Source organism: Akebia trifoliata, chromosome 2, assembly GCF_017979445.1.
Source record: "Akebia trifoliata isolate Shusen 1 chromosome 2, ASM1797944v1, whole genome shotgun sequence".
In the NCBI taxonomy this organism is placed as follows: domain Eukaryota; kingdom Viridiplantae; phylum Streptophyta; class Magnoliopsida; order Ranunculales; family Lardizabalaceae; genus Akebia; species Akebia trifoliata.
In genome coordinates this window covers 5,599,833-5,838,068 of record NC_141376.1, presented here as the reverse complement: position 1 = coordinate 5,838,068, position 238,236 = coordinate 5,599,833, and the positions used below count along the sequence as shown (strand labels likewise).

The following is a 238,236-nucleotide window of genomic DNA, read 5'->3' as shown; positions in this document are numbered from 1 at the left end:
TACTTACATATAAATTAAATAGAGGTAACATGCTTCTATACTTAGAAAATTAGTAATTATTAACTGTCTCTTAGTGTCTAAGATTAAAACTTCCTCATCATCGCTCTTATCTTCACTCTTTTCTTTACAGCCCATTCACACTTTGGATTCACCCACTTTTATGGCTTCGATTCGATCTTTTGACCACGAGGCACGTGCGCAGTATCTTTTGACTCAATCTAAACCAAGCCACAGCTGCACGTGGACCTCGACGTTTTTAATTTTTTACAATTTGATTGTTTTTATATAACTAGTTGTACAAGCTAAATAATTATCCCACGAAGCTTACGTGTGGAACCCATTTTGGTATGAAAAAGTAACGAGAATGGAAGATAATTTTTTTTCTCTTTTTGGTTACATATAATATAAAGTTGGTATGAAGGACAGAAAAAAAGGAGATTCTTTATTGGGTAAGTCTGAATTGTCGGGTTGATATCGAGAGCAGATGACAAGCAAAGCATCATCTTTTATGGGTTAAAATCAATAATTAACGACCTCACAGTTCACATGGAGTTTTAGTTTTCATTAGTGTTGTTTTGAAGATTTGATTTGATACATCCACCGACAATTTATTATCTCTTGATACATAAAAACTCCATCTCTAGGAATGTTGATGGTTGGATTTGGGTTCGGCCAAACTATGACTCATCCCAAAAGAGGCAACCAACCCAGTGTTAAAACTCATATCCTATTCGAAGTAATGATTAATAAAGCCCTAGCTTGGGATGTGGGTAGTTTGGATTGGAGTTCAATTTTGATAAAATTGGCTATAAATGTTTAGATTATTAGTGGGGTTATATTGATGATATTTTCATTTGTGGGGTTAAATCGATGATAAATCAATATATTCTTTTTCGGGAGCGATTACCAAGATGAATGTGGAGTGGATTTTTGTTGCCACAAACACCTGAAATCTCGGATAATTTGTGTTTAAATTTTAATTCTTTAAGTTAGATTTTCAATCAGAGTAACATAAATCATTCATCCTTTTATACCACATCTCACTAAATTCGAATTTGACTGTTTTCTTTTGTCATGCCTCTCTGATAAATTATACCTTAATCTTAAAGACCAATTTTTCAGAATGCACATAATCAATTACATGCTTGGATCGTCAGTTCGATAGGAAAATAAAATATCCCAACAGATCAATCTTAAGAAATATCTTGTCCGTTAGGACAACTCGTATCTGTTGGTATTTTCTTTTCAAGTATCCAGTACCCTTTTTTCTTTTTTTTTCATAAGTCGTCCCGTCCCACACTAATCGCGGTAGCCTACTATGACAAATCTCTTTCATTTTTCATACTATCGTGAGCCCTTTCTTTCTTACTCTCCCTCTTTTTTTTACCCTTTCGAGACATTTACAAAGCATAGTCACAAAGTCGGAGTATGGTGTTTAAAACGACAAGAAAATTTGTAGAAAATAGGAAAAAAAATCAAGAAAGAATGGGAAAAAAATTACAAAACATAAAAGATAAAAATATATTAAAAATTATGAAAAATACATATATCTAAATACACAAGACATTTATTTAATTTATTCTATGTTTTCAATATAACATGTTCTCAAACATAATTATATAAATTATGATGCCAAGAAAAAATTTACTCATGTTCATATCTTTTGTTCAAAATAATATACTATTTTTTTTTCTTTTTAAATAATAAGGGTGTCCGAAATTATATATGTTATGAGCCAGGACCAAAACTAGGGCATAGGGGACCCTCCCCCGGGCACGTGTAATGCCTGCACATTACACGCACCAGGTAAGTAAGGGAACGTCCTTGCTGGTGGGCCCCAGAAAATATTGCTCATATTGGATATCGAAAACAAAACCTACGAACTCTCACCACTTATTTGATTTGAAATTGCCATTGAACCAGCTTCAAGGGTTAAATAATTTACTACTTAAAAAATGAAAAACTATAACATTAAGATATTATCATCCCATATTTCTACATTTATGAATCATCAAATTCTTTTAAGTATCAAATCCCACATTAAAAAAGAAAATGTTTAGTTTAGAGGGTTTTTTTTTTTTTTTTGTGAAAAAAATTTGTTTAAAATGAAAAAGAATGACTTTAAAAAGCATGACTTTTTTCAAAAAGTCATGTTTTTTATATTACTTTAATCGTGAGAGTTACAAGACATGTTTTTAACGCTGTTTTTCTTATACTATGCCATAGAGGAGCTCCCTTTATATTTATATTTTTAGAACCCCTTCCACATATCTACAGTCCCAGTAGTTTTTTTTTTTCTTTTATATTCCATAATCACCACTCTATGACTCGAACATAGGACAAGGGATTGTCTATGAAGACTATCATACCAAATGTTAAGACCCAAACCACTGAAACAAAAAAAAACCATAGGTGTTAATAGAGTACAAAGTTTAAATCTTAACCTAAGGATCATAACTAATGTGTTTGACTTTCATTAACCGTACAAAATTTTCCCATACAATCAACATTGTGAAATAAATTCATCCAACTTAACATTCAATAAGTATAAAAAAAATTAACTTAATATACTGTTTAAACTTTTTCTAAGATTTTGAACATCCAGAAAATGTAAAGAAATTTTATAAGGACTCCACATTTTGGAAATTTTCCTATACCATCAAAACGTCAAATAAGTCATCTACATAGGTCATACAAGTGGGAGTACATATAATATGAAACACAAATATGCGACAGAATAATTTTTTAAGTACTTTATAAATTTATGCAATCAAAGGATAATTTGCATTGTTTCGTTACTAAACAGCCTTGAAGGAATTACAAAAAGCCATACCCTCAATGGAATTAAAAATTATGATTAGTAATAGTTGTGGGGTAGATTCTCATTCTCACTCAGGATCTGCAGGGATAAGGAACAAGTTTAGTTACTTTTTTCTTCAATTCTAATATGGTGCTCTATACTTAGCCAAAAAATAAATAAAATTTATATCGTGTCCTATATTTTTCTACGAAGATCATGTTAGTCAACCATTTGGAAGAGTTTTTGAGAGAAATGTTGAATATTGTAATCCATTAATAGCCTAGTGGATGCAGTTAGTGTCATATTTTATCAGGTAATATAACCTGATACTCGTTTACCAAAAAAACTTGTATGGTCGGGTATGATCATACATCACATCCAACCCGATTACCTGTGGGCAAAATTATAATTTCATATTCTACATATAAGTATGCGTAAATAATTAGTATTTTCCTCTCTAATTCTCTTCCATCTTACATAAATTATTCGATTGCATGTTTTGATTACATGATATTGTAGAAATTTTTATTATATAAGTTTTTGTTATTAGAATAAAAAAATCCAGGCAAGAGAGAGTAAAAATTTGGGCGACCCAAGAATCGGGTATCGTTATTCACCTAAAACTTGGGTAAAATTATGGATTTGGGTATTATCCTAAAAAAATCGGGTATGGAGTCGGTAGAAGCTTTACCTGACCCATTGCCAGCCTATTTAGGAAGGTCAATTACGCAAATGTGAGACACATGGAGTGGGACCAACGATCGATCTATCCCACCAACCTGATTTGATTAGCTGATTTATTTACTTATTCGAATGTTTATTCAGAAGAAAATGGAATGTAGTCCAAGAAATGTATGGGGTTAAGATTATATGTGTTCCTTATAATCAAAGTTCTCTAGGCCATTCTTCACCTGAATTACTGAGGTTTTATACAAACTGTAAAGGAAAATCTGTTGAAAAATGATTTTCAAAGCAATGCAGGTCGTAGTTCTTCATAATGCATTTCTTTTGCAAAATTATTTTTCCCAAGAAAATTATTTTTATATCTTGACCCTGACCCAACCTTACAGTAAAATGGTCTTCTAGTCTATCTAGGAAAAATCCTCATGACTTCTCACACAATTATTAGTCCTCCTCTCCTCCTCTCAGGATTAAAAACAAAAGAAATTTATCAAAACGGTACAGTTTTCATAATTAATTACTAAAATGATAAATTATAGCAATTAATTCCGAAAATGATAATTTTATTATTTTCGGAATTAATATTTTTTACCAAAACGATAAAAACAGTAAAATGTAAATTTTTTTTACCGAAAATACCCTTTTTTGTTTTACATATGTATTTACCATTTTAACCTTAAAAATAAATTAAAATCCAACTAAATCTTTCTCTTCTTTTTAATCTTCCCAACACTAAATAAAAATATGACAGAGGAGAGGACATTTTCATAATTTTAGTCAAAAAATAAAAAAGGGTATTTTTGGTAAAAAGAAATTACATTTAACTGTTTTTACCGTTTTGGTAAAAAATATTAATTTTGAAAATGGTAAAATTATCATTTTCGGAATTAATTGTTACAGTTTACCGTTTTGGTAAATAGTCGAAATGTGGTGCATGTTTTGATAATTTACCTAAAAACAAATTCCATTTTGGACATTTTCCAAGGTGCAATTAAACACCAATGCGCAATAGTTCCTCCAGATTGCTGTATTTATAATAAAAATTGTGCTACCTTATGGTGACCAAGTCTAGAGCTGTCAATGAATCAGGTTCGACCTGGGTTTGTTCTAAACTAGTACCGATCCAATAAGAAATTTGTAGAAACCTGGTCGGATCTGTCATTTTAAGTTTTGGATCCGATTCAGTATAATATTTTTGTGTGTTTCATATCCGGTTCAACCCAATTCGAAAATCAACATTTTTGGATTGTTCCTAATTCAGTAAGGCATAAAATATAATATGTATTCTATATTTAAATAAATTACATTTGTGAAGCTAAGCACAAGGCCTGTCAAACCCATGATGGGTCAAATATTTTAGGCTCCATTAATATGTATGCTTAATAGAGCTTGGCGCGTAAGATCGTTATATTAAATGCTAACCCAAAGCCTGGTCAATATGCTTAGCAGACCTAAAGGTTTGTGATCAATCATAATTCATATGTGACCAATAGAATCAAGTGTACACGCAAACAATGCAGTCGAACATGTGTGGTCGACCACACAAGACATGTACGTAGCCCTTTAGCTGAGTGACCTCAACCAATGGGCTCACTGCCCTACGCCAGCGCCAGTGAGACCAAGTGAGGGAACCGGTGTGGTACCTACTTTGGTCTTCTTCCTCCATTGTTGGGAACCATTATCATACCTTTCAAGAGTCTCTGATGCTTAAATTAGAATCATAATATACTTTAAAAACAATTCTGATACATCTCTTTCAATTATATTCATACGAATAATGATCCCATGACCCTTGGAACTATGTTGCCTTGTGTCATTTTGCAGCGCCTAATCTCCATCTCCCAGATTCAATGCGGACGGTTGAAATTAACTTAATAGTTGTCAAACGATACTCCTAAGAACTTCAACTACTCTGGAGGCAATCAAACTACAAAAACACATGCTTGTAAGGAACACATTGAAGGCCTGACAATGTTATGACCGATACTACGCTAGAAATCAATCATATCGAATATTTAAGATCACGATCATTATTGCATATGGTTGAATTGATTGAAGTCTTAACAATATGAGAATTGACACCAAACCTACTAAAAGAAGTCCACTATATGAGGAAAAAGGAAGGAAGTGTTTACACGAGCAAGGATTTTAGTTAATCGTAAACTGATTTAGGCATTGGAAGAGAATTTACGAAATGAAAGAAAATAGCAATTGGGGGATCCTTATTAATGTTATAAATCTCGGCCTGTATGAGGCGAAATTAGGCCCCATATTTATATATTGGGGAGGAGCTCCATTATTTTCTCATGTGGTTAACCCAAGCATTTTCTGTGTGTTTAGTGTCTAGGACATAAAATTAATTTTAGACCCTGAACATGACTTTGTAAATACTAGACCAAATATCCAATTTTGCAATCCTGATTCTTATAGAAGTAATTCAACGAGAAGTGTGTTGCCTCAAATCAGTTCTTGGATGCTAAATAAATTAAAAATCTTTTCATTTGTAAATTATTTTTTTTTAGGAAAAAAAAAAAACCAATACTAATACAAACATTTCAAGTAGTTGATTAGTGGGGTTCTTCATGGGATGGATCTAGGCCCATAAAATTTTACATCCAATTGTTATGTGCATGACATAGGGTGGGACTAGGCCCATCAAGTCAGGCTTCGTTTCACTCTTGTTAGACTATGGTGGGATCACCCAGAGTTCAATATTGTCAGACATACCCAGTCTAATGGAACATGGGTTATAGCTAATTCAGTACAAATTTAATCCTAGAGACCTCATTGCCTTCATCCATGATCTGATACTCTTATCAATTGCTTGGATGCCAGGCCAAGCTTGAGCAAAGCCTACCTCAGCCCATTTGGAGCTTAAACAAGTTATGGAAATTGGGCTTTATGAAAGCAAACAAAATGGGTAGACATGGGTGTTGAACTAGATTTCAAGGCAGAGTTAAATAAAAGGAAAATGCTGGAATGACGCAGGATATTTACTGTGATTCTCACAAGTCTGACTTGGGATGTGCACATAACCATAGATGTGTTTCCTCGCGATACGAGTAAAAAACATCTATGGTTATGTATGCATCTCCATGTCAGAATTGTGAGAATCACAGTAAATCTTGTGTCACCCCAGCACGACTCTAAATAAAATTAAGTCAAGGGCCTCCATGAGGAAGGTCTAGTTGGGAGTAGTTTTTTAACTTTAGACAGCTGGGTAAGGGTCGATTCTGGTCCAACCCAATTTAATTAGGTTGAACTGACATCTTAGAATTTACAGCTCACTTAGTTGACTATCATTCCAACCCACTTACAATATGAGTTCTTAAATAGGTCACTAAACGTGCAGTCTATGTTCATGAACTATTACTTTCAACATGAAAGTTTTGGCAATCCATTTGACTCATTTACAGCTTAGACCAATTAATGGTGATCAACTGTGATAATAAAGAACATGTTGGAGTAGTTTTTTATGTACTCTACCTCTGACGTGTGCCATGAATGCTTATCTCAACACTGATGGGGTACTTGACAATAACAAGTCTTTTTTGTTCACTCGCTTACCCTTCATTGTGTTTTTTTTTTTTATAACTATTTATTGATATCCTAGAGTTCGTATTTGCATATATTATCTGGATTCTTACGCTATGTTTGGATTGAGAGAAGTGGAGAGAAGTGAAACTCATTAATGCTATGTTTGGATTGAGAGAATGGAGAGAAGAGAAGAGAAAATAAATGAGTTTCTCTCCATTTCTCTTCTTTGGATTGTTAAGTGGGAAAAGAAGAGAAAAAAATGTTAGTTTTCTTTCTCTCCAAAAGTAGAGAGAAACCCTTATAAAATATTTTATAATTCCAACTCTACCCCTAGATCTCTCTTACGATATTTTAAAATTTCAAAGTTATCCCAAGTTCTCTCTTGTCAATCCAAACATGGTGGAGGGAAGTTGAGTTTTTCTTCTCTTCTCTCTACTTCTGTCAATCCAAACATCGTTGTACATGGATTGAGAGAAATGGAGAGAAAAGAAGAGAAAATAAATGAGTTTCTCTCAATTTCTCTTGTTTGGATTGTTATGTGGGGGAGAGAAGAGAAAAGAATTGGAGAGAAGACGAGAGAAAAAAAGGTAAGTTTTCTTTCTCTCCAAAAGTGAAGAGAAGAGGAGAGAAACCCTTTTAAAATATTTTATAATTCCAACTCTGCCCTTAGATCGATTTTAAGAAATTTTAAAATTCCAAAGTTGTTCCAAGTTCTCTCCTATCAATCCAAATATGGTGGAGAGAGAAAAGATATAGGGGTAGAGTTGGCATTATAAAATATTTGAAAATGATTTCCCTCCTATTCTATCTATTTTTGGAGAAAAAGAAAGCCCACCTTTTTTTCACTCATCTTCTTTCCTCACTTAACAATTCAAACAAGAGAAATGGAGAGAAACTCATTTATTTTCTCTTTTCTTCTCTCCATCTCTCTCAATCCAAACACAACTTACTATCAACAGGTATGTTTAGTTTCATGTCTCTTAACTTTAATCTAGTTTGTAGTTGTCATAATTGTCGACTGTTGAGGTAATTCAAAGTTTACCTCTATCAACTCGATCTAAAATTCCAACGGTGATTCCTTCCCTCTTTTGCTTCAATGGGGCAACGTTATGATTCTTATAAAAAATCCTTCGACGCTCAAGTTAGTTGACGAGGAAGGAAATAGTGGGTCGTTAGTCTCTTAGCTCTCACTTTAGTATCCCTTGACTCCCAAAAGTCCCCTATTTAAGACTCTTCTCCTTATTTATAAGTTTATCCCTTTCTTTAACAAACCCCTTCTGCTCCTCCCCCCCTTTTTCAAATTTAGAGGGATTTGAATATCCTTTCTTCAAATTATGGGGATCAATTAACGAAAAATCCCTATAAAAATGAAAAGAACGTGATTAATTCAATCAATGACTCCTGGATTCTCATGATTTTCTCCTAGTTTAGTATGGAAAAGATTAGGACCAACCCTCATAACCAGGGTAGATTTACAATGGGGGCACTTGTCCCTACAAGAATTTTCAAAGTATATGGACTAACAAGCTATTACGACAAATTTTAGCGGTAGATAAAATTTTTTTGCTACTTTTGTCCCCACAAAAAAATTCCACTCTTAGTTGTCCCTACAAAAAAAATGTACTCTTGGTTTCCCCCCACATGGGCAAAATCTTGACTCTGCTCTTACCTAGAACCTCCTCAGCTCTATACTTAAGGTAGAGCATATACTTAGTTTTACTCATGTTGGGTTGGGTTGGATGCAACTTTGGATACCACAGACTTGAGTTAGATAACTTTCTATTCGGCTTTTACTCCTTCCCAAATTTAGAACGTTCTAGTTTAAATTCTGCTTTACCAGACATCCATAATTAATTGATCACTTTTTATTTCAACGGATAATTATAAAAAAAAATTAATTTAAATATTATTTATAAAAAAAAAATAACAATTTTTGTAAATTTATCGAAAGAAACATATTTCAGTATTTAAACCATTGAATTTTTTTTATCCAAATTTTCGGCATTTAAATCGTCGAAGTTTTTTATTTTTTTTTTATTTTGTTGACTGTTATTTAGCCGTTGTACTATGTGTGTTTATATATACATATCTCACTCTTATTCCTTCACAAATATCATGCTCTACATCATTTTATTAAAATCTTAATCTTGATGTTGATCGAGATCAATATCATGATCAAGCAAAATAAAAAATAAAAAACAAAATACCTATGAAAAAATGGAGGAAAAAAACAAGTTTTTGAAAGAGCCCGTGGAGCGTACCGAGAAAAAGAAAAAAAAAACAGAACTAGAAGAGAAGAGAATAGAAAAAATAGAGGGAAAAACCAAATTTTCAGCACTTTTAATGTCAAATTAAATTTTTTAATCAAAATTTTTGACGATTTAAGTGCTTAAATTTGATTTTAAAAAAATAAAAAAATAAAAAAAACTTCGGCACTTAAAGTGCCAAAAAGTTGGATTAAAAAAATTATTTAAATTTTTTTGGCAATTTTATTGTAGAAAATCTAGATTAAAAAAATTTTCGACGGTTTAAGTGCTTAAATAAGTTTTTTTCGATAAATTTACAAAAATTATTACTCTTTTGATAAATAATATTTAAATTAAGTTTTTTTTTTTAAACTACCCCTTATTTCAATTTGGATAATTTATCGAGTAGCATTTATGAGGAACATTTTTGCTCAAGTAAGACTTATTTCATTCATTTTCTGAATCAAGATCTTAAAAAACACCTCAATCTTCCAAGCATCCTACACATGATGCATGATTTAAGTAAGGGATTGGGTTTTGAGATCTGATGATCCCAATGTTATTGATGTAATTGGTAGAAGCTACTTGCCCATAAATCAAAATTTTACTTTGGGATCTCTAGGAGTAAAATTCCATTATGATGCTTTTTCTGTTCAGTTTACAGCATTATATACAACACCATCAGCTGAAGTGACTCAAAACCAAGATGTGTGGCCCCGATCATCTGGATCCCAACCTACAAACCTCCCAGAAAAAAAAAAAAAAAACACTATAATATAAATTATAACACGAAAAGCCTCACAATTTTTCTTCTTTTCTTCACAAATTATACAGTCTCTGTATCACACCCATTTCCTACTATTGTTATTGCTATTAAAACTTAAAGTCCTTCTAATAAAACTCCCAAATCCCTTAAATGACGAACGCCTCCCCAAACTTTTCCTTTTTGATAAACAAACACCACCACTCAAATTCCTTCTAAGTCCACGAACCTCAGGAGGTCTATAGGTTCTAATCAACGGCCATTTAATCCCCTCAAAAAAGGGGTGTCGTTTAATATCCGTCGCACCCCTGGCGCATCCTAGCCTTCTCCTTGGATCCGTCACCAACAATCTCTCTATCAAGTCCTTTGCCTCTGCCATCCCCTCTCCATCCGCCACGTCTGACTCTGCAAACTTAAACGAACTGCTCGATGCTATATTGCGCAGCGTGGCCTCTTTATTCTCTCCCTTAAATGGTGTGCGTCCGTATAAAAGCTCATAAATGAACACACCAAACGCCCACCAGTCCACCCCGTTACCGTGACCGTTACCATTAACTAACTCTGGTGCCAAATATTCGTGTGTTCCAACGCAGGATCTCGAGTACGCCGCCGTTGGTTCCGCCACACACTCCGTTATCTCCACCTCCGTTGACTCACGACGACGACGACGACGACGAGAAACAGCTCCAAAACAGCTGGAGTGATTTTTAGTGGGACCCATCCACTTGGAAGAAAACCGCTTTTCGAGAGTGGGGACCACATCGGATTTGAAACATAAGTCGAAATCTGTCAACATGATGTGTCCGTCTTCTCTGATCAAAACGTTTTCTGGTTTTAAATCACGGTAAACCACTCCAAGTGCGTGTAAGTACTCCATAGCCACCAAAACCTCCGAAGCGAAAAACCTAACGGCGTTAACACTAAAGCGGTTTCCCGTTTGTTTCCTTAGCAAGGAGTGTAGATCTCCACCTGGGCAGTAATCGATTAGAAGACACGTGTAATGAGAAACATCGAGATGCGCGTAGAGAGTAGGGAGGAAAGGGTGGTCGAGGATGGAGAGAATTTCGGATTCCATCTGCACGTGCGAGAGTTTTTTCGTGGTAAGTGCGTCTCTGTCGACGACTTTGAGAGCGAAGTTGGCGCCATCGTAATCTTTAAGACGGCAGAGATATACTCGACCTAGGTTTCCGCTACCGAGATGGCGAAGTAGCTTAAGATGACGGAGATGTAGGGTTCCATCGGAGGAGAGGTTGGTGGCGGCGTGGATTGCTGACCAATTTGAGTCAGATTTACGGTGAGGTCGTTGTGGACCTGAGGAGGAAAGACGAGAGTCATTGAAGCTGAGAGTGAGACTGCTACGAGCACTTGAGGAGGTGAAGGTGCGGTCTGTGGAAGTGTTTGAGGCGCAACTAGTGAAGCTGAGATCGAGATCTGTGTCTGATGGGAAAAGGGTTTCTACTTCCATGGCTGCTGAGCCTGATATGGGCAGAGTGTTTGAGATGGTGGAGGCCACGGTTTACTTATAAAGGGCCGAGACGAGAGAGAGAGAGAGAGAGAGAGTTGTTCACTTTACTTTAAATGTTTGGTTGACCAATCTATTCGATTAAAAAAAGATAAAAATGGGAGAGAATTAAAGATGCTGACATGGGTTTGAAGCCGCGTTTGTATTGGGAACTGTGAAAACTGGAGAAGAAAATAGTGTGAAGAGTAGGTAACGGCTACATGGCGGTGATTTTAAAATTTTTAATGTTTAATTACTATAGTTGTTGATTAGGTAATAATCAGCATCTCCAGGGGTTTTGCTGTCATTAGATAAATAATTTCTGACTAGCTATATTTTTAAGGAAATTTGGTTTGTATATATATGAATTGTGTAGATTCATTTTAAATGGTTGCTTTGGTGGGGGTAGATATATGTACAAAATTTATGGAATCTTCTTAAAATTGTTGTGACCATCACTGTATCAAAATAATGTAGATGAATTTCAAGTCATTCATTCCACTCTCCATGTTTATACAAAATTACCAAGTTTCTTTTGGGCGTACCCTTCCAGGTTTTAATGACCTAAATGTCATTCATCTTCAACATATAACAAAAGACTTTTGATTTTTCTCCCAAAACTCTATTATTCATTGTATTCGACCCTTTTTCGACATCTTCAACCTTTTGTAAAAAATCGTTATTTTTTATTTACAAAATTCATTATTTTTAACTTTCCAAAAAATTATACATTGTTCTTAAGATCTGAGTTCGAAGTTGAGGGCTTTACGCTAGGTATTGAAGAGGACATATTTTAAGAAGAAAATCCAAGGATTTTCACTAGAGTTTGAAGGTGAAGTCAATTTTAATTATTATTATTAATCTACTTAACAAGACTTTGTCCAAGGTTATATGACAACATATTTGAGGGAAATCTTAAAACTAGGTTCATAGAGTTGAACTCTCTCAAATTCAACTTTTGAAATTTGATTACAAGAGTTAATTGCAACACTAGTGTTTTGGTTAACTACAAAAATTTATTCTTGAGTTTTGGATAAAAATAATGATTAAGAGGTTGGAGCCAAGCAAACCCATGGTTGACTAGTTCCCTCCCAAAATTTCTCACGTGTTCTAGATATAATGATAAAAAAGAAGAAAAAAACCAACGATAGAGGCAAAATTGTTGGGACAGGGCCTCTATCGTTGGGACAGGCCACTTGAGATGTTTCATTCCCAAGTCCAAGAAGCTTCTTCATGTGAAGTCTAGGTAGGCCATTTGTTCATGTATGTAACAAACAAGACTGATTGATCTGATGTTGATGTTATTTTATTATAGTGATTAAACTGACAAAGTGATTAATCTATCAAAGTGGGTAGTCTCAGTACGTTAGGAAAATTGACAAATGAATTTTTACTCAATGTCACACAATTTTAGGAAAGGTAGAATTAGTTGGATGCCAACACGTGTATCAACTACGTATCCACTCCCACAAGTATGATTTTGGGTCAGGTGATGAGTTACAAAGACTAATGGCAAGACCATATTTTGTATCCACAATCATCATCATTTCTTATAGTAGACCATAGGATGAGTTATCAATTGATCTCATTTCTTAAGAAGTATAACTCTCAACTCATCAGTTAAGAGTTGTAGTTTTATATATATAAAAATTTAGGAAGAATTTGATAGTTACAACTATTTGATATTAGCATTCCAAGTGCCATTCTAAAGTAGGTCTGGGAGTAGTGACACTTCTATCTTAGTGTAAGAAGAGAGGGCACATCTCAACTATTCAAACATAATGGATGACTACAATTATCTAATGATTTCTCGTAAACTCTAGATCTTATCACCTAGGGTACATGATTGAAACCCTCCACCCACACCTCAACGCATATCATGTAAGTCACAATCATGGGGATTTTTATAAAGAAGATATTTTAGGCATCAATCCTTTGGTGCATACAATCTAGACTCTATTCCTTAGAGCATTTCCAACAATGCTATTTACAATAAAGATCATATTTTGTCAAAATATGACAAATATTAATTTAGCTAGTCCAAAATTTGTTGGGTGCTTCAATAGACTCAACAAATCTTTTATTTGTTGAAAATTGATTTTAAATTTAATAAAAGTTGTAACATTATATTTTAAAATCCAAAATCATGATCCGATACCACAAACTTCCAGAGAACAAAATTCTAAGAATTTTGAATATATATTATTTTTCACCGTTGATTTATAATTTTAAGTTTTAGGAATTTGATATCCATCCATTTAAACATCTTGAATCAAGCTAAAAAATTTAAAAAAGACTTTAAACATTTTTTTTATGAATATAGATTTTTCATAAAATATAAAAAGATGATGTGGTCGATTGTCAGTGTGATAATCCATGTGGGCTCAACGACCTTTAATAAGATTTGAAATCTTGTTGAATTAGTAAGGAAAATGTGTTTTTTTTTTTAATTTTTATATTATATTTTTAATAATAACAAGTCAAAACCCCTCATTAGATTTAATGAACAATTATCTTGATATTCATATTTTTATTTTAAAATTTGTAAGTAAAAAGTTTTTTGGACCCAAATTTTGTGACTTGACTCTTTAAAATAAAGAGGATGTCAGGTTTAAAGAGTCTGTTGGAGTTGCTCTTAATATTCTCCACTATTACATTACATGGAAGTCGGCCATTGGCACTTTTTTAACAAGACTTTTCCAAACTCAAATGGTGACGACATCAAACATCCTGTTGAATTAAAAGGAAAAATAGACTTTATAGGAATCGATACCTGCATGTTTCCTATTTTCTACGGATATGTTACACTGAGAATCCTTAGGAAATATCTTCTCATCTCATGTCTTTTAGAATATTCTCTTATCAAGTGGGCCAGACCCCTTTGTGGACTGGAGACAGCAATTGGTTAGCTTTACAAGATGATCCTTAGTAAATATCAGTTCCATGTCTTTCTACAATCCAACTTTATATACTTTTAAAATATTCTCTTTTTGAATCAAGTAAAGCTTGCTTGATGTCCTTATTATTCCAAAACCACTTTTTTTACAAATCATGACAAATGTAACTTTTCATCTGTACTTTATTGTTATTTGATTTCATAGGTGCTTAATTAATATCCATTGGATCTAAATCTTCAGATCATCCGCAAAGCTCTGATCTTTTGCTGTGCTATTCATTAACAAGTGTACAGCTGATTGGATGTTATAGCTTAACAGCAAAGTATCTTTCCACAGCAGTGTTGGATGTGTTTAGTCGTTCTACAATGTCTTACGCACGACGTTGTCGGTAGTGAAGAGTTAACTAACCATGTTAGAGTTAAATTGCTTCTTAAAGTCAACGACCCCACTCCGCACCTTTCGGGATAAACGCGTTGATCGACAATTCCTAGACCTTAATGTGCCTACTCATACTTGCCGCCTTACATATGGGGCCACTTCAACTTATCGATCAAATTAAAACAATATGGCTCACTACCTCGATAAGAGTATTGGCGAAGACTTAATTTGGAAAAATAAATATTTTAATCTTTAAAAATATATTATAAAATATTCAAAATAATATTTATAATGGATAATAATAGACAATTATCATGGGTAAATTTAAAGAAAGAGAATATGCCTGCAAATAATACAGACATGTCGGTAAAAATGATCATAGAAAATCACCTTCATGTACACACTCAAGTTGGGGCGACCCATGCACTCAAATCAGCAAAATGGGTGACAATCTAGGGCCTTGTGAGGGGGTAACATACATCATCTAAGAATAACTTGCCAGGCGAGGATGTATCTCTTGATCCATCGTAAAAAAGAAAATATGTAATATTTGAGAGACAACTATTGTCCGGAACACGATTTTTACAAAACACCTTCTTTGAGTTAGACTAAGAAAGTGGTAAAGCGTTCCAATTACCCAAGTCTAATTAACAAGAAGAAATATGTTTAGGGTAGGTAAAAAAGAGCTCGACTTACCATTCAAAGAAAAAGAGGAAGAACAGCCCGATACCTAAAAAATTCACTTGCTAATAATTGACATGGAGCAGAGGCATGGGTTGATTATGGTTAAGGTGAATCATGGAACAATGCAACATTAAAGCGTAATCATGATCCAATAGAGTCGATAGCACCTTAGGAAGGAAAACAACAAAGGGCAATTAGATGTTTATAAATAACAGGTTCTACCATAGGAAAGTACGAGCAATCTCTCTCACATGACCCTGGTATTTTGTAGGACTGCCGATTAACTTGATTGTTTGAGCATATTTTGCTAGAATATTGTTGGAGATTGAAAAGGAAGCTTCATGCCATTATTAAATAGTAGAAAACCTAGGATAGCTAGGTTGTAAAAGGATCGATCCAAGAAGGTTAGAATAATTCCTACAATTACAATAAGGTAAATTCTAAAGATATCAATGATAATACATAAAGATGCATTTCATAGTTATTATTTTTCTTAAAAAAACTTTTATTTAATGATTTCATCATGAGTTGATAGTTAATACTTCAATTTTTTTATAAAGTAATCCAATTGTAAATGTCACACTTAAGATCAATTCACTTGTGTTGATGTATTCTATTGCCCTATGGAAAATGTTCATGAGTCAATTCGTTCAAAAGTGTGTCACATGACAATTTAAGGTTGAATTAAGTTTTTTGTGTCCCGGATGGGCCCACCAAATTTGAACTTGTTGAGGAACACCATTAACATCCTACAATTAATTAGGAGGCATTTGCAATTCTTGTGGATAGAGTTTACAAATTATTGATGTGTTCTTTTATGGGCAAGTGTCTTATGTAATTTGATGCATGTTCAAGATAATTAGGGTCGATAACGTGGGAAACATGTGTTGCTTAAGTAATATCGTTCTTCAGATTTTTTTTGTTTTTTTCTTTTTAATAATAAGAATATTATAGAATCAATCTTAGTGGGCGAAATATTTTGATATAAAAACTATTTAATTTTCCTATTTGAAGCTACGTTGTCTTAAAAAAATTAAATAAAAATAATTTAAAAGAAAGAGGAAATGAGAGATACATGGATATTTAAGATTGAGAGCAATAAATTAGTTTGACAACTATAGGAATGAAGCAGCATCCATCGAGTTTCTACACATGTCGACATGTCAACATCGACAATTCCCATGACCAGACTCCTTAGTCAAGAAGCGTTTTGAGGCCAAGATCCAAACTCCCTTTGTCGAACTGTCCCTTTGGGAAGATGACATATCCACAACGAAACAAAAAGGGATCATGTCAACTCACAAAAGTTTGTTGTAAATTAATTGACTTAAAACTATAATCTTGAAAATCTACATATAAATCTTGAAAACTATCAATTAAGATTAAATATCACTTATCTTTGAAATAGAAGATAAGAGAGAATGAAATCATAAGTGATTTTTGTTGATTTAGTACCTAAACATGACTTAGAGTGACTCATCTCAAGGTATAGAGGAGATAAAACTATTAGGCAACTTCATAAGAAAGTATAAAGGTTTCGTTTATAATAGTCATGATAATCTAATTTACCTATGTGGCATACTCAATTTACACCTCTGACATGATATGTTCAAGAACCGTAGATCTACACCTCATAAAAAAGTGTAGTTCTATATCTTGAAGAGTGCAAATCTATGATTCCCAAACATGTCACGTCAGAGGTGTAAATTGAGTATGCCATGTGGATAAGTCAGATTATCACAATTCTTTATAATATTACTATGTTGAATTTATAATATATGATTATTTTTTTAATGAATTAGCCAATAAACATAACAAGTGTTATTTTTCTCTTGGAGTCTGGATCGTATACACCAAGGGTGGAAGATTGAAAACCTCCTCCCACACCTCAATACATGCCGTGTAAGCTAAAATTTAAAAAATAAACACCTAAAATATCTCATTTTAAAATTTCCTTGGATTATGGCTTACATGACATGTATTGGTGTATATGAGAATTTTTTTCTTATACTAATAGAGAAATAAAAGCAATTGAGATTACAAATCTACCTCTAATTTTTATATGACTAATACTGAAGTAATCTCAAGATTATACCTCATATCATACATATTGATGTGAAAGTGTAAAAATCGTAGATTCTTTCATTGGGATACATGTCAAAAATATATATGATTCCTATACATTTTCACATCATGATATACGATACAAGGTCCAATCTTAGGTTACTCCAACACAGCTCTTTTTATATTAAGTAATGTACCATCTATTACCCCAAGGTTAGTTTTGGGAACTGAAATATTTAAGAAGGCCGAAAGTTATCGAAGTCACACGGATATGTAAGCGTACTCTTAATTTCTTGCCATTCTTCTAATTTTAAAATAAGGAGGGGTTTATAATTAAATAAGTTTGGTGATTGGTGAGTAAATTATTTATTAAAAAATAAATAAATAAAATAGAACATTATATATCATTAATTGCGTTAATTAATTTTGATATTCGTTAGGGGAACAAGGACTATTGATGGAAAATGGGGGGAGGTCCCATGTGATCGTTAAGGAGAGGGGGTGGGACCTACGTAGGAACGCTAGACGAAGTTGTCTGCCACGTGAGCAGCATTGGGCCTGTATTGTCGCTCTTCAGACACAAATAAATAAGGTTATAAGTCATATCTCATAGATCACAATAATGTCTCTCATAATTGATAACTACCGTACCCACAGTTGCACCAATTACCAAAATAACCCTTGTATTTAGTGTTACCAACTACCTTAATTTTCAGCTAAAAAGCTTTGTCAATGATAAGTTTTGATCTTATACAACTGTACCTAGATACCATAATTTGTTGTTTGTGTTTGTTTTTAGTATTAGTGGAACCATAAATACCAAATTTCTAATCTGAAACTTATCTGTGAAAATTTTGTTCTTTACATACACCTTGGGATCTGGGATACAAACTGTTTGATATCTTATCATTCACTTATCTCAATCTTTATACAGATTTGATTACATTTCAATGAGAAGTTTATAATAATCATGTTAGTTTCTATGAACAAATGGATATGATTTCGTTTCTTTAGATACGTATTCCACCACACCTATTGTATTGTTGGAGATTATCTTGACTCCCTTACTTGCGAAATACTTATTGTCAAGGTCAGATTAAACTCGCTTTTTTCAAGGCAACACATATAATTTTTAATTTTTTTTGTGATAACTGGGTATCCTTGTAGATAGTGGACAAGACATGTATCTGGGCTATGTCCAATCCGTAGACCATGGTCTTGTTCAAGGATTAGTCCCAGGACATGTGTAACGCTCACACATCCACACACCAGATAAGTGAGGTTGTACCCTCGCAGGTGGCCCTTAAAGAATTAATACTCATACTGGGTATCATACTCACGACCTACGGACATTCATTGTTTATCAGTCAGAAATTACCTTTGAACTAATTAGTTGGAGTTCAGGTGACAGATATATGATGAAAAATAAAAAATATATTCTTGCATGTTTCTTCCAATTTTCCTTCTTAACCGCTCGTACATGTTTCTTCCAATTTTCCTTCATTTCTCATAGTAAAACGGAACTAGAAATGAACTCTATAAATTTGCTGATTCAAGATCCTATCAATTGAGTCTCTAATACTGAAGCAAATGGTTTTTGGATATGAATAATTGGGATTGGTTCCTTTGGGTATTTTTATTTTTTGGATAATTAAGCCTAGACTCATAATTAACGATACAAGAATTATAGAACCCATTTTATATTTCATTATAAATTGGGGAAAATCCTAGAGGTGATAAAGCCCAATTTTATATGTGGATCTAAAACCTAATATTTGTCATAATTTTGTATGAAGATGCCTGACTATCAATATAAGTCTTATTATATATCATATCGAATAATACTCACTTTATAATTTGTAAATGCATTGGGCTTTTAAAAATGGGCCTCTCACTTGGTTGGATGAGATAGACTAGGCTCTACCTCTAGTGTGGGGCTCATGCTTTAAAGAAAAAGAAATCCCATGGTTTAATAATTATACTCAATTTCTAAATAATAATTTTTATTTTTTTGTTTGGTTTTTTAGGTAAGTTGAAGAGCATTTTGTCTCTTACATGCTAAGTTAAGAAATTTACTCCTAAAAGATAATCTCACAAAAGAAAAGAATAAGAGTTTTCTTGACATCATAGAGGATATCTTATTTACTTTAGTTTTTTAAGTAATAAATAAATAAATTATGTCATGGTGCAAGGCGAAGAAGCTATATGTCGTGTTCACACATGTGAATGTGTGTGCAAGTAATACGCTATTGAGGCACACTTTAAAAATTCTTCCATCTTACATCAACTTTTAGTATTTTATCCAATTGAGTTATTAGGAAACTCTCCATCTTTTTTATAAGATGACGAATTGTGATCGAGAGATTAGATTCAATGTATCCTATAAACCACTTTGTTGGAGTCCATCCAAATTAAACCTTGCATTCTTTCTTTGAGTAAAGAGTGTTAAAGAAAACGGTTACATGCCTTGTCTCAAATTCAATATTTCTTAACACAATTGTTTGATTTTTTAAATAAATTATTAGATTCTAAACCTTTTTTTTTTCCAACATACGAACCTAAATAATGGAGGGTTACTTTTGTCAAAAGATAAATTAATATACAAATGTGTTATTATTATTGTTATGGAAATTGAGTTTTGATGATTTAACATGATTATATGGCTAATTAATTAGCACATACATGCACCAAGAGAAGAAACAATACCAACGCAGACTTCCTGCCTTCTATGTTCCTTTTTGTCCAAGTACATTGCATTCATCCCTTGTTTCTAATTATACTTAAAAGACATGAAATCAATGATTAAAGCCACACTGAACCCATATGTTATCAAGTCTTTTGATGCCCACATTGTCTATCACATGCACCAATTTCAATTATTTATCAACCTTAGAAGCTCCCATTAATCATTACTTCCAATATATATATTTGTAAATATATTAGGTTTGTCACTATGTTTAATTAAACACATTGATTTTGTATAGTAGAGACATAAATCTATCATTCTTGAATTAGAAAGATACCCATCTGAACCCTTTAAATAAAGAAAATAGTTCAAAGAGTGTGGGCTGTGATTAATATAGTTGGTTATGGATTCAGATTGTCTGGTGGCCCACCATAGGGAGTTTGATCATTAGGAGAAGATGCTACAACGTGTCGAAGATTTTCATAGAACCTGATTCCCAACTTGATCTTGATTATATAGTTGTTTTAGTTAAAATTATTATTGAGCGTCATATGGGTGGGTGAAAGTATTTCTCAATGCATTTAAGGATCTGGACTTTTTATGTCTATAGCTGTTGCACCACCCATTAGAGCGAAAGAGAGAGAGATTATATTGCCACACCAACTTTCTTATAACACACCAGTTAAAGAGTGAGAGGAGTTTGATTTGAAGAGTTTTTCTCACTTGATATTTGGTTTGTTGTAAAAAACAATGGTGTGGCAATTAATATAATCTCTTGAAAAAAAACCCACATTTCATTTTAGAGTGTATATATAAGAAGGTAAGGCTCCTCTCACCAAAAGTGATTCTCACGTGTAGCAAAAGCCTGGAATGAAGGTCGCCTGTTCTACTGAGATTCCTCCATTAGAACCTGCTTCAACTTGTTCTCTTTTTGTTGATAGGTTGTAACATAAAGGGTTTGGTAATTTGTTATTTAAATTTTCTTGTTGGACAAACTCCCTACCGAACTAAGTCCAATCAAATCTGCATAAATCATTATTAGTTTTCTAAATCTCGGCTTAACTTGTCAACTAAATCTTAATAATTCCATAAACAATGAAAACATTAATGCATGTGCTTCACAATTGTAATCAGGCTTAATTTTTCATCATTTGTAGTTAGGGCTAGCTAGCTCTGTTAATAGATCGAATCAGACTTGAAATCCAATATGTTTCGATTCAATAACTCTACGTCGAGATCAATGCTTCGGATTCTGGATCAACCGTGTCCTAATAAAAATGTGAGAAAGAAAGCAAATTATAGTACATATTTTGTTTATACATATATATGAGTGTGTGTGAAATTAATGCATACTTGGTATCACATCGGATTTGATTTGATCTAGACCTAATCCGATTGTTATTGGATCAGATTTGGGTCCTTATATTCATATTTGATAATTACAGATTTTTTTCTAATAACAAGAATCCCTATAAACATTGGATTGGACTCATATCTGGGATTTGTCTACCCAATAGACCATAGTCTTGTCCAAAGGATTAATCTTGGGGTACATGCATCAAGTAAATCAGGGTGTGTTATGAGGAATTAACGTTCGTATTGAGCATCAACCCAACGACCTATGAGCATTAACCAGTTATTGGTTAGAAATTGCCATTGAGCCAACCCTTGGGGTTCATAAATACAGATCTTACCTAATGTTGAATCCCATTTATTTCGAATCGGTTCTAGGTCTTATCTAATCTGTATCAGACTGGTTCCAGATTGATCTGTATCCGATTCGGACCCAACGAATCCAATCCATCAGTGAGTAGAAAGGGCTCGAATCCCAATCCAATTTATGTCTTATGAGATAGAACAATTATTGTATGTATATATTTTTCTGAAGCTGTTTTCATTATTTCATCAACAGAAGGCAAGGACAAGAATTAAAATTTTAAAGCTTAAAAGGTGAGGGAAAAAGTTAAAATCACATATCTCTAGATGATCGTCTGGGCATACCTTACCAGTCCAATTGATAACTAAGTAATTAAATAACAATGTTGAGCTGAGAAATAATTCCAACCAAATTTGTAAGACATGAGTTGGAAAGTATAGCAACTCCTTGATTCAAGAATCAAGACTGCTTTTTTTTTTTTTTTTCCCACTTAAAAAAACTACTTTTCTTATATGAGGGAAGATGCCGTTAGGCCGGGGAGGAGGAAAAATGTTGGAAGACCATGAATTGTACTAGAAAAATAATGACTTGACTCGATTTAAAATAACGAACCTTGTGAACAAGTTGTGTTTTACCCACATTCATCTCTCTCTCTCTCTCTTCTCTTATTTTATTTTATTTGGGAGCTCTTGTATTGACAATGGATTCGAGGAACTCACCACTGGCTTCCTAATTTTTATTTACCTCACACTTGGAGAGCTAGAGGTTACTTTCATTATTCTCTAATGTAATGCCAAGTTTTACAGAGGATGTTGAATAAATTCCCCTATTTTGTTCACCCTTCATTGGCAAAGAATGCCAAGCTTTTGTAGGAAGTTCCCGACCTAGAGAGCTGGTTAAAGTCGAATATTACCTACCATCTATCTTAATTAAGATCTCTATACGTATCAAATAACTCTTTTTTTATTTATTTTATGACTTTTGATAATATCAATTACACTTATCTTGAGATAACACATGAAGAATTTGAGATAAACTCACATTTTACCCCCACATTAGTATGTAAATTATTAGTGCAGGTCTTCAAGAAGATTTTTTTATCGACATATGCATGTCTGCTCTACATGCACCCACACAGGTATGCAAAGGAAGTAGTATATGTCTGCTCTACATGCACCCACACAAGTATGCAAAGGAAGTAGTATTGCCTTCTCATACTTGTTTTATGGTTTTTCATTTCAATACTCAGACTAAACAAAAGAAATCAAGAGAAGAGGATCCACATACTGAATTGGCAAAGCACCTGTGAGGCTGCCCGAGCCAATGACATTTCCATGGCAATAGGAGGCTTAATCTCTCTTAGGCACGGGTGGATTTACAGTGGGGGCACTTGCCATCGCAAGAATTTTCAATGTTTATGGAATAATGAGCTATTGTGACAGATAAAAAAATCTGCCACTATTTCCCCCACTAAAAAAAAAAAAAACCAAAAAAAAAAAAAAATCAAAAAACAAAAAATACAAAAAAATATATATATATATCCACTCTTAATTGCCCCTGCAAATTTCTTTTTTAATTCTTAGTTGCCCCCACATGGGCAAAATCCTGGCTCTTCCCCTGCCTAGGCAAGTCTTCCATGTGTACCAAATACATCACATCAGGCACCTTAGATTTCTTCCACAAGGATACAGGTAGAAAAACATATATATCTAGAGATCAAAATCAATGGGTTTCACATTAATGTTGCCTTAAAGATCAGGTCAAAGATCCATGTTCCTAAAATGCTAATAACTGTATTAACTACCTCCCATCAGTCTGTTTTTCCCAAACAGAAGAAATTCTGTATTCAATTTCTCAATGCCACAACCTAGTGCAGAAACGGATTCTTGGAATCGCCTTCTGTTCATTGCTAATCTCATCCACGAAGGTATCGACAAGCTGACTTGCTAAGCTTGGTGGGTCATCAATCAGAGTGTCCACAAATGCACTCACGACCCTCCTCTCTTGCGTTGTTGCTCTCAAGCTAAACCAAGTAAGAAACTTCACCCGGAAGTCCATTCCCATGTGACCTTCACGCTCTAACCATCTAATCACCCGCACGCAGTACTCATAATTACTTTCTGCTGATTGCTTCTTACTAACAGAACCTGGAGCTTCTTGCGTTCCATCGGATTTACAAGGTGTGGTTGGCGGAATAGAGGTGGAACCCATGAAAGGTAGAGCCAACACTGGACGAGGCAGTAAATAGCTTTCGTCATTCTTGCTGATGTCCTCCAATAATCGAAGCTTTGAGTGATTGTCCCCGGAAGTTATTTTATTGTCACTAGAATTGGTTGAATCCCTCTGTGAATTGGCTTGAACCGTCAAAGCTTGATCCTCCTTTTCATCATCTAAAGCTGAAGCCGAGCTTCCACTTGGTGCTTGTGTGACACATTTAGCTTCCCATGCACCCAATTCACCCTTGCTGCTAAACACAGAAACCTTGATGAAATACTCCGTCGAAGGATCAAGATCTGATATTAAGAACTTCTTTCTGGCCTCAGTACAATGTATGTAGGTTTTTCCGGATAGTCCATCGCAGTTGACCTTCGATGCCAGAGTCGACATCCCAAGAAGTTAGCCAACAACTTATCTTCGTATTCCAATACAACGACAATGGAGAACAGCGAGGCTTCTTCGAATCGGATATTGCAACCTGACCAGTAATTACTAATTAAGCAAGATATAGTAAAGAAAAAGTCTTAAAAGATCACAAATTCCAAAACACGGAGAGAGAGAGAGAGAGAAACCGACTTAGTTGTATATGATACGGATCCATGACTAAAAGCATGGAATCAATGGCTTCCACTGCAGAAGCACACAGCTTCTGTACCTCAGCACCACAAGTGAGCCTGTTGACGAGGCCACGTTCCATCTTTGAGGAAACTCGGTCTAGAGGTCCAACTTCTTTTTTGAGTTTCTTCACGGCAGCATCTACAATTCGTTGTAGTTCTTTGTATTGCTCAGTTCCTTTGAGAATCTTATGGCTCAGAGATATTCGATGACACAGGACATCCACTCTTCTAGCATCTTTGGCCACCAACAATTGTTTTCGCAAGCATCTGAAAGTAAACAAACAGACATGGATTTTAGGACAAAGATCATATGCCAACCATTTCTTGCCATCCTATTTCTTTCACCTTTATTTGTACTAAACAATCAAAATTGCTTGAATTGACTATCCATACTGTTATACTCTTCTATTATAACAATAGAGCTGCTATTGGCACCCCAATTTTAACTAATTACACCCAAATTAAAAATAAAGAAAATAAGTAAATTGTTGAGAATAAGGAAAAGTTGGGGTGCCAATAGAATGATCTGTTTTTTTTTGGTTTTAAGATTTTATACGAGCCTAATCATAATTGTAAACTACTGAAATTGTTTGAATGAGTGTTATAATGTTTTGTAATATTGAGATAATAATTTGAGCCAAACCTTTGTAATGTTCAAATGGTGTGTTTAAACTTTAATTGGGGTCTGATAAATAATTTCAGAAATTGGGGTGTAATAAGTAAAAGTTGGGGTGCCAATAGCAGCTCTATATACTACTTATGTTCGTGCCTTTCTGCATTTTTCTCTCATAAAATATTAACTAATGATTATACAACATTATATGAACCAATATCTGCATAGTATATTCTACATAGAAGTTAGTCAAGTGAAGAGAATAGTTTATTTACCCCATCAATCCATTAACTTTTCCGCAAGAAACGCAAGAGAAATTTCCATCCAACTTTGTATGGCACCCATTCTTCATAATGCCGGCCCTTTCATGCTTAAGAGCACATTTCAAGTGAAACGACATCCCACACGAACCATCCTGATCAGGATGATCAGAATCACAGGCCAACCATAGACTAGGATCTTTATTATCATCATATTGGTAACAAATACAGCAAGAACATCTCTTGCAAAATGCATCCTGTGGAGTTAAAGTAGCTCTACAAGCAAGATTTGTGCAGAGTAAGGTGTCGACTCGATCCTCTCTGCTGTTCTCTAGGGAATTATAATGTGGGTCGGTCGCTAATCGAAGTGGGTTCTCTTTCTTCCTTTGCCTTTTGGAGCCACTTTGAGCTTTGCCTGGTGAAATAGAAAGTGTATCATCGGTATTGTTTTTACCAGACTTGTCTGAAACTAACTTGAGGAGATGCTCTATCATTCTGAATTTTGTAAAGCCGGTGTATTTCCTTTCCTTTCCCATTTCAGCACAGATAATCTCAAGTAGTTCCCGACGACTCCAAGAACGAAGGATTTCGGGGGCATCCTTTGACCATTGAGCTATTTCATGGACCAGTTCTCTCTTCTCTTCCAAGCTCAGTTGACTACATTTTGCAGGATCAAGCACAAAACCTGGAAAATGGGAGAGAGCATAGTTTCAAGGAATAGCTTTTTATCCCAAAAGCAGAGGTAGAGGAAGAAAACTTGGCATAGAGAATATTCTATTCTACATAAGATGAAGAGAAAAAAACGACTTAGAAACACCAGACCAATCAACATTTATGATGTGAAACTTGCCACCTTAACTTTCACAAAGCAAGCATTCTTTTTTCATTGCTAATCATATCCATCCAACGGATAATGAAACTTTAATTAAATGAAATAGGGGAAAAAATAAAAAGTCTTCAGAAAATTGATTCATTATTTTAATTCAAAAGCTCACCTTCCTATGCACATGAGAGACCCCAATACAAAATTAGTGGTGGCAAAACCATGATTTAGACACCATGGACGAGAGGCATCACGGTTCCTCTAGAGAATTTGAGAAAATCCTCTTCGAAGACCAAATGTGGTTAAGAATTCATCTAAGGAACTCGCCTTCACCAGAACTCTGCATTAACTGCAACAATCCTAACTACCAAACAAGAAGGGATGACTACATTGATCGTGAAATGCAAACCAAGTCTAGCATCCAAAGGAGTAGTCTCTTCCCATTAATTGTGTTGAAATTCATCTTTGAGGTTTCAATTTAATGGGAGAATCCACATTAGGGTGCCTATGAGTCTTTGGACCAGTGCCAACATCCATACAAAAAAGTCACTAAAAAGAGTCACTCAAAAAAAGGAGGAAAACAGCACTTCTTCAATCACTTAACCATCCCCACAGCAATTCCCATGAAATCCACATATGTTTTAAGTTCTGATATTTTCCATGAATATGTCAAATTAGACTATTCCTCCATATGCTTACCCCCATACTACCCATTTCAGTTTCTTTCATCAACCTCAGTGAAACTCAGGTTCAGGCTCTAATTAATAGGACAGAAACACAAACAGGAGTCTCGAACAACAAAATCATACAAGATACTTAAATGGAATACTATATGGGGATTGGACATAATTCATAGTTAGAAATGCGAGTATTACTTATTATTACTTTGATTGCAATTGGAATGGAAGTTAACTTACATTAGTGCATGACACCAATAGATGGCACAATATGCTACAAATTGACATCACTCTTTCCTATTGAGGACATCTAAAATTTTTTCTATAGTGGGAATTCTTAAAGATTGTAATTTCTAGTGGGATTCAAGAGGACAATTCTTGGTGCATGTAATTTGAAGATGACATAATATTAGTTGATAATACTAGAGAGAGTCAACTTTTAAACTAGAATTATAGAGGTATATGTTTGATTCTAAGGGCTTTAAAACAAGTAGAACCCAGACTGAGTATGAGGAGTGTAAATTAGTACTGACATCCATGAAGAGAAATGTCCAATAAAAGTTGACGGTCTAAAAATACCCCAAGGTGACACGTTCATTACATAGGGTCTATTATGCATAGGGATGGAGAGATTGAGGAAAATGTTGCCCATATAAATAGGGCCAAATACTTAAAGTGGAGGTGTGTTTCTAGAGTGTTATGTAACTGATGCAACCAATCATAAATTTTACAAAATGGTATTAAGACCAACTATACTTTATGGAATTGACAGATTGGCGGCCAAGAAATATCAGGTCAACAAGTATCATGTAACTAATACTTCTTGGCTGCCTAAATACTTAAAGTGGAGGTGCATTTCTAGAGTGCTATGTAACTAAAGCTACCAATCAAAAAATTTATAAGATGGTATTAAGACCAACTATACTTTATGGAACTAAATGTTGAGCGGTCAAGACATATCATGTTAATAAATTGAGCAGAACAGAGATGAGCATGTTGAGATAGATGATTAGAAAGACTAGGAAAGATAAAATTAAAATTGTACGCATTCAAGAAAATGGAGGAGTAGATCCAATAGGAGATTACCTAAGATAAAGTTGGTAGAGATAATTTGAGCAGGTTCAACGAAGGCCAATTTCAATCCCAATTAGAAGGAATATAAAAGTTGAAGTTCTAAAAGAGTGAGAGGATGACCCAAAAGAACATGGATTGAGATAGTGAAAGTGAATAGAACATATTCAATAATAGAAGGTATGGCTCTGGAAAAATTTAATGGAGGAACAAGATTTGTTTACTAACTCCAAATCTTTGGGATAAGGCTTCGATGACGATGATTTCTTGTACGAGCTCTCAGCATTGCCATTTTACATTATCTCGTAAGACACTTTTGTCTATGGAACTTAAGTTATTTATAAACGTATCCTTGAAACAATAACAATTTTTTCTTATGAGCTTTTAATTTTGACTTTTAAATTAAGGAAAAATCGTTATTGTTTCAAGGATACATTTCTAAATAACTTAAGTTTAGATGGGAGCGCGCCATTCTACGACCTAATCATTGGAGACCCAACACACCTTTCTATTGTTCTCATCCTTCCATCAACAAAATGCAAACTTAGCAATCACATATAAACCTTTACAATGAAAGCTACTATCACCTTTCCTACTTATTGAACTCAAAAATCCAACTAATTGTCAAAATGCATCAACTTGTAATTTGTAGACCAAGATTTGCATTGCCCATATCCTCTATAACCATTTCCTTGACCACCAAACACACATTCTAAAGAATACAGTTGAATGGAAGGGAAACTATAGGCACAATCAGGGCTACAGACTATTAAAAAATCCCAAAATAAAATAAAGCTAAAACAATAAAAATTGGGGGAAAAGTTGTAATCTTTGCTGTGAAAACAGAATACTCGCATGCAACCAAACACATTACCAACATACATTCTCAAAAATAGAGAAACAAACAAGTGAAGACTAATAAGACGCCAATAAGACAGAAAACCCGGATGGAATTAAAAAAAAAAAAAAAAACCCAATATACATTCTCAAGAGAAAAAAAAATCTAAAAAGGAGGGGAAAACAGGAAAAAGAAAAGAAAAGAAAAAGGTAAAATAACAGCAACATTGGAAGGAAAATAAAAACCCAGATGAGAACTGACCTGAGAATTCTGATTCCATGCCTGAAAATCTTCCCTCTCGTTTTCTCATAATAATACAGTAAAAAATCCAAGAAAAAAAAACCCTCTTTTTTAACTTGAAGTTCAAGAAGAAAAAGAGGGCCAACTGGAAATAAAAGAGGAAGATCAAAAGTAGAAGAAGGAGATGAGAAATAAATAAATGTTTTTTATTTCTATAAAAGAGAGTGTTCAGGGTGTCAGATATGGTGGATTCGAGGTTAATCGGACAGCCAGATGAGCCTTTAGAGTTGTGTCGATATGGAAAGTGGAAAGTATTTGGAGCTTCACATGTTGCTCGTGATATATTCCGATTTCTCATTAAACGGTAAATTGAAACGTCCATTTCAAAATACATTTATTTATTGAGTCGGCGTACATTGCCTAACTTGGACACTGGCTTCAACACTGAGCTGACCTGGCAGTGCACAAATAACCATAGATTTATTTTCTCGATATACAACTTAGAAAATCGACGGTCCTCTATACACATCCAGGTCAGCTCAGTGTTGATCCCAGTGTCCAACGTAGTCACTCAAGTATTTTCCTTATTAATATCTTTTGTTTAGTCTGACTTGGCATGCTCTTTATCAGTTTTTGTGCTTAGATAAATGTGATGAGTCATAAATTGATGGGCACTTAATGACAGTTCACCAAATAAAACACTTGCCTTTTTAGTGGGTTTACAAAACCTATGGTCTTCATCTATTGAAAAAAGTCAAACCTTGTGCAAGTCAAACTATTTATGGCATGGGCTTTTTTTAGATTGACACACCTCAAAACATGAATGATTTAGAGATATTTTAATGGCAAACCTATTTTTACTTATAACATACTAATCCTTTTCGAATTAAACAGTTGTCCAATGTGTAAGTAAAAGTTGGTGTATCATCATTTAAATCTCAATCTTCTTTCTTTTTTTTTAATGGGTAAATCTCTATTTCGTGCATTGAATATGTCAAAATACCAATTTCGGCATATTGTTCACTTTTATGCATCTACAAACTCATGAGTTCGTCGTTTTTAATATCAACGAATTCATAGATATTAAAAGTGATGAACTTACGAATTCGTAGATGCATAAATGCGAATAGTGTACCCCATGCATATTTTCGAAATAAAATGAACAGTGTATCACAATTGGAATTTGTATAAAAATTGCGCACATTTTGAGAAAAATCCCTCTGAAAATTGTCATTGTGGGATAGCAAAAGTTGGTGAGTCAATAGAAACTCTAATCATTTAAATCTTAATCTACTTTCTCCCCCCTCCCCTTTTTATTAATCTTCTTCCCCGTCTTGAAATTGTCATTGTGGGATACTCGAAAGAAGAAAATGATGCTTTAGTTCCGCTGGTAGTCACTCTTTAGTAAAAACGTTATTTATCTCTTTTGTTGAATTCTTACCATCATTTATGAATGAAATTTTTTAACGTGAGCTTTTACTTTTATACATTTGTTGGAACACAAAAAAGACCTATTTGAACCTTTGAGCGTTACGTGGACCAGTTAACTCCTGGGGAAAGAGAAAACCCATTGATTGTAGGGTCCCTGAAGCAAACCTTGACTTTAGATTCCATGATATTGATATGTGACCAAAGTATTGATAAGATCATCCCAATAATTTATGATTCGCGATCAAGAGAGTAAATGGGGTAGACATTGTTTCTAATTAATATGTGGTTGGGACAATTAGACATTATAATTTCAAATTGACACACAACCACTTTGTAGGATTCAATTTACACAAAGTTGTAGAAATCTGGATTTTATTAAGATTTTTTGGATTGATATTACCTGAACCCTAATAAGATATTTATAAGGATTACATCAACCAAGATAAAGAAATTAGCCTAACATAAATATTCTAATTTATTAAAATTTCTTAATGTGAAATATCCTAATTGATATTGTTACATATATTATTCTCCAACACTACCTTCCTTTTGAGATGAGATACATTGATATGATACAATGTATCTCATGTATCATAATATGATTCATCATATTCTTTTACAAAAGCTTTTGAATAGATATGTTGTCATTTCCAAGCGTAATATAGGTAAGGGGACATGCAATACAACTAGGATTTTCAAAAATTATATAAGCAATTAAAATCGATGTAATTTATGATAAAAGGATTAAAAGACCATGCCAAACTCCTAAAAGTGATATTAACTTGATCATCTGAGTTTAATAGCATGAATAATAGGGTAGTTAATCTAATAAACCAGATCAATCACCAAACAGAAAAAGGGAATAAATATCTAATCAAAACTTGCACCACAACACTAATCATGAAAATTAAATATGACATACTAAATAATGATAAATACATCTTACAAAGATGGAAATAGATTGAGTTTAATAAACTCGACTCTTTTGAGGGAATGGCTTTAGAGATTTTGCATGAAAATAAATACTCTTTTGCAGGAAAGTCATTGAGGCTAAAGTTGGATTGGATACTAGAGGTTGGGAGAGTAGACACTCTAGGGCACCTTATGGTTGTGGGATTTGGAAATAGTCAATAATTTTTCCTTCTTTTCATAAAAGAGTTCGATTCAAGGTGTAGTCTGCCAGGAGAGTTTGATTTTGGATAGATATTTGTGCAATGAGTCGCTCTGATGGACTAATTTTCTGAGTTGTTTGCACTATTACAAAAGAAGGGTCGTCCAATTGCATCTTTTGTGTTTTACAAGATAATGGGTTGTCTTAGGACTTCAATTTCAAGAGAGCCTTCAATGATTGGGAGGTGGAATCGTTGGCTTCTTTGATGATATGTGTTGATTTTTTTTCCAATAATGTTGGAGATGGATGATGAGAGAGTTTGGGTTGAAAATCAAGATGGTGTATTTTCCGTTAGATCTTTCTACGAATCTTTAGCGCAATCAAGTCCACATTCTACTCCTACTAAGGAATTTCGGGTCTGAAGATCCCTCAAAGGTGACTTTTTTATTTGGGGTTTTGTGCTTGAAAGAATTTTTACAACAGATCAAATTATTAGCCATAATTTTTGGGCCCTAATAAGGCTTATGTTTATGGATGATGAGGAGATAACGAACCATTGTTATTGTTCATTGCTCCTTTGCCTACCATGATTAAGACTGTTTGGTGTTGCGAGTTGTTTGTCTCGATCGATTCAATCATTATTTCAATCTTGGGTTGGGTGAGACATTTCCTTTAGATTCTCAAAGAGAATGCTTTAGAGTACCACTCCCTTTGTAGTTTGCTAGAGAATTTGAAGAAATATGAGAGCTAATGTAGGGTTCAAATTTTATCAATCAAGAGAGATTAAAGATGATGTGTTTTTGTTTAAAAAATTAAAAAATAAAAACCCAAAAATCATCAGTTGTGTATATATTCTGTGAAAGGTTGTTGTTTATCATAAAAATAGAGGTGCGGGAATCGAACCCCGTGCCTCTCGCATGCGAAGGGAGCGCTCTACCATATGAGCTACACCCCCACGTTTTGCAAGGCACTCTTGTTAATAATTTTGAATTAAAAATATTAGGACTATTTTCAAAATTGAAGAATACTCCCTTAACTGAAGTTATTCAAGGCAAGTATTAAGATTTATATTTATATTATAAAAATAAATAAATAAATAAGGCAGCCAGTTGGCCCATCAATCCCTCGCAACAGTTATCATTCAAAAGGAATCGGAAACTTATGTACAAATTTTGAATCAGAATCTGAAGTTCTGACTAAAATATTTTTTTAACTTAGATTAATTAAACACCTTCGGTTACCATCACAGACAAATCTCTCTCTTAAGTTTGATCAAATTATAAAGCACTTACGGATTCTTATGATCATCTTTATCATTAATTCGTAAGACCATATTGTTCTCTTTGGACATTGAGAAGATCGAAGAAAGCTCCACGATCTTGTGTGACATCTTTGGAGATCGATAAATCGAATCTAATCTTATATTCAATTCTCTCATCCATCTTTTTAATTTTTATTTTCAATCATGTTTCAAATTAACATGTGATTGTTATAAAAAATAAAAAATAAAATTGAATTTTTTGCATTTAAATTTGATATTTTTTGTTTGAAAAATCTTACTTTCAATTATTAATATCATCATTCTCGTTGTACAATTGTCCTTGTAGATCGAGATTGGAAAAGAGTCGTGCTAGAGTAACATTGAAATGTACATCAATTCTGACATTTTGATGTGGTGGAGCTCACACAATCATAAATACTTTTTATTTGTATCTCAGTGAAAAGTATCGATGATTATGTGTGCACCACTACATCGAAATATACATTTTAATGTTACTTTAGCATTATCCATCGGAAAATGGTGATGGCAACTATTGATTTATGTTCATTAAAACATCTCAGCTGATTAGATCTTTCTTGAATTTGGCTAGTTTTATTAATACAAGATGTCTGATGTTCTGAGCACAGTTCCATTCCATGTCAATTCAGTGTTTAACGCAGTGTTCTTCTTAGTCACTGTAGCATCCTTCTTTATGTGTTGGTCCACCAAAACTTTTCCGTACCCATAAAAAAAAAAAACTGGTGTGCCTTCAAGGACATAGACTTCACATAACTACTTGTGCCAGGAGATCACATCAAAGCCAGATTCCTTTTCCCAGTCTAACATGCTGATATTTGAGAAAAGAAATGAGCATACCTGTAAGAGAACGACACCAATAACCAAATAGAGTCCGTTTAGCCTTATTAAACTAGTAAGGATTTCACTCAGACTCACCAAGGGTCCTTGGGCGTCTAAAAACATGATCCAATGCTTTAGTGCTGCAGGGGATAAAATTTTATGAATTTTGAAAATGTTATTTTTTACTGTTGAATTTTAATTTTAAATTTGAGAGTTATGTGGAACAAAACCTTAAATCAAATTCGAAAAAAAAGTTGTTCTTCGATTTTTTTTTTTTTTTTCTTTTTCTTTTGGATATGAGTTTTTCAAAGCAACTAATTAGAGTGCTTTGGTATTGGATTGCTGAGGTGATAATTCATTTGAGCAAAACAACTCTTAATAAGGCTCAAATCTTTACTAACTTAGTTAGGAAAATGTTTCTCTAACCAATATCTATTGTACTCCGTATCTTTCAGTTACCAACTAGTTTTGAACCAACCCCCATTAGCATGTAGACATACAAAAGTGTATTGTTATAAAGTTATGCTCCTAGATGGATTTTGAAAATAATGGTAAAACTCCCACTTCATTTTCCTCATCAACACTCCCATCATGATAATCTATAGTGTTATCTCGATATATTGTGACGTGAATTTCTTAGAAGCAAGTAAACATAAAAGAAAATGGATAAAAAACAATATTGAAGCTTAATAAAATTAGGATCTTGTTAATGTGTATTCTTAGGATACATGTTAAAGTGTATATAGTATTCTTTAAAGATCGAAACAAATGAGTGGGATCCACACAATCCCATTTTATTGTCTTTCCTCTTTTTTTCTTTTCAATTTTATTATATTTCCTCTAATCAACCCCCCTCTTAATAGAACAGAGATTTGTTATTTTGAAAGTCATGTACTAAATTGATGAACCAATGGCATGACACCATGTGTACTGAAAAATTACTAAAAATAAAGCACTTAAATTGTTCCTAAAATTTTCTCTTAATGACCAATCATTTTTGCTCATTTAATACACATGACGTCATACTATTGTTTCATCAGCTTATCACATAACTTTCAAAATAACAAATCTTAGTTCCTTTCAATAATACTTCTCTAACTTATTTCCTTTTTTATCTCTTTAAAGTTTAACCTATGACATGAGAAAACTCTAATGTATATATATAACCAGAAAGAGAGAGATTTAAAGTGGGAACAATAACGTGAGGGATTAGGATGAGGCTCCATCAATTAGATGGTTGAGATAAGAGAAAAAACACAGATTTCCTAGACATCATTATTTCTTTTGTAAAAATTAGTATATTTTTTCTAGATCTATATATTTGAGAATTCCTAACATCTCAAGTCTTTTTTTATTTATGGTACCATTAAGTATTAGCTGAGATGGAAAAGGTGACTGGGTATACTCCACAGGTCATACATTTAAATCCTATATACCCCTCTACTTAAAAGTGACTACATTTAAATGCCTAACATGTGGTTGGTACGTGTGGCCCGCCAAAACGAAAAATAAAAAGGTCTATTTTTTTTATGATGAGCCTAAACCATAGTTTTAAGCTAGTATTTTCCTATCAATAGTGAATTTTTTGGAGCTACTACCAAGTGAATTAAAGGGACTATAGCATACTTATTTTGTTTTGGGGGATTATTGTGTATGTGTCTTTTGTTTTAATTGTTTCACCCATGAAGTGTGTTATCTCTCGGACCGAGTGGAATGGAAGAACATAATTCGCTAAACCAAACATCTCATCTTGGGATAAAGCTTTAATGATCATGATGATGCTCGTGAAATGTGCCAAACTTGTATATAGGAACCAGCAAATCAATAAAGAACATTAAATTAATGTACAACTTGCCAAATTTTTAATCCATCCAAGAAGCTCGTTTGAATAAGTTTTATTGCCACTTCAACTTGAAATTCGTTTAAGCTAATACACGAAAGTTTTATTTCTAAGGACTCTTATTATTAACTGAAATTGTTATACTCTAAAGTACCGAATTTGTTCATCTAATACCAAATCATGAATCAGTATGAAGTGAACTAAATCATAGCATAGTTCATTCAAATTCGTTGAATATAGGAATCCATATATCAGCATACTCATGAACCATGATTGTCGTAATCCAATAAATTTTAAAATTTGTTTCGATATACTCAAAAATAATATTTTGATTGAACTAAAATGAGAAACAATTATTTGTTTCTTCTTTTTCTCCGACATCTTCAATCTTCTCATAAATTTTAATTTATTTTTAATGCAAGAGTCATCATCGATGAAGAAAATTCTGGATTCTTTTAAACATCTTCTACACTATCAAATGAATAATTTTTTTTGAAAATATGAATATTTGATGGTTATAATTTGATTAATATGTCGGTTAAATTTGATAAGACAATGATTTTAGATATGATATTTTTTCTTTGATAAATTTAAATTTAAATTTTAGTTTATTATTTTTTAGCATTATAACTTGTTTGCATACTAAAATATTATATATATAATTGACTCTAGACAAGTTCATAAATGAACTCTCACTTCCTAGTCCAATAAATTAATAATAATAATAATACAATCTTTACTATTATACTGAGATAAGGTGGAGTTGAAGTAGCTCAACATTAAATTTTGGATTCCAAAAATGCCCCCACCCTAACATTAAAGTTTAATATAAATGAAGGTCATTTTGACTAAAAACTAAGAATATTGCAATCCTACAATCTATAATCACGTCGATTAATTTTCAAATTTATAAAAATATATATTTTTACTTTGTAATCTTCAAAACCTGTTTAATTAATATTTTCAAAAGTCATGTTGAAGTAACATTGAAATTGACATCATTTGAAACATTGGTGTGCACAGAACCATAGATGCTTCTCACTCGTATCCCCATGAAAAGCATCTATGGTTCAATAGACACATCCACGTCAGCAATGTCAATCGCAATGTTACTTCATCATTTTCCTATTTTAAATTACAAATAAAACCTTATGAGACTTTGGGTTTGTACATGCCACCTTCTAATTAATAATAATGAATCCTGTCACACACCCATGTTATCTCAACCACCGTATCTATCAAAGAGTAATTTGGGGCAACCACTACGAATTCCACGTGATGAGTTCAAGTGCACCCAATTCACCAACCAAATCATCAATACTAACCAACGCAAGTTGGCCATCAAATCAACAGTGACAGCGTAAATGAACAACCCCCTCACCCACTTCGGAGAACTGTGTTAATGGCCAGGTTTGGGCCGGGCCAAATTCTGTACAAGTCCATTTCAGGTGATATATCTGGCCCAAGACGACCGAAAAAATGGATTTATCATTGAATGCTTTTCATCGAGATACATATCAAAAAGTATCTATGGTTCCAACACACTTTCGTGCCAGGATTTGCGATATGAGGTACAATCGTGAGGTCACTCCAGTACAACTATTTAGAGTATTTAACATTTGAAGCTGAATTTTACTTGAACTAGCCTCGAAAAGAATGTTTTTGGTTCTCTATTCATTTTGGCTGGACTTTTGTATGAACAACTATATACATGCTTGTTCTAAACCGTACTCAAATTAATCTCTATCCTCGATATACAATGTGGAAAAAGCTCATATTCAACAACCTAAGGTCATCAAAATTTTCATTGTTATTTTTTTTTTCAGCAAACTAAAATCATCAATTTAATGGAGGGTGAGAGAAATTTGATGGTTCTAAAGTTACCGAATTGGAGAACATAAAAATTTTCAACGTCACAGGTCCATCGAAATTCGATTTCTAAAATTTGTGAGGCTTGACTTGTCGAATTTTCTAGTTTTCACAAAGTTAATTGCTCATGGCAGAAACACGTTTTAATTCCCACATCATGTGTATAAATTAGCCTATATTATATTTCTAGAGTTTGTCCATGCCGTAAGTATGAGCATCTTCTTTGGGGTTAAAGAGGAAATATAATAAAATTTGAGAGTATTATTGAAAAAAAAATGGTAAAAAAGAAAAAAATAGTAAAATTGAAAGGATATTATTAAAAAGGGTTTGGAGAGAGAAGAGGAAAGACAATAAAATTGAATGGGTTAAAAAAAATGGCAATAAAGTAGAATAGTGTAGACTATAGACTCCACATCATTGTAATTGGAATAGGACTCACATTTGTGTTTTGTTATATAGATTATTTAGAATAATTTTATAATTGTAAAGATTGTCTATGTAACTATCCCTTAATATAATGCTACCAATCTACTTCATTGCAATCAATCATATTTATTTATATTTTTCTGATTTTGACCCTCTTCTGGTAAGTATACTTCCTTTTTTTCCTTTTGTTTAGATTTTCCATAACATTACCATTCCCAATCCGTAGGTTTGTAATAAAATAGTTCCACAAAAAACTCGTGCAAGGAACTTTGCAATGTTTAATATAAATATAGAGTAAGTATTATTATTATTATATAATTTTTCTCATAAGAACCTTAGAAAGTTAATGTGTCGTACCATTGATAATGTACACAAAAAATAATAGTTAATTAGTTTTTCTGTTATAGTGTTATATTAACTTCTCGATATATTTTTATCTACAAAATTATTTAAAGGGGGCCGAAGTTATAAATGAATTGGGATCAGATATAGATAACCATTGAACTCCAATTTACCCATATTTGTGCCATGTGGCAAATTCTTTTCATATCATTGGCCCATGAATATTCGGCTTATCCTCCGGTAGACTTATACAAGAAAAATTCTAGTACGATTTTAAAAAATGTCGTTCTGAACTGACATCCTAAACATTAATGTTGACATGGTAGGTACAAAGTATCATACATTTTTCTTCTCAAGATACAAGACAAGAAATCTATGATTCTCTGCACACTAGCACGTTAGCACAATGTCAAAGAAATTAAGTTCAACATTTTCCTTTTAAAAATTGTTTTTGAACAAATTGAGATGCCATAATCTAGATTTACTTTCTTTAATGTTCTCAAAGCTGGGGGAAACAAAATAACTTGCATCTCATTTAAGATACTAATATGACTCTTTCATGATAAACGATATGGGATGCGAAATCAACATTCAAAAATCATGATTTATAAATAGATTTTGAGATGTTTTTCTTCTTATTTCATTAAAAGCTTTGACTCTATGATGAATCATTTAGTTGAGTTTAGGCCAAAGGATAGACAAGCCTTAATTTTTTAATAAATAATGTTGAAGTGACCTAAAGGTTGTACTGGTGAAAAAACATGTATGGTTCATATACATTTTCACGTCAAGATGTGCGATGTGCGATATGAGGTACAATCTTGAGGTCACCCGTGCCAGCTTGCAAGCTGATGATAAGGTGTGTGACACCTCGATTCGTCCTCATTCACTAATCACTATTTACAACTGTGACCCAGTTGTCTCTAAGGTAATTAAGTCCAAAGGAATGTATAAAATGGACATTTTGGGCTACAGGATCATGGTACTCAACTACCTATTAATATTTCTAACTAACCAATTTTCCTTGTAAGACCTACGCCAACCTCTTCTCTCTTGCTATAAATGAAACATAAACCTTCACCATCTCCACCACCATCACCATCATCTCTCTTTCTTTCTCTCTCTCTCTCTCACTCACTCTCTGAAGAGCTGAGCAGCCATGGTTACTACAAACGCCGAAGACATCGTTTACGGCATGAGATACTCATCAGTTGTACCAGCTGGAGTGACGGGAGAAGACATGGCTCACCAACTTACTAACATGGATTTTATGATGAAGCTTCATTACTTGAGAAGTGTGTATTTCTTCCACAAAAATGCAATCCAAGGCCTCACTATAGGCCATCTCAAGGAACCCATGTTCAAATGGCTCGAGTTCTATTACGTCTCTACGGGTAGGATTCGTAGATCGGACTCGGGTCGACCATACATCAAGTGTAACGATAGCGGTGTGAGGATCATCGAAGCTCAATGCGATTACACCATTGATGAATGGCTACAGATGGAGAAGAAGGACTCCTCCTCCTCTCTTCATAAACATCTTGTTTCCAGCCAAGTACTCGGTCCTGAATTAGCTTTCTCTCCTTTGGTTCTTATGCAGGTACTCTTATTAATTTCCCATTATTCTCTCTGCTATTATTTTCAAGTTTTTAGAGACAAAATTTAAGACTTGACTTATACATCTTTGAAAATAGGGAAAATTATTAAAAGATTAAATATTTTAATATTTACACCAACAAAAAAAATTTTAATTTTTCAAAAATTACAACAACAAAAAAAATAAATTAAGTCGCTGGACAGTCCAGCGTTTTAATAATTCGTTGGACTGTCCAGTGTTTTAATGCATTAAAATACATTGTTTTACCAAAAATACCTTCCGAATGATTAAAACGCTGGATTGTCTACCGTTTTAATAGCTTACTTTAACACTCCAATGTTTTAGCTTTCATTTAAATGTTGGATAGTCCAGCGCGTTACTAAAATGTTGAACAGTCCGACAACTTCATTTGTTTTTGGTAATTTAAGAAAATAGATTCTTTTTTGTAAATGTTAAAATGTTTAACTCTCTTTTAGTAACTATCCCTTGAAAATATATGCATCCATTAAAATTTTTAAAATATCACCCTAATTTAATTAATCTTCTTAGTTTAGAGACAATTTAATTTTATTAGTCCCTTACCTCAATCGTCTCTTATGGACCAATGAAAAATGATTTAAATTAAATTCCATTATTGCTTTCTTCTCCAAGTTTCTTATATTGTTCATGTGATTACTGAATGTTGAAATAGATAGAATTTTGAGGTTAAAGATGAGTGATTTGGAGAAGAAAAAATCAAGGTTTTTTCTACTACAAATTAAAACTTATTCTATAGAGAAGATCAAGGTGAAGGAGGCACGTGGACAATTTTAAAATACAAGGAATATATCAAATATTCACCAACAGTGTAAATGAATGAGTGACTAATTGAATTTAAAAAAAAAAAAAAAAAAACTTAGGGCTTTGCCTCACAGATTTACTTATGAAATTGAATATAATTAAAAATTTAAGAAATTACATTAATTTAATTATTTTAATATTTAGTAAGTATTTGATATTTTACAACTATATAATGTAAAGGAAATGTTCAGCAACAAACATTTTGGCAAAACATTTTTCAAAACATGGGTTAGAGGTTTTGGAATGAACTGATTTTTGGTGAGAATGATCTCTACGGTGAGGAGATCATCATCACCAAAAATCAGCCCATTCCAAAATTTCTAATCCCATAAAAAATAATTTACTAAAAATGGACGGTCCACGATTTTTCAACTTGTAAAGTGGGGCGAGAAGTTTTGGAATGGGCTGATTTTTAGTGAGGATGATCTCCTCACCGTAGAGATCATCTTCACCAAAAATCAGCCCATTCCAAAACCTATAACCCATGTTTTGAAAAATGTTTCACCAAAATGTTTGTTACTGAACGGGACCATAATGTAAATATTGATGTTTGGACAATAAGAAGGTAGTGTTATTGCTAGAAGTGTAAATAGAACCCACAGACCCTCCAGTACCTTGAACGTAAAGGGGATGTACCATTGAGGCTAGTTGGACACGTCTCTAATCAAGTTAGCATTCAAGATTCTCACAACTACTTTTTATTTCTTCAAAAATCTTAAATGGGCATTAATAATTTTGGAAAAAGACCTCTACCAAACATGAGATACCGGCGTATCCACCACATAAATGAGTACGTATTTTCTAGGATGTATCTCAAATAATAACAAAAAAGTAGGGATGTAAATTAAATATAAAAATTCACATGTCACGATGCGAAGAGGGTTCCTTCAAAGTGCCTTGAACCGTAAGGCTTCTTTTCACTTAATTAAATTGAAAGTTTGGTCAATTATATAGTTTGCTCCCTCAAAAAAGAAAGGTAGATTAAAAAGATGGGGGAGAAGTAGGGATGCCCATGACATATATTCAGAATCAAAACCTAAATTAAACATTGATTCCAAGTCTTATCAACTACGGGTGTGAGACCTTTGGAACATAACTAGACCCTACAAATACTTGATACGATACATTATTTTGAATTAGAAAGAAAACAAAGAACCTAACCTATAATTATCACTTAATAGTTGACACCAAGATAGACTTTCCAACCAAATCAAATTTTTGAGAAGAAAACCTTGAAATTCTTGTAAACAATCAGGCACTAGAAAGAGATTCGATTCTTATTGAATCCTTACGATGACTACTAATCAAATCCAAATCGAAAAATGATCATCTATGACTATGGATCCAAATAGACTAATTGCTTTAGAATACAGAGGGCAATTTGATAACTAAGCATCTATTGAGACCCTTAGTCAGAACCAATCTCATTCAATTTTTTATTGTCTCAATCTATGTTTTGGGATTAAATTAAGATCAAATTTAATAAGATATTAAAATTGATCTTAAATTAACTATGTTAGGATCAACTAGTAAATAAAAATATTTACACGCAATTTATATTTACAAAATTAAATATTTCAACTTAGTTTTATGCAAAGATGTTATATTCCAACCTTTATAAAAATGTTGAATGGGTTGATCTTTATTTATGGAAGATGATTTATCAACTAGACCCAGCACCCAGTGTCCTTGATTGGGCTAATCCTTGGATGCCCAATCCTTGGAAACAAGGTGATTTCAACTCCACTTAGGGACTATATCTTTCTGTGGGTAAACAAATTTCCTCACTTAGTGGATGCACACCAATCGTATAAGATACACATTCGATGTTGAAGCCTGAAGGGAATAAATATCAGGGAAAATTACTTGATGGACCCTGTAAGAGGTTTTTTTCTTCTAAATAGTCTTTGAATTTGGTGTGGTAGTTTGATTGTCCATTTAGTTAATCTGTTTTTCTTAATGGTCCCTTGATGTTGTGGAGGTCCCAAGTTTTACTGTCGAGCTCACCACTTTTTATTGTTAAATTTGACATTTTTATTATTTAACTCAATAATTTTTAAAATTGTCAAACTCAATAATAAAAAATGCCAAACTTGACATTATAAAATCTATTTATTTTTATTTTTTAAGATTTTTTGACAAAAAATATGGTAAGATAAACTAAAAACTTGTTATAATGACTTGTCTAGATGATTTCAAAGAATCATTTTTAATTGATTTTCATCTAAAAATAAAAATTAAAAAATATATATAATTTTCTATATACATCTTCAAAACTCTTGAATCTTTGTTCTCAAATCCTTTATGTTAAACTAGATTGAGATGCCAAAAATCTAAATTTTTAGATGAAAATGATGAGTTTGAATGATTGAGGCACATTTAACGTCTCAATTGTGAGGTGAGATGTGAATTTTAGGGAGGGACTGATTAATACAAAGAAGTTTTATTAAATAGACTAGTAAGAGAAACTCTAAAAGTTTGGGATTAATTAGAAAAAAACTCTACCATCAGGGACTTTTAAGTAATTGTTTCTAAATATTATTCATTATTGTGCTGTACTTAAGGACACGTAGAGTCCTATCAGGTAGATCAAAAGTTGATGTCCTTGATGCAATTATAGTCCGTATCAAGTAGACACAAAGACAGGTCCTAAACGACACAAATGGTTTGTAAAATGACAGGTTTGCCCATTCCCAAGTATAGTTACACGTAACTACTTGATCTTTCTTTCTTTCTTCTTTGTACTCAGTTCACTTGGTTCAAATGTGGAGGACTCTCAATGGGCCTCAGCTGGGCCCACATCCTTGGTGATGCATTCTCAGCTTCAAATTTCGTCAACCTGTGGGGCCAAATCATGGCTGAAAATTTGCCAACTAAGCAATTGAACCTGCGACCATCACAACCCAAAATCGCAAAATCCCAAAGCCCACCTTCATTTGATGCAGATCCACTCTCTGTGAAACGGGTCGAACCCTTGGGAGACCACTGGATTACTGCCCCGAACTCCAAAATGGGAACATTCACCTTCCATATCACAGCCATACAATTAAACCATCTACAGTCAAAGACATCATCAGGTCAAAAATTGACTGGTCAAACTCCACCATTTGAAGCTATCTCCTCTATAATTTGGCAATGTTTGGCAAGAATCAAAGATGAAGGATTAGAACCAAGGATGGTGACCATCTGTAGGAACAAATCTGGTGGTAAAGAAAATGGGCTTTTCTTCAACAACCAGATAATAAGTGTGGTTAAAGCAGATTTCTCTATTGTGGGAGCTGACCCATCGCAATTGGCAGATTTGATCACCAATCAATCGATGGATGAGACAACCCATATTGAAGAAACAATGGAGAGAGATCAAGGGTTGACTGATTTTGTCGTGTATGGTGTTAATCTGACATTTGTGGATTTACAAGAGGTTGAACTTTATGGGTTGAAGGTGCAGGGACACAGGCCCATTTTTGTAAATTACAGCATTGATGGAGTTGGTGATGAAGGGGTTGTATTAGTGCTTCCAGGGCCTGAAAAAGTCAACAAAGATGGGGATGAAGGAAGGACAGTGACTGTGATTCTGCCCGAAAATCAAGTCTCACAACTGAAAATACAGCTTAAAAATAATGGTATATTATTTGTTTAGACAATAGTGTATTAGTGTAATAATTATGAAGAAGATATTATTGCATTATGTAATGTAATAAAGAATTTAAATCTTTAGCTTGGTTTTGAATTTAAATCCTCGATTTTGACGATATATAAAAGGAGCAATTTTAGATCACTTGTGCATTTAGTGATCAAGAATGGGGTCGAGTTTAGAGGCAGAGCCAAGATTTTCTTGTAGTGGGCGCAAACTATGAAGAACTTGAAGATGAAGATGAATGGTTTTAGGAGAAATTTAGAGGGTTGGTAGATGTTGAAGAAAATGATATTTAGGTCATTTTCAATTAATATATGAGAAGGCCTGGTCAAGAGGCAATGTCATCGACAACAAATTGAAGAGGAGGGGGGAGGGGCATGTAATTAATTGAAAATATAGGGGTGTCTCAAAGTTTTATGGGGGCAATTGCCCCCACTAGCTCTTTAATTACTAGCTTTGCCTTCAATGAAGATCGATTATAATAAGAAAAAAGGTAAATTGAAATAGGGAAGGTGGAACCGATAATTTTTCTAAAGATACAAATATAAAAAAATGGAACAAAGGATCATAATTCATTTAACAGATCCTAAATCCTTGAGATAAGACTTGATGGACGTTGATGGTTACCCCACCCATCTAAGGAGCTCCTGATAGGTGCTAAGATTGCTTGTGGAACCCTCGATGATCCTCTCTTCTACTATTTTGTTAATAAAAATATGTGATGTGATACTTGAAATGGCCTTCATATAAGATAAGTTAGGGGGTGGATTGAGGATATTGAATGTGATTAAAATCCAATATATTATCTAATATCAGGAGGTCCATTCCATTTTCTTGAAGAGAACAATTTTCAACGATTTATGAATGGGTGCACATGATTTAAACATATTGACTTTTTGATGAATATTTAAGATATCTTGTATTTTCAAAATGATGACAAACTCCCTGAACACCATCTCTAATCTCTAGTAAAACCTTTAATTTTTTTCCTTCAACAATCATTTTCAATCTATATAATAAATTTTTTCTCTCACCTTCAACTTGAAGATTTTATACAGCCCTTAAATATCCAAATATCAAGAATTAGATAGAATATTGGGAAAATAAAAGATGATGGATTTTTGTGTAGAAAAATCTAGTGTTTACTGCATGAAATGAAATATAGTAGGTAACTTGAAGTGAAGGAAAAATCAATGTTTTTTTACGAGTCCTAATAAAATGACTCGCCAGGTGACATACTCAATCAACTCTGACGTGGTGAGAATAAATCATGACTACCTAAATTCATTATCGTCACGTTAGACCACTCAAAAAATTAAAAAAGATAAAAAACCAATCATGCATTTCAGATCTTAAGAACCCTTTATTTAGACCCATTTCGTCTCTTCTTCTTCGTTTACCCTTCACCTGTGTAGATTTTTCTTTAGGAACAATCATTTTCAATATATATAATAAATTTTTTCTCTCACCTTCAACTTGAAGATTTTATACGGCCCTTAAATATCCAAATATCAAGAATTAAATAGTATGTTGGGAAAATAAAAGATGATGGATTTTTGTGTAGAAAAATCTAGTGTTTTCTACATGAAATATGGTAGGTAAAAAATAATTTACCCTAGAGCTTCAATAACTAGAAGTGAAGGAAAAATAAAAAAAGAAAAAAACCAATCATCATTTCAGATCTGAAGAACCCTTTATTTAGACCCATTTCGTCTCTTCTTCTTCGTTTACCCTTCACCTGTGTAGATCTCAAAGAATCTGACTGATGTTGGTAAATAAAAGTAATTCAGTATAATTATGAATACAAGGGGGGGTTTCAGATGCTTTTCTTTGTCCTGCGCAAGCTTATAGAATACCCACACAAGCATATCGCATGATCTAATACTTTCCAGGGAAGATAAAGGACTAGTTTGTAGGAGATTTTCAACCACTTAATAAAGCTTGTGGTGTTTGTGCGCTAAAACAAGTCCCAAATCTTCGGTCATATATACCAGATGATTTTCGATGTCCCATATCCCTAGAATTGATGAGAGATCTGGCCATTGTATCCACATGGCAGGTATACACAAAGTTCAAGATTTCTGACATTTTATACTTAATAATTTTGGACGAGTGAAGAAATGGAGAAAAAGAATGCTCTGTTCAGGTCTGAACTTGGAAAGATTTCTTCAAATGCTGCATTGTTTAAAATCAACTACTGCGTTTAGTGGCCGATCTATATGAGATTCGGACGAGCGAAGGGTAAACGGGGAACAAGAGACGAAATGGGTCTAAATAAAGGGTTTTTTCTTTTTAAATTTTTTTTTTTTAATGGTCTGACGTGGCTGCCAGTAATGTGACAACAACTGACGTGGCAATAGTGATGTCAGGTAGTTGGAAGCGGATCCTCCTCTGTAGCACACTTGAAACAGTTGAGAAAGGTGTTTTTTTAAATAAAAAAAATTTACATCTCAGCCTCTTGTAATTATGACTTAGATCTGGTTTAGAAATAAAAAATCAAACAACAAAAATTTTGATGCAGATTTATATCTTTAAAAATGAATAGCTACTAAACTCCTCAAATTTCAAGTGAGAGATCAAATTTTTATCGTTGATGTGACGCTCTCTCAACCGTTTAAAGTGTGTTGCAGCAGTGGCCCCTCGCTTATCTATCTCATCCTCTCCTACGTGATCTCCTTCTTCATATGTATAACTTTAAACAATTCTATCTGTTAGTGGGACTCAAAAAGGCTGGTTGTATGCTTAATCTGTGCAGGTATGTGTAGATACTGAAATTAGTTCTACACTTTTCCTCTTTTCTAGCTCGGGCGGACCTGCAAATTAGCCCACTTCGACAATCAAGTTAGATAAGTTGATCAATGTTAATTTTGTTTTAGAGAGAAGAAGAATTCAAACCTTTTTTACCCATAGTCCTTTTCTTTTTATAAGTATTGAACTTGATCATTTTCTGTGCCATCCTTTGAAATGACCCAGGGCAGTTAGCTCACTCCCTGACATGTCAACTGCAGGAGTTGTTGCAACTGCCCTGCCACTTCTGGGATAATCAGAGCTGATCTGACATGATGGAGGTTGTTAAAGCTGTCAATCAATGGCACATCTGTCAGATCCGTCTTGCCGACCTATACTGTCGTTGTCCGGTTACTTAATTGATCGGTGGCTCAGGTCCGAACTGGTCATCTGTGCATCCAAAGAGTTTGATCAACTGGGCCTATGTAGCAGTCTATCCGAGCTTCAAATTATTACTTCTGGGCTTTGCTCGAGCCACGTGTCCATGTTTAAGAATTTCCCCCACAGTATGCCCCCCCCCCCCCGAGAATTCATGTAACCTCTGCTTTGATTTATAGTCCAAGCCCGACAAGAAGGATTCACAGAGGAGTGTGTTCAACATGGATGAAGGTTGAATCCAATCTTGTTCATGTTTCAGATGCTGTATCTTTATTTTTCTTTCTAATTTGATGATTCGATCCATGGGAGGTGCCGCAAAACTCCACATAAGCATCTTTAAGAGTACAAAGGCTCTTGAATGTTATCTAACACTTGGTTTTATTAGATATTATTAGTGTGCAGTTCCTCTGGAGAAAAACCATGATTGTAGCTGTGCTCCTATTTTAGGTGTGTTACATCCTCTTGACTTTTGGAAGGATGGGCGCTTAGATCATCCTTCGGCCAAAGATACAATCTGGGGTTGCCATTATTTTTTCAATTCCCACTGCAAAGAATAGCTTAAACCAGAAAAGCTCAAATCACTATGTTTTTTTCTCCTGAGATCAGTGCTAACATGAGAATTTTTTTAACAGTTATTCTGTGTCATAATTTTACACTCTTTATGTGTATTAATGATGTATGTTCATATATAACACCCCTGTGCTTGCACCACATTTAATCAATGGGTAGTGTGGCACATATGTTTTTTGAGGGATGGTGCTTAGGTCATCCGTGTTCAAAGATTCAATCAGGGGTTTCTATTGCCTTTCCAAAGCCCACTGCAAATAATAGTTTTAAATAAGAAAACTATATGCGCTCTTAGTTTTTCTCCCGAATGGATGCCAACATGAGAATTTTTTTGACATGGTGAAATTTATTCAGACAACCAAAATTAGGGAAAGGAATCCCCTGTATAAAAAGAATGCTATTTACACCTTGCTTTGCCAATCATCTTCCATCATCATTTACAGTGCCTTGTCCCAGCTATTTGGGGTCACAACATGACTCATGTGTTGTCAGTAAATTCACATCCTTTGCTTATCCAGTCAGTTGGTAGTGTTGCTTCTCCAAGCATTCCTAGTATTGATCTTAATTTGCAGGACTTCATTTATTAGGCCGAGCTCAACGATTTTGTGGAAAAAGGAGTACTATCAGACCTAATTGTTGCATTCTCACGTGAAGGATCAAATAAGGAATATGTTCAAAATAAGTGGAGAAAATAAGTAGGCTGTAAACACTGATCATAGTTCACTGTTCTGTACCAATTTTTTTTTAATTTTGTAATATTTTCCATTTCCAGGCAGTATACATATGGAGTATAATTTCCAGTGGTGGTCATCTCTATGTATGTGGTGATGCCAAGGGAATGGCCAGAGATGTTCACCGGACATTGCATGCCATAGTCCCAAGAGCAGGTATGACTTATATTTTTCAATGCCCCTACATTACGTGTGTTTGCATGTGTATGCATAACCTAACATTTTGCTTGGCTCATCTCCCAGGCCATTTTGCATAATCAAATTTCACCAAAGGCCAGCTTATGTGGATGTGCTTGTCCATGTGTGTGCATGCATTTTAGGTTAGTTTTTGTGAGTTCAATTTGAACTCCCCTAAAAGATTTTGAGTACAGGTGACCTTCAGCTGGGCTCGGGCACACGTAAATCATGGCTTCAAACGAGTCCATATAAATTGAGGATCAATTAGTGTGTGGTGTCAGACCGTTAATATCCTTGATATAATCATGTATTTTCTGAAAAGTAGGTGAAATCTTCCCCCAAAAAAATCAACTTGGCTGACATTTGCTGGGGATACAATTTTTTAAGTAATTTTTTATTACTCATGTTGCAAGTGTTGGGATGTATACACGATAGCATGGTCGATTCTTGTACTCTGCTATAAACGTCACCTTTTAGCACATTACGAACCAAATCCGAAGTATTTGGCCACTCTTTACAAACAAACCTTGAATTTGTTTCAGGAATGTACGGGTTCAACCAAGGCTGAGGCTGCCGCGACCTTGGGTTGTGGGTATGACTTTTTACCCATGTCTTACTTGGGCTTACCATTAGGAGCATCCTACAATACTATCAAAATTTGGGATGGGGTGATCGAGAGATTGGAAAAAAGGTTAAGCACATGGAAGGCCAAATATTTGTCTAAAAGAGGGAAAGTAACTTGATTACAAGCACCTTAACGAGTATCCCGGTTTACTTTCTTTCCTTGTTCACGCTTCCAAGATCCGTTGAAATTAGACTGGAAAGACTTATGAGAAATTCTTTGTGAAATGACAAGAATGGGAAGAAGTATCACCTGGTTAGATGGAAGGTAATTTGCTTGCCCAAGAAGAATGGGGGATTAGGGATTAGATGCCTTAGAATGGCTAATAGAGTGCTTCTAGGAAAATGACTCTAAAGGTTTGGTAAGGAGAGGGAGAGCCTGTAGAAGAAGCTCGCTATGGCAAAGTACGGGGAAATGAGATTATGTTGGTTTAGTGGTGAGGCTAAAGATTCCTATGGGTGTAATGTGTGGAAGGGGATTCTTAAAGTTGGTGAGGAGTTCGAAAAATGGATTAGATTTAAAGCAGGGAAGGGGAACAAGGTGAGTGGAAGGATAGTTGGTGCGGCACTTCACCTGTATCAACTCAATTTCCATCCTTGTACGCTTGTTCTCTGAAAAAGAACTAATTAATACAACAATGTTTGATTCGCAACGAGTCCAGTTTTACTTGGGATTTGGGGTTCAGGAAAAACTTTAATGATTGGGAGCTAACAGAGATGACATCTTTCCTAGATTCCCTGCATTCAGCTCATCTCAACGAAAGCGAAGAGGATAGATAGGAGTGGTCGAGGGCTAAGGATTCGAGATTATCTGTCAGTTCCTTTTACAAGTGCCTTATCCCCTTTGTCGAGAGATCCGTCTTAGGACCCATCATTTGGTCCAAGTCAGTTCCTTCTAAAATCTCTTTTTTTGTTTGGTTGACCTTCCTTGGGAGGATTCTTACGTTGGATAAATTGATTGTTCGGGAGTGGATCATACCAAATTGTTGTCTTCTTTGTTTGAGGGATGGAGAAACTGTAGATCATCTTTTAATTTATTGTTCCTTTTCCCATGATATTTGGTCTAACTTTCCTTGATCTCTTTTGTATTCATTGGGTATTTCCTTGTAAGTTCTCCTCGTTATTAGAAGAGCGGGACAACAATGCTTTCTCATCCAGAAAAGGATTCCTTTGGACTATACTTCCCTCTGCTATTGTTTGGGGGGTGTGGAATGAGAGAAATAACATGGTGTTCAATAATAAGGTGAGAAGCCCTTACAGCAGTTTTTTGGAGATCTTGGACTATTTGTATCTTTGGTCGAAATAGAACATAGACTTTGGGAGAACTTCTTTTGATGACTTTGTTTTTAGATGGATCTCTTTATGTAATATTTGAAGTTTTATCTTTTCTTTTTTCTATTACTCTTTGAGAGGCCTCCTCTGCCTCCTTGTACTTTTTTTTTTCTCCTTTATCAATAGATTATACTTATCAAAACAAAACAAAAAAAAAAACTCCAGATGGAAGGACGATATCTTAGAGATGTCTGGTGATAGTTTTATTACCCTTATCCATAGCTGCCTCCTCCGACACCTCTGACACATTCCAATATTGGAGATGGGAGGGATATATCATCTTCCTCGAGCCTGTTTGTAGTTCTCCAAGCGGTCTCAAAGTCGTTCAACAGATATTGAAAGGGAAACAAGAGGCTTGGTTTGCTGGAGTAAATGACAGCAAATGTTACATGCACTTTATACAGTTCTGTGCTCCTCTAAGGCAACATATCTTGTATTTTCAATTACAATATTACATGAGTTCAAATTTCGTATAAAGAACATGTTTGTCACCCAGCACATTGAAACAGAATTGTTAGATTGCACAGGCAGTACGTGTTTCTGGATCCTGTTCTAGCAACTATAGGTTATTATAAGACTGATGGTAACACATCCGTTAGCACAAGCTTGAAGAAAGACAATACCCCGTCCCAAGTAGAGTTATCAATTGATCAAATTTGTTGATACTTGCAACAGTTTTTCGATATTGTTGATTACATTTGCATTTAGGATTTTTGCCATAATTTTTTTCCTTTCACAGGAAAAACCAACTTGTGAAATCAGATTCTATCGAACAGTCGAACAAAGTGAATGCTTCGTTATCAGTATCGTCTCAAGTCTTATCCCAAAAACTTGTGGCCACTGAATGAAAGTTCTCCCATTTAATTCTGTGCAAAGCCAGGAAAGGAAAAAAAGAAGAAAAAGATGTTTATTTCTGGTAGCTTTGAACTCCGGATTGATATTTAAACAAGGAACAGGTACCCATTAGGGTCCAAAGTCAAACTCTTGTTTGAGAAATTCTGTGAGGATTACGACACAAGAGGAAAGATTCAACATGGGGGCTACTGATCGCACAGAGGATGTGAAATAACATTTAGAACCCCCAAATGATCACTAAAACAGAAGGCAGCTTATAAACATGATGTAGCACCATACTGCATTCAATGAAAATCCTGAATTGTGGATTTCTTAATGTATGATAATATCAGGGCATGACATCGATGTCGAGATCATGGGGACCAAAAAGTAGCTTATTCTGGTGGATCAGAATGATATTTGGCACATTTTTATTATGCATACTAATCAACTACTAGAGTAACTATTACAAAACCAAAACAAACACTAGGCTATCTAACCCCAGAGCTAATGAGACCTTCCTACAACAAAACCAACCACTTGTGAGTTGCATCATGGAAGAACACTCTACAAAGGGCAGTGAAATCATGAGGAAAAGATGGTTCCATAAAATAAACCCAGACCTAATGAGATCTTCCACCAACAAACAGAATCACTTGTGGGTTTCATCATGGATAATAACCCACATATCAGATCACATAACCTCGAAACTCCTAAGCATAGTCCTCTTACAAAATGAGATCAATGCATGTGTCTGAAGGTAATACAGAGGGGATTTGTAAAGACGAAGACTGAAAAACAACCAAAAACCCATTCAGCTTTAAGTTTCGTTTTATTTTTTTCCTCATTTTACTTGGACATGGGTAGTTGTGGCACTTCAAACTGTCGCAAGAAAAACCAGCAACTAACATTTGATGAGTTGCTCAGCCTCGCTTCATCAAAGTGGAAATACATGAAAAGGTGATAACATAAACTTACAATCTGAAACTTGAGTCAGCACTCCCCATCATTTTTGAAAGATAACATGATCTCTCAATACTTGAGATCGCTTTTTTTCCCCTTAGATAAGGCAGGGTTTTGATCCTAGTTTTGTGAAATTACCACTTGCATACTTTACTCACCAAATCGGGACCTTCATTACTTCAGATCTCTAATCATTGTAAAACATAGTGTCAATTTAAGGAAAGAGCTCAAAAAGTAGAAACAAGAAAAACGATTAATTGCATCAAATGAGCATTCGCAAAAAATCAATGCCAAAAAAAACTCAATAGGCAGTTTTTTTAAGGAAAATTACTTAAAAGGACCCTGGTGGAGGAACTGTTTTCTAAATAGTACCTAAGTTTGGGCGGTCTCTTAATAATCCATTTTTTTCTTTTCTTAACAGTCCCTGGACCTCATCTCTCATATTTCTCACGATTGAATACCCTAACCATTTGAACTCATCGTTTTCATCCAAAAAAATTGGATTTTTGGCATCTCAATCAAGTTTCAACGACTCCATTCCATCAAAATGGATTTAAGAAGGAAAAGCCATTTTCAATGATTTTTTCAAACATTTTGAAAATGTACGTAAAAAACTAGTGTTTTTTTCATTTTTTGTCTTAGTTTTTGGATGAAAAATGATCAAGAATGATTCTTCTGGGTTGAAATCTTCTAAACAAATCGTTATCTCAAGTTTTTAGTTGATCTTTCCATGTATTTCAACCGAAATTAAAAATGGTTGGATTTTACAGTGTTGAATTCACCACTTTTTATTTAAAAAGTGGTGAATTTGACAATAAATAAAAAACGTCAAGTTCGACAATAAGTAAAAAGTGGTGAACTAAACAGTAAAATAGTGGTGAGTTCGACAATAAAAATTATGAACTCAACACTAAATAAAAAGGCGTCGAGTTCGACAATAAATAAAAAGGCGGTAAGTTCACAAATAATGAGGGACCATTACGACATGAAAGGTTTACTAAGTGTCCTATAATATCATCTCTCAAAAACTTTTTCACATAATTTAACCAACAATATTATGAGAGAAAACAAACTCATCTTGCAATACATGTTCTAAATCGCCGTCATCATTGTCATCTATACCTTACCCAAATATCGAGGTCTGCAACATAACTCCAATTTTCTTTCATTCAACACTATCCGAATCTATATCATCAGTCAAGAATAAATATCTAATAATAGTTTATCCTCTTCAAGTATTAGTATACCTTAGAGCTCCAAGGCAATGTTCCATTTGTTTTCCCACCAAATCTAAAGCTCGCCCCTACGTAGATCCCATAGATGATTCAATTGAACAGAACAATCAAACCCAAAATAAGCCCCACTCCCCTCCTCTCCCAAGTCCCAACCCCACATTAGAAAATCCAGTAACTGATGCACAACCCATTCAAGATCCTGAAGTTTGATTTAATTTTCTACTTTTTCCCATATAGTCTCTACTCACTACAACTATTAAAGAGTAAAACCAATGCAAACAGAAAAGTTAGTAATGGAAATGGAGATCATTTTCCACATTACATCACCACCACCACCATCTGAATTATCTATAAATGAAAATCCTAAATTCTCAGATTCGATAGCTCGAATCGATTTGTGTTAGGAGCCCGAGTGCTCAAAGTACTTTTCCATTTTTATCAGAGAAATAAAATATCAAAGCAAACTACTCTCAATAACTCCTAAAACACCTATATGTTATAGTTCTAATCAATCTTTCTCCATTGTTAGGGTCAAACTTTCTACAATCAATTTAACTTTAAATACATACAAGAAAACGTATTGAACAATTAAGAGATCAAATTTTTTCTACAAATTGCATAAAATTCATATTTATCTACTATTCATTAACATTTTCAAAGATCAAAAGGGAGCATGAATTCATAAACAACTGAGATTCAAAAAAAGAAAACAAAAAAAAGAGTAATTGACAAAGACAACAGTTAAACCCTAAAAAAAGATCAAATTTTTTTAGGTAAGGAAGAAATACGATTAAGTATTTGTGCTTGTAGCTCACGATATCGACTTTTGAGGTAAGTTTCGAGGATCTCCATGACCGCTAAGAAGCGTTTCATCTCCTCCAATCTTCGATTCAGCTCTGCCTCTCGAGCCCTCGCTCGTTCGAGTCGAGCTTCGGTCTCGGCCAACCGACCTCTCAGAGCTTCCACCACTGCGTCATTATTTGCTGATCGAGCTCTTGAAGAGATCAGATCAGCTATTGATATCGATCTTTGCTGATCGAAACACATATTTTCGATTGTTCTTGAAGAAATCAGGTCATAGAAACCCTAGATATACAATCCAGAAGTAAAAGATGGATTTAATGATTTTATAGGCAAGGATGAGAAAGGAGGGAGCCAACGAACGCAATAACATACCATACAGAGTCACTGCCGGATTTTATAACATGCTATACAGACAAATAATTGGTATATATCGTTGATAATCTCGACCGTTCAATCCATCAACCAAAATTTATTGACTAGTGGGCCCGGGTCCAATTATAGTGGTTTGTTTTTAGCATTATAAAATTGATTAATAATGGATTACCTAAAGGTTCATGAAACTTTATCTTAACCTTCACCTGACATGTTTAATAGTTAATTACGCAATGAAATTCTCATCCTTAAGTGAAGTTCATCTTATTGTGATATAAATGAGTAAGAACTTTACTCTAATGTAATAAATATATCAATTGATGGATTCTTACAAATACTCTAGCGATTAAGTCAATTTTAAACTTCGCTAGAATCTGATCATTACATCACATTATGTCATGAAGATTTCGTACGTATTTTTTAAGGGTTGTCTTATTTACTGATTTTTTGGATCCTTGATGTGTTACCGTGTTTGCCTAATTTCATCACTTGCTCCATTTATTTCAAGTGATTCGTAATCGTATCTTGAACATGTTACTTTGTCATATAATTGCACATATCAAAAAGATATCTATGGTTATGGTGGCTGAATTTTTTGAATTCAAATGCAAAATTGTGACACGCATCAACCTATTTTTGATAATCAGGTATCTTGTGGATGGAGGACTGAGCCATATTTAGGCTCTCAGTCCATAGACCATGGTCTTGTCTAAGGACTAGTCTTGGGGTAAATATAATGCTTGCCCATCACACGCGTGAGGTAAGCGAGGGTGCATCCTTGCGGGTGGCCCTTGTGGAATTAATGCTCATACTGAGTATTGAACTCATAACTTACGGGCATCAACTGCTTATCGATCTAAAATTGCCATTGAGCCAACCCCTCAGGGTTGCCACACGTGAACTTTGTATATTCATGCAAAACACTATCCTATTTTTTCTAAGGATACTAGACTCTTGTCAATCAATTTGTCATGGATCTCTCGTGTGTGTGTGTGGTTGTGTAAGTGTGATGGTTGTTAGTTATGAACAAGCAAAATCCAAGTTTGTGGAGATTCGACTGTAGTGGACCCTAGAGTAAAAGTTTAGATCCAACTATAAATGATGGCAGTTAACTGTATATTATCCAGGAATTCTTAGATCATGATACCAACCAATGTTCCTAGGTTCTGTTCTTATTGCAAACTTGAGAGAGATGTCAATCTACTCCTTCTCATTACATGGCTGGTATACATCAAAGGAAAAGAAAAGAGAGTATGGAGTTCACATAATGAGGCAAGATAGAATCAATTATAATCATAAACATTGCAAACACCTTCAACTGGAAGAAAGAAGGAAAAAAAAAAAAATCCTCATTTTACTATCGAACTTTTCTAACCTCAATCTAGTTATGATAAGAGGAAAAAAAAGCATCTTTTCTCGAGAGTAATATTGATATTTTAGAGACTAGTACAATCTTCTCGGGAGCGGATCCTCTATAGTCACTTTTTCCTAATAGTGCTTTTTGATGGTTAGGAATGCGCCACGTCACCTAGATACAAAAGCAAACCGTTCAGAATTTGTTGAATAATAGAGGTTCAGTGACCGCGTATTATCAAGTGTTGGATCATGTATAAAAAAACAACTTTTTTATAAAATTTTTATTTTGTTGAATTAGATCTGATACTTTAACATTATAGGATTGTGGTTTTATATTTTTTAATATAATATTTTTGTCACCATGGATAAAGTGTTACAGGAAACTAGAGGAAAAATATCACTATAGGTGATCCACTCCCAATCTTTTCTAAGAATACATTTTCCCAGAAATCCCAAACATCTCAACTAACCGTTTGATAGAGAGCCTCAGCTCATGTTTTCTTTTACTATTAGCATCCACCCCCTTTTGATGCTAATGGCACATTCTCCTAATCCCATACTAATGAATGTTCGTCCCTCATCCAATTTTAGCAATGAAAAATGCTTGAATTCGTCAATGGAGAAGACTGCTTGAATTCAATTATTAAGAATCAACAAATATATATATATATATATATATATATATATATATATATTCTCCTCCAAATCCTTCGCTCATTCGAAAAACAAACAAAAAATACAGATCAAGGTTTCTATAGGTGGAATTACGCTTTTAGATCGATACATCAACACGTGAAGACCAATCTTAGATCATTTTCTGAAGCCAAGAGACTATCTTCTCAATCTACTTCTGTGATCATAAATAAGATGAGGGAGGAGAAGATTAAGCAATCGGAGGAGTCTTCAAGGAAAGTTATGTACTTGAATTGCTGGAGACCCAATTAATTGATAAGGGCGCCATAACTATAAATGTTTGGATTCATTGTGGATCACACATAAATTTTTATGTTGTTTCTTTAGATTCAACGATTGTAAATAATATTATATGTGTGAAATTATCAAAATTGTTAATTTGATATTTTAAAATGTATTTTGTAAAAGTTATTATTTCTCAAATTAATGTAGTTTCCTTCCATTTGCCGAGAGAGAGAGAGTGAAGGGTTGGGTTTTCGTTCTATTTCCTATGGTTTCAGTTGATCAAGAGAGAAGAGAAGGAAACGAAGTTCTGTCGAGAGAAAGGTTAATAGAAACATAGAGAGGGTTCGTTTTTTTTTAAAAATGAGGGAGTTTTTTTAAATAATCTAAAACTCCGTTTTTCATTCGGAAATGACGTAACAGAATCTCAGCCGTTTCTTTCTCAAAATCCAATAGCTGAGAAATATGAATTTCTCTTATGATTTCAAAGACGTCCGTCGAACCATCCCCTATATATATATGGGAAATGTTCAGCACCCTAAGTTTTACCATACACTTTAACAAACATTTTTTGTCCTACATGAGTTAGAAGTTTTGGAATGGGCTGATTTTTGGTGAGGATGATCTCTATGATTAGAAGATCATCCTCCCCAAAAATCAGCCCATTCTGAAATGTTTAGCCCCATGTTTACTAGTTGAAAAATCGTGGATCGTCCATTTTTTGTAATCATTTTTAATGGGGTTAGAAGTTTTGGAATGAGCTGATTTTTGGTGAGGATGATCTCCTCACCATAGAGATCATCCTCACCAAAAATCAGCTCATTCCAAAACTTCTAACCCATGTAGGACAAAACACGTTTGTTAAAGTGTCTGGTAAAGCTTAGGGTGCTGAACGGGACCCTATATGTACAGTTGCCAAGCCTGGGTTCTATTAAACGCTAGCCCAACCCGTTTTCAATGGACTTCGTGATTATGAGTCTGACCATATTTTCAGACTAAAGATTAGGCCCTAGTCCTTGTCTTTTTGGCTGGGCTGCGTAATGGGCTAAGGAGCCCAATTTTAAGCCCTACATTGCCAAAAATAATTCCTACCATCCAACTCCTCCATGTATTTTTTTTCTTTCTAGTATCACAATCCATATTCCTTATGAACCCTTTGTAAACCCAAAATAATCAAAAACTGGAACTTCTTTAACACAGTCTGAAAGTCAATTTTGACCTCACCAACAAAACCAGGAAAGGATCCCAGCTATACTGGGGTACAATATGATCTAATAAAATTGATGTGGGCAATCTGTGGAAAATTTTGTGAAGAAAGACATGCTTATCATGCAGGTCATCCCATAATAAAATGTGCAAATCCAAGTCGAGATCGATGATTCAAATTGTTAGGATGAACCATTCAAATAGCCGTACTTAAACTTGTAACTCTTACAATCAAATAACTTATATTTTATTAATCGAACCGACCCCTCACTGAATTACGTATGAATTCGAATTTTTTTACTATGCACGCAGCAGCAATAAATGTTTAGCAGTGTAAAATTCAATGTTGCTTGGTGACCATTAGAAACTCTCTTACAAAATTGCTCGACTTCATCTTCAACCTCTAGTGAAAATTCAAATATCTTGAGTTTATATTATTTTGTTGGTGTGAAAGTTGAAGAGACAGAATGACAGAAGTAAGGGTGTCAATGGGCTGATTTGGATTCGCTTCCTAAGGGTTTTAGAACTGGAACCATCGTAAATTTTTTCAGTTTTGATTTTTCTCAGTTCCAATTTCTATTTTAAATTGGTGGAATTGGAATTGGAATGGCAAAAAATACGGACACCCATCAGTTCTATAAGATAAGTATAATTTCAAGTAACAATATTATGATAGTATTTTATTTTCTTTATATGCAAATATTTTACAACCACAAAATACAAAAAATAATATAATTTACAAATTATTACAAAAATATATATACATATATATTCTTTCAAGAACACAATATATCATCTATAAAAGCATTACTAACATAATTACAAATCGTTGTGACAAATATAGGATTTTATCATTCAAAAACTAAAATTTATCTTCTTTACTAGGAATAAACTTAGTGGAAAGATGGACATTTTTAATTAGAATAAATAATTTATCTGAAAATATGAACAAAAATGTACGTAATATCTATAACTTTAAAAGGTACCAAAATCTTCAATCAATTATAATGTGAATAAAAAAAAAATCGTTTTGGGTTCTATCCATTGGCTCCGGTTCCTATTCGGTTTGGTTCCTTTCAGACCCGACTTGAATCAAGTCTAGAAAATAAGGATCCGGAACAATGTAATTTTATTATAATTCCGGTTCGCTTTCTGATTAAATGAGTCCAATTGAGAATCTTAATTGAAAGATGAAAGTAAAAAATATTTACTATAGACTAAAGAGGATAGATTTTTGAGAGAAAAGAATCAGGGATTTTTCACAAGAGATTGAAGATAAAGGCTTTTAAATAATTTTATGTTAGTTTTCAATGAAATACCACAATTACGGATCATTCTTATAAGAGTCGCATTGGAGTGACCTCAAGCTGATCTCGAGTGAAAAAACATCTATGGTTCCTATCCACTTTCACGTCAAGAAGTGCGATATGAGACTCCAACGTGAGGTCACTTCAAACATTATTCTTATTATAATTATTATTTGAATTTTTTGGATTCAAGATAAAACAAGGATCCTAACTATGTAAATTTGAAACTCAACTATGTGGACTTCGAGCTTATCCTCATGATAAATATCAGTGGGATATATTTTATCGAGATACCGTCTGCCTATTGGAATTTGCTCGTTTAAGAGTTTGAGATCACGTGTTTTTCCCTTGTGACCCTATTAGGGTTTTGTTAACATGTGTCGTAAGGTCCATTAAATACACTTTGGAAATAAGCATTTGAAGATATTTTTGACAAAATATGTTTTGATGGCATTTTTGGTAGGAAATTGAATTTCCAAGGTGTAAATAATGCACCTAAATATGTGCCTTTGGGGCACATGTTAATAGAACCCTTATTATTATTATTATTGAGTGACTAGAAGGTGATACGTGTAAATAATGCACCTAAATATGTGCCCTTGGGGCAAATGTTAATAAAACCCTTATTATTATTATTATTATTATTGAGTGATTAGATGGTGGTCTGTGTAAACTTGCACGAATGTCTTCAAAGGACTTATTTTTAATTTAAAATATTAAGTTGATTTTGAAGATTACATAGTAAAATAATATTTTTATAATTTTGAAAACTAAACAAGTGTAATTTTGGGACGTGGGATTGTAATTTTCTTGATTTTAACCAAAATGATCATAATTATATTAAGTTTAAATGTTAAGAAAAGGACATTTTTGAAATTCAAATTTTGGTGTCTAACCACTTCTACTCCACCTTCTCTCATTATAATAGGAAAAATATGGACTCACATCTTTGCCCCATGTTTGATGCCCAGCACACGTAATGAATTAGATGATTATGTTCATCTAAGGTTGGTAGCTGGTCTATATCTACTCATCTAGAAAATTTATAGCGAAAACATTACACACACACACACACACACACATATATATATATATATATAGGGCGGTTCAGCTGTCCTAAAGTTTGCCTAGTTTGGTGCCAAACATTTTTCAAAATATGTGTTAGAAGCTTTGGAATGAGCTGATTTTTTGTGAGGATGATCTCTTCACCATAGAGATCATCCTCACAAAAAATCAGCCTATTCCAAAACTTCTGACCCCATCAAAAGTAATTTACAAAAAATGTTTGGCACAAAACTTGACAAACTTTAGGGCTGCCGAACCGCTCCCTATATATATATATATATATATAGGGGGGCGTTCAATGGCCAACTTTTTGGCAAAACATTTTTCAAAACATGAGTTAGAGGTTTTGGAATGGGCTGATTTTTGGTGAGGATGATCTCTACGGTGAGGAGATCATCATCACCAAAAATCAGCCCATTCCAAAACTTCTAACCCCATCAAAAATGGTTTTCAAAAAATGGGCGGTCCACGATTTTTCAACTTGTAAATTGGGGCTAGAAGTTTTGGAATGGGCTGATTTTTGGTGAGGATGATCTCCTCACCGTAGAGATCATCCTCACCAAAAATCAGCCCATTCCAAAACCTCTAACCCATGTTTTGAAAAATGTTTTGCCAAAATGTTTGTCAAAATGTTTGTTGCTGAACGGGACCCATATATATATATGGGAAATGTTCAGCACCCTAAGTTTTACCACACACTTTAACAAACGTTTTTTGTCCTACATGGGTTAGAAGTTTTGGAATAGGCTGATTTTTGGTGAGGATGATCTCTATAATTAGAAGATCATCCTCCCCAAAAATCAGCCCACTCCAAAATGTTTAGCCCCATGTTTACACGTTGAAAAATCGTGGACCATCCATTTTTTGTAAATCATTTTTGATGGGGTTAGAAGTTTTGGAATGAGCTGATTTTTGGTGATGATGATCTCCTCACCATAGAGATCATCCTCACCAAAAATCAGCCCATTCCGAAACTTCTAACCCATGTAGGACAAAACGCGTTTGTTAAAGTGTGTGGTAAAACTTAGGGTGCCGAACGGGACCCTATATATATATATATATATATATATATGGGTCGGGTTCCTGCAACACACATTGCGACACACATATAGACAACGTGTTTGTCTTATATGGGCAAAAATGTTTGGAATGGGCTGATTTTGTGAGGATGATCTCTGTGATGAGGGGATCATCCTGGCAAAAAATCATCCCATTCCAAAACTTGTAACCCCATCAAAATTGATTTACAAAAATTGGACGGTCTATAATTTTTCAACAAAAATTGAACTATCTAGAAGTTTCATAATGAGCTGATTTTTGGTAAGGATGATCTCCTCACCATAGAGATCATCCTCACAAAAAATCAGCCCATTCCAAACATTTTTTCCCATATAAGACAAAACACGTTGTCTATATGTGTGTTGAAATGGTTGTCGTTTGAACCTCACCCTCTCTCTCTCTATATATATATATATAGGGTCCCGTTCGCTGGCTAACAGATTGGCAAACTTCTTTTAACCGTTCGATAAAACGGTATCTGACGGACGAGATCGAGTCTCACATATACGTTATAAGATTTACAATTTTACAGCGCCATCCCTCAAAATACCGTTATTTTGTGCTTCCTCCCTCTCTTCTTTAAACCCCTCACAGAACCTCTCTGTTCTGTTCGAACAGAACTCCAAACCTCTTCGAACTCTCTCTCTCTCTCTCACTCGCTCTCACTCTCGCTCTCTCTCTCACTCCCTCTCTCACTCTCTCATTCTCTCTCGCCTTATTCCTCGCTGCAACTATTCCTCGCCTGAAACACGAACGGTTTTCGCTCTCATTCTCTCTCGCACTAACACGAACACGAACAGACCCTATTCCTCCCCGCAACCTGCAACTCACGACCACGAACGGCTGCAAATCTCTCGCCCTATTGGACATAACTGTAAGTTTAAAAAAAAAAAAATTGGAAATTTCTCAAACACTGTATGGAATTATTCTATGAACTCCAGGCTTTCTGTTATGGACTTTTTTGAGAGTGATTGATTTGAGAGAGAAGATCTGAGAAGCTGTTGTTGATGTTTTGGTCTTCTTGTTTTTGGACTTTTTAATGTTCTTAGTTGTTTTATTATGATTATGTGTTTGTATTGGTGATTTAGTTCTTGATTTCAGATGCTTCAGGTTCAAATCAAGGACCTAGATGACTTATTTTCTAGAAAATATTAATGTTTAGTGAACTGGGTTGGTGGTTGTTTGTTCAGCATCTTATTGATTTAAATTTTGAAAATTTTTCTTCTGGAAATGCTCCTTTTCCCCCGTCTTCAAATGATGGTGCTCATTAGGTAATGGGTTCACTTATGCCAGTAGATATTTTGGGCTTAAGGTGGAATTTTTTTTAAGAATTTTGATTTCTTATTAACTTAGTTACTGAAAGGCATTGTTTGTGGCTTCTGGGATAGACTTTTCTTCACCAAACACTTTTATTGTCATTTGTAAGACATGTTGTTTGTGGATATACTCAAAGCCAACTCCAAACATTTATCCCAAAAAAAAAAGCTTCAAATTCAATGAGCATAACAACAAAATTCAAGAATTAATATTGAGCATGTATGAGCATGCAGACTGCCAATCTCAAATTTGTTTACTTAAAAGCGTTAAAAACCGAAAAGGAAAGAAATAATAAGAGAAGTCTCGATGGTGAATCTTATTGATTTGTTTGGAATTCTTTCTTGGGTGTTTTCAAGTGATCACTTCATGATATCTGTTCATCTGTGACTTAAAAAATTCTTTTTTATTTTTATTTTTAAATATAAGATATAGTATATGGAGATACTATCTGTTATTTTTTGTGTTAAAAAATGTTTTTTTTTAGTGATACTATCTGTGACTTAATTTTGGTAAATAGTTCACCTGTTTTCAATAAGCAAGAATTACCCCTTTGAGTGGAGCTCACCATTATAGACTTACAACAGGGTGTGACCACAATCACTTGCACATAAAAAAGACCAAAAATTCCCTTAGATAATTTTAATACTTGAGATGCACCTTTCCCCGCTTTGCACCCAAAATGCATCTGCATGTATTGGCTCTTTTACATTCGTGTCACGAAGTATGATCTCAATTTCAATGGTGCATATTGTTTGGAAAAGAAATTTCCATCAATCTAGACTTAAATGGTGCATTCTTGGACAATTTCTCATTTTATTGTATGTATCATTGTTTGGCATCAGGATGCTACAGACAGGAAAGGAATCTATGCCCGATGATGAGTCATATGATTTGGTCATTGGCATGCTGTTTTTGGTCACAAATCATTTTCATCGTACGAGGAAGCCAGAAGGCACTTTATCGAAGATAGGCGTAATCGTGATATAGTTGAAGAAGAATTCCATGAAGTAGAAGATCAATTCCATGACTTGAAACAAGAATTCCATGAAGTGGAGCTTGTGGAGTTTAAGAAAAAATCCAATGTATTCAAGAGATTTCATGTAATTTATATAATTATTTTCATATTGTCTTTGTTCATGGGTATGTATTTTCTTTGAACGTAATAGTTTTTAAGAGAATAATTGATTTTGGATCTTGATGAGTGAATATATATTGTAAGAAAGAAAAAACTAGATAATATATAAAATTACTATGAGTGTTATTTGACCATCTTGCTCTAATTTTACTAAATATAGCAAAATATGTTTCATCAACCATTAGCAATTTCAAGGTACATAGTTATAAATAGTTGTCAATATCATGGAAACCTGCAAGGCAAGTTGTTGGAATTGAAAAGAATTCTCATTGGATTTTTAATAAGAAATTTTAATGTTTTACTGTGCACCCATTTTATCCAATGATCATGACCATCCGATTGACATTTTGGAATTAGCTTGGACAGTTGCAGGTACCTGATCATATCAATTTTTGGGTGAATGGGTCTACCAAAAGCACGGTTCAGATTTAGATTTTAAGCAATAACTTAGTAATGATAAGGTACAAATAAGAAGTGTGAAACTTTTCCTGAAAAGACGAGATTCCAATAATCCATCCAATTTACTTGGCAGTTAAAATGAGTACTTAGGCCAAAACAGCCAGCCAGTCATGAATGATCAATAGAATTTCTTTACAATACATTGAAACTAGATACAACTTTTTGGGTTTTGTACACAGATACAACAATTTGTACTTTTCAGAATTCACAAATTAAAGTAGAGAGCTATAGAAAGTCCCACTGCCAGTAAATCTTCTCCACAATTCCTCCACCGCTACAGGAGTGTTTCAGAATCAGACTCCTGAGGCATCTTGGTCTCACCTAAATGGGGCATTGGTGTTACTGGTGAACTATGCCAATGAAGGGAACCAACTGATGACAAACGAACACTTTCACGGCGTAGTTGTACTCCAGAAACCTGTGTACGGTCTCTAGTATTATTGGATGAAGACGAAGAAGAGGCTGTAACTCTTGAGGTAGGAGGATGTGGCAGAGGAGTGAGATTACACAAGTCAGCAAGTCCATCCCACCTAGGCGAAAATTGATCCACAACAGTCCCAGCCACACTGCATTCTAGTTTAAGATCATAAGAAACTATTTCAGCTGAGATTGTACCTTGGAGGAGATCAATATTGAACTGAGATTACCTATATCAGCTGAGATTGTACCTTGGAGGAGATCAATATTGTTGTTGAGATGGAATGGCAACATCACTTAGCATCTCAATGGAACGGCAAAAGCCAAATATGCAAAGTCGTCTTGCCCTATCAAGTCCCTAAAATTATTGATTCACAATACATAAGATATATGAATATATTTAAAAATATAATAATTGATCAATAGACAATTTAATTGTTTACATTTGTTGCTGCAATATAAAACAATGCACCAATACAAAGGCCCTGCTTGGGGTCCATGTAATCACTCTCCTGAAAGACTGAACTCTTTGAGAATCTTTTGATCTCCCTTGCTTCTTCTGCCCATAGATGATGCAGGTGGACTATAAACGTCCCACAGAAGTATTACTTCTGCTGCATTCCATGAAGTTACCAAAGAAATATACACTCCCTGTGTATGTATATAATAAGATAAAACACGTGTATTAAGAATGAAAATAAAGTCAGAAACATCAGTTGCGAAAGCTTAATTGTAGGATTACCCAGACAAAAAGCCATACATACCGAATCCAATGTTTCAAAACCCTTCTTGGAGCACGCCATAACCAGTGGATTTAAAGAAGTAAACGGAGAGAATAGATCTTCTGCCTCAATAGTAGAAATCTCATAAGCAGATTCAAGCTCATTAAGAGTACTAAAAGCCCTTTGTAAATTCCCCAATGATGCGTGGGCATATATCTTACCAAGGTAAGATTCCGGGTTTGGGGCCCTCTTTTGACGCAATGAGCGCCGCAGTATGGCCCACGATGTATCAAGAAGCGTAGGACTGTAGGTCCTACCAGCAGTTCCAAGAGTTGACACAACTAATCCTTCATCAGCGGAGAGAAGGACAGGAGGTCTTGAGGTCTCACCACGAGCTATCCATCTGGCGAGGAACTCCAAGGCATAGAAAGCCAACTTGCCATTGTCCTCTTGCAAAGCAACATCAGCAATGTAGTTGCATAGGTTCCAGCTTGGACACAGGGCTTTGTTTTGATCCATTGTCTAATAACACAACAAGAGGAAGAAAGCCATGAAATGCACATCTCCCACACAAAGACTTCAAGGACTAATCAAAGTCAGTGCTTCAGTATCGTACCTTGCACCTTTCTATGATGGATGCCAAGGTATCCAATCTCCCAGCATTAACACAACTCCGCACACAATCAGTGAACACCCTCATCAACAACATATAACCAAATTTCAGAGTCAAATCTAAATATTTCAAGGCAGCATCAATTTGATTTACCAAAAACAGCATGCCAATGACCAAATCATATGACTCATCATCGGGCATAGATTCCTTTCCTGTCTGTAGCATCCTGATGCCAAACAATGATACATACAATAAAATGAGAAATTGTCCAAGAATGCACCATTTAAGTCTAGATTGATGGAAATTTCTTTTCCAAAAAATATGCACCATTGAAATTGAGATCATACTTCGTGACACGAATGTAAAAGAGCCAATACATGCAGATGCATTTTGGGTGCAAAGCGGGGAAAGGTGCATCTCAAGTATTAAAATTATCTAAGGGAATATTTGGTCTTTTTTACGTGCAAGTGATTGTGGTCACACCCTGTTGTAAGTCTATAATGGTGAGCTCCACTCAAAGGGGTAATTCTTGCTTATTGAAAACAGGTGAACTATTTACCAAAATTAAGTCACAGATAGTATCACTAAAAAAAAACATTTTTTTAACACAAAAAATAACAGATAGTATCTCCATATACTATATCTTATATTTAAAAATAAAAATAAAAAAGAATTTTTTAAGTCACAGATGAATAGATATCATGAAGTGATCACTTGAAAACACCCAAGAAAGAATTCCAAACAAATCAATAAGATTCACCATCGAGACTTCTCTTATTATTTCTTTCCTTTTCGGTTTTTAACGCTTTTAAGTAAACAAATTTGAGATTGGCAGTCTGCATGCTCATACATGCTCAATATTAATTCTTGAATTTTGTTGTTATGCTCATTGAATTTGAAGCTTTTTTTTTTGGGGATAAATGTTTGGAGTTGGCTTTGAGTATATGCACAAACAACATGTCTTACAAATGACAATAAAAGTGTTTGGTGAAGAAAAGTCTATCCCAGATGCCACAAACAATGCCTTTCAGTAACTAAGTTAATAAGAAATCAAAATTCTTAAAAAAAATTCCACCTTAAGCCCAAAATATCTACTGGCATAAGTGAACCCATTACCTAATGAGCACCATCATTTGAAGACGGGGGAAAAGGAGCATTTCCAGAAGAAAAATTTTCAAAATTTAAATCAATAAGATGCTGAACAAACAACCACCAACCCAGTTCACTAAACATTAATATTTTCTAGAAAATAAGTCATCTAGATCCTTGATTTGAACCTGAAGCATCTGAAATCAAGAACTAAATCACCAATACAAACACATAATCATAATAAAACAACTAAGAACATTAAAAAGTCCAAAAACAAGAAGACCAAAACATCAACAACAGCTTCTCAGATCTTCTCTCTCAAATCAATCACTCTCAAAAAAGTCCATAACAGAAAGCCTGGAGTTCATAGAATAATTCCATACAGTGTTTGAGAAATTTCCAATTTTTTTTTTTAAAACTTACAGTTATGTCCAATAGGGCGAGAGATTTGCAGCCGTTCGTGGTCGTGAGTTGCAGGTTGCGGGGAGGAATAGGGTCTGTTCGTGTTCGTGTTAGTGCGAGAGAGAATGAGAGCGAAAACCGTTCGTGTTTCAGGCGAGGAATAGTTGCAGCGAGGAATAAGGCGAGAGAGAATGAGAGAGTGAGAGAGGGAGTGAGTGAGAGAGGGAGTGAGAGAGAGAGCGAGAGTGAGAGCGAGTGAGAGAGAGAGAGAGTTCGGAGAGGTTTGGAGTTCTGTTCGAACAGAACAGAGAGGTTCTGTGAGGGGTTTAAAGAAGAGAGGGAGGAAGCACAAAATAACGGTATTTTGAGGGATGGCGCTGTAAAATTGTAAATCTTATAACGTATATGTGAGACTCGATCTCGTCCGTCAGATACCGTTTTATCGAACGGTTAAAAGAAGTTTGCCAATCCGTCTGCCAATCTGTTAGCCAGCGAACGGGACCCATATATATATATATAAAAGGTTGTTTTGGATTACAATAAAAAAAAAAAACTCACCACAAAGATCAGGGATTTGTCCATTATACAACTCACAATATATTTTTTTAGAGTTGTTATTGCCACACCAACTTTTACTAATGCCACACCAAATCTTATGTAAATCACCAGTGAATTGCACACAGTTGAGTTGGCGTGGTGTTAATAAAATTCAGTGTGACAATAGTAACTCTCTAATTTTCTTTTTCTTAATCTTTTACTTGAGTTAGATTGTGAAATTAAAAGGGGAAAAAATTACCTAAGGATGATTTAGACATAAACCTCCAACATTTATTAGGTGAATATTTGAGATACCCCTAAATTTTCAATCTGATCATATGGACTTTGATTTTCTTTGGTAGATAATTAAAAATGACCTAACCTACAACCTCAAGCCAAAAGCCCTTGATTTTTTTCTTCCAAAAATCCATACTTTTCAATCTTTATGATAAATATCCCTAATTTTTAATCTATTCAATCTTATCTTACCATGAAAACCCTTTAATTTTTCATTGTACATATCCAAATTTCCATTGTCTTTTACATCTCACAAAATCATCTCTTGCTCTTTAGGCTTGAAGCATAAAATGTTAAAGTTGAATATGAGGGCATTTAGATTAATTTTAATATTCCATTAGACAAGACATCAGGTTTTCATTTTATTACAAAAACTCTCTTACTTTATCAAGTTTGTTACTTGAACAAACCTTGCCTTATGAATTAGTCTGCATAACTTACTTTGTAAATTAGCAATTTAACACTATAGACTTTTAGATTTATGGAAAAATCAGATTTAAAAGATATATATATATATATATATATATATATATATATATAAATTCAAAATTCAAATTCAACATTAAAAAATAAATTTTTTTTTTAATGTACTTTTTATATATATATATATATTTCTTAGAATGTTGCCCTTTATAGAATCCACTCCAAGATATGTTAAGCAACAAATTGACTGCGAGTTTGAATTTTATGATGTGGATCCCCATTTTAAGGTTTCTCGGATAACAGACTTGATAAAGTGAGATTTGATGGGTAATAAACTTCATAAAATGAGGTTCTTTGGAGTTGTGAGAATTTTAAGGGAGTTTTGTAATTAAAATGATTAGATTTATCAAGTAAATCTGTCTACTTGATCATTATTATTATTATGTTATAATTCATTTTAATTGATTTTTATTTAAAATTTAGCTGTTCTTGCCGATTTTTTACAATAAAATTGATTGGCATTTAGGACTTTTCATCACTTTCAATTTAATCTTTCTGTTTTTTGTTTTTAATTGATGCGGACAATTCTGATTGGTTGAGTGGTCCTATCTCCATGGCCCTCGAACAAGAGAGCAATCAATTTCCATCAAAGCACGTCAGGAATCTCTAATTGATTTATGAATCAGAGTCTACCAAAGATACATATATTTTAAATATTCTTTAACATTTCATGGGACCCATTTCAACTGTTTCTGCTTGTCTTTTTCGAACTTACAACATCTATATTTGGACTAAAAAATCGAATAATACTAAATAAATAAAACTTGTACTTATAAGCATAGACGTCAAATCTTACTTAAGTGGACAAATCACATCCACAAAATCTACTATACAAAACAAGATTTTTATCTGGATAAGGTGGAAGTAACATTAAAATGTACATCAATAATACATTTTAAAGTAGTGGTGTATACATAATTATAAATATTTTTTATGGTGATACAAGTAAAAAACATTTATAATATGTGCACCACTACATCACAATATCAAAATCAATGTACATTTTCAATGTTACTTTAGCACAACTCTTTTTAACCCAATTGAATTGCCTGAAACTACCCAAATTTGTAAAGGTTAAAAAGGTCCACGTTAAATAATAGTCTTCTTTCTCTCTCTCAAGTCGCGTAATACTATCTATCTATGAAAAATACATAGCCAAATAACAGTCATGATTGATTGCAAGATACAAGTTTTAAAATTTTTCTACAAAATATTAGGATTTGTTTTGATTAGAGTTTTTCCCCAATCAATACAGAATCCAACAAATCATATATTCAAGGTTTGTTTCCTTTGTCTATCATACAATCTCTCTAATTTTTTACGTTTTTTTTTTATATATATAATGTTTTTTCTTTTCTTTTTGCAATGATGTGTAACTAATAACGTAATGTTCTTTCAAAAAATTTGTTTTATTCCTTTGTTGTTTCAGATTTAATTCTATGTCTGATTTTAAACATGATTCGAGATAGACCTGGCCCAATAAGTAAATGATCTAATTTTCATTACCCAAAAATATATTTAAATGATCCAGCATCTACAAATTGATCTTACAACATGAAACAAATAATTATTAAGATATAATATATATATAAATGAAATGACACATCAAAGATGGGATGAGATTCAAGGGGTGGCCGAATGGTAGTAACTTGGGGTCAAGGAATCTGTTCTTTCTATGGTTTCAAATTCAAATCCCACTACTCATAAAAAACATTGGTGACCACGCACCGCTCCACATAGTGGGGTATAGTCTGAGTGCGGGGTGTAGGGACTAGTCTGGTGCGCGCAAGCTGACCCGAATACCCTTCGTTATCAAAAAAAAAAAAAAAAAAGATTCAAATAAATATATTTGATCTCAATAGATGTTTAGATAAGATAGTGTTTTTGTACATCTAAGGATTGAATAGATACATATGCATTCTCTTTTCTCTCATCTACGACAAAGTATAAACGTGTGCCATACATAACTTTTTTCGAGTAGCTTAGAAACTCTAAGTGAGATGAACCCTTGTGAGGTGGCTCAAACACTAATCTTTATGGAAAAATTCAGATTCAAGAATATAAATCTAGAAAAAGTGTTAAGAATACATTCTTGTTAAAATGACTCGTCAGGTGTCCTACTCAATCAATCAACTCATAGACATGACAAAGTGAGAATCATAGATTTGTATGTCTCGATATACACAATTGGACTTTCCCATAAAAAAAAGTGTATTTTGAGAGAATCGTGTATCCCAAAGTGTATATAACTCATAGTTTTAAAACTCGATTTTGCGTCTCGTCTCGTTTAGACCTGATATCAAGTCGTTTCGGACAAGTTTTTCAATACGTTAGGTACATCTCGTAGACAAATAAAAAAATTGAACATGAGCCTTAAATTTCGATCAAAAACTGACTTTATGAGTTTAATCTCGTTCAATTTCGATATCGAATTAACTTGAACGATACATCGCAGACGAGTTTTAAAATCATGAAACTTGTCCGCGTGAATGAGTTGATTGAGTATGCCATCTGTCTAAGTCATTTCGTAAGGACTCTTAAGAATTTTCAACTCATGACGAACGCGTGCAAGAGGGGCACCGGCCTTCACTAGGTAAAGTTTTGGATCAAATGGTCCTCATTCATCCGGTCTGATTGGATTATTTTTTATTTTTTCTATGGGTTTCGGCCCACAACACAAAAGTCAAAGTCGAGACTTTTGACATTTGTGGTGTGTCGTAGAGATCACGTGACTGAATATAGAGAGATTTAGTGAACAGACCTACTTGTTGCAATATTATTACAAAAACTCCCTTGTTCTATCAAGTTTGTTACTTCAACAAACCTTACTTTATGAATAACGCTACTATGACTGACTTAGTAAGATTTCAAATCTTACTAAAGGTGTTGGGCCAGCATACATTATCAAATTATTAATCCAAAGACACACAGTTATAGATTTCATGGAAAAACCTTGCTTCAAAAGACAAACTTTAAAAACCAAAAAACCCTTCTGAGTTTGATTGTGGCGTTGAAAATGGTTGTTAATGAACTCCAAATCTTAAAACTAAAATCAAGAAGTGAAAATTAACTTTTTATTTTTTTCTTTAAGTTTTAGAAAATTTTGCTTTATAACCTGTGATAGCCGATCATGTTTTTGGATACCAAACATAGATATATTTAGAATTCACTTCAAGTCTTCAACGTATGTTAGGTAACAAATTAAACCCATAAATTTGAATTTTATAACGTGAACCCTACTCTACGGTATGCTTGGTAGCAAACTTGATAAAGTGAGATTTGGTGAGTAATAAACTTTATAAAATAAGGTTTCATTAGAGTTGTCAAAAATCCAAGGGGCTTTTTTTAATAAAAATGCAACCGTTGGGTCTGCCGGGTAAATCTCTCTTAAATATATATATATTGGAAACTAATAAAGACTCAGAGACAGCGGCAAATCTTCTTCTTCTTTCATTTGATCGTTGTTTTCGGATCGAATCGAAATCAAAGAAAATGGTGAATGTGTGTGCTCAGATAGTTGATATGGTGAAAGACGAGCTTACCATCGATCAAGAATCTCTGATTTTATCTGAAGATGTACGGACTGGTCTCGTTCTTGTGGACATCATCAATGGCTTCTGCACTGTTGGTGCTGGTAATCTGGTCAGTTTTCGTTATCTATTTTCATGCCCTGGAATTCGTGATCTTTTGATTGATTTGGTTTCTGAGTAGGAATTTTTTTCTTGGTTGCTTTTGGTTCTCTTTGATTTTCGTTTGTTTTTTATTCTTTATTTCCTTTTTTCCCATTTGATTGATTAATAGAATTTTGGGTTCTTTCAAATTCTTCATTTTTTTTAAAGAAAGTTTTTTTTTTTTTTTGGATTTTTAGGTATCTGGGTTGTTTTCCTTTTATCAAATTATGTTGGATTTTATGATATTGGCCTCTATTCAGCTCAGTGATATTGGGTTATGTATGTTTATATCTTCTTGAATTTTTTTTTTAAAGAAAGGTTAGTTTTTTTTAAAGGTATCTGGGTTGTTTTTCCTTCTATGAAATTGTGTTGGATTTTGTGATACTGGTCTCTGATTCAGCTCAGCAATATTGGGTTCTGTATATTTATATCTGTTAAATTCTTAGTAATGATGATTATTATTATTATTATTAATTTTTTTTTTTGTGGGGGTGGGGTGGGGGTCTAATGGTTATTTTCTGTTTATCTGTTGGATCTTGTGAATTTGATCTCTCATTCAGCTCTATGTTGTTGGGTTTTGTATGCTAATTTACAGGCCCCAACAGAGCCAAATAAACAGATCTCTGGGATGGTGGAGGAGTCAGTGAAGCTGGCTGAAGTGTTCTGTGAGAAGAAATGGCCTATTTTTGCCTTCATTGATTCTCATCATCCTGACAAACCTGAGCACCCCTATCCTCCTCATTGTTTAATTGGAACAGAAGAATCGAAGTTGGTTCCATCTCTGCAATGGTTGGAGAAAGAACCAAATGTAACTATTCGTCACAAAGAATGCATCGATGGGTTTCTTGGTTCGATCGAGGAGGATGGATCCAATGTCTTTATAAATTGGGTGAAAACCAATGAGATCAAAGTTGTAAGTATACCTCAATTTCCAATTAGAACTATTTATGCTTAATTGTATTGTATTAATGGAGATAACGGGTTGTGTGCATTTTGATTAAAATTTGGGGTTTGTGTAGGTATTGGTTGTAGGGATATGTACGGATATCTGCGTTTTTGATTTTGTTGCCTCAACATTATCTGCGAGGAATCGTGGTTTTCTTGCTCCTCTGAAAGATGTAGTGATATATTCTCATGGTTGCGCTACGTTTGATATTCCAAGTCATGTGGCCAGAAACACCAAAGGAGTGGCGGCCCATCCACAGGTACTCTTGATTGATAATGGATTTAATGGTTCGATAGAACTTACTTATGGGCATATAGACATATGTATTCATGTTGAAATGCTTAAATTTGTTTCATTTGATTGGTTATGAATCGTGATTCCCACCTCAAACGACACTTTTACAGTTCTTTTCCTTTTCTATGATTAACTGGAGAACTTCATTATAAAAAAAATGAACCAAGGAGGTAGAAATGGAAGAAAGAATGAAACAAAATTAAAACATTAAAAGTTGCTTGGTAACTCTTAACCACAATATAACTTTTCATCAATACGCCTCCTTTTGCCAAGGAATCCACTGTGTCATTGGTTAATCTTGGGACAATGTGTTCATATGTGAGCTTAACTATCGAATCTCTTGATATGGGATAACCTCCAAGACAACTCCGTCTTCCTGGAAGCCCAAGTAATAACATTACTTTTTAGTCCTTGTAGAAGAGGGATAGATCTTTGGGTCCATTTGACTGAAGTTCCTCTTAAGATCCTGAGTATACGTCAATAATTCTTCCTCAGAGTACCAAAAAGTTTGTCCAATCTGCAACAGACTTGGATCACCAATTGAGAACCTTTCAAAGATAAGTTTTACAAGAGTCTCCATTGGAGAGCAATGGACCTTCATTACTTGGGGGGAAGGAGACCATGCTACTGAGGCTCCTAGAGATCACAACTTTATGAGGGGAAGAAGACCGTGCCACTGATGGTCAACCCCTTAGGATATCATAATAGCTGGCTCCTTTAAATTTCTTTTAAATAATACCTGATGAGCTTTATATATATATTAGAGGAATTTGCCCATGCCTACAACACGAACATCCTCTTTGGGATTAAAGATGTAAAAGAGGAAAGATAGTAAAATTGGTGGGATATCATTGAAAAGGGGGGGAAACAATAAAGTTGAAGGGGATGAAGAGAAAAGGTAATAAAGTGGGGGTAGTGTGGACCCCACACACTGTAGTTGGATGGGACGTTTATCACGACTTATAAATTTATCATCACTTGGTGAAATGTCGACCACTTGCTTATGTTGCCCTTATTAATTTTAACAGTTCTATGACTCCATAACCCAAAGTGGCATTCTTTATAAATTTGCGCATAATCAAGAGTCTAGTGTGGAATATATTTGATCAAAACTAATTTCACCTAAGATCAGATCTTGAGCTATCTCCACATGGGATTCACATGGCCTTGTTATATATAGGTCTGTGGTGTCAATGCCCACAAACTTTACCTACTTAGTAAGCTATTACTGTTCAGATTAATTCAAACCTATTCTGGGTTTAAGAAGAAGAACCTAAGCTTTATTACTTCATCCATTCTTTGTTTGGGCATTCCTTTTATTAATGCTTCAAGTGCAGTATATTTCAAGTGAACAATCACAATTGTTTATCTCACTCCTTATTGCGTTCTTCCAATAAAAATATATTGATTCTTCCTTTGTAAATGAAGATAATGTTTATATGTACATAAACATAAACATAAACCTTTCTTCTCATTCTCATCTTTTCCATTGCAGGAACTGATGCATCATGTAGGGCTTTATATGGCCCAGGGAAGGGGAGCCAAGGTAGTACATGAAGTGTCATTGGGTCCACTGAAGGAACCATGATCCACCACCACGTTCAACTGTGGCCACTAGTATATATAACCTACTGATATTGGGGAAGTTGTCTCTTTGGTTCAGTGTGCCTTCTTCTCTTGTTTTATTTCCCAACCAGTTCAACTACTGGCCGCTAGTATATATATATAACCTACTGATATTGGGGAAGTCTGTTTGGTTTAGTGTGCCTTTTTCTCTTTGTTTTTTTTTTTTTTCCAACCATATAAACATAAATATATGCATATGTATTTATACATGTATGTGTATGTAGTTTTATGCTTGGGATGGCTTCTGGGGAACAGTTGGTGTAAGTTTTGAAGACTTCAAAGACCAGTAGTTTTGGCATTAATATTTTTAGCCTTTTGGTTCAGATCACTGACAAATCGATGGGATATTTAAGATCATCTCATCAGTTTGAACACTGCAATGTGATGTGTTAGAGAATCCTCCAGATAGATCTAGTGTGACCCATGAGATCTCTTAATCTTGAATTCTTATGCATGGTGCATCTATAGCTGAGGAGAAGGGATAACAAGAAAGCAAAGATGGGTTTACAACCACAGAGTTCAAACTTGAAACCAGACATACACGCAAACCTTACATTTCCTCATTTAAGAAATAAAGAACAAAAGATCTTCAAATTTTCTCCAAATGGCATATCCCACAAAAGTATCCTAAACTATCAGGAACAAGAAAAAAGAAAAAAAAAACCTCTCACAAATTAAAATATAGTAAAATAAAAAGTAACAAACCTTGAAATTAAACAAATTTAAATAGGCAGGTTGCCTTTCAGATCACTATATTGTCTTTGCAATGCTGGACTCATGCATGAGAAGATTGATGGCTTGTGCTTTTTAGATTTAACACCAAAGATGAATGACCGCAAAGGAACTCGAGTCCGACTTGTTGAGTACTTCATTTGCGGATGATGGTTCTTCGATTCTGACAGCTTGAAATCCTCATCCATCTTCGATAGCGTCTTCTCCATTTCAATCTGGAGTCCCCTTACACGATCTAGACCCGCTTGTAATTCATTTGCAACCTTGTTATTCTCTTGTTGCATGTTCGAAACCTCCCCTTGGAACTTCGCTGCTTGATAACCAGTAAACTTGACATCTTTAGTTCTGGAATTTGCTTTCGAGACTCTCACTATCTCTTCTTGTATTTTGCGCAGAGACGATAATCTACTCTGTAGTTCATCTTTCAGTAGAATGTTCTGTTCAAACCAGACTGTCAATTCAGCTTGTATCTCTCTCAGGTGTTTGTAGATTGGTAAGGCGTCTGATTTTAGAGATCGGTCTGTTGTAATATTATTGCTCTTTTGCTTCATGTTTTCCTTCAGTTTCAAGAACTCGGATTGTAGATCCTGGATCGCAGTTTGGAATTTCTGTATCTGAAGGAATGATGTGCTGAACCTCAACCAGAACTCAAGATTCTCCTCTAGAAGTTCATCGATGTCCCTTCTGAATTTTTCTTCAAAGGTTGAAACGGTGTGAAGTTCATTAATAAGAATCACCTTGACCTCTTCTACCTCCTCTGCAGTTGATTTGTCTGGTCCTTCTGTGGCCTCATCATTGTGATCCAAATTTACAGTCGGGACATTACGAGACTCAATATTATCAGATTCTGTCAAATGGGTATTTTCATCAGAACTTGTTTGCAGAAGGTTTAGTTTCTGACGTAAAGATCGAATCTCCTTATCTTTCATGGTGTTGGAGCTCTTTAATTCTCTTACTTGCACCGTTGTTTCAAAGAGGTTATCTTGGTTTTTCTTCTCTTCTTCCGAAAGCCTCTTCTTGGCTTCCTTATACTTCCAAAGAATCGAAGTGTACTCTGTTAGCAAAATCTTTTCTTTATCTTCCAACCCATGTAATAGTAACTCCTGCAAGGTTGGTAGATCTTTTCGGTCCATGGAAGGTTCTTGTGGTTCAAATGTATTAACACTTCGTTTTGTTTCTGATGAATCCTTTATCTCAGCTTCATCCCGCTTCTTCAATTCGTGACTTTTTTCAGAAATATTGTTGCTGCTCTTGGGTTGTGCAGGGCTTTCTTCCCTATCTTTGACACAAAGACTCAAATCATCATCAGGTGGAGTCACCATATCTTCTTGTTTAAGTAAACCCACTTCTGCTCGTACAGGATCCACGACATTGATCTTGTTGTCCAGGTGTTTCATGGACTGTAGTTTCTCAGAAAGATGACCAAGGTTACAATGTGCTTCAGTAAAATGTGTCGGTAGATCTTCTCTGTCCATGGAAGGTTCTTGTGGTTCAAGTGTAATAACACTTCCTTCTGTTTCCGATGAATCCTTTATCTCAGCTTCACCCCGCATCTTCAGTTCTTGATTTTTTTCAGAAAGATCATTGCTGCTCTTGGGTTGTGCAAGGCTTTCTTCCCTATCTTTGACACAAAGACTTGAACCATCATCAGGTGGAAGCACCATATCTTCTTGTTTAAGTAAACCCTTTTCTGCTTCTACAGGATCCATGCCGTTGATCTCTTCATCTGGGTGTTTCATGGACTGTAGTTTCTCAGAAAGATGACCAAGGTTACAATGTGCTTCAGTAAAATGTGTTTGTAGGTTGCTGTTTTGATCATCAACATTCCTGTTGAGACCCTGAATCACACACAACTCCTCTTCCAACTCTCTTAGCTTTTTGCTCAAATTGTTTGAGCCCTTCATCGTAGTTGTCGTCTTATCCTCTTCTAAGCCCTGCAAGTGTGCCTGAAGCTCATTAGTTTCTGATCTCAACCTCTCTATTAGAGCTGTTTGAGACGATACTGCAGTTTCCAAGCTTATGACTTTAGTTACAAGTTCGTCAATCTTCTCTGCCAGTTCTGTCACAGTGAGAGATGGATCGGAGTTCATCTCGAAGTGCTCCCTGATCTTTTCACGTATCAATTCTGATTGCTCCAAGTTTTTCAGGGTTGGATTTGCTTCCATAAATTCTTTCTCGGCCAAAGTCCGATCTTTTCCATTATGGACAAACTCGTCCTTGATGGCCTCCAACTTCTCGTGTGCATCTTTAATCCGTTGGTACTCTACTTCTGCCTCTTCAACCGATCTTTCTTGTTTCTCCTGCAACTGGACTAGAGTCTCTTGGCATGATTTCAAGGCCGTGGCTGCCATCAAAGTACGAGCATCATTGTCCTCGATGACCGTGCACACACTAAATTCATCTTGCAAGCCCCCGACTTTTTCTTGCATTTCTGTGATTGACTTCTCAATTTCCCAGTACTTTGCCAACCTACTCTCGTATGAACTCTTGACGAACTCCTTCTCAGTCTGTAAAGCAAGGATCCCTTTCTGAAGCTTATCGATTTCTTCAAGTGCCTCGTCTTTGCTAATCTGAGAACTACTATTAGTAGTTGTAGTGTCAGTCTTTTTTAGTCGCACTTTCTTTGTAGTTAAGGCGGGAGAGCCTTGGATTGCTCTATTTAGAAACTTTGGAACACTGGGTATATTTGCTTTCGGGACTTCAGGCAACCTTTCGGGAAGTTTTCTGGGATCGATGGAATGTGCATGTGTGTTTTGAGAACCATATTGTTCTTCGTCATCCATTGCAAGCTGAACTTGTTCGGGGAAAACAGTAGCAATGGTATGGTTAGCATTTTGTAGGTCTCCGGAGATGTGGTCGTACCTCTCAGCCAGGGCTCTGTATGCCCTATAGGACTCCTCCACAAAGTTTATCAGTTCGGGCCGCCTCCTATAGTACATCTCTGCCCTCTTGGCAAAGGAGTCTCCATCCTCTTCGATGAGCTTAAGCATATATTTGACTTTCTCCTCCATATCTGTGACCCATAAGTTCATCCATTAAGATTCTTACCAGAAATTCTCAAACTAGAGGAGATTAGCAATATGAATTGGGATCGCTTACAACTGATGGTTTCCAATAAATTTTATACATCCATTGTTAAACTGATAGATCAGTGTTCATTATTAATATTATTCATTCATAAATCCTTTTAGATTTACATGAATGTTAGTAATTAAATTAGGAGAGAAAATTTGAACTCCTTGTTTCAGAAATCTGGTTTAATTTTTCACAAAATTTTGAAATGTTATTGTTTAAAGAAAAACAATTATTGATGTACACGATTCATTCATTGAAGTTGGTAAAAACAGATTCAAAGAAAAACAATGGAACCCATTTCTCAAAATCAATTATTTTCAAGAACTAACATGAAAGATCAGAAAACCCAATAATAATAATAATAATTGAAATGCAACGATGGGTAAATCAGCAATTACATATCAATTGAAAATGAAATACAGAAAACCCATATCTGAAAAAGATCTAATTCCTTAAAATATTATCATATATCAACCAATCAAACGAATCGATGAAAACCCATTTGATTAGTAAATCAGAAGAATTACCTTGAAGGTTTTGTTCGAGCCATTTTGATTGCTTTGTCCTGATGTGACCTGCCCACCACCACGAATAAGCATTGTTTGCAGCTCTGTGCAACATCTCCGCCCTACTTTCTTTCTAGAAAAGTAAAAAAACACACTCTTCTCTCTCAAAATGGAGATAATGAATCCATTAGAGAAACCATAATGTAGGCCTAATGCCTTTACGGAGGAGAGAAGAAATCGCCCGGAACTGGTGGAGAACCCTATGATGATGTGGGAAGGACAATCTGTTGGTACACGTGGCATGTCCTGGCATTGCCAGGTTGGCCTTTGGAGAAAAAGGAGGTGTGTGCATGTCTTTCTTTCATGCTTGGGTGGATCCACCAACCACCGCGTCCCTCTTTTTTCCCTAAAAAGCGACCGACTCGAGATTCCTTTTTATTACATATTTTTTTAGCTTACAATGATAACGACCACGAACATGAGGTAGGTAATTCTGTTGTATGATACAAGGAAAAAAAAGAGGGTAATTCTTGTTGAAAAATGATAATCTAGGAAGTATAAACGAGATGTTTTTTACATAAAAAAACAAAGATGGTTCATATTATTCATCCAAAAGTTGTGATTGCGAGCTGGTTCGAGTTTTGGGTTAGGGGTGGCAATCTTAACACGACCTGACGGACATAACTTGAAAACATCACGAAGCCTAATTGAATTTGGATGATAATAATGCCGAACGTTTTAACACGATTACTAAATGGGTCGAGTTTGGGATAAGAATGTCAATCCCCTTTGACACATTTAATTATTTTGTCATTAACCCATCATCTTAAATCATAAAACATAAGAAATATCTCAAATATTAATAATTTTTTTAAATTATGTTTTTTTTTCTACAATTTAGTAGAATATTTTCATAATATATTTTTTCAAATTTTATAAAATATAGGGTACTTTAAGATATTTTTCAAATAATTAATAATTAAAATTTTAATTTGAGAAAGAAAAAATATTATATATATATATATATATATATATATATATATATATATATAAACTAAACCTGTAGTGCTTGATTCCTAATATGATGATCCATGTGGGCAATAAAACTTAATTTATGATTTATGGTTGTGTGATTTTATTTTTAGTAATGGCATTCTATTTTTTGTGGTAGATATTGAACTTTAGTAATGGTAAATTTTCATGGGTCGGATCAGTTCTTGACACAATTATTAAATTGGTCGGATTTAGGTTTGGTAAATTTTCATAATACCCTTACCTCAACCCGAACCCGACCCATTGCGACCAGTTTGGTTTCTGCTTGATTTATCTCAACCTGATTTGGGTTCACGTTAAAGCAGCAGGCTGGTTGATAGCTGTCAAATTGAACAAGAATTAAGCCCATTGTCAAACAAAGCTGGCCAATCTGCTCAGCTCTTTCTTGGTGTTCTTACCTATTGGGTATGGTAATCTGGGTCGAGTTGGATCACATTCAGTCCAATAAGGGCTGTTTGTCACAGATATTTAGTTTCAACATGTTTTACACCCGTGCGGCACTGGTGCAATCTCCCTCCCGAAGGCTTAAGTAACCCTTTAAGGTAAATCACATTCGCTGCCACATGAAGAGAAAATGGAGTGAATAGGCCGGACTGCCAAAAGTCCAGCCATCCCAAAGACATTTTTTGTTCAGGGCAGAATAGGCCAATTTATTAAGAGGGCCGGGCTTAACCTTGGGCTTCTAGGATAGGCCCGTAATGTGGCCCAGTCTAGCCTGTTTACATCCCTAAAAGAAACCCAACCAGTACAGAGAAGAGTTCTGGAAGTGCAGCTTTAGAAAAAAAAAAAAAAAGTCCACATTTATTAAGACCATTAATAAACCAATCCTGAATTTCTGATATCCAGTGTTAGATTTTAAAATTCAAACATCTTCATCATGAGAAAAAGCAAAATTTGATATGTGATTTTTGTTATTGTGAGTGATTCTTTATAACTGGAGAGACACCCACAATGAAAAGCAATTCAACTCGCGACATCTTTCATCATTTTATTGTTAGCTTTACTGCCCAAATTTATCTCCAAAGTGAATAATATTTCTCCAGAGGTACTAAGTCTCTTCTTTAATTACTAATTATGAATGAAACTGATATGTATTAGCTTTTGTTGAGTAAAGATGAAGAAAATGCTTTTGTTTGTGGAAAGTCGCCACTGCTATAAAGCAATGGTGGAAGATTTATTTAGCACCAATTGAACTTTCTCTCTTTTCTTTTATTCTTTTGATATTTATTAAGTGTAATACCTTTCTTTCTTAGTGGGAAGCAAGTGAACCGTGAGATGCACGGATGAACCGTACGCGTCCTCCTAATTATCCAATCTGTCACTGTTATTGGCTGTCTAACACCACGACCGACTTCTTACTTATTTAATACTATTGAAGCTAACCTCACCCAAGTCAAAATTTTACAGCCCAAAAGATAGAGTGGAACTACAAAATAAGATTCTTGTTGTCAACTCTAATTATAATCTTATAAAAGTATTTTGGGCTGATTTAACAAAGAAAGCTAGCCAAAAAAAAAAATCTTACCTAAAACTAGATACAAGGAGTTGGGGAATAAGTAGGCAAAAGGAAAAAGTCAAAAAATTCGGTAATATAGGAAAAAAAAAATCGGGAAAAAAATAAGTTTGGATCTCGATTGTGTAATTGTTCCTACTAAATGGTATATTTCTCTTGTTATGTCATTAAATACCATATTGAACCATAACAATCAATTACCAAACCCCATATTGATTGCATTCATGCATGTACAACAACTAATCACATGTCCACAATATAGTCAAGATTTATATTGATCAAAAGATAATAACCATAAGTTCGAGTTAGGATTCTTCAACTAGTTAAAAACATCAAATTCAATGTCTTTGTTTACATTATTATAATCTTATGTTTTATTGATAAAATGATCACCATCATCTTCATCAAGGTCATATTATCTTACTAGTGCATCAATGTCAGATTTCATTTTTCCTGATTTAATTGTAAACAAAGGGTGTTGCTCTTGTTTAAGGGTTAAGTTGCAGCAGCCACTATTGTTGCTGTTGGCAGTGCTGGTGAACGATTTCGGATTCAGTGCAAAAGTATCCCACTTTAAACCTCGTGTCCTGAAACCAATCTATATTACAAAATAAGGTTCCAGGAGTGCAGATCACTTAACTGAATGAATAATCTAATAATTATAGTAGAAATAACTAAAGAAGAAACGGTTGTGATGCAACGTCAAATTTGGGATTTTCACTAAAAATGGTTGTTGGATTACCGCCAGATCATAGGACCCATTACTGTTCACAGAACACCCAACACCCGACAACATCGTCACGACAACTCAATCACAAACACTGATGGCAGCAAATAGATTGCACTCAAATATTGGACCACCTAAGGTCCATAAAAGATGATTGTACCCTACTTCTGAAAGAATATTGGAATCAATTTCCTACCCTTCATTGAAACTCTAATATACACCATTCATCCGTTCCTTATCTCTTTCTCTGTCAGCTAGTTAAAATGACTAGCAAACACAAACCAAGCATGTTATAGTATCAACAGTACTTTAAACTCGGTCATTTAATGAAGAATAACAGCAAAATATATACTTGTAAGTAACAATCTAACAAAGAAACACAGAAAAGATAGAGAACTATCAGATTGACCCTTTGAAATTATATTCAAAAGATAGCAGTGGTAGCAGTAAGTCAAAGCATAGATATGCTTTCAATATGTACAAAGGTACTGTTTACATTAAAGAATTTTCATATAATATGTCCTCAACTCTGAAAGAAGGGATTGAGGAAATGATGCAGCAGCAGAATACTATATATATGGTAAAATGGTCTCTCCTTCATAGCTATTTGTAAATGAAAAAGGAGTCTCAAGCACGAGGGATGATCCCTTCGCCTCACTGCTTTTTGTTTGCTTCCCCCACCTTCACAAACTTAGCTCTTCTTGAAATTGAATGATATTTAACTTCATCGTTGACAGAAGTTGATCCTACATCATGTGTATTCACCTCTCCAACCTGAGAACAAGAAGCTCTTTTCTCATTATGAGAATTGAATTCAAAAGAAGACATTTTATTAAGGGCCAATCAGCCAACAATTGGCTCATCGTGCAACATCAGTTGTTCTGAAGAGAAGAGATCCACTGTTCCATGTACTTCTTGCTCTCTGCACATCAAACCAAGATACGAAAAACATCTTAGTGTGGACCGTGGATGATATATTTTAAATTTAAAACCTAAGAGAATCAGACTTTCTTTATAAGCAGTGATGAATTAAAATTGCATGCCCGCCCACAAAGACTTTTTTTTCATCAGTCGCATTGTGCTCATGAGCATAATAAAATATGTAAACTGAAATCATATTGAGCCACTTCTGTTGGTATAAGTTCCATGTTTTTTCCAACTTAATATCATATCTTATGCAAAGATTCATGTTTTCTACTAGCACGCACAGACAGGAAACAACCATTCTGTGATTAACCTTGTAAAACAACTCAGCTGTGGACACCTGAATGGATAACTAAGACACAACAATTCCCATTAGAAACTCACACTTGCATGTTGGGAGTTTGACAAGAAAAGAAAAAACTAAAAGGTCCCCCAAATTGCAGTTATTAGCTAATTAATCCAGTGGAGAAGCCAATAAAAGGACATTTGAGAGGTCTTTACCACTGAAAAAGGCATTTTACAAATACAATGGAATTCATCCGCGATGGTCTGATTAGTCACACAATTTCAATTCTAAATCATTTTACTAATAGAATAGAACATATGGAAGACAAAAGGGGCTGTTATTTGACGAATACATCCCTATAAAATCAAAAAAAAAAAAAAAAGAAACTGCCCATTCCCTATGAGTTGAATCCACAACTTCAGTCCACCGATGTTTATAACTACTCAGTGAAAATAATAAACACAAGGAGAATAACAAAAAACTAAGGGTCGCAAAAAGATAATAGAATTCAAAGTACAAACAGATTGTGCAAGTCAATTTAATTGATATATTTGCTAAGACAAGCAACCAATTTAATTGTTTAGCAGAAGTGAAGAACATATTTATAACGGAAATAAAGTTGAAATCTAATCTTACAAACAAAAAGTAGAAAAGAAAGAAAACTACACTTACCAGCAGAATACCCATTAGTGAGGTCCCCAATGACACCCAAAAACTGGTTCTTTGAATTCTCCACAACCTCTTTACGGCCACGCCCATAGCATGGAACCAACACAGCAAAACTGCTCTCTGTTTCATCATCACTCTGGAAATCAGGGGCGTGTGGTTCCAACCAACCAATTGACCAATCAGAGTCATCTGATTCCGAACCCGACAAACATCCACCATCAGATGGCACCAATACCACATCATATTCCCTGTCGATTCTCCGTTCTTCCCGACTGTGCCACTTTCGTTTAGTCCTTCTAGGTGCCGAGTGCATCTTGGCTCCCTTAACTGAAGAAAATTTCACATTATCTGTTTCCCTCATACCCAAACCTAAATCCGACAAAGAATTATTCAATGAAGATGATCCAGTGGACACAGAGGTGGATTCATGATCCTTTCCACCCCATAACCACCAAGACAGACGAGTTAAGGAGACTGCCATTTAGAAGAATTTCCCCAACAAGGTTCCAACCAATGCCAGAAGTGCTCAACAGTAACAATTTGGAAGAAATTTTCAAAGAATTGCAGTGAGTTTGGGGGCAAAAGAATGGAAGGAGACTAAGAAAGGTGTAAACTTGATAATATTTTGAGCAAACTAAATTAGAAAAAATAAAATAAAATTGATCAATCAGATACCAAGAAACAATAAAAGGGGTAATTTTGAATCAAACCAAGAATAGATGAGATTAATTGCGAAGAGCTAAGATAATCATTAAGCTCTTAAGGATATTCCACCAAAAATATCTCACCCAAAAGGCCAAAATCTGCAATTTAAGCCATAAACAACTAAAGAAAGAAACCCTCTTTTTTTTTTTTCCTTTCAGAAACTAGTAAACGTGTCTTCACACCATAAATAAAGCTTCTTAAAAGCAACACAAACAAAACGAAAGAAAAATCTCAGTCTCGAAAACCACCTCCAGAAACCTAAAAGACCAACCGAACCACCAGAATCAAACACGAAAACTCCAAGAATTGTTCTTAAAGACCAAACTCTATCAAAATCCCTAATTTTCTCTCCAGTTTTTCAAATTGAACACTCCAAAATCTTGAAAAACTACTCAGATAATAATAAAAGAACGCATAAACCAGATCAAAATTCGATTTTTCGTGTTTATCAAATCCACAAGCCCTTAAAATCAATGAATAATCCTCAAAACCCGCAAAATCATTAAAATTTAATCTCAGAAACCCCAAGTCTCTCCTTTTCTTCGAACACCAAGTCAGAATATGAGGATTTAAACGAAAAAAAAGCGAGTTGAATCTCACGATTTTTTTCCAGATAAAGTCGAAGTTAATCAAACTTCTTCTGGACCGAAACTTGGTCTTTTCAAAATCACCAATAGAGAAGCGAAATTTTAACCTAGAAATAGGTAGAAAATTCGCAGAAATAATCGAAGAGACTTAGAAGTTGAACGAAGTCGAAACCAGACGCTCTTTCTACAGAGCATTTGACATCTAGTAGGATTTATCTAATTTATAGGGCTCTGTTGTTGTAGATTTTACTAGATCATGTCCAACGGCTGAGATTGAGATATACTCTTCTTATACGTTTCTCACCGTTCAATTCCTCTACGTCTCTCCAATGATTGGCCAGGTAATGGAGACTCGCTTGTGATGACCAATATAATGAGGAATGTTATTGCCAGTCTTCATTTTACTTCAAAACATACAGAGGACACAATGAGCCTAAAGTGTCGTTATAGAATTCTTTTGGGGTCTTAGGCATCTTAATGTTAGGAATTAGTGGGACCAAAATATTTAAAGATTAATTGAATTTGAAATTTGATTTCTAATATTTTTCAAGATAGTCTGGTTGATGAAGAAATTGGATCCCATCTACTAGATTTTATCAGTGTGATTATATGTGGGTCAAAAAAATTATATTGATTGATAGGTCAAACGAACGTGCCACACGACAATTAGAAATGAAATGTCGCCTGAATCTTCGTGATTGATTTCTATTAGGTCAATGTATCATCTGTGAGGACCTATCGATGTCAAGCACCAGCTATATCATTTCAAAATGTTTTTGTAAACATTAAGAGGAACTATAAATGCCTCTAAAAATATTTTAAAAGATGGAATTGATCGTACTCCACTTAAAATGTTATTTTTGCCTTCCATACATATAATTGTACTCAGAAAAAGAAAATAATAAAAGATTATATTTCATTGTCATAATCTTATTTTTTGTATTTTATTGATCAAAGCCTGTGTATGGGTGTAACATTATCATTTTTCATCTTTCTTTTTTATCACATTTTCAAAATATATATATTATTTTATTATTATTATTTTTTTTTTACTAACCGAGTGTTCAGGTTAGCTTGCGCGCATCACAACTAATTTTGGGGAGGACTACCACAGCAACTCACTACCATGGTCCCCCAGTTAAATCATGAGAAAATCCAAGAGGGGAATCGAATCCGTAACGTGCACCTAACCCACACTTCATGTGCATATATTATTACACTCTATCATCCCAATTTTTTATTTATATTTATTTACATCTTTGATAGAAGGTACCCAAGATTAGGGCTATCAATGGATTGAGTCTAAATCATATCAGGTCAATTTTGTATTGATCCCATAAGGATTGGATTGGATCCAGGATTTGATCTAATAAGTATCAAATCGAACCCTTATCAGATTGTTTTTTACCGGATCTCAATTTTGAAATCCAATCCCTTAACAGTTAGATTGGGCAAACTCAATTTTATATACAAAATTTAAATAAACATTCTATCTCAACAAATATATAATATAACTTATATAGTTCTACATATTACCAAATCGGATCCTTATCGAAAATCCAAAACATTGATTTGGACCTAAAGTTATCGGATCGGTATGGATCAAATTTTGGGTCTGATCTGATCCATTGAAAGTCTTACTCATGATTTTAAAAAAAAAAAAAAAAAGATTAAGTGAATGGAAGGAAGAAATACAACTAATAGAATTAAGATAGAGTATCTAAAAATAATTTTTTTAATGTTAGGATGCAACAAAAATAAAATTGTAATTTGCAAGTAATCGTTACTTAATAATATTTTTAATGAGACCAGATCATCTCGTTTATTTTTTTTATAATATTATAATAGATTTTTAAATCATATAGGAATTGGAAAACTTAAAAAAAATGGTTGTGGAAATAGTAATGCTGAAGTTATTCCTTGAAAATATTTGCCACCCAGACTTTGGGGCTAACAGAGCACCACACGTTACGGATTTGATGACTTCCATTAAATCGAATTATTGAGTGTGTGACATTTTCAAGAAACTGCCACGTGCACGTCCGTTAACATGATTACACTTATAAGGGCATTTTAGGAAGTTTGACGAGACAGTTATGATTATAAGATCCCGGTTAATATTCGCGGTTAGTGATTAATTCTTTATTGTAAAATCCAAAACATAGTACAGTAATAACTAATAAGACTCTTCCTCACCTAATTAATATATTCTAATTGATCAAGTCAACAAATAAAGAATTTATCAAATCGGGATTTTGTTAAGGGGACACATTAACAAGACCCATAAAATTGAAATTGTAAAATATTATTCATCATTCACAGATTAATTATATTTTATAACAAAATATATGAATCGACACTTGTTTGGTGATATATTTTTCAAAGATCCACATTTGTAGTTCATGAAGATTATTTTTTCATACTGAAGTCACTAACGAAAAAAATTTACTCACAGAAACCTGGGATGTACCAAAGTGTATTGAATGCCTTCGTAGTTTACAAAAGTACATTTGTTAGTTACAAAAGCACCCATGTATGTTTAATGTGACAAGCACAGAGGAGTTTGTGAGTACTACGAGCAAAAAATTTATGAACAAAAAATGACTTGTCACCAACTTATTTAATGAATCTTGATATAGAAACTTGTTGCTAATAATCCTTAACTTGGTCAAGTATGTCTTTCTAAACCATCCTTCAAACCCTAATATTCCACACCCAAGAAGCTTAATTGATTATGGACAAATATTATTTAATTTTTTTACAATCACACCCCTTTAAATCTCTCCCATGAGACAGTGATTGAACCCTCATATTCTCCAAATATATCTTGAGAAAGATCATGGGATAATTTGATGAATCAAATAGAATTAGTAATGTTGACTTATGACTATTCAATAGTGTGAGGTGTCCATGAATAGCGATGCTCTTATCTCCTTGGTGTGTGAAGTATAACTTGGACTCCTATTGTACTTATAAGTCGATCAATCCCACTTTTGACTTGTCCTGTTTACAAGAAGTAAGATAGTTTTTCAAATGAACATTTTTTTTAGGATTTTATTTCTCGTCATTTTTAATCATTTTCAAAGTAATCCCACTTCATATTATCCTCTTATCACTAGCCTTCTTTCTCTGTTAGGGACATTGTGATCATTTAAATACAATTTAGTGTATCAAAAAAAATGAGCCGTGCTACACTGATATCCTACAATACTTTCTAGTTTCTACAGTATTGTTAATGCAAAAAACCATCTATTTTCCTCAAGTATATATAATATTCGTATCTCGAATAAAAGCATCTATGGTTTTGTACACACCACCACGTCTGCACAATGCTTAGGGGAGTAATATTGTAAGAAGTTTATTTAGCATTTCTCAAAAAAAAAAAAAAGAGTTGTTATTGGCATCCTAACTTTTACTTATTACACCTCAATTAAAAATAAAGAAAAATAAGTGAATGACTAAGAATAAGTAAAATTTGGGGTGCCAATAAAAGCATTCTCATTTTTTTTAATATATAATTGTAAATAACTATTAAAATTATTTGAACATTTTGTAATATTGAGATTATAATTTAAGCCAACCCAAAAGAATTTTTTATTGACATGTGATGAAAAATTTAAGAAATTGAGATGTAATAAGTAAAAATTGGAGTGCCAATAGCAAGTCTTGAAAAAAGACACATAACAACCGGCATCACTTCTAAATTCTAAATAACATTTTATTCAAATGAAAGTGCTTCTAAAAGCTACCTCAAATGAGAATTTGAGACCTGAGTAATTTTCAACCTTGGGCAACATTCTATGAGAATATGTGGGGTCCAATCGTTAGTGCACCTTCCCACTCCAACCCTTAAGACACGAAAGGCTTTCGAAATTGACTTTCAGATTTCCTCTTCGCAGGGCTAGTCTACGAGACACGTGCCATACATCGAAAGGTCAGTAATAATATTTTTAAAAGGTCAAGCTACTACCACGTGTCAACTTGTACACATGAGAAGATAAGGAGCACCTAACGTCAGTGACATTAATGATACATGTAAGTATACTTAATTAATTAAATAAATGATTTTTCAAAAGCTTTACTGAGGGCCTTAGTGGGTCCAGAAGTCTATTAAATGAGACAAAAACATGATCAGCTTTCTTCTTATTAAAGCAATCTCCACCTTCTATTCTTCAATAATAATAAATGTACAATGTATGTATATTATATGGTTCATGTGATAAATATCAATTTCTTCCTTAATCATTCATGGAAAAGGATTGTTTTCCCATGAAGCACATGGCACACGTGCTTATCGATGTCAACCTTCTGATCAACATTCACAACCTCTTAAATCTACTTATTAAAAAAGATTTTGGATTGATGGGATGATCTTCACCATTCAATCCATCCCATTTTATTAACCACTCGTGAAATAATCAAAAAGCCATTTTTTTAGGATCATTATTGTTCCCAATGGGTTGATGTTTGTTACAAGGGGTCCACTAATCTACTCCTTATCGTTTGAACAACTTCGCTACAGTTTTTTTTTTTAGCAAAGCTAATATGAGATAACAAATTCAGTGTTTTACTAAGATTTTGAACAAATGAGTTCAGTAAGACATTGTTCCTTTAAGAGCAATCACCTTATTATAGTACTCCACCCTCCATATTGTGAGAATCATTGTAATCTGATCACAAATTTTGCGATAAGGTTTTAATTAACTCAAAGAAAGAAATTACAATTTGCGTTTCACCTTATATCTCTCTAAGACCTGTTGAACCCTGAAACCCCCTTCTTCCCTTCAAGAGTGGAGTCAAGATTATTTTATATCGGGGGCAAATTATAGTTAATGGTACAACTGAAGAGTTTGAAAATAAATGATTTTGGAGAAAAATTCAAAGATTTTTTATTAGAAATTGAAGAAAAAGATATTTAGGTCATTTCTAATTAATTTATGAGTGAAGGTCCAATATAGAGGCAATGCTATCTTTGAAAAAAAGGGGAGGTGATATTGGAGGGAGGTGAGGGAAGGAGGGCAAATGAGACATGTAATTAGTTGAAACTACAAGGGTATCTCAAAATTTTGTGGGGCAATTGCCCTCATTAGCTCCTTACTAGCTCCGCCTCACCTTCACTACTTGATTTCACTCTTTCACAACTCTAAATTGTCTGAAATCCAAAATATATAAAATAAATAAATAATTTATGCTCCAAGTTTCGATATAAATGTACTTTTTCCTAGAGTGTAGTGCATCCATGGTAATCAATCATCAATTAGACTCGAGATATTCATTGAAACAACGATGATGATGACCACCACGTTGATCGAGGAGGACATAAACAACCAATACCCAATTTAGTAATTGAATGGATATTGTTTGAGCATATCACAATGATGTGGATATATTTTTTTTTTGTTTATCACAATGAGAGGATGATGTATCCATTTCTCATAGAGTAAGGTCTAGCTCAAGGGGACCACATGAAAGGCCTTACTCACTCCTACATGTATTTGTGGGGGATAGCATGTGTTTGTGTTAGTGGGTGTGAGCTCTTCTTGTGTTTATGGTATACTTGTGCCTCCGTGTCCTTGTTATCCGCAACTAGCAAAGCTACAAAACAAAGAAAAGAGAGGGCATGATCTACAACAGCTTGATTTCATAATTGACATAGATCTTCATCTAATCTACCTTTATCCATAGCACACTCTTCATATCTAGCTCATAAACAAGTATGCAAGAGGGAGTCCAATTGGATACAAGTGGAGGTATCAAAGGGTACCCAAATAATTGACTCAATAAGAAATTGAAACTGATTGACTTGGTCCTTATTGCTAAGAACTGTGGGACCAGGGACCAACGCGTGTCATAATCCCAGAGATCGATACAAATAGGTAACCAAGGAAGGCCTTTACACAACTTAAACTGAAACATCCCTACTATAACCTATCGAATTAATTTGATACTGACTTCATCGTCAAAGTATATTCATAGATGCAATGACGCGATCTAAAATTCTGGTCAACATTAATCAAGAGGATGATAAATAATAAAAACAAGATAATTAAAGAGTCCACAACTAGTAAATATCATAGTGATGCAACTTCCTACAATATGTCATCTAGAGGAATCAAAATATGAATGTAGTGGAAAGGATGGTTAAGATTATCCGATTGAGTTAATATTTGACTTGGGAGATCTCTCAGAGTAGGACCCATAATAAGGTAACAAAAGCATGTTATGTACAATTCAAAGTTACCAACAAAAGACCCATAATAAGGTAACAAAAGCATGTTATGTACAATTCAAAGTTACCAACAAAAGAAGGTGTCAAAGATCAATTGTGCCCCCAACTTGTCCAAAAGAACAGATCATGAAATCACGGGAGAAGCCTAATATATCACAAGCCCACTTGCACTGCCCGCGTGAAGTTGCGTCACGCTTAAACTTTTTGGTCTCCACTTGAGAGCTCTTACCATGAGAGCACAAATAAAGTAGATATGTTCAATAACTAGTAAACAATTTTTTATTTATTTATATGTAAATAAGGTTAGGACTTTGGCACTTAAATGGTTTGAAAAAAATAATAATAATTCAACGAAAGAATTAATGTTGGCCACAATTGCTATTTGTGTTTTTGGTTTTTTGTTTTTTTTTTTTCAAATTCTTCCAAGAATTTTGTAATTTGGACAGATGTGCTGAAATGGGTCCCATTTAACATGCCACCTTCTATGTGAAGCTGCCTTCATTTTCACCAATCAACATCAGTATTTATTTTCACTCTAAACTTGGAATTAATCTAACGGCTACAATCATCTTACCTGGAGATTTGTATCGTGGCTCCCTATCAAATGATCGAAGTAGAATCCAATGCAACTTTGCTTAGATTTAATAAAATTAATTATCCATGACAGCGACCCTAAAATAATAGAAATTATCTCCTCTAATAGAGGAAAACAAAGGCATAGAGATATTAATAAAGAAGAGTCCTTATAATATGACTCACTAGGTGGCATACTCAACTGACTCTCTGACATGGGCAAGTTTGAGAACTATAGATCTGTATGCCTCGAGATACATTTTTTTATGAGGAAGTGCAATCATGTATTCGAGACGTGCAGATCTACAATTTTCGAAATTGTCACGTCAAGGAGTGGGTTGAGTATGCCACTTGGCAAGTTTTATAATCAAGAATCAATAATGAAATGTTCACTTTCTTAACACAAAGTAAATGTTAAAAATGCTGATTAAAAATAATAATAAATAACAAAACAAAAAGTAAAAGATTGAAGAAAGGGACAATATGGATTATGATGCATGTGGACATGATTCGTTTGATCCGATCCACATGAGAAGTACATGAAAACAAATTAAAGAAATGATTGATGGCTCTTCGGGCCGTCAATTTTGAAGCATATGACCTCCAACCGACATGTTGTAGGTAAGAAGTATAAGGGAAATTCTAGTGTCCATCGATTGGATATGGGATAATATATAGTACCTTGGGATTATAAACAAAACTGCTCCCTACAAAATCCATTCAGATCCCTAGGAAACTTTCAGTTCTCATCCTTAGAACTGTTATTTTTTATTCACCTTAAAAATAAGGTTTAGGGCTTGATCTTGAGCCTGCTAAGGTACGATTGAACTCAATTTTTTTTAATTCATTAAATTCGAGTTGGAGTAGGGTCTAACAATGCTCGGTCCATTTACATGTTGGCAAGAATGCTCACCTCATTACAAAGAGAGACATTTATTTGTGGAGGTTTTTTGGGGCTTTCACGCTTTTGACTTACATGAGATCCTTTAACAAATTGATTGATGTGTATTCCTCCAACTTTGCTCTTTGGACTCTTGATCTCCTGACCCTTTTTCTTGGACGTTGTTAGTAAGGTAGACTCTTGATTCTTTGAAGAATGAAAAAAGAAGGATGAAGTCCTGATGTGAAACCTGTCAAAGGTCCTTCAAAGATTAAGTCAGTAAAAGATATAGAAAGTATGATAAATAATGGAGGTTGGAAATGAGGAAAATGATGAATAGTGAGTTGCAGAATGTTATCTATTAGCGATTTTTTTAAACAAAAAAAATTTTCTTTTTCAACCTTTGAGGGGGGTTTATAATCCCAAGTTTGGGATAGGTATCACCACACTACCACTCTTGGTTCTTGTCACATATGGTCTGTGGAAGATAGGAGATATCACTTCTGCCCTTAGTTATTGTGCCTCATGCTTCATAAATGTTTATTCTTAATTTCTACAAGTAATGTCTTTAAAACGTCAATTTCAACATTATTTTGATAAGTACCTGCAGATATCGCATTTAATGTGAAGATTTAATGTATGATTTGACCGTCATAAATTCTTTGTCTTATTATACCTGAGGTTTTCGTAGTCTGACTACGAAACTTCGTTATGAATCTCTCTTGGTTAGTTGGACTCACTGGCCTATGAGTTATTTTCTTTGCTCTGACTTGGATGATTTGATTTCTGGGCTAATTTTGTGACTCTTTGAGTTTAATAGTTTGCTCAATTAATGTTATATCACCTGACTCATAACAATCTCCAGATATTATCAATTAATGTTTGATATTTAGACTAAGCCCAGTGAATTAGAAAGGATGTGTGCCCTTATCTCAGGGTTTGATAGAAATGGTCTCCACAAGATTGATAATTTACTAACTACTTTGAATGTAGAATTTGATTCACAGACATACCCCCATTAACCATTGTACAATCAGAAAATCTCAAGGAGTGGATCAAGAAATTTTACATCACAATGTCAATTAATTAGAATCATCCAATCAATCAAATGAATGCAATCTATGTTGACTTGAGAGAGAGAGAGGTCAATTTAACCCTTGAATATCGCTCGGTGGAATATATCCTTTCCAACCTTTGAGTGGAATATGAACGGAGTAAAGAGATAAAACCCTAAAATCAATTATCTTGTAAAACCTATGAGATGATCCCAAGGTGACTTGAGAGTGGGACCAACCAAAGAACCTGTGATGTTATCCTTAATAGTTAAGGGTGGTGGCTATATTCTAATGACATTTTGTTACCATAAAAGGTAATGTTTACATGGGAGACTAAAACCAAGGTGGGCCATCTTCCAAGTTGAAAGAAAACTCCTACAAGTTGGTTACTCCCATTTTACTTCCTTGTTTCTTGTTTGAAGAGGTGTCATTAAAGAAAATTTCAATAGAGATGAAAGAAAGACGTGTGGGAAAGTATTTCAACAATACAACTTGCAACTTCAAATTTAATTTGTCGTTATTATATTAAGTAATACTGTTTAACCTAAATAGTTAATACTTTATTGTTGGTTTGGGACATTAAACTAAACACGTATGGCTAAGTATCCGCGTCAGCCAAAGCTTAATTTTGAAGATTATGGATCAAGGAATCTTCGTCTTACCTTCAAAACCAAAATCAATCAAATCAAATAATTTAGTAAACGAATCAAAAGGATAGATCCATTAAAAATTCATGAATTATAATATCTCATTAATGGACTTTTATATTTGGGTTGAATGGTGTATTAAAGTCTGGCCCGCAATGATCTTGAATATATAATGCTGGGGAGTGCCATTTAGGACTTCCAATGACAAAACATGGATGGTACGGATCCAGTGTTTGAGGAAGATGTCTCGTAATTACGCCAGGAAGCCACTATGTTAAATGGACCCACTCACTCAAACACTAAAACAAGTTTTCTTGAATTGGGTGTGAAACAAGGTTTTTTTTTTTTTCGGGATTGAGAAGCTGATATTAATGAGATCCCAGATCTATGGTATCATCATCACCCATAGACAACTGGATGGTTGTGATCATCCAATTAAATCGACTTCTATCTGTGAAAATATCTTGTAAATGGGATTTGCCAAATGGTTGAAACTATGGGTTTCGTGTAAAACAGCAAAAATTCACATTGCCCCTCCGTCATTGAGACTACACCTCCAAATTGAAGATGGCAAAATTGGCAATTAGGATCATCTAGTCCAACCCATGTTGGAGTTAGCTGATCTAAGAGAGGTTTTACCAAACAAAATCATTCCACAAACCAGGGTACACTAACACTGGTTTAGTTGATGTGGTTATGGACTCTGATCTCAATGTCACTGCAAATCAATTGAAAAAAAAAAGATTGAAGTTTCAGAGCAACAAGAATTTGTTTGTTACTCTTGCAACTGCTTGGGGTTTTCAAATAAACTTGGTCTCCTACACCACAAACCACTTCATACATATAAACCTTGAATTATAATTAGAAAGGATTTATTGCTTATTAAAATCTTTATTCCAACCACATGGTAGTTAATAAACCATTGTGAATATTCACACCCATAAACACCTGATAACTTAATCTCATCGAAATCGTTCAAAGAGAAATTGAAATCCATCCACTTGCATCCCTGCAACCTTAATTCTAGGAGGTCCTCTGTTTTAACAGGGGATCAGCAATGACTTGGGGCTCAAAGTCTGGCTTCACATATCGGGCGAGCATATCTGCATACACATCATAACGAGAGGTCATTCGGAATCCCCATTTGTCTTTCAGCTGCCGACAGAGGTTAAGATCCATGTCTGATATGATCAAGCCGTCCCTATAACGGGAGAGTGATGGTGTACACGAAGCGTCCGGTGCTGAAAAATAACTCGACCCATAAAAGTGTCCAAAATCTGCATGCTGAGGCTTCCCATCGCCAGAAGTGAACGGATTGGGAAAGACTTCTGTTCCAATGCGATTGATAGACCCCACAAAATAACTGTTTGTTATGGCAGCGTTACGAGCCTGAATACCATCCACCTCAAAGTTAAATAACTTTTAACAAGCAACTATGAATTACAAACATGACAATCCATAATCTGCAACTTTATAGAGTAACCAAAAGGTACGAAAGAAATCCAGGGGCGGAGCTAGTAAGGAGCTGGTGGGGGCAATTGCCCCCACAGAACTTTGAGACACCCCTATACTTTCAACTAATTACATGCCCCATTTGTCCCCACTCTCTCCCCATTTGCCCCCCCCCCCCCCCCCCCCTTAAATTTTGTTGTTGTTGACATTACCTCTAGACCGGGCCTTCTTATATACTAATTGGAAATGACCTAAATATCTTTTTCTTCAACTTCTAACCAAAAACCTCTGAATTTCTCCCTAAAACCATCCATCTTCAAGTTCTTCAACTATACAACTAACCATAGTTTGCCCCCACTACAAGAAAATCCTGGCTCCGCCCCTGGTAGGAACATATAGAGTACAGGCTAGCATACAACAGCAAAAAAAAAACTGACCCACCATACAAAAGCTTCCTCAATCAGATCTCCCAGGTCAAAATTCAATCTAAACATGTGATGGCAATAAACCAATTAATGCAACATATACGAGTGTTTCAAACATTTCGAATGTTTTGGCAGAACATTCCGGTATTGGCCGAGACAAGAACTAAACATCGACTCCGAAAAGTTGATGTGTAGGGAATATCTTGGAATGTTTCGGTCAAGACTGACAATATTTCTCCTGACTAAAACATTACTTCGAAACAAGATTTTAAACCTTGAGATGGTTGGGTCAGGAGACCACCGACAGTGTTTCTCCTACCCAAAAACATTTATCCAATTGAATGATCTTCTAAACTAGTAGATCTCCTACACAAACCCACTGATCATGTATACCACTTGTATAGCTATAACAACATGAAATTGATCATTGTATTTTCTTAATACATGCATTCTGCATCAAGCAAGCAAAACCACGAAATAGAAAATGAGAGCAATCTCTCAGAAAGGTATGAATTACTTAGAAGGGTAAAAGAAAACCTCAATAGGCCACATAGGTTCACTGAGTTCTCCAACAGTAGCAGAAGGATTGAAGACAATCTCGGCACCATTTAATCCAAATGCCAACCAATTCAGAGGATGGTGCCTTCCATAACATATATTGATAGCTATCTTTCCATAAGCTGTCTCAAACACGGGATGTCCTGTGTTTCCTTCCATATAGTATGTGCTCTCATTGAAATCCCCCACTCTAGGTATGTGATTCTGATACATGTCATCATTGCCAATTAGATGCGAGTAACCAAAATGAAAAACAATACTGCTGGTACACAATTACCTTGCGATGCTTTCCAATTATGTTACCATGATTTCCAATTATAACAGCAGTGTTCCAAAGAGTCTCTCCATGGTCCACATCCCTCTCAAGAATTGGACTCACTATGACCATATTATATTTCCGTGCCAGGTCTTGAAGAAATTGAGTCGATTCCCCATCGACAGGCTCGGCAAATTCACACCATCTCTTCTCCCGAGTACAAAAGGCAAAAGGCATTGTCCACGCCTCCTGATTTCAAATTATGAAGTGTTAAAAATTTGAATTTTGATGGAAAGTTCATCCATGAATATGGTTTTCCTCTCATGGGATGACTCACTTGCAAGCACAAGATGTTGACTCCAGAAGCACCTGCAGCATCAATAATTGGTTTCAGTTTCTGCAAGATGGCCTTCTTTTGGTCCAAAAAGGGTGCAGATGTGGGAAGAACGATAGAGTTCTGAATGAGACCAACCCGAACTATTCGGGGCTCCCGCAATAACTCTTTGTCAGCATGAAAGCAGAAAGCCTGCAAGGAGTTACTGAGATCAATTAAGATAACAAAACAGAAGTATAGAGAGTATGTTACTTTACAAAAGTAAAGTGACATCCGACCAGAATAGAGAACCAATATCCTTAAATATGGTTGAATTTTGCATATTAAAAAATTCAATTTCATAGTTCAATTAAATTGAATAATCACGATCCAGAAGGGTGAATTAATACTTAATAGGCATTAAGTATTATTCGGGTAAATCTGCTTGCTCAAAACATGGGGTAATCAAATGTTTTCGTTGCAGAAATCAAAGCTCCCATTGAGACGCCCATAAGCACAGCTATACTAATAACATGGGTGCACACTAGGGCCATGCAAGGAGGTTAGCCCCACTTCCCTCAGTCTCAATTCCCATCTAGGTGATATTTTACACCAAAATCAACTTAACAGGATGACCGGTGAATTATTCTTTTAAATAGTTAAAGCAGACATGGTTCATGTAATGCCTTGTTATATCACCCCAGTAGAATAGTGTAAGAGAATTTCCTTGAAGAGACCCATCAACTGGGACAGATCTACACCTGCATCCTTACCATGTTTAAGCCCATCATCATTTACACCATAATCCCAAATATTGGGTCAGCAGCATGAATCCTTTGTTGCAATTCAACTGAATCCACATGTGACAAAAGTCTTCGGGAATAATTAAGCTAGGGAAAATGGGGAAAACCCCACAAAAGTTAGTGAAGTCAGGAAAATAAAAATAAAAAATTTATCTTATTAATTATTAAAAAATATACATTATTAATATTGGGTAAATGAGGGATGTATATTCATATATTAAACAAAATTTCATATTAAAAAAACACATTTTCCATATTAAACAATATACCATAAATAATAAACATGATATAGAAAATTATTTTTCAAAACTTTGTGAATAAGTTGGGATTAAACATACAATTGAAAGAATCACAAATTAATTGCGACTTTTTCAAAAGAACAGCAATTATTGTCACTATGACTCTATAAACCTATGCCCATGCTCTTGCTAAAAAAAAATTATGTCGAACCATTTAAGAACTCTATTTTACAAGTTAAAGTGCAGCACCAAGAATGGGAATGATATCTACCTGCATGTCAAAATCATATTTTGAAGATAGGGTGACTGCAGATTCTGGGAGAGAAACAGATTCAAGTGGTCTTCCACAGTTGAGCCCTAGAAGCAAGCGGTTGACTTCCTGCAAGATAAGTAGTTAAACAATTGGGTGAGTAGTTCCCATGAATTGAATCCGTTGAGCTTATCCTTCCATTCAATAAGGTCTAGAGTCATGTTTTCTTTCGATTCAAGTATGTTTATATCCCCTCTCACTATCCCAATCCGCACTATTTTTTGTCTTCCACTCACTCTTTTAGAACATTTAATTCGTTCATTCATTCTAGTTGGTCACAATTGCGTGGCACATGGCTAAATCATCTCATGGGATGGGTTGCATTTCACATCCAAATCCAAAACATCAAATTACTGTGTCATCAGACTTATCAGATTTCAGAGAATGCAGTCATCCAAGAATCGCCCAAAAAAATGAGGTGAGGATTAATTATCATCTAAGACCGAATGAGCACTAAATCTTCAAACTACAATATTGTGTCAAGTCAACTTGAAAATCAGGAAAGTAACCACACTGCTTGGACATGACCCATACCACTTCAATCAGTGTTTGGGCTAGGATTTTGATTAAGTCAAGTTGGAGTAAAGTTGAGGCTTCAACCAACTTTAGACATATTTCTATTACATTGACATATATATAAATGACCAACACAACATGTTTTATCATGTATGATCTCCATGGTGAGGAGATGGTTAGAAATTTTCTATCTAATTTTGATTTATTTACCTAAAAGTAATTTATTTGTTCATGATTTATTTTAAAGTTTCTAAAAGTTTGATATTTAAAAAAGGTTTGTTTATCGATCAAAAAAAAAAAAAAAGGTTTGTTTAAAAGTAGTTGTACCATTAAACTACTTTTGTACTTTTATAAATTTCAAATGGTTTAAAGGGAATTCAAATTTCTTTGAAAAATTTAGTATTGTGGAGACTTAACATTACACCTACATTTTTTAGTCCCACATGGAATAGGAGTAAGACTGACATCAAACTTATAAAGGACTCCTCACTTATAATATTTGTTATTTTAGTATAAAGACTTTGTCGTTTGTAGCAGCGGCCAACCGCCACTTTCTCTCACACTCGCGCGTACAATGTGCGAAAGGGCAATTGAGCGTTTAGGGCGCATTGGGCGCTTTAGAGGCGCATATGAGTCAAATAGATTTGACTGCGGGTCAACAAGGTTTCCGCAACTGTTGGTGTCTATTATAGAAGGGTGTGATTATCTAACAGGAACCCTTAACAGTAATGGTATTCAAAGAGACTCAATCACTCTTTAAATTCAGATTTTAAAACCCTTTTATGGACATTGCAAAATCACAGATTTCTTGCAATTTTAAAATCTCTCTCTCTCTCTTCGTCTTGAACATAATATCTTAGTGTTCGGATCTCTTTCTGTTAGTGTAAAAACAGTGGGAGATAACAAAGAGATTGGGCTTCGTTGTATCCTGGTAATGTGTTTGTTGGAACCCTTTTTTTGCATTCTCGGTTTAATTCCGGAAGGGAGAAAATAATGTTTAAAGAAAGCGTAGTTACAACGTGCCTCGAAGAACAGTAAATCTTCTTTTTTTGCTTCCATACAATTTTTATCCAACAGAGATTATATTTCTACATCAAAAATTAAAAGTTCAAAATTTCTCAATGTAAAAAGAAAAAAAAAATACTAAAAATAAATAAATCCCAGAATTCCTGAATGTGATTACGTAGGTAAAAAACATGAAAAACCCAATATTTCTACTAATACAATAAACAGGCTTAGAGATACTTCAGCATGGGATATTACATCTATTAATCACACACACACACACAAACTCACACACACACACAAAAAAAATGATCTTTTTTTCGCAAGTCCCACAATTAGATAACTCCAATTATTCCCTTCCTGATTGGAGAAGATAAGAGATCTTTCGTGCAATTTGCAATCAACAGAACTCCTCAATAAACTAGAAATACTGATACAATCGGATCATGAAACCTTAATTACTGAAACTGAATTAAGTAACGATCAATCGGTCAATCGTGGAGAAGTTACAGAACCTAATCCCTCCAAGGAATCTTTTCTATGATCCTTTTCAAGCATCGAATCAAAGATTCAAATCTCATAACAGAAATCCTAAATCTCTAAAATTAAGAGAGGTAGAACGATACCTGGAAAATCTGGGGTTTGAGGGAGGAACTTAGGAGTTGGTGGAGAGAATCGAATCCACAAATAGAACCCTCCGCAAAGCTCTTCTTTTCTTCTCCGTTTTCACTTCCAATCTTTTCTTCTCTCTCCATTTCCTTCCTTTATTTCTTCCTTCTTGTGAGACTCTTCAGAGTTCAGAGTTCAGATTTCAACGTTCAGAGAGAGCGAGAGATGATCGGATGCCAATTGACTTTTACTCTTCAGTTCAGAGAGATGAATCCGGACGCCAATTGCCAAAGTCAAAGTTAGTCAAGATTCAGTTCATTAATTTCTCGAGATTCGTCCAGCAAAGAGTGCCACGTGCGTGGCTTATACAGTGAATCTGTTATGTACGACATTGATCCACGAGGTTAAATTAGAGTCCAACGTGGCTGTGACATTTCTGTAAACCAATGATATAGCGACGTGTGTAATTGTGTAAAGATGTTTTAGCTAATGCAAATGCGAGGAACCAATTGAAAGAAAAGAAATTAACTGAACCAATGGTGCAACCGGTTTTGGACAGGGTCATGCCATGATCCAACCAATTAGTCTTGGTTACCTCTAGAGTCCAAATTTCGCTCTACCCGAGGGTTCCAAAGTTTTGTTGGGACACCTTGGACTTAAAACGAATTGTTCTTCAATGTCGACAAAACCTACACAACAATATATCCAATGATCAAGTTAAAAGATGGATAATAATCTCTTAATTTAGGATATTTGCTTGGGTTTTCTCCCATACCTTAATCGGGACAGTGAACCTCTATTTATAGTCTTCCTGATAGTGTTTATCTTCCTCTTCCTTGATTCCAGCCTGACTTTCAAGAAAATTGATCTTTGTCGTTTGAGTATTTCTCACGTAATTGTTTCAATTAGGCATCTAATCCTTAATTTTTTGATGATTCGCATTGACCTCGTGTGAATCACCAAATTAACGCTTATGGCTCTTTCAGCAAACCTACACATGACATGATCTTATTGGTAGGGTATTTTATCCTCTACAATACCTAAGGATGAAAGTGTGAAGAACATGTCATGAGGAAACTAAGCCTACGATCCACGCAATCCAAATGTGTTTTGTAGGTTTATTGGTTCTTTGAAATGAGAGAGAGAGAGAGATAGAGAGTAGGATTTGGGTGTGCTTGTGACCATGTGTTCGGATTGTAGAGAAAGCTCCATTTTGAATTTACGTGGATCTTGTAGTGAAAAATTGTAGATCCAACCAACATTCCTATTAAAGCCCACGGGCTTAATTTATCCTTAAAAACCGGCTTGCAAGGAGAGGGTTGCCCCCGCTTTATGCATTATATATGGGGGACTATTCTAACACTCCCCTTTAAGACTAAGGTTGGAGACACTCAACTCTCCCCCTCCATGCAAGGAGGGATGTATTAAACTCATTTTTAAAGTACACTCGCTCTGATACCATGTTAAAACCCATGGGCCTAATTAATCCTTAAAAACTTATTTGCAATGGGAGGATTGCCCCCTCTTTATACACTGCACATCTCAATAGTACCCCGGAGAAGTGGGACTATTCTAACAATTCCTACTCCATCAGAGTTGAAAATTTAAAAGAGATACAGATCTAAAGACTTATTCCAAAGTTTAGAATCAAATAATAGAGTGATGTGGGACGCATGACCAACTTAATTATAAAGTAAAGTGGAACAAGTAATTGAATATTCTACAGAAATGTCACAAGTGTTAGAAAATTGATAGTGGATTTATATGATGTAAGACTATTAGAGGAGACGATCTAAGACAATACTTAAGTATTTGACAAGGAGATAATCTATTGGGAGTCCGACTTTGAAAGCAGGCAACCTGTTTCAAATTTTGAAGTAGGAACCCTCCTCGTTATAAGACACGTGGTGTTTTGAATTTATTTTACGCCACTACATTTTCGCCAAAAACACCTCCTTGGTTATGCCACGTGTAATCCAATGGAAAGGGGTTCCTTCAAAGTTTTTCCATCTATAGGAGCAAGAAAATTATCGATAGTTATGTGTGTCCAGGTAATAATTCGTGTCTAAGAATTTAATAACCAATAGACCTTGAGTAAGATCACATCATATCCATCATCTCGGAGTTCAAAAAGTGAACTCCTCTGCCTTCCCACCTAACAATCCCTAGGATTATTTCTATAAGAAGAATGTCATAATCCAAATACCAAAGTGATGACAATGCTGATGATGTTCATCCCGAGTAACAAGCAAGTGATGACATAACCAAATTACACATGTTTTCACAATTAGATGAAATAAAGAAATTACTACGAAATACCATCATGAGCATAAGAGCCTCCACAAAATCATGGAAGAGCCATTCTATAATTTTTAGCTATAGTGACATTGGAAGTTTCAAGCACGATACAATCAAAAAAATTTAAAAACTATATAAATGTGGGTGACAAAAACAAAGGTATGCAATCTCTCTTTAATATATCCCAATTATACTATGAATACTTCTATTGTTGTAAGGTGTTCAACTAGAAATAGAAAAAAGAAAAAAAATCCAACAAATGAAAATGTATTGTATGACCCGTGAAAAAGAATAAATTGAATGAAATGTATAAAAATAGAATCAAGTATGGTCGAATCATATAATAATAAGTCAGAAATTGGAGAAGAGTGATTAATTATAAATCTCAATCATCAAACTTATTTCAAAGATTAAAATGTTAACTATTAAGACATAATCTTCTTAATTAGATAGTGGTAACTAGGTAAATAATGGACCAATGCATCCCAAATTGAACTAAAATGAAAATTTATAAAAGACTATATAAGATTCAACACCCAAAGGTCGGTGACATGACCAAGACCATGTTTTAGGAAGCCGTTGTCTTGAGTTTGAATCCCCCAATAGGAACCACCCTCAGGAATTTATCCTAAAAATTACTTAGATAAATTACCTGGTGCGAGTATTTAAATAAATGTAAATCCAAGTATGAAAATCATTGAGAAATTTTCTCTCACAATTTTTGGACGGCTAACCAATCATCCTTTTTATTTCAATGCACATGGCGTTACGTCATTGGTTCATTATCTTAGCACCCATCTTTTTTAAAACAAATTTGTTAATCCCTCTTACACAAAGGGCACAAAATATAGTTTTTATTTTTATGGGGAAACTTGACTTGAACCCACAACCTCAAAGTTGTCAAACCAATTGAGTTATGGGGTCCTAAAATATTTGGATAGTTGCTATTGGTACCTCATCTTTTACTTATTACACCTTAATTTCTTAAATTATTTATTACACTCTAATTTAAGATTAAAATATTGTCGACAAACCTTATCAAGTTTGGTTCAAATTATATTCTCAATTAACTACATTAGAAAATAATATAACTCCTTCAAATAAATTATGTCGTTGTTTACACTTATTATTATTAGCTGATATTAAATCCAAAAAATAGAAATCTAGAAAAATATATATATTAGAAACTTGTTACTGACACCTAAACTTTTACTTATTTTCAATCATTCACTTATTTTCTTAAGATATTTCCCCTAACTTGCGTAACTTATATCAAAATTTCCATTCCAATATATTGCTCATTTTTATTCCTCAAACATGTATTTCCATTGCATTTGTCACTTTTATAATCAATGAATTCATTGACAAATTACCAACAAGATCATTGATATGGCAAAATTGCTGATATTTTATTAATGAATTTGTTGATTATAAAATTAGTGAATTCACTTGAAACCCATATTTCGGAAACGAAACATGAACAATGCACCAAACTCGAAATTTCATCATATTCAACACACGAAATGGAGATTCACTCTATTTTTTATGAATAATAATTTTTTGACAACTCTGTCATAGAACTGTAGATCGTTTGCCTCGCGATATGCACAATTATAAATCTTTTCTTGTGTATCTTAAAGCAATGTCGGTTTTTCATTTTTATTGGGAATGTAATAAGTAAAAGTTGGGGTGCTAATAGCATTTCTAGATATTTATTTATCCACGTCCAATTACGTATTGGCACGTGTCACCGCCAACGGATTTTTATAAGAAGGGCGGGTAAGGAATTTCCAGTCGAACCTCAAGAAAGTCTCCAGTGCCAAGCCAAGCCAAGCAGCAGCTAGTAATCGAGAAGAAGCAAACAAGACAACTTAATAGAAAATTTTCAGCTTTATGTGTTTCGGTTCTACGGTTTTGGATTTTCGGAGATCTATTTTAGCGAACCAGAGAAACCCTAACAAGATTCATCTCTAATGGCGAGAAACAGAGGAGGAGATGAAGAGAGCTCAGACAGACCTTCCATCGAATCTGCCCGACTTAGGGCAAGAACTGACCCTTTCTTGGTCTTCTGCAGATGTTTCGGCGTAATTACCTCTTTAGCAGCGATTCTCTGCATTTGCGCCAATGTTTTCTCTGCAATTAGATCTTTCAAGAACGTATCCGATGTAAGCAACACCATCAGTTCTTAGTATTTCTTTTTTCGTTTTAATTGATTTTTTTTTCTAATTTTTCTTGGATATTTCTTTTGCAGATTTTCGATGGGATCTTTCGTTGCTATGCTGTTGTGATCGCTCTCTTTGTGATTGTTGCAGAGACTGAATGGGAATTTGTTTTCAAATTCTGGAGGGTAAGATTTGATTTAATAATCTTTTTTTTTTTCTGAATTTAATAGGTACGTTTTTAATAATTTTGATTGCTAATGGAAATGCTTAAAACCTTTTTCAGAATCAATATTAGCTTTTTGGTTTTTCATTTGTTCCTATTTTAAATTATATTGTGCATTATCTTTCACATTTTTGGGAGATAAAATAATCTTCAAATTTGTTGGATTTTTTTCTTCCTACACAAGGCGGGCGAGTAATTTTTTTTACATATTAAGTCGAGGTCATTTATAATCTTAAACCTCTAGGGCAAAAGTTTTTACCCTCATCGTCAATCTTAAGATTTTATCTACACCAATCTTCAAACCTCAAGAACAAGACCAGATTTTTGGAGAAGTAAAAGATGATGGAGTGTTTTCAATAGAAAAATTGAGGGTTTTTTTACGAAGGGGTTAAGGTGATTTTGAAAACAATGGATTGAAGATGTGGTTGAATAGATTAAAAATAATTTCTATAGAGGTAGGAGTTGACTGGTTAATAAAGGGGGGTTTTGTTTTGGGGGGTGTTAGGTTGAAGATGAGGGTAGGGTTATTTTTCATTAGTTTATGAGAGAAGTGGGTCAAGGGGCATATGTCATCAGTTTGAAAACGTAGGGACATCTCCAGTAGTTACCAAAACGTGGATAGAAATATTAGAAATATCAAGTACCCTCACCCACCTTGGCTCATGTTCCTACGTGTGTGTGTGTGTGTGTGTGCTCGGCTGGAGTTGGCTCGCTCTTTCTCTCTCTTTTTGTTTTTCTTTTTTGTTTTGGGAAAATTACTTAAAGGATCCTGGCAGAGGGATTTTTTTTCTAAGTTTTTGGTGGTTTCTATAGTCCATTTAGTAAAATTTTTATTTTCCTTATGGTCCCTCATTATTGTCAAGCTCACCACTTATTATTTATTGTCAAGGTCAACATTTTTATTGTTGAACTCAACATTTTTATTGTCAAACTCACCACTTTTTATTGTCAAGCTCTCCAATTTTTATTTATTGTCGAGCTCATCTATTTTTATGGTTGAATTCGACAATTTTAAAAAAATGTCGAACTCAACAATAAAAAGTGGTGAACTCAACGCTGGTACAACCCACCATCTTCATTTTCCTAGTTTTTATGACTAAAATACATGGAAAAACGACTAAAAACTTGAGATAACGACTTTTCTAGACGACTTTTCTAGATGATTTCAAACCAAAAGAACCATCCTTGATCAATTTTCATCCAAAAAACGCTAGTTTTTTACACGTCTTCAAAAAACCTGAAAAAATCCTTGAAAATGGCTTCTTCTTCTTTCTTAAATCCTTTCCGACGGAATGGAATCTCCAAAACTCGATTGGGATGCCGAAAATCTAATATATTTGGACGAAAAAAGTGAGATAAACCTAAATAGGGCATTCAATTGTGAGAAATGTGGTGAATGGGGTTTAGGGACTGATAGTTTTACTAAATGGACTATTAAGAGAAGCCCTAAAACTTAGGGAATAATTAGAAAGAAAACCCTCCGCCAAGGTCCTTTAAGTAATTTTCCCTTTTGTTTTTGTTTGATAACTTGGGTATCCACGCCTCTTAGAGCGTCCGACTAATTCCATGGGGTACACATGGCACCCCTTCCACATGTACCAGGTGTCCTGGGCTAAATCCCAGGGGATGGCCATCAGGGGGAGAATCCAAACTGGTCGGGTGTATTGTTTCACATGAATCTTTTTCTTCACATTTGATTCTTACATTTGTGTTATTTGACATCATATTCACGAATTATCATCATATTGCAGATATTGGAGTATTGGGCTGGTAGGGGAATGCTGCAGATTTTGTATGCTTTCTATTTAGAGATTTCCTCATATTTATTTTTTAAAGGAAATGGTGTTAAACGATGAAATTGTACCACTTAATGTAATCATGGTGACTCCTTCAGTGTTGCTGTGATGACAAGAGCTTTCCCTGATAGTGGAGAGCGGAAAGAACTAGTGCTCCTTCGAAATATTGCAAGCTACTTGCTTCTTGGTTGTGGTGCGATTTATATTATTTCGGTAAGATCATGTTTTTATGACAACTGTCAATTGTCTCAAGATCAACCCTGGTGATGTTTGTTTATTTTATGTTGCTGTTTTCTTATCATAGAAATTGTTGTAAAATTTCACCAAGTCAGTCTAGAAATAGTTACAGAACAACTCCCGTAAGTTGATTTGACCCAGAAAGTCAATTTAAAACAAAATCCAGAACATTTTATTTCTTTTAATCGATTAGATTTCTTAATTGATTCAACTCAAAAAAAAAAAAAAAACAATTGGAGTTGTTTAAAGCCTAACATGTGTTAGTAATGTGACTTTTCTTGATTTTTTTTCCTATGTTGAATATTGAGTTTCGATATTCAAGCTGCTTCAGATTGACTCTACTGTTGTCTAGTTTATATTTTTTATTTAGAAATCCTGTCACCCTTGACATTTACATTGAAATATCGATATTCAGGGTGTACTTTGCATTGGTTTCTTGAAACGTGCTCGCCAACGCAAAGTAATTACGGCAGAGCAAGCTGTTAAGGATCTTGAGGTAATCTATCTTACAGCCATAATTTTAGAAGGTGTACATGATGCATACATCTAGCCATGATATCTAATACAGGGCAATAGCTCTAATACTAAAGTTTTAGTAGAGATTTTTTTTCCTATGAACTTTCTTTCATGGCACAAAATGCAGGAATTGGAGCGGCGCAGAGAGGAGCTTGAAGCATTGCTAATCATGGAGAGGACTTCAGACGACTAATATTAATACGCATAACAAAACTAGAAATCCAATGTGTCGAGAGCTTGAATCAGAGGCTCTAGGCAAGGGAATGCACACTTTCACTGTACACATCTCACTTACCGCAAGTGATTATGTTCGTTTGATTGGTTCAGTTATTGTGGTGCTTTTCAAGATTGGATTCTGCTCTTTTCTTTGTAATTTGTGTACAATACATAATTACCTTATCAAAAAACTAATGTCAAATAAGAGGTTGGCTTTGAATGGTGAACATTTAAAAGGTATTATTTTGTTCAGAGTATTGTTAGTAGGGAAGAAAATTGTTAAATTTATTTCGGTCTTTTGAGTTGTCAAGGATGTTTTTCTGTAACCAAGTCTGTGCGAGCGAGTTTCTTCATTAAGTTTTGAGTATATTTCGACAGGTCATGGCGGGTCACAAAATAAATATACTTTTGAACTGTCTCTGCACGAGATTGTCTTACTAGTGGCCACCACTTTGATTGGGCTTTTCCGATTGTCTTGACTTTTCTATTATCCAAAAATTCAAACTTGGAAAAAGAAAAAAAAAAAATCAATACTGACATCCAATTTTTGCAATTATTAATACTGGAATTCACTGATTTTTTATGATAAAGTCATCATTGTGGTGAGTATGAGTTGGATTTCCAGACAGACGAATTTCCATGTCCCACCAACTGGAGCAAAAATATGGGAGTATGAAACAGGGAGTTTTCACCAAAATCTTGCAAATGAGCTCAAGGCTCGCACAAATCAACTTATTAAAAAGTTAGTCTTACATATGCAATTTACAAATTAAAATAAAAATTTGTTCCTAACATTTAAGGTCAAAACTTGAAGAACTCCACGTCTGATGTGATTAAAAGTTCTAGAAAAAAAAAAGTGATTATTAAGATCATTGTTGTGGAAGAATATATCTTCACCAAAACCAGCCCCTAGTCTGAACCTCAATTATCATTCTGGTAGGAGAATCATCAAGCAAATGGGGTGTTAACCCACTGCCAACAGGTATTAATTATTTGAAATCATGAATGCTTTCAAGAGGATGCATAAATAGAACCTGTAAAAGCAGGAAAATTTGGAGGAAGATCTGAGGGAAGATGCTTTAGAATTGCCTGAAGACAATAATTTGATCTCCCAAACCTTCAACATTAGTGGTTCACCTTGTTTTTTTTTTTTTTAAATAAATAAATTAAAAAAAAAAAAAAGAGTACTGAAAGGAAACAAAAGCACTGTACTTAATGGAATCCACAAGAGACGAAGAAAAGAAGAATGATTAGAACAAACTGTTGGACAGACATTGGTGATGTCGACACACTTAAAAATTACATAATGAAGTACGTTTACTGGTTACAATGGGGAATCAGAGAAAGATACATTATACCAAATCAATCCTCAACCATTAGTTTGTCAGATCCCAATTTCTTTTTTCTACAATTCACCAACAAAATCTATTTCTTGGTGACAGCTTCACATCCAAATCATCATATAAGGGTACTACCGTCAATTATCTTAATAACGGTGAATTTCACCAATTGAGGAATGAAGAACTGGTGTTAAGTCAGATGCCATGGTTCTCTTTCACATCGGACTCTCTTGCCTGTCGAACAGGACTTCTTGGAGCAACTTTGCCAACCTCCCTATTACCCATGGATTCACTTGTCAGATCAGAATTCCTCTCTCTCAAGGGGTTGTTGTTTGCTGTTGTTGATGATCGCATCGTCCGTGGTAGCTTTAAAGGTACGGCGGCTTGCTCCACCACATCGTTCTCTGTACTCTTTGGGGCTTCAATGCTTTCTGACTCAGTGGGAGGTGGTGGAGGTAAAGCGACGAGCTGAATCACAGATTTGTGCCATTTTTTTCTCTGGTCTGTTCTTGGTGCTTTTGACTTGATCTGCATGTTTGACAAGTAACCGCACAAAATGAACCAACACTGAACTCTAAACCATTCTCGTAAGGAATTCAAGACTGATGAAACTGAAGGATATTATTAACATGTTAAAGCCAGACGAACGTACCAGGGTGTTGTTCCCAATGTCAGATAAGGGCTTCCTTCGTGTCTCACAATCTTCCTTCTTCACGTCAGTAGGTGGCTTATCAGCTAAGGCACTCTGTAGCAGCATTGCACCATGGGATGCAAGGAATCTATTCTGATCACTATCATCAATGCTGGCTAAGCACGACGTATTGCCTTCATTCGACTCTGACTCGGGTGATTCATCCATATCAACCTTGATTGCACTAGCTTCTCTATTTGCGCACTTATTGGGTAGACATCCACAAGATACCCCACATATGCCCCCAGTAGCTCGACACTTGCATTTGGAAGTTTTGCAAGAGGATCCCTTAGAGCAGGAGCAGCATATTTCTGATGCATTGTTTGTCACCTTACATAGCATTTCCTCCGAAGATATCTCCGAGTTCAAGCCTTCTGAAGTGTTGACATCTGTCTGTTGGGAGGTCTCTGAGTTCGAGCCTCCACGAGTTCCTGTTTTAGAGCCCCTTTTCTTCACTTTTCGTCTTTCAGAATTGACCCAATCCTCATCAGCTGCATCGGAATCCAGATCAGACTGTTCCGATTCAGAAGTGTCCATGTCCAACAACTCGAAGTCATTTCCACCAAGGTTGAACATCATGGAGTTCCGAGGGCCCTTTAGCCAAAACATATTACAAATGAGTTAGTCATGAAGGCAAAAAGTAAACAAAAAGATTAAGAATTCAAAGCTTCCTGCATACCCTTCAAATGAAAAGTCAACTAATAGTGTGGACAATGGACTACTACTGCATCTACATAACAAATAATGGACGCGGGATAAACTGTACCTTGCGTAGGTCGTATGCATGTCCTTCTTCACCAAAGTATAACCCAGAATTTTTCATATTCTCAGCCGAGAATTTCTTACGAGTTAAGTTCTGTTCCAGGTTCCAGCATAAGACCAAACCCAGAGTTAGCTTATCACAGAAAATGGATTGTGTAACAGTAAAGTAATGAAACATGAAGAGCGAAAAACAAATATAGAACATGTTAAAGAAAGAACGGCCCAATGGCAGCTGTCATAGTGGGTAACCAAAACACAATGCAAATTCTATGGAATTATTAAGTGCACTACCTGCAAATGCTCTTGACGAAGAATCTCTTCCTTCTGCACTTCCAACTGTCTAACCAAACTATTTAGTCTCACAACTTTCTCCTTGAGCTCTCTTATTATAGAATCTTTCTCCCTAACATCCACTTCTTTATCTCGTAATAGGCACCTAAGAAAGGGTAAGAAGAAGCATTATTGGCATGAACAAGGCACTAATCAGTTCGACAAGTTTAAGGAATATTTCCAAGCACAATCCACAATTCCCCCTTGTTTCCAAATAGTCTGAGAGACAATAATCATGTGGAAAAACAGGCAGAACTTTTATCATCCTTCGTTATTTAAGAAAAAGCTATAAATGCACACAGCTAAATGAGAGAAAAACATACCAAAGTATCATTATCTTTCCTTTTGAGGAAGAGGTGGGTGGAGTGCTATCAAAATTAAGAATCTTAGATGTCGCACTAAATGAGTCAAAATAATTGAATGCTTGCATAATATAACCTAGACACTCATCTTGACTTGCTCAGTCAATAAGCAAAACTAAGTGCAAAAGTCACTATCACATAGCAACAAACCAATTGCAATGACTTGGTGAGAGTACAACAAAGGGAATACTTGTGATCAGGTATTACTGCATCAAAATCTTAGCCTTCAAGACTATTGTTTTTGAAAAATATTAGTACCTTGAGGAAGATGCCAAGTTAAAAAGATGGTTCATCAAGTTTTTAGCTTCAGCAAGAGACCGAACTTGATTCCAACGGCCCTTGCCACTAAAAACACGTTCACGCTCCTCTGCTTCTGATAATTGGGAGGCCATGGATACGAGAGTGCTTGATGAAGTAGCTAACATATTTTCAAGCGCAAATATACGTGAGTTTCTTGCACCGGGAGACATCATCGGAGGACAGTCACTGCAGTAAAGACTGTTATTCAAACCTAGATGCTTACACAACGAAAATACCATATGAAATACAAAAAACAATTGTAGAACAAAGCATTGCTAAAAGCAAATTCAAACTTAAACAGCTCACCTCATTTTATTCTGCTTAAGAGTTTCAGTCTCTAACCTTAGCTTCGTTACTTCAGTGGCCATTTCAGCCCTCCTAGAATAAAGATGAAACAGAAATGATGAATATGCACAAAAGGCCATTACCATAAAATAAAGTAGTGGTAACACCCTCTTTGAGCTTAAACAGATGCAACCCAAAGATCCCCAAAAAGGAAAAAACAAAACAAAAGATATGCATCCTTGTTAGAAACAATAACAAAATCAACATATATTACAAGACTAACCTCTGGCAACTGAATTAGAGTTACAAAGAGAAAAATCCTACCATTCAGAAATATCTTGGAAAACAGTAGCAAAATTGTAAACATTGACGAGGAGAACGAATGAAAGAAACATCTAGCAGAACTGATAAATAATTGAAATAAAATTTCAGATCAAACTAGCCTCCGTTCAAATAAAACAAGGGGTCCAAATTTTACCTGATTAGATTGGAGTGTTCAACATGGTCGTTGTGGTCATGTTCTCTAATAAAAATCAATCAAATTTTTTCTCTTCATTTTCATACTCTAAGAATGGAATCAATCTAACACGGGACCAAGATTCCTTTGCCAATCCATGCATGAGGCAATTTACTAGTTAATTTGAATATTATTATTCGGTCATAGTATACTTAGCTTGATGATTCACGTAATTCATTTTGGGGAAATAAGCATGGTAGGGCAACAATCTATATAATAAAATACAACCGTAGGTCCCACAGCTATTACAATTTTGTAGGGGATAAACCTACCATCAACTATAGTTTTGTGGGGCCCGCTTTATTTCTTTTACTCTTCACCCCTCTAACTTTACTATATTTCCTCTTTTATCCCTTTAACCTCAAAAAAATTTAATAAAACCCCTCCAACTTTATTTTTTTACTCTTTTACCCCCCTTAACCCGAAAAAGGATGCTCGTGCCAGGAGAACTCTAGTCTACTCAATAGTCAATAACACATGAAGTAACATCTTGAGCTTACACAATGTTAACCCGTCAAGCAGGGAAGCTAGTGATAGAGTATTAGATATGATACATAGTCATAAGGAGTATTTCATCTTTGACTTAAGATTAGGATAAAATTAGGTAGATTAGCTAATCTTCTAACAGTTAGTTTAACTCTTGTTAGGATTTCTTTATATGGTTATATATGTAAACCATAGTTGGCTTCTTGCAGTCTAATCAATAGAATCAATAAAGTTCAACTCTTCTACATTGAAATAGAGCGGGTCAACCAACTACATGTGCTTTGTTGATCAGTATTTTTGGTACATGGTTATTCGAGTGGGCAGATACATTAATTTTCATTGGACTTAACTTGGGTCTATAATTGAACATCATCATCATTCGTTAGTTATACTCATGTCATCCAAGACGTGGTCCTCTCAATAAAATTCCATTCTAACAAACAAACTGCTTGATTTAGACAGGAAGATGGGTCCACAAAATCAGAAAAACACAATGAGCACATAAAAATAAGCAATGAAAAGAGTTCCCTAGTGTAGAAACTAAAAGGAGGCCTTACGCTTTCATTTGCCGCTCGTACTCAGAACGAACTTCATGCACCCTTACTGTGACTTCAAGTTCATGTTCAATTGACTGCATTAATGCCTTGCCATTGGAAAATAATGTATTGTCAACAAGAGATGTGCATTTCAAACATGTTAACGAGGACAAGCACACACTCCAAATCAGCAGAAATGCATAAATCACATGAACACAAAAGCCTAACACATATAATAAATGAACCTTTTGGTTTAGTATTTGATACCTGAATTCCAGGAAAACTCCCATTTCCAACACCTGTATGTAACCATGAATAGTACAGGATTACAACTGATGGAAAATGAAAAGTGTTACACTAAGCAATAACACTCCTTTTCTAGATGTCTTACGTGAAGAAGCCTTCCTAGCTTCCAATAGTTCTTTTAGTCGTTTTGTAGCCATTGAAGCTTCTTCAGTCTTCCTTTGCAAAACCTGAGATAGACAAAGAAAAAAACTGTAAATCCAAATCATCATAAGATTAAAGATCTAATATCTTCAGGGAGAACATGTTTTACCATCTTTTGCCTCTGGTTCAAAGATAATAGCTTATGCATCTCATACTCATTTCGCCTTCCTTCCTTCTTGAGCTATTATGAAAAAAATTAAAGTTAAATAGGCTTACAACCCTAGCTTAAAAGAAAATTGAGAGAAACTAGAAGTGCATGGTATCGCATAGGTAAGGTTGGGTGGGTTCCAAAGCAAGCAACGTAAATTAATTTTGTAAAAGATCAATGTTAATGAATCAAATCCAAATAAAATAATATGACAAGAAATTAATGAATTAACATTTTGCAGTACGATAGGGAAAGAATTTAATTGTGTATAGGTACAAATTTTGGCAAGGATTTTCCCATCAAAATAAAATTTTATACACAATCATTGTGAGAAAAAAATTTGATAAAATCACAAGGTTTCATTGGGAGATATGCCACATATCAATAACAGTTGTAGTATGTGATTCTGTGATGTAAATATACCTGAAGAACTTCCTTCTCCCGTGATGCCTTCCACAACCTAAATTGCTCAGACTCTTGCTTTATCTTTTGTTGTAATTGAACCTGCGTATTGGCAATGATAATGAGAATCTGGACATAACTTCTTCTACTAGAACAGGTGTAATCTAGCAAAAACAGGCACCTTTTGTGACTTAATTCTCTGAATTTCTTCCTGTAATCGTTTTGCTGCATCATCACTTTTTTGTTTTTGTCTCAAGAGTTGAGATTGTGCATCTTGCTTCTTCTTCAACTCGGACACCTGCAAATTGAAAAAAGTGGTTCCAGAACACATGTTGATACTTAAAATGGGAATAGCAATTGAGGATTCACCTGTGATTCAAGGACATTCAATTTTTGAAGATACACTTCCTTCAACTTTTGAGCCCCATCATCAGAAGCAGAAGAAATATTTGCAAGATTGAACCGCAAGTCCTCAATCTCTTTCTGTTAAATTACAAGAAGCATAAGAAAAAATTGTATAATTAGAAAGTTTCAAATGCCAAATTAAGTATCCAGAATAGAATATTCACCATCAAAGCTTTCTTTTCTTGCTCCAAATCCTGAACTTTTTTCTCATAATGTTGTTTGAGCACAGATGTATCCACCTTTGCAAACCGCTTCATTTCAGCCTTCAATAAATGACACAAGAAATGGAATTAAAGAAGAGGCTATGATAGTGGACGGCACAAGATGACTTGTCAAAAGGGGATGAGGAGAGTGAAAGATGCAAGATCAGCACATTAATCAGTCGACTTGTGTTCAGTGTAGAAGTAAACTAGAAGCTTAATGAAACCAAATGGTGCCAAACATCCATATATTTTTATCATAGTTGAGAGAAGTGTACTAAAATGAGGAATTTGAGATATGTCATTGACTGTTACTAAACAACATCCATATACCTCCTTTTGTTCAAGCCGTTTATCCAGTTCTTGGAGTTCCTTGTCCAATTTGTCTTGAAGAGTAGAATGTTCCAGCTCCTTTTCAACTTCATCACTCTCACCTGCATGATAGTACAACCCAGATCATTTGCATTTAGTTTGAATGTCAGAAAACTGCATACTTAACAAACTTGTACATTATAGTATTAATTAAAGCATTCAATCAAAAACAGAGATTATATGAGACCGTTGGAATTCTTAATGAAATGAATCAAAATTAAAAATAAAAAATAAAAACCACAGTTTTAGGGATATCATGCAGGAGTTGTCTTCAGCAGCTTACCAGAAACTTCGACTGATTTGCCATCACAACCAGACGGAAATTCCTGAAGACTTGGAAAATATGCATTTCTTGAGTGGAGGGAATCATCCTCCAAATGAAGGCAATCAATAAAATCACCACGATTTGTATTATTCAAGCTTTGCAAACGCAATAACTCCCCTTCTAGCTCTTGAATTTTGGACACATAAGTCTTCAATAAATCAGAATCCTGAAAAAGCAAGTTAGAAACTCAATCAAAATAAAATCAAGATCATATTCACCAAACTTAGAATAACTAGAACAGATTCAATGCAAAGAAACAGTTTTAATCAAACCTGCTTTCTATCACCAGAGTCAATTTCATCCCAGGATTTTCCACTTCGAGCTGATTCAATTTTCATAATCAACTCGTCTTTTTCAACCTGATATGTTTAATTAAATTAAGTTGTCTCATAAGTACATACAGAGATGAATATTCATTATAACATGAACATCACTAACTTGGATCAACTTAATAAAACTTGGCGTCAAAGGTGATGAACTCATAGGTAACCAACAATTACTCATTGGCATCTATGAGGATTATAAACATGTCAATTATTGAGGCCAGGATATTATCACTATACTTAACACTGTGATACCACCATTAAGTAAACGCATAAATGACGCAATTATAATCTTAGAAAACATTTTATAGATTTAAAAAAATAAAACCAAAAGAAATACAAGAAGACTCCAGAGAATCTCTAGGGAGAACCATCCGAAAGAAAAGAAAGAACAACTAAACTAAAGTCCAACCATCCTATACCAACTAGAAACAACAATATTCCCTAAACTCCAACAAGATCGAAGACCAATAGTATAAAAGGATTTTGATCATCTTTGCTCTTAAAAGTCATAGGTAAAAAGGATCTTTGATTTGATAGTTTTACGTTCATATAGGACGGATTTATAATTTAGTTTCTTTTATCATTAATAAAATCAATAAATCATTTTAACTGATAAATAAAATGGGATGGTAAGGGACCATTTAAATATGACCTTGTGTTTTATGAGTGCCATTAAAACATTTTACTCAAATTCTGGAACACATTAAACAAACCTGAGCATCAACTGCACGTTGTGCTAGATGTTCACAAGTGGCTTGGCGTTCTCGAAGCTCCCGATGTAGTTCCGCATTGCTTGCTTCAAGCAGCGAGATTTTGTGCCTGAGAATCTAATGAAAAGAAAAGTAGTGGTTACATGGGTTTTATATAAGAAAGAAGAGCAATGCCTTTCAATTCTTCTCCTACAGTTTGTACCTGAAGTTCCTCAAAGGGTGTACCACCTTCACCACGAAAATAAAGAAGCTCAGCCTGCAACTGCTCTACTTGGCTCCGCATTCTTTGCATCTGAACTGTCGCTGGATCACGATTTATCTACATACGCAAGATCAATTACAACACATTGGAAAGATACTGAAGAAAAATATATATTTCTATTTTATTTTATTTTAAAGAACATAACTTACTATTGCCTTATTCTGAATGTTGCGAGCACGATTGGCATACTTCAGAGTGTTCAATGTTTCTTCGGCATTTGAATCTGCGGGACTTACACAAGCTGTAATCAAAACATACCAACAAAATTAGTAAAGTTGTCAACCAGTTCCAAACAAACAAAATATTAGACCACTAAAAAATCAGAACTCAATTATTCATTATTGATCGAATACAAAAACTTAATGGACAAGAAATGGCCCACCAATCATCACTGTTTTGCTGTTCCCACCAAGAGAATCCTGCAAAGCCATAAATCTATCAATTAGGGAAAAGTTCTGATGGCAATTATAAACAATACAGTCTGGAAAAATAGTTTTCATTTGAACTAAAATAAAAGAGATCAAAAAATAAAGAAAAATTTTATATCCATGCCTGTAATAGGCGTGTTAGCTTGCTGTCACGATATGGAACATGTCCTCCTTCCTTTCTCTTTTTCTCATCGCCCAGGGCACTTATCACATTACCAAGAGCCAGCAATCCTCTATTAATATGAATTCCTAGTTACAGAAATTAAAATTGATAAGCCCACTACTTATGGAAAAAAATATATATCAATAAATATTCAAATATGATAGAATAATTATCACCTTCTTTTAAACGCAAACCATCTGCTCCTGTTCGTTTCGCACGTTCAGAACCAGCAAGGTCCACTAAATGAAGCTTTGCACATAAAATGTCATCGCCAGCATCATCACCAATAGCACTAGGATCTCTGGTGATTTTCTTTTGCTCCATTGATATTGTAAAGATCGCATGTGAGCGACTACAACGCAAACAAGAAGAGACCAAAAAGTGAAGGAAAATGAGAGGAAAAACAAAAATAAATAAAATAAACATATCATTTAGCATCCAACACTATTTATAAAGGTAGGTCGAAAAAAATAAAACTAGTTTCTTATTAAATTTTCTTTAAATAGATAATGAAAATGCAAGTCATATGGAACTGGAGACTTTGTGATATAAAAATGGTTTGAACTAATGTTGGTGTATCATGAGGCTAAATAAGAGCCAGATAAACATAATTTTGGGGTATTGTATATGAAACATTACATGAAACATATGAAATAATAAGAATATGAAACACCCATGGTTTCAAAACTCGTCCGAGACCGAGACATATCGCACAAGTCATCTCGGTATCAAGTATGGACAAGACGAGATTTAAGACCTCACATTCATTTTTCAATTTTTTGAACGAGATGTCCCAAATGTATCGGAAAACTCATCTGAGACGACTCGGTATCTGGCATGGACGAGACGAGACGCGAAACTGAGTTTTAAAACCATGGAAACACCATAACTCTATGGGGAGATACACACCTTGATTGACTGTTCATATTCGTACTTCCTGTTGCACGAGAGTGAGAACCTTGAGACAAGAATGATGCCATCTCCTCTTTTGTTCTGACTTCTGGTTCCGTAACACCAGCAAGTGTTATCCCCCCATTCACCGTTTCTCGGATTTGAATAGGAGTTCTTGACGGTACAGACAGCTTGGCTAGACAAGCCCCTTCACCTTTTGAAGAAGCTGATGAGTTTGGGTCAAGTAAATCAAATACTTCTTCCTTGAAAATCTGCCAAACAACAATAACATAAAAGGATTACATGATCAAAAACATTTTGTGTGGTACTAGTACAGCTTAAATACAACCGATTTCACACAATAGTGCACCTAACGTAAAAAAGCTCACCTCAATAAATGACACACGAATCAAAAACTCCGTGGTGTTTTTCTCATCTTCAACCCTTGAGAAAATGGTTTCCATTACTCTAGGAATAATTCCACCACTACTTGCTTCTCCTGTGTAGTTGGTACCCATTGTATATGTCTTCCCTGAACCAGTCTGCACCAATGATAAACAAAACGCATCGTGTCCATAGCTTAGTTAAAAATAAAAATAAAAAAGGTTCAAAATATAAAATAAAAATGGACAGAAACACAAACACAAATTGGAGATGTAGGACCTGGCCGTAGGCAAGAACCGTGGCATTATAGCCATGGAAGAGAGCTTCAACAAGTGGAGCAACACAGTCTTCAAAAATTGTGGCATAAGCAGAGCTCGTGCTTCCATAAACATGATCAAATGTGAATGCATGTGATCCAATTTGCACCTATGTTTGTGCACAAACCATCAAATCAACAAGAAAAATGTCAAATTTAACTAAATATCACATTCATATAACCTGATCTGAAGCTCAAATAAATAACATCAAGGATGAATATCTGAATGGCTCTAGAACAATTTAGTACCTGTGGTTCTCCAGGAACAACAGTGATGCAGTCTGTAGAACCAACGAGAAGTTCAGTGGTAATTAGAGGCCGGATATTGACGGCAACTTTGACATTCTGCGAGGAGTCCCTCTCGTGTGCCTTTGCATCACTCTCCATTTCAATTTCGATTTGAGGTTGAACAAAACTATAACATAAAAAAATTATGCTAAATCCAGTAAATTAGGTGAATAAGCAAGCAGCACACAGATCCACAGAAACAAGAATCAAAGATTGTGAAAGAGAAGATCTTTAATCCAATATCGATTTCAGAGGGGAAAGATAGAGATATCGGTAGAACAAAATAACAAAAAAGAATATTGGAAACCTAAAAAACAGATTTTTAAAGCGCCAAAACGATGGATCTGAGATCAAACAGGAAATTTAAAATCATTGAGTTCGATTAGTTCAAAAAAAATAAATGAAGATCTGAGATTACCTTCAGAGATGAAGGAATGTATGAGCGCAAAGAACGAGAGTTGCAGAATACTTGTTGAAGGGAGCGGCGATAATGAGGAAATGAGGGTTTCTCCAGTCCGAAAGATGAAGGTGGTGATAATGAGGGCAGAATTAATTTGGATGGAGAAAAGGCGCTCGAGTCCGAATTCAAAAATGAAAATGGCACGAGCGAGAGCGACTAGAGTAATGTACCGTCGCACGTGCAAGTTAGACTTTAATTAAATGACCAAGATGTCCTTCACTATTGGCCTGTTGGGTCGGGGACATTTGATATGGTTAAGGGTGCGTTTGGAAATGCTGAAGGTAAAGCTGTTGCTGCATGGATTGCATCGGAAAATACATTAATCGAAGTTATCCCAGTGTTTTCCTTTGCGTGCCAAGTTGTAGGACAAGGGATGCCTGTGGCACATCGGGCATCATGCATAGCCCTGCATGGAGTATTCCCAAATAGCTCAACAGGGAACAAGTCGTGCCATCATTATTGTTGTTTTATTTTTATTTATTTTTTTGAAAATCAAACTATCCAAGCCTCTTAGAACATCTGACTAATCTTCGAGGCACATGTAGTTCCTTTTCTCACACGCACCAAGTAATTTTTAAGATGAATCCTTGAGGGTGGGGATTCAAAATGAAGACCTACATTTATGGAGGTGTGATCTTGGCCATCTCACCAACCCTAAATCTTGAACATATCATTGTTATTGTCTAATGAGAAGAACGAATTACAAAAATATATAATTGTTGATTTATTTTTTTTTTGTAAATCATAGATAGATCGTGTGATGATGTAATTGAAAAAGAAAAGAACAATTAAATGGGAATTTAATGGAGCAAAACCTTTGAATATGGAATGAAATACAAGTTTAGTTTTTCAATTGATTTTGGTTAATACAATTGTGAATATGCCTTAGGCATTTAATAATCCTTGGTAGGTACTACTGCATCAACGTCTGAAGGAGATGACTTTGGTTAGATGTGAAGTATTGATCGACAATCGATTGCCACCACAGCGATCAAGAGTTGGGGAAATGCCTCCTGATATTTTAGGATCTTGTCATTTGGATCCAAGCGCATTCTGATTATTTCATGATTATAATTGATGTGGAAGGCATCATATCCATTCCATCATTTGCATTCGTCCTTTTTTCTAGGCTGACATTAGATGCAAAGCTTGACTCAAACACCAAGCACTTGCATTTGGTTTGAATCACTTGAAAATTTTCAAATTTTCTGACCGCATCATATTGTGGCATCTAAAAACATGAGCTAATGCCACAAGGTTGTAGAGAACAAAATTCTATGAACTTCAAAACCAACAAAATCACTATTGCATTTTATTTTTTAAATTGAGAATTTTGTAACCATCCATGTTAAATACCTTGGATTTAGTTATAAGAAAAAAAGTTGATTTTTTTGGTTTTTCGAATCACAGTTTTATGATGAAATCTAGAAGGTTGTGATTTTAGATTGCCAATGTCTATGTAGGACAAGTTAATAAGATTTAAAATCTTACTAATTTAGTAAGACTAGTCTAGTTCAGAAATTAACAGGCCAACAGTTTGAAGTGCAACCTCTCCATCTACTAAAAGATTAATTTTTGCGGGTAAATATTCGTGTTTGATGCAGGTGTTTTTTTTATTAATATCTATAGTGGCATTTGGATTCAATTGTGAAATGGCATCTTAGCACAAAAAAGACGACAGAAGCCCTAAAAAAAACACTGCTCGTTGGGAATGAAGAGGGTGATTATGTCATTTTGTGATGTTTGGAAGAACATTTTTCAGCCCAATTGGCGGATCTGAGTTTAAATTTGAATTTTCAAACAGTTCATCTACAACGGATCGGATAGCCCCACCATGCACCCTTTAGTGAGCACAATAATAAGACACGTTTGGTGAAAGAAGGATGGATCTTTTTACCTTTACCTTTAACAATTAAAATTCAAAAGGAACAAGGGGTCAATGGGCCAGGCTTTGAAGTGGATCACTTAATTGGGCCTAAAAATATAGCGTAAATCTAGCCCATTTATTAATTTGGGTCAGGAAGGCAATTTTTTTGAGTTTATCTTCACTGCATATGTGTCATTCACTTTGATGTCACACCTCTGTGCGTAGATCAGGTATATATTAAGAAGTGGACCTTTATAGTCCAATAAAAATGACTCCATGGAAGGGTTCTCTATGAAATATTTTAAATATGGTTGACCGATTACAAATAATTTATTGGCCATGTCCATGACTAATGGATACCAAAAGGATACTACAACCGCTAGACATCCAAGCCTACTTCTCCCTCAATATAATTCAACTTAGGGTGTGTTTTGGCTAACTATGAAAAATGACCTGAATTGTCACTTTTCATGAAAAATCAGATTCTTTATTATTTGATTGAATTTTTTTCATAGAAAGTGAAAAATCGTGTTTATCCAAAAATTTAGCGAAATGTATGTACCTCATTTTCACATAAAATAGGTGAAAAAATGAAATGCACTCCCAAAAAAATCCTTATTCTTTTTTTCATCTTCCCCATGATCATCACCTTTAACTTTGTTGTTATCATCAACTTCCATCTCTCTCTCTCTCTCTCTCTCACTCACGTACATACATAATGTGTGTATGATTTTTCTTGTTAATTTTTTTGATGATTCGACAAAATAATTTGGTGACTAAGTAAATCTCGACGTCGTGGATATTTCTTCTTTAGTATTAGATCTTAATTCACATCTAAAACACATTTTAATCTCGATCGAAGGTAACATACACGAACCCATTATCAAAACTCACTTGTCTTTGTTTCTGTTTTTCTCACAATATGAATGAACTTCAACTTATATTATAATATATAAAAATGAATACACCTAGGTATCTAATTTGTTAATACATTTATAACTTATAATATATTATAATATTATATAATATAATAATATTTATATTTATATTAATTACACCTCACTCCTTTAATAGTTTAATAATTTCAAATCAATCCATTTTATATAAATAATTATACTTAAGCCCAATTTTTATAATAAAAACTTATTTTAATAATAAAAAAATTATTTAATAAATTATTTTTTCTATATATTTTTCTTTTCTCCATTTCGTTCGTTGCAGACCAATTCAAGTTGTGTATCTTGGATTTTCAAAATTCTTTTTTGATTTTTCTCTATTTATCAAAATATCCCTTAAGCCCTAAATTTTCTTAATAAAAATTAATATTTCCATAACTTATCATATTAAACTTAGATTTAACCATGTTGACAGTCTAAAATATGTTTTTGAACTCAATAGTAACGTTCATTTGATCAAAAGAGTTTTATATAAAATTTTAAATTTTATCTATTTTGATTAAATATTCTAATTCTTCGATCATAATCATAGTAAGATTCATTAAATTGTATATTTTATTTGTCAAATTATTCTTTTAACAAATCCTTATTTTAGATCGATAATATTATGATTTACTTTTAATATATATATGAACCTAACATGAAAATGAGTCAATATAATTGACTTAATTTCTCAATATACGTAATAAAATTTCATGGCATTATAATGGTAATACTCCTAATAAAGACGATAAGGACCTTGTGCATTCAATTCCTTAATGTTGTGTTTAAATTTGTCTTTAGAGAAAGTAATAGGATTGCCGATAGGCTAGCCTCGTTGTTACACACTCCTCACAAGGTATCCTTGTCTGTTGATTCTCTTTCCCATTAGACAAGTAACATTGTAAGGGAGAATGCCTCTAGGTTTTTGCATTTAATGTAATCATTTGGTTCGAATAAATTTGGTTTGAGGGTGTGCCTTAACCCTTGATTATCTTCCAACAACAAAAAATGCTTCCACAACCAACTTTATCGACTTCCTACACATTATCTTTTTGACCTACATGACAATGGGTCTTACTCTTTTTATCTCGAGACTTATACTCCATGAAAAAAGTATTTTGAGGAAGAGTTTGACTATTATTTATTTTCTCTACCCCTCTCATTTTCAAGAATACCCATGACTTTATTATTTTTTCTCGTTTATCCCATTTTTCAATAATATTGTTCAACTTAAGACTATGTCTTTCCCATCATCTCATTTTTCAAAAAAATACTCCTCAAACTTTATTGTTTTTCATCTTCTCCTCTTTTTCCAATATTACTCTTCCACTATTCTCCCTCTTTTTTTCTTTTTTTTTTCTTTCTAATAATACCCCTCTTACTTATTATTTCTTTCACCCCCCTAACACCAAAGAAGATGTATGTGTTGTAGGTAGTAAAAACTTTAGTATATATATTTTTGCTAAATATATATATATAGGGTTGGGATCTGTTGACTCAAGATATGACACAAAATCTTGATCGTGTAAACACAAAATCCAGTGATTGAAAATTCTCCTCAAGATAAGTATCATGGGGATATGTAGTGTTAAGATACGCATAAAATCGCAATTACTAGATTTTGTATTTACACGATCAAGATCTTGTATCCTATATTGAGTCATATTTCTAGAGTCAATGGAACCCCACCTATACATATAACCAATAAAAATCCCCAGATTTAACTCTAAAAGTTGCTAATCAAGATTTTTTGTTAGTCCATAAAAAAATACAACATTTATGCGTTAATGAGCCCAACATACAATCACATGAAGTTTTTAAGGGGTGAGATCACGTTTCTTGACACAGTAACGATGTCCTTTGTTTGGAGTTTTATTGATTTTGGATATGTGTTATTGGATTCACTCCAATCATGGCGAACTGTGAATCTGTATGAAGCAAACTAGTTTACAGCTTTGTATGTTGCTTGTCATTTCACGTCACAAATTGTTGGAAAAGATCGAAAGTTATGTCTTTCTTCGTCTATCAGTTGACATCACAAATCATTGAAATATATGAATGGATTGAAATTGTCGTTGAAAAACTCAAATAAGTTAAAAGAGGCGATGAAGGATATACTGAGTCCTTGAAAACTTTTGTGAAGGAGAAGTAGCATTTAGAAAGAAAAAAATTTGCTAACTCGCTTGTTATATTAGTGCCCATAAGTTAAGTGTATTTAGAAAGAAGTCCTTATATCAATAACCATTAAAAGTAAATTTCCCCTTAAAATACTAACAAAATTGACATTAGCGTAACAATAAATATCATTATCATCATCTTATTTTTCTTATACTAATTAGACTTACATGTATAGCCACATACGTTGTCGATTATAAATAACGATAAGATAATAGAAATATAATATAAAAAAATGGGTTGAAGGAACTTGCAAAAGCTCATCTTGTGAGGTGCGATTGGTAAAATATTCTTAATTTTTGGAAAAATTTATTTAATAGACCCTATGGTAGGGATGTATTTCAAAATGCACCCTACGTCTTTGGGTAGTATTTTAAATTGTTGATCTCGGCAATTTAACCCATTGATCTGGAATTCATGCTCAACGTTGAGATCGACAACTTGTAAAATGTTGACCTCGATGATTAGAATAAAGGTTGATCTCAATGATTTGAATTGTGAATAATTTGAACCATCTTTTTTTTTTTTTGATAAATATAAATTATATTAATGAAATAAGAAGAAAAAGGGGAGGCTGAGATAGCCCTCTAACAACAACAGAGAAAATTAACAAGAAACAAAAATCGCAACTAAAAAGAAAAAAACACACCCAGCGGGGACCTACACGTCACAAACGGTATCCCAATTAAATACAAAGTCTTGGAATGACAGTCCCTCAAAGTCTTTACTCAACTTTGACCAAAGAAACAGAAGACCCAAAATCTCTAAGATCACTGCGTGAGACAAGTTCTCCTTGCAATGAAATACTTTGTTGTTGTGCTCTCTCCAGAGACCCCAAGCAATAGCGAAAGGGAGGACAACCCAAAGATGCCTCCTTCTAGAATGGAAGATGTTGAAGCTCCAACACTCTAAAAGCGCACAAAAAGATAAAGGAATGACCAATCTACCTGGAAGCGAGATAAGAAAAACACCCAAATGGCACGGGAGAACGGACAATGAATAAGAATGTGGTTGACAGACTCCCCATCCTTAGAACAAAGAAAACAAAAATTTGGAGTAATCCACCCCCGATAGATCAAGTTATCCAAGGTAAGAATTCTACCCAAAGAAATAACGACACATTCGAAGGAACAAGAAAATACCAAATGATAGATGTAGAGAAAGAAACCTCACCCACCAGAAGCAGACAATGATAAAAGGACTTAACAGAAAACTTCTTATCCTTAGCCTTGACCCATTCCCTTCTGTCATGTTCGTTCTCTCTGAATTGGACAAAATCAAGAAGATTTAGAAGAGATGCAACCTCCGTCAATTCCCAATTATTGAAATTCCTCTTAAATCCCAGATCCCAAGAGTCTATGTTCTCAACCCGATTCAGACACTGCCTTACCGAGTTATTCTTTTTCAAAGAGCAAGCGTACAAGGATGGATATTGAGTAGACAGAGTTGAATTTCCACACCAAACATCCTCCCAAAATCTCACCTTGTCCCCCACCCAACTTTGTATCTAATCTCTTTTTCAAACTTATTCACACCCTTCAGAATACCTCTCCACACACTACACCCATATCTCCCTCTAGCCTCTTCACTGTACCAACCAAACTTCTTCTCTCCATATTTAGCCTGCACCACTTTCCTCAACAAGTTATTTCTTTCTTCCTCGAATCTCCAAAGCCATTTGCCTAGGAGTGCTTTATTAGTTAATCTGAGCCCTCTGATCCCCAAACCTCCACTATTTTTTGGAGTGCAAACCATCTTCCAATTCACCAAATGATACTTTCTGCCACCATTCTTATCATTCCACAAAAAATTCTTCATAAGTTTTTCAATCTTAACTTCCACTGATTGAGATAACGAAAAAAGGGATAGAAAATAAATCGGAATACTCGTTAAAGTACTCTTAATCAGTGTAACCTTATCCTTTTTTGATAGATATTTAGCCTTCCAAGTACTCAACTTCTTTTTTATTTTCTCGATAACTCCCTCCCAGATATGTTTACTACAATACGGAGCCTCTAAAAGTAAACCTAAATAGGATGAGGGGAGCGTATCACTGCTACACCCCAATGTAGCTGCTAAAATTGGGAGATTCTGAACCTTGCCAACCCCAAATAACTTGCTTTGTTGAAGATTGACATGTAAACCTGAAATCGCTTCAAAACAACATAATAAAACCCTAAGAACTCTCACTTGTTCTCTAGAAGGATCTAAGAACACCAAGGTGTCATTAGCAAATTGCAAGTGCGAAATCAAATGACCCACATTTGTCACTCTAAAACCCAAAAGTCTCCCTATCTCAACCCCCTTCTTGAACATATTTCCCAAGGCCTCTGTCACTATAAGAAATAAAAAAGGGGATAATGGATCACCCTGTCTCAAACCCCTGGAACTCCCAAAATACCCTGCCAGACTACCATTAACTAAGATAGAAAAAGAAACCGATGTAATGCACTTCATAATCCACCAAATCCACCTAGAACAAAATCCCATCCTACCCAACATATACTTCAAAAAATCCCAACTCACATGGTCATAAGCCTTTTGCATGTCAATTTTACCAATAAGCCCCCGCCTTCTCATCTTTCATCCTAGAATCTAAACACTCATTAGTCATAAGCACACCATCCAAAATTTGTCTTCCCTTAATGAAAGCGCCTTGTTCATACCCAATTAAATTCTTCATTACTTCTTTCAATCTGTTAGCCAACACCTTGGAGATAATCTTATACATCGAACCCACTAAACTTATAGGCCTGAAGTCACCCAAGTCAACCGTCCCCACTCTTTTGGGGATCAATGCCACAAAAGTACTATTAAAGGCATTATCAAAACAATCATTTTCCTGTAACTCCCAAACCACCTTCATAAAGTCTTCAGAAATAATAGCCTAACAGTATTTAAAGAATTCCATTATAAAACCATTTGGCCCCGGCACTTTGTTCCCACCTATGGAAGCAATTACTAATCTCACTTCTTCCTCCCCAATCTGCCTTTCCAACCACATCCTTTCATCTTGCGTTAACGTATTAAATTCGAGATTATCGGGACGACGTCTCCTATCTTCTCTTTCCCTATAGAGTTCTTTGTAGTAATTCACTGCACGTTCCCTAATACCCTCTTCCCCTTCCACCATGTTTCCATTGATCATCAAATTGTCCATATGGTTGTTTTTTCTATGATAATTGGCCATCTTATGGAAAAACTTAGTATTATTATCACCCTCCTAGTATTATTATCAAATTGTCCCTAATACTCTAGATTTCTATCTATATTCACATTGAAAGAGGTTTGAGGAGGCATCAAGAAAGAAAAAAAGATTTACCCCCAAAAAAAAAAAAAAAAAGGAATATTTAGAAAGAAACCCCTTTAGGGTTAGTTAAGTAATTTTTCCCAATTTTCCTTTTTCAAAAGGATGGGGTGCGACAGGAAACTTGTGAACTGCAAGTGGTCGGTGTTATTTGAAAAACCTAAAATGCTTCCTTCCCTCCTAACAGATATTTGAGTTTGAAACCAATTATGAACTTTCGTTTCCTCCATTTCGACAAGAAACGAAGCAGAGAAGATCTTACAGTCTCCATTAATGGCGGAAATCTGCTCCGACTAACAGGTATCATCTCTCTCTCTCTCTCTCTCTCTTATATGCTTTCCCGATCAATGGTTCTGTTTGAACTGCACATCATTCTAGTCGATTTTCTGTGGTTTTCTAGATACATGTTTCATTTCATATGAGATCCTCGAATGCTCAATATTCTCTAATTTAGTTTTTTTTTCTTGGTTTTATTTTTCTGTAACTTTGTTAGATCCTTATAATGCCAATCTTTTCTCGTTTTTTGGCCTTAATTGTCAAATCTAGGTTAAAGAATCTGTTAATTTACAGCTTAATTTGATCTTTGCTTGAAGATGAACATTGATCCAATTTTTTTGCACTTCTACGAATTGTTTCATTTATTTTTTTGTTCCAAAGAGATAATGCCTATTCGTGTTTATCTTTTTTTCGTTCCCAATTTTATGTCAATTCGATCTACACCGTGAGGAAACTATCCTCTATGTCTACTTTGTGCTTAAAATCAGTGAAACTTAAAATTCATTTTGGAATTTTAAGTAAGTGCTTAGGAAACAATGGTGAAGACTGAGAAAGAATTAAGACAAAAGTTAATAATAAAAGTTAAAATTCTTAATATTACAACTTTTTTTCCTTCCAATTCATGTTGCTTGGATCTGCGTGTTTGGAGGCAACCACCATTTTTAGCTGTCTTTGTCCTTAAAATCAGAGGTATTTAAACTTGTTTTGAGGTTTTAAACAATGCCGAAGACTGAGAAAGATTAGACAAGTTTGTTTCTGATACAGAAGATTGTTTTAAAAGATTGGAGCTGTACGTGTTTTCAAAAACTTCGAGAAAGATCTGACCTGTTTCTATAAATAATTTTATTGTAATATGAGTTTGTTCTTTGTCATGTGTATTTAATTGATAGACCTTCGATTTGTAACTTTTTGTTTGTTTACTTGGAATTTGCAAACAGAGAATCTCTGAAAATTGTTTGTGAGAAGAGAAAAAAATGGAGGAGATCTGTAGTGAGCTTGTTGAAACCAAGTCAGCGATGGAGATGCTCACAGAGAAATACCGGATTAAAACAGAACTGTCTGAGAGTTTGCAGAAAGCCCATAACGAGCAACTTATTAAAATCAAAGAAGCAAAATTGGAGATTGAGAAGCAAGCCCAAGAACTAAATGCAAAAGCCGAGGAAATCTTTTTGGTTAGGCAAATGTATGAAAATCTCAAATCTAATTTACACGAGAAAGAATCAGTTCTTCGATGTCTGAGTTCTGCAAATGATAAATTCCAAGCCGACTGTGGTGAGAAGTTGAAGAAATTGGAGGGAGAAAACAGAGAATTGGTATTTGCTTTAGATAAGGCAAATACAAGAGGCGAAGATCAGGAGAAGATGATTCATGCTTATGAGGAGGAGATTGAAGGTCTTAAAGGACTCTTATCTGCTTCACAGAAGAAATGTTTTGAAGCAGAACAAAGAGCCCAAGCATCAAAAGAATTTAGACTGAGAGAAGATTTCTTAGTTGAACTTGAGGAGGAAAACCGAAAAATAGAAGAATGTCTCAAATGGAAGAACGAGCAGTTTAAACATCTTGAAGAAGCTCACGAGATACTTCAAGACCAGTTCGAAGCAAGTAAAAAGGAGTGGGAGGTGGAGAAATCCACACTAGTTGATGAGATTTGCTCATTGCAGACGAGCTTGGATTCTCAGAGTAGAAGCTTAAGAAACCTTCAATCTCGGTTACAGATGTGTAACCAAGCCCTAGCTCATGAAGAAAGCCGAAGAAAATTGCTGGAAATTCAAATATCTGAATCGAAAACTTGTTATGAGAATGTTTTTGCTGAATATCAAGAGATGAGATCGAAGATTGAAAGCTTGACTGTTCGAAGGGATGAAGAAATTGCAGCTCTAAGAAATACATTGGGCACAAAAGAAACTTTTGTTGTAGAAATGGAATTCAGAAGAGAGCACCTTGAGCAAGAGAATCAGGAGTTGCGGCAATCTATAAAAGACCTTCAGGAAGCTCAGATCAATGAAGCCGGAGCTGCTTCTTTGCTGAAAAAGCTGCGAAACAAGCTTAGGGGATTGGAGCAGATGCATAGAGAATGTTCAACGAATCTCAAATCCAAAGAAGCTGCATGGAGTTCTCAAATGGAAAAACTGATGGAAGATCTAAATGGGTGTAGGTCTGAATTAGATGGTAGAGATAAACATATACAGAATCTACAGATGGAGTTGGATGATTGCCACTCGTCAATAATGCAGTTAAAGTTTGAGAATGAAGAGATGTCTGTGATGCTTATGGTGTTGAGATCAGGGTCTTCAGAAGCTCTGTCAAGGCTTTCAAACTCAAGTGTTGAAATGGAGATGTGCAACAAAGAGACAGAAGAGAGGCTTGCCCTTCTGACGGAGGAGTTGGAGAAGAAGAACAAGGCTCTCATTAAAGCTCAATTCGAAATTGAACAAGAACGGGACACTGTAGCATCATTAATGAGGAAGACAGAGTCATTGGATCTTATTGGACAACAGTATTCTCTGATGCAGAAAGAGCTCAAGACGTGTAAGAATATGCTTGAGGAGTCATTTGGGTGTCAACTTGGCTTTAAAGAACAAGCTTTCCTGAAAGAAAATGCCCTTAATGAAGAACTCAGAAAAGTTTCTGATGCTTTAAATGAAAAAAATTCAGAATTGGCCGAGAAAATCCGTGAAGGAAGTGAACTCAGATTTGAATTGGAGAGATGGAAAGCTGATGCTGAACGTAAACTCAAGCAAGATAAGGACGACCTTCTCCATATTACAGAGGAGAATGAAAAAAGAGTAGAGGATCTCCAGCAAAAGATAGTTTTGTTGGAACAAGAACTCACAAGAAGAGAAACAGAAACAACCATTCTCAAGCAAAAGAAAGAAAGCTTTCTTCGAATTGTAGAAGAAAAGGAAAAGAGCATAGATAGTCTCCATCAACAGATTGCTTGGATGGAACAAGATTTCACTAGAAAGGAATTGGAAGAAACCATTCTTGCACAAATAAAGGCAGAGAAAACCTTTGAGCACGAGAAATATAGGCTTCTCAAGGTCATAGAAGAGAAAGACGAGATCATAGAAGACCTCCAGCAAGAGACCATGTCTATGAAACAAGACTTCCAGGCACTAGTGGAGAATCAGGCTGAGACTTACATGTTTCTTGAAGCTTGGGAGAAGATCACCACGGCCAATGTTCTGGCTGAGCTAGAGATTCAACAGAGGAACTTGATGATTGTTGAATTGGAAGAGGAGATGTACAGTTTAAATCAGAAATTGGATTTGAACGAGAAATACTTGTTATGTTCGAAACAAAAGGCAGAGCAACTTGGAGCTGCATTGGAAACAAAACAATTGGAAATGCAGAGAGTGATGGGTCAACTTGGGAGTGAGCTGACTAAGAGGGAAGACTTACTGGCTCATGTCGAGGACCAGTTCCATGAGTTTTCTAATGAAGGTGCAGAGCTGATGGGAATCATGGATAGAATAGTGCAGAGTTTCGACAAAGAGAATGAAATGGATAGGAATTTCAAAGGGGATGAGAACATCTTCGACTCTACCCGAGATAATAATTTGAAGGCACATCATTCTTCCTTGGGAAAGAAAGTTGAAGCAAGTACAGACAGAAGATCACCATTGAAAGAGTGCAACATTTAGTTGCTCTTTTATATGGCATGTTTAGCAATGATTTGTTTTTAAAGTTCCAGAATTCCGATCATTCCTTATGTGAGAGAAAGTATGTTATTTTGATTTGTTTGTACTTTTTTAGCTTGTGTTTGATAGATCCATGCATGTATAAGTAACTGAAGCGAGTCCTGAGTCTCCAGACAGACCAGAATTGGATAAGAATCTACTCTCATATACAGCTTGTATCGAAAGGAAGTTTGTTTTTGGAACATATTTGACCATTACGTTACCATGTGAGAGAGAAAATACTATTTGATTTGTTATTAGTAGACATGCATAGAAGCAAATGGTTTCTGGCAGGCAGTGACAACTAGTGATTAGTAAAGAACAACATTGATGCCACAATGGTTTGAATTGTACAACTAGATCATAGAAAAAATTTCGGAGATGTCCAGTAATGATAAGTATGAGTAGGGAGAGTCCCCTAGACCAATTCATATAGGTGACCTTGTGTAAGGGAGTGCAACTTCTTTAAAAGCTGAGGATTACGAACTTTGAAAAATAACTAAAATGATTCCAGGAAAAATCCAGAACATGTGGACTGGAGAAATGAAATGAGATCATATAGATGAACATAAAAAAGAACAATGACTCAAAAGATGATTTAACATATTTATTACTAACTAAGCAAATAAGAGTAATCCAACGAGAGCAATACCCTGCCCAAGCAGACTATGACTCATGACCAAAATTCTAAGATAGTTGCCCAAATGGACACATTGGAGGGAACTATGTCCGAGGATCAAGAAGTCCAAAGAAATTTCTGCCAAAGTCTCGACTATGAAAATTTGAATTGAGTTGAGGGTTTCCAACCGTACAATCGACTCCCATAAGATAGATTTGGTTCCTTCTGTTCTGTTCGCTATAGAGGAAAGTCATTTTGAGCTGAAGACAAGGAGGAAACAAGATTCCTTAAGCCAAACCCCCAAATTTTTTGGATAAAAGATTTGATGTTTTAGATACAGAAATAAAAAAATTCAAGACAAATTTGAACGATCAGGTATTGAATATGAAAATAATAAAAGTTGGATAAGAATATTACATAACAGATCCGTGGTTACTGCACCAATTTATTAAATACAAACAGAAGGTTTGGCATTTTTTTTTTTTCTTTAAGAAACATACAAATAGGTTTACTTTTAAGTAACTAAGCCTGACACATGCAATCGGGAGCAGGATATGTATATATGGATTGCTTCTCCTTCTTCAACCTTATCTGTCCTTGTCTGTTCTTGTGCCCCTCTTGGACTGCCTCCTGGAATTCTGACCATTCTATACTCTTATTTAGGAAGAGCTGACCCAACAAAGCCATGTTCGGCCTTATTGTCTTCAAATTCTCATAAGTCCGATGTCCCACCTGATGATATCACAGATATGTTAATCAACTTAAAGATGTTCAAATGTTTATCGTGGATTTGACTCTGTTTATACATCATTGCTAAGGTGGCACCAACATAGTAACAAAGTTTGGATTCAGTAATTATTTGGTTGGGCTTCAATTTGAGAAGTTTCGTTAAAAAAAAATATATATATTTTTGAATGATGAAAAAATTAAAATTTTGGAGGTGAAGGATAAAAATGTTATCATATTCCCGATTTATTGAGGAATTGTCAATTAATTCGCCAATTTAATCAGCTAACCCTTGATTCAGAGAATTTTACATATTTTTTGAAAAATTCGGAGAATTGTCACTAAGCACACCAATTGACGGGTCCCACCATGAGACCTACACTACCGCTATGATTAAATTATAAGCTGATTATAGCCATTACATGTACCATTGCTTCTTGTGTGCAGCAGTTACATGTATTATTACCATGAAATGTGTAGGTTAAAATGGCATGAATGGACCACATTTCGTATATAGAAAGAGCATATAGATCAGTCAGAAATATTTACCAAAGCGTTGTGCATATTGCCAGGAGAGGCAGAGATGAATATGTCACTGTTCATGCTCACATAGTAATCAACTGCTGCTAGCAAAGAAGCCTTGCCCACAATTTTGGCACGTTCCTCTTGAGAAGCAAGGCTTTTCTTGTCTTCCATCAACGGAAACAACATCCGCAAAGTTGAGATCCTTGACTCCCCACCGTAGACCTGAAAACACAAACCATCTGAGTTTCAAGCTTTATATAAAACAGTAGAAATGTTCTTCATTACGGAAATGGTATAAAATGAACCTTGTGGGAAGCAAGATAGAGGCGAGTACTGTTGTCAAAGCCCAAAGCTGCAAGAAGCAATCCAATCTCTTCAGGGGTCAATGGGCATCGCCCCTGATTTCTCAACTCTTCATCAGTAAACTGAGAGTTTAAGACCCTCCCCTGCCACATCACTTGTCGGTACTTTGCCAGAGCCAGTTTTTCAGCTTTACCCCCACCAAAGTCACACGCTGAATGGGCAGCCATATCCTAACCAGATTAATGAAGAGAATAAATAGGATTAGTAATTCACAAGCCAAGCTAAATGAAAGTGAGGAAATATAAGGTGTTCATCACATAGACAGTTTGGATTCTCTAATGACATATAGGTAAATGTGGTGATCATCGATCTTTACCGTACTGGATAATTGTATGACCAAACATTTAAACTATAGATTATTTTGTACAGTGGATAAAACAAGGTGATTATGTATATATTACTGGTTTGACAAAAAGCAACTTTGAGGTCGTGGCACCCATTGAGGTCTCAGCCATCTGTGCAACATCCACTAATTATGTATGTATTACTATTCTTATGGTCTAAAATGCATGTATTTCAGATATCCTCAAAAAAGGTGTTTGTCCTATCCATATTGCTTGAATAACAACAACCATCGAGGTTGTTGATCTCTAATTTTGAACATATGCATATGATGCCGAAGTTCCATCCACTGAATATTAATTCTTGGAACTTCAATGAGAAACCAAAAGCAGTATTACCTTATCAAACCGAAGATGCAGCACAACAAACTTCCCAGCTCCCTGTATGGCTTTCTTATTTGTGGTACTCTGCAGGAACTCAGCATCTGTAGCTCCAGTTCTTTCAGATGGATATCGAAGGCGACTGACAAGAGCATCTCCTAATGCTTTGATATGAGGGACGAAAGCCAATGCTTGGAAGTTCACTTTACAACGTAAACGTTGAATGTCCGTAGGCATGTTGTCAAATGCCAAACGGTGAGAGAATGGAGTAACAGCAGCAATCCCATAGCTGGATCAATTCCAACAGTAACCCCACGTCATACATATTGGTACAATTGTGGAAAAAGGAATAACTGACAGACTAGAAACACGCTGTAGTTAACCAGAGAAAGGTATTCTGAACATAGAAAAGGAGATCTATTTACAAAATGCTGGTGATGTTTAGGGCTAAATTCATGCTGAAAATGATATTTTACTGTTACAAAGGAAATTCAGCCTAAAATTTACTCTTCAGTTATATTATCTCTTAGGATAAACATGTTTGGTGCTTCAGCACTCAAGGAGAAACAAATATACCTCCCAAAAGCGAAGGGTCCCATAACAGTGAGCTAAATATCACACAGTCCAAATGGTTAGAGCTCCTAATTCGGGAGCATTGACTAAGAACAATGCAGGCTATTGATTTCGCTTCAAGATCTCCATTAAGATTGATGAGATTCGTAATGCCACCAATTATCAGTGAGTTTTTTCCATCAGGCTAGCGAGATGGGGTCCGATGTTTTACCCATAAATCTTAAACTAGAGGCCATCTTGTCCTCTTTCAATAAAATTTTCTAAATTATCAAAAAATAAATAAAATCGTACATTATGAGGAATACCCAAACAATCTCCAACTAAATTGCTCCCCAAAGATAAGGAATAGCGACAATAGAGTTCGTAGTTAAACCCTAATAGCTAATTTAATGGAACACTCGAAGCATTTCATATTTTCAAACAAATTTGAAACGAAGCTGCCCATACAAATTGAGATTTAGAAGAATGCAACTTTCACCCAAGAAGCCAACCCAAGCTTAATAATTGCTAAAAGTAGATTAAAGTAGGCGATGCATACAAATCCTTTGGACCTGAAAGTTCAACCAAAAAATTAATAGGAAAACTCAAGTAAATGAAGATCTATTTATATACAAACCTCTGCAATACAGGCAAGACATTCTCCAGATACCAATTAGCTGAAGCATGAACAGGTGCTGTTTTTATCCTTGTAGCTCGAATAGCTGTAGCATAATACTCCCTTGTGCTCCATGAATATTCTGGAGGCAGCTCTTTAACTATAGAAATTTCATCCTTGAGGACATCAATAAAGTGATCCACATCAAATATTTCCGTGAATGAGCTGCATAAGAAAATATAATGTCACAACAGCGAATATTATGACATGCAAAGGAAACTACAATAAAGGAAGTGAAGATAGCTTGTACAAAAAGTACCTTGAATCTTGCCAAACAGGATTCACATTTAGGTGTGGGATCACAAGTGTTGCATTCAAGATTTTAGCAACAGCAACTGCATCACAAACCTTTAAAATAAAACAAATTAATTCTTCTAGTTTATAAGGTCAACAAACAACTGCAAAATATTACAAACAAGAAAATAGAAGGCCACTTGGAATTGGACATCCTCATAGGTATCTTGTTTTCTAAGTATCCTTAAGAAATATTACATATTCATCTTGAAGAAATAAATTACTTACTCCCATTCTCTGCTGGTTCAATCCTCCATCTAGAAACACCTGGATATAGCCTTCAGATTTCTCTGGTAACACTACAATAAAAAGAAGCAAAGAGTCCATTGGAGATTAAAAAAATGCATTGATAAAATTAATACAAGATGATTTCCAACACTTCCTGCCTCTCATTACTTAATATCACAAGCACACTAACTAAAACTTAAACGGCAGACCCAATCTTATCACTCACCGGGAGTCCTTGATGACTCAACACATGGTTTCCATCCTTGGCCAGTCAAGGGAGACCAGAGATCTGATGACTGCTGCCCATATGCCTGGATGGGAAAACATATTAAACAAAAATATTTTAAATCTACAATTTCAGAAAAGCAATTTCAAAAGAAAAATGTAATCTTTAACGGAAAAAAAAGACATCCTCATAACCATTGAATCCTCACCGTTGGCCGTTGCAAAGCACCCTTCAGTAGAGGCAAGTGCCTAGGTTTAGGAGTATTCCATTCCTACAAAACAGTATCTTCTTCCATTAAATGATATATGATAAGTGGAGTATTATGGCAATCTTACGTCAATTGTCTATGACTTTCACAACCACGACTACGACCAAACAAGCATGAATGCATAGATGGGCACTGTAGTCACATACTTTAACACCCTTTGATTATTTGAGCTTAAAAAGTATCACGACCCGTACCATGAAATGTTTAAAATGAAAGGGTAAGTCATCGTAATTCAGCAAAAATATATGCACAAATTATGATTCCTTGGACATTAATAGATAAATCACACATCTTGTAAGTGCTTGCAGCACAACTCTATTGATACATTATGATTCCTTTATAATAGATAAATCATGTATCTTGTGCAAGCTTAAGAGACTACTATTTAACAAGCATATCTTCGGTTTATTTAAACCCAAATCTATTTAAATTAGTACTATATTAGTGCTAAAAAAGAGTTCCTTTGCCTTCTTCACATCCCATGTAGAAATCCAACATCAACGTTCCTACAACAGGGAAGATGATCACCATTTACAAGAAAAAGGAAAAAAAAAAAGAGAGAGTCCACGTTGAAAGAATGTTGGTCACCAATATTAACATGTACACCTACTAGCCAAGCTTGATCAGATTTCACAACAATACAAGCATACAAAAGCAAGACCTTCTGAAATTAAGAAGGATTAATGGAACTGAAAGACCATATTCTATATCAAGTTATCAACTTTCTAATGAAATTGGGAAAATGGAGGTCAAATCAACCATAAGAAAGCATTATCTATGCAAAACCGATGATGACTCGCGAGATTCACCGAGTCGATTGAGCCACCTAACCCCGAGTCCCTAGACTATTTGTCACCCATTCGACAATACCAGCTGCAGATTTTCATAATTTCTACCAGTTTAACTTTCTTTATTTAGAAATCTATAACAAACTTTTGAGTAAAACATATCTCAGATAACAAAAAAAAACAAAATCAAGAAATCCAAAGATCACACCAATAAATTTCTAACAGAAACTAACAAAACAAAAAAACTTTAAGAATCAAGATTAAAAGTTGATACCGAGATGATAGAAGGGGAAGCATGGCCTAAGGGACTGAACAGATTGGGGAAGAAAACAGGGAGAATCAACACGAACAGAGCTGCAAAGGCTCCTCCTCTCCGAAATGGCGGAGGATTGAACATCATCCTCGCTGTGCGACTCTCAGATCTGGAAACCCTAGAAATTGCCCTAGATGAAAAATAAGAGTAATTTCTCATGTGAGTGAGGCTCTCCTATCCGTTGGAGGTTATCTGTTGTAGTAGTCTATAAAACAACGGCATTATTATTGTAGAGAGAGAATGTGTTTTCTTTTACAGCGGTGATGGGGTGGTGGGGCCAAAAAGAAGGCATCACATACCTAGCTCCACAACCACAACAATAAATTTTTTAAATTAAAATTAATTTTAATGGGGAATTGGACTCGGGAGTAATGAGAATGGAGAGTCAGAGACTGTGACGTTAAAGCTTAAAACTAAAGTAGAAGTAGAAGGAAGTGTCATCCGCTTTGTTTCTTGTGGTGCACCATTGAATGAGCACCGACATTTATAGTACAGTACTCCGCACTTGACATCACATCGTGATTTGAGTCTAAATTCATGATACGTGTCGATGATGTACGCACTTAGATGGACACCGCAGCACCCCAAACAAATACTGTCTTTAAATAAGCCTTTTTTTTTTTCTCTCTCTCTCTCTCATAATGATGATCGCTCAATGTCGGAACTGTACTAAAAGACATGAGAGGTGAGAGTAGCATTACCACCACGACAAAGAAATTTTATTACCACACCAAAATTTTACTTACAATACACCAAATAAGAGATGAGCTGTAATTGCGGCTCTTCTACGTTGATTCAGGAATGCCCAAATTTATGAGAGATTCTATTGCCACACCGAATTTTACTAAGAGCACACCAAGAAATGTAGCTTTTCTTTTGAATAGTCCTAAACCTCTGTGAATTGTCTCAGGCTCTTGTGATACAACATTCATAATGACTCATTTGATAATTCGGATATCACATCAAAGATTTCACGATATATTTTCCTTTTGTTTTTTTTATATCAGCTCAATATTAACTTTGATTCATCATTTTCAACTATCATTAATTCACGGGAAACAACTCTTAAATTTTTTTATCCAAAATTTTATATTTTTATTAAAAAAATAAAAATCCTATCTTATTTTGAGATTTGAAAATTAAAGGTGAGAATGAAAACCTGTCTATAGAGATTAAAGATGATTGGTATTGAAAAAAAAAATCAAAGACTTTTTGGATAAAACATAGGAAAAGAGATGAATCATCTTTAACTGAGATGACTTGCTCAAGACTAATTGTTTGAGACAACTCAATCTCATTCATAAATGAAACGAGACATCAAACCAAGTTTTAAACTATGTGCCTAGAAAATTTCATATGAATTAGAAGTGCTCTTAGTAAAAGCCGGTGTGGCAATAGAAACTTTCATTTATATGTCGTTATGACTATTACAAAACCCAACCGTCCGTTAAAAATTGCTATCTTGGATAATTTTTCTATTGATTTTAATTAATTAATGTAATTTTCCTTCTAAAAAATCTTTGAAAAAAAAATGATGAAAGAATAGCTATTTAGATTGGTATATATATTTTTTTTTCTTGGAGGGTAGTGTTTGTTATATAATATATATAAAGAGTAGAAATATAAAAAGCAAGTAAAGGTCAACAGATTTCTTTTGGTTACCCCCAAAAAATCACTAGTAGTTCTCCTTTTTAAAAAGAAAATAGTAACTTCAAACCATGTTTGAGACGCTCCATTAATCCAACGGCAGAGATTTGAGATGACACTGTTTACAGATTCCCAATAATAATAAGTAGAAGTTGTATCGTGTTGGTCCTGGACGACATAATGTTCCATTTTTTATGTTTCAACTAAAATGTTAAAGAGCCATTCTATTTATAGTTACTGGCAATATTAAGGAACAACTATTTCTGTAATGCAGGACCCACCCACCAAAGAGTCAGACCCGAGATTTTAAGACCTTGCACCTGACACTCTTTGGATTGCTCACCCGTGAACTTCGGACCTACAGATCAAAAATATGTTTGATTGGTGATTAGTAAATCCAAATCCCAAAATAAATAAACAAATCTATCGAAGGGGAAAAACCCTTCTTATTCAGAAAATTTGAGGTCTAGTTGCAATAATTGCAATACTATTAGGCTATAGAACTAGAGTGCCTCGCGTGGATTAATATTTATTATAATTTTTTAATAGGGAAAATTTCTTAGAGGACTCACGTGGAGGGATTTATTTTTAAATAGTGCCTAATTTTTGCACTTTAGTTTGATAGGACATTTAGTAAATTTTTTATTTCTTAATGATCCCTCATCATTGGTGAACTCACGACTTTTTTATATCAAGTTCATCAATTTTATTTATTGTCGAACTCGATATTTTTTTATCTAATGTTGAATTCACAATTTTTACCTTTGAACTCACTATTATATACTTTCGAGTTCATTACTTTTTAAATAAAAATTGTGAACTTGACACCCACCCACCTATTTTCAATTTATGAGTTTTTTCAACTAAAATACACATAAAGATAGATTAAAAATTTGAAATAACGACTTATTTAGATGATTTCAACCTAAAAGAATCATTTTTAATTGATTTTTATAAAATAAAATAAAAAAAATTAAGAAACAAAATGAAAAAATCATAATTTTTATATACATCTTCAAAATATTAAAAAAAAAAACCTTGAAAATAACTTCTTCCTTCTTAAACCCTTTCTGATAGAATGAAATCCTAAACTTGACTGAAATACCAAAAATTCAATTTTTTAGATGAAAATGATGAATTTAAACATTTAAAGCATTCAATTATAAGAAATGTGAGAGATGAAGTCCAAGGACCGTTAAGAAAAGAAAAGTTTAATAAATGGACTACTAAGAGACCGTCCAAAACTTAGGATCTACTTAGAAAATGATCCTTCAGGCAGGTCCTTTTAAAGTAATTTTCCCTATAAAGAATTTTGGCTCTAAGTTCATTGGTAGAGTTGACTGGTCCACAAAAAAGTATTTCATGTCCAAATCATTCATAATGCCAAAAGTTGGAAGGTTGTTAGCCCAACCCATCTATCCACGCTGGCTGCCAGCCGTGTGAGCCTCTACATCATATACAGCAGTCATGGGGACCAACCATGACATTGGACCAGTTACCACATATTAAACTTTCAATCTATCTGGGCAGAAACCCATTATAGTTGAAAGTCAGTCGGGTATCAATTGAATTGAGGATCATGATTCATCAAGGCGACCCCAAACCCTTTGGTATAAGATGATGATTGACTAGAGAACAAATGTGCTACCAAGTTACCTTCTTCACCCCGCTATGAGAACTGGGAGACCAGTGCAGGATCCAGAATCTGAGAAAACATACATAACATCTGTAAACTTCAAGAGCAATGTAACCTCACAGCAACACAAGGATTACAGCTTTACCAAAATGGTTAATGCTACAATACCAGCTGGTGTATCTATTCATCTATTCTTTCTTCTTAAAAAAGAAAATTCAGACCTTGTCAAGGTAGAGAGGCGTCACAGATATTCACAGTACCCCAAATCAATACCCTATGTAAGAGACGCAGATTTATGCAAACTGTAAATACAGAAACAGTGATAGTTGTCATGAATGCAAACCATGTGTCAAACTTCTCGTAAGCCGCCTTTCTCCTTCATGGGGAGGCATAAGCTTCGGCCTTTTTGCAGCCCGTTCATCTGATCCTGACGCAGGATCATTATCACTCAATTGCACATTCTCACCCAATTGATCCCCATTTTCAGTGGAGTCAAGATGTTCATCGAATGAGGCAACGAGATCTTGGTTGATGGAAAGAGCATCCTTACTTTCTTCGCTCTCGGCCATTTTATCAACTTCTTGGGAGTCTTCAACTATACAAGTCTCTGGCCTCTCACTAGAGGGCGAAGCTGGGCTTCCTGTGATACATCCAATGTTTTCTGGTGAGACGGATCTTTGCTTCTCCGTTACTTGTAGTTGATGTGGAGTCACAGTATCACTATTTGCAGGATGTTCATCTACCCTTGCTTCAGATGAATTCTGGGACCCAAAACTAGATGTTTTGGGAGATGAGATGTCATCTTCATTTTCCTCATGCTGCATGGAGATCTCAGGGTTCCAAAATGTGTCAATCATTCCAAATTCCTTGGAGGCAGGTAAGGTTGTACAAGCTTCTTCTGTGTTTCCAGCCAGTGTCACACCGTCTGCTCTGCCCGATGGAGAGAATGCAATTTCCACATCAGTTGCTGCATCTTCCTATTTTCAACCAAAAAAGGAAACCATTTCAGCAGTTTCAATCAGAAGCCCCTAAAAAAATATGGAATGAATCTTCTCATGTGAAGTTACATAAGAGACTTTGACAATTCTCATCCAATGTCATAACTAAGGAATGCTTTCATTTACACCCAGAGAAATTAACAAAGGTCTACTTGTCTAATGCAGGAAGCAATGACATTTCAACTAAATATTTATGAGTCTGTTTGACTACAACACTATGGAGTACCTTTCCTACACAAAAATCTTCCTTTGCTCTAATGCAGTTACAAGGTACTTTGGGCTATGAGATAAAGGAATTAATCTCACGCTCCTCATCAGTCGAGGCTTTGTGGAGTATACTACTAAAAAATATCGCAATAAAAGTACTCCTTCACTAAGATTTTTAAATTGCAACACTGTTGATTTCAGTTTTCTTGATTATTGCTTTCGTATCTTTTTGTTTTGGCAGTACACGTGACTTTGTTCAATATGCATAAACATACCTGCATTCAAAGCTCTCCCTCCCTGAAGGGTTAATAACATAAACTAAACAATATATTTTGGATACTTTTTCTGCTTGCTGAAAATCATGGCTACACTTGAAATTTAAGAATATGTCCTGAGATATGTGGCTATCAAATTGAGCAGTAGTTGAATTTATTGTGAAAAAGGGAGAAAAGCTGAATACCTGTACTTGTGGCAAAACATCCTTGAAACTCTGAAAAGGTGCTGTCTGGTCAAAAGGTTGAAACTGTCCATTGGGGAAAGATCCTGCAGTAATTCCTGGCTCAAATAACTCCCTGAAAACCAATCCCGAATCTCTAACACACTGAGCACCACCAGGTGATACTGCCAACAGTTTGATTTCAATCCCTTGGTCAGCAGTAGAACAAGATGAATTACCATGACAAGCTTTAGTTGGGCTGTCTCTCTCTGAAAGAAACTCTAGACCATTTTCTCTCCCATTATCATTTTCAGAAAATTGCAAAGAATTATTATGCTCATCATTGCAAGAAGCAGGAGGAATTTTCGGGGAATAGTCTTCAAGAAGTTCATAGATTAGCTTCTGGATACGAGCACGTTTCAGGGAAGCCTCAGCAGGTGGAAACCAATCCACATTAAGCTGAACAGTGAAATCCACTTCATAAAAATGACAGAATGCATTTTAAAAATTAAAAAAAAAAGAATAAAATTTAATTTAATATAAAACCCAAAGTAAGGAAAGCAATATTAACATTTAATGTAGTTAATAAGGAAATATGTCACACATAAGAGTAACCCTTTAAGAATCCTATGGTCTTAACCGAATGTAAGGGATTCGTTTTGGTGCATATCCTTGTAACTCAAAAATAAGTCCCACTGTCATGGTGCACCTGCTTACTGTTGATTAACTGAAGAATTTCTCTTTGGCCACCTCTATATGTTAGATAGATGGGAATACATGTTAAAATCCTATATAAGAACCAAGCAATCATTCTCGGATGCTTCATCGATAAAATGGATACCATCATCTTCTCAAGGTCATCTCCTCTTACTAGGAATCATTTGGGACTCGGTATGATTAGGCAGAAACTTTATCTAGGTCATCTCCTCTTATTGAAAAAGTCAAGATTAGATTAATGAAGGAAAAAAAGTCACGATCTAATTGCGGCTTTTTCAATAAGTCGCCGAATTTGGTGACAATGATCAAGACAACATAGACATGAGTAATAGAGTCAAAACTGAGAGTCTCCTGAGACTTTGAACTATGTTGAGACTTGAGAAAAAATGTCAAGAAGTTCAAGAGAAGACAGTTATCTCCATGTAAAGTTCATTGAGTCCTAAGCATAAAAATAAAGAGCTTGTTGCAAGGGAAAGCCATCACTCACAAAGTTGGAGAGCTTTGCAATCTTGAAGGGGTTGAAGTAAACTGGATCTTCTTCCAAAAACAGCTCCACATAGTGGAGCAAGAAGAGACCACAATCAAATGAGTTTTCCTGCTGTGGCAGCTGAAATGTATCGAAAACGTGAGAAAAACATACCACGCCTTTATGAAATCAATGGAAAATATTAAAACGAAAAATTTTCCCCAAGGATTACAGACATGGTAATTCAATAAATATGACATCATCACAGAACACCATTAAGAAAAAATGAGATCAAACACAAAAGCTGGTGAGGAATGATATCAGCTATGCTCATACTTTTGGTCGGTGCATTAGAGAAAACCATTTTTGGGTGAACTTTATAAACGATTCTTCCATAGCTCAATTGCTAAAACAAGTTCATTTATTATTTTATGTAGGGTAATGGCTAAACATTAAACAATTTTTGGGAGAACTTTATAAAGATCCTTCCATAGCTCAAGTACTAAAGTAGGTGTATTTATAATTTTATGCAGGGGTTATATTTAACATAGAATTGCTTCATTATTACTGTCTTCGTAGTACTGACCAGTTAAAAGTAGTTGCTTATCCTTTCATTATTACTTCATTATCTTATGCTTTATCCCAAATATTGGGTTTGGCAGCGTGAGCCTTGTTTGTACTTTCCATTTTTTTGAACTTCAAGAATTATGCTTCCATCATTAGAGCAGCCATTTCTGTAATTAATTGTAGGGAAGAAGTTATTGTATTATTCATTTATTCTCTGAGGGCACTGCTCCTAATAAGTTGAAAAAGAAAACAATGGAAGGTAAAAGAAATGGGAAATAATGGACAAATATAGAGAAAACCTCCTAGTTGTTATTACTATCTATGAAAAAACCTCCTAGCTGGGACCATTGAAATGGTGGATCCCCATATATACCCATGCAAACCTGCAAACCATTGATGTCCTCTTCATACCATCCACACACACACCCCAACAACAAATAAAAAATTATGGTGTACAAATTATGGAACTCTATTAACTGATTAATGAAACCGGAGAACATTTGAGAGCAAGTGGTTGCAGATGTTTACGGAGAATTAGAAGGTGTTCATATTGATTGGAACATGGTCAAGGCGTTCCATGGAGCGAAGAAAGAGAAGTTTTGCGTCGATTGGGAAAGCCTCATCCATGAATACTTTAGTTTGCTGCTTAATCTATATTCTTGTTTAAATTTTAGACTTTGTTTTTGTCAAGGGAAACCTCTTCCATATGTCCCTTAATCTTTCTTCCATAGTAAATTCCAGTTATTCACTAGAAGTCTAGAACACAGTTAACAGAGTCAACTGATATCCAAATTAAAGCATATACTAACAATTGAAGATATACTTCATACAAAACATCCACGAGAGTAAGTTTGAGGCATTTAGTGTATTCCCAATTAAAATTTCTTGACAACAAAATAATAACAAATTCTTCGAGAATCCTTCAGATTTTTTTACCTGATTGACTTTCCAAGTGTAAAACAGGTCTACTGCTAAATCAAGTGATAAAAGTAAGTCCACGAGAAACTCAATTTGCAATAAAGTCCATCCACAAACAGACTTCTAGAAGTAACCAAACGCTCCTACAATTTTTAGTCCTTCATGCTACCAAGACAAGTTAAAATGTGATGAAAACCTAACTAATTATGAAATCAACCTCCCAAAATCATTTCTTCACTGCATGTTTCCAATCTCTTATTCAAAGATGTTCTCATACATACACCTTTTATTTCTGTATTAATTTCCTGACCTTAAACTAGCAGAGAATTTTGGAATTTTCATTTAAATGGAATGAGAACAAATACTTACAGCTTGTATGGTGATTCTTCACCTATAAATATATGGTAAAAAAGTTCATCAAGGTGTTAACCAGAAGGATAGGCAATACCTCTAAAGGGACAAACCGCAAATTAAAGAACTTTGATGAAACTTCTTCAGATGATTCTGTGTGCCGTTCTTTCCACTCTTCCCATAGGTAACTGTCATCCCAATATAATGAGGCCACAAAGTCAACCACTATTACTATAATCTTCTAAAATATAAAAAGATAAAGTTCTCAACAGATCAACCATACATTTCTACCATATAAAAATAAAAAATAAAAAATAAAAATCAACAGAAGTGAAGTTGAAATTGGATATTATAACAGTGGGAAAGGTAAAATTGCATTTACTTCTCACACAAAAACTACATGCTAACAATTCAAGCCTTATTAAGAACAAACCTAAACTGCTTTTAGAAATACTATAAAACTAAAGTCATCTAAGAAGCGCAATGGGATATATATACTTTTTGCCAACCAATTACTTGTGCAAAAGTAAATGACACGTATTGATAGAACACCAGCAAGGTTGTTGCACTGATATCATCTAATAAAAGAATTGGTTCTTATTTATCAATCCACCCCACCCACACATGTAAGCTTACAACGTTTAGATCCAAATCTCTTTAACAACAATATGACAACAGTAACAGAGAATTTATTCAATCAATTTGGGCCGGCTATGTGAACCCTATACCACCATTCCATTCTACCCAGGACAATAATTTCAGTTAAAGCATTCTTCGTAAAATATTCTCAAGAAATCTATGTTCAATTCCACCCGTCATCTGATAGCGTAAAACTACACCGCAGAAATTGATCTCACAAGTACCATCAATGCATCCAACTACCATACCAGGAAAGTTAAGACAACATGCTTTTACCTATCAGCAATTTTTTAATTTTTCCTTCATGTTCTTCGCTTTCTGTGTTTGGTTATGGGCTTATTGCACTGGTATAGTTCAGAATTTTTCTCACTAAACGATGAAAAGACAACCTATCCACTAGCACCTAGCTGCTTCATAATGGTCAGCACATAAAGAACTAGCTAATAGTTTCTCTCTTTGCTTATTTCAAGGTGAACTTTTTAGATAAGATAAGATTTTAATTCTTCAACGCGGTGGTCTCCTATCTATCAATTCAGCCATGATGATTTTGGAAACCCATCAAAGATGTACATACAGCTCCTTCCATATTCTGAGAAATGTACTTTTCAATACTCTAGTACATGTTAAATGTAGTGTTTTAAATAATCTGATACAAAAAATGTATAGATATTATGGAAGACAAACTTTTGCTTAAATTAAAATGCGCATCAGATCATGAAAGTGCATATTACCCAATCAAATTATGTAGCATGGAAACTGCCAATATTGTATATACGAGCAACCCTAGCCAAAAATTGGGTGGTTAAATGGCAAGCTACCAAATGAAACTTAAAAATCCACACGCAACAAGGGGACTCATGGGAACAAAGACTTCTATTTCCAGGCGGTTAAGCTGGACATTATCTTGCAACATCAATGTCACTTATCGGAACAACTTAACAAAATAAAGAAATGAAATAATGAAAAGAACCAGCTAAAAGAAAAAAAGCATGGTCACGGACAACAAGGTCAGTTTTCAGAAGTTTTGGTTCATTTATCTTCTAAAGCCCTCTCTTTAAAAAGAAAACCAGTCTTACGGATGAAAAATGTTCCATTTTTTTTTTTTTTGTGAAGGCATGCAGTCCAGACCATATGGATAGTGAAATCCGAAGGTAAATCTAAAATTAATACAGAGACATTACCTTTGAACAAGATTTTTGAGGCCTTTATGGCTTCCTTTTATAGAATCCATGTGCAATATACACGGTACTTTAGGGGATTTGTAAGGTTCTTCATCTGAAAAAATAACATAAAAAACACAGAGACACATATTCGGACCTGGATAAAATGAGAAAATTACATGTGATGCACTAAAACAGAATTCAATATCCCACAAAAACTTGCCTCTGAAAGTAGCCACATCACCAGGATGGCAAATGACAATCAAACTCCAATGAAGACTGTCAATCAAGATGCAAAAATACTCTGAATCAATGGGATTTTAAGAATAATAAGGGGCCCCTTTCTTTACAAGCAAGACAATTGCATACTAAATTCTTACTTGAAGTTTACAGGAATGAAAATGTAATCCTTTTCAAATAGATTCACTTTTCTTGTCCACTTGCGAACACGTTGAAAAGCTGCCCTTCCTTCAGAAGCACTAGACGGATCTTTGTCTAAATCAGCTAACTTTCGAAAGAAAAAACTATTAAAAAAATGGAACCTATGCTTGTCCTCGGGTCTGATCTTATTCTTCAAATACCTGTCAATCATTGAGAGTAATAGTAAATATCATCTTCAGAATGTAAACTGTGGGGCTACAAAGAAAGCAAGAAGAACACACGCGTATACAACATTCAGTATTCCCTTTTTTTAAAAGCCTGAAATTCTGCAACATTAGTAATTAAACTTCCCTGTTCTGTGGTTTTAATGCAGTTCTATGGAAAAGAAAAGATCAATATCATATGATACATATGTAACACTGGTATTAAACTAAATTGATTTCTCTGATACCTTTAGTTCTTGTCTTAAAACTTTTCATCATGTCTCACTTTTAAACAGCTCTGAAAACCGACACAATCCAAATTTCAGAGCCTGACTCTTAAGCTAAGACAATTTATTGCAAACTTCCACATGAGCCAAGTTTCTCTAACGCTGTTATTTTTTAATCTTTTTTTCTCCACGAATTTCTCCCATAGTTTCACAGAGTGACTGTAAGCCAAGGAAATTGATGCAATTTTCCACGTCACCAAATTTTTTATATACCATTTGAGCCTAGCCTTTCCGAAGTTCATCTTAGCCAAAGCTAATTTCACTAAACTAACCCTTCTGAAGTTCATCTTAGCTAAAGCTTACTTCACTAAACTAACCCTAATCCTATATAATAGTATAGGATTACTGTTTCCTCATTACTAATTACCCCCCATCTTAGCCAAAGCATCTAATTTCTCTTACTTTTACAAGCTTGTAGATATATATATTTCAAATATTATTTAAAAATAATATAAATGGAAAATTCATGTCAGATAAAATAAATATTGAAAAAGAATAAAAAGGCTAACAAAATCTTAATCTTCAAATAAACCCATAAATCACATAAAAAACAAATGGATCTATGTGATGTAACTTGTTGCACACAAAAATTTGGAGTAAAAGCATGCATCTTACATCCTCTTTTGAGAAATCCCAAATCAATACTGAACTTATGTTTGGACCAAATCACAAAAAAATCCAAGTTTTTTAGTTGTTTTAGATAGATTTGGGTCAAGCTACCATTTAAACAAAACTGATATGCATATTTTGAACCCAACGAAGCTCTGCACTCAACTTACTTGATATAAAAGTCAATGATTGTATCATTGATGAATGTCTCTGGTTCTAATAGTTCGACGTCTCTCTTACTAATGGACACAGCATCAGGATCTCCTTTTGGATAGATAACATCTTCAAAAGGTTCATCAAAACTGAAAATTTTCAAATATATATTCAGTAAATATCACAAAAGAAGAAGAAAGAAGAATAGTCAGAAAAAATAAAATACAGGAATTCTGCTAAGAAATATTCATATGAGAGAGTGAGGGAGGAAAATTCTGCAAGGAAAAATTATTATCTAGTATCATGATATAAAACTTATAAGATTGCTAAGCTGAATCCTAATGCCTAAGAAGCAATAAACATGCAAATATGTTTCTTCAACCATGATTTGTAAAGGAGTCAATTTATCCAGAACATAAATGAAATACAAAATGGTTCATACTTGATGAAACGAAAAAATAAAGATGGATTTACTTGTTACCAGAAGTTCCCCTCCACTAAACCTGCTACCAGAGACATCCAAGCATGGACATAAACCTAAGAACTACAGTATATATACAGTATCATATATAAAAAATGACCAGGCACAAAAATAACCATGATAAATTTTTAGGCATACTTATATCATACATAACAAGCACGTTAATTGTCAGAACACCAGCTACGTCATCATTAGAGTTACCTAACTTTTGTCATATTTCAATATTTTTGTAAAAGAAAACAGGAAACTGATGCTAATGAAAATATCGGGACAATGAGTTCACTGCTTCAAATTTATTCCATGCTTACATGCATAGCAATTCATGATAATAAGTGAGCTCAGAAAGGGTCAAACCACAAGAGTTCACTGAACTGTTCATGTTTATCTGACGTGCCTATTATTTGTAGTAAGTCTGGTTATTTTGTAAACCAAACAGTCTAGCTGGTAATTTCTGTTGGCACCGATATAGCAGGAACAACTCGAGCCAATGCCTATTGTTTGGATCAAATCTGGTTATTTTGAAAATAAAACAATCAAGCTTGTAACTTTCACTGGTACTAATATAGCAGGAACAGCTCCAGCCGGTCAGACCCCACTAGCTCACATGGGGAGGAATCTAACAGTCAGGGTTCAAAATGTCAGTGTCATGATGAAATGGTCCAAATCTCAAGAATATCACATGTATGATGGAAATATATATATATGGTCAGGTTCGCCAGCCAACTATACGGACAACGATATAACCAATGTGTTTTGTCCTACATGTGTTAGAAGTTTTAGAATGGGTTGATTTTTAGCGAGGATGATCTCCTCACCATAGAGATGATCTTCACCAAAAATCAATCAATTCCGAAACTCCTAACCCATATTTTCAAAACACATTGGCCATATAGTTGGCTAGAGATCCTGTCCCATATATATATGAGACTCACTAATTTACTCCAAACACCATTCAAATTTCAAACAAGTTGATTAACACACGTAGGTGTCTAGCAAAACTAAAAAGCACACGCAAGCATTGATTTCACAATCATATTCAAATCCATAGCAATGTAATCTGAATAATTCACATGATTACAGGTTCATAATGTTTATAATTCTTATGAAAAGTGTCACATACACATCAATGTATGAACATTTATAAGGTTCTTAACTTTTACTTGGTCATGACAGCACCAAAAAAAACCTAGAATCATGGGTTGCATTATTTGGATATCCATTTTGCTCGCTGTTTCGTTTGGAATTTTTTCTTTTTTAGGATTTGAGACAACTGTAAGTGTAGAATTCTTTGTGCGAGCATCTCTTTTGTGGGTGAGTGGGTGGGTGGGTGGGTGGGGGTGGGGATGTGCATCTCTTTGGGTTCAAATTTCTAACATGTTTTTAAGCAGTAAGTCCTCCCCCACAATCTATGTCTCAATAACAGCTAAGCATGCCTCCAGCAGAAGGTATTTAAGCTTCAGTTCAGTGGTTGCTCATTAGACAACCAGAGCTTGTCCATAAGGGAAGGTGATTCAAGTGCCAAGGATACCATAGGGAATCACATTTCCAAAAAATTCACAGTGCTTCTCTCTTCTAAAGGTTGGAACATATCTAAAGCTTCAAACTTCAAGACTCTTACTGTGAAGAGCGACACAAAGTGGTTACTTGAGTATCATAGAAAAAGATAGGCATGTGGAGGCTTTCCCATTTTACTAGAGAAATCCAGGATTTGGCCTCTTCCAAGTAACCTTCCTTTAGTACTTTTTGCTGGTGTTCAATGAAGTTTTATTTAATAATTGTTATAAAGAAAGTAAAATTGCAATATGATCCATCACACAAAATCATAACCAATTCCAAAATTTCAAATAACCAAGTTACTTGGCAAATACAGTTCAAAATAAGATATTGCTTATTTTCTACTTTAACAATTACTCTGGACTACATACTAAACATCACAAGTTTCACCTCAACCACATATAATATTAACCAGAAAAATGTCACTCCTTTCACTCACCAGGGAAAATAATGCGTTGAAGAATATACCCTGTTCTTCCCAGTAAAATCTTCTTTCCTTGCATCGGTACTGCAGCAATATTATTGAGAGAAAATAAAACTGAGTACCAAAAATAATTCAAGTAGTGTAAAGAAGAAACATTATAAGAGGGAAAATCATTCTGTTCATCAACAACACATCATCAGATCTTCCCTCCCTCCGGATAGGTAAACTAACTTGAACTCAACATTGCTGAAGCTCCTCCTGATTCCTAATTCCACAAAATTTTGCCCTAAAAAAACCATGAAATTCAGAATTGAATTGAAGATTTGAGAACTACAGAGTTATCACAAGATCAACCCTCCCAAAACTAAATTCTTTTCTTCCAGATAATTCTCCATGTAGCATAATGCCCATGTCAAAAGGAATTTGATTAAAAACCTTTGACCTGTGAACTTTGAACATGAAACACAAAGCAAGAACAATTTCTAATCGTCTTCTAATTATAACTGAAAATGGAACATACAAATCAAGAGCTATGTTAATGTTTCCAACCCAGCCACTGGCTTCTTTCGAGTTGCACAAACTCAAAACATTGTAGAAGTCTCCTTTCTAACAGAAACATTGGAACCTTCGAGGCTTCATTTTGATAAATAGACAAATAACAATCGTAATGAAAATTTGAAGGAACTCACTTAAACAAGACTTTCCATATAGTCTTGTATCTTTCATTCATTGACATGATCTTTTCTTGTTTGTCAAACCAGTAGGGGTCACAAACTGCAAACGTCAACTCTATAATTCCTGTGCACCATTTTCATTTATACATGACATTAGTATTTGAAATCAATAAACTAAGACAGAGAAAAATCAGTATAACAGATGCAAAAAAAAGGTAATTTTAAATCAGCTTTCTGATTAAGTTTTAAAATTTTTGACCAAGTTGTGGCATTTCAACTAATTCTGTTGTCTTGAGGGTGTTAATATGATTTCAAAGAGTGTACTCAAAAGAGTTTGATGATGCCTAAGTGAAACCAGCACCTCAAGGAAACCAATACCTAAGAGAATCCTAAGTGGCAACAGATTTATTTATTTATTTCATAAAAACTAAAGAAATAAAAAAAAAGTATTGATCGACCAGTTGATTGCTCATTTGCTTGATAATGAAGGTTTTGAAACTAAAAGGATGCTGACTTTTAGAAACTTATTTGGATGAATGTACCAAACTAGATTTTGATAAATTATAGTGGTAGATCAGGAAGTCCACTTCTAAATATAAAAAAATTGTCCAAATAAAAGAGGCACTCAAATCATAAGATCTCATCATAGACACAAGCAATAGTAACCGAAACGGGGACAACTGAAACAACTCAAGACATCGCAGAACATTCGATGTTTAAGGGTCAATGTTTTGTTCCAGTCCCAGCTAAAACAGGAATGTTCTGCCAAAACATAACTAAATGATATAAAACTTCGAACCATAATCATCTTAACTATAGGAAGAAGAAAAGAATACAAAGTTTGAATATGCTACATTGTTTTTTTTTTTCGTGTGTCTGTAAAGCATGTATAAGATATATGCATGAGCGATAGCTTTTGCACAAGCACTACTGTTTTAGGTGTCGTGGGTCCCGGCTTGGTAAAACACTTGTGCAGGGAAAGCATTGATGACATCTGGTTCAGAAGCTAACCCAGCAAAACTGAACATAGCAATTTGACATCAAAATGACAGCCACAGCCCAGTTGGTCATCAATCATATCGGCTTCGATGCCAGCTTTGTTATTCACCAGAAAAAATGATTTCGTTTCCTTCTCAGGTTTTCACATTATTTTTCCGTCATTTCTATTTAAAAATAAAAATACGGACTCTGCGATAATCCCATATAGAAAGAGATTCTTTTTATGTGTTTTCATGTGTGTGCGTAGGGGGGGAGGTCATAGATTAAATTTGTTTCAAAGCACAAACCTGAAGTTCCATTTGAATTTCCGGCTTCTGTTTCAGCAATTGGTCTTACACAAAGCTTAACCAAAGCTGTTCCAACCTGATACCAGCAACATAAAAAAGAAAAGATTTTAGCCCAACTACGTATAACATGACAGAACAATTGACTTCCAATTGAGCAGTCTGGATGAACTCACTCTCCCAAACCATTGGGACTCAATACCCATGACATCATCATTTGCCCATTCAGAACTAAAAGATTCCTTCCTTCCATATGCATTTTTGCCCTCAAGTTTAATGCAACTACAAGAAAAAATTAGCAGAGATTCGGTACTATATACGTCTCCCCCGTATATAAGATAGTCAGGGGTAATAACAACTGCCATATTCATGTTTTCCTGCCAATATCACCAAAAAAGGGCAGTCAGAGACAATGCAATACAGAATGGAAAACAGTAAAATTATGGTTCATCATCGAATAGAACTCTCAAAAGTCAAAATAAGAGCACAATGTGAAAGGCATAAATGACGAACATAAAGAAATTTAATTCTGCCTATAGTTAAAGAGAGCCCGTTGATATCTAAGTAACGGTGACATTGGCACTTCAAAGGTTTTTTGTCGTGTCGATATGTCCTGATAAACATCCTTACATAAATGTAGTGTCACTCTATTATGAGTCTATTTTCAAACAATTTTTAAAAGAGGGATATGGTGTTCAATCCTCCATATATTACTTAGTAGTGCTCAAAACAACTACAGCTGTTCAATAGGATTCCCACTTGTAAACCTACTTAAAGTTAAAAGTTATTGGTTGCTAATTTCTTTCCTTATCTTCACTTCAAAAAATATATATCTTATATATAACTGAAATATTGCATTATGATGCATGTGCACTGACTTATCAAATTATATATAATACACAAGAAAAACTGATGTGCTCAGGTTTTGGATTTCTTGAAGGGAGTGTTGAACACCTTGCATATGCGTTAGACATGTAACATTGCCATTGTCATAGTTACGTAGGTGGATATGTACTGCGCTTCAAAAGCATTTAGTAGATGAAAACCCTTGGACTGAAAGATTTATCATAGCATGGGGCTTCCATTTTGAAGGAATCTCATGGCAATAAGTATGAGGATTTTGTCGATATCTGGGACTTAGTAGCCTTTAGGATATCAGGGGAGTCTCTTTTAGTTGCCCTTGGCTGTAACTTTGTATTTGTCTTTTTTCTAAGAAATGGTTTTCCCAAATCATTGTATAATTGCACGTTTTATAATACAACCAGAGTTTGCCCATTCCGTAGGCACAGGCATCCTCTTTGAGATTAAAGCAGTAAAAGAGGAAAGATAGTAAAATTGGAGGGGTATTATTGAAAAAGGAGGGGTGGGGAAGAGGAAAGATAATAAAGTTGAAGGGGTGTGAAAAGGAAAGACAATAAAATGTGGGGTAGTGTGGACCCCACTCCTATGTAGTTGGAAGGGGCATTTATAACCCCATAACTGTTGCTGGAGTGGGGCCACAATTGTCTTTTATTATATAAATTTTTCTTGTTACAAATAAGAAAGCATAGGTTGCAAAACTTTTACTTTCTTGCTTGTATCTTCCTCGTGAATTGATTCTCAAATTAATTCCAATCCAATTGATGTCTTGTGTTTTCCTCACTATTGGCAAAACTAGCCTAAGACCTTCCCAACTATAAAATGCAATCTTGACCCTCTACCTTTTATATAACTAGACTGACTTCTTCCTATCCAAACTTTTATGCATAATGCTCTACTTGATTTGCCCTTCAACTTCAAAGAGGAAGATCACAAATTTGATTCAAAGTGACTATACGTGCACTTTGGAGTACTGATACTGTTAAAGAACAGGTTTATCCGTTAGCAACACCAAACATTTAACCCACAATAATGTGGGTCCATAAGATTAATACACTTCCTTCCCCCTTTTCCATTTTTTTTTTTTTTTAATTTATAATGGAGCCTCAGCCTTGCAAACTATCTTTTACCATTTTCTATTCTCTAACTAAAATACTGTTAAATAATCAAAAGTAAAAAACATCGTATAAAAAATGCTTACCTCCTCCCAACCACTTGAATAATGATCTGAAGCCGAATCTTCTAAACAACCTGAAGGCACACAGCACAGCCTATTAAGAACAGTGAAGTGCAGTAACACCAACAGCTTAGAATGATAAGGGAAAAACCTTCATTTCCTCTGATATCAGAAGAATAAGTCGATGGAGAACTTGCTTTCCCACTTTCATCATCATCATTTGAAGTCGCATCAACTGGGTCATCCTGCAGAAAATTCCAGACAGTAATTGATGTGGACCTTCAAGTTTACATATGAGTACAGGCCACTATTAAGCAAAGAAGAAAAACTGAATACATCGGATGGCAGCTCTGGATTGGTACAAGTTGGTTGTTCATTCCCAGACAAAGGTTCCTGAAGATTCAAAGCTTCTGTTGCATACGACTTTACATTCAGGCATCCAGCAATCGTATGTTCAGGTCCAATATTGTCAGGATTAACATGAGTATGTTTTTCATGACTGATAAAATTGGATACCAGGATTTCATCTAACCCAGAAACTCCTTTAATTGCACATCTACCTTCAGATGTGCCCACAGCATACGAACCAAGATCTTGGCATTTATGATCACTATCACTGGCATCAACATCAACACACATCCCATCACTGACGTCCATTCGTTGAGCATCAGCTCCGCTGGAAACTATAGAAGAAAAATTCATGGAGTCAGAACATAAAATCTGGTTTTTTTTTTTTTTCTTCCTTCTAATTGAGGAATAAAACCCGAGCTGAAGTAGTGACATCAGGCCAAAGATCATAAATATATGAATGAGGAAAGACATCAAAGTAGCATAATATTTAAATATAAATATTGGTGGTCAAATATGCCTCAAAAAGATGACCAAATTAATATTTCATACCATAAATAGATCGATTTTATGATGAAATTGTGCATCCCTCCAATTTAGGGGTGGTAATCTTAACACAACCCACGAACATGACAAGAAATTAGTGGGTTTGGGTGGGTCAAGCCTAATTGGGTTTGGGTCATAATAGTGTCGACCCATCTAACAAGATTATTAAATGGGTCGTGTCTAGGTTAGGGAAGTCAACCCGCTTAACTCGTTTTGACACATTTAGTTACTGTGTCATTAATATGTCGTTCTAAATCAAGAAACATAAGAGGTATCTCAAATATCAACAATTATTTCAAGGATTTTTAAAATTACCCATTTTTACCTAGAATTTCGTAGTAGTGTTGTCGAAAAATTTGCAAGGCCCCCAACAACTTTAAGCGGGATTTCAAAAAAGTGGAGTTTAATGATAATTTTATATAATATTTTTCAAGAAAACAGTGGTATTATGAGTATTTAATCAATTTTAGAAATACGGAATATTTCAAATATCACCCAAACTTGGATGGCATATCTAACATTAAACATTATTGAGAGTGGTCATTAATCCATTTGGACATTGACGGTTGCATGGTTTTTATTTTTCTTGCATATTAGTTGTGTTGAGTGTTCACTTACAAGCCTGTATTATCTTGGTTATGGCACATTTATACATTTTTACTCATTTTATTTCGCATGACCCTAACTATATATGGCAAATTGAAACACTAATTCTTTTTTTTCTTCCAGTTAAGCCCCGCTTAGAGATTAATGGCATCCACTGCCTAGTGCTTTTAATATCCTTGCCACGAGAATAATCCTCTTATTTCCCCGCAAGCTTCCTCCCTAAAGATCAATAAAGCTAACTCTCTAGTGGTATTTCTGGTCTCTATATATGAAAATATAACACATAATTAAGATTTATAGCACCATCAATTACACTCTATTGCCCTGATTGATGAACAAGTTGAACTCCACACGAACAGAAAATCAGAAACAAGTGAAATAACAAAGTAAATCCATAAACAATAAAAAAATGTGTAAAGGAGTGACAATTATACTGAAACAAAACATTATTTTTATTATGTAAAAAAAATTCCTGGCCAACATATTACTTATCGAATTACCTTATCAAATGGATCAGTAACAAATGTAATACAAAATCCAGAAAAAATAGGGTTTCTGATTCGGAGCTTACAGTGTTTAAGGAAGTCGTATTTCGTAATTGGGGACTGTTCTTCCCTAGGGCTTCCGAATTTCCCCATATATCTTCCCGCGGACGATTCGACGAGCTCGTCTTCCTCTTTAAAATCGAAAACTTCTAGACCTTTGCGAGAAGAGCTCTTCATCTATCAGAAACAAAGATCTATCTAAGAAAATCACGAAACATTCGATTAAGGTGTCTTCGATCGGATAGAAGTAATATTTGATGAAATTCAGGCAAGATCGGCGGGTTTCGAGGTCACAGCATCTCAGAGAAATTATGCAGAAATCGACTGAAAGGGGCGCGAACTGCCAGACCGTCAACACTGCCCTAGTATTTAGGGAGCCAAGTTACGCGAATGCCCTTTTTTATTCGTAAAAATACAAAAATAACTATTGTTCTCGTAAAATGTGATCCTTATAATTATAATTGTTGAAAGGGTATTTCGGTCAAGAAACGAGAAGCTCTTCACATTTATTTTCTTTCCTTATTTCCTTACCAAAGGAAGCTACGTGGGGTGATTCTCGTAACACTGTGCAGTTGACAAAGAAAAAGTAGTAGTCTTCCTAGAGATTTGTCAACCGGTTTTGATGATCGATTCCACCCAAACATAAAAAAAAAATACATGAGTAAAAAGTACTCGAGCACCCAAGTTATTTAGTGTATTTAAAAAGAATAATGCCAAAGTGACCTAAAATTTGACCTAATTTTGCACTTTGCTGATGTGGAGGTGTGTACAAATCGTATATGCTTTCGTCAAGATACGAGTGAAAAACATTTATAGTTCTGTGCACACCTCCACATCAGAAAAGTGTGAAATGAGATCTAACTTGAGGTCACTCCATCACGACTCATTTAAAAATGATTTAAGATTTGAAATTGTTTACTCATTTTTACATCTTTGTTATAGTTTTTTTATTTGAAGTCTCCACGTGCCTTACTTAAGCACGTTATAACAAACTTTTAAACACCTAAAACTTAAAGAGTCATTTTGGGAGAGACATTAACTTAAGCCGAGTTCAACTTTGGGATCTATCGATGACATTTCTAATACTGATGCTGAGTTCTCAAGTGGCGGAAATTGGAGACAGCTTTTATATTTGATCTATCTTATCGGCATGTTACGTCTCAAGGTGACATGTGTTGCCATCTTGACGATTGTAAAACTACATCTCAAACTTGCCTAGAATAAGATATCTTGTTAATCATTGTTCATACTATGAAATGTGTGAGTGTTGCAAAGCGATGAAAATGAGATAACCATCATTGCTGATCGGGACATGATTAGCTTTTAACTTGGACGATGGTTAGATATCACATAGTTGATGATCATCACCCGTCATTTGATCCATGATGTCGCAAGATACCCAAGCCATCAATTAGACCCCCAAAACTTGCCTTTTTTGCTTGTGAGAGTGAATATTGTGCTCTCAGTTGCACCCAAATATGTCAACTTCTCCTGGGTTCTTGATTTGGGTTAGACCTTTAATGATAGTTTAGCTTGATCAATGGACGCAATATTCATCGCAAATAATTTTAGAGTTATTGTATTGGTACCAAGCTTCGTAAATAGGTTCTTTGTTGAATGTTGCTCATAGATCGATCATTTATGATGGCTTGGTCTTAATCAACAACCATAGATCAGCACCAAATGGAATCATTGACATGTTTTATGCCTGTCCATCCTCAAGACACCCCATGAAATTAAATATAGGGGACCGCTGCAACTGAATTGGTCTTGACGGTGCTTTTATTGCGAATATAGATATTTATGTCAATCATAATCATGAAGGTGCTAAGTTTTTGGGCGGGAATATATCGACACTATAGGAAAATGAGTTTATTGCTCCAATATGGAATAATGCGTTGTTTTTTCGGGTGAAATTATGGAAATTGTGGGAAATGTTTTGTTGAAACTTTGTGAAATGAGAAGAAGAAGAAAAAGAGAGTAAAAAGTATAAAAGTATAAAAGCACACTCTTGGACTCAATCAAATGAAAAGCGAAAAAATAAATGCTCTGACCCCAAAGGGTTGGTGAGATGGCCAAGACCATGCCTTACGGCCTTAGAAGCAGAGGACTTGAGTTCGAATCACCCCTTATGGGTCACCCTCGGGGATCTATCCTAGAAATTACCCAATGCATGTGGGGGGAGAAGACTGCATGTGCCTGAGGTTTAGTCAGGTGGTATAAGGGAGAGGTCTTGAGTTCAAGTCTCCTCATTGGCTACCCACAAGGGTTAATCTCGGATTACCTGGTATGTGTGGTTTGTGGCATATTGCATGTACCTAAGGATTTGGGCAAGACATAGGGCTCTAAGAGGCCAATTATCTCGCCCCTACTAGTCAGGCCTATGGATCCGGACACCCCTGTCATCGGAAAGAAAAAAAAAAACTTGTTTTTGCCCCCCAGGTTCCTCATTGAATAATGTTCTACTCGTAAATTTAATCGGTCAAGGCATATGTCGTTGGTTTGTCCTAGATCATTCATCAAAACATCTTCAATTCCATTGGATATCTATCAAGCCCCAGTTCTCCATCATATCAAAATTGGTATGAGAACTCATTTGTTGGTTGTTCACCATCCTTGATTATGGTTAAATGTTTGATCTCAGTCCTTTATTGGCTTGGATATTGATCGTTGACCACAACTAACATCACAATTGTTGGACAATTGCAATTGCTAATACTAGATCAATGCTTGAACCCATACTTAAATTCAATATCGAGTGATAAAATATTGCAAACAAAAGCTATCGGTTGTGCTAATAACATCAAGCCTATGAATATGGCCAAGCAACTTCCCGAAGCCTAAAAAAGATAAAAATCTTTGTTTTCAATAAGATCAGTAACTCAGGTGAGGGAGGGCTTTGAACCCAGGTGTAAGTATCAACACCTACAAACTTTGCTTCAAGATCATTGATCCAAGCTATCCAGGAACAATCACTGAAGTTCTACAGCGATTGGTATTAATCGGGATCTTCCAAGATCGTGATGACCATTAATTATCCATTCTTCACCTGTTGATCTAATTGATGATCATTTCTTACGACCTAAATTCATAAAAGACAGTCATGTATGTCATTTTGGTAGATTTGAAAAAACATATGAAATATTGTATTTTATTAATAAAGCGAAAAACATATACAGCTCCAATGCAGGTTTTGAATCACATTGACCAAATAAAGGTTTCCAATTCTTTGCGTAGGAATCAATAAATTTGCTCAAAGACAAATCAACAAAGATTTGATGACTAAACAAATGAAATATCAGGGAAAAAGGATGGAACTTCCTTGGAGCTCATACAGTACTGGTTCTAGTCTGTGAGAAAGATACCAGAAGAATTTTATTCTTCGGCAGTAGCACTGGCAGCACTCAGGTCAACAGTAAGATCAAGAGCCTGACCCATGAAACAACAACAAAAAATAAAAAAGTAAAAAAGATCAGTAAGGGTCATCAAACATTCAAATTCAAATAAAAAAATCATTTATATTTTTTTTGCCACTGCAATGTCAAAGTGTCTACTTATTTGAATGGAAATTTGGGATACAGTTTGTCAAAGTAGACTTAAAATCCAAAATAAAACTCGTTGACTTTTAAGCTCAACTGCATAGCCAGTGCCACATAACTTATGAAAGCTGAAAGGCTAGAAATAAGTGTAGTTCAACACTTTTTTGTCCTTTGAAAGTCAAGCACCTCTCAGTTGATTAAAGGGTTGTACACATTTTCTTGGGAAGAACTAGGCAACCCTGGTTTTGATGCTATTAGGGGTTGTAGTAAGTTAATATTCGATGAATGGAAGTGTTGGATGGAACCCTCGTATTAGACAGGTTGGTGTCTAATATCTTCAGTCGAGCTTTCATTAAGCATGAGTTGTATTTCGTAGAGTATGCTCTCTATAGTGGAGACGACAGTTAAATATCTAAAATTCAACACATTTTTGTTACCGAACTTTTGAATTACCAACTTAATCGAAGTTTTCATGACTTGTCGTAATTAGGGGATTTTACCAGTTTCCATGAATTGCTTTATCATTGTAATTATGTAACTTGACATATTGGATAGTCATAAAGAAAAGAGAATTATTTATAAATACATGCTACTATATCCACGCATGAATACCAAAGGCATCTGCAATTTCTTGGAAGGCAACAGATATTTGAAATAGCTGGAAAAATATGCAATTATAAATTTAACAGAATTAAACCCAAAAATTACCTTTCCAGTAATTTGACTGTACATGGCAATCACGTCAGTTACTGTAGACTCGAAGTGCGTTGTTGCATCATAACTCTGTACGACATTCCAGTTCTGATATCAGAACATGAATCTCAAACAATAAAAGAGAATGGGAAACCAGCTCACTTTCAATTATTTCCATGGTGGGACTGTTCTGGTAGTCCATGGCTCAAGACCATCAAGCACCAAAGGTCTTGGTATACTTAACAAAATCTCACCTATGTTAAAAAAAATGAAACTAAAAGGAAGAAATTTTATAAAATGATCATACAGCTGGCAAATATTTATGAAAAACATGTATGGATACTTACAGTAGATATGAAACAATTGTCAGCATCTTGCTTGTTGATGGGTTCATATCTGTCATAGATATCAAAAAACATCTCATCCACAGGTCCAAGTAGCTCAATTCCAGGCTTCAGTTCTACCTCGGGCTGGTCAGTTTCCGCTTCAGTTGAAACAAAAGCAATATATTTTCCCTTTGGAGCTACATTGTGCGAATAAGAGCAGCAGAATAGGTACCTTTAACAATGATAGAATCAATAATAAGTACATTTTAGCAGGGCTCAAGTTTCAGGAATTTGAGACCAATTTAAATTTTCTTTGCTTTTCTTTCCATTTTTAAAGGACTTCGCATAACTTAACTAAGCAATCAACCATTGTAGTTGGTGGTATTCTGCTCTCCGGGCATGGATGCCATTGTTGAACACATATTTTTATTTGCTATGTTGTCAGTAATGTTTAGTTTTCTATACTGCAGTTTACTAAAGGAAATGAGACAAATTTGTCCGATCAATAACTCAAAATTTACACACCAAACACTCGCCACAAATGATAGATTTGAAGCTCACTACTAAATCCTAATTCTGATTTATAGGCACAAAGAGTATTGATGATAGAATTGGTGAGGAATCAAGAAAATGTGTTTAAAATCATATACTTATACATGTGAAGAAGAGCATGGGTGACTTTTCCAACCTTTCAGAAGAAGAAATAAAAGAAAAAATTAGCAAACATACATATCCGATTTTCGCCCAAGTTGTTTCTGTGGCAGAATAACCTGAACCGAGTGAGAATCACTAGTATTTGGGATGGGGTGACTCATTATACATATAGCACGAGCGACTTTTCCAACCTTTTTGACCTGTTGCAATAAATTGAGTGTTGTAATACAAAGACAAATTATAGAAGATAAATGAAAAACAACATTAAATAGCACCACCTAAGGATTGGTCCGCGATTACCTTGTCAGGCAAATAGGAAGGATCACACACAACTTTCTTGCATTTTGCAGTTTCTCCTTCAGATGTCACACCGAATGCTTTTCCATTTGCATCAAACTCTACCTGTCATTCCTTAGCATAAGGTACTAGTTGAAGGTCCTAATTCTAGTTCAGTAATAGTTAGACATGAATCTTCATGACTCACACAAAGAAAGTACAAGAGTTCAAAATTTTGTTTGCTGTTTACGAGATCAGCTGAATATAGGGAAAAGTAGAACAGGTACTCTAAGGAGAACAATAGGGTCTGTTGTAAAACTTCTCTGTATGTTAAAATTTGAGATGAATATACCTTGCATTCGGGCTTGTTGAGCATGTATGTACCACCATAAACAGCACTTAAACGAGCAAAAGCCTGCAAATTATGACATGTATGACATACCATGTCAAAACAATATAATACAACTTCCTACAGATTCATACAAAACGAACCTGTGGCAGTTCTCCCAATCCATAGAGTGGATAAATATAAGGAGATCCTCCTTGAAAGCGTGCCAATGATTCTGCATAAAGCTTTTTTTTTTTCAAAACAAGGGCCAAACAATCAGAGAGCAATATAATCTTTAACAACAGTTGACCCAAAGAAAGAAGCACGATTTTCACCTTCATTCTCTTCACAAAATCCAATGCAGGCTCATCCAAGTAGTTATCATCTATATGAAGTGCCAAAGCATGACCAATAAAGTCAACTGTATTGTCATCCAGTCCATATTTTCTACATCACAAAAAGTTGAACATGTCATGTCATATAATAAAATCCATTAATTCACATAAAACGGAAAAAAAAAAAGCAAACATGAACTATTATTCAGGAAGATGAACAACTTCTTTAGACATAATTGTGTTTAATATAGTGACAATAGTACCATAATTAGGGATGGTGGTTGAAAACCAGAGATTTTGGTTGAAAAACCAAGTCAATCCACACTAAATTGATACTGACTGATGATATTTCAGTGAAATTAATTCTGGGGGGGAACCTTTTTTGCATCTAACAGTTAAGATTTGATATTATTGGGTCTCTTCCGACCAAAAAGAAATGTGGATTGAGTAGTGAGAGCGGTTTTTTATTTTAAGAATGGGTAAGAACTGTTGGCACGTTAACATTGAGAATTTTTTATTGTTGCTTATATTATACTTTCTGTATTTAACTTTTTTTATCAGTGTTCTTTTAAATTTATTTCTTGAACATAGAATAAAGGGTTAACCTTGAAACCCCAAATTACACCACACACGCCCTCTGGATTTCTCCCAACGTAAAAAAAAAAAAAAAAAAAAGTGTACAACAACTGATTAATGGCATAAGATTAATCTAATATGCAATGGGGAGGAATATTAGTAAATATTGCTAAGTTAAACAAAAAATAACATTGACATGGAAAAATATGTGTGACTTCCCAAAGTCTGCAAAACAAAATATAGATATTTAATGTTAGGTTCAATGGTTATGAGTCAATATGAAACAGGTAAAGAAAGAAGAGATGAGTATGAGATAAATACGAAATAACATCTCTTGCTGTAACTTTTGTGAGGTCCAGCCCTTCATGAGACTTTGGATCATTCTCTTCATAGTCTTGCACATAAATGAAAAACTTCCGAGCACGTCGCTTTTCAAACAATCCCATAAGTGGAGATTTCAATGCTTCCACATCAGTAGCTGGTACTTTGTGAATCTAGTAATTATAATAACATTTTTTTTTTATTAGATCAGTTGTAAGCAAGCAAGATCTAAGTTTTGGAGTATAAAAACTAGTGACGGAATATTATCTGTCAATATCAAAATTAAAGAAATGAGATTGTAAATTAAGAAAAAGGCAATGTACCTTTCCTTTGTTGTACACAAAACTACCGTCAACAGCCTTAAAGTTCAGGTATTTTGTAACATCAGTGTGGATGAGAACACGGACCAGACCACCATTGGCCATCATGAACTGCCAAAGCATAGATAGAATGATTTCCATCAGAAACAAATGTAGAACTAGAAAGAGGAAAGTCCATATTCTATGAAAGAAGTTACAGCCTCAACTCTACAGACATGATCCTATGAAAAAGAATGATGCAGCCTCCAAATCATACAATTGTCACATTTGCATGTATTTCCAGATCAAGAGTTAGCACCAATGATAACTTCATTGTACAAGGGCATATGAAGAACATGGACTCATCAAATCCTGGACACGGCAATATGAATCTTTAATGGTTGTTTGTCTAGACTTTTTTTTAATAACTTTATTAAAATGAAAAAAAAGAACAGAGTAGTATAAACAATATTTTTGTTTCATGCAATTAACATGAACTCAAGGTTTTAAAAAAAAATCATCAGACCAAATAATGTTGCTAAATATCATTATTGTTGATTTTCCATGACCTCGATCATGCACACACACACGATTTCAACTTCCATCATTAAATCTCTATCAGATTGCTCTCTACACATGATCCTCTATGAGGGTTTCTAATATCCGGGAAAAAAAAGAAGACAACTTGGATGGGAGACCCCGAGAAGAGCAGGTATAAACTAAAAGTCAGATAAAACAGGGTACTCCTATCACCTCCTTAGACAAATATTTCAAACATTATTCTTCCAATCCTGTACAAACATGGTACCTTATAGTCAACCACAATGCAATAATTTCTTCCCTATGATTTTAGTTCAGCAAGAAGGAAGAAAGCACTATCAAGGCATTGGTGAGAACCAACATTTGACATGTGTTGGTACGAATCACTAAATAATACATAAATCAATCAAGATCTGAGGATCCCATACTATATAAAGATAGAAACCCAATCTTAGTGTGCAAGTTGAGTAGATTTACCTTGAAAATTTATTCCACATCCCTAATGGATTAGATAGAAAAGTTTAGGCAATCCAAGCAGAAGTTTATATGCATAGGAATGCAATAAAATAGATGGGATGACCTTAATAATGCATAAGAAACGTAAGTACGGGAATCTAAAAACACTACAGCACCAAAGAGCCCAAGGGATTATCATAAGAAACTAAAAAAGGAAAGGCAAAAATGCATTGAATACCTTAGGTATCATATCGACATTATACTCCCTACTTGAACCCAATTGTTCTGGAGGCTTGTCATTGCCCCTAAATCGCTTCCAAAGCTATAGGTCGAAAATCAAAAGTTAGATGAAACAAGGATAGTGTATTTCTCAAACAATAAATCCATGTAGACATGCTAATAATTACCTGAATCAAATTAAGAGATGTTGATTCTCCTCCATAGTAGTCGTTCCTGTCCATATGAAGTACCTGCAAGTCAAAGGATCAACTTCAATTGCCCCCAGAGTTACTTGTATTATAAATCCAAATATTTTAATCTCTCTCTCTCTAAGTTTTGTGTATTTTCATACAATGCCGAATAGCAAGACATTTGAGGCAGCGTGGACTCAATGCCGCAAATTTCCAACATGGAATTAAGCCCAACAATTCTGTGGGCTCATTACCATCACAGATTAGGATTTAATTATTTTTAATTACTTTAATTTTAATTAGAGATTTTATTTGATAAAATTTAGAAAGTAGATGAATAATAGGAACTTTTCTTGATATTTTGATTGTAATTAAGAAGCCTAAAATAAAAGAAGTCTAAATATTTGGTATTTTTCACATAGAACGTTTGATTAATAAAAACAATTTTAATTAAGGTGTGATGCATAATCTATAAAAGTGATTCTTTCATCTTGATGGTGTGATCCATGAAGGATCTTCATTGATTGTAAGAAAGATGCCTTGTTCTGCATCAACATGTAGACGAGTTTCGAATCTTAATAAGCATCACAACCAGATAAGATCCACAAATCAAATCCAATTTTCCATTTAAAGAATAATGAGGAACTTATGAAACCAATTCAAATCCAGTTGAAACTATCCACCTTATCCATCGAAAAAAATACAAATTGAACTCATAAACAATGTTAGCTAAAATCGAAACAAAATAACAATAAGATGTCCAATGCAGCATTTAAACGACACAAAACATTACCAAAATCAAATCTATTTTATCATCGATCGTTAATCAAAAGAATCGAAATTTGCAGATTTAAAGATCTTTAGATTTATCAAAATCAATGAGAATATAAACAATTTACAAAATTTAAAGACAAGCTTACTTTGAGTCCATCGACAGAAAGAAGACCACTAAGGATGCATTCCTTGAGACCTGTTCCAAGAACTACGACATCGTACTCTTCATCCATGGCGAAAGAATTCGAGTTGCAGAGAAGAAGAAAAGAAAACGAAGAATGCAAGAGAAATGAAAATGGTTTTTTTATGTTGAGAACTGTGAAGAACTGGTCTCTAGCGAGACATCACGAAATTATCGTAAAAAGCCGGTATGTTACCCGCCCTATTTTAACTAACTATCGAATTCGAAGAATCGATCCGTCGCACGTGTTAACTTGTGAAACTTAACACGATTGGCTTGTGGTGTGGGTTGAAAATGATACGTTGATTCCTGGGTCCCACATCAAGTGCCACGTGGAACATTACCTCATATTCACGCTTTTTCGTCTCACTTTTCGGTGGACCCACCAACAAAAAGTCAAACTGACTCTAATCGTGGGTTTTGGAGCCCAATGTAGAGCCCAGTTCCATAAAAATGTTAAGACTTAAACGCTAAAGCTCACAGGGCTGTAATTGGGCCTAGTTGGGCCCATCCTGACCAATTATGCATGGGTTTGAGGAGTATTATTAGGCCTATTTAGTTATCGAGCTGGACCTAACAAAACTGATTCATGTTAAACCCATTCAACTCCCTCATTTTATTTTCATCATTGACAACGAGAATCTCTATAATTTCATTGAATCTTTTTTTTTTTTTTTCCTAATTTTGAATCCATTTAACTCCTCTTTTATCATATGTGATGAGAATTAATATAATTTTATCAAATTGGACTATATTATCAATCGATGATATTAGTCGACGATGAACAATGTAACTTTAATATTAATCGAAGTATGTAATTAACATTTCCATTTTTTTTAACACACATGCATCATAAGTGCATTATACTGGTCATTAGAAATATTTAAATTATATGATAATTTAACAACTTAGCAAACTTAATCGCGTAATGTACTAATGTGTAGCCAAAAAACATTTACTAATAAGAGTTAAAGTAGCCCGACTAACTTAGTAAGATTTTAAATCTTACTAAGAGTTGTGAGCAGATTTTAAATCTTACTAGGAGTTGTGAGCTTACATTACGACATCTAAAAGCATGATCTGATGCCACAAGGATGTAGAGGACAAATTTTAAGAACATTGAATTTGAAAGTTATTATTGGTATCCCAAATTTTATTTATTACACCCAATTTCTTAAATTATTTATCACTCCAATGAAAGATTTAAAAAAAACTCTTCAAACGTAACAAAGGTTTAGCTTACAAAACATATTCACTCGTTGGAACAATTTTCAGTAGTTGTTTACAATTGTGTTTACGCTTATATAAAATTTTAAACCCTCAAAAATATAAATCTAAGCAAAAATAACATAAAATGAGTAAGCTTCTATTAGTATTTCAACTTTTACTTATTACATTTCATTTATTTATTTTCTTTAATTTTAATTTGAGTATAATAAATAAAAGTTGGGATGCCAATAGTCACTCTCTTGAATTTTACTCTTAAACGTGGAAGTTTGATAACCTTTCATTTTCAACTTTCAAAGCTCAATTTTACTTTTTATTTATTTTTAAATAGAAGTTTTCCCATCGTGATTTTTAAACTCGGTATCGCGTCTCATCTCGTTCAGCTCTGATACCAAGTCGTCTCGGACGAGTTTTTCGATACGTTTGAGACGTCTCGTGAGATAACTCAAAAAATATAACATGAGACATAAAACTCGGTAAAAAAAATTACTTTGTGAGTTGGTCTCGTTCAGCTCTGATATCGAATTAACTCGGACGATACATCTCGGTCTATGATGAGTTTAAAAACCATGTTTCCCATGAAACCTAGAATATTGTGATGTTGGATTGCCAACATCGTAATCTATGTGGGTCCAACGACCCTTACTAAGTCACTGAGACAATTGTTTTTCTACTTTTATACATTTGCGATCAAGATTTAGTAGGCCCCTCCAATAACTAAAACTCAACCAATCAAGCACATTAAGTAAATCCAAAGATCAGGCCCACCAGATGATCTTTCGTGAGAACAACAGTTACATCAAGTGATCACGAAATCAAAACTGATTGACTTTGAAACCATTTCCATAGACGTGGGACCCATGGTGATGGCTCTACCTCTTTATATGTGTCTTCGATGTGCAAGTACGTACTAGATAATCTGGCTAAAAAATTTTCGAATGATGGATTAGAATCCGAAGATATCCTGCGAAGATTCGCAAGAGCTTGAAGTGAACTAGACAACACCAACCTAAGTACAAGTCTACATCTGGACTGCACAGTAAATTAGGGCATCACTCCGCCATTGAACATCAAAAATTGAAATAACCTCCTGTACAAGCGACACGTTTACAAACTTCCAAAAGTATACACGTGTCCCGATATATCGTAGATGGTTTCTTCAAAATTCGTTTGTCCTGCTTAGTTACTATTACCCGACAAAAGCTGCAAATCTCACATGGACTTCGAAAGAGTCGACAGGGCAAAAAGATGCTTGGAACCACGTGACTTACCCTACCTAAGAATACATCAAGTTGTAATATTACCGTAAGATCTGGGGTATTTTCGTCACTTCCTACTGACTTTTAGAGTACTTTTTTTCGACCTAGTTTGCAAATTATTTAAAAAAAATGCTGAAATAACATTGAAATTTACATCATTTCAAATATTACTGACGTAAAGTTAAATATAAAACAATATGATTTTTACTCGAAAAAAAACATCTATGATTATGTACACATCTCACATCAGACTTGTAAGAATCGTAGTAAATTCCCCATGCATTCCAGTATTTTTCTAAGAATAATACTGAAGTGACCTCAAGATTGTAACTGATGGCAGACACCTGTTGTGAAAGTGTGCAGGAATTACAAAGGCTATTCATTGAGATACTTGTATAAAAAATAAATAAATAAAATATTTATGATTTCTTTACACTTTTATGTCTGGATGTGCGATATGAGCTACAATCTTAACGTCACACTAACGTGACTCTATGATTACAAGAGGGTTTAACCTAAAATTCCTTCGTTTTCAAACTTATTTAATAATAGGTAAATTATTTGTAACCAATTTTTAACCTATTCAACCCATCCCATCTTCCGTGCTGCATAGAAAATCCTTATTTTTTAATCCAACATTCTACTTCACCCAATTTTTTATCTAGTTGTTCAATTTCAAAGGTTAAAGTAAAAACTAGTTGAAAATAGGATGGTTTCAGCTGAAGGATGAAGATGAGGGTCTTTAGGTCATTTTAATTAATCTCAAATATGAAGGCCCAAGTCAAGGGGTGGTGTCAATATTTTAAAAGCACAGGGGTTCCTCTAATATTGATCAAAAAGTGCAGAGGCATGTCAAGATCTTCTTTAACTTTTAAATCTCAAAAAGGAAACCAACCCTTACCCCACCATGGGCTCATTGCTTAGCTTCATCTTCCTTCAGAAAAGGAAGATGCTGAAGTAACATTAAAGTTTGACATCGTTTCACACATTGCTGATGTAGATGTCGACAGAAGCATTGCTGTTTTTCATCGAGATACAAGTGACTACACACCAATGTGTGATACGATGTCAACGTCACTACAAGTCTCTAACACGACTTGAAAAGGAAAATATGAATCGTAGAGCTTTAAAAACAAGCAGCACTTTCACGTCTTTGTGAAAGTAGGGGAATTTCAAGTTTTACGAATATTCCACAAAATTTAAAAAGTAAGGAGAGAAAAGGAGTGGAGTGTGAATCATCATCAATATGTCCATGCGGCGCAAGGTAGCTTTACAGCTCTGTCCCAATAGACATTTTGATCTTGGGATCATAACTGATCATGAATCCAACGACTATCATTAATCCGAACACTAAACAGTGAGACGACCCACTTTACAAGAATTTCCGATTTATTTACTGAGAGTGGTAACTGTATGGGAATTTAAAATCAAATATGACATGACGCCTTAAAAGTTTAAGCCTTCAAACCCCTCACAAGTCACAAGGGAATGTTTTTAATTCTTTCTGGAATAAAAAACAAATTCGAAGCAATTATCATCATCAATGAAAATGAAAAATCCAGCAAAAAATAAAGACGAAGGGATCTGTAAAGGTGGCAATGGTGATTGGGTTTCGAGAAAGAAAACAAACTGTGATCTTACATCCATAAAATGCCTCACAATCTTTGATACGCTCAAGACATAAAACCAATAATGGTGGAAATCCCAGAAAAAAAACAGAGAAGAAATTAACCAAAAAGAAGGAAATAAACACTGAATAAAAATAACCCATTTCACATGCAACATAGAGAGAGAGTAAAAAAGAGGAAACAAAGCTAAGAATCAGCAGCTGGAGGTGGGTTTTGATGGGTTTGCTCTGTTTGCTTTCTTTCTTCAGGTATATCAATTGGAATCGCGACTGGAACAGAATCGTTGGAGGGATTAGCGTTGTTTAGCGGTGGGGGTAAAGGATCGATCCTTCCATCGATGCAAGAAGAACATTTCCTCTCAACCCAACCTTCGAAATCGTATTGGCGATGACCCATAATTCTCCTTCCTGAGCAGAGTCGTCCAATCATCCCAGCTATGAAACCTAAGATGGCGATTACAGCGAGAACGGCAATAACAGGGCCAACCGATCCATAGCCCGAGTGAGTTGTGTAGTCTTGCTGTGTTACATCCATGGGTGGTGGCTGCAGTTGCGGCTCTAATGGAGTCGACATTTTAGCTAAAACCCAGAAAAGAAATAAAAATCTACGCTTTATCTTCTTCTTCTCTTCCTCTTTAGTTTAAGAAATTTTTGGGTTTCAAGGGTTTTGATGAAGTTAAGCTCGTCAAAATACCAATTTCCTTCTGGGCATTGTGATTCTCGTGCTTTGAAGACTAAAAATTTCAACTTTACTGACAAAACCCTTATCAAGCTGTCGTTTAGGGATGGAATCAAAACAGGGGAAGGAGAAAAGTGAAGATCTTGGGAGGCTTTAACTGTTTTATATGGCTCACTGAGTGGGGAAACGCGACGACCCTGAAATTTGTTGATGATTTAGTAGCTAAGCGTCTTAACTGAGAGATTTGAGAGGTTGAAGAAGAGATTTAGTAGACTGCAAAACAAAACCTTCTTTGTGTGAAAAGAGGGTGGAACGTTGGATCTTCACACTTCAGTAGTAGACATAAAAAAAAAAAAAAAAAACAAAAAATTAAAATTAAAATTAAAAAAGAAAAAGACAAAATAAAAGGTGACCAAAACCCATGAAAATCCCTTTCAAACCGACTAGATTTTTCAGGAACTTTTCTCGTACAACCTTTAAAACGGAGAGCGGATATTGGCACCTCACCTTTTACTTCTTACATCCCAAATTAAAGATCAAAACACACTCTTTAAATATTATAAAGGTTTGGCTCAAATTATGATCTCAACATCATAACACTCGATCAAATAATTTCAATAGGTGTTTACAATTGTGATTCAGCTCATATAAAATCCTAAATCCAAAAAATAGAAATCTAGAAAAAAAAAAAGAGAGAATTTTCATTAGACTTATTTTCAATCATTCACTTATGAGATATTTTCCAAAAAAGTGTGCAACTTATGACAAACTTCTCGTATATTATTCATTTTAATTCCCAAAACATGTTGTTGACATCCCATTTTTTTTAGGCCAAGCCCTAGAGCATCAAAACTTTATGAGGAAGGGTTTGACCCAACAATAAATTTTTAAAAGATCTGAAAACTCAATTTGCAAGCAACGAAGGTCTAAGGACCAAATCTTAGTTGATTTTCAGCCTGGCCAAGGGTAACCCACGGCCAGGCATATATTTTACTTGGTTAATAGATGACTCACGACCAGGCATAAATTTTGCCTGGAATGAGGGTAAACCACGGCCAGGCATAAAATTTGTACTAGCCGTGGGTCACCCATGACTAATTTTGTTGGGTAATTTCTTTAGCTCATATGCACTCGAAATTTGTTAGGGTTAATCACTTATTAACCCTCAATTTGGTGACTTTTTCCATAAGAAAATCCTACCATTTTACTCTTTTACCCTTGCTTCAATTACCCAAATAAGTTTTTCATGTTATTTTTAAGTAATTCATCAAATATTCTAATAAAGACCTTAGTCTTACTTGGTCCCCACTAGAGTTTAATTACCTCATTAACCTTGGTCTGTGAAGACTTAACAAGGACAAATCCCTCTTCTACCCTTATCATATTCTTTACCATTTAAAGAGTTTCTATGACATTCAATGTAAAATGACTAAATTCCAAAGTCTATGACCACTTTGTCTCCCTTAAAGAATTCTCTAGAATTTATACATAATGACCAACTTATCCCTAATTTGTTAGAGATTCTACTTACATATTATTTGAGTTATTTTATTCACAAGTGATTCAAGATCAAGGTCTTAAGATCATTTTAACATTCTTCAAGAATTCTCTAGAACTTTTGAATGTTTACCATCTTATCCATTGATGATCAAGATTGGCAAGACTCAACAAGAGAATAAAAACCATTAAGACCAATGTTAGAAGGTGAAAATTATATTTTTCATTAAGGTTTTATGAAAAATATTAGGAAACCAATGATTTTTGACAAGTTTATCATCAAAGGTCTCCCAAATTCTTATAAATAAGAAGTCATCCAAGGCCTAAAAAAAAAAGGAATGAAAACTTAAGAAGCTAAAATTCTGTCCAGGTCTCTCCTCAAAGCTTTTTAGCCTATCAAAATTCTATCAAAATCCATTATCAAACTTCCAAGAAGCTTTAGTTAAGAAGAAGAGACCAAAGTGGGGTGTTAGTGTATATTTTCAAAAAAAGATTCATGTAACTTCCCTTCTAATCATCCCTCTTCTACCTACCCCCTTCTTTATATTTTGCAAGTTTACTTTATTTTTCTTTTGCTTGTAATTATATAGATCTTTACTTGCTTTGATGAGGATGGGATGGTAGAGAGTAAAACCTCCTAGAGGTAATCTCCTTTTATAAGTCTTCAATAAGCTTTGTAAGTATTAAAATAAATTAGTTATTCATTTATTTATTTTTTGCGAATTTCAATTTCTTAGATTAGTTGTTATTTACTTTTCTTGCAAGTTTAAATGTCTAAAATAGAATTTTACTATTTTATTCGTTAATGACTTAAGAATAAGAGAGTAATCCCTCATTGGAGATAATCTTCTCTTTCTAAGTTCATTACATGCATACACAACAAGCATACACATCATATATTTCCTTTAAAATAGCTGGTCAAAGATGAGGATCCATCTAGATCTACACCTAACTTTCTAAACTAATAAAAACAATCTCAAGGAAGACACATTGCATGTATAAGGTCCCTAGTCTTTCCATGGTGGTGTCTAACTTATGGACACCTCCTAAAAGCTAAACCAACAAAAATGCTCCAAAGTGAGCACATAACCTCTAAAAAATAGTTTTGGGATTCAAAATGGTGAAATCCATATAGATTCTCATCAAAATCCTAAGCTCATAAAAAATTTCAACAAACAACATTTCTATTTTAACTTGTTCATTGTCTTGTTTTGTTCATTTTATAGAGCTAGATTATAATTGTTTTTTTTTTTTACTTTTCTCTATAGTTTCATTTATTTCCAAAATTCAAAAAGAGTTTCTAATCTTCAACTTTGATTATGTATTGGTAACCATCTTAAAATGAGTGGGACAAGGTGCCTAACACCTTCTTTATCCCTCAACCGAACCTCCTTACCTTAGAAATTTAGGTAAACCATTATCTCCTTATCCTCTAAATATGTGAGTCACTACAAGTCAAAAAAATAGAATTTCAAAAATTTTATTTATAGTGTCCATTCACACTTTGATTGAATGGTGACGACTCCTAAACTCATGTAGATGAATTCAAACCTTCCCAAAGATTTCGAAACTCATGTATCTACACATGTTTTTTTTTCCAGTGAATTCGTCACTTTTATAATCAACAAATTCGTTGATAAATCGTTGGTATTTTATCAATGAATTCATTGATTATAAAAGTGACAAATTCACTGGAAGATACATGTTTTGGAAAGTAAAATGAACACTGTACCAAACTTGAAATTTCATCATATTCAACTCATGAAATGGAGATTCACCCTTCACTTATTATATTTATTTTTAATTGGGACATAATACATAAAAGTTGGGGTGCCAATAGAAGCTCGCTTAATTTAGTAGAATAAAAAAGAAAAAAAAAAATTCTAATCTCAAACAACGTAGCTAAGATGAGATGAAAAATCATTCACAAATATGAAATTCTCTAAGGAAGATCCTTTCATCTCAACTATTCTTTTTTATGGAAAGACTCAAATGTCCTTTGAGACTGGTATTTTGCTATCGGTAGTTCTTGTTGCACCCATCATTTGACCTAAGTGCACCTATCCATACACTCTACGAAATACTCAACTTTGTCTTCTTCCCGTCGTCTTTTGTTTCCCTTATTACCAAAGGAATTATTACTATCTTTTTTTTTCTTTTACTTTGCATTAAAGCAACTAAGGTAAGGTTTCCTTTTTTTGTTTCATATTCTTTTATACCTTTTACTATCTTTGATGAAAAAAAAAACCTCAGAAAAAAGAGGTATTATCCGAAACGACCTATTACACTTTGACATTGGTTTGTTAACACAAACAAAAACCCTAAATAAAAGTTATGTGTCTACATTCCATCATTTTCTTATCTTGTTCATTTAACTCATTAAGTCATTGAGTCTGTTTTGAGTTTTAGAAGTTCACCATTCTATTTTTATTGAAAAAAATGAGTTCAATGGAAAAATATGTTGAAATTTGGGTCGTAGAAAATTTAGAGTGGCTCGATCGAAAATGAAAGAATTTGAAATGTTCACTTTGTCTTCTATACAAGATGCACGGCCAAGAGATTACACTTTTTGTTTGAAAGTGGTTGGTACACCTATTGAAAATTGAATGATATGAAAATTTTATTTATTATTCTTTATTTATTTATTATTTAAGGTGATGTACTTACATCAAATGGTAATTACAAATAGAGCAATTCTTTTACAAAAGAAAGCATCCACCTTTTTTTCTCTTTCTCGCAAACGAAATGGATCCTCTATAGCCCATTCTTCATGTAGCTCTCTATAGCTAATATCAACGGTTGAGTGTATGCGACATCATTAATATGATTACTTCTATCCTTTAAATTTTAGTTTCACCGACCTTTCATTTTCAAACAATTATTTGAGCAAAAAAATAAAAAATAAAAAATCAATGGTGAATTACCATTTCATGAGCTGAATTTGAAGATTCCAATTTACTGTTCATTTTAATTACCAAAATGTGAACAACAACGAATTCGACGATTTAATAAAGTGATTATTTTGCAGGTTTAAAGTGACTATCTCACTAAAAATAACGAAATTTACGAGATAGTCACTTTAAAACCTCCGAATTCGCTATTGTTCATGTTTTGATAATTAAAATGAACAATGAACCAGAATCGTAAATTCATCAAAAGTTGATGACGTTTTCATAAATATTTCAAAAATCAATTCCATGTTGCATGAACTGTAGAACAATAGCTACGGTAAAGATGGGCTAAAGTGCAGAGGATTTGTTTTGTTTATTATAACTATGAGACATGAAGATGGCTCTCTCATGACTGAAAATTTAGGATTTTTTTTTTTTTTTCAGTTCAACTCATTGATTTTTGAAATGGGAAAATACCGACGTTGAACGATGTTTGACTAAAAACACGAAACGCTGATTTCAAAGAGAATAAAAAACTTGAAAATCTCTACTGATCTCGAGGATACCTATGTTTTTTTCTCCCACGTTATCCGTATGGTTTATTCTCTGTCTCTAACTCTAACTCTAACTCTTAACTCTGGAACGCTATTTGAGGCTCTAGAAGTCATTAAAAAATTAAAATAAGAATAATGTAATAATTATTACGTTCTTGCTCTCTTAAACCAAGTAAACCAGCAAAGCAATACAACTTTCTACCATGTGCACATGATGGTTAGTACATAACACGAGTTTTTCTTTGAATCGCATTTTTTTTCCCTTGTTTTTTCAAATAAAAATTAATAGAATTTAGAATTTCAAACTTTAATTGGAAAAAAAGTGTAAATAATTATCGCAATTCCTATAATAATAATAATAATGGTAAATTACACTTTGACCCCATGTGTCAAAATTCCATTTTGACTCCCCAATATTTTGATACTTGCACTTACCTCCCGTATAGTTATCTAAGGGATTCACTTACTCCCTTCCGTCAAACTGTGGTCAACTTAATTATTAATATTTTTTTTTTATAAAGATCATTTTACCCATTTTAAAAATGTTATTCTTTTATATAAACAAAAATATGCTTGTGAAAAAATGAGTTTAATGAATGTTTAGGTGTGGGCATTTTAATTAATTTTTTAAAATTTATTTTTTCTAATAAAAATAACATAAAATAAGAGGGTAAACTAATAAAATGACAACTAAATGTTTACCTTGTCAGTGTAAGGGGAGGTAAGTGCAATTATAAAAATGTTAGGATTCAAAATGAAATTATGCCAAATGGGGGGAGGGGTGTCAAAGTGTAATTTACCCAAAAAATAATAAACAATATTATTGTTAAATTTTGAAAATATTAAAAAAAATGAAATGATTAAAATGATTCCTTTAGATGACATCCTAGCCGTCATTACATGGTTATATGATGACCACCATAAAATAGTTTTTGAAAAAAGTAGTTTTAGATGGAAAAATAATGTCGGGATTTTTATTATTTTTTAAATTTGAATTTGAAACTAGTTTCAGATTAGGTGATAAAGGTTGAAAGAAAGGAAAATTACTTAAAGGACCCTCGCGAAAGGGTTTCTTTCTAAATAGTCCCTTAGTTTTGCTTGTTAGCTTGATAGGGCATTTATCAAATTTTCTCTTTCTTAATGGTCCTTTGTACCACTGAGTTCATAATTTTTACTATTGAACTCGACACTTTTTTATTTAGTGTCGGGTTCACATTTTTTACTATCGAACTCACCACTATTTACTGTCGAGGTCACCATTTTTTAAAATAAAAAGTCGTGAATTCGACGTTGGTAAAACCCATTCATTTTTAATTTTTGAGTTTTTCTCATTAAAATACATGGAAATATCGACTAAAAACTCGAGTTAACGACTTGTTTAAATGATTTCAACTCAAAAGAACCCTTATTGATTGATTTTCATGCATCCAAAAACTAAGAAAAAAGTGAAAATCTTAGTTTTTTACATACATCTTTAAAATGTTTGAAAAAACCTTGAAAATGACTTCTTCTTCTTTCTTAAATCGTTTATGACGAAATGGAGTCTCCGAAACTCAATTGAGATGTTAAAAATTCAATTTTTGGATGGAAACAATGAGTTTGAAGGGTTAGGGCATTCAATCGTGAGAAATGTGGGAGATGAGGTCTAAGGACCATTTAGAAATAAAAAGTTTACTAAATGTCCTGCCAAACAACAATTGAAAACTTAGAGAGTATTTAGAAAGAAGTCCCCTTGTGAGGGTCCTTTAAGTAATTTTTCCTTGAAAGAAATTCCTAATAATGGAAAAAAGAGATAGATGCATCCACTTGAGTAGAAAAGAGCAATTTAAACAACAATAACCAATGACAATGATGGTGATATAGAGTCTTGTTTGTGAGGTCAGGAACCTGCACCAAGAATACGAAATCAAATCTCCAATCGCATTATAATTTATTGAATTCACGTCACCAGATGCATTGCTGGTAAATATGACAAAAGCCCACCAATCGAATTTGCACATTGAACGAGGTACAAACGACTTTACATGGTATGATCAACACAGAAGGGAAGCTTTCATTTGGACATGTTTTATCACTCCATGATCAATACAACCAAGCCCCGTTTACTACCACAAGGGTACCTCAAGCTTATAAACAAGTAATGAACAACTGAAAATGTAAGTTACCTCTACCTACTTGGATCAAAACTTCGTCAAATAAATTACTGACTTGGTTGTCAAAGTATTTTTTTAGGAATCACCTCAAGTTCGAAAGCTCATGTACCACTATTCGAAGGAAGGAGCTGATAGCATGGATTGGGAATTTTAAAGTATCCACAAATAATATTTGAAAAATTCAAAAAAAGATTAAAAATTAAAAATCGAGCTCTCCAATATCTCTTTAACTGAACATCTAGAGCCCTAGATGTTGGTAATGTGTACATAAAATCAATATCTTTCCATCCACTCTCTTGAGTCCAAATTTTATGGACATGGGGACAGAAAAACCCTAACAAAACTAGCTATAATAAACCCACCACTTGGTAGAATTGAGGAATAGAAAGATGAAATTCGAAACAATCAAAGATTATTATGGGAACATGAAAGGAATTTTTTTTTTTTTGCTAATCAAGTGTCCGGGCTAGCTTGCACGCACCACGACTAATCTCGGGGAGGACTACCACAGCAATCCACTGTCATGGTCCCCCAGTTAAATCATGAGAAAAACCCAAGTTTGAGAACTTACAAATCAATTATATCTCGAGAAAATCTACATTCATCATTCTAGAGTCATGGAAGTAAAGTCCTAAAACTCCCCACTGTGTAATGTATAGGATTATCCTAATAAGATGAATGTTAGAATCAAAAGTTCAGAATGGTGGTGATGCTCACCCCAAGTGATGAGCAAAACATGGTGTAACCAGGAAACACTCGTTCTGACAATTAGATGAAGCAAATATACATAACCAAAATAGTGACACATGTCTATCATGTGCAAAAGAGTCTCTGCGCAATCTTGAAAGAGCTGTGTGCCACAATGTTCAATACAAATATAGTAAGTAGATCTAAATACGGTACAAAATCATAAACTTAAAAAAAATTATAAATACTTGAGTAAAGAAAGTAAAGGTAAGTAAGCAATTTCCCTATGAAATGCCGTTATTCTACATTTTTTGTTATTTGATTGCCGGAGTGTATTTGTAAAGTCAACATAACTAAATTAAATTGCGCCCACAACAATTCTGTTTCATTGATCTTACTGTTCATGCATGAAATGAAGAACGTAGGATTCACGCCTTTCGACTATCAAAAGTCAAAAATCTCAAAACATCAAATTTACTTCATAGATGTTATAATTATGGAACAAGATTCACAATCAAAGTGAGTTGAGTTGTGGGTCATCAATTAAATTCAACAAGTTTTGGCTCTTGGATTAATCAATTTGTTGTAGAGTCAGGATCCGGAACAGTGTCCCGTTCTCATAACATAGGACCAGTGTCTGCGTGGCGTGTTTTAGTAGGAGTTTAAGACACATTGGACTCTTACTAAAACTGTTTTTCTATATGACATGCAGTACAATGTGCTTGTTTTCCGATAAACACGTGCCATGTAGGCACTGTATTTTTCAATAGGAACGGGACACCTTTCTTTGTTGTATAGTTTTTGGGCTAAAGCTTTCCCTAGTGATGGTCCACCAGATGAACAGATCTGGATCTAGAAAAGTCCTTTTATAAAAGTGGAAGCACTTATCAAACTTTTCTTACAGCGCTAAATTCTATCTCAAGAGAAAAAGTTGTATCTATGCTGAGTAGTGCAGAGGGTTCGTTCGCTGCCAAGTCCATGGTGCTGTTTGTTAAACTGAAAAAAATAAGTGCTGAATAGCATTAAGCGCTGAAACTTATAAGCGCTGAATTTAAGTGCTGAAAAAGTTGTTTGTTTAGATGTTGAATCATGTTTGTTACACATTGCTGAAACTGATAAATTGTCTTTGTTACCCTTACAATCATATTATACATTGTTTACATGTTTCAAATACTTATTTATTATCAAACACAATAAATTATATTATTTTTTATAAAATTAAAATACAATTTATTTTTAATAATAAATAATACTCAAATAATCTTCAATTTATAAATAATAATTTCTATTTATAAAAATCCACAAATTTCAAATTAAAAATAATAATGTCATACAAGTCACCAAAATTTGAAATCAACTTTAAAAGAACTTAATTTTGGATGAATAATTTTCGATGGAAATGAAGGATGTGTAATTATAAAAGCACCCTATGAATTAATAAGGACATCCCACACTATAGCCATTTTTTGTTTTGTTTTATATGGGTTAAAGTTTTTGGAATGAGCAAATTTTTAGTGAGGATGGTCTATATGGTCTAGAGATCATCATCACCAAAAATCAGTCTATTTTGAAACTTCTAACTCGTTAAAAATAGTTTTCAAAAAAAAAAAAGGGATAATTTACGGTTCTTGAACTTGTTTTGATAGGGTTAGAAGTTTCAAGATGTGCTGATTTTTTGTGAGGATGATCTCCTCATTGTAGAGATCATCCTCACCAAAAATCAACTCATTCCAAAACTTTTAACCCATACAAGACAAAATAATTTAGCTATGGTGTGGGTTTATTAATTTGTGGGGTGTTTATATACTTATCTATGGGATATAAGAGGTAATATCCTTTTAAGAATAAGGGCATACTTGTCCGTGTTGAAAAAAGTGAAGTGCTTACCGCTTCAGCACTTTTTTTCAGCATCAAAATAGTGCTGAATTTTTTTCACTTATTTTCAGCAATAAGCACAAGTAAACAAACGCGCTATTCTGACAAAAGTGCTGAATTTAATTTTTTTTCAGCAATAAGCACTGAAAAATAACGCAAACAAACACCACCTTACATGTCTACTCCCTGTGTGTCACATGGCACATTTATTTTGGGGCCTGCCCCATTAATGCTCCACCGTTGGATCTATATACCCAAATTCAGTCTGATTAGTGATTTGTAGCTTTTTTCCTCATTGTGTTCAATAATGATGATCGGTCCCACTGACAACATTGTCTAGAAGCCGATGATCATACATCAATTAGGCTGGGCATTTGGCCGCGCCACATGGTGCAAAGAGAGAGCTGAACTCTTGTTAGTTATTAATCTCCTTGAGTACAGGATCAGCCATACTTTGGAATGCCTAGGCATCAAGTACCAATGTGGTGCTATGATCTACAACAATGATTGGGACCCACCAATCCCAAAATGATCAGGATCGTTGATCACAATAGATGAGATACAAAACTTTTTAAATTTCGTATAATGGATTCAACTCCTTTATCTAATAAGGAATGAGTCTTGATGAATACAAGGCAGTCTTGGTACATAATTGCATACCTGACAAGGGCATAGAATCATAGATCATTTTCATTGCGATACACAAGAAAAAGATGTACGGTTCTGTGCCTTTGCCACATCAATCACATATCAAAACTGCTAGCATTCATCATTATTCATAAAGAATAGATTTTCTATAAAACTTTAGCTTCATTTTCAAAGTTATCTGGCTGAGATACAAAACTTTATAAATTTTGTATTATGGATCCAACTCCTTTATATCTAATAAAGAATGGATTTGCTATAAAACTTTAGCTTCATATTCAAAGTTATCTTTCTTATAGTGGATAAATAAGCTTTATCAAAAGTCAAAAAGTTAACAATAATGTTTGAACTTTGAACTGTTTTCTTTTTCTTTTGAAAAATTACTTAATAGATCCTGAAACACATATGGTTAGTGTGGTACCAGAAATTCTCCCCCCAATAGGTCGTACGAGTCAAGAAACTGTTATTTAATAAAGAAGGTACGTATGATCTATATCAAGAATATGACACCTTGGGAAGTATGTTAAATACAAAAGATGTACGATATACCAAGAAACTAAGGTCAAGTTGACATAATAAACTAAAAGCAATACCTGTAAGGCAGTAAGGGTAATATATAAAATACCAAGACTCTTAATATTTGGAAACCAGTTATTGGGTCGGGATCCTGCAACACACATTGCGACACACATATAGACAACGTGTTTGTCTTATATGGGCAAAAATGTTTGGAATGAGCTGATTTTTTGTGAGGATGATCTCTGTGATGAGGGGATCATCCTGGCAAAAAATCATCCCATTCCAAAACTTGTAACCCCATCAAAATTGATTTACAAAAATTGGACGGTCTAGAAGTTTCATAATGAGCTGATTTTTGGCAAGGATGATCTCCTCACCACAGAGATCATCCTCACAAAAAATCAGCCCATTCCAAATATTTTTGCCCATATAAGACAAAACACGTTATCTATATGTGTGTTGAAATGGTTGTCGTTTGAACCTGACCCTATATATATATATATATATACATATTGGTGAAAATCTTCTTCGAGCTCAAATTTCCTTCCTCTCGATTTGATTTTAGTTTCTAATCATCTATATTTTAACTCCTTGATTTGACCATCACACTTCCGATGATGTTAAAACTTTGACAAAATAATATGATAACTCAAAAACTCATAAACGTGGCAGGTGCAAGAATTGTAAATATTATTCTTCGAGATATACAATTGCACATGTTTTATGGGGATATGCAATTGTGTATACCAAGAGAAAAAATCTACAATTCTTGTAAGGTACGTGTCAATTGAATTTTTAAGTCACACTGTCAAGTTGAGTTACAAAATCATTACACTATTACGATATCTCAAAAAATTTAGATGGGCCTAAAAAGTGTGTGTGTTTTTCTTTAATTTAAATTTAAAATTTTTTAATCTGAGTTTTATGATGAAATCTAGAGGGTTGTGATGTTGGACCATCGATGTGGCAATCCTGTGGGCCCAATGACCGTTAGATTTGAAATCATTATTAAATTAGTCAGGTTAGTTTTACTCTTCAAAATAATTTAAGTTGAGAACAAAACGAGTTTAGACAGAAAATACTTGCGTCGGCCTTTTTTAACCTATTCTTTAACTCCACATTTGTTTTGTTTTTAATATTCCAGTTTCTCATTGTGGGCATTATAAGTGGGTGGAGTATCATTTGGAAGTCTACCCATGGCAGAAAAAACTAAAAAATTATGGACAGAGAACACGTATTTAAGTGTCACATTTCACTTTTTCAGACCCATTGGTGGTGATTTTAAAAGAGAGCTACTATTAACACACCAACTTTTACTAATGCCACACCAATTCATATATAAGAACTCCACACAGTTGGTGTGGCAATATCAACTCTCTTAAAAAACAATGATAAAAACCAGACTGATTTTTGGTGTATAACTCCATCAAAGAAAACAATCATTTACAAAAATGCCACCTGGAGTTGGGTTTCCAACTCCGGCTCAAGAGACCATGATCCACAGTTTCACAGGTTCTAATTACAATGGTTTCGTATTAACAATTTTTTCCCCTCATAATTCTTTGTTGAAGATGCATGATTTATTCTTCCTTCTTCTCTTTAACTCTTGAGGATCCAATCGGTAATAATTTTAGTAGAGTGTATTTTCTTTTTTCAATTGAAATTGCATACCTTTTGCATTTGTATATCATTTATTTCAATAATATCTTCTTGACTGATTTTAATGTATGATGTATTACTCTAAGTAATGTCGACAAGTGCTGAAATTAAAGTTTCGTGTTACCTTTCTTACATACTAGTCACGTGTTGGTGAGACATCATAACTTACAACTTATTTAATTGATCATGTTTCATATGTTGATAAGTTTGGGGGTCCAACTCAAAACCAATTAGTAATGAGTGGAGAGGCCTAAGAGCTTATAAGGAGAAAGACAAAACAATGAACGTCCGATGTGGGACTAAACTCAACATCCCTCCGCCTGTTTGGGTCAGGGCCAAAGCACGTGGAGATATGAACTAGGTGACGTGCAACTCAAAATCAATTAACAATAAGTGAAGAGGTCCAGAAACTTATAAGGATAGAGACAAGGCAATGAGTGTCCAATGTGAGACTAAACTTAACAGTGTTATGTTTACGAGATCTTGCGTTGATGCTTAACGAGATCTTTTCATCTTCTTAATTACCAAATCATTGGTTTTTCCTAACTCCTTCGTCGGTCAATCTACTTTTCAGACTGGGGATGATTTTTGCATGTTTCCCACTTCGGTTTAAATATCTGGTCTCAAAGCAATATTTTGTTGGAAAGAGTAATTGAGACTGCTTTTAATGAAACATACAAAAATGTTATGAAATATTCAATTTCCAATTAAAATGTTTCAACGAAACATTCCAAAATGGTAAGAAACTTTAAACTGTAACATTCCCAACTCCAAATAATAATACAAAAATAGAAGAGAATTATGTCATATTGGCAGCCAATGTGAGTAATTCACCTTAAATTTATACATTAATTCTGAAATTAAACACGTGATATATTATATATAATGGCACGAGGGCTTAATTTATAAGGATAAAAACAAAAAGGAGTGGTGGAGTGGGTTGAAGGTTATCTGACTTTGAAGAAGCAGCAAAACCGACTTCATTGGTGAGGTTCTGAGAGTGGCAATGCCACTAATTAAGGCGGCTCCAACTCAAAAGTTTCTGATTTTTAAATTAGAAATTAATATAAGCTGCATACATGGTTGCAACAATTTTGGAATTTAAACAGAACAAAACAAGAATAAAAATATTTGGATGGATGAATGAAAGAGTGGGTATTTATTTAAAATAAGAAAAATAATGCTGAAGTGACCTCAAGTTTGTACCTCATATGGCACATCCCGTTCAATCCAGCATAACTCTTATTCAAAATAAGGAAAATACTGCAGTGACCTAGAAATTCACATCGTTTCACACATTATTGACGTGGATGTGTGTATGGAGTCATAAATGGTTTTTATGAGGAGTCACGATCCAGAATGGTGTCCCATTCCTATAGGTAAATACATTGTCAACTTGGCATGTGTTTTTTGGAGGACAAACAATTGGGCTGTGTGCCACATAAAAATGGCTTAATTAGGAGTGAAAAACTTATATGGTTCTGTGCATATCTCCATATCTGCAATGTGTGAAATGATGTTAATTTCAATGTTATTCCAACACACCTCTTAAAATAGGGAATGGATCCTCTGTAGTGCGTCTCCCCTGCAGTACCTTGTAGTGCCTTTTAATTAATAGAGAGTGAAATCTTGAAAACAAAATCAGACAACTCAGCTTTTTGTGGATTCGTGGTGTAGATCAGATTTGAAAAAACAAATAGAATTCTTTGAGTCCGATGAAGGCTTTGTAGATGGACGGTCCATGACCTCCAATTTTTCAACAAAACAGATTTTGTGGCTGTCATTCAATCGTCTAATATCACTATAGGATAGTACAGGGAAAACTCACTACAGAGGATCCACCACCCTTAAAATAATAAGTGACTACTATTCTCCTACTCCACACTCTTTGAATATTACACTACCTCCTCAAAAATCAGTTTGATTGATCAAATTGGATTTGAGCTTTTTTTTTTCTTAAATAATACTCTTTATTAAAAGGAGCATGGCAAGTCCATCATGAAAATTGGTCCAAGTTGATGAAGTGCAACGTAGACTTGTCAAGTTATTGGGTGGGAGAAGCGAATTATCTAGCAGTAAAGTTTGAATTTTTATGTTAACATATATGCGCTGAAATGGGTGCCCAAAGTGACATAAAGAAACTCAAGTCACAAAATCAAGCACCCTCGAAGAAACGACAAGAAAAATATTTTCTCTCTTATCATTGATGATTTTTGAAGTATGGTTCTAAGTTTTGAGGGGTCCATTTGGAGTCCAACAAATGTATTTTTAGTCATCGATGAAATAATTGCTTGCATTCAAGATGCCTTTGCATTAATGTTTGCCAATGACATAATGTTAATGGGAGAATAGGTAATGTACAATAGGATAATACCAACAACACAATCATGTTTCCTTCATAAATACCCTAACATTCTTTCATATTTTGTTTTTTAATTCATAAAAATTAAGTTTTCTCATCATTATTCAATGACTTTTTTTATAAATAACTTTTTGTAACAGATATTTACAAAGAGGGTTTTTGTTAACGTGTGCAATAAATGCACATTAGGAATAAGCGTATGAGGGTATTTAAAAATAAAAATAAAATTTAAAGGGTATTTTCGATACAAAATCTATTTTTCAAAGTGCATTTATTGCACTTTATCGTGTGCCCTTAAGACACATGATAACAAGACCCCACAAGGAGGAGATATTGATGAGGATGCTGCCTATAAAATTAGGTCTTGTTAAATTGGAGATACCCATCATAAGGGTTAAAGACCAACTTGGTAATCAAGTCAAGAGTGTTATTGGGTATGACAATAATTCTAGAACACTAACGTACTTGAAGAGCCCAAATAGATGATAGGATATGAGAGTCGATCGAGATGGTATGATAATGTACAACAAAGATCAATCAAGATACAGTGAGAAGGAATATGTTGAATGAATACTGTGGAGGGTAAATTCTCTGACCCGTAAGGAAACACTATGTGTCATCCTAAAATAATACAGCTCGTTGTTCATTCTCTTCCAACAATATCTGAATAGTGGGTCAGAATTTTAATGATAATACGGGGATCAGGAGTTTGGAAGTTCGCAAATGAAAATGATCTAATCTCCGAGATTGCTAGATTTGGGTGTTAGAATAAAAAAACCTCCCAGAAAAAAGATCTCGTACGACTCAAATCCCTTGAAAAAAGGAGATATAGGTAGAATCCTTTCTCTATAAATGGAATGAATCGTCATAAAAAAGGTGCACGATCTTTTTGCGAAAAACCTTACTTTTCTAAAGATTTACACTATATCTAACTTAGGCATCGAAGGCTTTGTGTAACATGGAACGTGGGAGTTTTCTAGGAATATCAGGCATCATACGAAGGGGAGCAACCTAGAAGAAATCACAAAATCGACCTCTACAAATACAAAGCTTGAAAAGGTCATTGAATAAGATATCTTCTCATATATGGTCAGAGTAGAAACGTCTAGAGAAAAAAAAAATCGTCCATTTTATCTTCCCAACAGTAATTTTATTCATGCTTGCAATAATTTACATATTCCATTCTTAGTCATCAACACTCAAAAGAGTCTTAATCTACTGTTACATTCATGACTTTTAGTTGACGACCCGACAGTTCTTCCTTATCTCTCCATCTTTTCCTGTAAGCACACCGACATTGGCTAGCTTCACCATGGATTCCCCAAAATCCTTGGAGAACAGATAAGGGTACTTGCTATAACTGGTAACCATGGAAGCACTCCTAGAATCTCCCATAAGAGCTTGATCTGATTGGAGAAGCCCTGAATTGTTCAAAAGGTTCTGATAGTACACGTTATCGAACTTGTTAGTTGTAACGGGGTCTAGAGGAGCCAAGTTGGTGTCTGAACTATCTTGATTTGGGCATTGGCTTTGCAAAATTTTCAGCATCGACGAATCAAGCATTGGGTCAGGATTACTTGATCCGTCGAAGTTGAACAACCTTTGCTTGAAGGTGAAGCATTGCGCGAACCCTATGGTGTGTGCACCTATATGGAACATGTAGAAACATAACAAATTAATACCTTAAATTTTCAAGAGCTCGGGAAAAAAACTGCGAAACTAATTAATTACTATGAACAATATGATCTTCGTCTATAGAAACTTAACAAAATTGATGATGTTAGTATGCAAACCTGACAGCACGACAACATCCTTCATGTCTAGACCTTTTGAAGTAAATTTTGCAGTTATATTCTCTAAGGGTTCAAAGGGTGATGGAATTTGCTCATTAGCAGCACTTTCACTCGCAGTGGTGCTGTCTCGTCGGCCTAAGGGTACATTCCAAAAAGGCCCTCCTGTCTATAAAATAAATAAATGGAGTAAGATAATTAACAGAAAAACAAGAAAGAATTTAAACAACATAACATCAATATATGAACAAAAACGATGAGTAATATATGTTACAAAGAGGAGTTCCTTACAAGATAGACAGCCTCTCTTGCTGCAAGAGTTAGTATATCTGTACAGGAGACAGTTGATGGACATGCTTTCTCCACATTAGCCTTAATGTTGTCAATGAGCTCAAATCCTCTAGCCGAATTTCGATTTGCTCCAGCGTTCTTCTCACTCTTTATCGTGCTTGTGCTGTCTAGTAACACAGACCCATCACATCCCTACACGCCATAGAAGATAAAAAAACATTCTAAGTAGCCTAATAATTCTATAGATACAAACTTCAAGTATTTAAATTATTGGTATTCAATTGATATAAATATAGAGAGATTGGTTTAAGTATGGATGCATGGAGTCCTCAATGTTGCTAATATGAGAAACAACCAGTTTTTCAAGAAAACTTTGATGAACAGTCAAATTGACTTCCTTCCCTATGACTAGTGCATAAGGGCCTTTTTGGAAGATGGAGTTGCAACTCCGATTGTGAACTCCTCGGAGTTGGAGTAACTTTCAAATATAGTGGAGTTGTAACTCCAACAAAGAAGGTTGGAATTACAACTCAATCCCTCAAACTCCAACTCCTACAAATGATCAAACCACTGTGTTCATTTTGAGAGTTGGAGGGAATTAATTACAACCCCAACTCCTTCCATGCCCATAGTGCCCAAATTGTTCCCTCCCACGCCATATAGGCTGACTAGGCATGTTAGGTATCCTATGATGACTCTAGCTCCAACTCTTATAAAAGGCCACTTGTGTTTATCGCTGTGGTAACAAAATATTATGAACAAGTAGTTACATTTACGATACAATCGTGAAAGTGCAAACGCAGGAGTGAGGCCGCCATCCTAGTATCATTTGAGATAGCGGACCATACACCATATCTGACGATCTTCGTCAAGTTCGGACAATTACTATCATAACACTTATAATCAAGTTGGCAGAAGACAAGAGAACTAAAGAAGAAAAAGAAGAGGTAGATCAAAGGAAAGGTGGAATGAGTTTTTTGGTGGTAATTCATGGTTTGAAAATAATTAACTTGTTTATCTTCTTTAAATCACTCCCTAGTATGGTACAATAGGTGGGATAGTTAGACCAATTTATATACAAAAACATAAGAGTAATATCTGCTTCTTTTAATAGGGTTTTGAGAGTGGCACTACCACTAGTGATGTCCAAATCACTAGTTTGGCAGAATTCCACAATGTGGAGAAGAAACCAAGCAGCCCATGACATCAGGGTTTACTAATGCTCTTTGAGTTGCAACTGTGCATCCATGACGAGGTTGAAAAATATATACTTTGTGATTGATAGTTGTTTGTAGGGTTTATCTATCTAGAAGACTATTAGTCTTAATTTGACTCACTTAACCTTCAAATTGTTAGAGAAAGAGAAAAAAGTAATGTTGCCACCAGTCTGGGTGGATTGTAAGATGGTCTTCGATGATCACAAATTTGAATCCCAAGGATCATCCAAGAGTCTAGAGTACTTTAGACATTGTGGACTGATGGTTCACACATTTTGTTGGAAAAAATTGATATTCAACATGAAGTTGCCTTGCACGTGTACCTTTGGGAGAAGTCTAAAGGTGTGCTGAATGGAGCACGTCACTTTGTCAACAACCATATTTCATATTGTTGTTTATTAATTAGTGGGATTTAGGTGCATGAAGTGATATTTGAAGCTGGTGCAGTGGATCTTTCAGATATACCCTACGTCTATGATCACGATCACGCGTGCCATGCAAGCAGTGGAGGAGGAGGAATGGAACTCAAGTCTTACACCAATTATGGGAGAGTGCCATGCAAAAGGAGGCAACAAGTGGGAGTAGGTAGATAAGGACAGTCGATTTACCTGCGCGGGTCAAGCTAGTTATCCAAACCAAAATCCATATCCATTTTCAATGAATACGGATCCCCAATTCCTAAAGAGTCATGATCCAAAATGGTGTCCCCTGTTCCTATAGCAGTCGTACGGTGCCTACGTGGCACATTTTTATTGGTGTTTAGACACATTGGGCTGCGTGCTTCATATAAAACGGCTTGGTTAGAAACCTTAGGTGTTTTGAACTCCAACAAAAACGTGCCATGTAGACACTGTACACTGTTGTGGATCCTGATTCTTTCTAAACATAGGTCCCCTCCTCCCCCCTCACGTGTTCCCAAGACACCCCACTCAAAAAAAGAAAACCTAAGGGGTCCATTCAGTGATCACTTACCGAACCCATTAAAAAACGATCTTGTAACTGGATGTCGAGTGGATTCATTTCAGTACCTTGTTACTGATTGGGGTGCGTTTTGAGAAAGGGATGGAAGGTTGGGGGAGGGGGCAAATATAAGGGATCCAGATTGGGGTAGAAGTTGAATAGAATTGTATGTACAAGATGGGATTGATCTGGGTCTTACTATTATACTATTGGGACTTCATTCTGCCCCACGAATGGCCCACCATTTACATTTAAAGGTCCTACAAATGAAAATCATTTGATTTGTGATTTCTAATATGATCATGGAAACAAACTAGTGGCTGGACTCCAACCCAAGTTGAGAGGCCAATCAAACTAATTTTTTTGTGTAGCAGCAGCAAAGAAAGATGGATAAGCATTCATGTGCCAAGTAGGCCAACGATTCTGCCATGTGGCAACGGTTAAAGATATCGATTGAGCACATTACTCAAATTACATAAGCTTATTGGTTGTTGGACGCATTTGTGTCCAACCACTAAAATTGTGTTACAGAGCGTATGGCACACACAATATACGCAGGATGTGTCTGGTAAAAAAGTTAGTTAAATGTGGGCCCATTCTCACGGCTTGTTTTCAGGATTCACGACAGTTCAAATACACAAAGAACACACATTTCCATCCTTCCGTTGTATCGTTTTTTGTCTCATTTCTTAACCCCCTACGTTTCTATCTTCTTTTTTTTTGTTAAGGTAAGAATTGAAAAACTTGTTTAACTTTCTAATTTTAAATTTTAAATTTTTTATGTTATTAATCCACATTGAAGCTGTTACTGCAATCCATGAATTTTTTCTCTATTATTGCTAATGAAATTTACGATGTTACATTTTTCGATTTTAATCAATAATTCTTCTGTCTTGAGCTTTTGAAGCAATGACATCATCGGATAAACCCATAAGCGAACAAGGACAAGGAGATGGAGAGAAGGGGGGTTTCTTAGGAAAGGTGACAGATTTCATCCACGACATAGGGGAGAAGATTGAACAAACGATAGGATTTGGCAAACCCACCGCTGATGTAGCAGCGATCCACATTATTTCAATCGACATGAAAATTGCTGAACTCCTTGTTGAGGTCCTAATCACAAACCCAAATCCTATACCGATTCCTCTTGTTGATATAAAATACTTGATTGAGAGCGATGGCAGAAAACTCGTGTCCGGCCTCATTCCAGATGCAGGGACCATCCATGCCCATGGATCAGAAACTGTTACAATCCCATTGAAGATAATCTATGATGATATCAAGAATACTTATAACGACATTAAGTCGGGTAGTGTGATTCCTTACAAGGTCAGGGTGGAACTAATAGTAGACATACCCGTTGTAGGGAATATCACACTTCCCATGGAGAAGACAGGAGAGATACCCGTTCCTTACAAGCCCGATGTTGATTTGCAAAAAATAAAATTTAATCAGTTTTCTTTTGAGGAAACGAGTGCCACTCTTCACTTGAAATTGGATAACAAGAATGATTTTGATTTGGGGTTGAACACAATAGAGTATGAGGTATGGCTCGCGGATGTGAACATAGGGGGTGCCCGTCTTTCCAAGTCTGAAAAAATTATTAAGAAAGGTCAAGGGGTTGTTGAGATTCCAATTTCGTTTAGGCCGAAGGATTTTGGGTCCGCAATGTGGGAAATGATCAGAGGAAGAGGAACCGGGTATTCTATGAAGGGGAATATTGATGTTGACACAATGTTTGGACCTATGAAATTGCCATTTAATAGAGAAGGAGGCAAGACACGCCTCAAGAAAGTGGATGATAACGATGATGACGATAATGAGGTACCCTAATTCATGTTTCTCAATTACGTCCTTAGTTTATTTGCTTATCATATCTCTACCTTGATACCCTTGTTTACTATTTTCATGGATCTTTGATCCTTCTATATACATCTTTTCTACATACTTGCATTCCTTCTTGTCAGCTTCATAAGTAAAGCTTTTTCTACCAAAGCAGATAACCAAAGAATGAATATTTTGACACTTTTCTTTTCTTTCTAAATTTAATTCTTCCTTCCTTTTTGAGGAAAATCAAAGTGGGTTATAAAAGTGAATCTAGATATAAAGAGTTTTTGTAAATGTATAGGTGAAGAGCAACTTTTATCTTGCCTATAGTCAATCTTTTGAGATCATAATATTTTGGATGATCTTTGCTATGGTTCATAAAATCTTAGAATACGGTCTAAGATTCAACATTAAGTTTTAACTGTCCCACCGTCATACGTGGTGTCTTCAAAACATATAGAATCTGTAATTTTTGAAACATGACCCTTAAGAGTAAGAGTTCAGAACAGAGCAATGTAAATGTTTGATGAAGGGTGGTTCAATGAACTTTGTGAATTTTATAGATGGTAAGTTCTTCAAAGATATTGAATTTTGTTATTGCTTCTTATTGTGTCTTGTGTGTCTAAGAAACCATCTTGATATTTCTTCTTGATCAGCACATGTAAACTGTTACACCATTCTTATGTGTTGCAGCTAATTCCTTTTTTGTTTGGTTCCTCTGTGGTGCAGGAATGAATATTACCATTAGAGCGCTTCGAGGAATTATTTATGCTGTAATTTTATTACTTAATGGTTCCTATTGTCTAAGTCGATTCTAGTCCTTATTTTGTGAAGCTTATAATTCATTATTTGTTCTTGGCAATGCCTGTGAATTTTAAGAAATTTTTATGAAACTTTGTTCAAGGATGTGAATTTAAGTTTAGTGGTTAAACAACATGAGAAACTAATGACCAGGAATGCTATTGCTACAATTCTGTTTATATGCATCCGTTTGTGTATGTATGTACGTACATGTGTAATAAAGACACATATTTATTTACCTTGTCCATCGGTAAAAGATTGAGAACTCACACCATGTGAATTGAATGAAAAGTCAAAAAAATATGTAACTTTGGTTTATAAATACAAAAAAAATTACCTATATCCATGAGAAATGATGATAAAAATCTTCCACTAAGCTATATGTGAATGTAGCAAATATGTAATTAATGGTGCTTTATATATAGATTCCACAACAATAATCCCAACTCAACAAGCAACGATATACAGTGAGGCCAAAGAATGTACTCACACACCAATTAAGTTCTAGACATCTAATCCACTTGTCCGAAATACTTATTTATTAGTGCCCATTAAAGAAGGGATCGGATTCAGACTCCATATATATTGGGTGGCTTTCGGTGGCCCTAAAGAGAGCCAAACATTTTTTTAATGTATGAGTTAGAAGTTTCAGAATAAGCTGATTTTTTTGTGAGAATGATCTATATATATATATATATATATATATGATATAACACCATTAAAAAAATACTAGTAAAAACTAATTAGACATCCCCATTTTACATAAATAACAAAGAGGGCAGTCCCTAGCTATTAACAAATTGATCCAACAATACTGTCAAAATATAATCCCCAACAGTATAATATAATATGCTAAACTAAATAGTTGAAGTTTGAGAGACGACATCTCTGTTGAACATTTCATCATATAATATGCATTCAAAAAGAGTGTTTTTGGCGACCTTCGTTAAAGTAAAAAAAAAAAAACCCAGCTAACATGGCCCATGCAGGTCTCGAACCTGCGACCTTCGCGTTATTAGCACGACGCTCTAACCAACTGAGCTAATAGGCCATATGTTGCTTTCTCTAAAACAATATATAAAGTACAAATTAATGTAGGAAGATCTACTATGCACTTGTCATGTCGATCGAGTGAAATTTTCAGAGTCAGAATATCTGTACTCTATTAAAATTTAGAATTAATTTTGAGAACTGCTATTGTCACACCAAATTTACTAGCAGCTCAATAAAATGCTAGAGCGTAGACTGTTGTATTAAATGTGTTTGAATATCAAGTGAACTCAAAATTTAATTGAGTCAAGTGAACTCGAATTTCGAAAGCATTGGTAGTGAATCAAAGACGACTAGAGTTGATTACAAAATCGCTAAAATCTGGGTTTTATTGGGAAAAAGACTTAGAGAATTTGAATGAGAAGAAATATCGTGCTTTAATATCATAGGTAAAAAAAGGTATTTAAGAGAATTTGAACTCTAAAAGTTTTGTAAAATAGAATACCAAAAGTATGCTTATTATGTTGCGTACGGTAAAATAGAAATTAACAAAATCCCACCAAAATATTTCCTTTTTATCAACATGACGTGCCCAATGATCCTCATCTTTTTTTCTTTTTTAAAATCTTGTTCAACGAAGTCTCTCTTTCTTCTCGTCGCGGTTTTGCCTTACGTCTAGTAGGCTTTTCTCCAATACATGGTAAGGTCATTGGCGCAGCTATTATTATTTTTTTAATTCATATATATATATATTTTTTGTGGAGACATATTCGGCCTTTTTATCTTTCTATTTATTTTATTTTACTTTTAATTAGGATAATTTTATAACATCCTTAAAATTTATTAAGTTTTTATTTTATAATGAGAGATGAATGAGTATTGTTAACATGGTTATATAACTCGGTTTCGTGACTCGTCTCGTCCATGCCAGATATCGAGTCTTCTCGACGAGTTTTCCGATACATTTGAGACGTTTCGTCCAAAAATTTCAAAAATGAACGTGAAATATTAAATTTCGTTCAAAAAACTGACTTGTGCGTTTGTATAGTTTAACCTTGATACCGAGTTAATTTGAACAATACATCTCGATGTCAGACGAGGTTTAAATCATAATTGTTAACCAAAATCTTCATTCAATTATAAAAGTACTTCAGATCAAAGATTAACATTCTTAGGGAACAATGGGTAGATCCAATATTCCTATTTTTACTATAAAAATCAAACGAGATCGATAAAAAAACTCACGATTTTTTCAAACAGCCCAAAAACTCATGTTTATCCCTATCTCTCTCATTTAAAATTCATAAGAAAAAACAGGGAATTTCTATTGGCATCTCAACTTTTACTTATTACACACTCCAATTAAAAAGAGAGAGAGAGAGAGGGAGATTTAACGGGTAGACTATCTTTTTCAATTTTATTGCAAAAAGTATTCCCTTACTTTATCAAGAACAAACCTTACTTTATCATAAAATTTAATAATCTAATAAAATTAAAATCTTTCATTTTCATCTTCTTCCTTTTTCTTTAATTTCTTTTTTTTATTAAAAAAATTCACCACATAAGCTTTATTGAAACTCTTACTTGCTTACAGGAAAAGTGCAATGGAGATTGGCTTAAAACCAAGAGCTTAGATGCAATTGAGACAACCCATGAGCACCACCGAAGCTGATCCATGTATCCAGCTAGCACAGCATGTTGGGTTGAACAAGGCTAAAAACTGCAATTTCGTCTACTCACCTTTGTCTTTCCAACTCTCTCTCTCTGTCTACTAGCTTCTCGTGCGAATGGTAAAACCTTAGAACAGTTGCTCTCTTTTCTCAAGTCTAAGAAATTCACCCATCTCAATTCGGTCAACGCTAAACTTGTTGTTGACTTGTTCAACACAAGCTATAACCAAATCTCACTTCTGTTAATAGTATTTGGGTCGACCAGTCTCTGACTCTAAAACCTTCCTTCGAAGATATGGTGAAAACTATTTATAAAGCAAAAAAGTGAAGCTGTGGACTTCAAGAATAAGGTAAGTAATTATTTACTTAATAAATTTATCCTCTTTCATCAAATCTTTTGTAGTGGGCATTCCTACATAAAAAATTATGTTTTTAGATGTAAGTATCAAAATTTGGCATACTCAATCGATACCCCTGACGTGACAGGTTCGTGAAAACATCAAATTTTGGCCACCATTTGTTTTACGGGTGTCCATTTTTCAAAGATAGCATATGTATTTTGGTTGAAAACATCAAATTTCCCATCCAACCTGAGCAACATAGCGGTTCTTCAAGATCCTAATTTTTCAAATTTTTTGACTTGTTTTTAAAACCTCTTCCAACTGTTATATTTGAGTCCAAAAATGCCTGTCGAACAGATTTTTCCAAATTCGTTTTCCATGCTACGTTCTCTTGCACTTGGGGAAGAAATGACTCAATAATTGTTTTAAGTTCTGATGGCACATCCCTGTATAATGAAACACAACGGTTGTCTTCCCCCCAATGTTTATCTCCTCCTATAAAGAGTGGATCAGATTCAAGTAGGCACACATCTTTAGGAACAAGTTCAACTTTATTCCCTTTTTATTTCCTTCTTTTCCAAGACGTCCCCTTCCATCTTATTGCCTTTTATCTTCTACCACTTCCCAATGATATTCATCCAATCTTTTACCTCATCTTCCCATTTTTCAATAATAGTCCTACAACTTTATTGTCTTTAACATTTTATAATTGCAACTCTATTGCCCAACGCATGGACAAATTCTAGTATATAATAAAACACAATGGTGGACCCTATTCCTTTCATTTTCTCAAATAAAGAGGGGATGGGATTTAATCTTACTATGAATCCCAAGGACAATATTTAACTTCATCGTCTTTCCTCTTCTATCTCATTTTTCAAGGATACCTCTTTAACTTCATTGTATTTATCTGCTTCCCCTTTTATAGTAACAACCCTCCATCTTTATTGCCTTTTCTCTTCTACCCCTTGAAGAGGAATGACTTCATTGGGCAGTTAATGTTAAGTGATTTTAATATTGGTAGGATATTGTGTGACGTGCTATTAGCCCAAACAATTACAAAATCTTATTTAGATTTGTTTTTTTTATAATTTTTAGAGTTTTACAATTTAATGGTAATGATAATTTTTATTATGGTTGTGAATGTGACAATATAGCCCGATATAACAGCAGAAGAGTTGAATGCATGGGCAGAAAAGACAACGAATGGGCTCATCAAATCTGTTCTTCCCCAAGGTTCCATCAATAAAAAGACAATTCTTGTGCTTGCAAACGCACTCTACTTCAAAGGAACGTGGAGTGAGAAGTTCTATAAATCAGAAACTATGAAGTCTGAATTCTCTCTCCTTGATGGCAACATTATCGAGAAAGTTCCCTTCATGACTAGTCACAAGAAACAGTTCATTTCATGTTTCGATGACTTCAAAGTGCTTAAACTTCCCTACGACAAAGGTTCTAACAATAACAAATGTTTATCAATGTACATAATTCTTCGTAATGAGAGAGATGGCTTGTGGCGTCTCTTAGAGAAGGTGATTTCTTGGAACGCCATACACCAACAATACAAGTAAAAATGGGAGAATTCATGGTCCCAAAGTTTAAGTTCTCATTTGAATTCGAAGCCTCAGAAGCCCTTAGAAACATGGGCTTAGAGTTGCCTTTCTCCGACAAAGCAGAACTCGATGAGATGGTGATGAGTTTGCCTCTTGGTCACTGGGTTCAAGTTTCAGATGTTTGTCATAAGTCATGCATTGAGATTGATGAGGAAGGAACTGAGGCAGCTGCTGCTACAGCTGTACATGGGCTTCTTGGTTGTAGTCCTAATTTATCTGTGCCTAACTTTGTGGCAGATCACCCCTTCATATTTATGGTAAGAGATGATGTGAGTAGAATGGTTCTATTCATGGGACATATCCTTAACCCCATGTTGAAGCAAAATTAACTTTTTTTTTTTCTTTCTATAGGACAAAAGCTTTAGCTTATTTAAATTCATTTATCAAATTGTTTCGTGTTGAAAATTGTGAAATTCGTTTTTCAAGTTTGCTGAGAAAACTCGATATGGGATTTCATAGAATCTCAGATCAACCAATCACACCGAACCATGTGCCTTCATAGAAACAGTGTCTACTTAGGATTGGTGAAAAATAGAAAAGGCTGCCTGCACTAACTTGGTTAGGAACCTGAAGCAACTAAAACGTGCCACATAGACACGGTTTCTATTTTATGGAACGAGACACCGTATTAGATTCTCAGTCTTTTCTAAAACATTGAGTTGATTAAACAAATCTTAGTTTTTTATTCTGTGTTACGTTTGATGTCCCATCTTCCCTTAATTTTTGTGTGTTTTGTATACATTCTTAGTATCGCAATACATACACCATTTTTATTTTTTAAAACTTCTCACTCCAAAGAATAAGTAAAAATTAATTCAATTAAGTTCAAAATTTAATTTGAAATCATTCTTGAAGTTTGAAAGTTGATTCCATAAATCAAATCACTTAGAATAAACTTTAAGAAATAGTAAACATATTTTAAGAAGTAGAAATTGTAAAAAGATAAACATAAACAAACTTTTAAAATTTAAGAAATTTATTTAAGGTGAATTTTGAATCGACAATACTTCCCTTTATTTAAAGTAGAGCAGGTGATGGGAAGTGAACTGAAAAATAGGATTCTTTTCGCCTGTCATCCAGTAATTGGGTAAGGGGTGGTAGTGATATTCTTACCTTCAGTATAAACAGGTGTAGATTTCAGTAAAAATTAGTAGCATAAGTATCCGAATTCAAATTGCATCCATTGAGATAAAATCTAGAGTCATGTCCGGATGAAAAAATAAAAAGTTATAATGCAAGTTATGCAATAAATTGGATGACTACTTGAAACATTCTACATAAAAAACCAGAACAACAAAGCCTAATCCCAAAGATTGAAACTGAAAAAATTCTAATATCTACATATTCATTTGATCCCATCATGTGTGTTGTACACATTAGTAAAAATATTTCTTGGGAAACACTTACTGAGAACTTGAATTCTGCCAAATCTCCTAAACGATGAACTGTATCGAACAAATTGCTTCCATTTTCCAGGCCCAAGAGTTGATGTCATGCTAAAGAGGCATCGTCACTTCAAGAAAGAGGTGTCAACAACAGAGAGCTGAGAAAACATTTTACAGAACAAACTCTATTGTCGTGGATATGAACTAGGACTGAATGCAAATAGTCCCAGAATAAAAGTTAAGATGCAGGTTTGCATGCACAACCGTTGGTTCTCTCACAGTTCATGAGAGACTTGAGCCAGAGTGATGTGTCCATAGTAATCCGATCTGGTAATGTCAAAAAGGGAGTGGGGCTTCCTTCGCATTCCCGTGAGTCCTTGGAAGGTTGTTAGAGCGGCTATTCCCAGTACCCAGGTGTATGCTATTTAGACCATTTGGAGAAGATTTGGAATTACATGTGCTATGATTCGAGTGTGGAGGCGATAAACTAGGAAGGGCCTCCAGAGTTGAACGTGGAGAATGACGGGAGGTCGCTGCGGAGTCGGAAGTTTCAGGATGAGATAGTTGACCAGTCTCACTGGAGAAAAACAATAATGTTGCATGAAGCCGGCTCCGGTAATCATGCAAAGCGAAATTATCAATTTGAGAAATGTTTTCTTTCTCTGTTTTGAGAAGGATTTTTTTATGCAGAAGAAACATACCCATTGGATAACAGTTTTCCTTTTGCTGTCTGTGTGCCTGGAGAGACGGGCATGGGATTTATTTTATATCTAGGCCACTCTCTTGGACTATGTGCTATATCCTGTAAAAGTAACAAATTGGGTAGAATTTTATCGTACAAGTCATGAAGCTTATAATCAGGTGAAATGGACAGTGGGATTCAATACTTACCACCAGTTTCATTCCAGAAAATGCCTGTGTGAAAGCCTGAACTTCTAGCTGGTGTGAGTTTTTTAGGAAATGATGCTCGAGTAATGCGCTTGCCGTTGGCCTCTCTGCAGGATTTCTTCGAAAGCAACATTGCAGGAAATCTTTGCCTGCTAACGATAATGTTTCTGGTATGGGAGGAGATTCTCTCAAGACCTTAAACATGGCTGCAGCCTGCATTCATAACAAACAATATAATCAATAAGAGGTAGCAAGTAGTCCAAATAGAAGCAACAATGGAAAACTGGCATTAGGTGTTCGATCATTTTTAAGATGTAAAATTCAGAAAATGTGTGCATCCTCTACTTGGATGTAAATTCAAAGCACGAAATGGTTATAATACTGAGCAAACTACAAGTTGGTAATCATGCTTGTGGAGTGACATAGAGAGCAACCACAGAAAGGCCCTCCCATAGGCTTTCACGTACTAAATATGGATGGATCCATTCGTGGGTTGATAGGAGGAGAAGGTGCCATCATTAGGGTGGCTAATGGAAACCCAGTCATTGCCCTTGTGGTGTGTTCAGTGGAGTCCGTCTTCTTTCACAAGTTGGAAGCTATTAAGAAGGGTTTGCACATAGCAATGGACCAAGGTGTGACTCTTCAAAAGGTTGGAGATGATTCGAAGATGGAACTGCTCCATTCTGTGGAGAGCCAGTAGACTAATCAAGAAGCTTAAGAGAAATCATGACTTGTTCCCAGGAGGTCGACATTGAGCTCTCAGTTTGAGAAACGCCTATAAAAGATTGTAACCTTATTGTTGTTCTCTCCGGTTGGGGGTCTGCCTAAACCCCAACTACCATTTAGAAAGTAAAAGAAAAAAAAAAAGGGGGACCCTTCATAGGGGATTGCTTGGTCAATTATGCTCTCCCCGGGAACTACCATCACAAATAACACATCTGCATACTAACCTACTATGAGGAAAACATCTATACATAGGAAGTGTCATTATACTGAAGTTGATGCACATCTAAACAATAAAGATATGGAGCACAATCTACAGTCCGCCAAACACTCGCAACTTGCATTGAAAAATAAAGTAGCTAAAACCCTTAGAATTGCTATGCAACTTGATCCAAAGATTGGAGACTTGGTTCTGTCTAGCAACATTTTAAAGAATAGCAAGAAGGAATCACAATAAATTTATCCACATAAGTCTACAGTTTTTTTCAGGATTTCATTTAACTGTACAGGAAAATTCATATTGAAACCACAAAATTGTCAAAGATCAGAGACTTGGTTCTGTCTGGCAACATTTTATAGAATAGCAAGAAGGAATCACAACAAATTTGTCCACACAGGTCTAAACTTTTTTCAGGATTTCATGTAACTGTACAAGAAAATTCATATTGAAACCACAAAATTTGTCCCGTGCTCTCTCTTGTTGACAATAGAACATAATGAAGAAGCATATTAGTTCCATCGTGTGCTTACCCCTTCATACTCACTCCAAGGGGGTTTCCCATTCAGCATTTCAATAATCGTACAACCCAAACTCCAAATGTCAACAGCAAGGGCAAGATCGCCACCAGGATCTTTCTGCATCGCAGCTTGTATGACCTGGATGAAAGAAGGTGGTGTCAAAGCGCAGAGTTATGAGTTTTCTCAACATTTATGGAGACAGGATTAAAAGATACCTCTGGAGCCATCCAGTATGGACTTCCCTTCATTGAAAGACCAGCTGTTTGTCCACTGAGCTGAAAATGATACAGATCCCAGTTGTTTAGGCCAAAATGTTGAAAAAATGGAATTGCAAAAGGACTCAGATAATAAAAGAATTGAAATATTTATAGAATGGTTGGTTATTATCATGCACTCAGGACTCTTCTCTCTAGTTATCCAACATTCTTGTCTCTAATTATATTCAGCTGAATTTTAGGACCAGACAATTTAACAACTAAACACAGTACAGTTTAGCAACTAAAATTTTAGAATCTAAAGTTTCACATGAATTTTACAGCATAAGGGTTCAACATATTTTCACTAAGAAGCAATGACCTAGCATTTAAATAAATAGTCGTCAAGTTGGCCACTAGACATGGTAAAATATTTGTAAGATAAATGAATCCTCATTGCATTAGTCAAGCACTTGTAATCATCTGTAATTGACCTTGAATTTTACGGTTTATTTATTGTTTTGAGGTGTACAGTGGTGGTACCTTTTGGCCACGAAACTTGGAGTAGAAAAGACAAATTAACATATAACTCAGCGAGACAAAACCAACGCCTTATCCCAAAGATTTGGGTGGGTCAGCTAAATGCTCCTCCATTCCACTCTATCCGGAGAAAGTCTTTTGTTACTGAAAGTGAGCTCATATCTGCTTTCACTATCTCTATCTATGTTCTTTGTAGATCTCCCCCACTCTTTTAGGACATTCATCTTTAAGATTTCTTTTCTTTTATTGATAAGTATAATATAATATTTCTTCTAACTCTGTAATGGGACGTTGTTGAATATTCCCAAACCATCTCAGAAATTGACTCTGTCCAGAGTCAATTTCTCTGATTAAAAAATAACAAGTGTTGAAAAAGATTCAAGGAAGAAACATATAAAAGGCCAGCTTGACATGGCTTTAAACATAATTGACTGAAGGGCATGTAGCAGTTTTTATTCATTCAACAGCTTAACAACCTCATTTGTTAACAGAAAATCCAGATTCCTAAATTACCAACTAGTTTTCTTAATATGAGACCCACATGTGAGTTTATCAGTTATATATATATATATATATTATATATATATATATATAGGTCAGGTTCAGCATCCAACGTTAGGGAGCCAACACGTTTGTCCTATGTGGCTTAAAAGTTTCGAATTGGGCTGATTTTTTTGTGAGGATGATCTCTATGGTGAGAAGATCATCCTCACAAAAAAATCAGCTCAATCTGAAACTTGTAACCCCATCAAAAATGGTATAGAAATTGTGGACCGTCAAATTTTTACCAAAAATTTGTAAACCACTTTTGATGGACTTAGTGTGAGGATGATCTTCTCACCATAGAGATCATCCTCACAAAAAATCAGCTCAATCTGAAACTTTTAAGCCATGTAGGATAAACGTGTTGGCTCCCTAACGTTGGCTACTGAGCACCACCCATATATATGTATATACTAGAATTTGCCTGTGCCTATGGCACGGGCATCCTCTTTGGAATTAAGGGGGTAAAAGCGAAAAATAAAATAAAGTTGGGGGTGTGTTATTAAAAAAAAATTTGAGGTTAAAGGGTAAAAGATGAAAAACAATAAAGTGAGTTAAAGAGGAAATATAGTAAAGTTAGAGGGGGTGAAGAGGAAAGGCAATAAAGTGGGCCAACAAATGTTGTTGTTGGATAGGATGTTTATCCTAGCTGAAAGGAAGTTTGCTCCCACAAAAGCGGGCTCTACAGTTGTGTTTTATTTTATATATATTGAATAGCTTAGAAAACCCAATTTTAGGGTGGTGCGACCAGCACAAAAAATCCCATAAATATGGACTGTAACAGGCCAATTGAACTGGGTTTTATTGGCTGAAATTCAGGCCAAATGGACTGGAATAACAAACCTTAAATCGATGTATATGTGAATATGGCTAAAAAACTTTGGATTTTCATGGATTTAGAATCTGATTAGAAGGTACAAAAGAGCCTGGAAACATCTGAAATGTCTAAAACAAGGGAGACCAAAGAACATCGATGGAACCATGTAAGATCTGGATTTAAGCCACTTTTAGAAAAAAGGGTCCAAAAGAGAAAAAAAAAAAACATCTGGATTTCAGCATTAAGGTTTTGAACACAGCTCCTATGTCAGTTATTATCAACAGAAATTGCAGTTAAATGAATTGAAACACGATGCTTTGGAAATATATCTAGAGGACCAACAAAAACAATAGCAAAGAATCAATGCTTCAGTGTATCAATTGAGAAAATGCTTCAAAAAGATGTATTAAATACAAGTATTATTAGGAGTTCAGAAAATTTAGAACTCACATGTTTTGCCATCCCAAAATCAGCAAGCTTAACGACGCCAGTTGCATCTACAAGCAAATTCGCACCTTTGATGTCCCTATAAAAAAACAATCATCGAATTTGCAATAATCAATATCAAAATGGTTTTCTTTAGATAAAGACACCGTAAAAAAACTAAAAGATTCTCATAGAAACAATGTGAAAGGCTTAGACCCTCGTCTCGACAATGTGGGCCTTTTCCCTTTCCTTTGGCAGTGATGCCACAACAATAAACAATAGTTTTCATGACTTTTTTATCTTCCCCATGCAGTTCCATCTCCCCAAAACTTCGATTCATCTATCAGTTATAAGATGAAACATATTTTGGAGACATATAGCACGTGGTGGCAAAAATGAAGAGGTGCAAAGTGAGTGCTGTCCAAATGAACAGTAGCCCAAAAGATAGTGCACACATCTGAAAATAACTCCAGCTGTGGGTTGACACCCATACAAAATAATCAATTGGCCAAATATTTTAATTTTTTCTGTAAAGTGTATAATGTGATGTAGTTTATGTTAGTTACCACACGGCATGTACAGTTAAAACCGAAGTGTCCAATATGGGTCCAGCACCCCATTTGAAGTTATGGGTAAAATACTTTCATTCCATCAAGTTAGAAATAAGACCATTACCTATGGATAGTCTTTGTGCTGTGCAAATAAGCCAACCCAGAGAGAATATGGCGGGTGAAATTGCGCACGACCGATTCAGTAATAGCCCCACCACAATGCTCACGAACATATTTATCAATTGATCCGGGATGAACATATTCTAAATATATGTAGAAGTGATCCCCCACCTAGACAAATAAACAATGGTCTCTAAATTAATTTAATTTCGGAGGATCTCTAAGCAATCAAACTTGAGTGCACACATAATAAATAGGCACCAAGGAAGCACTCACTATTTCACTGCCATAATACTGCACAATGTTTGGATGCTTTAATTGACTAAGAACTTTAATTTCCTGCAACAATGAAAGGGATCGGATTTAAGGAAGTTGACAACGAAGAATAAATATATGATATCTGAAATACTATAGCACATACAACAGTCAACATATAACACCATAACTTAGGTATGCTCTGGCAATCACTAAAACTGGTTACAAGGTGACCAGCACGAATTTTGAGGCAAAGAATACATGAAAATAAAATTCAAACTCACATTTAGAGCAATGAATATTTTAAACTATACAAATAATGAATATAGGGGCGGAGCCAAGATTTTTTGTCAGTGGGGGCTAAGTGCTAACGATGGTTCAATGATAATCTTGGTTTCCTTCTGTCAATGTTGGACTCATCATTGTTTAGTAGCAATTTGTAACAAATTGAACCATGAAATATGAAGAAACATTAATCATTCAAAGACCACTTAATATTGAGGTAGATCAGCTAAAAACATGGGTGTTACTACTAATTGCTATAGCCCACTATTTATTTATTTTTAAAAATATTAATTTTATATCTCTGCCTCTATAGAATTAATGATTTTTTTTTATTTTAATATTTAAGGTAATAGCAGTGGAAATATCCGCCTCTACAGACTTATTTTGGATTTTAAAAAATTAACATTGTACAAATCTATGCTGCATATTTACAGCAATGGTTTTCATCTTTGTAGAGGCGGAAAAATCCACCTCTACAAACATTACTTCTTGTATAAAGTGAAACTTCAATTAATTTTTCTTTTTTCAAACTTCAATTGGGGCAATTGCCCACACTCAGCCCTATGTGGCTCCACCCCTGATTGAATACGAGAAAACCAATTTCACCTTACATCACTATTAGTTTTATTACCGTCAAAACTTATAGTGATAGGAAAAAAAAAATTACTAACTTTCTTGCACATGTTTTCACCACTTTCTCTAGTTATAAATGAAGTCAGTACTCGTCTTCAAGAGTAGGTCCCTTTTGTATATGCTATGTGCAGATGAAATTGTATTAATTGATGAGACTAGGATGGAATCAATGCAAAACTAAAAATCTGAAGAGCTACTTTGGAGTCCAAATGCTCTAGAATATGTAGAACCAAGCTAGAGTATGTGGAGTGCAACTTTAATATGACTTGGGAGGAAATAAGGGCTAGTAAAATTGATAGGCAAAAAAAAAAAAAGTGAACCAACTTTTTCATTTATCTTATTTCTATTACCCATTAAGGATGAAGATATTTGAGGAGGATGTCATTCTTAGAATTAGTGTTGGATGGTTAAAAGGGAGGAGTGTTACATGACCAACACGTCCCAATCAAAATTTAAAAAGAAGAAGATAATGCTATGCTTTACAATGCTGCATGTTAAGCAATCAAGAAACATGTTTATAGATTGAGTACGATATACATGAGGATGCTGAGATGGATGAGTGAGAAAGAATTAGTAAGATGAAATTAAAATGAAATGCATTCATTAAAAAGTAAGAGCAACCCCAATAGGTGACAAGGAAAGAAAGTTGATCGAAATGGTATGTCAGGAAACAAACGTTGATTACTAACCCAGTTAGAAAAAATGTGCAAATTGAAGGTTCTACAGGAGTGCGGGGAAGACAAATGTGAGGTAATGAGAAAGTAACTGAACATGTTCGAATCAACAAAATATATGGCTTTGTGCAGAATTGAACAGAGTAATATGATTTGTTTAGCCAGCCCCAAATTTTTGGTAGGAGACTTTGACAATGATGATGTTTTCATGATCTCATCACTTTACCTACATTTTGTGGTAATCTCTACTTGAATGACAGGTAGTAATGTGAAAAAAATGAGTATTTCTTTTCCATTATAACTGTAGCAGATACGGAATGCTATGTTATTTATTCTTACTTCTAAGTAAGAACAGAAAATAACCTGACAATGAAGCCTTCTCGTAGATTGGTTATATTTTCACAAAGTGAATGAATTGAAAAGATTAAACTCTTGTCGTGCATACACAGTACCTGTCAACGTCATAACATAATCTTTGGCCCTATTTCACTTTTTTCCTTTATTAACGTATGCCTTAACAAGATCTAGATAAAAAGCTTGATAATCCAGAATACAAAAATACTAACATACACTTGACCTGAAGAATGTAAAGGATCCGGCAAACTAACCTGCTCCAATTGCTTCATGGATTCAACCGATTTGGGGTCATCAGGAATTAGATCGACTTCTTTCATTGCACACAGAGCTCCAGTTTCCCTGTTAGAGAAAAGAACGTATTAGTGCTCATTGCAGCAAAAGAAAACAAGAACATAAACTACAGAGTACTTGCATACCGATGGGTGCCATCATAAACAGTTCCAAATGTACCACGTCCAATACGTTTTCCTTTTTGCCATTGACTTGGCATTGTTAAAGCCTCTGGTTTGACCATAGTTTGATGAACGAAAGCTGGTTGTGTCGCTGTTGCAGCACCTGGAGGAAGGGGTAGAGGGTAAACCATCACATGACCATTACCGTCATGCCATGCTGGAGAACTATCTGGAGACAACTTGGGGTGCAATGGAGATGTCGGTCCACTCGGACTTTTGGGTTTTAATCCAGGACTGTGAAGTGGAGATCGTTCAGGGCTAGAAAAAAATTTATCCAGTGAAGCATGGCAAGAGAAGCCTGCAAGCATATCTGTGGCTGGGATATCTGGGGCAGTCCAAACCTGAAATCCTTGAGAAGGCGCGAATGGAGAAGGAAAAAAATCCCCCGCACTCGATCTTCGAGGGCTAACTGCAGGACTTGAGAAACCACTAGCGGGAGCACTCATAGCAGGACCATTAAGCCTGAAATTGTTTCGAACATTCTCGACGACATTTGGATCTTGAAGCACCCTTTTACCACAATCAGTTTTTGATTTAGTTGATAATGTATCAACATGATCTATATTCTTATGGATTTGCTGGTAAGGAAATTTCCTGTAATGTGAAAATACCTATATATAAATGCAAAATTGACATAATTTCCATATAGTGGAAAACACAAACTGATAGGCATCCATGTGTGGGATATACCTAAAAGAATAAAAAATTAAAACACAACTGTGATAAATTCAGACAAAAATTATAGATTTACCTGAACTTTCCCCAAATTGAGTAAGTCACAAGCAGACTAATGTTTATACACAAGATAAAATATGAATTTATATAACAAAGAATAAGAAATTTATATTAAAAATCTTAAGTTTATATTGAGAATCTCATGGAACGATGGAAAGGATATTTGACTTCAATAGATTCAAATACCTAAAAGATCAGCTCATAAGTTCTACCGTTCCATGAGAAGAAACGATGAAACGGTTACTGTTATATAAACCAGAGCATAGGACAAAACCAAATGGCAAAAAACTTTCTTCCTAAGACCACAAAACTTTCTTCCTCTACATCAATGTGTAAGGGCGGTGTAAGAAAAGGTACGATTTTTATGGAAATTTGAACCTCCCTGTTAATATCGTGTGAATCCATCAGTTAGGGAGATTGATTCTTCCCACCTTGCGTGTAAGACTGAGATCTAAGCTCTAAATGAGTGATTTTTCCACAAATCTCATATTCTCTCTAATTTGAATTTTCTTCTTTGTTTTTTTTTTTTTTGTTTTTTTGTTTTTTTGTTTTTTTTCAGATTTGATGCACATAAAGGGATTCTGTTTTCTGAATCATCAAATAACAATTTCATACAAAATTTCAACTTTTCAATTTAAATTCTAACCTTCCAATTGGAGAGGTCGACAGAACTCCCTCCCATGCCCCATATCCAATCAAAGTATCCGTTCTATCTCCCTCATCTCCATCTCCTCTGCTCGGCCCCTCTTTCGGTGAAGGGAGGGGTAAATGTCCAGAATTTGAAGCCAAAGATCCGGAATCACGACGAAGAAAAGGCAATGGTAACGGCTGAGGCACCGCAGAAGACGATCGGTGCGGAAAATGATCCAAACTACTTGGAGACGAAGACACAGGTGTCGAATTCTCTGATAGATGTTTCAACGGAAGAGGCCCGACATCAAGATCGCTAAGATGACGAAGCTTCCGCTGCCGCGTGAGTCGCGGATGCATCAAAGATCCTCGATTGCTCCTTGTGAGATTGTCCTTGAAATTTCGTTTCTGAGGAGAATCGCAGGATTTGGGAGACGAAGAGGAAGAATAAGAGAAGGCGCTCTGCCACCAAGGCATCTCTGAAGGTGAAAAAACATGTTACGTAGTTTAGATTAAGAGGTAGTTGATGAGAAACCCTAGCTGTAACATCAGATCCGCCATTAAATAGAATCAGAGAGAGAAACCTTAGCTGAGATTGGGAAATTTTTCTTTGAGAATGAGCTAGAGATCATGGATTGTATTCTCTCTGGTACGCGGTTTACAGCATTTTTTTTCCACCCCAAACGGGAACGCTTTTGTCTACATGTCTAAAGGTCAAAAGGACCTTTTGTCCCTAAAAGCAAAGTCAATGCTCAAAACATGAGCTGAGAATAGACAGTTTATAATAATTATTTACGTAATAAAGAGGATATTATTGTCAGCATGGGCGATACAATCCATTTAACTTGGTTTATATTGATTGATTTTACATATATTGAAATTAAAATATTTATATTTTTTTAATAAAATAAGATAGATTAAAAATTATTTAATCATAAAATTATATTTTTATTTATATAATAACTATTTAATTTTTAAAATCACGATTGACTCATCTATGATTTCTCAAATATCGTCTGAAACATCTCATTTATCTTGCCAGATCATGTGAATGTTAGACACCAAGTATATCCGTATCATTATTAAACGAGATCAAGACAACTCGAACGAGTTATCTCAATCTCGTACAAGATTTAAAATTATGATTGTCAAACGATTTTCTTATATGCATAGATGAACCAATTTCATTCTATTTTTTTTTTTAAGAAATTTACATATTATTAATTAGTAATTAATTATGTCACAAAAATATTTACTAAATTACATTTTTTTTGTGATGATTATTTATCTATTTATTTTTAAAGTCTACAACTAAGATGACAAGAATATTCCCAAATTAAGATCAATACCTTTATGATATATATGTTTTTTTTTTTTTTTTTTAATAACAAGGTATCCCTGTACACAATAGACCGGGCTTGTACATGGGTTTTACCCAATTCATAACCCATGGTCTTGTCCAAGGACTAGTTAAAGGGCACATGCAACGCCCACACATCACATGCACTAGTTAAGTGAGGGTGAGCCTTCACAAGTGGCCCTCGAAGAATTAATACTCATACTAAGGATCAAACTCATGACCTACAAGTATTAACCACTCATTGATGTGAAATTGCCACAATTAAGCCAATCCCTCAAGGTAGGAGCATTTATGATACTTACTAATATTTTTTTAATTATTTAAAAAATAATTTATCTATCAAAATTATATTTTACCAACTTTGTAAATAATTTTGAATATCTATTATTCAAGTAAATAAGATGATTGTACATATTTTGATGATTGATCCATAATTTTTCTCCTAAAATTTATCATCTTAAACTCTTTAATTTTATAGGTAATTATTTTCAATTCTCAAAGAAAATCACTGATATTTTTTTATTCAAAATTCATCATTTTCTACTCTCCTTAAAGTCTTGCCTTGTTTGTTTTTTATTCAAAGTTTTACCTTCAAAATTAAAGATGAAAAAAAAAATGTTAAAGGTGAAAAGGATGGGGATAAAAGATTTTACCCTAAACATTGAAAATGATTTCTATTAGAAGAAATCAAAGGTGTTTAATCGGATTGAAAATGAAGATATTTAAGTTATTTCTTGTTAACTTTAATAATTTACCAAAAATGGGGATGCCAATGAATAAATGACCCTTTTCAAAGCATTCACTTTAAAGACATTTTTCGTTCATGCTTTTTGACGCTTTGCCAATATAAAATGCATTTTACTTTATCAACTTGATTTTATAACTATTATAGAAAATATTTATGGACTTTTATCACATGAGCCACACGCCTCATCATGATCCTACGTATCGTTTCATTCCAAAATAATAGAGTAATAGTCTAAAGACTATTTTCTGGTCATGATTTATATGAACAATAATTGTAACAAAATTTATGACAATGATTTTTTGTAAATTACTTTTGATGGGATTAAAAGTTATGGAATGAGCTGATTTTTTATGAGGATGATATTGATGGTGAGGAGATCATCGTCGTTAAAAATCAGCTCATTCCAAAACTTTTAAACACAATTTTTTTTTTTTTTTGAGAGTAATCGGGGGTTTAGGCAGACCCCCTGACCAGAATAAATAGATAAAGGAAAAAAAGTTACACTCTCACATAGGGGGTTCCAAAGGCATCCTCCCTTACAATGGAATTCATCTCAGACGGAAGATCAGAAGCGAAAATGATTCTAGTGTCTTGAGTAGTTAACAATGAAGCAAGTTTGTCCGCAAGCCTATTTGTTTCTCTAAAAGTAAATTTGAAGTGAATGTTACCATACGTAGAGCATAGGGCCCAAATTTGGTTAGCTAAGTTGAAGAATCGTGGATCGTCAATTTTTTTATAAATCACTTTCAGAATGAGCTGATTTTTTATGAGGATAATCTCTACGGTGAAGAAATCATCATCACTAAATATCAACTCATTCTGAAATTTCTAAATCATATAAGACAAAAATCATTATCATAGATTTTATCACAATTATTGTCCCATAAACCATCCTCATCCCCTATACTAGAGTGATAGTCTAATAAACCATTTTCTTGTCATGGTTTATATGGATAAATCCATCGACGGACTTCAAATCCATGATAGATTTTTTATTTTTTTTAATCAAAATGGTTAGAAGAAATTAATCAGATTGGGGGGGGGGGTGGATGGACCAAGAACTCCTCAATCAGTGGGTCCCAACAAGTATGCCACGTGGCAACAAAGGAGATGAGAAGTTGGATTGTAATCCACTCCAGGGAGTATCAAAAAAGAATCTTTCAGGGTATTTAACATTTAGCTTACACATAAATAAATAAATCTCTGATTGTGGTGGATGGATGGATTATATATAACACTTGACTTACTCTACGTTGCGCCGTGTGCGTAGTAAGCGGATGCTCTCGAATCTGAGACCTATGGAGCTGTCAAACCTTGTTTCATACGCACGGTGAATAGCGACCTTGAGTGTGCGTATTCCAGTCTTCCATCGCGTTGGTACGTGTCTCCTTCGTAAGCCTTATTGGTGGGTGGCGGACTACGTCGTGACACGTAGTTCCAAGACTCAGTCCAATTATCTATAGATTCTGATCCACGTCATCTAGACAGAGGTTTGGGTCCCACCATCAGCTCTCATATCATATATCAGTCAAATGCAGTATGGACACGTGTTGAACATACGCGGTCGGGGTCCTATATTGATTTTTTATTTTATTTTTCTTTTAGATTAGATAGGTTATTTTAATCTGGAAACTATTTCTGTCGTCCCTAGGAGGATTCCAACCAAAGCTCTAGACCGTTGGATGGTCCTGTAATATAAAGATATGGCTGAGTCAACATCTTTCTCTAGTCAAATAGTAAAACAAGATGATTTGTCTATATTTTTATTTGACATTTGGAAGGTTAGAATTTAAAAAGTTTTACCATCATAAATACTGCAATAAGAGAAATAAGGACTTGTGAATAAAACCATAGAATGGTCAAAAGAGATGTACTGTTTGACAAGGTCAACCGAACATATAAAGTCACTTCAACCAACTGTTTCTTGACTATAAGGTATCTTATCTTGACTGTGATGCTTGTATGTTGGGAGAAGTTGGTAGAATCAACAGTTTCATGTTATTAGATAGAAAATATGAATTTTCTTAAATTAGTAAAATCTAAATTAAAATTAAAATATGTTAAAAATAAGAATATTATTGGAGTTGAGTCTTGAAGAAAGTTAATTTCTTCAACAAAGGTTCAGGCACAATACCAACACTATCAATGGAGAACCTAGATAGAATAGTAATTTTATGACTTGTACCAATTTTTAGATAGGGTCAACAATACAAGTGATAGGTCATTGTAATCAAAGTTACTAAAATCAAGAATTGATCACACAACCACCACCTTTTATAACGGAAAACAATCACACTGACCAATCAACTTCTTAGATGGAGTCGCACCATGGATGAACGTGAGGCATCACACCATGAGGAAACAAAAATCTATGATTTTGTGCACATATCACGTCAATTGAGTGTATTTAGGTATTTTTTTAGTCAATTTAGCATGACACGAATGATAAAGATAATATATAATAGGAAAATGCTGAAGTAACATTGAAATTGACATTGTTCTACACATTGCTGATGTAGATGTGTGTACAAAACTAGGGGTGCAACTTGATTCGGTTTGAGGTCAAATTGAAATCAAACCAACATAGGTCAGTTCTACTAAATAAGAACCAGAACCAAACCAAATTAAAGTCGATTTAGTTTAGTTTGATTCTACAGAATGTTAATATTCTATAAATTATAAGTAATATTTTTTAATGAAAAAACAAACATAAAATTTCATATAACAAATTACAAATCCATCCATAAAAAGACATTAGTTTACTCATTAAAGATCATTAATCTATGTCCTAACTCCTAAAATAATTCATAATAATTATTATATACATATATATATATTTATTTATTGCATAGGAGTTCGATTTTCGATTTGTTTAGTTCTATACAAACTTGATCTAAGAATCGAATCAAATTGATCAATTCTCCATTTTCGTAACCCGGAACCAAACTGCAACTTGTTCCAAACTGAACCAAATCACCTCAAAGCTATCGGTTTGATTCGGTTCTTAGTTTGAACGGGACCAAATTGCACCCCTATACAAAATCATATATGCTTTTCATTGAAATACAAGTGAGAAGCATCTATGTTTCTGTGCACACTAATGTGTGAAACGGTGTCAATTTCAATATTACTCCAACATTACTATATCATATGAACCATGCTAAATTGAATAAAAAAATAAGCAACTCAATTGACGTGGAATGTGCATAGAATCATAGATTTTTTTCCTTGAGTAGAACCATATAAAGATATTTTTCCCAAAAAAAATCTATGATTCTGTGCACATTCCACATCAATTGAGTTTTTTTTTTCCCCCAAATAATGTGTTGGACATCTTTTGTCCATTTTTATTTTCTTGTGAGGAAAAAGGGGATTTTATGGAAGTCGTACCTTGGTTTAAGGACCAACGTCATAGTCATAAATACCAGATGTTTGTAAGGCTATTAGATATCAATTGATAAATTACTTGGAGATCAAAAAGGAATTTCTTGGAATCAAGGCAGAATATTTCATATATAAATTTGGCCATTTTAATTATGTGTTATTAAATTGGGGACTTTTGTACTCTATAGTTTCATCTTACCTTTGCTATTATTTTCCAATCCAATTAAATTTTGGTTACAATTAAAAAAAATTAGTGGAGACATATAAGACTTAAGGCATGATGAAAATCATCTAAAAGAGAATATAAATTACATGTCGATCAATTAATTGATTTGTGTATATAAGACTTGAAATGCGGATAAGGTCTTAAGCAACGTTTTAAAAACCAGACTGGTCATTGATCCATATGATTGAATGGGTCGGTCCAAAGCGATCCAACTGGTGGGTTTAACCGGTTGGACCTAAATATGAAATATTCAATAAATATTTTAGGTTTTTTTTAAAATCAGTTAACTTTTACTTCAAAAACATGATCTAGTGTCACATGATGTAGATTACAAGGTTTTAAGAACTTTTACAAGCAAAAAAAATTAAAAAGAATTTTTACAGAAAAAAAATAAAAATTCCCTCTAGATTTGAATTTGAAATTTAAATTTAAGAATTTAGTGGATGTTCATTTTCAAAGCATGGATCAAGCTCGAAAATAATAATTGTATTTATTTATTTGTTTTAAATCTGGTCTAGACATGAATTTTAGGGGTTGTCTAACTAAGCATGTGGACCCAACAATTAAAATCTTACTAAGTTTGATCATTTTCCATTAGTTTTTAAGAGAATACCTAAGGTTAAGGGGGCATGTCATCAATTTTAAAACGCACGAGGTATCTCAAATATTCACCAAATTATAGAGGGGTATGTGAAAAATCACCCAAAAGTTGGACCGGTCTTTTTACAAATCCAATTGGGTCATTGGTCGAATCGGTTTAAACAATTGAATCAGACATGTCGATTGACTTTTTCAAAACTGGGTTTTTTTGGTTGACTCGTCCCGTAAAAGAAAACGGATCTTGTTCAACTAGGTCGGACCGGCCGGTCCGGCCCAGTTTTTAAAACACTGGTCTTAAGCTCATACGTGAGCATACACATCAGAGTGAGTATTTGAGTGAGGCGCCTAAATCGAATTTATGGTCATTTTTTTTTTAAGCCCGTCATCTTCAACCTTGCCATAATCTTTAGATTTGAATGTTGATGAAAATAAAACAATGTCATACATTCAATGGTTAATCCAGAAATTATGGATTATTTCGTTGATTCGTTAATTAATTGGTTGATCCCTCATTTGGAGAATTTATCATTTAAAAGAAAATGGAGAATTCATAAAATTCTGTGATTATTGTTCGGGCCATCAGCCAATCCGGTTCTATATCTTAAAATACAAACAAACAAACAAACAAACAGGAGTTGGGCCTGATTTTAATGAGCTGCTTTAGTTGGATCAACAATCTAGCTCAAGTCCGGCCCATTTATTAAGAAGGTCGGGTTTAACTAACACTAAAAAATCGACATGTCCAAGATTTGTCTACCTTCGCCTGAGCCTGTATTTGGATTAATTTGTATGGTCCCAATTAGAGTTAAGCTAGCTTGGTAAGATTTCAAATCTTATGAAAAGTCATTCGGCCCATACAGAGTGCCACATTGGCTATCCAATATCACAGCTCTCTAGATTTCATGGCGGACATCAGATTTAAATTTATTAAAATTAAAATATATTTTTTTGGCCTTCATCCAAGGCTTCAAAAATGGACAACTACCAAACTCCCAAATTTAAAATTAAAATTAATAATGATTTTTTTTTTATTTTTTTAAGTTCTTAAAATTTTGAGATTTACATCATTGTGACATCTGATCGTGTTTTCGGATGCCATAAGGTGATGCAGGCATGAAACTTTATTGACTAAGTTAGGAAAGTGTTTTTCTCCCAACTATTTGTTCTTTTAAAATGTGTGTGTGTGAGAGAGAGAGAGATATCCATCTCTCAAAATAATTGTCATTATATTTACCAATGTTACCATTGTAGTACTATTTGAAAGGATGCACAACCTGACTAGATCTTTGAGATTTATTTATATTTATAGAGCTTTTGCATTTACAAATTATATGGAGAGAATCCCGTGGAGGTTTTTTAGGAGTCCCACTCCTTGATATGTGTGAAATTCTTGATCAAACTAACTAATCTATGATCTTCTGACTCTACTCCTTGGACCTTTAATCTCCCGAGCTTTCTCCTTGGATTGTTGATGAGATGGGCTAATGATTCTTTGAAGGATGAAGGAAGAAGAATGAGGCCCTGGTATGATGTTTGTCAGGGGTCCTTCAAAGATTAAGTCAATAAAAGATATGTAAGATAGAAGAAAGCAATAATGATTGAAAATGAGAAGATGATGAAAAGTAACTTGCAGAGTAGACCTTTTATGTATGGAGAGAAATTATTTTTTTCAAAACCCCTCATCTTCATTTTTGAGAGGGGTTTTATAACCTCGAGTCTAGGACATGTGTCTCCACACTACCGCTCTTTGTGCTTGCCACATGGAATCTAGGATGGATGAAGGCTACTACATCTTCCCTTAGTTGTTGTGTCTTGTGCCTTATAATGCATTGAGACAACCTTAATCGGGCCTCTGAGTTTTATTCCTATTTATAGAGCTTTTTTATTTACAAAATTATATGGAGAGAACCCCTCTTTAGATCCTAAGATTTTTTCTCTCATTTATTTTATAATTCAAATTCAAAATTCAAAGAATCACTCCCTAGATCCTAAGATTTATGTTTTCTAATTTATTTTACAATTACAAATTCAAAATGATTTCTAAATGGGGAAGAAATTAAGTGCAATTTCCTAAATAAGTGGAAGAGGTTTCCTCGTCTACAGTAGGTGAATCTATCTCTTTCACATAACGAAATTAAGTGCAATTTCCTAAATAAGTGGAAGAGGTTTCCTCGTCTACAGTAGTTGAATCTATCTCTTTCACATTATGTGAAAGAGATAGAGATCTATTAACACTATTAACTCATGATAATACTGTGATTTTGAAGAAAAAACATATTAACTCGTGATAATACTCAGATTTTAAAAATATATCTATATAATAAAATGCAATGGTGGACCTCACTTAATAATAGTTTTCTAGGGGATAAATGTCCACACTACCATACCTTTCCTCTTGTCCTCCTCCGACTTTATTATTTTTCCTCTCCCCCCTCCCATTTTTTAAAAAAATACTTTAACTTTACTATCTTCATCTCTTACACCTTTAACTCCAAAGAGGACGGCGAACTCTAGTATACCTATATAATAAAACATAACAGTATACCCCACTCTACTACAGGTTTGTGGGGTATAAAGATTGAGACAATGAAATGAGATCCTCTTAACTCCATTTTATTGTCTTTTTTATCCCCCCCTCTTAAATGTTATTGTATTTCCTCCTCTTTTTTCAATAATATTCCTTTAATTTTAATATCTTTCCACTTATACCCATTTAACCCCAAAGAGGATGCTTATGTTGTAGGTTAAAACAAACTCCAGTTTATATAATAAAAACAACAATATATCTCACTCTCTTTATACCCTACAAAATTGTAGTAATAATTTTATAAAAGATCGAGATAAAGAAATGGAGTCCACACAACCCAACTTTATTGTCTTTCATCTTCTCTCCCTTCCCCTTTCAATTTTATTATTTTTAGAGTCGTGATAATCTGACTATCTCACATGGCATACTCAATTGATTACTTGACGCAACAAGTTCGAGAATCGTAGATCTACACTTCTCGGGATAGACGATTTCCCCACGATACACTTTTATGGGGAAGTGCAGTCGTGTATTCCGAAGAGCACAATCTACAATTCTCGAACTTGTCATGTCAAGACAGTCGATTAGGTTTGTCGTGTGGGATAGTCAAATTATCACAATTCTTGTTTTTTACTTTCCTTCACCTTTTTTTCAATAATACTCCTCTAACTTTATTATATTTTCTTCCTTCTTTATCTTCTCTCTTCTCCCCCTTCTCAAGTTTATTGTCTTTTCTCTTTTATCCCTTTCCAAAAACAACCCTTAAAATTTTTTCTTTTGCATTTCATCTTTTCCCCTTTTCCAATAATACTCTTTCAAATTTATTATTTTTCCTCTTTCACCCATTAAACCCCAAAGATACGACATAAGCATCCCCTCATATATATATACAATAAAATACAATGGTGGGTCCTAGTCCTATTATAGTTTTGTAGGATATAAACGTCTCACTCTAACTACAGCGAAGTAGAGTCCACACCATCCCACTTTATTGTCTTTCCTCTCCTTACCCCTCCCATTTAATAATATCTTCCAATTTTACTATCATTCATCTTTTACCCCTTTTTTCAATAATACCCCTCTAACTTTACTATCTTTCCACCTTTACCCATTTAACCCCAAAGATGATGCCGTGTTGTAGGTACAGGTAAACTATAATATATATGAAAATTTTATGAATATTTTTTAAGTTTTTTAAATTTGGAATGTCGTTAAACTTTTTTATTATATCCAACCATGTCCACCATTGTCTTTACTTTTTTCCTCCCATATCCCTTTTCTTTTTGTTTTGTTTTTGTTAATATTTTAGAAAAGGGCGTAACTTACAAGCCATTTACAATGGCTTTAAGTAAAGCCTGTTATTATTCTATATATATATATATATAAAGAACCAAACTATGCTATTAATTGCTCCTTAATTTCTTATTTTAGTTAGGGTTGGTGGGGTTCCAATGGTACTAAAAATCTTATTTTTTTGCTAAGTAAACAAACAAACAAGATTAGTGGTCAATGATTAGTAGGTGAAGGCGGGTTTTGAACTCAGACCACGATATCAATTTTCACAAATTTTAACCAACTTAGCAATCATATTCTGGTGATTTAATCCTTCTCATCGAACAAAAAAAATTGTATCCATAGCAAGTATGGTGAAGGATAATTTTGGGAGTTGGATTGCAGTTGGACCCGTCTACTTATGTGATCCAATTAAGTGGTACACCCATTTAGGCTCACTTGTGATTATTCTAGACCCACCACTTAATGAAACCCACCAACAATCCGCCTTTTCAGTGATTTTATTGCTTTTGAGTTTGACTAATGTTACAATAGTGCCTTAAGAATCCATTCAAAGGCTTGTTCTACAATGAAGAAAATGTTTGAATCCAAATGGCTAAAAATCATTAATAAGGCTGACCCAAGACTCCAAACATTCACAGTGTGTGGTGTGCACTATGTGACCCACACACTTGATTAAATAGTTCTTATGTCTAACATCAGCATTTTCAATGGATGGAATATTTTTGTTAGGTGACATTTAAGTAACACCCATGTGCTATCTATTATTAATATTAGTGGAAACCCAAAAAACAAAAAAAACAGCTATTAGCTGTTGGACCCAAATTATGGAGAATCCATCATTTTCACTTAATTTTAAACCAAATTTATATTTAGAATGGATCTTATTTATGTGGATTCACTTCACTGTGTCATGTCCAAGAGATTCAAACTTTATTCTCTTTCAATGAGAGTGACTGATTTGTCACACATTCTGAATTATTATTTTCTAAGCAGGCCTAAAGTTTGTTGTATGAGGGATATGATGTTGGTGAAGATAAGTTGGGATAAATAAAAAAATTGTATGTAAAATTATTAAGTGTCGGGGACAAAAGCATCCAATGGCCAATAACTTGTTAGATGAAAAACTTAAGAAACTAGGCAATTTGATTCTCTTTTTTGTTGAAAAAATGATAATAATTTGATTCCATAAATAGAATGTATTTCACTTCCCTCATGTCATTATCTAAAATAGGTCGTTAGACACGAAAACATCCAATGGATGATATTGGTCCCTAGAAAATCCCTTGTATTTGTATATAATGTTTTGTCTTCCTCCTTCTTTGTCTTTTTTTTTTCAAAAGAAGATGACAGAAAAACCCCATCAAATGCTAGTAGTTTGGTAGATGAAACATTAAGTTGAAATCTTTGGAAGAAATTACCACAAAGACAGCCATAATGCAGAGGTTTGAAAGGGAAAAGGCATGAAAATTATTGAAAAATCTATGATCAAGGCCCCCCATGGAAGGCAACATATATTGCATCCAGAATCAAAAAGGAAAATCACTCTTTCACGTACATCCAGTGTATGGAGATGTTTATGCTTCTTTTCACATTTTGACTTAAAAACTCATACTATAGGACAAACCAAGGCCATGAAAAGAACTCATTTTTCTATATATCTATCTTATATCGATAAATCAACCTATGTCACCTATAGGTAGTTGAAGATAGCTTCGTCTACATTGGATATCTGACTTCTTTCGCTATCTGAGGTATAAATTCACCCATTAATTTCAACCCAGGATACTAGTATATATCAAAATCCCATTAGTTAGAATTGCAAAGTAAATGGGCTTCTAAATGCAGTATTTCTTGATGTTGGGGAAGCACTTAGTCCTCAGTGAAGATGGTGGTGTTGTTATGTTCGATGGGAAGCCTATAAGACTCACTATAAGACACTCCATAGCATGAAACAGGCAAGAAGGGCCTGGTGTGTCAGAAGTTTATCTTCTTTCATGACTGTTTCACTACCACACCTTTGATAGGATTTGAAACAGATGACATTGAAATATTTGATGATCAATGAAACCTATGCGAACCAAAAAGCTATTTCCAGCTGTAGTTTAACTTGAATTGGGTCAGATTCAAATACTCTTTGCAATGATCAATCATAAGAGGATTATTAACACATACACCTCATTACCTTCTTTTCCTTGGTTTTGTCCATCATTGTCGCTGAGAAATTCGTCTCTTGGCCCATCTGAAGCGTCAAAGTAGTTCAAGTTACAATATTAATGGAAAGTATGCTTTGTAAGATGCAGAGATTCATTCATCCACTAACCTAATTGAAGAAAAGCATAAATTCCTACTGATTCTAGTTTATCTATGAGGGGAAATACTCTCTAAAATTTTATTTTTCAAGATATAGAGACATCTCAAAGATTAGCAAAGAAAGAAAAACTGGGATTTGGGTTATAGGTCAAGATGAGATCCCCGTACGAATCATTCGATCATGAAATTGAGGCTTAAAAAATCATTAGTCTTGAATTAGAATCCTGAATGGGTGGTAATCAAGACTTGAAGAACACAAATGCACGTCGAACTTCTTAGCCAAACAAATTACATCTGCTTTGTGCATTTAACTGGCCAAACATAATCGAGAATCCTAGCAACCAGACATACCAAATATCAAATTCAGAAAAAAGGGTACTTAAAATTCAAAAGAGAAAAACAAATTAACAAACCAAAGAGCTTTATAATTTAGGAAAAGTTTTTCTTCCCCATGTTTGTTCCTCAAAGAGAAAGCCAAAAGAAACAATTAAAAACGAAACAGAAAAACAAGGCCCCTACAACTCTCTTTCTCAGGATCATTGTTTATATATATATATATATTTGTATTATTTATCTTCCTTTCAATCTATGTTCCATCTATATTTTTTACCTGCAAAATTCTAGGCAAATCAACCTATGCTTCGTCATTGCCCGATTTACCAAAGTGACTTCTCCAACTATATCCCTCGGATTTTCCGTCGTCTTCTTCTTCCATGCTGTCACCACAAGTGGTGGAAATCCCTCCACCGATTCCCGTCAATTGGAGAGGGCCTTGAGGAGATTCAGACTCGGAAGTTGTCGACTTAGAGCCTCCACACTGATCTTGGTGCATCCATACTTCTCCCAAAACAACTCCATGGGCTGATTGTGCCGAAAGTTTTCTACTGTGAAGACGAAATTTCTGATAACACACAAGTAAGCTCTGTTAATCTTCAACATATTATAGGGAAAAATGAAAAAAAAAAAAAACAAGAAAACCTACAAATTAATAGATAATTCTCAATGGAGATTCAGAACTTACCTGCAAATGGCTCTTGACTTCGTCGTTTGTGAGACCGTCCACCCTCATAAGTTCCCTGATTTGTTTAGGAGTAGCCACTGAACAGCAAACAGTGAGGAAATAAGATCAGATTCAAGTTACCCACCTATAATGCATTCAAATACCCATCAATTTCCAATTTAAAGATCCATAAAGGTTTCTTCTTTCTCTATTTTTCTTTCTCTTTTACAGATTATTAAACTAACAACAAAAAACAAATGTAAATAATTACCCCTTTAAATTTTCATTTTAGCTAAATTAAAGAAACAAAATCATGCAGCTTTACCATCACTACTTTCCATTTTTTTCTGGCAGATTCAACTACTTACAACTCCCACACAGAATTAAAATAAAAGAGAAGTAAATAAATAAAATCAACTACTTATTTGCAAAAAAAAATAAAAAATCCAATGTCCGACCTTGAGAACCCCCAAGATGCCGGAGAGCATCGACGAAACGCCGATGTAAATCAGGAGACCAACATCTCCTCTGCTTCTTTGAAACCTGTGGTGATTGTGTCGGTATCTGTGAATCCGACTGAGTATTTATCGTTGATGAAGGTGCAATAGCTTTGATACCTCCACTGCTCTTCGAATTATAAAGAGCAGAACTTGGTTCTGCGCTTGGAATCGTAATTCCCTGAGTTTGGAAAGAAAGATCTTTGTCTTCTTTCCTCGATGCCGAAAAACTAGAAAATCCTTTAAACGACTGAAATGGTCTTTCCAAATTTGTGCCTCTACATGGATGGAATCTGCTCTTTGTTGCAGTCGGATCAACTTTTTCTTCAGCTCTCTGCCATTAAAAAAAAAATCAAAATTAATTTCATATAAAATTTAAAAACCCATAAAAATTAATATATGGGTATTTTTCAAAAAATAAAAATTTCCATTTTCCATTATTATTTCTCTTACTTCTACTGATCTTTGCCTCTCATCGACGTTACTGGTCCATAGCTGAGCAGAGCTCATCCAGTTCTTTTTATCCCTGTTATCTATTTCCATTTCTACCCCTATATCTTTATCAAAATTCCTCGTTAAGGGGATGAACTCTTCCATTACAGGTCGAGCGTTCGACACCGAACTACATCGCATTGTTTCCATTTTTAACAATCCAATAGCTGTAAAAAAAACACAAAACAGAGAAAAAACCCATTAATTAAATCCTTGAGAGATAAGAAACCCATTTTCCAGAATTAACGTAATCGAAGAAGATCGAAGAAAAAAAAAACCTACCATCGGTTAAAAGATACATGCAGAGAGGAAGCTGGCGTTTAAAGGCGTCGATCTTCTTCGTTTCTTCTTCTAACCTCTCAATATAATCTTCGAGTTTCGATTGCTTTTCGGAGACGTTTTCAATTGTCGAAATCTCATTCAGAAACTGAGCGATGGTTTTGGTTGTGTAGGTTTGTTTGAAATCTAAGTTGAGTTCATGCGAACTTGAACCCATTTTCCTTTTGATCTCTCGCTCTCTGTCTCTTAGATCTCTGCGTGAGTCTCAGACAGAGCCAGAGAAACTTACATGGAGAGAGAAGAGGGAGAGAAGGATTTATATACAATGAAAAAGGCCTAAAAACCGGAATCCGGGATTCCAAAAGCGGTTTTATAAACCCAGAAAAAGTATTTTAAAACGAAGATTCGGTTGGACAACGCCGGTTTTCTTCACCCAAGAACTCACTTTCTTTTCGTCGCGTTTTGAGTTTGTAAAAGTTATTTTAGACAACTCGTTTCAGGACATTTGACTCGGTAAATTCTGCGAGTTGGAATCTTTAGTATTGGAATATGGGGCGGCCGAATTTCTTAAATATAGCATATATAAAATATTTTCTTTAAATATACCCCCTCCATGCTAAATACTTGAGAATGGTCTACGCTTGAAGATTAATTAAAATGACCTAAAAAACCTCATCCTTAATTTTTAGGCCAAAATACACATTTCTTTTTCTCTCCAAAATCTGTAATCTTCCAACTTTTAAACCTCTTTGAATACATTATTATAAACCTCATTTTCAATGTATCTCCTTCAATGTGTTGTAGAAAATACTTTCGTTTTTCTATACAAAACATTCATTTTCTACTTTTTAAATAAAAATCTTATCTTGTTTTTAATATTTAATTAGTAAAGAAAATTAAAAAAAATATTAAAGTTGAAGATGAGATGAAAGAAATTTATCCTACACATAAAAAATGACCAATTTTTGGGAAGAAAACTCCCAAGTGTTTGTGGCAAATGGTTAAAGGTGAGGGTGTTGAGGTAATTTTCTGTTAATCTTCTAGAATGGAAAAAGGTATCTCAAAATATATAGCAAAATGTTAGAGGGCTATGTATAAACGACCTTTAAAAATTTTAAAATATTACTTTTTTGACTTTCGGCTTATACTTTTACTTTTTACTAACCCATTGAGTAATTTATTACGAATTTACCCCTAATATTTTGTCCAGATGACAGCTCAAATTACCCATATACTCCTGCAACATGGGCTTAAAAGTCAAACCATTAAAAAACAAAAGCTGCTCCTTCGATTAAAATTATTCCAGCATAAAGTTAACCTTGCAACCGAAAACACCCAATTATTCATGTCAGTTGCAATTTAGATTTACCACAAAATAAATGAAAAGTTCAACAAGAATTTCTTCCTAGATAATGCTGCTTAGTCCACCGATTCACGATCTTCAAATAATCCAATTAACAAATCTAAGATATTACATGAGTGATTAGTCAGGGGTGAAGTTAGGATTCTCTTACAGTGGGGACGAAATATAGTTGATGATACAATTGAAAATTTTAAAGTCGAGCACTTCTGAAAAGAAAATTTGAAGATTTTTATTAGATATTGAAGAAAAAAATATTTAGGTCATTATCAATTAATCTATGAGAGAAGGTCCAAGTCAAAGGGCAATATCATCTTCAAAATATTTAGGGGGAGGGGGACAAATTAGATAATATAATTAGTTAAAAATTAAAACATAAATATAAAGGTAAAAAAATTGAGTGGGGGCAATTGCCCCCACTTGTTGCTACTTACTAGCTCTGCTGTTATTTAGTTATATCTTAGAAATTTTGAGATGTTTACATTTATACCAATTAACAAAATTTATTTAAAATTCAATTTTATTTATGAATTAAAATAAGGGTGGCGATCCGTTGACAAAATCCTGGACAACATCCTATACAAAGGATCCCAATCATTGGATTCTAGTAGATCGGATGGCTACAATCTTTCTTTACAGTTGTAAACCATGAGTCACATGTTTTGCATAAAATTTATCTTATTTATAAATAAGATTATCGAAATTACAATAACCTCCCTCCCCAAATAGAATTTTACTATCAAAATAAATAAAAGAGACCCTTTCTCTCTCTCTTACTCTCCTCTGTCTTCTTCCTTCTCCACCGAACCAGCAACTCCATTACCGAAATAAGAAGCCTCCACTGATGAATCAACCACGAATCAGAAACACCCATGAAACTCTCTCATTCTCTCTCATACTCCTCTAAAGGTAGCAATTTTTTCCCCTAACCCATAGCTTAAACTCAGACAAAAATATCCTTCTACCAACAACCTCTCGCCAAGATTACTTTTTTGGATTTTTATTTGTGACTTTCTATTTAATAACCCACTTACATATTTCAAAGTGTTGTGGCTTAAGTGATACAGACTACATGCCATTTGCATCTTTAGGTTATTAAGTAGCATATGTGGTGCTTGCTAACCAAGACAAAAGATTTGCTTTAAGAGTACTTTTAACTAGTAAACTAAATTCTACTATCAATTTTGGTTTGGTTGACGGTTTCAAAACCAATATTGGTTTGAATGATGGATTGTTTTTTGTTTTATTTTTTCAAAATAGGCCATTGTTGAAGAATCACCCTTCTTAAAATTAATCACCCTTATTACTGTGTAATTCCTGTGATGTGTAATTGTTTTACTTCACTTTGATAAAATTTGTTTGAAAACTACATACTAAACCCAGTAAGAAATGCTGGTTCGTTCAAGCTTCAATGAAGCCTTTCGATGGAACTTTCAATGTTGAATAGGGTTCGATGAAGATCTCTGTGGTTGTCGTTGCAGATGGGATGAGTTAGGGTTCACCTGTGGTCGACTGAGAGAAGGAAAATGATTAGGACCTAAGAATGAGAGAGATAATCGGCCAAGAGAGAAAGATTCGTCGGAGAACTCATCCTGTGATATTGAAATCGTAGAGAAGAGTACGAGTTCGTGAAAAGAGAGGGTGAAGAAGAGTTAGGATTTGCTCGATTTGAAGAGAGGAGTATGAGAGAGAGGGAGAAAGTTTCATGGGCGTTTTGATTCGTGGCTGTGGAGGCTTGCTGTTTCGATAATGGAGGGGTGCTGGTTCGGTGGGGAAGGAAGAAGACAGAGGAGAGTAAGAGTGAGAGAGACTCTTTTATTTATTTTGAAAGTAAAATTCTATTTGGAGAGGGAGGTCATTGTAGTTTTGATAAATTTATTTATAAATAAGATAAATTTAATTCACAGCATGCGACTCGTGCTTTACAACCGTAGAGAAAACTTGTAACCATCCGATCTATTAGAATCCAATGGTTGGGATCCTTTGTACAAGATGTTGTCCAGGATTTTGTCAACGGAACGCCACCCTTAAAATAAATATTTAATTATAATTACATTTTAATTATCATGGAAAGGAGATTCTGCCACGTGGTAGTGCATCTCTTTGTAGAGCAGATTCCCTTGTTTAGCATCTTGGTTCCAAAAAACTAATGATTTGGTGGGTTCCGAAACACATAAAAAGTTTTGCATCGATTCCCATTCTAAGTAGTTGTTGTTTAACACGTGTCCAAAAGCATCTTGTTTCCTAATGTATAAAGTTGTAAAAGATCAAGTAAAAGGTGGGGTTTTGTGGTTATTGTCCATCTATTTTATTCGAGGTTTAGAAGAAACTTTGAAGATAAGGATTCTAAGTCAGGGGATGGAGGTGGGCCCAGTTTCGATATCCTCTCAGATTTTGTTTAGAGGGACATAGATAGAAGGAAGATGCTTTTCCCTAACAGCCATTGGATTCCATTACTCACCAGTTACGACAGAATCTCTCTCATCTATTTCAATTATTATTATTATTATTATTTTTTTCAATTATAATAATTTTTTTAAAATAAGCGTCACAGCTAGTGTGGTACGGTTTCTCTTCGCCGCTCCTGTTTTTTTTTTTTAAACAAATATCGAGGGAATTTTCTCGTACACTTTTGGCAAAATCTGGGAATCTTCAAAATTTATCCTTAAATTCGCAATATTACCCTTCTCTTCGACAACTTCATCAGGAATAGAAAACGCTGTAATCGAAAACGGTTAAAAAAGTTCCACGTGGAAAATTACTGGCACACCTGTGGAGTACATTCAAGTGGTTTAATTGATGATTTTTGGAATATTAGTACACGTTACGCAATCGATGGTTACATATCCTGACTCTTGACCTCAGTCTACTCTGTAAGACTAATAAAATGCTTTATATATATATACCCACCTTTATCGACCTCTAACCAAAATACTAGCTTATCCTGAATCACTGAATTAAGTTGATGTCTTCAATCTCTCGTGCGCGCGCGCATACTAATCAATTAATATCTTCTATTATATATCTCAAAAATTGTATCTTTTTATTTAGTTTTGAAGGTTCAAGGGATAGAAACTTAAGGTTGAAAATAAGAGTAAAAGATTTCTAGAAGTTGAAGATGATGGGTAATAAAAAAAATATAAAAAAAAGATTTTTTTACTAAAGATTGAAGATAAAGGGCATTTAGGTCATTTTATGTTTTTTCTAAAATGATATCTACGTCAAGGTGGATGCTACCAATTTCAAAAAATAAGAGGTTATCTCAAATATTCACCAAAAAGGGAAGGGGGTTATGTCTAAATTAACAAAAAATAAGGCACCTTATCAAGCGATATTATCATGAGGTCCATTTGGGAATCTAAAACATTAAAAAGGAAAATTGAAAGAAAAAAAATATTGACTCACTGATGTAACTCAAATGGTTTAAATCGTTGAGTTTATTGATTCACACATCGTTCTACGTATAAGAGTTGGCTAACCGGAACCTTTAAACTGTGGGCCAGGCAAAATTGTAAGATGTCATAGACCGAATCTCGGAAGATATAGATAGACACGCGTATTAGTACCCACTGAAAAAACGGGTAGATGAATTAGCGTTTTCTGCCATAGGTGAAGAATGGCTCTGGTTAGGGTATCAAAATTTAATGAAGAAAATTTTCTCTGAAATTTCCAAAACTGATCTGTACACCACGATACACATGGCATCAAAGCTTCATAATACACCTAACGTATTTGAGCCATGCTAAACTCACTGAAGAAATACACTTAATTGACGTGCAATGTGCATAGAACCATAGATTTTTCCTTGAGATACACAAGGAAAAAATCTATGGCTTTGTGCACATTCCTAGTCAATTGAGTGTGTTCAAGAATCTACTTTTGAGTCAATTTAGTAGTATTCAATTTTTTCCTTTTCTAGACCATATTTACTATCAACCTAACTTACTTGTGGAAAATTCTAGCCTCTAATGACGTCTGAGGTAAATGATCAAATGTGGAGCAGAGATGGGACGATATTCTTAGTTCACTACACCAACATATCCCTAGGAAATAATTATGGAACTCTAGGAATCTTGTGTTTTCCCTCTCATCTCAACCGTACATTTGATGTTGTTCCTAAATATCATTGGACGTTAAAAATTCCATTTGTTAATTTTCCTTTATCTAGTCGATATATACTTTAGTTTTAATAAAATTAAAGGTACTACTACAAAAAAGACTTTAAACCTAATTTTTCTTTTAAATAAACAATAAATTTTAAATCTAAAGTTTTTTTTCATAGGAAGAGGGATTGTGCAAAAAAGTGCGTGAATTTAGACATTGATTTATGTTTGATCTTTAAACATTGATTTTGAAAATATTGATGTCTAAAAACTGCCTTTTACACGCACTTTTTCATCCAAAGAATAAACATCATTTTTTCTTATAGACATCATTTAAAAGTGATGTCTAGAGTCTTTTTTCTCGTATGTGCAACTTATACCATGTAACTTTTGAAGTTCATATTAAAAAAAAATTATTCTTTTTAGTGTCTGGTTACTACATATTCAAAACTAAAGTAAAGCGTATGTGAAAAATATTTAGACTTGAACATGAGTCCTAACCATCCCAAATTGAATTGAAAGGAGAGTAAGAGCAGACTCATTGTGGATGCATTCAAATCTAGTCTCGATCGAGCAATTAGTCGGACTTGAATGGGTTTTGAAACACGCTACCTCCACTAGAAGGGAGAGCGATCCTTCAAGATTCAACCAGGGCCTGATTAGGAATGTATTTGTCCCATAACATGAGCAAAGAGAGCCTCCAAATTTATAGCGTGTACATCAGAAACTAGAAATCATGGCGGCGTTAGGCATAGGCAGGGGCGGATTTACAGTGGGGGCAGTGGGGGCAATTGCCCCCACAAGAATTTCTAAACTTAATAGGGAGGTATTAATAATTTGAAATTTTTTTTAACATTCTACTACTTTGCCCCCACAGAAGTTTTGAAATTTTTTTTATTTGTAATTTGCCCCCACAAAAACTTTTAACATTCTACTGCTTCGCCCCATAGAAAATAAAAAAAAATTTCTATTTGTAATTTGCCCCCACGAAAACAAAATCCTGGCTCCGCCCCTGGGCATAGGCGTGTCGACAACCCTCCCAAGAAGTGACATTACCAACCACAAAAAACCACCATAGGCACTGATTATGAATTACACAAAGGTGTACTCTCCACCATGTGGATAATCCAGAATATATCAATCAGAGTATAAAATCATCCTCGTGGTTCCCAACCAAGAAAAAATCGACATGTGTCATAAGCATGCATTCAAGAAATCCTGAAAAAATTAGAATAGCACATGTGCACTCAAGATAATTGATAATTCCAAGGAATCAATTGATTCAAATCCGGAATAAAAAAAACTATAAATACAACCCCAATTCATTGAAGGAGGTACGAAATCTTCAATCTCAAGCCTAAACTTTGCAAAAAAAATTTTACTTACATGATCCCGAGAGTGTTTTCAAATAGTGGATCACCAGAGGATTCATTGAATTTGAGAGATTCTTACTATTATTTGGGCCAAAGAAGATTTGACCTAAAAGTATATGTAGCAATATTTATTTATTAGTAGTGGTTATACCATGGCTTTGGTTTAAAACCCTTCACCTACTAAATTCTAATTTTTAACCCTTAATCAGTTGTGTAAATGTTTTATAATATATTTTTGGGGGTTTCTATTTTTTAAGTTCACTGAGGGTTTTTTTTTTCTATAAAGAAGAGTTTACCTACAAAGTATATGAAGAAATATTTATTTATTATTAGTGTTAATACCACGATTTGGGTTTAAAACCCTTCTTCACCTACTAATTTCTAACTATTAACCCTTAATTGATTGTGTAAATGTTTTGTAATATATTTTTGAGGGTTTGTATTTTAAAGGTTACTAAAGGGTTTTTTCTATTTTAGGATTTTTTTCTTTACTTTTTTGGTAGAGATAGATGTGTTTAGCAACTCCTAATTTTATAATAGAGATCTCTAATGCTTTAAAACTAAGAAAAGAAAATAGTGATTGTTCTTGTTCTGGTCTGTAAGTGTAGTCACACAGACGAATCATGTAAACCCTTTATTACTTTGTTGTTTCAAAAATTGATATCAGAGCGAGTCCAAAAGGGATTGTTCGACTTGTGTGAAAGATAAAATAAATAAATTGAGTACAGTTTTGTACCATGATTGTTGAACTGAAAAATGATGATGACTATGAAGATGTTCTCACAATTTCTAAATGTATAAAGATTTTTTCTAATAATGAATAGAAATTAGATTGAGGTAGTTTGATTCATATATGCTTTACAAGAAATATTTTGATATATTCCAAGAAAGGAAGACAAATGTGATTTTCTAGGGCAATGAATTTATTTGTGATGTCATGGGAGTTGGTAAGGTAAAAATCAAAATGTTTGATGGAGTGATAAATATTTTGAATAATGTGGTTTTTGTCCAAAGAAGCAAAAGAGTCTAATATCACTCGACAAGTTGGATTCCATAGGTTGTTGATATTCTAACCAGACATGGAGATATGAAAATCACATATGCTTGCATGGTCCTAATGAGTGGAAAAAGTATTGTGAGTTGTATCATCTAGTTGAAAATACAGTGATACATGGTATTTCAAAAACCTCAATGGAATGTTGGAAACGAGTTATACAAAGTACGTAGTAGACGTTTACGAAGAATATCTTTCACAAATTAGATAGAGAAAAATTTATGTTTCCAAGTTATAGATGATCGTGGGGTAGTTCTTATGATTCCAAAGGATGAGTCAAGGTCCTTATCTGGGATTGACTAAGTAATCGATTCAGGGTAGCTACAAATGTGCATTGTTTGTATGATTGAATCAAGTTGGACCAATATAATTTGATAGTGTGTGTAGTTGGTGATTCAAAAATACTAATGGTTGTTTTTGGTATTAGCAAACAAGTGATTAATTCGGGATGATTTAGATTTGAGGTGGAATTACATCCTAAGCATAGGTGATTTAAAATTCGTTGTTTGTGATATGTGTAATTTCTCTTCAAGGCGATTTTGTATCTAGGCCAAGGTGGAAATTTTGGGCTGTGTGATAGGTCATGATCTCAAATTTTATTCAAGGTGATAGAATTCAAGTCAAGATGAAGATTGTTATTGTAGTTAAGTTAGTAAAAGCATCATCTAGACCTTACACGTGTCTTGATGTTAAACTAGTTAGAGGACATAACTGGTTGATTTCCTCCAAAGTGGTACCTAAGGCACCCTGCCCGTATAAAGGGCAGAGCTCGAGTGTCAGCTTTACCCAATATACAGACCAAGCAAGGTAGATTTTTGAGTGGACTCTAAATCAATTTAGATCTCATATTTTAAAGGAAGATCCCAAGAATCAAGGGATTCAGTGACATAGACCAAAAAATCTTTCCCTTCTCAGTATCTTCTTCTAAAGGTAATGAATCTTCATTAGAAATCCCTCCAGATCAGGGATCTCAAGGAGATTCCTTATTAAAAAAGAACTCTGAGAAAGAGCTATAAATAGAGGAGGAGACTCAGAAGGAGGGGATTCAAAAAATTAGAGAATGCTTTACAAATCAATTACGTAACTGACTTTATCATTTGAAAGTTTTTGACATGTACCACACGGGTATCACCATCGCAAGACAGAGAGAGGACAAGAGGCAAATATAAGAAGTTGAATCGTAAGAGGTAACATAAATTTGTCTCTACAGTTATGTAAAATTTTAGATTGATTGCTTCTTGATCCCTTGTTACTCAAGGGGATATAGACGATGAGCAGTCTATTTCATCCAATTTTTTTATTAACAGATACTTAAGCAATTTTTAAGATCCATAATTACATGCATGAACAAGATAATTGTAATCATAGAATTTGAATCTCTTATAATACACTTTTTCGTACATTTCCCCTCTTGTTTCACCTAATGTTTGTTACTTTTTTTTTTCCAATGTTCACACATTAATTATAATTTTGGGCCCATTTCATTTTTTTTCCCCATTTTCATACTATTATATTTTATGTACCAATTTCCTTAGCTGGCAACTAGGGTTTTTACTGTGTAGAATTTTTGTTGTCATGTAGTGCTCTGAACAAACATTCTTTGAAAGTAGAATTGGTGCCACTCAAATAATATAAAAAGAAACCCAAATTTGGACTAAAGTTTGACTTAGAGAATATTATGTTAGATTACTTACATTTGGGATTTTGGTGGACCAATGTGCTGGTAAGAATGATTACAACTCTGAACAACATGGTATTAGAGTTATTAGTTGCAAGATTTAAAAAATAAATAATAAAATAATTCATTAGTTATTTGCATAATAAAAAAAGATATGTTTGTAATTTTAAACACTAACTAACGTAATTCTAGACAATGAGCGACAATTTTCTTAGTTTTTTATCAAAATTATCTTTGATTAAATGACCTTTATAAAGTAAAGGTAGGGCATTTGCGGGATCCAAAATTTGATAAGAAATCACTTCTACCCTGACTTCTATATAATAGTAAAAATAAGGAAAAATCCATGTAGAAATATATTAGCAATAACAATTTTTATTTTGTGCACAACAATTAACAATAATGTGAATATTTGTGAAAATTAGTCTGTTATCCTAATGAATGCTGAGGTCAGAAAATCATTTTTCTAACTTTAAGCGAGTTACTAGATTCAAATTCACTCTTCTCCCTTAAATGAATGCTGAGGTCATTTTCGACATTTTAATCTATATGTCGTGATTAGTGGAGTCAGGAGTGGCAGTTCCACTACTTTTCCTGGTCAGCTATATGGGTAAAAACAAATTCTTTAAACATTGTTCAACTAAAATAAATCCGAGATACTATTGATTACAAATAATGGTCCCTATTGAGAACTGGTTCAGCTGTTCAAACAATCGATTTTGTACATTAAAGAAGCTTTCTTCTTTCCTTATTTTGATAAAGCATTGGTGCTAGACAGGCCATTCTTTTTAAATGACCAAACCACCACTTATCACTCCACTTTATTTGATAACCAGCAAAAACTCCATGACATTTGAAGATCAAGTATGAGGATTCATAAGCGGATGACAGGAATAATTGCTATTAATGCCTCGAGATTCACTTCCATGTAATCATGAGTTTTTAGAAGTTTTAATCTCATCCATGGATCAACAAGATAAGAATAAAATCAACGCTCATTGGACATAGTGGTCAAGGCATCCCTCCAAAAAAGAAGAGGTCTTGAGTTCAAATCCCCTCCATGACCACCCACATAGATTTTTTCTTTTTTACCTGGTATGTGTGGGATTTGAGTAAGATTTGGTGCTCTAAAAGGATAGTTGCCTCGCCCTTGCTAGTTAGGCCTACGATTTTTATAATATTCATCACTTAAATCAACAACTACATCTTTAAACAATACAGTTGTTTTACTCTCCTCCATCTTCCATCGAATGAGGTGACACTTAAATGAGAAATTATATTACATTTAAAATAAATTCTCTTTTAAATAGGGGATTAATTCCCTTTCTTATCACACATCTTCCTTGATTAAATTAGATTTTTGGGTTCCACGCTTTATCGAACGTCAACATCAGCAT

General features: G+C 34.6%; 18 protein-coding genes, 2 long non-coding RNA genes, 1 other non-coding gene and 2 pseudogenes across 26 annotated transcripts; 8 read left to right on the top strand and 15 right to left on the bottom strand.

The window, feature by feature from the left end:
• Positions 1–9,825: 9,825 nt before the first annotated feature.
• Positions 9,826–11,595, bottom strand: LOC147409093 (serine/threonine-protein kinase WAG1-like). The gene has a single exon (XM_086425417.1). The coding sequence runs from the start codon at positions 11,490–11,492 to the stop codon at positions 10,107–10,109; it is 1,386 nt and encodes a 461-aa protein (XP_086281543.1). The 5' UTR covers positions 11,493–11,595; the 3' UTR covers positions 9,826–10,106.
• An 11,985-nt stretch (positions 11,596–23,580) lies between these two features.
• On the bottom strand, positions 23,581–29,427 carry LOC147409092 (VIN3-like protein 2; annotated as a pseudogene). The gene is made up of 4 exons (XR_015172553.1): positions 29,272–29,427; positions 25,617–26,286; positions 24,688–24,995; positions 23,581–24,589 (listed from the first exon to the last, which is right to left on the bottom strand). The product of XR_015172553.1 is annotated as a VIN3-like protein 2 (transcript).
• Positions 29,428–39,465: 10,038 nt separating this feature from the next.
• On the top strand, positions 39,466–44,561 carry CER2 (HXXXD-type acyl-transferase family protein). Its single transcript, XM_086425373.1, has 2 exons — positions 39,466–39,988; positions 43,575–44,561. The coding sequence occupies exons 1-2, from the start codon at positions 39,548–39,550 to the stop codon at positions 44,463–44,465; spliced, it is 1,332 nt and encodes a 443-aa protein (XP_086281499.1). The 5' UTR covers positions 39,466–39,547; the 3' UTR covers positions 44,466–44,561.
• Positions 44,562–47,764: 3,203 nt separating this feature from the next.
• LOC147409090 (uncharacterized) lies at positions 47,765–49,681 on the top strand. The gene is made up of 4 exons (XR_015172552.1): positions 47,765–47,858; positions 48,023–48,074; positions 48,971–49,081; positions 49,645–49,681. It is a non-coding gene; the product is annotated as an uncharacterized LOC147409090 (long non-coding RNA).
• A 4,226-nt stretch (positions 49,682–53,907) lies between these two features.
• On the bottom strand, positions 53,908–55,261 carry LOC147409089 (protein SKIP34). The gene has a single exon (XM_086425386.1). The coding sequence runs from the start codon at positions 55,132–55,134 to the stop codon at positions 54,847–54,849; it is 288 nt and encodes a 95-aa protein (XP_086281512.1). The 5' UTR covers positions 55,135–55,261; the 3' UTR covers positions 53,908–54,846.
• A 9,983-nt stretch (positions 55,262–65,244) lies between these two features.
• Positions 65,245–67,359, bottom strand: LOC147409088 (pentatricopeptide repeat-containing protein At1g26460, mitochondrial-like). 2 transcript variants are annotated; one of them, XM_086459087.1, is made up of 5 exons: positions 66,838–67,359; positions 66,264–66,743; positions 65,943–66,150; positions 65,751–65,857; positions 65,245–65,655 (listed from the first exon to the last, which is right to left on the bottom strand). In XM_086459087.1, exons 1-3 carry the CDS (start codon positions 67,249–67,251, stop codon positions 66,004–66,006), a joined length of 1,041 nt encoding a protein of 346 aa, XP_086315213.1. In that variant the 5' UTR covers positions 67,252–67,359; the 3' UTR covers positions 65,245–65,655; positions 65,751–65,857; positions 65,943–66,003. The 2 variants fall into 2 exon arrangements, with proteins under 2 accessions (XP_086315213.1, XP_086315207.1); XM_086459081.1 differs by lacking the exon at positions 65,245–65,655 and having other exon boundaries at positions 65,689–65,857.
• A 5,697-nt stretch (positions 67,360–73,056) lies between these two features.
• Positions 73,057–76,483, top strand: NIC1 (nicotinamidase 1). Its single transcript, XM_086425361.1, has 4 exons — positions 73,057–73,284; positions 73,909–74,226; positions 74,333–74,518; positions 76,049–76,483. The coding sequence occupies exons 1-4, from the start codon at positions 73,135–73,137 to the stop codon at positions 76,139–76,141; spliced, it is 747 nt and encodes a 248-aa protein (XP_086281487.1). The 5' UTR covers positions 73,057–73,134; the 3' UTR covers positions 76,142–76,483.
• Positions 76,484–76,717: 234 nt separating this feature from the next.
• Positions 76,718–80,678, bottom strand: LOC147409086 (kinase-interacting protein 1-like). Its single transcript, XM_086425349.1, has 2 exons — positions 80,514–80,678; positions 76,718–79,924 (listed from the first exon to the last, which is right to left on the bottom strand). Exons 1-2 carry the CDS (start codon positions 80,605–80,607, stop codon positions 76,902–76,904), a joined length of 3,117 nt encoding a protein of 1,038 aa, XP_086281475.1. The 5' UTR covers positions 80,608–80,678; the 3' UTR covers positions 76,718–76,901.
• A 3,496-nt stretch (positions 80,679–84,174) lies between these two features.
• LOC147409085 (uncharacterized) lies at positions 84,175–87,161 on the bottom strand. Its single transcript, XM_086425335.1, has 2 exons — positions 85,668–87,161; positions 84,175–84,707 (listed from the first exon to the last, which is right to left on the bottom strand). Exons 1-2 carry the CDS (start codon positions 86,143–86,145, stop codon positions 84,658–84,660), a joined length of 528 nt encoding a protein of 175 aa, XP_086281461.1. The 5' UTR covers positions 86,146–87,161; the 3' UTR covers positions 84,175–84,657.
• Positions 87,162–97,190: 10,029 nt separating this feature from the next.
• Positions 97,191–103,117, bottom strand: BETA-UP (beta-ureidopropionase). Its single transcript, XM_086425322.1, has 6 exons — positions 102,844–103,117; positions 100,658–100,765; positions 99,369–99,557; positions 99,053–99,280; positions 98,755–98,979; positions 97,191–97,729 (listed from the first exon to the last, which is right to left on the bottom strand). The coding sequence occupies exons 1-6, from the start codon at positions 102,970–102,972 to the stop codon at positions 97,364–97,366; spliced, it is 1,245 nt and encodes a 414-aa protein (XP_086281448.1). The 5' UTR covers positions 102,973–103,117; the 3' UTR covers positions 97,191–97,363.
• Positions 103,118–106,922: 3,805 nt separating this feature from the next.
• LOC147409082 (uncharacterized) lies at positions 106,923–110,526 on the top strand. Its single transcript, XM_086425302.1, has 6 exons — positions 106,923–107,289; positions 107,376–107,471; positions 109,261–109,301; positions 109,404–109,518; positions 109,958–110,038; positions 110,186–110,526. Exons 1-6 carry the CDS (start codon positions 107,098–107,100, stop codon positions 110,249–110,251), a joined length of 591 nt encoding a protein of 196 aa, XP_086281428.1. The 5' UTR covers positions 106,923–107,097; the 3' UTR covers positions 110,252–110,526.
• On the top strand, positions 107,478–108,662 carry LOC147409083 (uncharacterized). Its single transcript, XR_015172542.1, has 2 exons — positions 107,478–107,933; positions 107,965–108,662. It is a non-coding gene; the product is annotated as an uncharacterized LOC147409083 (long non-coding RNA).
• Positions 110,527–111,504: 978 nt separating the features above from the next.
• On the bottom strand, positions 111,505–122,524 carry LOC147409081 (P-loop containing nucleoside triphosphate hydrolases superfamily protein). The gene is made up of 28 exons (XM_086425297.1): positions 122,369–122,524; positions 121,912–122,077; positions 121,626–121,772; positions 121,352–121,504; positions 120,981–121,234; positions 120,248–120,423; positions 120,033–120,157; positions 119,863–119,899; positions 119,630–119,721; positions 119,421–119,537; positions 119,222–119,335; positions 118,455–118,541; positions 118,141–118,348; positions 117,819–117,919; positions 117,450–117,548; positions 117,250–117,363; positions 117,062–117,178; positions 116,902–116,982; positions 116,440–116,511; positions 116,275–116,356; positions 116,151–116,182; positions 115,905–115,990; positions 114,366–114,437; positions 114,018–114,245; positions 113,359–113,503; positions 113,072–113,161; positions 112,267–112,899; positions 111,505–112,142 (listed from the first exon to the last, which is right to left on the bottom strand). Exons 2-28 carry the CDS (start codon positions 122,047–122,049, stop codon positions 111,810–111,812), a joined length of 3,933 nt encoding a protein of 1,310 aa, XP_086281423.1. The 5' UTR covers positions 122,050–122,077; positions 122,369–122,524; the 3' UTR covers positions 111,505–111,809.
• An 8,326-nt stretch (positions 122,525–130,850) lies between these two features.
• LOC147409080 (uncharacterized protein At4g38062-like) lies at positions 130,851–134,858 on the top strand. The gene is made up of 2 exons (XM_086425270.1): positions 130,851–130,997; positions 131,912–134,858. The coding sequence occupies exon 2, from the start codon at positions 131,948–131,950 to the stop codon at positions 134,615–134,617; it is 2,670 nt and encodes an 889-aa protein (XP_086281396.1). The 5' UTR covers positions 130,851–130,997; positions 131,912–131,947; the 3' UTR covers positions 134,618–134,858.
• Positions 134,859–135,650: 792 nt separating this feature from the next.
• Positions 135,651–141,200, bottom strand: LOC147409079 (O-fucosyltransferase 31-like). Its single transcript, XM_086425283.1, has 10 exons — positions 140,855–141,200; positions 139,733–139,795; positions 139,525–139,609; positions 139,299–139,369; positions 139,036–139,124; positions 138,738–138,941; positions 137,567–137,837; positions 136,829–137,056; positions 136,548–136,745; positions 135,651–136,004 (listed from the first exon to the last, which is right to left on the bottom strand). Exons 1-10 carry the CDS (start codon positions 141,050–141,052, stop codon positions 135,795–135,797), a joined length of 1,617 nt encoding a protein of 538 aa, XP_086281409.1. The 5' UTR covers positions 141,053–141,200; the 3' UTR covers positions 135,651–135,794.
• A 3,034-nt stretch (positions 141,201–144,234) lies between these two features.
• Positions 144,235–161,119, bottom strand: LOC147409078 (Cysteine proteinases superfamily protein). Its single transcript, XM_086425259.1, has 16 exons — positions 160,791–161,119; positions 159,056–159,402; positions 158,871–158,964; positions 158,744–158,793; positions 156,861–157,061; positions 156,688–156,763; positions 155,417–155,525; positions 154,743–154,811; positions 152,286–152,417; positions 151,016–151,216; positions 150,859–150,914; positions 150,657–150,750; positions 148,934–149,024; positions 147,022–147,141; positions 145,842–146,276; positions 144,235–145,153 (listed from the first exon to the last, which is right to left on the bottom strand). The coding sequence occupies exons 1-16, from the start codon at positions 160,939–160,941 to the stop codon at positions 144,506–144,508; spliced, it is 2,874 nt and encodes a 957-aa protein (XP_086281385.1). The 5' UTR covers positions 160,942–161,119; the 3' UTR covers positions 144,235–144,505.
• Positions 161,120–163,899: 2,780 nt separating this feature from the next.
• LOC147409077 (guanosine nucleotide diphosphate dissociation inhibitor At5g09550) lies at positions 163,900–170,638 on the bottom strand. Its single transcript, XM_086459075.1, has 13 exons — positions 170,438–170,638; positions 169,515–169,577; positions 169,346–169,429; positions 168,136–168,243; positions 167,813–167,985; positions 166,916–167,027; positions 166,745–166,825; positions 166,605–166,667; positions 166,277–166,378; positions 166,052–166,176; positions 165,344–165,554; positions 165,012–165,086; positions 163,900–164,193 (listed from the first exon to the last, which is right to left on the bottom strand). Exons 1-13 carry the CDS (start codon positions 170,522–170,524, stop codon positions 164,140–164,142), a joined length of 1,338 nt encoding a protein of 445 aa, XP_086315201.1. The 5' UTR covers positions 170,525–170,638; the 3' UTR covers positions 163,900–164,139.
• A 20,601-nt stretch (positions 170,639–191,239) lies between these two features.
• Positions 191,240–193,248, bottom strand: LOC147409076 (peroxidase 10-like). Its single transcript, XM_086425225.1, has 4 exons — positions 192,958–193,248; positions 192,188–192,379; positions 191,900–192,065; positions 191,240–191,752 (listed from the first exon to the last, which is right to left on the bottom strand). The coding sequence occupies exons 1-4, from the start codon at positions 193,177–193,179 to the stop codon at positions 191,343–191,345; spliced, it is 990 nt and encodes a 329-aa protein (XP_086281351.1). The 5' UTR covers positions 193,180–193,248; the 3' UTR covers positions 191,240–191,342.
• A 1,708-nt stretch (positions 193,249–194,956) lies between these two features.
• LOC147409075 (desiccation-related protein At2g46140-like) lies at positions 194,957–197,103 on the top strand. 2 transcript variants are annotated; one of them, XM_086425245.1, is made up of 3 exons: positions 194,957–195,092; positions 195,263–196,188; positions 196,921–197,103. In XM_086425245.1, the coding sequence occupies exons 2-3, from the start codon at positions 195,274–195,276 to the stop codon at positions 196,924–196,926; spliced, it is 921 nt and encodes a 306-aa protein (XP_086281371.1). In that variant the 5' UTR covers positions 194,957–195,092; positions 195,263–195,273; the 3' UTR covers positions 196,927–197,103. The 2 variants fall into 2 exon arrangements, with proteins under 2 accessions (XP_086281371.1, XP_086281360.1); XM_086425234.1 differs by having other exon boundaries at positions 194,960–195,092; positions 195,272–196,188.
• An 866-nt stretch (positions 197,104–197,969) lies between these two features.
• Positions 197,970–198,043, bottom strand: TRNAI-AAU (transfer RNA isoleucine (anticodon AAU)). Its single transcript has one exon. It is a non-coding gene; the product is annotated as a tRNA-Ile (tRNA).
• A 1,573-nt stretch (positions 198,044–199,616) lies between these two features.
• On the top strand, positions 199,617–201,979 carry LOC147409073 (serpin-ZX pseudogene; annotated as a pseudogene).
• An 837-nt stretch (positions 201,980–202,816) lies between these two features.
• Positions 202,817–213,274, bottom strand: LOC147409072 (mitogen-activated protein kinase kinase kinase 5-like). Of its 2 annotated transcripts, none has more exons than XM_086425203.1 (11): positions 212,569–213,272; positions 211,152–211,781; positions 210,987–211,074; positions 208,808–208,870; positions 208,536–208,702; positions 207,885–207,960; positions 205,556–205,615; positions 205,353–205,478; positions 203,883–204,092; positions 203,693–203,793; positions 202,817–203,568 (listed from the first exon to the last, which is right to left on the bottom strand). In XM_086425203.1, exons 1-11 carry the CDS (start codon positions 213,027–213,029, stop codon positions 203,328–203,330), a joined length of 2,223 nt encoding a protein of 740 aa, XP_086281329.1. In that variant the 5' UTR covers positions 213,030–213,272; the 3' UTR covers positions 202,817–203,327. The 2 variants fall into 2 exon arrangements, with proteins under 2 accessions (XP_086281329.1, XP_086281339.1); XM_086425213.1 differs by having other exon boundaries at positions 203,340–203,524; positions 212,569–213,274.
• An 11,493-nt stretch (positions 213,275–224,767) lies between these two features.
• Positions 224,768–227,653, bottom strand: LOC147409071 (transcription factor HHO6-like). Of its 2 annotated transcripts, XM_086425190.1 has the most exons (6): positions 227,275–227,653; positions 226,954–227,159; positions 226,462–226,834; positions 226,025–226,101; positions 225,614–225,904; positions 224,768–224,932 (listed from the first exon to the last, which is right to left on the bottom strand). In XM_086425190.1, the coding sequence occupies exons 1-5, from the start codon at positions 227,486–227,488 to the stop codon at positions 225,638–225,640; spliced, it is 1,137 nt and encodes a 378-aa protein (XP_086281316.1). In that variant the 5' UTR covers positions 227,489–227,653; the 3' UTR covers positions 224,768–224,932; positions 225,614–225,637. The 2 variants fall into 2 exon arrangements, with proteins under 2 accessions (XP_086281316.1, XP_086281309.1); XM_086425183.1 differs by lacking the exon at positions 224,768–224,932 and having other exon boundaries at positions 225,408–225,904; positions 227,275–227,651.
• Positions 227,654–238,236: the final 10,583 nt, after the last annotated feature.

Bases quoted from the DNA above. Each gene is read 5' to 3' on its own strand.
- LOC147409076 (XM_086425225.1), bottom strand. From the start codon at position 193,179: ATGAATTACCACCAAAAAACTCATTCCACCTTTCCTTTGATCTACCTC. The intron at 192,380-192,957 runs GTAACTACTTGT...TATGGCGTGTAG, and splicing joins TTCACGATTGTATCGTAAAT to GGATGTGATGGGTCTGTGTT. The intron at 191,753-191,899 runs GTTTGCATACTA...TGTTCCATATAG, and splicing joins GGATGTTGTCGTGCTGTCAG to GTGCACACACCATAGGGTTC.
- LOC147409079 (XM_086425283.1), bottom strand. From the start codon at position 141,052: ATGAGAAATTACTCTTATTTTTCATCTAGGGCAATTTCTAGGGTTTCC. The intron at 137,838-138,737 runs GTTTGTATATAA...GAATTGATCCAG, and splicing joins GTCTTGCCTGTATTGCAGAG to CTATGGGATTGCTGCTGTTA. The intron at 136,746-136,828 runs GTTCATTTTATA...TTGTGTTTTCAG, and splicing joins TCTATCTTGCTTCCCACAAG to GTCTACGGTGGGGAGTCAAG.
- LOC147409082 (XM_086425302.1), top strand. From the start codon at position 107,098: ATGGCGAGAAACAGAGGAGGAGATGAAGAGAGCTCAGACAGACCTTCC. The intron at 107,290-107,375 runs GTAAGCAACACC...TTTCTTTTGCAG, and splicing joins CTTTCAAGAACGTATCCGAT to ATTTTCGATGGGATCTTTCG. The intron at 107,472-109,260 runs GTAAGATTTGAT...ATCATATTGCAG, and splicing joins TTGTTTTCAAATTCTGGAGG to ATATTGGAGTATTGGGCTGG.
- LOC147409088 (XM_086459087.1), bottom strand. From the start codon at position 67,251: ATGCACCTTTCCCCGCTTTGCACCCAAAATGCATCTGCATGTATTGGC. The intron at 66,744-66,837 runs GTACGATACTGA...TTGTGTTATTAG, and splicing joins CCATCATAGAAAGGTGCAAG to ACAATGGATCAAAACAAAGC. The intron at 66,151-66,263 runs GTATGTATGGCT...ATACATACACAG, and splicing joins GTTTTGAAACATTGGATTCG to GGAGTGTATATTTCTTTGGT.
- LOC147409075 (XM_086425245.1), top strand. From the start codon at position 195,274: ATGACATCATCGGATAAACCCATAAGCGAACAAGGACAAGGAGATGGA.
- LOC147409077 (XM_086459075.1), bottom strand. From the start codon at position 170,524: ATGGATGAAGAGTACGATGTCGTAGTTCTTGGAACAGGTCTCAAGGAA. The intron at 165,555-166,051 runs GTATGTTTGCTA...TCATTGTTAAAG, and splicing joins CTTGGGCGAAAATCGGATAT to GTACCTATTCTGCTGCTCTT. The intron at 165,087-165,343 runs GTAAGTATCCAT...AATGTCGTACAG, and splicing joins ACAATTGTTTCATATCTACT to AGTTATGATGCAACAACGCA.
- LOC147409080 (XM_086425270.1), top strand. From the start codon at position 131,948: ATGGAGGAGATCTGTAGTGAGCTTGTTGAAACCAAGTCAGCGATGGAG.
- LOC147409072 (XM_086425203.1), bottom strand. From the start codon at position 213,029: ATGCCTTGGTGGCAGAGCGCCTTCTCTTATTCTTCCTCTTCGTCTCCC. The intron at 207,961-208,535 runs GTAATGGTCTTA...GTTTTTTTATAG, and splicing joins AGCACAAAGACTATCCATAG to GGACATCAAAGGTGCGAATT. The intron at 204,093-205,352 runs GTAAGCACACGA...TTATGAATGCAG, and splicing joins CTTGGAGTGAGTATGAAGGG to GCTGCAGCCATGTTTAAGGT.
- LOC147409089 (XM_086425386.1), bottom strand. From the start codon at position 55,134: ATGTGTTTCGATCAGCAAAGATCGATATCAATAGCTGATCTGATCTCT.
- LOC147409081 (XM_086425297.1), bottom strand. From the start codon at position 122,049: ATGGAGAGTGATGCAAAGGCACACGAGAGGGACTCCTCGCAGAATGTC. The intron at 119,900-120,032 runs GCATGGATATAA...ATGGCTTTGCAG, and splicing joins AGCTAACACGCCTATTACAG to GATTCTCTTGGTGGGAACAG. The intron at 119,538-119,629 runs GTAAGTTATGTT...TTGCGTATGTAG, and splicing joins ACATTCAGAATAAGGCAATA to ATAAATCGTGATCCAGCGAC.
- BETA-UP (XM_086425322.1), bottom strand. From the start codon at position 102,972: ATGGAGAGAGAAGAAAAGATTGGAAGTGAAAACGGAGAAGAAAAGAAG. The intron at 100,766-102,843 runs GTATCGTTCTAC...CTTATCTTGCAG, and splicing joins TCAAACCCCAGATTTTCCAG to GAAGTCAACCGCTTGCTTCT. The intron at 98,980-99,052 runs GTAATTGTGTAC...GACATGTATCAG, and splicing joins TAATTGGAAAGCATCGCAAG to AATCACATACCTAGAGTGGG.
- LOC147409078 (XM_086425259.1), bottom strand. From the start codon at position 160,941: ATGAAGAGCTCTTCTCGCAAAGGTCTAGAAGTTTTCGATTTTAAAGAG. The intron at 159,403-160,790 runs GTAAGCTCCGAA...TTTCTTCTATAG, and splicing joins ATACGACTTCCTTAAACACT to TTTCCAGCGGAGCTGATGCT. The intron at 150,751-150,858 runs GCAAGTTTTTGT...TTATTTTTTCAG, and splicing joins TGATGTGGCTACTTTCAGAG to ATGAAGAACCTTACAAATCC.
- LOC147409093 (XM_086425417.1), bottom strand. From the start codon at position 11,492: ATGGAAGTAGAAACCCTTTTCCCATCAGACACAGATCTCGATCTCAGC.
- LOC147409085 (XM_086425335.1), bottom strand. From the start codon at position 86,145: ATGGCAGTCTCCTTAACTCGTCTGTCTTGGTGGTTATGGGGTGGAAAG. The intron at 84,708-85,667 runs GTAAGTGTAGTT...TTTGATGTGCAG, and splicing joins CACTAATGGGTATTCTGCTG to AGAGCAAGAAGTACATGGAA.
- LOC147409086 (XM_086425349.1), bottom strand. From the start codon at position 80,607: ATGTTGCACAGAGCTGCAAACAATGCTTATTCGTGGTGGTGGGCAGGT. The intron at 79,925-80,513 runs GTAATTCTTCTG...TATGGGTCACAG, and splicing joins GCTCGAACAAAACCTTCAAG to ATATGGAGGAGAAAGTCAAA.
- NIC1 (XM_086425361.1), top strand. From the start codon at position 73,135: ATGGTGAATGTGTGTGCTCAGATAGTTGATATGGTGAAAGACGAGCTT. The intron at 73,285-73,908 runs GTCAGTTTTCGT...GCTAATTTACAG, and splicing joins CTGTTGGTGCTGGTAATCTG to GCCCCAACAGAGCCAAATAA. The intron at 74,227-74,332 runs GTAAGTATACCT...GGGTTTGTGTAG, and splicing joins AAACCAATGAGATCAAAGTT to GTATTGGTTGTAGGGATATG.
- LOC147409071 (XM_086425190.1), bottom strand. From the start codon at position 227,488: ATGGGTTCAAGTTCGCATGAACTCAACTTAGATTTCAAACAAACCTAC. The intron at 227,160-227,274 runs GTAGGTTTTTTT...TTTTTTTTACAG, and splicing joins CATGTATCTTTTAACCGATG to CTATTGGATTGTTAAAAATG. The intron at 225,905-226,024 runs GTAAGTTCTGAA...GTGTGTTATCAG, and splicing joins AAGTCAAGAGCCATTTGCAG to AAATTTCGTCTTCACAGTAG.
- CER2 (XM_086425373.1), top strand. From the start codon at position 39,548: ATGGTTACTACAAACGCCGAAGACATCGTTTACGGCATGAGATACTCA. The intron at 39,989-43,574 runs GTACTCTTATTA...CTTTGTACTCAG, and splicing joins CTCCTTTGGTTCTTATGCAG to TTCACTTGGTTCAAATGTGG.